The sequence below is a fragment of the Tachypleus tridentatus genome, chromosome 10 (genome assembly GCF_004210375.1).
Source record: "Tachypleus tridentatus isolate NWPU-2018 chromosome 10, ASM421037v1, whole genome shotgun sequence".
Taxonomy (NCBI): domain Eukaryota; kingdom Metazoa; phylum Arthropoda; class Merostomata; order Xiphosura; family Limulidae; genus Tachypleus; species Tachypleus tridentatus.
The window spans coordinates 70,399,591-70,665,008 of record NC_134834.1 but is presented as its reverse complement, the minus strand read 5'-3'; the positions used below and the strand labels follow the sequence as shown (position 1 = coordinate 70,665,008).

The 265,418-nt window shown below is 33.2% G+C and overlaps 3 protein-coding genes and 1 long non-coding RNA gene across 14 annotated transcripts; 1 reads left to right on the top strand and 3 right to left on the bottom strand.

Annotated features, from left to right (window-relative positions):
* Positions 1–78,820: 78,820 nt before the first annotated feature.
* LOC143228111 (rhodopsin, GQ-coupled-like) lies at positions 78,821–106,450 on the bottom strand. The gene is given in 5 exon segments (XM_076459436.1): positions 78,821–79,041; positions 79,043–79,147; positions 79,149–79,875; positions 86,400–86,530; positions 106,065–106,450. Coding segments are annotated over 5 exon segments (1,362 nt in total). The 5' UTR covers positions 106,334–106,450; the 3' UTR covers positions 78,821–78,911.
* Positions 106,451–133,001: 26,551 nt separating this feature from the next.
* LOC143228109 (uncharacterized) lies at positions 133,002–138,072 on the bottom strand. Its single transcript, XR_013015198.1, has 3 exons — positions 137,972–138,072; positions 135,928–135,996; positions 133,002–135,415 (listed from the first exon to the last, which is right to left on the bottom strand). It is a non-coding gene; the product is annotated as an uncharacterized LOC143228109 (long non-coding RNA).
* Positions 138,073–142,725: 4,653 nt separating this feature from the next.
* Positions 142,726–221,020, top strand: LOC143229526 (calpain-9-like). Of its 4 annotated transcripts, none has more exons than XM_076461989.1 (19): positions 142,726–143,126; positions 169,736–170,064; positions 170,883–170,952; positions 171,534–171,786; positions 173,871–174,045; positions 180,243–180,317; positions 182,267–182,430; positions 185,120–185,292; positions 187,596–187,756; positions 188,763–188,968; positions 190,580–190,652; positions 193,844–193,879; positions 196,422–196,479; positions 208,475–208,539; positions 208,906–208,974; positions 210,231–210,309; positions 211,841–211,954; positions 216,976–217,031; positions 219,611–221,020. In XM_076461989.1, the coding sequence occupies exons 2-19, from the start codon at positions 169,831–169,833 to the stop codon at positions 219,635–219,637; spliced, it is 2,088 nt and encodes a 695-aa protein (XP_076318104.1). In that variant the 5' UTR covers positions 142,726–143,126; positions 169,736–169,830; the 3' UTR covers positions 219,638–221,020. The 4 variants fall into 4 exon arrangements, with proteins under 4 accessions (XP_076318104.1, XP_076318103.1, XP_076318105.1 ...); XM_076461988.1 differs by lacking the exon at positions 142,726–143,126 and adding an exon at positions 144,521–144,565; XM_076461990.1 differs by lacking the exon at positions 142,726–143,126 and adding an exon at positions 148,444–148,562.
* On the bottom strand, positions 182,236–254,371 carry LOC143229527 (toll-like receptor 4). Of its 8 annotated transcripts, XR_013015919.1 has the most exons (5): positions 254,187–254,365; positions 206,665–206,908; positions 197,580–198,171; positions 186,488–186,640; positions 182,236–182,375 (listed from the first exon to the last, which is right to left on the bottom strand). XR_013015919.1 is itself a non-coding variant. In XM_076461994.1 (3 exons), the coding sequence occupies exon 3, from the start codon at positions 225,816–225,818 to the stop codon at positions 223,833–223,835; it is 1,986 nt and encodes a 661-aa protein (XP_076318109.1). In that variant the 5' UTR covers positions 225,819–226,381; positions 242,201–242,317; positions 254,187–254,327; the 3' UTR covers positions 221,089–223,832. The 8 variants fall into 8 exon arrangements, 2 of the variants coding, with proteins under 2 accessions (XP_076318109.1, XP_076318108.1); XR_013015921.1 differs by lacking the exon at positions 197,580–198,171 and having other exon boundaries at positions 254,187–254,371; XR_013015918.1 differs by lacking the exons at positions 197,580–198,171; positions 206,665–206,908 and adding an exon at positions 242,201–242,317 and having other exon boundaries at positions 254,187–254,362.
* Between the last annotated feature and the right edge of the window lie 11,047 nt (positions 254,372–265,418).

Below are 265,418 nucleotides of genomic sequence, written 5' to 3'. Positions count from 1 at the left end.
AACCAAAGTTTTATAGAAAATGTGCCAAAGCATTAGCATGTGAATTATTCCTGGGCTAGAGTATTCCATATTATTAAAAACGATGGTAAAATATTTCTTCAAGATTTGTTTAACATTGATCAACAAAATAACCTCTTTGTTTGGGGTTGTTTTGTATGTTTGAGAATAAGTGTTTAATTTTTGTTAATAAAGTTTTAAAACTTTGATCTACAAACGTATTTATGGTTTGTAGTTATTCTGTTTGTTTCAGAATGATAAATAAACGTTTGTACATGATTTGTTAAAATACTGATTTATAAAATTATTCATAGTATGGGTTTATTCTGAATACTTGAGATTGTGGGCTGGATGGGGTTAATATACGGAAGAATTCACATTTTGTTTTTATCAGCCAATTTCGTAATCAGATAATGAGGTTCGTATGTGTGTTTATCTCTGTTTGATACTGAAACAACTATTTTCCACCAGTCTGTTAATCTTGCAGAGTGTATCTTTTTTGTGAATAATGTCACTTAAACTAATTACTTTGTCTAGTTATTTAAAAGTTAAATAACTGGATTAAAGTGTATGTTCGTAAACAATGAGAACCAAACGAACGTGTTTTATTAATTATGTTTAGAATTCTGCTATAATCACGAAGTACGTCACAGTCTTGAACTATACATGAGTTGAGCTTGTTAAAACTTTACATGGATGAAAGAGCTTATGTGTTTCTTAATACTTAACGAGTTAAAAGTCCACATGCTTTCCCTTTATTCCGAAAGTGGACGGTTTACATAGAAAGGAAGTTCAGTGCTCCAAGTTCTTTTTAAAAAATATATATAACTATTAAAATAATAAAAATATGGGATGATAATTAGTGTGTAGGGCTGAAGATCAAGAAGTTCAGAACTCGAAGTATAATGCTTTTAAGGTTAAGCTATGAGTGTGTAATAAAAGTGATAGTTAATCCCTTTATTCGGTCCTAAGTACCAGACAAAACCATTGTGGTAGCAGTTACTGCTGGTTTCTTTTCTTTCCTCTGTTCAGTAGTTCGAAACTATAGACGACTAAATTAGAAACATAGGGGTCGCTAACTTACGTGTTTAGTTCTTGGGTGCATAACGTAACGTTCAGAATGAAAACTTCATTAAAAATTGTTAAATCACGACATTTATCTATAAATAAAATGTGCGTGTCATGTATTCTTAAAAGGCCAACTTATATATATACTGATTTCTCTAATTTTTATATGAAATGTTTTTCGTTTAAGACCTGCTTATGTTAATATAATTTGTTAATATCATCCAAGTAATAAGGTTCTGATTTGTTACCTTTATAAGTACATATGTGTATATAACTATATTTCCTTATAACATCTGTTGGTAATATATGTTTATTGCTTCAATATTCCATAAAGATAGTGGTAATGTCGAATGTTTCACAAATTTTCAAATCCGGAAACTTCTTCTGGGTATTACTAAGTGTCTATAGACATCTACAGACATCGAATTTTACTGCCTTATCTCTTGCCTACAGAAGGGCTGGGCGTGGACTAATAATTAGCATGTCACATTTTGAATTCAAGAATTCTTGTGTCGCGTTCCGTTACTGTAAAAACATACTCCTAACTTTGGGGATGTAAGTGCGTTATAAGAGTGACGTTCAACCGCCACTGTTCGATTATCTAAGAGTTAGAGGTTGCCTTAGTTGTCTAGCTACCTTTCCACGAGTACAGTAATTCGAAATTAAGAACGTATAATCCTTTTGTATCTTTACACGACTATCTTAAGCAAACGAATAAATAAACAAAACGTTTACAGAACCAAAACAAATTAAATGCGTTTTAACTATTTGGTATAAAGACAAAATTATATCTTTCACGTTACCTTCTAATCTTTAAGTTACGAACGTTATAAGATATCTTAATCCTGTATAATGAATATGGCCTGTTACAGCGTTTCAGAATTAAATCAATACTTCCCTCAAGCCCTCTAGGTTCTCAAAATTATTTAACTAACATTTCTTCCCGCTGTTTCTACAGGCTCAGCGGAATTATTATCGGTAATATAATACACAAACATTCAGCGATTTTTCTTTAATTACGTTTCAAAGTCTTAAATTTCCCGGAAGTTTGTTTGTTGTGACAAAAATATAGTGAGGAGGGAATGAAAGTAGACGTAGAAGAAAAAAGAAATATTTGAAATATCCTCTAATATTCTACGAAGGTAAATATTTTTCTTTCATATGAAGAATCGACAAAACTTGAAAGTTGACAAAAAAAATCATTTAGTTATTCCGTAGACTTCATCTTGACGGATTAATCCGTACCTTTGAAGATAGACAGATGTATTCTGGAGGAAATATTAAAAGCTTAAAACTTTTAAAACGCTGTTGGAGTTTTTGTTATTTTTTAAGGGAAATTTTGTAACACTAGACGTCTTCAACAAACCTTCTTCAGAACAGAGAAGAGATTGATTTCATAAGGCAATGAATAAAAAACATTCGTGATAGAGATGCACGATTCTCAGAGGATTTCGTTAGTTAAACAAATGGTTTTGAACACAAAAACATTTTGCTTATGACATTCACGTACAAAATCCATTATGTTTATGAAACCTTTTGTTACGTATAATAAAATAACTGCAATATGTTTTACAAGTTGATCAAACGTCACACATAAATGGTTTGTTATACGAGGCATAGGTAGATGTGAGCACTTTATACAAGGATTAAACAAATACAATTTCAGTACACAAAACTTAACCAAATAAAAGTATATTATATAAGTAGCGATTAAATAAGTATATCTTATACAAAGTATATATAAATAAAGAGTATATTACATAGGGATTAATTACATAAAATGGACATTAGGTAGGGACTAACCAAATAAAAGTAGACCTGTTGGTTAATGTATCAGACTGTGAATAGGAAGGTTCATGGTTTTCGTCCCATTGCCAGAAATTCGCTTTCTGCATGTTATGGACGTGAATGCGTTATAACAATGACAGTCAGATCTCAGTGTTTGTTCAAAGCTACACAAGGGCTATCGTCACTAGTTTAAGACCGACACTGTAGAGAGATATCATCTATCAAGACTGCCCACCGCAAACTCTTGACTTATTGTAATCGAATAGTAGGATTTTTCGACATTTTATTAACCTTAACATATTTCAGAAATACAGAACGCAATGCTATGTAAACATTCATTCATACCCGATAAAGGCTTAATCTAAGATGTAAAAATAGTTCTAGTTAATTCAGAGAAAATCACGTTGCTTCAGACCACCAAACCTAATTAGTTTTGGTTAAACATCCATTAAAATATAAGGAGTTAACATTTCTTAACCCTCTTTCATAAGTCGACATCACAGTTTAAAATCAGAAAGAGTTAACAAACAACTTTCTCAGACTTAGGTTATTTTTGTTATTTATACAATCGTTATAAGTTTCAGGATCATGCTACCAGCTATAACAAATATAAAACTTACAAATGTATTCCTAATTACAGCGTTCCTTTTCGTCAGAGTTATATTAATAAGTCAATTTTCTAGTTAGATTATGTTGCTTCACCATGGTATTTCTCATAATACAATAAACAATATACTTTTATATAAAACAAATTCTCTCAGTTTCCTTATTGTTCCTTTACTATAGTATTTTTCATGATACGATAAAAAATACTTTTATGTAAGATAAGTCATCTCAGTTTCTCTATTGTTGTTTCATTGTACTATTTCTCGTGACACAATAAACAGTATACTTTTATTTTTAACAAATCTCAGTTTTGTTCTACTTGTTTCACTATACTATTTCTTGTGACACAATAAACATTATACTTATATGTAAGATAAGTCATCTCAGTTTTCCTATTGTTGTTTCACTGTAATATTTCGCGTGAGACAATAAACAGGATGCCTTTTTATAAGACATTTAAGTTTTCTTATTGTTGCTTCATATTTATTTCTCATACCACACTGCTTTGAATCTAGCCTTCTCGTACACTATTGTTTTATCAATAACGTATATAAAAATAAATTTGAGTTAATTTTGAAATCTCTGTAATGTATTGCGGCCTACTCCTGCATATTAATAGCCGGCCACAATGCCTTCATTAGAAGAGTCTCCTTAATATATATTCTTTGTTCAAAGAAAGATGTCAAAAACATTCTTTTGAGACATTCTTTCTGCGCGTCCATAAAGAATGCTGCATGTCCACTGATACTTTGTAGAAGACATCTGGTATCGGAACCAGTGTGGCTGTTTTTAGCACAATGTGCCGACATGTTTATAGACTATATTATAAAACAGTGTTCTGTATTGTGTAAACATATAATATTCTTAACCATGGACAACAATTGCAACATATAATACAACCAACACATTGTTACAAAAACTTTTGTTCTACCCTACATGGTAAAAATCATAAATAAATTATTATGAAATTGTTTTATTTCAACTCGCACTTAAAACGTAAAGAAAGCGATTGGTATTGAGATATACGAGTGGACGCTAAGAACGATCAAAAGTATGAAATTTAAGGTATGATTGATAGCAACGTTTCTATGTTTAGTACAAGATTCATCAAATAACATAAACACCTCTAAATGTAATTAATTTGTCAAGACTTTAGAGTGATGTAGTGTTATATAAAGTGTAATAAAACCACTAACAAAGTTTTAAGAAAACACCCTCAATAAATTATGTGCGCGTACTTAGAACTTGTTTAAGTTGAAAAATACATACTTCTAGGTAACAACTGACACAGTTAAATTGAGTTTAAGACTCAATGAAACATCAAAGGTGTGTAGAACTTAGAACCCTACGTGTGGAATAAATACTCTGTAGAAGTTATTGTTCTGTGGTAATTTTGAACAAGTATCGTAAAGAATAACCGAAAAAAATAGTTGAACTGTTATTCTAGCCTTTAGTTTTTAATTAACTCGAATACAGTTATTAAACAGAGAATAGACTTATAACGTTTCAACCTCTCTACGTGTGTTATATGTTTAGCCATACTGGACCATTGTATACATGGAACATCAATAGAGGCTCTTTAAATGCTAGCTCAGTAATACTACAAACTGGTAACGCCTTCAGCAGGAAGTAATCTCAAATATTACGCTGATATCTTAGTATATTTTATGAAGAGTAAAGCTGTACTAAATCGTTCAACATGCTTTATTAACAGAAGCCGTACACAGTCACGCCCACCCACATTCTCACACATAGATGTGTAATAATCTGTATCTATATCATGTTCTGTATTGCAGCACAAGCAGTTGGTTAGTGGAAGAGCAGTTCTGGAGCTCTCTTATTGCCTTTGTAACTGTACATTAGTTATTCCTGTTCTAACTAAAGCTGTCTGTGTACACTTCCTGTGCTGCACAAACCACATGGATCCGCCACGCTGAGTGATCTGTCGGGAAAATGATGACAGCGCTAATCCTTACTCGTACATTAATAAGTTTATTAATTACGTGAAGTGAAAATGGATGGTAGCTGCTGATAGAAAACTACACCGCAATTCTGATCTTATATGTATTACGCATAAAAGTAGATCAGTCGTTTCATTGATTTATGTTTCTCTCCTAGTTTATCATCGAAAGAGCTTTAAAGTTGTTTTTGTTTCGTTGTAATTGAATTTCTCTACAGTTAGAAAGGGCCATGTTGCGATTTGAATATGCAACTTCCACATCTGAGAAAATCACGCTAGCCCTTACCTAATATGTTTGTTTTGAATATTCGTGTCAAGAGACGAAAATAATTACTTTATCATTTTGGTCTTCTATAGCGTGCATGATTGGAGCCAACAAAACAAAAACACACGAAACTGTGGATTAGAAACTATGAGAGATAGTCTATAAATTATGTTTTAATTAGTTTTTATTTAGATCTGTTAGATATGTTTAAATAAGCTTAGCGTTATTATGTTTCATTTCTTACACTGCAAATCCAATTATTACATTGTTAATATGCAACATATATACATTGTCAATGTTAAACTGAAATAACAACATTCAGTTCTTAACAAGTAGCGCATGCGTATTTAGTAATTGTAATTGACCAACTGTTAGATTAGACTTATTAAAACAAATAACTTTGTATCACATGAAAGCACGCCTTATATTCAGCTCAACAGCAGTATTACAGTACTGTACAGAGTAAACATGTTTACAGATACGTTCTCATCGTGTACTTACGAGAATTATCACGAAGGCTATATTAATACTGTATTTTGTTGTTGTTGTTATTTTAAAATACAACAATAGTAATTCATTAAAATTTAGTCCTTCAACATAAATTGCTCAGTAATCGCGAGAAGTATTTATAAATGAAGAAGTGGACAATAAACAAAATTAAACTAGAAGCTTCTGGACACTGGTCAAGAGTTTAGTTATTATTACTGTTTGGTTCAACATAACAATGATTCCTTATTATATAGTATATGTTATTATACACCAGCCAAATGTTGTAGATAGAACATTTTGCTCAGTACGACATGTAGCATAAGTTATTAAAAGTCCATCATATGTGGTATAGAAATACTACATATACGTATGTAGAAGTGAGTTAGAAACTATTTTCTAACTGTTAAGTTTGTTAATTGGTTTTATTAAATCTGTAATAAATACTCATTCTGTCTAGCTAGTTATTCAAATCCCACTAAATGTTATTAACAGAGGATTTTTTTTCAATGCGTCATGTGGCGTTAGTTATAGAAATAAAATAACTAGTATGGACAAGACAGATGCTATTGTGGTTAGGGCTACGTCACAGAAAGACATGTATAATTTGTGTCTCTGTACTTCTGATATTTCCAATAGCTTTCATCTTACTTCTCTCGGTATTAACTACAATATATTAAATTCAGTTTTATATTTAATAAAGGTGACACTGTTTATGTCACTCCAGAACATTCAATGCCACAACACCTTTTCACTATCCAGATAAATGCTCAAGGTTATAACACCAGAATTTACTTTTACATTTGTGTGTTTTCGTGCATCGTGACCATTGAAATAACATGAGATTTTATCGTTTTAAATACGACTTTAAAAAGATTCATATTTTTCTTAAACTTCTACTTTTAATACTAATCTGTTTCGGAAACATTTGTTCTTACCTTTCTTACCGTCTCGTATCATTTAATACTAAATTATACAAAACAAACAATATACGTATACACGATTAAAAATTAAATGATTATATGTTAATACTAGCACTGCTTTGTTAGAAACACAGTTTATTAGATATTTTATGTCTCCATCAGTACCTTTACATTAGAAACAATTATAAATTATAATTCTTCCTATTTGATCTTTATTATTTTATCATGATATAAGCTGTGCGAAAAAATATATTTAGTGGTGGAACTAAAAAATATATCGTAACGTAATTCAAGTCGAGTTTTATTCACGAGAATAGGTTTTACGAGATACTCGCGTATTATCAAATCATTTTTATAGTGTCCAGGCCGGACAACATAGATCACGAAGTAATAGTTGTGCTGAAGTACGAGATTGGTAGACAAACACAACTTTCATTTCGGTGTCCAGGAAAGAAAAGGAAACAACAATATTATATTCTTGATTCCAGTTTATTGTGATTATTAAGTAAACACAAAAAAGTATATAATATATATATATAAATTATTAATTTAAAAACGGGAATAGGAATCGTCATAAAACTATGAAAACAAGTTGAACCTAAATGCAAATAATATAGTTTAAAGCCTATGACTAGGGACTTTAAAATAGTGAAATTAGGCTGGAAATAGTGTTTGCACTATTTTTTGAAGGTTTACGTTACTAGAGTTCCTAGTTATAGGCTTGAATATATAATATTGAATTTGGATTCTACTTGTTTTCATAATTTTATGGCGATTCTTAATCTCCCAATTTAAATTTGGAATCTGTAATTACCTTGTTTCTTTATATCAATTTATGGAGAATAAATCTTAAGATACATACGTGTTCATGCATTCGGTTGAATTTTATATGTTTTTTCACCAGCTTACTGTTGCATTGGCATTTCTCTACTTAACCATAATTTACTGAGCAAGGTAGTTTTGTGTCTGAAGTTTCGTGTAAACAGGCGTTTAATAAGCGTCAAGTACAAAGAAAGTCGTTAACAACAACATCGCATGTATCATGTATTTATAGCAACGTAAATCAACTTACAATGAAAATAATCAACTTTTTAAACAGCTAATGAAGTCCACAGCTCTTCGTATAGTATGTCTTTATGTTTTGCTGCAAAATATCCAGCCGACTTTTCTCTACGCTATTATTAGGTTTTATTAGAATTGTTGTGAAATTCCGAGACGATAGTGGTTCATAACATAAAATGCAGTATACTTGACTTTAAGCTTGTCTGTATAGACACACGAGGATCTGAACAAAAACCTAGACATAACTAAAGAAAAACATAGTAGAGCAAGATATATGATTCAAAGAATCAGTTTGTGTTATAAACGCACTTTGGAACAGATTCGAGGCTTCACAGAATAACATTGGTATTGTATAAAACTTCTGAGAGTGTTGAAGAAAAGACGTCGAGAAACAAAACGTGACATCCAAAGAAACAGTTTGTTTTATGGATATATTATGGAAGAGATTCAATACTTTGCACGATAATACTGGTGTTATATAAGCTTCAGGGCACACTAAAGAAAAACACCGAGAAACAGAATATATCACTAAAAGAACCAGTTTGTTTTGTGGATACATCATGTAACAGATTTAAGGCTTTACGTAAAGTCTAAAACTTCATGATAACTTATTTAAAAAGCTAGTCTCATTACATTTGATTCTGCGTATGGAAGACATGGAAGTATCTGAGATCAACAAAGTTGTCTTTATGTTGAAAAGTTTCATTTAAATACATTTTATGAAAAGTTAATTAATTAATACTGAAATATTTATAAAAATATTTTTGTTTCAGAATTTTTGAGCCAAGCTATACGATGACTATCAATACATAGCTATCCTTAATTTGAAACTGATAAATTAAGGAAGAAAGAACTTGTTCACAGCATTAATCCACAGCTCTTGAACTATCAGTATCCGGCGGAACAGTTTCATTATTGTTCGTAAAGCACATCCACATATATTTATGTGATTATTCACCCTTTATCGTATAAAAACTGACAACACTAGAGTAAAGTCACGTGTTGACAGTTTACTTTCTGACTATCTGTCAGACATAACCATACCAGCATTATGCCTATAGAAGCACAAATAGTCGTACTATTCCTAGCAGTAGTGTGGTGTTTGTCTTCGTGACTCCTACTACAGGAACATCACATGACCAAAATCTGGAAATAAAAGTTTCAAATAGTGAAGGCTACTCCAGGTGGCAGATTTAAAAGAGCTTTAAAGGTGTTGTTAATGGATTGAATCTCTCTTGGAAGTTCTTGGGCGACATTTTAAGCTGCTAGTGCAAATATTCATTAGGTCAAATTATCCAGATTATTCAGACTTTATTAGGTAGGAACGTGGCTGTAGTTATAAGCTTCGTTAGCTGCAGACATGTAATAAAGCAAAATAGGACTGATATTGACGTGAACGCGGCCGTAAGGGAGAGATCAGTGGCATTAATTCCTGATAAAGTCTGAGCAACTTGAGCAGTTTGACAAATGCAATCAGTTAACAATGTTTTTAGATACACTCTCCTGTATCTGAACCTTCACTCAGACAAGATATGGAGAAAAAGTTTAATGTTTCAGTGTGAGCTGAAAGAAATCCTGAATATACCTGAAACTAATACTGTTGATAGTAGAAGTACAGAAAGAAAATTGAACTCTTTAAAATCCATATTAAGAAACTCAAAATACTCAAAAGGTTGAAATGGTCATCAGACTTCAAAGATATATGAATAATTCTTGCAACATTTAATAATAATTTGTTATGTGGTAAACATGAAAAGGAAATAACGTTCAACGTACGTATACAGTGAAACATGTGTGGTCTATGTATCAGCCCGTGCTGTTGCAGAGCTTCAAAACATAGATGGCGCACTGACTTCTGACAGATATGAGCAAATTCTCATCCGTCACTATGAGCAAATTCTCATCTGTCGCATGGTTCTCTCAGGACCAACTGTTACTGGTCAGAGATTCGTCCTCCAAAACACAATGATTTCATGCATACTAGGAATACGGTCAAACAATACTCTGTGAAATAAAAAATAGGTGAAATACTCACAACCATGACTTAATTAGCAAAAGGGTTTGTTGAGAATATAATTAAAATTAATTGGGCTGCATGAAAGCTCAAAAGATAAAACTGTAGCCTAACAACTAAGCTCAAGCTCTGGAATAGCATATGTTACTGTGAATAATATTTCACAGACGTACACTGATAACCATGTGGTTGTATAATATCAAGATACTTTGTTATGTTAAAAGGAAATAGAACATACCAATGTATTGTACAACTTACTTGCTTTTATTTTGTATTTGATGTAATAATGTATTTTTGCAATGATAAAATGACCAATTAGTTATAAATACTCATTATGTGTGTCTCTGATATGGATGTCACCTCTGTATTACTATCATTGCTTCGAATATTCTACAGACATAAATATATATGTATATATATTTAAATACATTTATATAGAGATACTTAAAGATTTTTATATACACCATTTTTTTCACAACTAATGAAGTAAATCTTCGGTCTTATTTCGAGTAGTTTCTATATAAAACACATCTATATGGTTGTTTTAATCCAAATTTCTCTAGACGAGTGTGTGTGTGTTTTCTTATAGCAAAGCCACATCGGGCTATCTGCTGAGTCCTCTAGAAGGAGGACTTTCTTGAGAAATACGATATTTAGTATTAAGTTTATTTAGATTACATAGGTAATCTACGTATAAAACATTTACCTAGATTATATGAAATGAGCTTTGATTTCTTATTTTGTTTTGCTATGAAACTTCATGATTTTATTTATGTGTTTTTTATGACCAAAGCATAGTAATAAAAGTGACTTGTTCCATGCCATCCAAAGGACAAAACGTTGTTTAAAAAGAAAATTAGCTAAACTGTAGAAAATGTTGTGCTTGAGAAAGAAAACTCGAAAGAGAACATCACTCAAGTAACAAAAAAATACTTCATATTTTCATTAATAATATCCAGTAAGACTCACTCACCACAGCGTGTTTCTTATTGAGTTTTAAAAAAGGCTCGGCATGGCCAAGCGTGTTAAGGCGTGCGACTCGTAATCTGAGGGTCGCGGCTTCGCATCCCCATCGCGCCAAACATGCTCGCCCTTTCAGCCGTGGGGCGTTATAATGTGACGGTCAATCCAACTTTTCGTTGGTAAAAGAGTAGCCCAAGAGTTGGCGGTGGGTGGTGATGACTAGCTGCTTTCCCTCTAGTCTTACACTGTAAAATTAGGGACGGCTAGCACAGATAGCCCTCGAGTAGCTTTGTGCGAAATTCAAAAACAAACAAACAAACAGTTTTAAAAAGGTCAAGAAGCCTTCACCGTTCAAGAAAACTTCGTAAGATAACAAATTTTAATTTTTTATATCATTATAATTGTGTTCATTGTTCACTTATTATCTACTTCTATCATTTAGTGTATCTGTGAATTTTAGTGCATTAAAACGCTAATTCATCATTTACATTTTTAATAAATATGTATAATGAAACTAGCACAAAAGTTCCTAAAAGTGGCATACTTATACTATCGATGTAGAAGAAGAGTATGTAAATTTATGATCATACGTGGATGTACTCTCGTGACCTACTCTATGAATAAATACCTTGCTACAAAGTGCAGTAAGAAAGAGAGAAAGAATCACGATATAGTTATTGCTGTTTCTCTCTTGATGTTGTTATATTGTTATTGATGTTGAGGTTATTTTCTCATGGTCTCGTTATTGTTGATTTATTAATATTTATGATAAATTGTTCATTAGTATTTCCAAGACTTTTTATTGTGATTTTTGTTATTGAACCCTGATTCTAGTGACGTGTTCTTTTTAGATTATTACATGTGTTTATTATAAATCATTATTGAACCAATAGTAAGAACAATGTAGCGCTTCATAAATTTCCATTGACGAGAGTACATGTATATGAATAAAATATAATATATTTAAGAATAGACATAACGGAATAGAAATTCAAAAAGCAAACTATCGTTAAATTAGGATTACTTTTTCCAATTTCCGCTTTTAAATGGATACATCTCATAGAGTTTAAATTACGATTGGTTGATTGAGCTTTGTTCCCTTGAGAAAATCAAATATTTAAATATCATGAAAAGCTTTGATCTCCCTTATAAATAATATTACTTCATTTCTACAATATTTTTACGAAAGATACAGTATGTATGGAATGCCTTTAAAACTATTATAGACAACATCTAAAGTTAATACAAGTTCCCACAGATTACTTTGATAACAACAACAAAAAAAGTCTTTCGCGATGTTATTGTAATTCGACATTAATGCCAACTCTGAATGTCTATGTTTTAGCTTACGTCTATAGAAGCATTGAAAATAAAATTGCGACATTTTTTTTGCACAATGATTACATTTTTAAATTTCTACCAGAGCAACAAATAACCTTAAAGGATGTGTTTTTCTTACCGTATAATATTAATACTCCAGTTAGCAACTCGAAGTATAAGAAGTAATACAGAACGACTTCAAGTAATATAATATTTATGAGATTACTTTAACAGAAATCTTCATCCTCTAACAATAACTCAGTTTTGTAAAACCATCGCAAGAAAAAATAAACTGCATAATTCATCACTTCCGTCAAGATTAATTGAATTCTAATCTGTTTCATTTGAATAACTCCCTCACGATTCTAAAGACTACAAGAACTAACAAATTATATCATTTTTTTCCTCACAAAAGCAGAATAGCCCGAAGTTATGTTATGCTTACTTGAATATGTCATTTTCATCTTGGTTGCGTCTAGAAACTTCTAGGATTGTAATAAAAACAACTCTAAGGTTTTATCTTAGTTGCGATAAATTACTGTCTCATGATTAAAAGGAAAAGTGAAATAGATATCAGCTCATATATTTAGAAGATAAACATGAGATAATATACTATAAACTGGTTTAAAAAAGAATGACGAACACATAACAGATATACTATCCTAAATACCTATAACCATAATTACATATATATATATATGCCTGTATATTTAAAAGTACACATGCGTGCATTCATCAGTATAAACAAATAAAGCTATTCTGCATTACAGTATTTACACAGTCTCTACCTAATTGGAATGGTTCGTATAACATAGATAGATATATATGCTTGTGTTGTACACATACGTGTATCTTACAAATGTTTAATTAATGCATGCAGCTTCAAAAACAAACACCCAAACGAAGATAACACGAATTTTATTTTGTACGCCTGGTGCATTGGAAATCCCATTTACGTTGTCATGGAAACCGATTATGTGAGCAAAACATAAAACGGCATATGAAACTATACAAAATGTGATAGCTGAGATCGTTAGATTGAGGTCTGATATATTTGTTTCTCTCATTAAGAGGACATAAATACATATTGCACTAACACGATTACGTATATATATATATATATATAAGTAAACAATCTTCACCAAAATGTTTGCATATTTTGAAACATATAATGTAATTATTATTAAGATGGAATAGAAATACATTCAGCGCTGTCAAACTGAGAAATTCATGTTACATCAAACACCTACATATATAATTTATATAACGATTTATAGAAAAGCAAACAATTTTATCAGACACCTGGGCCCGGCATGGCCAGGTGGTTAAGGTGCTTGACTCGTAATCTGAGGGTCGCGGATTCAAATCTCCGTCGCACCAAACATGCTCGCTTTTTCAACCTTGGGGCGTTATAATGTGACGGTCAATCCCACTATTCGCTGGTAAAAGAGTAGTCCAAGAGTTGGCAGTTAGAAGGGATCACTACTTGCTTTCCCTTTAGTGTTACATTACTAAATTATGAACCGCTAGCGCAGATAGTCATCGTGTTGCTTTGCGAGAAATGCAAAAACAAAACAAACAATCAGGCATCTGTAGAAAAACATGTAATTCAGTATTTCACCTGTAACAACGAAATCTTACCAAAATACATATATTGGCAAAATATAACATCAAATTATTATAAATAGCGTCTGTATCCTTTTTGCAGTTCCTATTAAACATTCAGATTTAGTTGGTTTCCCCAAACACTAATAACCTCCGTAAGGTGACGTTGCATATTGTCGATGAGGTTATTGATGTAATCCACCTTGATTTAATCCCAATTTGTCATTAAAAGGCGCTGCAACTCACATACAGTAACTGGTTTAAAGTCGTGGTTAGCAATTTTCCTGCTCAATTGTGCCCAACAGTTCTCAACGGGATTACAACCCGAGAATTTTGCTGGCCATAAAAATCTTATAACACCTTCTTAGTCGAGAAAATCTTAAAAATACAATATGTGCACTGTTGGCAGTGACATTGGCATCCTGAACAAACCTTACCTTAGCATGTGGCAGGAATATATTCTCTATGTGATGTCTGTACAAGATGCCATTGATGTTCTTTTGGAGGATATAAAGATCAATTTTCCACTATGATGAATAGTTGCCCAAACATGTACTGTACCATCTCCTTTTAAAAATGGCCTGGCATGACGAGGTGGTTAAGGCACTCGACTCGTAATCTGAGGGACACGGGTTCAAATCCCCGTCACACCAAACATGCTCGCCCTTTCAGCCGTGGGGGAGTTATATTGTGACAGTCAATCCCACTATTCGTTGGTAAAAGAGTAGCCAAAGATTTGGCGGTAGGTGGTGGTGACTAGCTGCCTTCCCTCTAGTCTTTTACTGCTAAATTAGGGACGGCTAGCCCAGATAGCCTTCATTTAGCTATTTAGCTTTGGGCGAAATTCAAAACAAACCGAACCATTTAGAACGAAAATCTTCCCTCTGACAAACACGAATCCTACCATCAGCCTCAACAAGCCGAAAAGAGAAATCATTTGAAAAGATGCTATTTTGCCAGTGACTTAACTGTACGTTGCCATGATGTCTTGCCAAAGTAACATGGTTACAACTCTGAATTCTGTTTAAAATCGGATTGCAGATAGCTCTTTTTATAAAAATAACCTTGTTTAGTCGGCCTCTTAGTCACTGTTTTTCTCTATACGCTGGAATAAATGTGCAAATGCCATACCTGCTGTAATGTGTTGCAAAACTTCTTTCGATCTTGTCGTGTTAACCTGATCGAAACACGGTCATCTCTGGCAGAAGGTTTTCGGCGTCTAGCAGTTGACCTTTCTTGGACAACGTTTCATAATTCTGAATAGAGTAAACTGGAAGCACCATATTGTTCTGACAATGTTTGGTTGCTTCATACCATTTCTAGGCAGTCGAACAGTTTGAGGTCCTATAACTAGTGGCGTGTAACAAGGCATATCGCTACATCACATACAAAAAAAATGTCCAAAGAAAGCATTGATCTGTTTCGAAAAAAAAAAAAAACTTTATACAAAACAAGTGTGTATGCGTGTGTTGTGATGAATACATACTAAAAACAACTTACACAAAACATGATATTTTTCCGATTATACGCTACCTTCTATATTACTACTCAGACATTACTCAGTAGCTAGTACATAGGCGATCAATGTAGAACAGTAGGTAAACATTTTGGCCAAAACTGCATATATATTAATGTGAATGTTTACAATATAAACTTAAATGGTAGATACATATATAGAGAGTACGAGTGATAAATAAAATTAATTAGAGATGGACTATGAAGTCAAAACTTCACATTTATTGAGCTTAATTAAATAATTACAAACTGAATCTCAAAGTTGATGCTTTATCGGAATTACGGTAACTCAGCAGTGTTTCTTAAGTTAATACATGACAATTTAGTTTTAACAATAGCATCACTTAGACACTTTTAAGAAAATTCATGAATCAATACACGTTAGGTCAGGAAAACTAACAACTGAAAAGTTGTGTTGCAAATAACTGGTAATCTATTCAGTATCTTGGATGAGATTTGTATTCATCGTACTTAATACTTTATATTGTTATATATTTCTTGCATTGAACGCTTTCCTGTATTACATTTCTGTGTGTGTAGTTTCATTTTATATTACAAAAGCCATGATCGCAGTAGCTCAGCGGTAAGTCTGAAGGATTATGACGCTAACAGTTGGGTTCCAATACTCGCGATGGGCACGCAACAAATGTGTAGCTTTTTTGAAAAGCACAAATGGGTTAACTGACCTGATGAGAGACTCTTGGGGTTTCAGGTAGCCTTTCCTAATTTGGAATTTCTTACCAGGGGGTAAGAAAAGACAATGTTCATATTTTAATAGAATTAAGCATTGACTTTGAAAGCTAAAAGTGAATGACATGTTTGACACACTAATTATACGAATCTTGTGATCCAAACCACACCAATTCCTTGCAAGTATGAAATGACAGCTTATTACAGTGCTTAAATCATGGTTTTACCAACTATGGGAAGTTGTCTACATATTATGGTCCACTGTTTCTAGAAATATTCATACTTTTTGACACATATATAGTCTATGATTTACATTCAGAGTTCAACACTAAATATTTTTTTTTTATCTCCCAGTCCTCGAAAGCATACAATCGATTTTCTGAGAAAAACCTTTCTTGGTCTAACTCATCATATTTTATGAATAGCACTTAAGATTTTTTTCTCGAAAATATTAAGTTAGTTTCCTAAGTAAATTCAACCTTTCTAAAATAAATACTTCGTCAGTTTCACCATCTTCATGACTACGTAACATACTGCACTGTTTAAAAATAAACCAATATAAAGGAACGCTTTTATACCTATATTAATATAATAAAATAAATAAAATTATATATTCAAACATCTAACACCGCCCTCTACATTCCGACACTCAGTTACACAACCCCTTCCAAACATGTGGTCAGCTTCCGATCAGTCACCTCTTTCTTTGTGAACCTGACGATGACCGAAGAAGGTCGAAACGTCGTTCGCTCTTCTATGTAAAATATTTTCTCAACCCAAACGAGCCGTTGTTGCATATATATTTCTCTACAAGTGGGTATTCTCGACGTCACTGAATACACCCGTGTAGTTTCTCTTCCTTATAAGCTAATACAATGCACAGAGCTTATTTGTAATACTGCATGTAATAATTACCCATGGCTAGTTTCATTTAGTTTCTTCTACTTCATGATTATAAACTATTACTGCGTATTATGATTATTTGAAATACACTTAACGCGAGAATAAATCAAGAATGTTTAAAACCTATTCATAGATGTAGTTACGATGAATCAAAACCTACGAAGTATTGTTTGTTTTTATAAGGCAATTTATAACAACGAGAAATTAACTACTATTAACATTTTTAAATAAAAATTATACATTATTTGATAAAACATATCAAGTAATTACACAGTAACTCTAATTTAAAAGCGAGAAAATCTCGAATTATCAAAGCCTTATTAAAATAGGAAGACTTTCGTACGAAATAACAACATGGACGTTTCCTGAATCCCACAATACTATCAGTTGTAAGCCTTTAATGTGAAAATGCTAAGATAACTGAATATTATTTAACACTAACTTTAAATAGCATAACAAGATAACAATAATAAAAATACATAAATGAGGTTCCAAGCCCACGCCTACATCTATTGGTGGTATTCTACTTGATGGACCTAACTCTAAACGGCCCGGCATGGCCTAGCGCGTTAAGGCGTGCGCTTCGTAATCTGAGGGTCGCGGGTTCGCGCCCGAGTCGCGCCAAACATGCTCGCCCTCCCAGCTGTGGGGACATTATAATATGACGGTCAAACCCACTATTCGTTGGTAAAAGAGTAGCCCAAGAGATGGCGGTGGGTGGTGATGACTAGCTGCCTTTTCTTTAGTCTTACACTATTAAATTGGGAACGGCTAGCGCAGATAGCCCTCGTGTAGCTTTGCGCGAAATTCAATAAACCAAACTAACTACAGTAAAACCTGTTTAAGGCGTAATCCATGGGACCGAGCAAAATTTCCGGGTTAAGCAGGTTTTCCGGCTTAGACAGTGAACGTGTATTTCCTTAATTATATATAATTTTTGAGCGAAACGTTATACTTGCCTGACTCAAGGGAACTAAGACGTTTGTAAATACAGTTGTTATACTGTTTATGCTATATTTATTAGAATAAGAACAAAAATAGACATTCAAAATATACATAAGTTCACAAACTTGTAATCAAATTTATTTGAAAAACGTGTCCAATTTCAACTGTTTCGTTTTTTAATGGACTTTCTCATGCGGTTAAAAGAGAACGCCAATTCTACGGCCCTTTCATGAAGTTTATTTTCTACCTTCATTGTTGCATACAATCTGATAGCGTTAATATAACTTAGCACTTGCAATAAAGTAGAAATTTTTATTTCCTCACCATCTTTTCCATTTTGTTTATCTTCTGAATCTCTCACTCTTATAGATTTTAAATCAATTTCATCAGTTTCTGTTAGAGCATTCTTGTCAGCATTCACAAAACTTTCCGCGTTCACAGAATCATCTGCATCAATCTTCTCAATCAGAGTTTGGATTTCACTAGAATCGTCATAACAAACAACTAGGCCTGGCATGGCCAAGTGTATTAAGGCATTCAACTCGTAATCCGACGGTCTCGGGTCCGAATCCTCGTCACACCAAACATGCTCGCCCTTTCAGCCGTGTGGACGTTCTAACGTGACGGTCAATCCCACTATTCGTAAGTAAAAGAGTAACCCAAGAGTTGGTGGTGGGTGGTGATGACTAGCTACCTTCCCTCTGGTCTTACACTGCTAAATTAGGGACGGCTAGCGCAGATAGTCCTCGAATAGCTTTGCGTAAACATCATAAAGAAACAAACAACTTTAAAAAAATAAGGGTATTTAGTAGCTTTCTTTAAAATGAGGGTATTAAGTAAATTTTCCCTAAATTTTAAAATTATGGAAGATAGGAATTTATTTTTTCGTGAGAATTATTTAAAGAGTTGAATTTTGTACTTAAAAGACAAATGTGTTTCTACAAATCATGAATCTAATTTAACTGCAAATATAATGAACGACAGGAAAAGAACAGAATATATTTAACCAATATTTTAATGCCACGCTCCCCCGCCAGTACAGCGGTAAGTCTACGGATTTACAACGCTAAAATCAGGGGTTTGATTCCCCTTGGTGGTCTCAGCACATAGTTCGATGTGGCTTTGCTATAAGAAAAACACACACACATACATTTATTGTAACAAAATGTCCGGGAATTTATTAATATTTGAACAAATTATTAATTAAACAAGCATTTATTAATATTTAAAGAAATTATTAATTAAATAAGAAATTAATATTAAATCAAAAACAATTTTTCTGCTTTACTCAGGTTCTAGTCCTACTTGTTGAAAGATAAGGTCGGTGAAAGTTTTCCTTCCGCGTTACGCGGGTCCCGCCACATAGAGGACGTTTTCATAAGATAAATCTCAAGATAATGCTGCAAACTTTTGATATTTTCGACTTATACAAGTTTTATTGTATAAACTATTGCTATTAACGAAATTTCTACTAAAGGAAGTTATTGTACAATACATTGGCCAGTTTTGCTCCCCGCTCGTCCTCTTTATATTCTTTCTCAAATTCCGTCAACAGTGTGCGAGCGACGACATCGGAAGGTCAATACTTAAGTATACGTATGTTTCCTTCAATATAACGGCAGTATTCAATTTGTCACATTCCGCATAATGTTCATACAGCTCTCCACAGCAGTCTGGGACTTGACTGTATTTTGGGAAAAGCTTGTGAAAATCGGTCGTCTGTCCATTTTTGTAAGCCTAAACCTATGTGAATTATATTATCTACACTTTTATATTTTAGCCGTGTTCTCGGATTACTTCCGATGTCAAGATGTATAAATTTTATTTATATTTTCGTGTACGACTGATAGCCGTTTGCATAATAATCCTTTTTTATTATTATTCTGATGAAATCACGCCTTCTGTAGCTTTTCGGATATAGTTCAATTACACAGTTATCTATTTCTTTCAAACGGTTATGTTTCGTGCTTTTATCACCGTTAGATAGAAGAGCGTTATGTCAGAAAGTTCTACAGAATAACCGTTTCAGAAGAGGCCAGTTTTAGATGTCACAGTACTAACAAATCACTACACATCAATTGATCTGCAACAAAAGAGTCAGGACTTTTTATCCTAATGATAGAGAAAAATTATGGCCTAAGTAAATCGTTAACAAACATCGTCAAATTTGTTTGTTTGTTTTGGAATTTCGCACAAAGCTACTCCAGGGCTATCTGTGCTAGCCGTCCCTAATTTAGCAGTGTAAGACTAGAGGGAAGGCAGCTAGTCATCACCACCCACCGCCAACTCTTGGGCTACTCTTTTACCAACGAAAAGTGGGATTGACCGTCACATTATAACGCCCCCACGGCTGGGAGGGCGAGCATGTTTGGCGCGACTCGGGCGCGAACCCGCGACCCTCAGATTACGAAGTGCACGCCTTAAGGCGCTAGGCCATGCCAGGCCCAACATCGTCAAAAACAAACGAAACTGTATTTACAATTAGTGCACGTAAACACATTTTATTAACGAAGAACAACAAATACGATAAGCAAGCACTTAGATTGAGTAAAACACCACAACGTAAACTAATGTGGAAAAATAACATAAACTACATTACCTAAGTTTAAAATAACGCTACAATCTAGCACTATTTGTGTATATAATAATCATTATATAATATATAAGTGAAAAACCTACATGATCAACAAATAAACAACGCCAATGTCTGACACTACGTGAATCATTTACATAATCGACAAACAAGCAACACCAATGTCTGACACTAAGTGGATCATTTACATAATAAAAAAATTAAAAACACAAATGTCTGACACTAAGTGGATCATCTACATAATAAACAAATAAACAACGCCAATGTCTGACACTAAGTGGATAATTTACATAATAAACAAATAAACAACGCCAATGTCTGACACTAAGTGGATAATTTACATAATAAACAAATAAATAACACCGATATCTCGCACTAAGTGGATGATCTTCATAATAAACAAATAAGCAACACCAATGTCTGACACTAAGTGGATCATTTACATAATAAACAAATAAACAACGCCAATGTCTGACACTAAGTGGATCATCTACATAATAAACAAATAAACAACGCCAATGTCTGACACTAAGTGGATAATTTACATAATAAACAAATAAACAACGCCAATGTCTGACACTAAGTGGATCATCTACATAATAAACATACAAACAACACTACCTTGCATATAATCAGGAGGGTTTGAGAGGGTACAGTTGAACCCGTTATTTGTTGTGTTGTAAAGACATCATGCTCATGTAGTTATAGTGCAGTTGCTTATGCTGTTTAATTCTTTCCACATAGTCCTCGTTATTCTGATGAAACATTAACATATTTTGACCTGAACTTGTCACATGCCCCCAGACAATAGTGGTATTTTCATGCTTTGTATGCTGGTTGTGATTCGCATAATATATGTTTGCTTTTGATCATACATATTAAAGTCCCCTTTCAAACATTCTACGTACGGGCTTGACTGCTTGTTTCATTTACGTAATAAATAAACACTCGCGCTACGTGGATTACCTACGTAATAAAGAAATAGTATATAGTAAGTTGGTCTAATAAACAGCGCGTTTTTAACATCATAGAAAGTGGGAAAAGTTAAATAAACGATGAATGTTTTTATGCTTAAAACTTTGATGTCTTGCAATGCTGTAGCCTTACATGTGTTGTGTCGTGTCCATATTTGCTCATGCTGCTACAAATTCATTGCATCCGCCATTATTCAGTTCTTGAGAAAATGTTAGTTTATATTTTGTTGTAATTAAAAATGAATTATCTATCCCAACTTACAACTGTCTTTAGGCACATACAGAGAGATAAATCAATGCGATTTTTTGCTTATGTTTATATTCTTAAATGACCTCCAGCAATGAAGATCCATATTGGTTCTATTGATAAATTATCCAACAGAATAATGATCAATATATTTGTCTTCCGAGTGACGTGACAAGCCGAGCTCGCGCATCTCAATTGACAGCAATATCTCAGTTTAGGTTATATACTAATAAAGGGTGTAAGCTGTATCTTAAATTAGCTAATATTTGAAAGTAATCTTATACATAAACCAGGTTTATATTGTTGCTTATTTTGCCATCTGCTATCAGACCTGGCTGTTAAATTGTTTTAAGAGTTAAACAAAAATAGAAAAGATTTAACTTGACTACTTTCTGAAATATAAATAATTTGATAACAAAAGTGACGAAAGCATTTAAGTCCACTATAAACTAATTCTTAAAAAAACATATGATGTTAACTAAAACACTTGAAATCTGTCAGAATAGCTTTAAACCAATAAATGGTACGGGGAAGATGAAGTCTCGAACCGTACGAGCTTTGTTGGTAAAACATCGTCACAATAAAGTTTCCTGTTCAAGTCTTCCACTGTTTACTATTTCGCTTATTGTTCACGACGAATATAGAGGAAAGAAAGACCAAAATCAGTTTTGTTTTCGTATAAGATAAGATGGTATACAAACGTAATTACTTCAAAGAACGTGACAAATCCTATTGTAAGTAGAAATACCTTTATAGTTTTGAAACGGAAAGATGTATTAAGGTAAGTCACTTTTAGTGTAAGAAACTTTGATCACGAATTGACGGATAATAAAATGTTCTTATATTTCAAACTCTGTTCGGCCGACTGAAGAAACTTTGGAGCTGTAATATGCTTAAGATGGATCGTAAAGAATCAGAAAATGGTATTTATACAAAGTTTGATTGGACTTAGAATGTCCTATTTGGCTTAACATTTACATCTACATATTAATACGTCTTCTTTATCGAAATTTGATACTTAGATCAGAAAGTTATAGATCATAAATCGTAATTTGAACCTAAAATTAATGGAAGATAACAAGTCAAAACAGCGAATTATCTAAACGTCTAAACATAATATCCACTTTTATACATACGTTCAGGACAAAGGCTTGATTAAGTCACGTATTATAATTTATTCCGGTATCCGACTTATTATGTGACGTATGTTACGTATTACGATTTCAAATTTAACTTTCAAGTTAATTGAAGTTCGATATGTATTGAATTCAGATGCTTCCCAACAAGATTGATACATTCAATTTTCTTTCTTAATACAAATAAACAAATAATAATACACTTTAAAATAACGATTATTGCAAATAGTTTTTACAAATATTGGTTTATATATAAGACTTTTACAAACTTACAAATTATACTGAGCCTTTTATCTGGTCTAAAACTGAATATTTTATCGATGGTTCAAGTCCACAACGAGCAGATTAATTCTGAGTCGATATTGTTACACCTCACTTAAGCTAGCTAGCTGTCTTTCCTTGGGTGGCCTCACATTCTTACAAGCTTTTTCTGGCGAAGATATCTAATGCCCTTGTATAAATACTAGTGTCTAAATTTAATTCACTGATGTTTGTAATGTTCGAAATCTAAAAACGTTCCTGGTCAAATATTTATAGTTTTTCGATTAGTAAGCGTTTATCACAATTATAGCTTCCGAGGTTAATAATATACTGATTGTAGCGATCAAAAATAATCTGTAACTGTCTGTTGGCTAGATTCTATACCAATTAGAATAGGTTCACGAACGTTCAACAATATTTGAAGACAAGCTAGAGTTTTCGCAAAACTTATATTGTTGATTCTTTCTCTCAAGAATTTTCCATAAATTTAGAAAACAGGCAGGACTTGCGCAGTACACATCTAACAAACTGAAACAAACGTAGGTATGAAAATAAATGCATAATAGTAAATCCGTTACAGTTATGATTAATCAGTCAATTGGTTAATTATTATTTCGAACGTAATCACAAATAGGTTTAGAAACTCGTGAAAATTTGTTAATTCTCCCAATTTTTTCAGCGTCATTTTACCGTGAATTTTGTTATGTGACATTTGAATTTGGTTATTTTTTTGTATGTATAAACTAACTAACCTGCTCATATCTGTCTTCTTGAACTGAGGAAAACTAAAGGGGTGTGCAAATATAGATCAGCCAGTCAAGCTAGATCAAAAAGCTTCGATTATCGATGTAATATGTATTTAACTCTTTTTCACATTGTTTCATAAACAATTTAAGACGCTGTACATTCGTCTATGTGTTATTGTCTCACAACTGAGTTAAAGACGTATCAAAGTCCACCTCAAAGTCCAAGTACATGTCAAAGTCCATTCAAAACGCTTCTAAGATAAAGTACCAAGAGTGAAGTAAATGAAGGTTCAAATAACAAACATAGGGTTAAAACTCAAAAAGGGACTTTTCCGTTTGTTACTTTTCGTTTTTTTATTAGAAGAAATGTCATATTTAGAAGCACACTTTTGTACGTTTTGTCAGATATTTGTATGGTCCGAGTTTCCTCAAATTCTGTGTATATTCCTGGTTTAAAAGTTCATACAAGGTCAAAGAGGTACAAGTTTTCAGAACGATACGTTTGTCGGCTAAAATTACTGCATTATTTAAGCTTTTCCAGCAACAGTGATGCAGGAAGATACCCTACCGTTCAATCATAATGTCTGGTCTTAATCGCTCCGCAGTGGCACATCGGAATGTCTGTGGACTCACACTGCTAAAAATCAGGCTTCAATACCCGTGGTGTGCAGAACACAGACTGTCTTTTGTGTAGCTTTGTGCTCGATTCCAAACAAAGAAACAAACTGCTCTGAATCTCTAAGCACTCCTTCGAGATATTTTTAGCTAAAATACATCAAAATCACCATCGTGTTTGTTACAAAGTGACCTTTGCTAAATGGGCGTTACCCATCTTAGACTTAACTTTTTGCGATGACGTCACCGTAATTTGTGACCGATTGTTACAAATTTACCTCGGAGATAAATAGAGTATACGGTTATTTACGTCAGCTTCATGTATAACAGAATTTTCTGAAATGCACAATCAAATTTGGAATACTAGGGCTAATACTCTTATCGTATAATTTTTGTGTTTATATTTATTGAGAAAAATAACATTAAAATAGGTAGTGAATGGGTTTCATCCTAAGAAAAACGCTTAGGAGTCTAGAAGCCCTTCCTTACCAATTATAGGGATACAATTGCGGTGAACTGAAAACATTATAAAGCAACATTCATATCCAATCTGCCAAAAAAACAATCAGACATCATCATGAGCACAAGCATAATCTGAAGATGGTCTCACTACTATATCTATATCTTATCCTTCCAGATCTGGTGAGCCCAGCCTTCAACGTTTTTTTACTTTCAACTAGCCAACTAAATTTTCCCAAAAATATTCATTGCCAATATAACTAACTGTGGCAAAGCTGGTGGCTTATATCTATCAAATTAAGAATTTTCGTGATCACAGGACTATTAAACATTATCATGTCAAGTCTACAGAGAATTTGCCTGAAGCATAAATGTTAACACACATGTACTTTCTGTTTCATTTAGAGGCCCATTAATTCAATGACAAGGAGAATCTCTCGTCTGCATTTCTCTTTTAACTGAGTTCGACATTCATTTCCTCTTGAAGATGTTTTTTGAACAAAATAACTTTTGCTTTTGTCTTCTATAAAAGGTCTGGTAAAGCTGATGAGGAAGAAAAGGAAACTGACAAAACTACAAATTAAACAGAGTTAGTAGATGCTGAAGAGTAGGAAACAAAGAATGAAGCCCCATTTAATTTTTTAAATGATTTTCGAGTTGTGATTACAAATGTTTAAAAATTTATTTACACTTCTTGTATATCTTCAATCAAAAATGGTGATCTTCAAAACTATGCAAGACTCAAAACGGAAAAGAATTATCTTTGCTTATGGGCACTTGCACCATATGGAACGTATCTTATCGTGTGAAATAAGTTCTTTCAATTGAAAAACCTTGTTGCAAATGTTCTGAATAATCATTCTGCCATTGATTGTTTTCACTTTGAAGAAGAGATAAAACTCGTATCAGAAATTGTCGAGACTTTAGAAGTTGTGAAAGTAAATGCCTTGACTTTGGACAGGAAAAACATGAGTTGGTCAAGGCTGAGAAAAATCTTCTGACGGAGTTAACTGAACAGGAAAGCACGATAGGGAACAATTTATCTGGCTATAGCTCTGAGGATTAAGGAAAGAACATTTCAAATGTTGATTGCTTTTCAATCTATCAAGAAGACCCAAGCAAGTATAGCTTGGGAGGCGATTGTGTACTCCCCACTCTCATCTAAAAATGAACTTTCCAAAACAACCAAAGACATTTACATCTGCCTCTTCCAAAACTATGATACTGAAAACGTTAACAAAAAAGACGGTGATGGTCAAATTATTGCTAGAACAGAATCACCAAAAAATTGAGCAAGACAGACAAAAACTGGATGCTTTGAATTTAGAAAGAATGAAGAAAAGCAAAATCAGTAGGTCCAGTTTATTCGCTCAAAGAAAGTTTGAAATTTTAAAGAAATAAATGACCGTCTTAGATTTCACCAAGGGAGGTATAGTTTAATTACAGAAGTATTCAATGCTGTGACGACTACACCTCCAACTTCTGTAGAAACAAAAAGAAGTTTTAGAACAATTGGCTTTTTAATTTTCTCAAAATTGTGCACTTCTTTAAAGGATGAGTCAGGATACAAGTTATATTTTCTCTAATTTTATTTCATGCAACAGAAACAATAAATTTCTTTCTTACCCTTCCAGAGTTATTTAATTTTGATGGCTTTTGGTCAATTTAATCATTGAGTAATTAAAAAAATTTCATCATTTTTTTCTTCAAAAATGATTAATTAACCGTGCTCTCTTCAGAACTACAGGCTTCAACCAAGCACATAAGTACGACACACACATATTGAATCAGATTTTAATGGGTAATTATTGCTTAGTCAAAATGTAAACGGCGTAGGTAACATATATTTTTACTTTATTAATGCACGTTGGTATACAAGCCAAACAATCTTTTATTTTGAATTCCCAAAATAACTATTCACATTTCAATTAAATTTCACTTTAACAGAATTACCTGCAGTGAGTTTTGGTAATGTTTTAATTAGTTTGTACAGGTTTTCATGAAATGAAGACACGGATTTTGTCGAAAAACAACTATATATAGTATTCAAAAACCTTTTCAAGTTGTTCTTGTCATCTTTGTATGTTATTTCTCTTATTTCGCTATTTAAAATATCTTTTCAGAGTTATTCGATTTTTTGAGAGAGAAATACAAAATACATTTGTATGTGTTTTTCCTCAAGTTTAATTCTTCAGTATCGTCGTATGTCTGGTCTAAAGACTAAATTATTTTATGGCTGTCATGGCTAGTTCATACACTAAAGTGTTTTAGGGATGTCATGACTTGTCCACAGACTACAAACTGTTTCATGGCCGCCATGGCTAGTCCGTAGACAAAACTGTTTTATGGTTGGCACGACAAGTTCACACACTAAGCTGTTTTGTGAATGAGGCACCTAGTCGTCAGATCCAACTGCTTAATGATCGTCACATAACTGGTCGCTAGGTTAGATTACTTCACGAACGAGGGACCCAGTCTTCAACTTAAACTCTTAAACTATTTTCATAGGTATTCACCATATTAAATTGTTTTATCAGCAAAGTATCGAGATATCAGAATAAATAGTTTAATTATTGTCGTAGATGGTCACCAGGTAAAATATTTTTATTACCTTAATACTGTAATAAAGTGGTTTTAGAGGTTGTCATAGCTGAAGTGTCAATCAAAACGTAGTTAGAGAAATCAATTAAATAAATAATAGAAATAAACTGTTTAAATATTTTCTTAAACTGTCATAGAATAACAATATTTTATAAATGACATTCTTATAAATTGTTCTTTGATTCAAAACTGACTCAATGACTGTTAAATATACGACAAACAATACTAAACACCTAAAAATGTACATTTTATAGTCTATTTAGACAAGATCTAATATAACAAATAAACTTAGTGTCCCGAAAGTTGTTTAATCTCAAAGTTCAAGGGAGTCACACTCAGACTTTGAAATGAAACAATTTTAGAACGCGAAGTTTATTTGTTATATCTGTTATTGTACGGCTATACAATATGAAGAACTGATGGTTAGCGGTCAATGACACTTTTTTCACTTCACTTATTCAGTGTATAGATTTTTCTCATGGTGACTATAAAGCACGTTCACACCAGCAATGTGTTTGAAGATCTTGTATGCGAAATTCTACATTTACGAATGCTTCCTTTATGTGACAGAACTTTCTTCGATGTATTGTCTCCTGTTTTATGAAACACTAAAGGAGTTGCGCAACATTAAGTCACGAGTCTGCTGTAAAGAATAACTAAAAATATTTTGAATGAATCTAATGCATTTGGTTGTGCCTACTTAGTAGTTTGTCTGTTCGAGCTCTAGAATCCATATTCCTGAAGGCTAATATTTTAGACCTGCTTTCCATAGTACCTGGAAATGTTCTTTTCTATGCATTTTTTTTTTTTATTGTAAGTCCTGTTATATGTTCATTTGTCATTTTTGCTTAAAGCTAAATAGCATAAGCACCAAAACAATTAACTTTTGATTAGGTCTGGTATCAGTGATACACCTAGTTAAAATTACATTATATTTGAATGACGTGGCTGTGCTCAATCATTCTACTCTTAATATGTTATGTCTTAACAGAGCTATTTACAAAGATGATTAATACAAGTAAAATGCTTCAGATAAAAAAAACTTCTTCTATAACGTAAAAATTATTTTATATCACGAACTTGTGGAAATGCATAAACAGTTGTTTGTTTGTTTTTTGAATTTCGCACAAAGCTACTCGAGAATTATCTGTGCTAGCCGTCCCTAATTTAGTAGTGTAAGACGAGAGGGAAGGCAGCTAGTCATCACCACCCACCGCCAACTCTTGGTCTACTCTTTTACCAACGAATAGTTGGATTGACCGTAACATTATAACGGTCCCACGTTAGCCTCAGATTACGAGTCGCACGCCTTAACGCGCTTGGCCATCCTGGGCCAGCATAAACATTTAATTATGGCGCATTTATGTTTTTTTAATTTGTTGATTGTTGTTTTTTTTTAAAAAATTGCATTACACGTTTAAATACAGTGTATTACAGACCTTCACTTATATGATCTGTTCGATTCTTTATCCTCTTAACAAAACGTGTTAGTCATGCGATAAATTTATCTTGAATTATCCAATCATTTTAAAACTTGTCTGACAAACTACAAAATTTTTATGCAAACATGCGAACAAACTTACGAAATAAAATATCAAATGTGTTACGGACATGTTAACTTTGTAAGTGAAGCTACAGTACTTCCTTTGGACTAAATTTTGATGTTAAAACACGTAAAACTTTTTATCTCTCATAAGTCATTTTATGTGACAGTCACGTTTCTTTATCCTAAATCTAGGATAATCCTGTGATTACCAATTGTAACTTTAAAAGGTTTTGCTTATCCTTGTGGAAATCCTACTAGCGTGAGTGTTAAATATCGTTGTAGATCTTTGCACGTCATTCGCTTGTCACTTAGCTACTTTATCTGTTTTGACGTATAGAGTTACTGACTCATTCCGCTAGAAGGCCTCCAATGAAACACGGTTTGCTTTTCGCTAATCCAGCTTAATAGGTTTAAACCACCAAACCGTTTTAGCAACCATTTGTTTCAATCAATAACGTTCCAGTTTCTTAACCACCCGGTATTATTAAAGCAGATAACCAAATGTTTTCTCATAGACTTCCCGAGCAAAGAGTGTGTTCTTATAAATAGTTCCTGTTTAGGTTATGGGAATGTCCATGCATATTGTAGCCCTACTTTGCTTGAAACAATTGAGTCGTGATAAAGAAGTTGATGAAGCCAGCAAGAGCTAGAAGCGGGTTAGAAAAAGACGTTTTTATCCCAGAAAACTTGAGCTATGTTATGTTGGTTCGCTACATCTATTTAATCATGTAATTGCCAGGGCGGATGCGGATGATTTACTTTAATGATGAATTTTTCTTAAGAGAACAAGAAGTAAAGAATCTTGAATCGCGTGGCTACGACGGAATATTGGCGTAATCAGTGTTTGTTTTGTTGTTTTTATGCTAAGAATAGCATATGTACTTAATGACCGTAAGCTTAATGATTAACTACATATTTTCTTTTTTAAAATCACATAAAAAACTCCATTTCCTGGAATTTAGGTAATCAAGATAAACAAAATGTTTTAAATTAACCCAAACATGAAATAGTCTTAGCAAATGTTCAGACAGGTAAAAATAATGATATCTGGTGAATCAACTACAAGGGTCTTTTACTGAAAGTTAATTAAGTAAAAATTGTGATATAACTTTACGCTGATTAAACTGGGGCAGTTATTTTCTCTACTTGTTATTTAAAAGATGTCAAATTATTCATAATGTACTCTTTTTAATGACACAATGAGAGAAATAAAAATTCTAAAGCCAGAATTTTTACGTAATCTTTCCGTTGCGGATGGGCCTGGGAAGGCCAGGTGGTTAAGATACTCGACTCGTAAACCGAGGGTCGCGGGTTCGAATCCCCGTCATACCAAACATGATCGCCCTTTCAGCCGTGGGGTCATTATAATGTGACGGTCAATTGTTGGTAAAAGAGTTGGCTAGTTGCTTTCTCTGCTGTCAAAATTTGGGGCGATTAGCGCAGATAATTCTTGTGTATTTTTGCGCATTATATTCGAAACAAACTTTTTGTTGGTACAGGTCTGCTTATGTCCCAGTTGTTTTCACAGTATTTCGTGTGTTATATTGTTTCTGCTTTTTAATCACGTGAAAAATGCCAAGCGTGTTAAGGTGTTCGACTCGTAATCCGACGGTCGTGGGTTCGAATCCAGGTCGTACCAAACATGCTCGCCCTTTCAGCCGTGTGGGGCGTTATAATGTGACGGTCAATTTCACTATTCGTTGGTAATAGAGTAGCCCAAGAGTTGGCGGTGAGTGATGATGACTAGCTACCTTCCCTCTAGTCTTACACTGCTAAATTAGAGACGGCTAGTGCAGATAGCTCTCAAGTAGCTTTGCGTGAAATTCAAAACAAACAAACACAGAAAAATCCACCACAAGTATAAATTAATGAACACTCATTAAAACATTAATGACGTTTGATGATACATCTGTTCTGATATTCCCACAAATTGTTACGAAAAAGAAAGTCATAATTTATACGGTTTTTAGCTAATTTGTAGTCTTAGTACATTATTCACACGTGAAATGAAATTCGTGTTTATGTTCAGTGTTTATCATATAGGCTTCTTACATTTATATATTGCAGATGGAAGTGTGTTAAAATAAAGTAATAAAACGTATTTTAAAAATACTAGGATAACCGTAATATTACAATAGTAATATTGATTATGCTATAGTAATTACAATAACCACGAATAATACATCTTTTTTTTTTTGTATATCTAAATATGTAATTCTATTCTAAATTCTCCCTATTGCTCATCATTTCTGACATTCGGTTTCAGAATAATGATACTTGTCCTAAAATATTTTGAGTTTTTAAAGAAATGAAACAGAAACCTTATAACCCAAGCGCTTTTGAAAGGTGAACCTTTCTTCTTGAGTTTTTAAATAATAGCAACAAGTTTTTTTTTAAATACATTGTTGCGGCAAAACTAATACCAAACAACTAAGTTTATTTCAACTCTGAAAGAATGGGAAAGATGCAATTTACTTTAATATATATATAAGTAAGACATTTATCTGTATGTGGTCAAACAGCTAAATGACTACACAGTCATTAAAAGTATATTTTTTATAAGTCAGCTTTGCGTGTTCTTCATTGGGATTCTCAGCAGAGCATGGATAATATAATTAGGTAACTTTGGAAAATGTCGTCAACTCCAGAGGTTTTGCAGTACAGGGCGGTTTTCTTGCAAGAGTAAGAAATAAAAATCGATAAAGTATCTTAGCTGAGTATCCATATACTGTTTCAGTCAATTGTTTTATATATAAAACATCTTCACGTGTTTCATTAACGTTAATGCTGAGCTCAGAATTCATCTTATTCAGGATTCACTAAGATTAACACAATAAATTGTTTTTTGTTGGGTTTTTTTAAGCTTTGTGACAGCTTTTTGTTCTTCTAACGTATGTTTCAAGCGTAAGAAAAAACTTAGTATGTGGGCTCGAATACTGTCTCAGAACCAAAAGAAAAGGCAGGAAAAAACCCTTACAATAAACTCAGTCCACATCTTATTATTTCATTTTTGCTGAAAATAAGCAACAGAAAAGTGAGTTTAACACTTCAAGAATGTGCAGCAGTGAAGTTCACAAGTTCAAGTTAAGATATTTGACATATAAAGCACACTTCTTAAGAAAGATATAACAAACCTAAATCTGCTTCATTATGAGAGCTGCATACAACTTTTCAAAAAATTCTGACATAAAACAACAAAAATATAGTAGTTAAAAATAAAAAACTCAAATATAGGCGAAAATTAGCCAAACAAAAATAATGAATACTAATATTACATTTCCATTAAAAGTTAGATAATTTCAAAATACATAAAAACAAAGAAATAAACATATAAATGCATATGTATGTTACTTTTAAACAATAAATTAACTGCTTATTACGAAAACAGCCTGAACTAACAACAAAGCAAAATATAAATACGTACTTCAGTACGGTCGTATGGGTATTAACACTTTTATTAATAAAGCAGAAAACAACGTTTGAACCTTGAAGACCTGAAGATGCTTTGCTTTGTTCTCAATAGAGGTTGTTTTCGTAATAAGCTGTTAATTTATTGTTTAAAAGAAATATACATATGCATTCATATGCTTATTTCTTTGTTTTTATGTATTTTGAGATTATCTAACATTTAATGGAAATGTAATATTAGTATTTATTATTAAGTGTTAATATCTATACCAGCCGTTCTGAGATACATTTTTATTTCAAGCGGGTTTCTCGTCATCACCAAAATATAAATACTTTATAATTTATATCAGAAGAACAATTGTACACTGAAGTATTTTGGATGAAACCGGATGGGCATTGTAGAATTTTGGATTTCAGAGTTTATGAGTTGGGATCCATTCCATGAAATAACACAAAATAATCTCCATATTTAATGCGGAGAGTACATTAAAAGAGTCATAGTCAAACCCATACCATAGATAATAGGGCACTGTTTACTCACTGTCATCCCTCTAGTCAGTTGTTAAAACTTTGTGGCAGCAGCAGGCAGCTTGAATAGCTTTGCCATGAATAGAAATAATATAAAAAATATAGTGAATTATCATTGAAACTGAAAAGAATAAAAATAAAGCTTCCTTCTCACGAGCACTTCAGAAACTCGTTGTAGTTTATTCAAAATCAAACACTTTAACTGGTGTTGGAAAAAATACGCTTTGAGTTTTCATTGTTCATTAGTTGTCGTCTGATAATGGTAGATAAACAACAGTGAGAAAAGCATTGAAAACAATGATGGATGGAAAGCGAAGAGAAGAATAACAAATATATCTAATAAACTAGCAAAGTAAGTAATGGAAATTACAATCAACTGTAAAAATGATAATAAATTTGAAGTATACGCAAATAAATGCATAAAATAGTATTACACCAGTAATAGTATTAGCTTGAGTTTTTATTCAGATGTGATTTAGAAATTCTACTAAATTTAAGAATAGCGTTCTTTGTTGTTGTTGCTGTTTTGAATATCTGTAATGAATTAATGATCTAGGTGGACGTATGTGTGGATAAATAATTCGTTCAAACTGACCTTGCTTAGATATTATATGAAATATTTCCATTTAAGACAGATTTACAAGTCCATCATTATGTCAAATACTTTTTCCCTCCCCGTTACATATATCTCTATACAAGGCTAGAATTATGACAAATATTACCTTATTATAAACACCATTTGTTTATAGCTCTGTAATTATGTAGAATGCATTATCTCAAGCTTCCTTAGAGTATAGAATTCTATTAATACTTCCCTGCCCTTTCATCCGTGGGAACGTTACAATGTGACGGTCAGTTGGTAAAAGACTTGACGGTGGGTGGTGATGACTAGCCGCCTTCCCTCTAGTCCTACGCTGCTAAATTAGGGACAGTTGGTCCAGATTGCCTTCGTGTAGCTTTGCATGAAAATTCAAACAAACAATACTTCCGTATCAGATATCTTTTTTATGAGTGTCACATTATTTCAAATACTCTACCCCCTTCCGTATAGACAAATTTTCTTAAATCTAGCAACTGTTTATATCCAACAAAAACAGAAGAAAAAAGTTAGTTGATTCTAACTGAAAACGAAAGATTTTCGATTAATTTTCTGCCACTAAAGGACCACAAATTACTGCTTAATTTTTGGTGAGTGGTATTATACGATTTTCTTTTCTCTTATAGCGTTAGACGTTTACAACGTATTTTGAAATACTTGTATCAACATTCGCCTTCATAGTACGGATTGTAAATTTATTTATTTAAGCTGTACAAATAACTTAAAATTGATGTATATATAATTTTTATAATTATATATATGTTTACTCACATCGTATAGGTTTATTTGTTTATTTCAGAATTTTGCGTGAAACTATTACATAAGAGTTACCTGACAGGACAAGAGGAAAAGCAGTTGTCGATAGTACCCACCGCCGGTATTTGGTTTACTTTCACCTGATCGAATAGTAGAATTACACTTTTACTCTTAAAGAGCATCCATGGCTTCAATGTGTGGAATGTATTTCTGCTGTAAAGTCACGAACGATAAATCTTCGAATTCACCATCCTGGCAAGCTAACCACTATGCCATACTCGAGTTATATAACTTACATATATTGCACGACTCGGCATGGCCAAGAGGTTAGGGCGCTTGACTCGTAATCAGAGGGTCATGGGTTCGAATCCCCATGACATCAAACGCGCTCGCCCTTTCAACCCTGAGGGCGTTATAATGTGACAGTAAATCTCACTATTGGTTGATAAAAGAATAGCCCAAGAGTTTGCGTTGGGTAGTTATGACTAGTTTCCTTCTCTCTGGTCTTACATTGCTAAATTAGGGACGGCTAATACAGATAATTATCCTGTAGCTTTGCGCGAAATTCAAAAAAACAAACAAACAACCATACATATATTGCTTATACGTATACTACAAATATTCAAGAACCAAGCGGGGTATAATGGTCTGCATGCCAGACTGTGAACTGAATGGTCCAAGGTTTAAGACGAGATATTGCTAAGTATGTTCCGCAATTTTAGTTGTGAGTACGTTATAAAACTTCAGTCAATCTTGATAATCGGTTTAAAGAGCCAGACAGAGCCTTTTTGGCAGCAGGTTCTGTAGACTGGCTGCCTTCGCTCTAGTCAATATCTCAAAATTATGGGCAGTTTAGAGCACGTGCGCACAAAGTGTCGTTCAGGTTAAAAAATTCCAGTTCACTGAAAACCTAACTTATATATATATATATATACAAATTATATATATACATACGTGTGTGTGAAACTATTTACATTCCCCTGTAAAAGAGAAAAGGAGACACATTATTATATATTTTGCTTTATTTATATTAAAACGTTTGACGTTTTAACTGTATGTGAGTAAGTAACGTTTAAGTATAATATTTTGATGGCACCGTATGAAACTTTAAATTTTATCTTTTTTTCAGTTTTCGTTATCCAATTTTAACCGTGATATGTTTTTTTCCCTGCATATCTTGACATATTTAATTTAAGGTAACGTATAAAAATCTGTTTTAATATGATCCAAATGTCAGTCATTCGGAGTACTCTACGAAGCTTTAAATCCGACTAATGTAAAAGAAAATCATTTTTAATTTGATAAAGTAAAAGATATTTGACTAAATCAAACTAAGATTTGTTAATCATCCATTAATATAAAGTAGTGTAATTACGTATGTTTAAATTTATTGTGGGTTTACAAGCATCAGAATGATGCAGAAAATAAGGTCTATGCTTGTAAAAAAGTGTTTTATAACATCAGTTTAAATCATACAATGTTTTCCTAAGCTACTTTGAACACAATATAAATTTGACCATATTCAGTTTTTTGTTTTAAAATGTGCCACCTTTACATCCTGTATTATTGTTGAGTTGGTGCTATGTGCACTGGATGTATTGTTGTTGAGTTGGTGCTATGTGCATTGGATGAAATTGTTGTTGAGATGATTTTATATACTGTTATGTATTATAATATATCTCAGACGGGTCTTCTATTTACTATGTTTCGCATTACGATTACAAATAACTGGAACTTGTAAACTGAATTTAGAAATTAATTGCATGTAAATTTGTATCAAATTTGTGATATTTGCCGAGAAGGTTGATTTACACAATTTTCTTTCTTAACCCAAATATATTTTAATATACAAACAATACAATTTATAATAACAATTATTACAAATAATTATTTATATACAAAAAAATTATATACTTAAAAACAATACTGAGTCTTATATCTGGTCTGGAACTGAATATGTTATCGACGATTAACGACATCGAATGAATTCTATGTTGATATACGGGTACAATTCACCTTACGGGGAAGCTAGCTAGCTACTTCATTGAGCATACGTAGATATTTTCACTGACGAAAATATCTAATGTCCTCGTAGAAATACTAACGTCCGAAGTTAATTCTCTGAAATTACACGGTTTTGTAATGTTCGAAATCTATGAATGATCCTGGTCATATATCTGTAGTTTTCCGATTAGTAAACTTTTTTCACAATTATAGCTTCCGAGATTTATAATGTACTGGCTGTAGCAAAACAACAAACCCCCAGTGGCACATCAGTGTGTCTGCAGACTCACATCACTAGAAACTGTTTGGCCACCACAAATAGCCCATTGTGTCGCTTTTTGATTAATTAAAAAAACAAGTAAACCGACAATATTACACTGTGTGCCCGCGTGTTGTGAGTTATACATTTTAAAGGCAAGATTCTCAAAACTTCAGTTGGCAACAATGTAAAATATATATTGCTGGTTCTTACATCCGAAAATCTTCTTTAAAATTTAGAGGACAGGCGGGATTTTCGCAATATACATATAACAATATAAGTTATATACATTTTTAAACCTATATTAAACTCAAACAAACACAGATATTAAAATAAATATTAAATTTCTTGCAATACATTGTGTGTGTTTGATGATATGAATGTCTTGTGTATTTCTGTTAAGTTGATGGTCTATACAATTCTATAGTAACCCTTGCTCTGTAGAACTGTCGATAAAGTGATAATATATAGGTATATACACGCGAAAGAACAAACCACGAAAAACAGAAAATATATGACTATCCTTTATGTAGATCGAAGATAAATATTGGAAGATCTGTCGATGAAGGCAGAAAATAAATATGTCACTAAGTGTTCTGAGACCTGAGCTATACTGTTTTAAATTCGTGAAGAAACGGATTCTATATGTACAGTTCACGACATATGGAACCTCTTTTAAATACGCCTTTGCTATAGATCCGCTAAGCCTGATTTCTTTTCAAGCTGTTACCTTTTTCATCCATGTCAAGCTAGCTTGGCAAGATCTATTTGTCCTAGAAATTGCTGCAATTTTCTCTTCTACGTTCTGTAGCAAGAAAATACAGATCTAAAGCTGATGATCTTAGCCCTGTATTTCAAGAGAGTGCTACAACTGGTTCATGTATCTTTCCAGACAAGGATGAAGCTCACAACTGCAGGAATCATTTGATACCGACCGACTTAACTCACAGTGACCGAACATAATAATTTCCTTTCAAATATCGCGTAAAACTTTTATCACGATAAACTAAATCTGGTAAAAAACAATTCTATTAAAAAAAAGAAAAGTAATCGTAAGTGTAAACAGCTTTTTTTTCTGTTTATAAATGTAGGTTTCAAATAAACATTTGTAAGATGAAGAAAACGTGATCCTAGCAAGTGGCAAATATTCCTCGCTTACACCTTGAAAACAACAACAACAAAAAAGATAATTCAGTAATTGTATAACTTGTCGGTGAACAAAACATATAATCTTGATACAAAATGCCAAGTTTGTTTTTTAATTCGGATATTCTCATATGACTACAAGAGGACTATCTGCGATCACTGCCTTCAATTTTGAAATGATAGACTAAACAGAAAACAGCTAGTCAACAGTATTCACAATCATTTAAACAAATAATTCGAAGTGAAGAGTACAATTTTTTTGGTAACGGAGAACGAACCATGAACACACAGATCTACAGCCCAGTACCCTAATAACAATAGCATATTGGGGCTCAAATGACAAGTAATTTGAAAGAGTTACTACTATAAGCCATAGAATGTATCTTTTGATAGTGATTCCTAGTAAAAATAAAAATAAACTCTGATTTAGAAATGTACCCAACCCTGCAGCTTGTTTGTTTTTGAAATTCGCTCAAAGCTACTCGAGGGCTATCTGTGCTAGCCGTCTCTAATTTAGCAGGGTAAGACTAGAGGGAAGGTAGCTAGTCATCACCATTCACCGCCAACTCTTGGGCTACTCTTTTACCAACTAATAGTGGGATTGCCCGTTACATTATAACGCCCCCACGGCTAAAAGGGCGAGCATGTTTGGCGCAATGGGGATGCGAACCCGCGACCCTCAGATTACGAGTCGCACGCCTTAACACGCTTGGCCATGCCGGGTCATAACCCTGCAGCTACGCTACCAGTTGAACAGGTTAAAACTTTCTGTTGAAGTGCCTTTTCCGTAAGAATTTATATAAATCAGTATTTTAATCTCTAAATTCATAATACTTCAAACTAAGTGTAAAGAAGTAAGATGAACAATCATTTTTTTCTTTTCAGTTTTTGTTCAAGTTAGAAAATAAATTGAAAAACCTTCTAAATTTTTAAAATTAATTACACTTAGATCCACCATTTTTATTGTAACACAACCACCTTATATAATCTTGAATTTTATTTCTAATCAGAAAAACAAACTGAATTTGCATTAAATGTGGCTTCTAATTCATTTAAAAATTATCACTGACTTACACTGAGCAAAGTGACCCCCACTGCAAGCTTAAAACACTAAAAATCAGGTTTCGATACCTATGGTGGGCAAAACACAGACAGCCTATTGTGTAGCTTTATGAGTAACAACAACCTATCTAAAATGAGCAAATCATATTGTTTCAATCAAGATCTCATTATATGAAATTCAGTTTTACAGCACATGAATAAAATGATGCAACATAAGAAACAAAGTTTGTCTGTATTTATCATTTACTGTTCGATAAAAATATCTCTGGAGCGTTTTCTTTTTTATTTCACTCAAGCTTTATTGATTGGATGGAAATTTGTTCTAATTTGGTTTACCACTACCATGACCAGAATTATTGTTCCTGCCCTATATCGCTAATAGCCTGTCTTCTCTCTCTAATTCAACTTACGACTGACCAAAACTCAACTTACGTTCTACCAACATGAGGTGCATAACTTGTGTCCACTATAACAAAGGCTCTGAATTACAATTCCTAATCACTACACCTTGTTTCAGACTTAAAACATTTAGATTCTGTTCGATGTTTATTGTGGCACGATTACAGCTCTAATGTGTGTTATTTACTCTAAAGTTAAGGCCTGAATTAAGGCCTAAATCTCTGGCTTAAGTTGTATGTGATCTAAATTCCCGATATATGCCATGCACGTCTGTAACTCTGACTTGCGTCTTCTAAGATTAAATCTTTTATCATAAATGATTCACGATGAAGCTCTGATTTATGTCATCTACAGGTAATGTATTGCATTATTGAATTAAACATTTGTTATATATTATGAACAACTAAAGCTCTGAGTTAGGTATTTCTTTGGATAAATCTCTTAATGTACATCAGCAATGTCTTCTATGTCTACATCTCTAGTTTGTATCCTTCACAACTAAAATACTGGTTTATATCATACGCATTGAAAATTATTGTATGTATCTATCGTGATGAAACTTGGGCATTACCTCACTTGGAACTAAGTAGTGTCTGGCCATTTATTAAATTAGTATTTGTTTATTGTAACTGATAAAACGTAGTTTGTCCTTCAATTGCACATCGCGAAACGTTTGAGTTCCAGAAAAATCAAACAGCAGAAATTATAACAAACACATATAAGATTATCAAAGGCTCAGATTTAAAATATTAGTTTTAACTTATTAGATTCATTCGAATTTTATTATAGATCAATGTACAGTTGTTCATGTTGTTTCTTTTTTCTCAAAACCAGCGTTCTAATAGGGAAGTATGAACTGAATGCTATACTGTAAGGGAGCTTGACATAATGCATTCTACATAATTCTAGAGCTATAAAAGGCCCGGAATGGTTCCATTTTTATCTCACAAGTGCATATTTTGTTTCCAACGTTTATGCGGGCCCGGCATGGCCAGGTAGCTAGGGCGCTCGACTCGTAATTCGCGGATTCGAGTCCTTATCACACCAAATATGCCCGCCCTTTCAGCGGTAGAGGCGTTAATGTAAAAATCGATCCAACTGTTCGTTGATAAAAGATTAGCCCAAGAGTTGGCGGTTGGTGGTGATGACTAGTTGCTTTCCCTTTAACCTTACACTACTAAATTAGAGGCGGGTAGCGCAGATAGCTCTCTTTGCGCGAAATTTAAAACACACATATTTTATAAAATATAAAGGTTTGCTTACATATTTAAATATCGTTTTCACCTCATATATTTATGCGTTTAAACTTATAATTTTTAAAAATGTATTATTTTTGTATGATATTCATGTGTATTATTCCAAAAATGGTAATTATGCAACGGTAGATGGACTATCAATCTATATTCTTAAAGTCTAATGATCAGCAGTTATTACAATTTTCGATAAATTTTACTCCTAACTAAGATGAGCTATGTTTATGAAATGTTCAAGGCCAAAGTCTCCTTTTTAACCTTAAAAATTCGTAAATATTTTAATGAACCATTAAAAAAACAATTATTATCCTCACATATCTGAAATGTATAGAAAATTGAACATCACTAGTAACATGCTATGTTTAGCTCGTGCAGAATGTTTAGTAATTATCAAGACGGCTATATATATATTTAATAAGAAATCTTTTCTTTAAGATACAGTAAAATAACCAACTAGTTAATAACATAGAGTAAGAATCCTATTGTTGCAGGTTATAGTTTTTAATAAACATTTTTTTATTATTGTTTGTCTAGAAAAATGCATAACTTAATGACTAGAATTTCCTAGAAAGTTTAGAAAACAATTTATGCGAGACGAAAATGCCAGTTTATTGTTACTTAACTAGTTAAACCATGACAGTGCTTAATTAAATATTGAGTAAGCCAGCTAGTTAGTCTTGGGCTGGTGAATTTGTGTTTTTAGTGAAGTATTAGAGGTACAGAAGTGGCTTACGTAAAGAAAATTAGCAATTGAATAAAACATCAATTGAGGTGTTATTTATTTGCGAAACTAGGCCTACTGTTAGCTACGTGTAATTTGTAAAAGTTATACGTGTAGAGCATATAGTTGGATAAATAAAGCGTTTTCGTTATCACTAAGTGGAGTACACTGTGGTTCTTATTTTTTCTTGATACTACCAAAACAAGAAGTCCAATAACATAATCCGTTAAAATACTATTGTTCCATGAATTATTGAAGCTGGTGCTTCTAACGACATCATCTAAAACTATGACACGACTACAAGGTTTCTTAGTTTACGCTTGACGTGGATTCTTAATGGTTATCGTGCCGCGAAACTCTACGACTCTGGTCCCTTTACTGCTTGCTATTCTAGGGCAGTGAGTGCGTTATAGGAATAACAGTGAAATCACACATTTGGACTTGAATAGCCTAAAAGATAACGGAAGGTGTTGTTAACTAGTTTTCTCTTCTTTTGTTTATTAATCCACAATTAGAGACTACTAGCACAGCTAGCTCTTGAGTAGATTTGTGAGAATATCCAAAACAGGCAATCTTTAATGTTTTTTGTTTTTTTCAAAATAAGGGGAAGGAGGTCCAAAGACATAATTTATATTAAGAAAAATCAATTTCACCAGCAAATAAGTTTACATTATCCAGATGGCACTGTATCTGAGATGAATACCTAGTCTGCTTGAAATCTGAGATGTAACGTTTTAAACACGTTAAATTAATTTAAAAAATGAGAGTATGTGGTTTTGAAACAGTTGTTTATGTCGTGTTTTAGTGAAATGCCATCATTATTTTATGTCCAGTGTATATACTTCATGATTTTATCTGCTAACGAAATTGCGAGTTATATCATTTTCACAACTCATACAAACCTGTATTTTCAATGCAAATTTCATTATTTATTTTTTGTTAGCTTTTTAAATGATACATCAAAAAGTTTTTGTCATACATAAATTATAAATTAAATTGTAACCTTTTGTTTATAAAATATTAAACTTCAACAAATTTTTAACTAAAAGACTATTAACGACATCTTTTTGTTGTTGCAGCTGTTTTTTTGTTGTATCTTACAGGATTTTGTGTGATTATGTATCTCCTGCTTTATTCAATACCAAGTCTTACAAGTTGCAGAATAAAGAACTAGGCCTGCGATAATATAATATAATAGCCTTGGCTTAATCATACTTTACTGAAACGGAAACTAAAGCTAATAAAGAAAGCAACCAAATGTAATATGTCTCTCATAGTAAGTAATAAACTACATAGACGACAAACAAACTAACAAATTAGTCGTATATAAAAAGAATATCATAACGTAGAAACCAAACATCCTTAGTGTCAAATTTGATACACTGAGCGAACCTAATACAAGCTTGAAGGACGTGGTAGTTTATTGAAGCACAAAAGCTGTGAGCATGCGCTGTGTTAAAAGTCGTAAAGGCCTAACTACAGCCGATCGATGAAACGTACTTCGTGTTCCATATTCACCCTGAAATCTAGGAAGAAAAAGTAGAAACTTCATTTACGAAAATATAACTTCACAACCAGAAGGTGTTCTAAGATGACTGATTGTATACTAAAAGGTTAAGTATCAATTTGTATTATGAAAAACATCCTTATAACCTTATAATTGTTATACTTACTTAAGGATATCAATTCAGTTTTATTACGGCAATTTCAATACGAGGACTCTTTCAGCGATTATTGTGGGCGAATTTTTAATGTTAATAAAAAAAACATGTGTGATAATAAACGAATAAATAAATAAACTGGTAATTCAGCTGACAATATAGGTTCGTATAAAATGAATAATGGTTATGATGCTGATTAAATATTGCTAATTATGTAATCTCTCTCTACAAATTTCTGATCCCAACTTTGATCGAGTTATTTCCCTGCCCCTTTCTCAATAACACCATTCTCTACATCAACTTGTTAAAGACGTATAGTTTATTTTTACAAGAATGCCTCTTGACATTTGATGGCTTAAAAATCCAATTTTCGACACCTTCATTTTGGTCATCCGTTGTTGCCATATTCCTTGGTCCACGATACAGCTTAAAATAAATAAATCTTTGCTGTATAATTCCTATCAATTCCATAAGTGTAGCTACCAGTTTGGCCTCCAATTCTAATTTCATTCCTTTCAAGTCGTGTGCTCAATCTTTCCTTGGTCGCACCGTTTTTTCACGTGTAAGGTGTTTCTGATTAGATATCACGACCTTTTGCTAATACCCACAAATAACCCCCACCAAGTAAGATTTGTTTCTTTGTTGGAATTTCGCGTAAAGCTACACGACGGCTATCTGCATTAGCCGTCCTAAATTTTGCAATGTAAGGCTAGAGGGAAAGCAGCTAGTCATCACCACCCACCGCCAACTCTAGGGCTACTCTTTTACCAACGAATAGTGAGATTGACTATCACATTATAACGCCCCCACGCTGAAGGGGTGAGCATGTTTGGCGCGACGGGGATTCGAACCCGCGACCCTCAGATTACGAGTCGCACGCCTTAACCCACCTTGTCATGACGGACTATACCAAGTAAGAAAGTGACACTCGATTGTAACAAAAATTAGGTTTATGATCACAACCCTATTATTCAAAATAGACCTATACTACACAGAACCAGTCATATTTTTAAAAATATATGATGTTTTGCGTCTCTAAAATGGAGCTAATAAATTCCTTTATAGCAACGCCATGAAAACTAGATTAACAGATTCTTTTTCATCACCCACATGCATGCGATACAGAAGTGTCAATCACCATTATTTACTTTAATTGCTTAAAAAAATTGCTTAAGTAAATAATGAATAATAACCGTACTCCTTTATGATTTTTTGGAAAACTTGAACTAGAAACTGTTAGTGTTGTTTGCTTGGCCTAACCAATACTTATATATCTGCACGTGCTTTCACTCCATAGTTTTGCTGCTCTAAATTAGCCGTCTTTAATTCGAATGACAATAAACTAAAAACGATCCACTTTCACTCTGAGGAGGAGCTGTAGTAAAAATAGCTCGCAAAAATTTTGATCATTTAACATAATTTTAGGTTGATCTAACAGTGTACCAAGTTTAAAAAAAAAATACTTGAAAATTAAGTATGTTTTTCTGTGTAATAAAGTTCTCACACTTTCAATGCAAATTAAAAAAAAAAACAGAGGAAGAAAGTCAATCGAAATATCGTAACTGATTGCCATGATATCTGGTATGTAAAGTAGTACCAGTAAATCACATCCGATAATAGTTTGGATTGTCACAATCCCGGCAATGGAAGAAGTTGAAAATTCTTATACAATCACTCTTTTACACTAACACACAGAATGTCCTGCAGGTTCTTTTGGCTGCAGGACACACTAGAGTGCATCTTGATACTCCAAACTCGTAAAGGACTTAAACCATATTGAGGTCGAAGCTTTTAAGGATGGCGTTGATTAATTTCTTTATTGAAAGAATTCGATAATGACACTTTTAATCCATGAATTCATAGTTCGCCATAAGAAAACTCTCTTTACTTTGGGATCATAAGGTAAATCCCACTATTAGGTCCGGTAAGAACAGACCAAAATTTGGAGATGATCCTCTTGGCAAGATGCTTTTTCTCTTGTCTATCAGTTGAAAAACTGGAGAAAAGTACACACAGACAACTCGCTCTGCAGGAAAACTATGAGACAAACAAATTATTTTCTTATCAATCTTAGCCTCATCTTTAGTCCTTCCCTATAGTTTTTCAACAGGTTTGCGACTTCCCCAAATTTAATCAAGTTTTTAGATCAAGATTACACTCACAATAAACGGATAACGATTCTAAAACGCTCATATCAGTTGGAGATAAATGGTCGTAAAGATAAGTTAAAGATATTAAGGGGAAACGAAGACTGATGGAAGTTCTTCATTACTCATCTCATTTTCGTGGGGCCGGCATAACCAGGTGGGTTAAGACTCGTAATCTGAGGGTCGCTGGTTCGAATCCCCGTCACACCAAACATGCTTGTCCTTTCAGCCGCGGGGGCGTTGTAATGTGGCGATCAATACAACTCTTCGTTGGTAAAAGAGTAGCCCTAGAGTTGGCGGTGGGTGGTGATAACTAGCTGCCTTCTCTCTAGTCTTACACTGCTAAATAAGGGATGGCTAGAGCAGATAGTCCTCGTGTAACTTTGCTCGAAATTCCAAAACAAACTGACGAACTCATTTTTACCTTAATTTCATTTCTTCCGACCTTCATATATCTTGCGTTCCACCGTATTAAAATAGTCCGAATTTGCTATTTTAATTATAAAAGTGCAGCATGTCCCCAGGCCTATGTAAAGTCCATTTATATTTAACAAATTTTGATTCAATCCATCTTTGTTTCACTTTCTATCTCATATACACACATTTTGTTTCTAACCTTTATGCACGCCCGGCATGACCAAGTAGTTAGGGCGTTAAACGCATAATGCGAGCTAGGGTCGGGGGCTCGAATCCCTGTCACACCAAACATGCTCAATCTTTCAGTCGGGGGTGTTACAATTTTACAATCAATCCCACTATTTGTTGGCAAAAAGAGTAGTCCAAGTGGTGGGTGGTGAGGACTAGCTACCTTCCTTCTAGTCTTACACTTTTAAATTAGAGACACTAGCGCAGATAGCACTCGAAATTCCAAAAACAACCAAACAAACATTTATGCTTATATCAAACACAACAGCGGTGGTTCTTTCTCTATAACTCCATTTGTTTGATTTCAGCCTTGAGTTGGTTTTTTTACTACTCTTCTCACACAGAAAAAAATAAAATTGAACACACATGTGAAAATACAAATAGACACGAATCTTTAAATGTTCTTTTTGAACTGTTTTACAGTGAACGTCTTGATTTACTTTAGGTAGAGCTCACACCAGGCGCCAGAGAGCAGAACTGATAAGTTACTGTTATTCCACTGAATTATCATAATTTCTCGTGAAAATTTTTCTTGTTTTGAAACTTTCTCGAAAGAATCTAGTCTAGCGTGTTACGCTATTTATGATTTGGGTTAAAGTTTGCATATTTTCATTATTGATTAATAAATTTGAAGGCATAACACAATCAGCTTTACTATATATCTTAATTTCTCCTGAGAGCTTTCTATAGTTTGTTATCTTATATATAAAAGTGGCCTTTTTTTTTTACCACAGATAACGTGTTCACTAAGGGATGTAAGATAACTAAACCACTAGTTAGTGTTAAACGACAAGTGTCATGAGTAAGATAATTCTTGTAGTTGTAACGGTGATGGGAAACTTGGTCTTATTAGTATCATTAGTATATATGAAAATCTGAGTATCATTTGATTTCCTGTATATTTTCATTTTATTACTAATTTTGTAAAATTATCGCGTTCAAGAGTTTATGTTTTACAGCGCCACCTGTTCGAAAATATAGCAAATAAATAATTTCAGATATAAGAAAATTAATCTCATTTTCCAGAATATATATATATATATTCTTCATTTTGTACCAATTATTATTTAACATTATAATTACCCAAACAATTAGGAAAAACAGCACTACTACTGCTGTTGTGTTAATACGTCTAAAATTTTCTTTACAAACAAATGTTTAATCATTCTTTTACGAAAGCACTATACAGTTCCACTTTTACCCCGAGAGGTATAATTTGTTTTATGTTACATGCAGTTTAGTTTACAATAGAAATTTTACGAATAGAAACTTTAATTTTAACGTTGCATTTTATAAGTATTGTACGTTTACATTGTTTGAGTGCCTTTTAATTTATTGTTACTTTTATCTTCATATGATATTTTAATATACTTAATTGTTCCCCGCTAGGAAAGTGGTAAATTATTGACGCTAAAATCTGAGGTTCGATTCCTTGCGATGGACACAGTAGATAACCCAGTGTCACTTGGCTTTTAAAAAACAACAAATTAAAATATTTAATTATTACATATGCAGCATGTTCCACTTTTTTATTGTATTTCCTGCATTTCAGTTAGAGAGGTAACAATTGTTTTTTTTGTTATGTATTATCGACTTGTGTTTTTCTGCGCACTCGTGTCTCGTGTTTACGTTTTAATTCCGCCCCCCGCTAATGCAGCGGTAAGTCTACGGATTTACAACGCTAAAATCAGGGGTTCGATTCCCCTCGGTGGGCTCATCAGATAGCCCGTTGTGGCTTTGCTAAAAGAAAAACATACACACGTTTTACTATCAACTGATTCTCCACCGTAGCTAGTTGTATTTTGTTATTTTACCTGAAGTGGTCGAAACGTTGCATTTAGTAAGAGTGTGGATGACATTTTTATGCAATTCTTTTCCTTGTTTAATTGTTTAAATGAATAACTTCTTTGTATGTTTGTTTCTTCTACAGCAAAGCCACAATAGGCTGTCTATTTTGTCAACAACGGGAAATCTAAAACTCGGACTTGAGCGTTGAAAGACCGTAAACTTACCGCTGTCCAATCGGGGTGGAGGGATTAATAGCATCGATTTAACATTAACAAATATGTTTTACTTCCGTAGCCACGTAACACTATTAGATTTGTTATTGTAAAACACAAATCTACGCAAAAAATATCTTTGTTTTCCCTGCCAAGTCTATCCCAAACATGAATTTTAACATTACAAGCCTCGTTAGAAACAGTCAAGGTAAACTCAGTTGAATTAAATATCCTAACGGTATTAAATAATAAATGATAACAAACAATGAATAACTGAGTTCAAAATGATGCCCTAGTATTACAAGTCTCAGTACAACAAATTCATTGCTCATTTTCATTGTTGTACTTACCAACCTTCATAGTGCCTACATGTAAATAAGCGTGTAGTACGCAGCCGTTGACGCACATTTTACATCACCTCGTGTGAAGGATGGCGCTCTTCTGGGAACTGCTCAGCTTACAACCTGTCAGCAGCGTTCTGGTAACAGTTTTAATACAGTTGGACAATATTGAACTGTTCCTCAACTGAATGCTGTTCCATAATTCAGACGTTTTAGGATCAAGTGCAGAACAATGTTTATTTTCTAACTTATGTATAGCTGTCAGTTTGTTTTAATACCTTTTAATCTTTTGGACCCTTCAAATAACCTGTTTATTTATGCAAGACTCTGAGCTTGCACTTCAAACTTAAGTTTGTGTAACAGCTTTTGCTATGATAGAATTTCAACCTTCTCTAGTATAACACCAGATGCTTCGAAAGGATACGTTTTACACCTTCACCTCACATATTTCAGGAGCGATTTTGAAAACTTTTGTTTAAAATACTTCGTTTATTACTGAGTGCGTGGGATAGTTCTGAAATTTGGAACAGGCGAACCTGATTCGAAAGTGAAAGATGCTGCAGATTATTCCCCTCACTTAAAGCTAAGCCGTCGATAGTCAAACCCTTAATTTGGATAATGGGTAATAAGGTGCTGTTGACAGTCTGACTTTTCCCTGATAAGTCATTCAAACTTAGGAACGACGGCAAATAGCCCAAGTAGTTTTGGAATAAATATTAAAATACAAATACGAATATATCTGTTGTTGTTTATATCGTTATCAGTGTGAAATACACATTAACAAATTTCATGAAAGATGTGATCTAGAATGTTGCTTTGAATGATGTCAACAATATTTTGAGAGATTAGGCCTACAAAATCTAATTTGATACCATTAATAAATACTTTCTTAAACATCTCCCTTTTTGGAATTACTTGCATCTTAATAATTTTCTTATTCACCACGTGTAAAGGTACAGTAGCCCATGCTATCTAAGTTTCTTCAAACAACTTCCCTCTTTTGTTCATAGTACAAAGTCTCTGCAATTGTAAAAAAAAAAAATGTTTTTTATATCGCTTTTTTCTTTTCACATGAGAATTGTCACAGTTGTAGAACAACAGCTTCATGGGATTTTCACAAGACACAGATACTTCTTCGACATCAGTTCTTTTTCTTGCCTTTAAAATACCCTTTCACACTTTGGACATATAAACATGACTAGTGTGTACAATACAGGATTTCAATTATACACATTATTTATAAAATAATTGTAAATATTGTTCTTTAAAGTTAGCTATACTCATCTGTGACCCGCTTAGTATCGTCCCATGAGTTTGAATATTCTCATAACGCAATGCATAACGACACTTTTAACATATGCAAATATCTATAGAAGTATCGCCTTAGTTAAATACTCAGGTTTAGATCTTTCTTAGTTAAATACTCAGGTTTAGAACCTTCTTAGTTATGTATTCAGGTTTAGATCTGTCTTAGTTAAATATTTTCGATCGTTTGTAGTTAAATACTGAGATTTAGATCCTTCCTAGTTAAACACCCAAGTTTAGATCCTTCCCAGGTAAATACTCAGGCTTAGATCCGATTTAGTTAAGTTCTCAGGCTTAGATTCTTCTTAGTTAAATACAAAGGTTTAGATCCTTCTTAGTTAAATACTCCGGTTTAGATCCTTCTTGGTTAAATATATTGATTTAAATCCTTCTTAGTTAAATACCTCGATTTAGAACCTTTTTAGTTAAATACTTACGTATAGATCCCACTTAGTTAACTATTCAGGTTTCAATCCTTCGTATTTAAATACTGAGATTTAAATCTTTCCTAGTCAAACACTCAGGTTTAGATCCTTTTCAGATAAATACTCAGACTTAGATCCGAAGTAGTTAAGTTCGCAGGTTTAGATCCTTCCTTATTAAATACACAGGTTTAGATTCTCCTTAGTTAAATACTCAGGTGTTTAGAAACTTCTGAGTTAAGTTCTCAGATTTAGATCTTCTTAGTTAAGATAAATTATTAGTCTACTTTCCTTTCTGTACAAACGAATTAATGAATGAATTAATTAACGAATTACTTGGTGGTAAAAGAATGTGGAGGAAGAACTTTTAGTTACTTGACTCCAAAATTGTTTGTACTTTTATTCTGAAATAAAGAAAATTTGTCAGCAATGGAAGGCCGACCAGGTTTTAGGAAATGCAATGTGCACAATGATTCTAGTTTGGCAAGAAGACTTCTAAGATCGTGTCTTCAAACATTTACAATCACGAAATTCGATTCTTTTCAGTTCACGAAAACGTACTGAGAATCGATTATCGTTAATATATAAGTGTTTTTAGTTCGATTTCTTGGAACATTGAGTCTTAGAAGTCTTTGCTGGATACATTTTGCAAAATAGCCTGGAATAGAAATGTCGTACACATCGAATCCATGACTAGGTCTTAAAGAAAATTTAAAATCCTCAGATGTCAAAATGTTTAAGAAGATTAAAAACGATCAGTCTTGGTATCGGTTTTGACATTTACAAAGATATATGTATTTTGTGGTGGACACATAATCTCTGATTAAATGCTATTCGATGAAACAAAATCGTCAGCAAATTCAAAATGACAACTCTGAGCTTTAGTTTGATTAGTGCTTATAGATTCAACGTTAACTGCACGACGTTTTATTTTTGAGAGAATCTGTGTCAGCAAAATACTATACTTTATACACTAAGTATGTTTTTAATAATTTCATGCTTTCTCTGTCAGCAACAACATAAGTTAGCTTTTCAGTTTTAGCGTCTACCAATGGATTTACTCTCAAGATATGTAATTCTGTCATTGTTTACAACTGTACCAAATTATTTGTCTTTAACGACAGATTTTCTTTATATATCTGTCTACTTAGAGCTCCAAAGAGTCAGCATGTCTCAGTGTACATCTACGTTAAAGTAAAAAAAGCCAACAAAAGAAATATTATGCAAATTGAATATTGGCGTGAAATAAATATAGAAATCGAATTAGTACAGAAAAATTTGTCTGTGGTTTCGTCAACTGCATTGTGAGCTTGTATTGCAGCTATCTTAAGTCGATAATTTCAGCTTCATATGTTTCATTTTACAGTTTTTATTATTTTATTTTTAATCATGAACACTAGGTACTTACAGTTATTCTATAATTTTTTGGCTTTTTCTTACAAATTTCCTTACTTAAATAAACGTAAATTTTATTATATACTGATCGCAAATCGTAGCTCCCTTGAATAATCAGTGTGATATTAGTTCTTGATGTATTCAAATGTATCGAGTTGACCTCGTCACATTTTATCCTTTATATATACTTAAAAGAAAACTACACTACAGATGGAAAGTTGTTATAAATTATTTAAGTATGTAATGTATATTATTTCTGTTTTTTGTTATAATTTTTATATGTTATATTGATATCACTAAACCCTAAAGACAGTTAGACACTTACTGTAATGAAATAACTATTTTGCTATTAGCTGTTTGTGTTTTTATATTTTAAAAATTGGGATAATAACACACTCCTGTGAAAGAAATACTTTTAAAATTTTTGGTAATACTGCATGGACCTATTTGCCTGACATAGTCACACTGACAATATAAATCTACTGTTGACACTAATAAGCCTAATAACGTGGCAATAATAAAGATAATATAGCACAGAAATAATATATATCTATTGTTAACAGTAATAAGCCTAGTAACTTCATAATAATAATGATAGTATGGTTTAGAAACAATATAGATAAATTGTTATCTGTAACAATCCTAGTAACCTGGGAGTAATAAGGATAATATTTCTGAGAAACAACATTGATCTATCGTTAATAGTTATAAGCCTTGTAGCCTCTTAATAATAATGATAATATAGCAGAGAAACAATACAGATCTTATCTAGCTAAGCGTGTTATATTCATAAAGCATACTATAAGCAAATTCAGAAACTAAACCTCTTGGTGACAATACAGTGTTGTTTCTTAGAATGTTTTTAACAAGTGACGATAATGGTTTTAGTGACAAAATAAACAAGCATGAGTTTTATTAAGATGTCTCGATAAGATAATTAAATTTGGATATTTTAGGATTAAGTAAGTATGTAAAACATTCAAAATTATCAAGTCTAAGCTATTTAGTTTGGGTAGTTTTATTTAAATCGTTTACCATGATGTTACTTAAAGAAGTTTCCAGAGTCTCAATCAAATTATTAACTGGTTTCTTCAGTTGCATTAGGAAATGACCATTGTTATTTTTATACAATTAAGTTCAGTTTTTTTACGTTTTGATATGATTAGATAAAATACAGACTAGTTTAATAACATACTAAACTGTGCTTTTTGTATATTGTACTTCTAAATCTTTTCTTCTGAGAACCTTCGCTAATTATACATCTGCGTTGACGGTATACAAAGTGTAATTATAACAAAAAATATTTGCATAAAATTAAAACATGAATAGAGAAAGATGGACTACATGATGAACAACCTTATAAATTGAAATCATGTTATCTACCCACATTTCTAATGACAAACGATAATTGATGAAAAACGTTTTTAAAAACACATTATTGCTGTTACTGAGCATTTATTATCTTTAACATAAGTTAACATTAACTAAATTCATAGATGGCACTACGTCCTGACACTTTTTTTAAATTTTCTATAACAACATACACATAATGTAGAGGGAAGGCACACAAACATCTTATGTATCTTAGAGAGTGCACTAACACTCTCTATGGAGAAATTCAAGTAAAATAATAGCTGCCACTATTGAAATCATAATAAATTCAGATGAAGTTTCTACTTCAACAGCCGCAATATAGTTGATATAAGAACCGTTTTTCGAATTGCACCAACTTCTTATTTTGACTGCCAATGACCGTCTATTAATTAATCACGTGAAACACTGTGAAATGACATTAAGAGTTAGGTGTTAAACACAGGTAACAGAAAGCACACCTATCGCCATTTCTTTGTCCATTATTTCTTCCTACAAAGTCACCTTGACCATCACACAGTGTATACCATGTTTTAAGTATATACATATTGAGTTCTTAAAGCTTATACAAAACATTTAGTTGCGTAATAACGAATACTGTAATAATATGTTATAAGTAAATTGTGTGAAAGTTAGGATTTTTGTGCTATTTATCAGAGCATCTCCCCACATTTTTTTTTAAAGTTTATAACCCAGAGAAAAAACGGGTACCACATCTTTTTCATTACATTATAAACACAAGAAAAAAGTGTTTACAGTGTTATATTCTATAAACATTTGTATTATATCAGATGAGCATAGTTCCGAGGTTTGTGCTAGTTTTGAGGCTTTATGGAATATAGAAAAGTAAGAGAAATATCCAATCTATATGCATACTGGGAGTCTTTCTTTCCGAGAAGTTTCCTTATATCATGAGATTTTTAACAAAATGGAACAGCTGTTTGAAATGAACTATGGATGAGCAGCCTGGTGGACGGTTATCACAAAACAACATTTCTCTTCATCACCTCTCCACACTGTTAATTCATGCCTAAAAGAGAAATGAAACAGAATAAGTTCCTAGGAATTCGAAAGTTTAACATTGGAATTTCATTTTAGCCATATGACTCCCTGAAATATAGTAATGCACGTTTATTAAATGATACTACGTCAATGCACAAAAGCCACTATCATATTAGTAGCGACATCTATGTATGTACTCAGAAGACATATTCAAAAATTTTATTATTTTTAAATGTTGAAGATGACGTCGACAACGACCATTTTGCAGTAAGGAGTATCTGCGATCACTCATTAAATCATAACCAACCATATTATTCCAAAAGATGTAACTATAAAAATGCCAAATGCTTTAAATGCTTTAAAAAAAAACTGTAAGAAATCGCTGTTCCGTATTATAGTTTATTTCAAACAAGTATCTGATTTATTACATAACGTGTTACTATTTGAAATAACCTGAAATTTGAATTTGAATTTAGAAGTTAGTTAAGTGTTAATGAGTATCAAATTTATGATAACTGCCAACGATATTGATACACATAACTTTCTTTTTTAACATATATCTTATATCCGGTCTAAAACTTAATATTTTATCAACGATCCAAGTCTACAAGGTGGTGTAAATTACTTTTATGTTGATACACAGGTATACTTCACAACTTGATGGGAATGCTAGCTAGCTCTATTCTTGCCTGGCGTCGTACCCTTACAAGCTGACTTTTCCCAGCGAACATATTCAATGTCCTCATAGAAATAAAAATGTTCAAAGTAGTTCACTGAAGTTAAACGCTTTGCAATGCTCGAAATCGATAAACATACCTGGTCAAATTCTGTAGTTTTTTCCATTAGTATGCATTAATGACAATTGTAGCTTCTTAGTCGTATAGCATACTGACTGTAATTTACTTAATAATGCCCCCCGATAAAACAGCGGTATGTCTACGGATTTACAACGCTAAAATCAGGGGTTCGATTCATCTCGGTGGGCTTAGCAGATAGCCCAAGATGGCTTTGCTATAAGAAAACACACACACACACACACACACACATACTTAATAATAATAATTTTATTTGTAACTCGGAGCATCGGTTTTTATATACAAGTTACGAGAAACTCTACACCAAAGTTCGCTTGGTAAAGATACTGTCAATCATTAGTATTACATACACACCAAGCAAATTGTTGATTCTTACCCTCAAGAACCTTCTACAAATTTCGAGAACAGGCGGGACTCACGCAATACACAGTCAAGAATATACATCACATTCAAATAAAGAAAAATATACAGAAAGAAGCATAGGCACTAAAATAAATGTACAACAGTAAATCTGTTACACTGCATACAGAATTAATAAAGAAATACAAGAACAAAGAAAAACAATAGATGAAAACAATAAATCCAGACCTAAAACTAAAATAAATACACTCCAAAACCAAATAACCAAGTGACATCAGAAATCTAAGACAATGTTGTCCGCAAATAGATACAGAAACGGATTCAAAATACTTCTTGTCTCACATAAAATAGTTCATGATCATTCAACGAACAATTACAGTACGCATTCAAAAACCAAAAGAACCGAATATGGGTAACCATTTCAAAAACAAAGTGACTAAATACATTAATACAAAAAAGAAACTATTCACACCAATTATTAATTCAAAAAAACATCCATACAGAAACTTACAAACAAGAGGAAGAATTTAGTAGATTCGTAACGTTATCGAAGGTACAACAAACAATAAAACAACTGAGAAACAAAGCACACGCAAGGATGGGAAAGAAAACAAAACATATTACTAAAAACAAAAAAGACTTTTGAGAATGTAAAAATAAATACAAACGTTATTCAACCTCTTGTTCAAGTCAGGCTATATTCTAGCCAGCCGGAAACAGACTGATATTCTTATGTTTCAGAAGCAAGGAAAATCTGTAAATAATCTAGAAAAGAGCGGATCTATCAGCCCCACTAGCTGTATAGGTAATTTATTAGAAAAGTAATATAAATATCTGAAAAAGAAGAAGTAAACCACCGGAAATTCAAGATGATTTTCGAAAATCACAACAAACTATTGATCACGAAATTAGAAATCACTAACAGCTTCAACAAAAAGTAATAGCAGTCGCGTGCTTTCTCGATGTCGAGAGGACTTTCAACAGTGTCTTCTGGCACAACGGATAGAGATACTAAATGTCCCAAATGGGACAACCGCGCAGGATGCTTCATTGATCATCTAATTTTCTGGACGATACGGAATTATAATCTGTTAAAACACCTACCTGTTCTGAGTACTTTACTCTCAAAGAAGTGTTCCACAGGTAAGGGTAGTTAACCTCTAAAGGACTAAAACCTCTGTTTCTTAACACAGTTTGCAGAAGATAGTGCCACTTGGAAAAGTTTCCCAAATCAACTTTCAACCTCTGTTAAATTAAATATATATTTTTTGCAAGAAATAAATAATTAAAACAAATTAACACAAAACAGAAGTTAGACTTTCTTACTAAATATATGAAACAAGCAGGACCGAACTTCACCCATATCTAGATGGAACTCTTTTCCAGGTAGCAGCATAACCAAAATATTTAGAAAAATCCGGCAACGAGCATTATGCTATTTATGGAATATGACGTCAAGAGCTTCACTAACAATTTACAAAACATATATGATATCAGCAATAGAACATATTATCCAGTGTGGGTAAGCCTAGCGAAAAGACAAATAAATAAACAAACAAAAAAACACAAAATTATATACTAACAAAGGTTTACAGAGTTCCAACAACTTTACACAACTATCCAAACACATTGTTCTTGTCAGACTCCTAACAATTTCAGTTGAATACGTCAGGAAAAATACGCGAAAGAGCAAACTGTTAAGCAACTAAGACAACTATATGATACATAACGGACCTAGTCCAAGTACCTCCTCCTCTTATACATTATTAATAAGAATCTTAATAGGCCACCTCGTACCAGCAAAACGGCTTCTTTGACACACTTTTAGTTTAATTGTTAAAGGGTATTTATGTTAAGATAAAATTAATTGTGTATGTGCCTAAGCAAAATGTGGAACTATATAGCGAACACAAGGTTGTAGATGCTATGTTAGAAAATGTGAAATATACGTTTACAAAACCATAACACCCGATAAATGGACACAGTCGTAAAACGTCGCGTCCCAGTGGCTCAGCAGGTATGTCTACGGACTTACAACGCTAAAAACCGGGTTTTGATACCCGTGGTGGGCAGAGCACAGACAGCCCATTGTGTAGCTTTATGCTTAATTCAAAACAACAACACCAAGAAAAATGTCTCTTAATTAAAATATTGGCGAACAATTCTCGATAAATTAACGTACAGCGAGTAAAGCAATACAGTACGGAGTATATCACTAAAGAACCAGTACAAAAAAAACATATAAAACTCGACAACGAAGGAGAAAGAGGCCCACCAACCACATGACAGACCCTTCATGAGGTCGCATGCTTATTGTCTCCACGTTAGCTGTGAAATATTGTGGAATGTTTATAAAAATGTTTAGCATTTTGACTCATCTTGACTGCATTTAATTAGTGGAACGTTAACGATCTGATTACATCTCATTTTAAAACTTTGTGTTCGTCCATTACAGAACACTTATTTTACTGTCGTACTGAATTTGGGTTGAATCAGTTTTCAAAACATTTCATTTATTTATGTAACATCTTTGATAGCATCAAATAGTTTAGTGTTATTTAAGAACAACATACGAACTTGAAATGAGTTATTAATGTTGTATAGAAAAGTGATAAACAGTAAAGTTAAATGAAACATTTAAACTGAGTTTCAATTCCTACCTTCAAATACTTAATACGTTTGTGATTAACTAACTAGTATAATGGTGTCTTAGCGGGGTTTATGTTCTCAGATACAAATCTCAGAGTAGGATGCGTAGGCTGTGCCTGCAGTGAGTAGCGAAAACGTTCCACAGACGTATCGCTGAGCCCCAGGAGAGCTAACTCCTGTCACAAAAAACACCACCACTGAGTAGTGGGAGTCACGTTTGTAAAATCCATAACGTTGTTTGTTGTAGAATGAATTCTAAACAAAACCTATCTCTTCAGTCTGAGTTCTTATATTTGTAGCAGATGATTTTGCTTTTGTCACTTATGTAACAACATTATAAACTTTCATTGACATTTTACTCACGGAAAAAAATTAATAAGACATTAATCTTAATAATCATAAAGTTTGGTTTGAATTTCGCGTAAGGCTACTCGAGGGCTATCTGCGCTAGCCGTCCCTAATTTACCAGTGTAAGACTAGCAAGGCTACACGAGGGCTATCTGCGCTAGTCGTCCCTAATTTATCAGTGTAAGACTAGAGGAAGACAGCTAGTCATCACCACTCACCGCCAATTCTTGAGCTACTCTTTTACCAACGAATAGTGGGATTGACCGAAATAATTATAACAACCCCACGACTGAAAGCATGTTTGGTGTGACGGGGATTCGAACCCGCGACTCTCGGATTACAAGTTGGGTGCCTTAAACAAATGGACGTGCTGAACCGATAATCATAAAGACCCTGGGTTTAATAATTGAGAGTTTAACAAGTTAAACTTGTTAAAATATAACTGTTAAATATAGTGAGTTTTTAATAAGAAACAAGTTCAGTAAATTGAGTATTGATAATTTTAGTATTATCAACAGAACGGTACTTTATGTAACAAAACACCTGCTGGATTATTTTATTCACAGGAAGGCTACGATCTTTACGTACATCCGTTCTTCTGATTGTCTTCATCCGCCTGATGTCACATCCAAAAATAACAACTAATTGAAGAGAAAACTGGAGCTTAAATGTCAGTGAGCATTACATGAGACTAAGTATACTTAGAGCTGCTAACATGAGACTAAAGGAGCCGTCTCAGTGGGAGAACATCAGTGAATGGAGATCAAAGAATGCCGGTGAGTAGGCTATTATTTGAAACTGGAAGGTCATGTGACGCCGTAGTTACAAAGATTGGCGCTAGAGGCCACCCTGAAGAGATAGTCCCAAATTGAACTATTACACGTAAAATGTCACACTCTAGATACAGCTTCATATGAATCATGTAACTAAAAGTAATACAGCATGACCAAACGTACAATTTAAAATAAGCTAGTACGTGGATAATTATATGAGTAAACCATGAAGTACGCGTCTTAAAAAGACAGCATTCATTTTATGTATGTAAATACTTGTTTATTATTCACATTGACATAAAGTGTAAATAAAAATTTCCCATAATGATAATGTAAAAACCAATACCGTGTTATGAACTACAGAGAATGAAGTAGTAGTTTTTTATTAGATAATGTGATACATGCGATGTATATCTAGAGTTTGAATGTTTTGTGTTAGTACAAAACTTATTGTTTTCAACGGAGATTATAAGTTAAACTACTGTATGGTGATGATTTTTTCTCTCACCCGCCTACTGACGCATTCTGGAAATATCACCTCCTGAGAACACACTTTGGAACTAGTTATTCCTTAGTATCATATACTGGAGTATTTCACCCTAATAAATTATTTTGGAACTATTAGCTCTCTGGTGCCACTTTGTGAAACTACAATGTCAAATGTCCTCACCACTGAGGGGCTTCATTTGACGCATATTAGGAGTTATAACTAATCCAAATTTTCAAGGGAACGTTTTCACTGAGGTTAAGAAGGAGTCTATATATAAATACATATTTGTGTTTATATATGACGAAACTTACAGTCTGGCTTAAAAGGTTTCATTCTTCGGAACCCAACGACATTTGATATTAGAAATTGAAGGGTTGAGGTAGAAAAGGTCACTCGTAACGTTGTAGAAATTGTGTTAAAAACATTAACATATGAACCATTCCAAAATTTTACTTTGTAAAACTGTAAACAGCAATCACGAAGAAAATATATTCAGATACAATCTGTGTCAATTTGTGAAACTTATTTAAATGTATGAACGAAAATTACAAATGGAGAATTGAATTCAAAATATCTAGTGGAAAATCAAGATAATACATAATAGTAATATCATATATATTAAAGCTATTCTGGGCAGCATAATCGAGAAAAGATGCTAGAATTTGATGTAATATAGCGAAAACAATAATTATTCAAATGTGTCTCATAAAATATTTGCAGAAGACTTATGATACATGGTTTTGCTCTGATTCCCTGAGAACATAAAACCCATTTTAAGTCGTAAGTTTGATGAATCGCAAATTAAGAAATTATTACCATTGTGAATGAATTGATACTTCAATAAATCAAATTTCTAAAGATTTTTCCAAATCAGTCTAACACTAATTTACAATTTCCAGTTTTATTAAATTATATTATGACGTACTGATTATAAACACACACACGTCCATTCAGTTAAGGGATATATTTACATACTTCCCTGAAAAACCTTTAAAACTAAGTATTTTAACAAAAAGATAGCTATCCCGTCAAGCCAGTTTGAAAACTTCTTCAAGATTTGATAAAAGACTGAATTCAGGGAGATGTACACAGGTCCATGGGTATATTAGTAGCTTTGACTGAACAGCAGATCATGAGATATATCAAAAGTTTAAACTGGACAGCGTTAGAACCTGTTTACCAATAGCTTCGGCTGAACAATGTTGCTAAGAGTATATTAATATATTCATTTTTTTTTCACGTGTATGTTTCCTGTGACACAATAAGAGAGCAAAAGCTGATCACTTGGCAACTGATAAGGTCCTGACGGCTTATTGATAAACCTCTCTTCACTGTTGTATGTCAATATTCACTGGCTATTCATATTTGTTTGGTTGTACACCCACTGTGACTTATTGGCCGTGGGCTTCACTAAGATCTGCTTGATGTTTGCAGTAATCGATAAGAATTCCAGCCCACAATACAAACATTACTTGGGCTTACATACAAAATGTTTCAAAGTTAAATAGAGATTTTTCATCTTCGTCTGTAGGAATCGTCCGCGTTCTGCTACCAACTTCTGAGTCTAAAGTTTCGAAGCGAACATGTTTTGTGACTACAGTGGATTCCAGCTTGACTAACTGGAGTCTAACCGTAAAGATGTTGATAAAACTGGTCATTGAATATTCCTGGTTTCTCAGGCTAACAGCACTTTGAACAACTAGCTGGAGAGAAAATGAACGCAGCCAGGCAAGAACCACCGATGATACGTCAACATCTAAGGCGTACAAATTGTTATAAAAAACTTCGGGACATTAAATAGTCACTAGTACTTGGTGTTGATGAATGCATACATTTATTACCATATTACGTAATCCATTTACTACATATAATGGAAACTGCAAAAAAAGATTTTCAAAGTTTCAAAGATTGTTTATTTATTTTTTATCAAAAGTATGTAGTACAAATCTATTAATACGCACTTTTTTTTCTTACTTGCATTTCGAGCCCCCATATCTTTCTAACCACAAACCTTTTTTACCCATCTTTCATGCATATATATCAAACGCATGTAAGAATTTAAGAGACAATTCTCTGACATGGTGAGACTGTATTTAAGGGTTTTGAGGAGCAGTGCAATTTTACAATAGTGCAATAATCTAAACATGTGGCATGCTTCTACCAAAATGTGAATTACAGTTTTATAGTTTAACACTATAAAATGAACTTTATTTATCTGAACGAGTGACTTCAGCCTTTGAGAAATAATGAGATAAATAGACGTTCATCCAAGCGATTGTTGGCAAATCATTTAGCTTTCGCTCGTACCAAAAACGAATCTTGTAATCGTGGAATCAAACAGCTGGCAAAAGTTATAAGCTTTAGTTGGATAACAATATATTTTCCCCTCGAATACCCTCATTCGTGCCTCAACAAAATTATTGAAAATTTTATTTCTTACATCAAGATAAAATATTAATGCTAATGCCTATATATTACTACAATTATATACTTTTTTAATAGTGCAAACAAATAAGATGGCGAAAACAAACAAAGTTCTCTCTAACTCTTAAGTTTCAAGCTCGAAAGTAGTTTAGCATATACCATTCGTTTTAATTTGGACAACAAAGTTAGACTATCAGCTTCACTGATTTAACTTTTGTAGCCCACAACTATATCCTTGGAGCTTAAAAAAGATGGATATGAGAGTAATAGATAAAACTGTGGAAGAACAGCATGCAGAACCATTCTCTCACTGCTGCTACCAATCATAAATACAATAATCTCCAGATACTACGTTCATAAAAAAAGCCGTCTGACAGTATTGACTTTAACAATTCAATCCGAATATATTATTGTGCTGTCGGACTTTCAAGAAACGTTGCTATTAGTCCTTATTAGTACATATAGTGATTATTGTTTGACCATTCTTTGTTACACCCAGTTTATTGCACACTTCATAAATGTTCTTTTCGTGGTTACCACATTTCGAATACACATCAACCACTATATATTTTCTCCACTGTGGTATTCCTTTCCAAATAGCTGATAGTGCAATTTATAACTGAAAAAGCAAAAAAAAATTAGGTTGATAGTTAATTAATAATCCAATTAAGTCGAAACACTTTTTCTGCATGTTATCTATTGTGCATATTATTTATAAATACATTGTAGCTTTCAAACTTACGAAGAGTCTTATACAGTTAAACAGTCTCTTAGCGTACCAACTACGCAATGTCAAGATTAATCTAAGGCTTTTTATCTGGCACTGTCCTACTATTAAATTTATATAAGCTTTAAAATCATAAAAAAGTACCAAACGTTTGTATATCTACGATAAACGTTGAAATATTGCCCAATCAAACAAAAGGATCTTTTCACAAAAGTCACAAATAATGTCCTGTGTAGTAACTTTGAAATGTATTGTAAAACCTCTGCCGCTACAACAATAACTTGGAAACCCAAGCCTTTTCATATGATTCTTACCTGTAGTAACAGGAGTTATCAGGATACGCATATGTCTATATATTTACACGCATTAAGTATTTGTACTATAAGTTTTGATACAGCGTATGTACCTTCACAAAATTTGGTAGACTTTTAGTAAAGATTATAAGTACTTCGAAAAATCAGATTTTTAATGAAATATTTTTACTTTATGAGAATATAATTTGTTTCGTTTCTAGTCTAGTGCAAAGTGATTTCACATTATGATTAAAAATTATTCTTTGTTCCAAACAACTCTAATATTGTTTGCATAATTTCTAAAACCTCCTAAATACATTTCAAACGTTTGCTTTTAGTAAGACTTTATACTTTGTTATTTTCTATACTCTAGCTAGTGGAATCTATCACTTGACCAACCTCGTAACCATCATAAAAAAATTAGGAAATAAATATAAATTGTTGCTTTTTCGTGCTATAATGACTATGTATTATAACATGAAAATACAAATGTTTAGCCTAAGTAGCTTAAGTCTTATAACGCTATATATTTACATATATATATATATATTTAATATTTGTTATTATATTGACCTTCCAGTCGAAGCCCGGTATGGCCAGGTGGTTAAGGCACTGGACTCGTAATTTGAGGGTTGTGGGTTAAAATCCCCGTCACACCAAACATTCTTGCCCTTTCAGCCGTGGGGACGTTATAATGTTCGGTCAGTCCCGCTATTCTTTGTAAAAGAGTAGCCCAAGAGTTGGTGGGAGTGGTGATGACCAGCTGCCTTCCCTCTAGTCATACACTGCTAAATTAGGGACGGCTAGCATGGATAACCTTCGTGTGGCTCTGCACGAAATTCAAACAAAACATTTCAATCATGTATCACTAACATTACATAACGGGGATTCGAACCTGCAACCCTGGATTAGGATTCGAGCGCCTTAACCACTGGCCATGCCGGGTCAAAAATGTATGTTCTACATGTGAAGAATATTCGATTTCAAGCTGTTTACTTCAAAGTAGTGTTCATTCAGTAACATATTAAATTTGCTTCTAGAAATTAAAAGGAGCTAACTTTAACTGTTTTTGAGAGAAACTGTATTTTCGTCAAAATATTTAGTATAGCTTTTGTTTAGTGTAAAAACAAGATGGCATTTACTGAAGTCACTCTGATTCTTATTTCTCCCAAGACGGAAAATCGATTTTTTAGTTTATAAGCTTACTTGAAATTAAATTTGTTATTTTGATGGATGCTATAATTAGAAAATTGGTTATTTATTAAATGTTAAACTATGTTCTCGTTTCAATATTTGACAACTTTTTATGTGTATAAAGTGAATGCACTTGAAAATTAATTACCCGAATTGACATTAAGTGTTTAATTGTCAGTCATGTGCAGTTCCTTTGTTAATATAAACATTTAATATCTCATAGATGTTTACCGTGCTGCTTTCATATCAGTTGAATGCATGGTCGAAATTTAAGACGGTTATTAAGTTTGGAGAAATGAGATAAATTGAAAAACTAAACATCTCATTTTCAATATCATAATTTTCCCTAGAAGACAAGTTAATTTTGAAAATACACCATGGAAACTGAACATATGTCACTGAATTGAAAAAAAAATCAAAATATATTCAAATCTGATGCACGAATATAATAAAAACAATTGTTAACATGATGTATGTGTTTATATACATGATATATATGTGTTTATATACACACTGTACATGTGTTTAACATGATGTATATGTGTTTAACATGATATACTCAGCTCAATGGAAAGATGAGTAAAAAATGTACTCAAATTATGTAGTTTCTTTTGTATCATATCTTATTGTGTAAAACATTTGGTTTTTAAGAATAACAACCTAAACTGATAATAAGACGAAATGAAATAATTTTTGTAACATCTGACTTAAAACAAATGACATCTATTTAACTGCCTTGAAACGAAATGACATCTATTTAACTTCCTTAAAACAACAGAAAGCTTTTTACTAGATATCTGTGATTACAGCTATTTATATTTTCTACAATACTTTTGTATTATACTTATTTTATTTTTATAGGACACGTCCTTTATTGATCAGTTAAGGTCTCTGTAAAAAAAAAAGATTGTATAATAGGTATCTCTACACTACTATGCCCGCTGTATCCATTACAAACGGAGAAAGACTGTAGTGTGTTACAATTTTGAATAACCTAAAATTTAGTTAAATTATAATTTAGTTTTAGAAGTTAAATAAATGTCGATATTTATCCAGTTTGTGGTATGTACCAACAATATTTATATGCACAGTTGTCTTTTTAGTTGTTAGTTTGTTGGTTTGTTTTTAGAATTAAGCACAAAGCTACACAATGGGCTATCTATGTACTGCCGTCCTTTTTAATATAAATATATTTTACTATAAAAACAATAAAACAATTTAAAATAATTGTTATTACAAATAATGAAATATGTACAAACGTTTAAAAAGTTACAAACAATATCAAGTCTTCTATCTTGTCTGGAACTTCCTCCGTATCTTATGGATGATTCATGGTCAGCAAGTTAAATCCGAGTTAATATAGGTAAAATTCACTTAATAGAAAACCAGCTAGCTTTCTCTCATCGTTTTTCATTGGCCACACGCCCAGCTTTCCACTGCCGAAGTTGTATAATGTTTTGGAAAAAAAACATTAATATCCAATTCGAATACTCTGAAGTTAAATGTTCTTGGTCCAAAAAGTTTCTGATTAAAAAGCGTTATATCAATTACAGTTATAGCATCTGAGGTTTAAAGCATCTCAGCTATAGCAAACCAATATTATATACTGTCTCTTGGCGCGTCGTGTTGATTACATTTATAGACGTGAAGAGAGATTTTAGAAAGTTCAGCCTGCACAACAATATAGACGATACAGTAGTGTTTAGGTACACATATATTGTTAATTCTTAATTTGAGAATTTTTTATAACTTTTTGCTAGCAGGATGAAGTTTTGCAATACAGATTCCATGCCATAGGTTATGTGCATTTTAAAATATAAATTTAACTTAAATAAACATCAATAGTAAAACATACATATGATACTAAATCCGTCACAAGTGTTACAAAAATAAGATTAACACTGTTTTCTTGTTATTATACATGGCTGAAGAATTTAAATTAGTATTTCATATATATATATATATATAAAACATAACTGTTGTTTGGTAACACTCCGTTAAACTATGTCGCTAACCAACAAACATGCGATGTCATATTGTTACCGTAAGTATATGTGCATATAATACTTCCAACATTAACGAGAGCTGGCTTGAATTACATTTACCTATCGATTGTTTTATGTTCTAATTTATACACATGCTTCACTGTTGACAACAGACCTTTCCATTGTAGATATAGAGGGAAAGGATGTGAATCTAGAAGGAATAGATTGAAATTACAGTTCGACAAAACGGAAAATGGAAAGTTCCAAATTCTTATGTTTAAAGGGTCGAGCAAGGCTAATATTACCATAACTAGAATTTTTTAACCTTATATTATGAGACATTTCTATTAACGTAAATAAAATCACTACCTATAGCTCAAATTTTGATTTAACTGGACTAGTGAACGTGTAGGATCTCCACGACTCCTGAGGAATCTTTAATGGCGAAAAAATGAGCTAAAAAAGTTACATTCTGAAGCTGTAGGTCGTGATTTTAGTTACGTTTACAGAAATGTCTCATGACTATTATTTTAAAAAGTATTAAGTATTGTTGATACTGCATGTTCAAGAAGTGTTGTTTATACTTGGGCATTTAAGAACCAGTTTAACACTATAAATTAAACAAGCACTGCTAATATTATAAGTTATTGAAACATTTTTGATGCTAACATATTTAAAAGTGCTATGAATACTGTGAATCAAAGAAATTCTGTTGATACTGCGGATTATATAATATAATCAAGTTAAATTAACTTAGGAGTTTGAAACTACTGTCAACAATACGAGTTAAGGAAATACTTTAAACACTGGAAGTTTAAATATTTATAATAAATAACCCAACGGAGTATCATTTATATAGTGATGAAGAGATATTCAACGTACACCTTCATACGAAAGTTTCAAATAGTACAAGTTTTTAGAACAAAAGAATAATGTAGTGATATTCGATATGCCGTTCAATATTCCTCTTAAGACACAGCGACATGTCTGTAGACGTACAATGCTAAAAATCAGGTTTCGATACCCGTGGTGAACATAGCACAGATAACCCATTACGTAGCTTTGTACTTTACTTCACAAACAAGCAACAACAAAAACTTAGGTCAAAGATCCTGGGTCTTTAAATCCAATTACATAATGGTGCCTGCTCATGACAGACTAGTTGCACGACAACAGCAGACTTGAATTCCATACATCGCATAACCGTCAGTGCTCTATAAGAGTGACGTCAAACCTCACTAATTTATCACAAAGAGCAGCTCAAGAACTGGCGCTGTGTGTTATTTCCAAACTGCCTTCACTCTAGTCTAGCATATTAACTTTAGAGACAGCTACGCTTAAATAACTTTTGTGTGCGAGAATTCTGAATGAAAAATAGTCAGTGACTCTGTCTGGTCGAAAAATCTCGATTTGTGAGTGATTAAGATAAAAACTGGCGAGATGGAATAAAACTTGAGGAATTTTAGTCGTACATTTGCTATACCACCATTTTTAATTTTGCACTTTAAAATTATTAGGTTTTAAAATGTGACTATTCAAGCTTACACTTCTTTAATATTTTTGGTTAACTCTGAAATAATTAAACGTTACAAGAAGAGTACGTGTTTCACATAGTAGTTTTGTATACTATCTGCTGATATTATGACGTTAATAAACTGATTAGAATCTTTTACAATAGTCTCTTGTTGTCTATATAAAAACTTTAGCTGGTACAGTTAATGGTTTGATAAATTAGAATCGTCTACAATAACCTCTTGTTTTAAATATACAAAAATTAGTTGATACACTTAATACTTTTATTAATTATAATCTTCTAAATAATATTGTTATATGTATAAAAGCATTTGCTGCTGGCATTAATTATTTTTTTAATTAGAGTATTCAAGAATGTTCTATTGTAATATAGAAATCTTTGCTGATGAATTTAGTCGTTTTCTTAACATTAATTTTCAACCATAATTTGTTGTCCTATGTGTAAAATCTTTAATGTTGGACGTAATGGTTTTTATATAATTTTAAACAATAATCTGCTGTTCTATACATAAAACATTTTTGTTCATTGTTTGATCAGTTCTGTAGAATGGTCTGGTGTTATATATATAAAAACATTTTTATTCATTGTTTGATCAGTTCTGTAAAATGGTCTGATGTTATACATATAAAAACATTTTTGTTCATTGTTTAATCAGTTCTGTAGAATGGTTTGATGTTTCATGTATATAAAAACATTTATTCCTAGATTTAATAAATTATTTTAGTTAGAACTTTCAAAAATGATCTATTAATGTGTTTGTAAACTTACTGTGAAACTTAATGACTTTTTAGTGAAACTTTTCAACGTATTCTTTTTATAATTAGAAGCATTTACTGCTGCTGTTTTACGATATTGTTGTTAGCTCTCAGACCTAATATAGATTACAAATACATTTTTCATCTCGTTCTACTAAATAGTTATTACTAGGTGGAGTTCTTTGGTTTGGCAAGTTTAGTCAGGTCACAGACACATTATGTTGTATTCAATCATTTATGTAACCCAGACCTACTAATGAGCTCTTGTATTCAACGAAACACGTTGTATTCAATGTTGTCAATTAAAAATTGTGAGTTCGATACAATATAGTATTCTCTCTGTAAACCTGAATTGAATCAGTATTCTCACTGAAAACCCTGAAGTGGATCAGTGAAGAAAGATGACATTCAAGTTATTAGTATTATTGTGAGGTAACAATACCCACGTTTTAATATTAAATTCCACCCTCCTCAATTAGGGCGTTCTACTCCATAGGAGTTGTTCTTTTAGAAATGAAATTCCAACCAAAAATTTTTATGATATAACCACTTCATTCAAAAGCTTAAGATTTCTACTTATTTTTAATAAAATTCGTTTTCAGAAATTCTGTGTGTTTGAAAGGTTAACGCCGCCTGAATTTCATTTTCTACGATATATCCTTATATTTTTTGTTGTGCTTCAAACCCTAGGAAAGGGGTGCTTTAAATGTTTTTATATTTTTACCCATCAATATTCTTTCTTTAAGAGAGAGGTCTCCAATAACTTGAGATAAACTAAGTCTAAAAATATTATTAAAGAGAATAATTCTATGTCTAAATCCCTATTTAGCCATTAAGTAAGTGCACTTTCTTTCTTGCTAGTAAAAATTAACGTTCACTAAACTTTAGAACTCTCACAAGACTGATTTCGGATCGTAGCTTACCAGCTCTTGTGATGAACCTTGTAACGTACAACCTGTTAACAAGCAACGTTTTGGATTTCGACTTCACATTTATCGTGACGAAAATTTTAACGTAATCATATAGCAAATAATGAAAATATTCGTTTTCGAGAAATAAGTTTAAGTTTATAAACCATTCCACATGAACATTAAAAATGCATTTTATACTATAATATCTATAAGGAATAAAAAAGTTTATTTTCAGAGATGGTTTAAATTAATTTTATGACAAAACATACTTTTAATTAAACACTTAAAGAATGTACCAATTTCTTGGTTGCATATGAAAATCGAAAAAAAAAGTGTAGGTTACTATAGAACAGGTAGGTCAGTCAAAAGTTGAAGAATGGTTTTGCGTGTCACTTCTTATTACCTCTGTTTTAATTAAAATTAAGATGCTTTAATTTAGAATAATCACACTCTACATACGAATGTTCGGACCTCTTGTTAATGTGGTCTTATCAGTTTGTCTAATGAGGAGGTCCGATAAGGATCCAAGCTTCAATAGTATTTTATCGATTTAAACTACTTCAATTTTTTAATCTGCTACAAGTGTTATAAATTTGATTTAGAACAAAGGGGTTTTAATCCTTGGTAGCCAATAAGCATCATCTCCAGCATTGACGTCATCAACACTTCTCTTCAGCAGTATTGTTATTGGATCTATTTCATCCAAGGAGATGTTTATGGTATTTTTAGTTTTAAAATATTCACTGATCGTTACGGGTTCAGCTGGAGGCCCATTGTGCCCATTGTAGACCTTAGTGTATGTGCCTGACATGACAGTGTATATAATTAATCTTAACAAACACCATTGAGATAAAGACTCTAGGCTTAACCGTTACGAATTTGTTTGTACTTAAGCATAAACGACTGAATGATTCTCCGTGCTCTGCACACCACGAGTATCGAAACTTCGTTTCTTGCATTGCGCCACTGGAGGGCATTGTTACGAGAACAAATAATACACAATTCAGATACAACATCAAATATGATAGAATATCATATACTTAAACCCACATTATATTTGGTCTAATTTATAAACTGTGTTTGCTGACGATAAAACGTTAACATTTAGCTTTGCTAAGATGTAAGAATTGAAATTTGAAATTAAAATTATTTGCGAACAATAGAAGATTGTGTTTTAAAAACAAATTAACTATTAGCATAACTAAAAATTTACTTGTTTGAATTAATGGATAAAATGTTTCAAAATGGTAATAACATTAAATCTTACATTCATCATCAAACACGTATAATAACTATAACTATTTACAAATTGAAAGAGTGATGCTATAAAATAACAGCCGAAGGATTCCTTTAAGGGAGAAAAATTGTATTTTATAAAGAACAATGTTAAATAATGTTCATATTTTTCTATTCTTCGTTATTCAATGTATAATGACCTCATTAGATTTTGATTACATATCCTGCTTTGTGGAAGGTAATAATTAGTTTATTTAACTAATGAAGTACTTGTCCCTTTAAATTAAAAGTCAAATGTCTGTAAAAATGTAGTGTTCTCTATTTTATAGTGTTTATTCCTAAAATATAATAAACCATGTATTTTGTCGGACAACCAGTTACCTGAAAAACAACATCGGTAATCGACTTCGTAACTTCGTTTTTTAATTTCGCGCAAAGCTACTCGAGGGCTATCTGCACTAGCCATCCCTAATTTAGCAGTGTAAGACTAGAGGGAAGGCAGCTAGTCATCACCACCTTCCCCCAACTCTTGGGCTACTCTTTTACCAACGAATAGTGAGATTGACCGTCACATTATTACGCCCCCATGGTTGAAAGAGCGAGCATGTTTGGTGCAACGGGGATTCCAACCCGCGACCTTCAGATTACGAGTCGAACACCTTAACCCATCTGGCCATGCCGGGCCACTAATAAACATAGATCAGGAAAAACGTTTTTAAATTGTGTGCATTTTACAACCTCAAACCTGAATTAGAATAAATGCATTGAAATTTGTGATTACTTCTTTCTTTATAGTGAAGGCCCGGCATGGCCAGTTGGGTTAAGGCGTGCAACTTGTAATCTGAAGGTCGCGGGTTCGCATTCCCGTCGCGCCAAACATACTCGCCCTTTCAGCCGTGGGGGCGTTATAATGTTACGGTCAATCCCACCATTCGTTGGTAAAAGAGTAGCCCAAGAGTTGGCGATGAGTGGTGATGACTAGCTGCCTTCTCCCTAGTCTTACACTGCAAAATTAGGGACGGATAGCGCAGATAGACCTCGATTAGCTTTGAACGAAATTCAAAAAAAAAAAACAACAAATTCTTTATGGCTATATCATGAAAGTTCTGAAGAAATATTTCTCTTGTAACTACGTACATAATTAAAATGTTTTCCCAAGTGATGGGCAATAAAATATCATTTTAAGTTAGGCTTAACTCAAGTGTTCATTATATAATTAAAACCATATTTTTAAGAATATTATCTTCATGCAAAATTACTTTTAAATAAAAGAATCAAAAGAAATTGTTCTGGATAAAATCTTAAAAATCTCTAAATTTTCATCATTAAACAACTCCTGTAATAGAACACACAGAATTTTCAAATACAACAGTTAAATCCATTAGCTTACATTGTTTTCCAGAAAGTAGTAAAACACAATTAGTTTAATGTAATCTTGTCTTGGCCTCACTAGGAATGTCCGATTTTCGTTTAATGCACACTACTTTCTTAAAGATAGTAGAAATGGTTACCTTCTTCTTTTATGCAATTTTTACTTGAAAACACGTAAAACGTTAAACATTTATCTTACGTTTTTGTTCAGGATAATTTCTTATGTTTGAGTTTTCTTTTAGCAAAGCCACATCGGGCTATCTGCTGAGTCCATCGGGAAGGGGGATTTATTATGTGTTTGTTGATAAGTGTAAAACTACCATATCATTCGAAAATATCAACCTAAGTCTTCAAATATACTGATAAATCACTGGGGGAAGAGGTAAAGGGACGTTTTGGATGAAAACCTCTGAATATTAGTTTTGCATTTAATGTTTTGATGTTTCCATCGAAATTTCATCGCAAGTCTGTAAAAAAGACTATTTAAAGTAAGGGATGCGAACCAGCATTTTTGTATTCATAATCAGTGTGGTTATTACTTGGACACTTTTAGTTCTGATACAACGAGATACTCACAATAATATACTTTATATGTTTATTTTGAAGACATGTGGAACATCTATATATTTATTTTACAGTTTTATTTTGAAAACATACAGTTCTCTTAAGTATTTATTGTATTATTTTGTTTTGAAGACATACGTAACGTCTATACATTTATTTTGTGGTTTTGTTTCGGAGACACGAGGAACTTCTGAGTATTTTTTATATGTTTTCTCATGAAGAAAAGAATAACTGAAATTTACGCTTTTTATTGATGTTTTAAAAAGGAAATAACACGTCGGGAAACTTACTTCATACGTTTTTGACAGGTTTTATGCACAAAATAGTTTTTGTGTTTGTAGGAAGAAAAAATAAATGACAATTACAGTAAATTAGCGCACACTTTATTTAACATCACAGTTCATCATCACATACGTTTCATACGATTAAACACGGAATGCTGGAAAGTTGAGCACATTACGTTACTTTTGTTTTTCTAAAACCAAACACACATTTTATTTTAACTAGACAATTCTCTTAGTTCCGAAATAAACAGTAGTTATCAATTTAGGTTTTCTAACGCTAAATAGAGTTGTACTTTAATTTTAGTCAAGAACGCACATGGTTTTTAGCAGGCTCTTGAGTGATATTCATAAATAGCGTTTACCCAATCTGTTAACTAGTACAAAACTCTTCTGATAAACAACAATTCACATCTTGTTGGCAAAGTTTAATCAACAACAAAAGAAAAGAACAGAAAAAACAGATATTTCAGCATACTGATCTTTTTAAGTCCCAAGATTGATGAAATGCTACAGCTCACCGCCTTCTTCGAAACTTTATCAGTCTGATTAGAAACTTTTAACATGTTTTGAATCCTAAAGAGCCACAATTTTTGTGTTTTACCTCAAATATCCCAAATTTTTCCTTTATTGAACCATAAATTAGGAGCTCCAAACTACTTCATAGATACACATTATGTAAAACATATATATATATATGTGTATAAAGCAGATACTTGTAAGAATTAGGTGCATTTAATATGATGAACATTTAATATTGCAATTATTTATAAGTAAATATTTACTAATGAGGAATTTATAAGTTACTTGTAAATCTAAAAAATGATTTTAAAAAAATGCTCTAAATCCAACGATATAATGATAATTAGCGACTGTGAAACCACTTTAAAACAATTTTCATAGCTCACGTTTTCATTAAAATAATATTCATAATATAGTCCACAACTTAATTTTAGAATAGTTGTTTCATATATTTCATGCTTTCACTTAAAAATATTTATATTGTGGACGATGCATTTAATTAAGAATGCTCACACCAACCTCATGAGCCAACAACAAATAGTTAGTGAACTGATTTCAGTCAGAGAGGGCAAATCATCGTTGATACTGTTTCAAAATTAAGTTTTGTACTTTACAAAAATATATTATATTAATAACAAAGTATAGTTAGTTATTAAATAATCAGGGTAAAATATCAAAGATCGTCATAAAATAATTTGGACATAAGTAGTAAAATTGGCACTCGGGACACATGCAATGATTGGCTACTTCAGGGAAGGGGACGCGGGTGATGTCATAAAGATGCCAAGGTCATAGTTCCAAAAGTTGTAACCAGAGGACGTGTTGTTAGAGTGGTTTTGTAAAGTTTCCATTACAGGCAACAATGATGGACTATTATGTCGTAGTACAACATAGTGAAGAACGTTACAAAATTCACCACCAGGAGTATACTGCTAGGCCGCCATATTAAATGGTTACGTAATAGTATCACGATGTAGAATTCAAAAACATCTCTAAACAAGAATTTATTAATTAATTTGTTATAAAAAGGATGCTTAACACTAATTCATTTATAATTAATTTAACATAAAAAGGGCTCTTAACACTAATTCATTAATACATTTATACTAAAATAATCATAAATAGGACGCTTAAGACTAAATCATCAGTTACTTAATTCGTCCTATAAAGGACATTACATTTTATCATTAATTAGTTTTACAAGGACATCACAATAATTAAAACTTACTTAATCAAGTGATTAAAGATTTTTAGTACTAAGTTATTATTATTACATTACCTGTTCTATAAAGACTATATTTTACTCAATCTGACACAAACAATATATGACTGTAGGTTTAAATTGTCCATTACTTCACATGTAAGAAAGAATAGAGACAGCAAGTGATCAAATGTAAAGTTTTCTTCTACAAAATATTAGAGATAATGAAGTAATCAAGAAACAGTTTATCAAGAAGGACTCATTCAAAAGTCAGACGTAAGTTGACCAAGGCTATGTGATTTGCAAAGTAAGTATTGTGTCGCAATGTAGAAGTAAAGCAGAGTTTGACAAAAACATACGAGTTTAAAGAAATATGGCATGACAGTCTGAATTTTTTGTATTCAAGGCCACTGACCGTCTTCATCCATAAGATCAGAATGACAAAGTTTATTTTGCAATAACTGGCTAGTAAGTCCAAAGACCAAGTGATAAAAGGTTTGACAATAACTAAGTATTTGTAACAAAAGCATTGGTTAATATAATAATTTGTGATATTAGATTCTAATTAATATTCACTTTACATAGATAATCAAACTTTTCTTGATTTTAGAATTCATACAAAACACCTGAAAACTAAATCAGCTGTATATTTTACTTGCAGTACAATACTAATCTTCAATATATAAATCAGGACATGTAAAGTGTCACATACTCAAACATTAGAGATTATTTAAATGTTTACTCATATGATAGCGTAAATGAAACAAATTTATTAAACATAAATAAACAGGAAATACTCCAGAAACAAGAAATATTTTGATCATTTATATAAAATGAACAAAAAGTCTAGAAATTCTATTTCAGTAGCTTTGAAGTTTCTTATGATAAAAGGTAATACATGCCTTTTCTTCCACGTTTTATAAATCCAATATGATTACAATTTAAATAAGCTGTTACATCTATTATACTGAGTTCTAATGTAGAATTCACATAGTTGTCCTTTATATATAACAAACAAAGTGTGATACATAGTCTTAACTAATTTATTGTCAGGTATACATGTAAATATGTAAGTTAGTTGCATTATTAATAAATGTTAAACTATGATTTCTAAACAAAATGTGAAACAAAATTTGAAAAATCAATGTGACTTCTACAAAATCTGTTTGAGAATATTAATATCATATCTTAACTTAAGTACCTTCTCTTCACATAACAGTCAGTTTTATGTTTCTCAACTCCTTAAAGTAAATATAAATCCAAAAATCAAAGGGTGCCATTTATTAAGTTAATATACGAAATATTGACATTAATTATTTGATGTTTCTTCAAAACACAATGGTGATGTTGAATTCCTATTTTGTGGCAGATACAATGGTAAAGTTTAATTACTTTTTATACTCATGGACTTAGAAATGAACTGACAGGAAACTTCAGTGGAAGGCACAGCTTAAAGTAAGCCACCTCAATATCTATTGAAACGTCTCCACAAGAGTGAAGACACAGTCTGTATTATTCACAGAAATGATTATTCTTTCAACTTGGTTTTGTCGATTAATGTAGCATCATGGAAAATATTGTTAAAGGCTTCTGAAATCATAGGTCTTCCATCCATCATGGAAAATTCCCATACATAATCAAGATCGAATAGATGTTATAAGACTCGATAAGAGGCTAGAAAAATCCACAAGAAAAATTCCTGCCTCCTGTAGTCGAAGCTGTGAAACTCTGTTGTTTCTTTTTTAAATATAAAAACTACAAAGTATATTAGTGGTCTAAGAACAAGAAAGTCATTGATTGAGTATGATAATCTTTAAGTAGATAATACAGCCAAGGATAAGAAAGATAGCAAAATAATTGCAGCAGTGTCGAGAGGAATCGAGGATAGAGATGACCACGACTCCAGATAATTTTGTCATTATTTTACGGGTGTGAACAGTGATTCCTTTGAGATTAATAACTCGAATGTTCGGTATTATGTTGCAAACTCTGGAGCTTATGATGTTCTGTTTGGTTACGTTATGAAATGTATAATTTAAGAATCAGATACAGTAAAATGACAATGAATTTGAAGTTCAACGTTTCAGGCAATCAAAAAACATATATGCTGGAAGTTATTATACGTTTTTGAAACTCTTGCTCAGGACAACATTGACAGTATGGAAGAAACATTTTCAACTAAAGGAACATCACATAGAGTTAATGGGATAGCTATACAAAGCAAACGTGTTTGGACCACGACCACCCTTTCCTGTTTAGTTCAGGCTATAGAACTCATTGCTGGGAATCTAGTTAATCTGTCTCGGAAGCACTTAGTAGTGTTGTCTAACAGAAAAGTAGAAAAACAAGCAAAAGCGAAGAGCATTATACGGATTCTAGTGTTTCTTAGCTTTTCAGAAGCAAAATATCTGGTTGGATTGAGTGCAAAGTTCAGGTTCTGAATTCTGTGTTTTCAGTTCAGAATGATTTTAGTTATCAACCAACCATCAACACCTATACCCAGAAAGTGCTCATTAAAGAACAAACAATCCCATAACCTGCCATAGACTGTAATAGATAGGAATGGATCTCTTTAATTCTAAAGTTACCGAGATTTCAGGAAGTATAGAGACAGATGTCAGAAAATAATTCTGCACAAGGGAATTTTCCACACTATTTGTACTATAATGGGCATCACCAGGAAGCACTTCCAAAAGAAGGTATTAGACAGAATTAGGATCCTACCCGAATGGCATGAGATACATTAATAGTCAGAGCCAATCATTGCATCAGTGCTATTACTAAATAAATGGATTTCACTTAATTGTTAATTATGATAAAAATTTTCGCCTACCCCTGACTTGATAGGATGTCAAAACACAAGCAGTTTTGGTTAAATTGGTGTTACTTTAAATTACATAATAAAATGAAGCATTTTGTCATATTCTGAAGACTAATTATTACCAATATTTAAGAAATAGCTTGCATATTAGTAATTTATATATTCTCCTTTACACTTGTAAATAATTAAAAGAAATAGCTATATGATATATCACAAAAATTGTACGGTAAATATCTATTGTAATGTTTTAGATATTACTTAGACGTTCCAAAACAAGTTCATAATGAATCTTTAATAAACGGTGACCTTTGGCTATTTGATATGTAAAACGTTTAGTACCTATTGCTGTTATGTACTTTTTAAAACTAGATTTCTATGCCATTTATATGATACAAAATTTATAATTATCCATATGATATGGAAGAAGTCACAAATATTTTTGTTAGTTTAGTTGTTGATTCTTATGTAAAAATCACATTTTGTCTTTAATTAATTATGAAATTAATTAACATATTTTACTTAAAATCATAAAATGCTAAAATAAGCTCTTTTAAAACAAATTTTAAAAAAGGCGAATTTGGTATGTGTTGTAGCTTGTTTGTTTGTTTAAGTTTCGCGTAAAGCTACACGAAAGCTATTTGCACTAGTCGTCCCTAGGCTAGCAGTGTAAGGTTAGAGGAAAGGCAACTAGTCTTCACCACTCACCGCCAACTCTTGGGCTACTCTTTTACCAACGAATAGTGGGATTGACCATTACATTGTAACGCTCCCACGGCTGAAAGGACGATCATGTTTAGTGCGACGGGGATTCGAGCCCGCGACCCTCATATTACGTGTCGAGCGCCTTAACCCACTAGGTGGTGATGACTAACTGCCTTCCCTCTTGTCTTGTACTGCTAAATTAGGGATTGCTAGCGCAGATAGCTCTCGAGTAGCTTTACGCAAAATTCAAAACAAATCAAATTAAACCCACCACCGGTATCGAAACCCGGTTTCTAGCAGTGTAAGACAAATAAAGGAAAACTGAACGTGCATTTAACGTTATTTTCGATTAGTCGAACGTAGTTGATATCAAATCTCTGATATTAATGACTCTAACTCACAGTCACAGTTCCTCTTTTGCAGGCTTAGAAAATTAAGACTCTCCACAAATAAGCTGTAGTTGACAAATCAGTTGTGAACGTTCGTGTTCTTGTTTTTCAACTTCAACTAAATGTTATTAACATCTCCATTTTCAGTTTTATTACAGGACTGCTAGCTTAACAAGTTTTGTAATTCAATAATTATATATATAGATGTGTATGCATACATTTGTATATTAACTTAGTTAACTCAGATATATAAGATGTGCAAGTTTAAAGAATAGTAATCACAAAAATAATGAAATAAAGTTTGTGGCACATTAATGCATTTACTGTTCAGTTAATGTTTAACAGCACATTAACAGTGGTATTTCAGGTCATTTAGTCCATTTATAAAAAAAAAAACAAGTTTTTATAATTAACACTCTGCAAGGGGCCACTCTTGTGAGACATCTGAAAGAACATTGTTTAAAATTTAGTTTAAAAACTTATTATTAAACATTATCAGAATGTAATGGAAACCCACAACTAACAATATTGCTTAGGCTTAAGATAAAACAGTCAGACAAACTTTTTCCTAGTCATCACAGAGAATAAGTCTCTTTAGCTAAATGATACAAATTCAGCATATATATATATATAAACAACACGGTAGGATAAAAACATACAATTAATTACTAAAAATTCTGAATCAATGTGTTTTAGTTTTCATGTTTATGTCGCTGGTTTCAAGGATACAATTCATCTTATAAACCGAAAATAAAATATTTATTTCAAGTTAGACCTTAAACTAAAATGGTTAGGTTCTAACTTCAAAATTTGTACAATGAGAGCCATTACAAAAAGGTAAATTTTGTGGTAAAATTATTTTTTACAGAGATAGTTAGGGAGGGATAAATCCAATGTAAATTTCTTTCTTTTCTTTTTTGGAACGAACGCATCTTGCTCAATGAGCACTGTTTTTGTAGATCTACCTTCACGAAGGAAAGACAACAATATAACATTTTCTGAACTTGTTTCTAAGCTCGGGTTGTTGTTTGATATTATTATTTGGTTGATCAACATCACTTGCCCCTTGACAAACGTGACTATTTTTTGTGCCTGGGAGTCTTCTGTGAATATCTAGAGTTAATTTCCACCCTTTTTAATGCGGGCGTTTGAGTTCTGGTGAATAAATGACGAGTGCATGCGCAGAATTGACGATGAGAAAATCCATAAATTATTGGATTGTAAATCGTGGACATTTTGGCAAAGAAAGCAGGCATAGCAGAAACCCAAGGAGTGATTATATTAGTATCCCAAAACTGACCAATCGTTGCTACAATAGCATACGGTGACCATGACAACAAGAATAATCCTATTACACAGAGTATCATCTCAGCAGATTTACAGTCGCTTCGTCTTACGTATCTCGACGTTTCGCTGTTTACACGTATCTGGGACATCTCTTGTTCGTGTTGTAAAACGGCTTTCCAGATAGTAAAATAGCTTGTTAGGATTACAAGAAGGGGTACGAAAAATCCAAGAATGTACAAAAAAACGAAGTAAGCTCTATTAACTAGGGTGCGTGTTAAATAATCGAATGAGCAACTAGTTAAAAACCCCTCCGGTACATAGCTTCCCCACCCAAAGAGTGGAGGTGCCACACACACAGTTGAATACAACCAAATAAATGCAACAATTTTACAAAGTTTACCGTTATTAATATGGAGGCCAGAGCACCAGGGTTTTATCGCTATCACGAAGCAACGCTCCAGAGAGATAACAGAAAGTGTAGTGATGGACACTAATCCAAACAGTCCACACATACTCCCATACAACTCGCAACCTGAAACAATAAAAAAGAAGAATTTGTCGGTAATTAAAAGCAATTGTTGGCATAGAAGTCGCTGCGATCGAATGAAAATATTTCGTAAGAAGTGCATCTAACAGCAGACTATTTTGCCTTTATTATATAGAGCTCTACTTGTAATCGTAACATATGAATGTTATTAATCCAATGCTGTTATTTAAAGAAGCATGAACTTTCCAATATAAATATACCTGGTCCAGCATGGCCACGTGAGTAAGGCCATGTAACGGTTAATCCCACTATTCGCTGATGAAAAAGTAGCCCAAAAGTTGGCGGTGGGTGGTGATGACTAGCTGCCTTCTCTCTAGTTTTACACTGCTAAATTAGGGCACAGCTAGCGCAGATAGCCGCCGTGTTTGAGCGAAATTCAAAACAAACGAACAATATGAAAATATCTAAGAAATAATATTTTGTTCTTTCGAGCGTAATCCAAAGCAATAATACTTCAAAAAAATAATTATTTAAAAATCTAATATTAATTAATTGTAAAAATAGTTGTGCGAGAAAACGTGTGAGTGTTTTTATTTTTACATAGTCTTCTTACGTAAACTGGGGTTATTTATATTACTATAAATTAAGGTGTAAATAAAAACAATAAAAATGAATGTGCAAAGTATGTATGTTCATGATTAAGCTCAAAGCTACACAAAAGGTTATCCGTGCTCTGCTCACCATAGGTATTGAAACCCAGTATAAGTCCACAGATATACGACTGTGCCACCGAGGGAAAGTAGGAATAAGTAATGAGGGTCTTATTTGAAACATTTAATGTTGTACATGAATTTTTACACAATCATAAGAAGCCATTAAAGAAATGGCGTTATAATATTTCCCGCTGTTTTTATTTCAGTCTTAAAATTAAAAACAAAACAAAACTGGTTTATGAAAACCTTATGTACTTTACTAAACGCTATTTCTCTACATTAAACGTGTATGGACTGAGAATTTTACTTTCAACTGTCATCTAGGGAAATAATTTTAATTACATTGTTTTAAACTGTGTTTTTAATTTAGATGTTTATATTATTGTTTGGCTAGAGGAACATTTGATGTATTTGGATGGGCGTGATTTAATGACTAAATTCTTTTTCAAAGTTTATAAAAAGAGTTGAGTGATACAAAGTGATTGTTACGCTAGAGTAGACAATTCGTTGATTCTTGAGTCAGCCAGGTAGCTTGTCAATAAAGTCGATAACAGCAGGCTTGTAATTTACTAGGAAACACTTAGTCATTTCACTTTCGTAAACTAGTAGTTGTATTTGCGACACAGTAATATAGATAAAAACTAATAAGTAAATGAACTTTTTAATTTAAACAAATCCTTCAAGAAACGTTGAGCTATTTAAAGTAAAAGTAAAATCATGAACTCGTGGACCTTGTATTCGAAGAAATAAAACCCATTCGTTATCATTACGTATTATGCACTTGGCAATTTTGTTTTTACCAAATAGGCCAAAAGGATCCGACTAACAATATAAACCTTTACAAAAAATATCATAAACTCGAATAATCTGATAATTCTATCTAAATATTTCAAAGAGCAGAGCTGAAGGTTTGGACAATTTCTGATGAAACAGTTTACATAAATAATCACCCTTTGTTTGGTACACCACTAGTAGGCCCGGCATGGCCAGGTGGGTTAAGGCGTGCGACCGAGGGTCGCGGGTTCGAATTCCGCTCGCACCAAACATGCGAGCCTTTTCAGCCATGGAGTCTCATAATGTGACGGTCAATCCCACTATTCGTTGGTAAAAGAGTAGCCCAAGAGTTGGCGGTGGATGGTGATGTTTTCCCTCTAGATTTACACTGCTAAATTAAGGACGGCTAGCGCAGATAGCCCTCGAGAAGCTTTGCGCGAAATTCAGAAACAAACAAACACCAATCTCCTGAAAAACAAGACGTTAGGAAAATACTTGAAACTGAATTGATGAAAGTAAATTTAGATGCCAGTAAGTTGGGATACCTATAAGGTAAAACAACACTGAATACGATTAAAATTATAAATTGTTTTCAGTTATAGAGAGATAACAAGTGATTTTGTTTTGCCTTCATTGTTAATGTTAGAAATAATAAAATATGAATTAGTAAAGTCCGGAAGATGGAGCTAGTGTGTTTCACAAAACAAATCAATTCTGAGGAAAAAAATAATTCACTAGATAAGGAACATAAACGATAACATAGAAAAGAATCCCAAAAGGATTTTTCTGGATGAATCTGAAATCAATAGAAACTCCAAGACGTATTCTGTTCAATAGCAATAAAAATTTCGTTTCAGAAAATGTAATAAGAACAAAAACAGAACAAAGAGAATTCCAATAATTTAGACACAATAGATAAAATGTACCATATGTGACTACATCAAAACAAACACCTGAAAAGAGTCATCTTATATTACAAAATATAACAACAAATAATATGTTGAGTTTTAATACTACTGCAAGTTCAAACTATGAAATACAATTATTTAAGATTGGTTTTAATTCTATCTCCGTTTGTAAACTAGAAAATTTCTACTTAGGAATTTTTTTTACGTATCAAACTTTCAGGCTTTAGCGAATTCAAAATTTAATTTTAACTTATCCCAGAGAAGAAACGTGTATTTCATGTTGCATGTAAGAAATTTCAAAGTTCTTTGTTACGGCTTTAAGTAACAGAATAATGTTACCAATAGGCCTAATATTCGTGATGAAACTGTTACTAGACTGTAAAACTAAATGTTTCATACTACATATAAAATAACGTTCTCGATGTACTATCGTCTGTCATCACGACTAGCCCACCAAGTTTTGATATTAGTGCAAAAGATTTCTTGGGCAGCAAACTGGCACGACAGTCGTTATTTTTACAAGACTGTTTTCAAATCCCTAATTTATTAAGTGAGAGAAGTGAGGGAAAATCACCTAGCGTTTAAAGTATTTTTATCTCGAATGTTAATTTTCTGTTTATGAAGTGACGTTTAACGATAACTTTTACTAAGAAAATAAATAGAAAATTTACAATCTTTAAAAAAATGTGCTTTTATTTTCAACAACAAAAAATGACAATGGAGAACTGTGGCTGTTAGAGAACCCTTGTACTCTAATTCTATGGTTATTGAAAACTTCAGTTATCAGCAGAATTATCAAAAGTATTCTGCTATACATTAAGTGTTTTATTAATGAAACTGGGCAATCCTTTTTTTTTAGTCTAAAGGATTTTGTTGGATTTTAGTGAAATGAAGAGGATTATACTCTTAGTAATAAACACATAAATCTTCTGCTTACACATCTTTTTATGTGAAAAGCGAACCATTTATTTCATACATAATAGATTTTATTCTGGTTGAATGCAAACGGTAGTATTTGTTATTTAATTTAAATTTGGGTGACTTGAATAATTTACACACGGACTACCTTCCGTTCTTTATTGTGAACCGATAGACCAGAAGGAAGGCAGCAGCCAACAGTATCCACCACCGAATCGTGGACAACGTTTGTCTCACCGTCACTTTTACAACGCTTTCGCGGTCCCAAAGTGAGGAGAGCGTTTCTGTGTCAGTGGGACACGAACTTAAAACTCTCGGATTGTGCTCAAGTTTAGTTAAGTTATTTTAACATGAATTTTGAAATCATAAGACCTACACACCTCTTAGGACCTACAGTTGGAGATGCTAGGACCTCTGAAAGAATATAATGAGTTTACACAGAATCTCAAAATAAAAAGCTTGCAAAAGAAAGTAAGTCCGTTATGTTATTTGCATGTTTCTCTAGTTTAAGGCATTTATTGAAAGTAACAAATAATAAATTCAATGTTTTTATTTAGAGATTTTATGTAAATTATATGTATATATGTGTATGTGTGTGTACTTATATAGCACAATATAATAAATGTTAGTTTCAAAATATATTTGTTATTTCTGGTTAATATACGGTTTTGAACATTATATAATTATGCAACTATTATAAGTTTAAATTAGTTACAGAAAGAATAATTAATTTTTTCTTTATAATGTTGCATAATTTCAACTAAGATATTTTAAATAAAGTCTATTGTGTTGTTTGAAATTAAACATAAAGCTAAACAGTGGCCTATCTGTGCTCTTCCAAAAATGTGAATCGAAACCCGGTTTCCGGCGTTGTAAGTTTGCAGGTATGTCGCTGTGCTATTGAGGACTTATTAAGGTAAGTTGGAAATGATGAAGCAAGCACAGTAAACAGAAGAACTACAGATTATATACATAAGGTAATGATAACTTTGTCGGGCTGGAGACCGAATGTTCTGCACTCAGAGGTGTGGATCCATTATAAAAGTAGCAGTCAATCCCGTTATTGTTTTTAAAGTACGAAACATGTTTTGGTACAATGCTGGCTCTCCCTCCTCTGATCAGTAGTTCAAAATTAGGGGCGGAATATCTGACCTGGTCACTTAATCCGCGTGCCTATATGTTATCGTTCAGGTTAAAAAGTTTCAATTCTATGTTCATATTATATAAGTAATTTTAGTGGAATTATCAAGAGAGTATTCAATCCTACTATTATCTAAAAATTATTCATTCGAGCTATTTGTAACATTCACTGTTACATATAAAATAAAAATTATCTTGTGAGGACTTCAGATGTGAGCTCTAAACAGTTTTAATTATTTTCTTCATCTAAAGGAAATATTATGTATTCATATGGGAGTAGGAGGAAGTGATTATAATCAATTTTAACGTGCTGCCATCTAACGTAAATTAAATGTAAATTTTGTTCATGTTATCTTATGCCTAATAATAAAACTGATGGACGAGTGCAAATGTGATTGACCAAAGAAACGTATTCATTTATTTTTATCAAAAGTAAGTAATTGTAATTTTTTGCGATTACAAATAAAATACTTACGGGAATTTCGCTTTGTTGACTTCGAACAATGAAGAAATATACAAAACTTAATATGGCGTAAAAGAAACACAGTTCTAGTTTAAGGATTTCTTATACTATGTGATTCCTTTACGATGAGTGTCTTATAAGATGAACCCCCTACTCACAATAAAATCGGTTGTAACGAATGTCATTGCCCCACGTTAGTATTTATTAATATTGTCATTGTCCTATAATCACGCGTGACTTGTTCTATGCCACACCCTTTTCCCGATCCTGACATGGAGCTTTTGAAACTTCAATTTAAGTGCAAGTATAACGAGTTAGATGAGAGCATTCTGCCAAACCTTATGAGTAAAACTGTTCCTCACTACAAAAAGTGAGTTTTTTTAATCTTAGTTTTATCTAGAAACAATTATTATCATACAGAGAATAATGTTTGTTTTAAAACCTTTAGTTTTTTCGTGAAATTCGTTATAATTGGTAAAAACTGAATACAAAGATATTCCAAAGACAAAAAAATTTCAAGTTCTTTTGTACTTATCAAGTGACAAGAATCATGACGCAGGTGTTTATGATTGAAACCTTAACCCAAACATAGTGCTAATCGATTAGACGTATTGTATTTTAAAACCATCTTTCATAGAGGATCTGCAAGTAGATTCGAAAAATAGAATATTTGTTATTAAAGTAGCACACAGAGATGACATTTGCGAACATAATTTACAAATAATTATTAAATTCTACTTTCTAAATTATAATATGTAAACAGACAAAATTATACTAAGATAGAACAGAGCGTTTATGGACAGACAGAAGTAAGGAAACTGAAGATGTCTTAGTGTGAAACTGATTGCTTCGGACCATGAACTGACATCAGTGATCCCAGAAGAAAGGTGAACAGAGTTTCTTATGCATACAGAATAAACTAATTTGAAATAGTTCCATGAACTTAAATGTTAAAAACAATTATTAATATTTAGCAATTTTGTAGCTTTGAAAGGACAACAACAGAAAAGAACTTTATAGATTCTTGAAAACATTTAAAATTTAAAACGTAAAAGCACTGGTTTGTTTAAAGCAATTATACAAAATCAGATAAACAAGCTCGCCAAAAATAAATTGGTAGTTTTAAAATTACTAAAAAGCCAGTCGTTCAAAAAGTGAGAACAAAAAATATGAGTTATAAAAATAAGACAGTCCTAGGTTTTGAACGTTTAATCTATAGATGTTTTGAGAAAGAAACTCAACAAGACATGTCTCTGTTTTCTTTATCTGTTTCTGACAAAGAGCTTCTTGACTGTTAACTTTGAACTTTTCCATCTGACTGTTTAAGTTTCTTATTAATGTATTTTTAAGAGTAAGGTGTGTGATATTTGTTTTGTTGTCTTATCGACAAGTGAACTGAAGGTCACTTTTGATAGAGGCTAGAAGCATTTCTTGCAGTTTGCAATGTTTATAGTAACTTTAGAAGCGCATCAATCTTGAGATTGAGCGCCCAAACACTCTAAATGTAAACGTTTGTAAATACTGAAATCGGTTATTAAAGAAGAGGAGTCATTTTTCCAACACCAATTGTAAGAGTATTTGCGCTAGATTCGTGAATGAAATGACATATTGTCATAGACTTTAGGAATGGAAAGGTTAGAGAAATTCACTTACCTAATTTACCGAACTGCCAGCTATGTCGAAATGAGGAAAAGCTCGCCATGGGATGTAGGCATGACATCAATAAATCACTAACAGCGAGGTTGCCTAGCAATCTATTGGCTGGCGTTCGTAACCGACGATACCTAAGATAGAAAAAAAAAAAGGAGAAAGAGAGCAGACCCATAAGTTAACCTGAGTTACGTTCGGAAAACTCAAATGCTCAGGCTGGAACTTGGTTACATCTAAAACAAAATACAAATAATCTGATTTCTTTGTGTTCTGACTTTATCTTCCAAAACAAAGGTTAGGTTGTACCATTAGTTTGCGTTTTGTTTTTTTTTGTCTACTATTTCCAAGCTGTATTATCTCTCCGTTATATCATGAAAACAGAAGGTAGACAAACAATTTCAGCCAAACTCACGACCATAAGATAGGTTTGGTGTCGTTTTGTAGTCTTGTATACTGGTTTGTTTGTTTTGAATTTCGCGCAAAGCTACTCGAGAGCTATCTGCGCTAGCCGTCCCTACTTTAGTAGCGTAAGACTAAAAGGAAGGCAGCTAGTCATCACCACCCACAGCCAACTCTTGGGCTACTCTTTTATCAAAGAATAGTGAGATCGACCGTCACATTATCACGCCCCAACAGTTAAAAGGGCAAACATGTTTGGTGTGACACAGATTTCAACCCGTGACCCTCAAATTACGAGTCGAGTGCCTAACCCACCTGGTCATCCTAAGCCACGTCGTATACTGCCGAACGTAAACGTACAAAGTTTCAGAACTAAACTATGAAGGTTACATAAATGTCACTTTACAAAATAAGCTTAATTTCTGTTCTCGTTAATTAGATATCAGGAGCCAGCCCAGGAACCCGGATTTAGTTATGTCATTGGGCCCCACTTTCATTCTATTTATTAACTTTTTCATATTTTTCATAAAAGAAATTTTTACGTGACAAAGCAGAAGCCATTTTAGCTCAGAAAGTAATATACATTTATAATGAGTTTTGTAATATCCCAAACTCAGGCCCCAGGATAAATGCTCCCTTGACCGCCCTCTCGTCAACCCTGTATTAACAAAATGATGATGAATATTAAGTAGTTTATACATTTATTTCAGAATACAAACTTTCGTACTTAATACTTCGGTTGTTTTTTTAAAGGAACATGCTGAATTTTATAAAGAATTGTTACTATACACTAAAGTATGAAACGTACTGTTGTAAACAAAAACGTTTTCCTGTTTATCAAACTCTCTTATTAAAATCAACGTCATCTATGTTAAAAAATGAATGAATTTCTTTGTGAAAGTCAGACTACTATGAAACTTTCTATTATTTTTGTAAAATATATTGACAGCTACATGCATGCAAACAACATTTTATCTTATAATATAATCTTCTCTTGTTCTCATTCACTCAGGTCCGGCATGGGCAGATGGTTAAGATATTCGACTCGTTATCTGAGGGTCGCGGATTCGAATCCCCGTCGCACCAAGCATGCCCTCCCTTTCAGTCGTGTGGGCGTTATAATGTGACAGTTAATCACACTATTCGTTGGTAAAGGAGTAGCCCAAGAGTTGGCGGTGCATGGTGATGACTAGCTGCATTCTCTCTAGTCTTACACTGCTAAATTAGGGACGGCTTGTGCAGATAGTCCTAATGCAGCTTTACGCGAAATTCAAAACAAACCAAACTCACTCACTCAGAAACAACTATTTTCGGTTTGTCATTTAGATCTCTGTGTATTTGTTTAACATTGTTCTTTCACCTCCGTAAACGGTGGCTAAGAATTAAGATTGTTTATTTTAAAATAAAGTACGTTGATATATCTGCTGTTTCCACACGAGGAATCGAACCACAGAGATAAGTCTGAGGGCTTAAAACACAAAAATGGGGTTTTGATACCTGTGGTGGACAAAATAGAGATAGTTTATTATGTAGATTTATGCTTAAGAACAAACAAAAAACAAAGAGAAAATTTATAGAAACGCAGATAGTAATTGATGAATATTTTCTTAAGGAACGTACTAACGAAGGTGTACATATTTCTTGTGAAACGTACAAACAAAAGTGTACACATTTCTTAAGGAACGTAAAAACAAAACTGTACATATTTTTTAAGGAACGTAGTAATGGAAGTGTATATATTTCTTAAAGAACATAGAAATGGAAGCTTGCATATTTCTTAACAAACGTAAGAACGAAAGTTTACAATTTTTTAAGGAATGTAGTAACGAAAGTGTGCATATTTATTTTTTCTTTCAATATGGCATTCAATTGAATATAATGTTTTTATCCTACAGAACATATGTTATATCTTCCCATACAATATGCAATTTAAGAAATGGAAGATAAAAGCACAACAACGTTGTTATTTAATACATAGTGTATGACAATATACACACATACGATTTAAGAATAAAAACACTGAGCTTCTCTGACTTATGTCACTTTGGAAACAGCAAATATAAATATATATATATATATATATATGACATCTAATTTCACTAAATGTTAAAGCTGTGGCTGTTAATTAGTTAATAAATACATAATGACCCAACTCATCTACGAAGTGAAAGCCTTGATATCGTCAGGTTTAAACTTAAGTATTATTATTTGTTTCATATTATTTGGATAGTGTAAGTACATAGTATTATTAAGACAAGTATCTCTAACTGATGGAACTAAGGAAAGAAACAGCAGATTTAATTTACTGCAAACATATACATATTTGTCTGTGTGCAGCATGGTGTATAATGGTAAAGCATGATCGTTTCAACACCAGAAAAAAATGCTTTCAAACACTACATTCTTTGTTTGCCCATTACGTGTTATCTATTATTTTCCCTATTTTACATTTTTGAAGAATTATTTATACCACGTAATTGTAATACAACGTAATATTAACATAATACGCTATGTTTTAATATATAAAATACAATAACTCCTCTCTGAACGTCTCTATTCATCGTTTAATATCACTTATATGAAGAAATACCAATTTTCAGGAGACATTTTATTTTTGAAGTTAATCACATTTTTTTTTTTTCACTGTATGTGTGTACGTCCTTTGCAATCAAGTTTGTATGCTAAAGTCAAGTACTTTGGTAAGTAAGAATATTAGATACACTAGCATTTTCAAATTACTTCATATTTTATCACACGTGACGGTTTTCAGTGACCTTTATGTTTCAGTTTCTCTTCAATGCTATAACATCGTTTGTTCTCCTCCTAAATTTTATTGTCTCATTTCAAGTCTGCTTACAATCAGTTGCTCACGTTCCAACTGTCTGTTAATATTACTGTTAAAGTCTCGAAACTCCCTAACGGTTAAAGAATTTATTTTAAAGAAAATGTTAAAAAAAGTGTCTATGCTGAGCAAAGAAAATATGTATTACAAGAAATTACGTTTATAACACAAGTTACTGTTATCACTTTATCTGTTTTGTTTTAATAAAATCAGCAGTTCCGAAGAAGAAAAAAATAATATATCCATTTATCTCAATGTAATATGTTCCAGGATCTTCCAGTTTGTCGGTGAAAAATTTACGATTACACCTTTAAAATCGTCCGGATTTTAAACTTTCAAACTTTTACTCTCATAATGTCTTTACGAGGGAACTAGAAACTTCTTTAAAGAATGTTAACGTACACAATTAGACGTTTCTCTGCTGTCTTTAAACAATTAAACTGATAATTATGTAGTTATTTTAATTTGTTTTCTGTATCGTCAACAATAAACGGAATTATGTTAAACTCAGTAGTCATATGACTAAATCTCTAAATGTAGTGTAATTTCATGTAGTGATATTTCAAAGTCTCTTTTAATAGGTACTGTCTGTTGTGGATAATTCTCTTTTACATTTCGACTGCACTTGGTCCAGTAGTTAGCTTGCCAGGACTGTAAGTCTGAGGATTCGTGGTTTCTGTATTTGTTATTGCAAAAATTCTTTTTCGTACTTAAGAACCGTGAACGTGCTGTAAGAATGGTGGTCAAATCGGGCTATTTTATTAAATAAGAGTTTTGTTTGTTTGTTTGTTTTTGAATTTCGCGCAAAGCTACACAAGAGCTATTTGCACTAGCCGTCCCTAATTTAACAGTATAAGACTAGAGGGAAGGCATCTACTCATCATTACCCACCGCCAACTCTTTGGCCAATCTTTTACCAACGAATAGTGGAGTTGACCTTCACATTATACCCACCCAGGCTGAAAGCATGTTTGGTAAATATGAGCACCTGAAGAGTTGGCGGTAGGTGGTGTAGCCTAACTACCCTATATTTAATCTGCTGATTCAAATTTAAGGACGTCTCGAAAAGATAGGTTTGGTAGTTTAGCCCAAACATTCGAAGAATATCATTAGTCCATTTGTTACTAATTGCGTTTGTACTTTTTTCACTGACTGTGGGATCCATAAGGACCCTAACATTATAAACTGTATTGTTTAACTTAATACACAATCATACGCAACGACATATAAATTTAACATTTGACCCAAAAGGAATAAAATTAGTTTAGTATGAAAACTGAAAAAATTATTATTGATAAACATGAAACAAGTTGTCTTCGACTATCACGTAATTCCTGGAAAGACTCATTATACAAAAAATTTTGACACTTTTCACATCAATTCCAAAATGTTTTGTTCAGTTCTCAAAGACAAAACTTAAAACGGCCGTACTTCTTGGAATGCTAGTCTCTTGATTTTGCAGTTCGTGTAAGGTTTTCTTACATGTATTTAGCACTTGTTGTTTCGTTTACTGTATTCAGCACTTGTTTCGTTTACTAGCCTCTTTTCCTGTATCTCTACACACAAAAAACAACACCAAAGTGCTTACAGTGCGACCACTTTTCTGTTTTCTGAAGAAAACATGAAGGTAGGACAGCATATTCACTGAAAGCAAATATAGTTGAGCATTGAGTACGTCCTTCTTCGTAAACCATTTTAAATGGCGCTTCATTTTTGTGAGTCCATACCTATTTAGTGATTGGCCAATTTCAAACACTTAACGAAATCGTTACACGTTACATTGTTTTAAACGTCTTGAATCATGACAATTACAACAATTTCTTTTTAATTGTTTTCATATATACACTTGCATATTGTAAACATAGAATCTGTCACTACAAAACAAAACAAAAACTAATCCCAAGTCTGATGCCGTACTTTTGAGGTTTCACAAGAATGTGTTGTCTCAATAGCCACACTTTGTGATTACATATATGTGCTGGAGAGTCCATGCCCGTTGATAGAAAACACGTTTTTTATGGAATCAGAACCTTCCTTCGCTTCCCTTTTTACTTCAGCATCATCCAATTAATTACATATTGAAATTTGATGAGATCTGATATGTGTCGTTTATAGCAGAAAAAAATTGTTGATCACCAACACGATTCAAAATTTGTTCTATTTATGAGCCTGCAGAAACTTATCACCGTATGTGGTTATTCCTCTGTACTTGGTCATTAAACCCTGTACTCATGGTTCTATACATATTATCTGCAGATATTCAATCGTCTATGTCTGCTGTCTGTAGTTTATTACCGTATATATTAATTCCTCTATGTCTAAAGTCTCGAATTTACTATCATATATCTGTTTTAAGATTTGTTCAAGTTAAATTTATATGTAGAAGTGCAGTATTAAATCTGTATTGCGAAACTCCCTTCTATTCATTAAAAGCAGTAGAAACTTCTGGAGTCCAAGAACCAACAATATATATAAAAATATGAGTGTGTGTGTGTGTACGCGTACACATTGGTATATCGTCTATATTGTTCTACAAGCTGAAATTTCTAGAAACTCTCCTTATGTCTAGAGATATAACCAACGCGATGCCCCAAGTGACATTATATATTATTAGATACATATACAGGGTGGCCCGTAAGTTCCTACCCATTCATATGTTATTATGTTATATTCAATTACGCATGTATTATAAATTTATTTATTTTTTTCAGAGAAATATGGCCGATGTAAGCCCATTTACGCTTGAAAATGTCTCACAGAACATGGCATCGCATAATATTATGCAGCGAGAATGAGGGACAACACACTGATACACCGGATACATAAGATATATAGATAGGTAGGGACTTACGGACCACCCTGTATATATAAAGTGTATACATACAGACATTTATTTAATTTCTATATATCAATTATAATTTAAAATAGTTTCAGGCTATCCAAAATTATAATGCGTTGTCTAACAAACTAGGAGCTTGTCAGGAATTTGAATCAGAGACAAAATTCGGTCTAAATTTAAATCATAATTCAATTTCTATTTATCAGAGTCATCAAGATCTGATAATGCCTGTTTATTGAGGTTTTCTTAACTAACTAGAAAGATATAATAAAAGTGGAGTGCTCGAAATTGCTAAAGTTTTAGAATTAGAAGCTAAAAAAGCATATTATTGAAACACTAGTTGATGATGGTTTGTCATCTGACGAAGTATTAGTGGAACATTCTAATGTTCCCACTGGACAATCGAGGTTAACTGATAAACATAAGTTAGAGATTTAGCTAAAACTCAAACATCTTAAGTTTGAACAAGCTCGTACCGAAGCTGAAAGAGAAAATAAACGTCTCGAGGCCGAAAAAGCTCGCATTGAAGCCGAAAAAGAAATTAAGCTAAAAGAAATAGAAATTAGGCTTGACTCCAATCGACTTCAGCAAAATGTCAAGTTTGAACTTAATCAATACGCTAAAGTGCCACCGTTCAATGAAAATGAAGTTGACAAATGTTTCCAACATTTGAAAAAAATGTCCAAACTATGAAATGGTCATTATCATTACAGAGTATTTTAACTGATAAAGCACAAGACGCTCATGCCTCTCTTTCTTTAGAAAACTGTACGAATTATGATATGGTTAAAGTAGCTATTCTCAAAGCATACGAATTAGTACCAGAGGTTATCGCTAAAAGTGTCGAGGTTATCGTAAACAAGATAATCAATCTTATACGTAATTTTCCCACGAAAAAAAAAAGATTTATTTTGATCGATGGTGCAATGATATGCATATTGGCAACAATTTTGATAAAATAAAACAATTATATCTCATTAAGCAATTTAAATGTTGTACAAGTAATGACCTCTAGGGTTACTTGAACAAAAAGAAAGTTGAAACACAACAGGAAGCGGCGGCTCTTTCCAGTGATTACACTTTAATATATTAAACCACTTTTCATAAAACGAAACTCCTGCCAGCTCAGCAAAAACCTGTACCTGTTTAATTCACAAAAGATGAGGATTTTCCTAGAAAAATCCAGCTCCTCTAGTTCGGAATCTTCTGACACTCAGGATAAAACATTAGTAAAATCATAAATATCTGTCTACCATTTTTGTAAAAATTCTGGTCATGTTATGTCCGATTGTTGTTGGTGTTTGAAAAACAAAAGGAGGTAACATCGAGTACGTTCGTGTCCACATGTGGACGTAGTTTTACCAAATCACTCGATGTTATTGATTTAGCCACTGATATAAAGGCTAATGTTATATACTTTATGATTATTGAAGTTGTATAGTTATTTGATAATATATTATATTTAGTATGTTATTGTAGTCAATATATGTATATAATGTCTTTGTTAAAAATTGCCGTAAGACAACTTTTAATTCTTAAAGGAGGGAGTTGTTACAAATTTACTGTCATATATCTAGTTTAATATTAATATTCGTTTAATAACTTGAATTTATTTTCATAAACGTGCACAACTTACACTATTAAATCTGTATTGCGAAACTCCCTCCTATTCACTAAAGTTGTAGAGAATTCTCAAGTATCAGAACCAACAATATATGATATATGTGGACATAAACACTGATGTTTCGTCTTTATTTTTATGCAAGCTAAAATTTCTTTAAACTCTCCTCACACCTATAAATATAACCAACGCAACGCGCCAAAAGACAATATATATTATTTGTTTACTATACTTGGATTGCTATAAACCATCAGAAGCTATTACCGTGATTGATATAACGCTTATTAATCGAAAACATTTTTACGAAAACATTATATAACTTCGACCTTTGGAAAACTCAGCGTGTGGCAAGTTAAAAACGAGAACAACAAAGGTTCTAGCTAATTTTCTGATAAGTAAATTGTACCTAGATCAACGCAAAATTAATCCGCGCGTCGAGAACCCTTGATAGAATATCAAGGACGTTCCAGACCAGATAGTACACTCAATATCGTTTACACGTTTGTGAAACTTTTGTACACTGATCATTACTAGTAATAATTGTTATTATAAATTATTTTATTGTTTGTATATTAAACTATATGTGTATTAGAACAACAGTGTATATCAGTCTTCTTGACATATATCATAAATTAAACACATATTGACATTTGTTGTACTTCTAAATTTAAATTATCATTTAACTCAATTTCAGGCCATTTGAAATTATAATACGTTACGTAATACTACTAACTGTAGATTATTACAATAGACATTCAAGTTTTTATAAAAAATCTCTGCAGATATTTATTGTTTTAAACAACTATCTGTAGCTTGTTACATTATATATATTAATTTCTCTATACCTGTTATCTGTATATATTCAACACTCTATACCTAATATTCGAATACGTGCAGCTTTTTATACCTTTTATCTATAATTACAATTGGTTGGTATATTAACTCCTTTACATCTAGTATACGTAGCTTATTACTATAATTATCGGTGTTTCCATACTTCTGTGCCTGATATCTATATGTAAAAACGGCTCGTTTTGGTTGAGAAAATATTTTACGTAGAGGAGCGAACAACGTTTCGACCTTCTTCGGCCATCTCAACCAAAACGAGCCGTTTTTTCTATATATTTTTCTTTACAAGTGGGTTTTTCTCGACATCACTGATTATGCCTGATAACCTTTATAATTATAAACAGACTCATTCTGCTAAGCTTATCTTTTTATGTTAAGCGTACTAATATTTTTTTCCTTTGGTTATTAACTGGTGTAATGGTAACCTTATTGTAAGTATGACATCGCAATAGGGAATTGATTTCCATATAAGATCTTTAACGTATAGTGGCTTTTGTTTATTTGTCTGTCCTAAACGTAACATTTTCAATCTTCTGAAGTCAGATTACTACGCAACTTTCAGAAGTACTTAGCTACGTCCAATAACAAACGTTTTCAACCTTCTGAAGTCAGATTACTACGTAACTTTCAGAAGCACTTAGCTACGTCCAATAACAAACGTTTTTAATCTTCTGAAGTCAGATTACTACGTAACTTTCAGAAGCAATTAGCTACACCCAATAACAATTTTTAACCCCTTTAATTTATTCATTCTTGTGTTTTTACAAGTTTTCAAAATATATTAACTTTATATCTTCTACGCCGTCCTACCGAAAGCCATGCTTGATGTAAGTACATTTACAAATTGTGCTAAATATTAAATTATTTGATGTTAAATAAAAAATTCAAAATAGTTTTAATAATGGTTATCTGCATATGTATACATGGTAACTGCTAGTTATAACATGGAATGTAAATTAATCAAAAAAACTATGAGGACCTTGAGGACCTACATTTTTTTTTTCTCAGAACATCCTTCTGATGTAAGCAGTTTTCAATTTTAAAACCTTAGAATTGATTATTATGTTGCATGAACCTTAAAACTTCTTAGATTCCATGAAGATCACGTGACATAATGCTCAGTTTTTCTTACAGTCCATAATAATTATTAGACATAATATTCAAAACTTCTTAGAATATAGTATTTTCCTTATAAGTATTACCTTAAATGGGAAGGTATGTTTTTGCCACAGAAATGAGATACATGTATTGAAATAATTTATCTTTAATGATTTTCTATATAACTTATACACTGAATTAGGTTATCTGTTTTTGAGAGTTTTATTGACGTATTCACGTTACATATAGGAGAAGATATAAGCAGGAAAGTAGAATGATACATATAATGTGCAGATAGGAAGTGTTCGGAATTTACAGAAATGTTATCAGACATTTTACGTGTTATCATAGAGCCGTATTCCATTAACAGTCTGGTGAAAACGTAAGACAGTGGACGTTTTACCACGTTGACGTGATCTCCCATATTTTGGAAACAGTGTATTTTTAAGCGCACTGTTTTGAATATCTTAATGAAAATTGCATAATTAATGTAAACACAGTAAACTGCTTTTAAACTTCTAGTTTCGTCACAGGATATAGGCCTGTCTGCGTAATTACTTTAAATAGAGGTCAGAGTTAGAAGAACTATTATTTATTAATTAGACAAAACAACAAATAAAAACATTTTGAAAATAAATATAAAAGTATATGAAAGAAAGAATGATACAAGGATAAAGAAATAGGAAGAAAGTGACTATTTTTAATGTAATTTAGGTGTAGATATATCGTTCACAGAACCTTAAATAGTAAGGTGGACCTATACCTATGCATTATCAGCCTTTACGATCACGTAACCCTGAAAAGTCCCTCGCTGGTACAGCAGTAAGTCTACAGATTTACAATGCTAAAATCAGGGGTTCGATTCCCCTCGGTAGACTCAGCAGAAAGCCCGATGTGGTTTTGCTATATGAAAAACACACACACACCCTCTGAAAAAGAATCTACCTGCCGAGAACATGGGCAACTGTTTGGTTCTTAGAATGTTAATGGGTCCTCTGCTTCATCCTACAACTGTACCATCGCTTATAACAACGTTTCTTTTTTAGGTGCACAATCAGTTGTGCTGTAAGTGATTAAATGAGCGAACATGCCTCACTTTGTGAAACCATGATTGGTTAGAAACTTACTGTCTATTGACAGATAACGAAAAGCTCGTAAACCTTTACAAAACTCTTGTTCAATTTCGCGTGAAGTTATATAAAGGTTTGTTTGTTTTTTGAATTTCGCGTAAAACTACACGAGGGTTATCTATACTAGCCGTCCCTAATTTAGCAGTGAAAGAATAGAAGGAAGGCAGCTAGTCATAACTACCCACCGCCAACTCTTTGGCTACTCTTATACCAACGAATAATGGAATTGACCATCACATAATAACGCTCCCACGGCTGAAAGGGCGAGCATGTTTGGTGTGATAGAAAGTCGAACCCACGTCGCTCAGATTGTGAGTGAAATACCCCAACCACCTGGCCATGCCAAGCATACATGCAATTTAAAAACTGTCAACAATACAAACTTTTAAATTAAAATAACAGTTTACAGCAGCTTTTCTTATAGCCACCAATTCTTTTGATATTTTCAATAAATTCGATAAAAAACATCTTATAAAAACGAAAGTTCATTTAATCTCACAGTATCACTTTTACGAGCACGTCACAGTGACGTTAATCCCAGGTTTATGACGTCTTACTTCAAGGAGATTTAATTCATCGTTAAATGACGAGCAGCTTTAGTTGAGACTAAAATTCAAGTTTCTTACTTAAAAAATATACTTACACGTGGTAAAAAATGAGTAAAAAATCGTCAAATATTTTCTACTGAACAAAACTGATAACGTGTTATATTAAACTGGTTATGCTCAATATGAGAAATAATAGCAACAGACTCATGCAGTTTTTTACCATTTATCTTTACATTTTTGTCCCTTGTACCTGCAGCTTGAAGACAATGAACAACGTAACTGAAACAGTTATTTATTTAGTGTTTTTTTTCCTGATATTCTACCTCAGGATACTAAGAAACCTGTAGTTTGGGTACATTTAACAACATAAATAAAATAGTTTTTATTACCAGACTGCCTTCACCCTGATATTCTTAGGCAGTAAATAATAAACTCAGCTTTTGGGAACATTAAATATATAAATTTTTATTTATTTATCACTGTTATGCCCCTAGTATTCTAACGTTGTAAAGTGAGGGACCTGGAGATTGGAGAGGGTAAAAAACATGCTGAAAACAATGGAATCCTTAGTGTTCATATCTTTAGCAGACGTTCCTATTTCATTCATTATTTCAGTAGTTCTATTCATAAAATGCTACCACAATAAAGTAACAATTTTAAGTATTAGGGACACTTATTGTTTGCCGGTTTTGATTTGTTTTCAGAATGTTATCCATGATCTTCTGGTCTATTATTGCTGCTGGTACCCTACTTTATTGAACTAAAGAAAATAAAAAGTTCTACCATTTTCGGTAATAAATGAAAAATATGGATCATCCTACCGAAGGATGATTCACTGACGTGATGGTGTGTCTTTAAACGAAATTATTTCGATAGCTAAGGGCGCAGATAATATTTATCTATGAATCCACAGTAGCTGCTTCTCAAGCATTTCTTTAATTTATTAAAAGTAGTAGTATCAGTAGCGTTATATTTGGAAAAAAATATTTTTATGGACAAAATTTTAATGAAAGAAAAACATTTTTGAATAAAGAGGACACAGATGAAGCTTCCTACGAATATTCCGTAGCCTCATTTCGGCTATGAATTTCTCTATTGGAATGTTTGCGGTTTCAGGTGTGATATTACATTGAACATATTCCGTAATTATTGATGTGAATGTTCGTTATAAAAATGTTTCTACCTAGCTTTGTGAAAGATTTCCTCTAATGTTTCTAACTAGCTTTGTGAAAGATTTTCTCTAATGTTTCTAATTAGCTTTGTGAAAGATTTCCTCTAGTGTTTCTAATTAGCTTTGTGAAAGATTTCCTCTAGTGTTTCTAACTTGCTTTGTGAAAGATTTTCTCTAATTTTTCTAACTAGCTTTGTGAAAGATTTCCTCTAATGTTTCTAACTAGCTTTGTGAAAGATTTCCTCTAATGTTTCTAATTAGTTTTGTGAAAGATTTCCTCTAATGTTTCTAACTAGTTTTGTGAAAGATTTCCTCTAATGTTTCTAACTAGCTTTGTGAAAGATTTCCTCTAATGTTTCTAACTAGCTTTGTGAAAGATTTCCTCTAATGTTTCTAACTAGCTTTGTGAAAGATTTTCTCTAATTTTTCTAACTAGCTTTGTGAAAGATTTCCTCTAATGTTTCTAACTAGCTTTGTGAAAGATTTCCTCTAATGTTTCTAATTAGTTTTGTGAAAGATTTCCTCTAATGTTTCTAACTAGCTTTGTGAAAGATTTTCTCTATTTTTTCTAACTAGCTTTGTGAAAGATTTTCTCTATTTTTTCTAACTAGCTTTGTGAAAGATTTCCTCTAATGTTTCTAACTAGCTTTGTGAAAGATTTCCTCTAATGTTTCTAATTAGTTTTGTGAAATATTTCCTCTAATGTTTCTAACTAGCTTTGTGAAAGATTTCCTCTAATGTTTCTAATTAGTTTTGTGAAAGATTTCCTCTAATGTTTCTAACTAGCTTTGTGAAAGATTTTCTCTATTTTTTCTAACTAGCTTTGTGAAAGATTTCCTCTAATGTTTCTAACTAGCTTTGTGAAAGATTTCCTCTAATGTTTCTAATTAGTTTTGTGAAATATTTCCTCTAATGTTTCTAACTAGTTTTGTGAAATATTTCCTCTAGTGTTTCTAACTAGCTTTGTGAAAGATTTCCTCTAATGTTTCTAATTAGTTTTGTAAAAGATTTCCTCTAATGTTTCTAACTAGCTTTGTAAAAGATTTCTTCTAATGTTTCTAACTAGCTTTGTAAAAGATTTCCTCTAATGTTTCTAACTAGCTTTGTAAAATATTTCCTCTATTTTCAGATATAAAAATGTAATTAAGAAACGAAAGTCTGTCAAAAGTCGTATGAAACGTAAATAAAAAGAAACGTTTGTTGTTAACTATATCTTCTCATAGAAAACTACAGCAGGGGATTCTATCGTATAGAAACTGAACTTAGACGTATTCTTTAACTTGACTGCTTTTCTATTTTTATTCTATCCGTCCATCTTCAAGGTGATATATTTTTTCCAAGGATTCTATTTTGTCCTTTATTTTAACACTCACTCGTTTTCAAGATAGAATCAATTGCAAGCATAACAGTTGATAAAAAATGAAAATTCTGTCTTTTATGGACCTGCATAGATATCATAGTTATGTAAATATGATTTTGTTGGGCACACTGTTTACAAAACGTTATGTAATCCAATGTTATAGAACTCGAGAGAAAGTATTGACACAGAGTCGCTGTTGGTCCCTGTTAGAGTCAGTTGATTACCTGGTGCTTTTGTAAGGTAACAATAGTTCTATTTACATATTACAGAAATAGCAGAAAGCTTCTATTTTCCATATATTATCAGGAATCTCATTACTTTCGTTAGTAAATACTCTTCTCAGAAGCTAAATGGAACAAGATCTATCCTATGGAAGAAGTAACCTAGCATTAGTAGGAAAATAATATAACTTAAATGTGTACTGAACTTTATCGTATCGGTTATCTGGATTATCTCTAGGTTTTTCGTTAAAACATATTATCCACTAAGTAATTAGCAATATCTTATACACGTTACGTTTTGATATAGTGTAATCTGTTCATTTAAAGGTTCTGATTTATATAAATATTTTTGTTTTTTGCTGTCTTTCTGCACATAATAAGTAATTTCAGACTTAAGAAAGAAATGTCTTTCGTGTTTTTACAAAAACAAGTACTTTGTTTCGTAAGCACATATAATTACATTTGTCACGCAGTTGCTATGGGTGTTTCAATACAACAGTCTTTTCTTAAGTAAAGTAAAGAAAGTTTTAGGTTGATGGTATTAGCCATTGGTCAGCAAGATAGAGAATGTTCTCGTTACGATAAGTTAACCCTAACTTTAATATTGAGTTATCTAGGTTACCAGTCCCATTAATTTCAGGTAACCTTAGTTGGGCTCTGTATACTCTGCCCACCACGAATATCGAAACCTGGTTTCTGGCAGTGTAGGTCCACAGACGTACTGCCGTGCCATCGGAGGGCGTACAAATCTCCTGGTTAAAGAATGAGTCTCAGTTTAGGTTGTTAAAAATAAAATTACAACCTTTTCTTATGGTTTAAAACACACCCTTAAATTTTACTTCTATAGTTAATGGCAAAGTCCTAAACTTTTATTGAATGGTGAAGGGCAGAATGAGACTGATTTTTAGATGACCAGACCTCAATGTAAAAAAGTTTGCTTCTTCACTACTTTTACTGGATAGTTTAGAAATTAGAAATAAATCTTTAGTATAAAAGAAATATTTATACTGCTCAGTCTATAGGTGTTGACCTGACACTTAACAAAGAGAGAAGAAAAACACAAAATAAATTACAATAGTTTTTCTTCATTGCAACAGTTTTTAAAACTTGCATGAACTTATTAATCGTGTTCTCCTTTCTTAACTTATTGATAACAAAAACAGTCAAGTAATTATAAAAAAAATACTTGTATTGAACAACGCCTGCTATTGGACAAACATATATTGCCTTATAAACGAAAAGATAAATAAAAAATGGACTTCTAGATCTAATCACTTCTTAAGCTTCAAAATTCAACTTAACATTCCATTAAATTGTTATTATATAAAATTCATCTATAAACGACTGTATTGGTTATGATAAAAGTAATAACGTCATTATCCATTTGTCACCATTTTATCTGTTCCCAAGGTAATACATTACGTCAGAAATCAACCTTTCTTAACTAGATTCGATTTAATCTTTAAAAGAATAAGAACAGGTATTTTTTGACAAAAGATATAATGCAATGAAGAAGAAATAGGAAAATGTAAGTCAGTAGGTTTATTTCAGGTTTTAAAAAAATAATATATCTTCTTAATATGTCAGTTCATGTTTTCATTTAAAACATTCAGTTTGTAATCTAAACTAACATATGAATAAAGTTAAATTTTATTACTTTAAAGCGCTTGAAAGACATAGAATAAGCAATGTTATTTTAAAACGCTTGAAAGACATGGAATAAGTAATGTTATTTTAAAGCGCTTAAAAGACATAGAATAAGCGATGTTACTTTAAAACGCTTGAAAGACATAGAATACGTAATGCTATTTCGTTTAATATTGATTTTAACATATACTCAATTCCTAAACTGAAATCAAAAGAATACGTTATCGAGTTTGTTTTAAATTTAATATTCTTAATTTGTTTAACGCAAAGTGGAGTTTATTATGAAACATCTCTATAAATGTAAACAAAATCACGGCCTATAGGGGTAGACAAAAAAGTGGCCCCCTTTGAAGATTTTGTAATTTGTTATATCTTTTATTAGGTAACAGAAAAATATGTAAAACTATATTTTTTAAAATTCAATCAACGAGATCTGTACAAATATGATCTTAGATCCTAATTTTAACACTGGTTCTCATAAATACCTGAACTTTTAATGACTTTAGTTACTTTTTCTCATAAAAAGTGTTGTGCAACTGCTGTAGTTTCTTAAAACTTCTTATTCCAATTATCCAGAAAATGATCAAACATGTTTATAGGTTAGGTGATCCCACACTATGTCTTAAGGCTTATTATAACAACACTCACTACACTTATAAGGTTTCGAAGCATCCCCTCACTTTTGATTGACCCCATTATTAAAATTGTAATGAGCAGACAGTAATCTAACAATTTTAGCTCTTATGAATCCTATTATCACAAGAAATCAAGCGTGACGTTACACACAAACTTTTATATAGGTTAAATATTATTTCGATATATAACACTTACAGATACTTAATGTCACAAAAACAGTCAACAACATTTCAAAATGTTTCAGTAGCTCAACCTTATACACATTTCGGTGTGCATGCAACTTGTTGTAATAAGTGTCAACTATTGAACTTCTAAAACGTAGTGATGACTTACCCTAGACAAAATATATCAGCATCACAATTCAAGCTACATCTTTCAGGTGATCTGCTCTTGACAAAGTGTATCAAAATCCAAGTCTTTAACACACAAAACTGATCTACCCTGGACAACATCGGTTGAAAATCAGGTTTTTAACACACACTAATGATCTGCTCTTGACAATATTTATCAAACGCTAAGTCTCTAACACACATGAGTAATTTGTTCGTGACAACATGTATAAAAGGCTGCCTCTAACACAAGAGTAAACTGCTCTTGAAAACAGTGCAATCCACAAACACACGCATATACTGATTAGGTGAGTTCCACAAGTATGAGCTGCTGAACTTTATTACACACTATTGATCTGCCTATTGCCACAAGTGTACAAATCTACACATTAGTAAGCTATACTTGTCGAGAACTGTCAACAGTTTAGACCCAATACCGACCAATAAGCGCTTTTTCAAATAAAATTTGCTAGTAGTCAGACAATAAACGCATCCTGGTAAGAAATATCAATAACTAGGCTTTAAACTGTAGTGGCGAACCACCCTTTACAACAGGTTCCAGCAGCCAAGCTGTGAACATATAGTGATCATCCTTTAATAATAACACACAACGATCATATCTTTATAACAACGCACTGTAATCATACCTTAATACCAACACACACAGTGATCATCCCTCATAATAACACACAACGATCATATCTTTATAACAACGCACTGTAATCATACCTTAATACCAACACACACAGTGATCATCCCTCATAATAACACACAGTGATCATTCCTTAATAACAGCACCCACAGTGATAATCTCTTACATACCTTCGTCTATGAAAACCTCACGTGTGAGCAGCGAGAGATAGCTTACCCATTAAATAAATTGTACCGATATCCAAATAGAATTAATTCGTTCGTCTTGAACCGTCGATGAAATATTCAGTTTCAGACCAGATAGAAGGCTTAGTATTATATGCAAGTTTGTAAAACTTTTATATATAAGTCATTATTTGTAATAACCGTTATTACAACTTCTATTGTTGTTTGTATATTAAAATATATTTATGTTACAAAATAAAAATGTGTGTGTCAAACGTGTTGGCAAATGTCATAAAAATGATACATTATTTTTATTATATTATTATTATGCCTCTCGATTCCATGAACGAACATAGGGCCGCAATCGCTTGCGGATTCATTAACAGCCTGGTTTTGTAAGTGAGTAGATTGTTAGCCCACTGCACAACCCCCAACCAGGAGGAGAAACCTTAGCCGTCCCTAATTTTGCAGTGTAAGACTAGAGGGAAGGCAGCTAGTCATCACCACTCACAGCCTACTCTTGGGCTACTCTTTTACCAACGGACAGTGGGATCGACCGTGACATTAGAATGCCCCCACGGCTGGGAGGGCGAGCATATTTGGCGCGACGCGGATGCGAACCCGCGACCCTCAAATTACGAGTCGAACTCTTTAACCCACCTGGCCATTCCGGACCATATACTAGAAAGAGACAAAGTTATACGCGACTGATTGTTTATCGTTGTGTGGACTATATCTGCTTCCCGAAGAAAGCTTCCATTTTCAATATATTATCAGGAATCTCATTACTTTTGTTAGTAAATACTCTTCTCAGAAGCTAAATGGAACAAGATCTATCCTATGGAAGAAGTAACCTAGCATTAGTAGGAAAATAATATACCTCAAATGTGTACTGAACTTTATCGTATCGGTTATTTGGATTATCTCTAGGTTTTTCGGTAAAACATATTATCCACTAAATAAATAACAATATCTTATCCACGTCACGTTGTGACATAGTGACGTCTGTTCGTTTAAAGGTTCTGATTTATATAATGTTAAAATGTTATGTCCAACATATTCTTCGTTAAAGAATCGAGATGTAAGTTTCGCAAAAAAACTAATATTATGTACGACTGTTGAATTTAACTAGTTAAAAATATAATACATCGCAACTCAAACAAGAATTAAATCATTTCTAAAAGAATAAAAAAAACATTTCTGCTTGACTTGTAACAGTATAGCTATAATGATGTTTTAATGTTATCTTCTGTTACTGATGAAAATCTTCACTGGTGTATCGCATGTATCATTCAAAAAGAAAAAAAAAAACATTTTAACGCTAATTCCAAGTACTTGAACATTCTAGTATTGATTTTCTGCATGTTTAATCTCCCGATAGATCAGTGATAAGTTTACGAAAATATAACGCTAAAATCTAGAGTTGGATTCCCCGTGGTGAGTAGAGCGCATATGGTCCAATGCGCTGTAATAAACAAAAACAAACACAGGTGAAATTATAATGTGATGTATGTCGTTACTGATTCATAAACAAGGATATAAAACATTTATAGTGTGACCTGAAAACTAATATATAGACGATTATAACTTGAAACAGCTTTTGTTATTATAAGCCCAAATACACTGTGAGTGAATAATCAGAAGTGTATGATTTCAGCTAAAATTGCGCACCCTTTCTACATACACATGTGCGTGTAAATGAGAGAGTTTAACGCAGTTTAATAAATATTTTGTCATTTGAAATCACTTTCAGTTTTGAACAGAACATGTGTGATTACCACAATTGTTCAATATTAATCGTCATTCCTACCCTCATTCAATGGAGAAAAACCTCTTAAAATGGGTTACTATCCCGCTCGCACCAAATATGCTCGCCCTTTCAGCCGTTGGGGCGTTATAATATGACGGTCAATACCACTATTCGTTATTAAAAGAGTAGCCCAAGAGCTGGCGGTGGGTGGTGATGACTAACTGCCTTCCCTCTAGTCTTACACTGCTAAATTAGGGACGGCTAGCGCAGATAGCCCTCGAGTAGTTTTGCGCGAAATTCAAAGAAACAAAGAAACAAATACGTTACTGAAAGAGTTAAGCTTGGGAATGAAAATTGGAAGACGTTAAATGCAGATTAGTACCTAGATATATAACATATGTGGCTTTTTTACCTTGTCAGGACAAGAATGACAAGACCGTTACCAGCTATCCCTGCCACTCCTATAAGAAGTAAGAAGGACCCGACTACGAAATGAACCCCAGAGCTGATGGCTGAATATCCACACCAGTGGCTGAACACACCTTGATAGACGGATGAGGAGGAATTGAATAACTTCGGAAAGATCGAAGACTGGTCTCGAAGTTCCTGGGACATGTTCATCTCTTCAGAGCTTCCAATGTAAGTTCTCACAAAGTCTTCACCATCTGAACACAATGACATCGTTAGTTAGACAAAACACATCCTTGATTTGAAACTAGTAGATGATTATTCTACCTGGACAACGTTGTGATTTTAACATCAGCTACAATAACTTTACTGGCATGATAATTTTCTAGACTAAACCACAAAACTACAACCTTAAGGGAGAGCATTTCACGACTCCGATCGCCATTTATATATGTTTTTGAAGCGCATGCTCATGCGATGTATACATATACCTCGCTGTTAAGTAAACGTTTGTGTGGCGAATCTGTTCGTGGTCAGTGTAGAACTTACACACGTTCGTTTTAAGCAGACTTTTAGGATCATATTCTTTAATTTTTGCGTGTGTTATTGTTGCATACTTCCCCAGTGTAGTACACTGCAGTTCTTAAAATTTGTTGCAACCTGGTGTTATTCGTGTGTAATTTCAGTATAACAGCTAATCGATTTCCTATCATTATAAAAAGGCTTTAAGCAATTTTAGTGTCCGTTTCATGTTGTTGTTGTCGTTGTTTCATTTTCTTCTGATTTTTAAAATCAACTAAACGTTTCATAGTTTACATATCACATGGTGTAAATCCATACAAACGTAAACAACTTGTAGCAATAAGCACAAATGTCCGATTCTATTATGTTCTTTTAAAGTATAATGCTGAACTGTTATGTTGAAACGAAATGTACGTTTCGCAAAACAACTAATATTATATTATGAAAATGTCATAACACAATAGTTTAGCTGTTATCGTGTACTCAGTTGAAGACTGAAAGACAAACAGTATGCTACAGTTTTAATTATTGTTGTATCTAACATTCTAAGAGAGAGTTTTATCCAGATATTTGTGTATGTGTGCTGTATCTGTTTATCTTTCTGTCAAAAAATCTGCACATTAATCTGTCTGTCAATATATCAGCCTTTATGTTTCCCTTCTCCCTATCTATCTACCTATTTGTCTCTCTATATACTTGACCCTCTTTTTGTCTATCTGTCTGCCTGTCTGTTGCTCTGTTCCATCTGCCTACTTGACTGTCCGTTTATCCATCTATCTGACTTTCTGTCTCTGTGTGTGTGTGTTTGTTAGTTCACATACGACAATCAAGCTCTTTATCACCAAGAAAGAGAGATGGTGAACTAAGTTATTTGGTTAATTAGATCAACGTTGTAAATTGAAAGAAATAAAAAGTTATTAAATGTAAATATGTTAGTTCTTACTTTAAAGTTGAGAAATGGACAATGTGTAGATGGACGATTATTTGTTTTATTTCGTAGACGATCGTAGGACAAAGGATATTTAAAAAGTTAAAATGTATGTTCTTCATACTTGTGAATTAATAGCGTATGAATTATTGTCTGATTACATTTAAGAACATTTTAATCCATTTATTTCTAGTTAATTAAAATTGCAAACAGAAATTAAAAACAAAAACAAATGATTTGCTCAATAGGGTTAAAACAAAGTTGATAAAATCATGAAGCTAGTTGTTGATACTTTGTTGAAACAAAAATGCTTATCAAAATTAGTATATAATATTAAAGATCAGCCTATTATAATGGCTTATTAATTCCTAAAAAAAACTCGAAAGATGTTAATGAGATAACACCAGAAAAAGTACCTGTTCCTTGAACGGAAATTACGTAAATTCATGATTAATGAAAGGTTATCTTAGACCATACAGTTGTTCCATTATGTATGATTGTTAGAAAAAACGAAAATCGTATATAAAAACAACAAATCACACAAAATTTAAAATTTGTATGTACCTGCCCTTGAATTCAATGAACATCCATACCATATTTGGTGAAAATCCATTTTCGGAGGGGGGAAGGGCAATGGTAAAAAAACGAAACGCCCATAAAAACCGCGAAACTTAAATGCTAAACTGAAAAATAGTATGTATCCTAATGAACCTCCATACCAGTTGTGGTGAAGATCCTTCCAAACCCTGCGAATTAGTCACGTAGTTGTACAATAAAGAGTACTATTATATATATATATATATGAAAACGTTTAGTTACGTTCTTAGAACTTTGTGCTTTAGACCTATCTTAATAACTCGCACCTCCATCTAGCGAACATTTAAATTACAATAATAGTCAAATAGAGAAAAATAAAGTTCTCCGTGACGGGTAAAGGAGGCGAAACGGGAACACGATTATTGTAAATCTATATGCACACAGAATAAAAATTTCGCGAAGCTGGTGGTTGCGCATTGCGTAATAAAGAGAATCTTTTTCCATTGTAATATATATAAGCAAGTGTTTCATTATTTTATGATTTTTGCATATTGGACACATAATCTAACTCATTATTTGTTTTCATCTCATAAATAAGTGTTAGCTTATTGGGATAAATATTGTCAGTAGTTTAATTTATGAATTTCTAGGTTTCTCAGCCTAATGTTAGCGGTCTTTCTTCTGGTCATAAAACGTTATCAGTTATAAATTATTTACATCGATACTGCAGAATGTAGACCTAAATTCGTTCATTTATTGCTGACCCCAAAACTACACAATGAACTTCCTGTAGTGTACCAACTGATATTACCGAAACTCGATCTTTAACGTTGTGAGCCCTCAGACTTAAAACTGACCAACCAGAGACACTTGTTATTTTAAACATAATGGTTTTCAACAATAGCGAGATTCATATACAAATATAAGATATTTAACAGAGATTGTTATAAAAATGTTACCCAGCGTCAAAACAGAAACACTTGAGAAACTTTACACAAAAATGGAAAAATATTTTTCAGTAAATAAATTTGCTCCACATAGATTACTACAGTTTCATCTTATCTTTGTAAGGCATACATCAGATACCGAAGTAACTGTGTGACTGGTACATGTTAGTATTCGGGCGTTGCTTCGTGATTAGCATGTCTGTAGTGTAAATCCACGTATTCCTGGTTCATGTTTCATTTCTGAAAAAAAAAAAAAAAATGCTTATCCCTTTGGGCGAAAATTCCCTAAACAAACAGCATCCACGGGTACTTAAGACATCTCACACAACTAAGCGTTTCTCAAATAGTGCATGATCCGTTTAATGTAATATTGTGTGAGTTCTTTGATTATCTATAGGTAAGATAGTTTCGAATATTCATGTAAAGCTACATAAACCGCCAGAAACTTTAACTAACACACTGTAGGCAAAACATACATCCTAGCACATAGCACCCAACAACACATGTTGAGGTTTCTCGGTACTCTTGCACCAGCATACATGAGACAAACGTACGAAGCACAATTCTTCAAGTTGTTGTTGCTGCAGCGAGTCCGGAGCCGCGAATCTCAGAACCCAATCTTTAACCATTCAAAACTTTAATCCTTTAGATATAAACTTACAGAAAGATAAAATAGTATCTACACAGCTAAATTTTCGATATCACAAGAAAAATAAGTTATTATAATTATTTTATGTGTTTTGAAAAACTTGTTTAGAAACTAAAATATGCCTTTTTTTTGGAAGAAAGCAAAAACAATTTAATAGAATTGTAACCGTTGTATCAAAGATGGCCTTAACTTATTTTTACCCGTTCAAAAGAAAATTAAACATAACTACTAAATAAAATTAACTTATTAACCATTTAAGTGGAAAGAACGTCCTCCAGTAGGTTAAATAAGGTGAATGGTATAACTGATTTAAACATAGAAGACTGTGTAAGCAAAGTACTCCTGTGGTATCAAATGAAACTAAAATTCATAAAACCAAATTCTAATCTCATAAAAAGTAAAGAAAGAGAGATCATATCCATTACAAATACGTTTTGTAGAGAAAGATCGAGTCATTATTGTTAGATTATACAAAGATATTAGACCGATAGATTTTTAATGTGGTTTACCATAAATTCATAAAAATAATTGTTCTTTACATGCAGAAACATGCGTATTTTATGGAATTATTTTCCCAAAGCAGTATACTCATGCAACCAGTTTTATGCCTGTTGAGCACAACAATAATTTGAAAACTTTCTTATTTTACAGAATTCATCATACTGTCAGTAACTATTATTATTTTTATAAAGATAGTGTAAGCTTGTGTTCATAAAAAGTTGTTTTCATCTGTCGTTAATTGATAACAATTAAAATCGTTTTTCAAGGAAATTTTAAACTCAATTTTAAAATGTGCTATTGTGTGCTCGAGTATTGTTATTATTGTAAGAAATATTCTCGTTTATCTGCTTTTTTTATGAACATTATGCCAATATCTAAATGTAAATTTGTGGACCTTTTATTTTATAAAAATAAAAACTTCACCTTTTAGCAAAGAAACTACAATCCCTTTGAAATATCTTTTTATAAATGAAATATAAATGAAAACATAGCATGTTTATAAAATGTAAAACACAACTGTTTCTAACCAATCGAGAGAAAAGATTATCTTACATGTCATATTTACAACAGCCCATTTGGGCTTAGCACAGAAAGACGGTAGTTAATTTAAATGCGAATTTTTACTGAAACAATTCGTTGATATGACCAGTAATGAAATTTTTAGCCTATTTATAGCTTACTTAAAAGGTCGAGGGGATGATATTAATAGAGTAATAAAAGTAGAAGACGAACTAGTAACTAAATATACTCTTCAAAACAAGAAACGCAAAAGGAATATTTTTGGTATTTTAAAGAGAAATATATCTAATAACGTTACAAGCTCAGAGTATGTGATGTTACACGTGTTAAGGCACTGATTGTCAGACCAAAATGACAATAAAAGTTGTGCACTTTGAAAACGGAGGAAAACATCGGATTTTTCGCCAAAACGCATGCGTGTCCAATAAATTTGTTTGAGAGATCTGCATGTTCTGCAAGTGCAGCATGTGCAAAATCCCTATAAAAGTGACGGGTTCTCGGTTTCCATAGCTCAGTGTTAAGCCACCGACACACAATACAGTTACGCCAAGACTGACTGAAGCACAACGCAACAACGCCATTGGTCGCTTGGAAGCAGGCGAATCTTGATCAGATGTTGCCAGAGCTGTGAATGTCCACCCAAGCACCATCACAAGGCTATGGAATCATCACCAATAACATGGATCAACTCGTGACCGTCAACGATCTGGCAGACCTCGTGTGACCACGCCCGCACAAGATCGCAACATCCGGTTACGTCACCTTCGGGATAGGACCACCACTCCAACGTCTACTGCCTCAACCATACCAGGGCTGCGTAAGATTTCCGATCAGACCGTACGCAACCATCTACGAGATGCAGGAATCCGACCTCGACGTCCAGTCAGAGGCGTCATCTTCACCCAGCAACATCATCAAGCACGGCTGCAGTGGACTCGGGCACATCGGGTATGGCCGTATCGACGATGTAAGCATGTTTGGTTCAGGGATGAATCACGTTTTATGCTTCATAAGCAGGATGGAAGGACCCGTGTTTACCGTCGCCGAGGTGAACGTTTTGCAGCAAACTGTGTGCAGGAAGTTGACAGATTTGGTGGTGGCAGCGTCATGATGTGGGCTGCCATCGCCTACAATACCAGAACAGACCTTTTGCACATTCGAGGGAATCTTACGGCTCAACGATACGTCGACGAGATTCTTAGGCCCCATGTGCAACCCATCATGGTGAACGTCAACGACGTTTTTTCAACATGACAACGCCCGTCCTCACACAGCCTGACTCACCACTGTCTTCTTGAGACACCACAACATCAACGTTCTTCCCCTGGCCCTCCAGATCACTAGATTTAAACCCCATCGAACATATTTGGGACGAGTTGGACCGACGGCTGCGACGGCGACAACCTCAACCGCAGACTCTACCTCAGCTTGCAGCAGCTTTGCAGGCTGAGTGGACAGCCATTCCACAGGATGTGATTCGTCATCTCATCGCTTCCATGGGCAGGAGATGCCAAGCAGTTATTGATGCTCACGGGGAGCATACTCGTTATTGACGTTGAGTGACGTTAAACTTCAACTAGTGAGCGTGGAGTTCGCAGTTGCAGACTTTGGATGTTCAGCAGTGAATGTGCAAAGTTTCACACATGTCATACAGAACTACCCGGAATAAACTTGTTAACAATTTGTCTCATATTTTGCCTTTTGCGTTTCTTTTTTTGAAGAGTATATATGTTTCGTAATGAAAGGTGTGTTGGCAGAATCACCACACAACAATATTTATAGGCCAGGTGGTTAGGGCACCCGACCCGTATTTTGAGGGTCGCAGGTACGAATCCAAGTCACACCAAACATGCTTGCCTCTTCAGCCGTGGGGTCATTATAATGTTACGGTCAATCCCACTATTCGTTAGCAAAAGAGTAGCCTAAGAATTGGCGGTGGATGATGATTACTAGCTGCCTTCCCTCTAGCTACTAAATTAGAGACGGCTAGTGCAGATAGTCCGCGTGTAGCTTTTCGCAAAATTTAAAAACAAACAAAGACAATATTTATAATAATGTGACAAATGAAAGAATTATACACTTAGATTGACTTGATGCTAAGTATTTCGGTTTTGGTTTTTTTTTTTTTTTTTGTTAAAAGCAAAACTTTACCCTAAAAGAGAATTTGTGGTGAACAAAGGGAAAATGAGTCCCCTCAGGTTCCGGAAGATCTACACCAGATAATAAGACACTATATTTTAATAATCATTTATAAGAGCTATTCAATTAATAAGTCTGTTGTCTACAGGATATACCTACTTTAAATAAAACTTCATAAAATTTTGTTTAAATATTCCCTATACCTTTTGAACAATATTTTCATTGAAATCGAACCACCTATACACAATCTGAATGATTTATTATTCATTATATTAACACCCTTCATTTATATAATTATTTTTGGAATACTCTAGGCCTTTTTCAGGGTGAAAAGTATAACCTCTGGTTCCAGTAAACACATTGTTTCTACCCCCCTAAATAGTTTTTGTTTGCTTTATATACATGTATTTTTTTCTAATAGCAAAGTCACATTGAGCTATCTTCCGAGTTCACTGAGGGGAATCGAACCCCTGATTTTAGTGTTGTAAATGTACCAGCAGGAGACATTTTGTTTATATACTGCTCAAACAAATTAGAGGAACAAGTACATATTTCAATATATTTTTGTTATAACTAGATTTATGTATGAAAAACATACCCGTTCGTTTACAAGTATATTTTTAAGCATGCGAGTGAAGTTTAAAGCGACTCAAACGAGACTCACCTTACTCAAGGAAAAGACAACTCAAGGTACCCTATGTAAGGCTGTTACGTGAAACTATGCATTCCTCATTAACTCTAGAAACAAATACCAACATGGATCTTTTGCGGCTCGTTTTGTCAGTGTGTACCTTCATCTTATGTACCCAAGCAGTCAAGGCGTTAATTGATAGAGAACGAGGTGGTCAGAGCGGTCCAGATGCTGGAGGATGGCCAGACCCAAAGGAGGGTGGCACAACGCGTCGGTGCGTCACCAAGCGTCACCAACTGGCTTTGGCGATGCTACCAGGAGACCAGAGCAAGGCCGTCATCGCTGCACAAGAACTAGCGAAGACCGCTACATCGTGATTACTGCTCTGCGAGACAGGTTAGCTACGGCTCGGTCACAGCGAAATAACCTTCAGTATCCCACTTAAACCAGTGTGCCGACTCAAACAGTTCGCAATCGTCTGCAGGAAGGATGTCTTAGGGTCAGACGCCCTGCAAGAGACGTTATTCTGACAGCACACAACCGTGCAGCCAGGCTGGAATTTGTTCGTCAGCACCAGGACTGGGATCTTCGTCAATGGGCCACCGTGCTGTGGTCAGACGAGAGCAGGTTCACTGTGTCTCGTGATGATGGACGTGCGAGAGTGAAAAGAGCGATTTTCCACCTGTAACATTGTGCGACTCGACACTTATGGAGGAGCTTCTGTAATGTTCTGGGTAAGCATATGCTTAGGTGGCCGCACGGACTTACTCATATTCGACAGGGGTGCTATGAACGCACGGCGATATAGAGACGAAATTCTGGAACCCATTCTGGGGTCTTTTGCAGGTGCTGTCGGCGATGGGTTCATTCTCATGCAGGTTAACGCGCGAGCCCACGTCGCCAAACTGCGTATGAATTTCCTTGACGAGGAAGGAATAGAGACTTTTAACTGGCCCGCCAGATCTCCAGATTTAAATCCGATTGATCATTGTTGGGATGTGTTGTCGAGACGTATTAGAGAACGCCAGCACTTCCTGAGAATTTATAGGAACTCCGAAAAGCCCTGGTAGACGAGTGGGCTGCCATACCCCAAGATAACATCCATGGACTGATTCGAAGTGTGTCAAATCGGTGTCAGGAGTGTGTTACAGCCCGTGGAGATCACACTAGATATTGAATGTTTCAGACAATTCTTGCATAAACGCATGTAAACTGTTTAAGGTATTGTTTCGTATGGGATATAAGTTTGGTTGATATTGGTCATTTTTAAAAATTTTATTTCTCCATGTTTTACCGTTTATCACACAATAAAAAATGGATACAGATGGAACTGAAATGAGGCAAATTACCTAAAATAATATTATCACATTTGAAACACTGAGATAAGTTACATAAAAAAACGTACTTGTTCCTTTAATTTTTTTTACCAGTTTTATTTATATGCATTCTACAAATTTTTCCAGTAACTTCTGTATTTGCCTTTAAACTTGTCTATTCCACACTTTGCCAGAATTCAAGCAAAACCACACAGTTTTTATTCAGCCAAATATTTTACGTGTGTATGTGTTTCTTATAGCAAATCTATATCGGGCTATCTGTGTGTGTTTCGTTATAGCAAAACCACATCAGGCTATCTGCTGAACTCACCGAGGGGAATCGAACCCCTGTTATAGCGTTGTAATTCCGTAGACTTACCGCTGTATTAGTAGGGGACGGGCTATCTGCTGACAATATTTTACGTAGTAATAGTTTAGAATCGACTGGCTAGCTAAAGATATTAGTTGAATCATATAATAATTTACAAGCTAGTTTTAAATCACATTATTTTAATTTGTTGACATAGATAGAGTTTCTTGTAATAAATATGATAATTTATTCAAGTACTGTTAACGATCAAAGTCTAGCTACAATATGAACGACTTTTCTCTTGTTACGTGTAAAATTGCTCTGTAATGGTAGCGATGCCCCTCTAATTTCATTTTAATGTAACAATGTTTCTTTTTAATCTTTTTGCAAATCAAATTAACTCTATAAAATATTAGGTTTTTGTTAATGAAGTTGTCTGATGTTGTGTTACTTATGTTTATTGTTTTCAGGCCTTATTTTCATTTTTAAAATCTAGACAAAGGCTACAGTTTCTCGATCGGCTCCTGTTAGAATTACTTTTATTACAGAAATATTTGGTATTTCTTTGTGTATTTTGAGCTATAATACGTTTACACATTTCCATATGGTCAAAATCAGACATAGCGTCCTCTATTGATCAAAAATGCTTTGTATTAATTAAATATTTCGTCAATCAAAAGTTTGTTTTCTTATTAACATTTTTCATCATTTCCCAATAAAAAGTCAACCATTTGTTACATGTTTCTTTTTCCTTTTCTTTCTTTTTTTTTTTTCAAAGTGCTGCAGAAGGTTTTTGTAATTCCAATAATGAATGTTGAATGGTTATCTTTTTCGTCTTTTTACACTTGAAAAATTTATATTTTAAACACCTGTTAGTGAAAATAAAAGTGGAACTTTCAATTATTTTGAGACATTAATAGGTAAACGAAAAGATAATATTTTTTATTTTTGTATTTTCGCGAAATGTGTGTAATACTTAATGAAATATACATACAAATTGGTCTTTATTTGGGTGCAGGGACTTCACTCACATGAGCAAAGAGAGTTATGCATTAAGAAACAAAGTCAAATATATTTTGAAATCAAGCTGCAACCAAATCTCAGGTTTATAGCTCAGAAAGCAGTTTTAAGAATTAATAACTTTTCGAGTTAAAGAAATAATTATGATAACAAAAAACCCATTTTCAAGTAAAAATGTATTCTAAACCCGACTGGTAAGGGTATTAAAACTTTAATTAAAATAAAGTCAGAACAACGTTGTTCTGTACCTTATTTTAATCAAAGCTGTAACACATATAAGCCGTCTTTAGAATGCAAAGAAATAATTAATAGGTTTCAAATATCCTACATTACATATTATAGTTTGTTATAAACAAAAACAAACCGAAACAAAAATAAAAAACGCTGTACCAATTGAAAGGATCCCCAGGGTACAGGATTTTTTTACTTTTGTTTTGGCTTGTTTTTGTTTATAACGAATTAACGTTGGTCAGAAATTTGGATTTGCTGTTTTTAACGCAGTTCTTCCTTTTGATTTTGTTTTATCTTATTTTACTTAATTGTTCAGTATTAAGATGCTCTCTACATATATATATATATATATAATACTATTAGTTACATTGATTGTTAATAGGCGATTAAATCAGTACTACAAAATAATTAATAAACTTAATATAAAGTAAGCTTTACTTACCCCTATTTTGTTCTCGATACAGACTAGATTATGTAAGATCAACCATGTGTCAGTTAGAACAGCTTACAAACGAGCATACGAAACCTACTACTAGTCATTTTTCAAATACCTAAAAACGTATAAACTAGAAATGTGATGGAACTGCTGATTAGAAAACTATGTTCTTCCAGTGCAATAATAAAATAAATGATGACTGAAAAACTAGAACTAATATTTAACTGTGATTCATTAGGGACAGAATTTTATCTGTAAATATAAAGTAGATTATATGTTAATCAAAACTGAGCAGAATCGACTTACTGTATACGATGCATCATTTGCAACTGTAGAATACGTCTCTGTTCTTGATCTGTTTTTACACAAACACGTCTGTTCCTATAGATTAAATATATATCACTCTTTGTCTACCTTATTACAATGTATTCACGAACCTCAGCTTGTTATACCAGGTGTCGCTTTTTTACATGTTTTCTATACTTTGGTGTCGTTAGTATTCAGTTTTAGAGAAAGCGACTGGTACTCGAAACTATAGATAAATCCACTAGAATTTAACATGCCTCAATCTCCTAATAGAGAAGGAAAGATGTTTATCATCATTCTTAAACAGTAATATTTATTAACCTAGGCATTTCATTATACTATTCATTTATTACTGTATTTTAATGTCAACATCTGAAGACTAACTTGCCTTATCATTCAGAGCAATCTATTTCTTGTGTCTTGTCTCTATTTCCCTGCTGTACCATCTAATTTCTGTTGTATTTCATTGCAACTGACGTTTTGCATGTGGGTGCACACAGTGAATGGTAACTTTGGATATTAGACGACACGATCGTAAACTCCCTATGTTCTTATCACATGTAGGTTGTACACTCAGTTTACGCGTGATTTGTTTTGTTTCGTTTTTTAATTTCGCGCAAAGCTACACGAGGGCTATCTGCGCTAACCGTCCATAATTTAGCAGTGTAAGACTAGAGAGAAGGCAGCTAGTCATTAATATCCACTGCCAACTCTTGGTATACTCTTTTATCGAGGAATAATGGGATTGACTGTTACATTATAACACCCCTACTGCTGTAAGAACAAGCATGTTTGGTGTGACGGAGATTCGAACCCATGACCCTCAGATTACAAGTCGAACGAACTAACCAACTAGCCATGTCAGACCCTAAACAGTGTGATAAATGGCACATATCCACCGTTGTATTAATGTGACATTCTAAAGTATTAACTAAAATATACTTGCCATTCGCGTACTGTTGTTTGTGTTTAATTATTTTCTTGTTTGTGATATGCTGTTACCTATATGCCTTTATGTTCGAAACATAGATGTCTGTCACGTAACATAATGAGAAAATGTATAAAGTTATAAAAATCAAAATATTCACATATGTACATAATTTAGGTTAAAAAGCTGTAATCTTCACAGCATATCTTAAGTTTCTACAAAACTAAAGTGGCGCCAACCAGGCTAAAATTGAAAGCAATGGTTCTCATAACTGATATACGTAATACTAATAATGAAGCCTATTCGCTCATGAGGGAAGGAAAAAAATCAAAATTAGATCATCATTATTAGTACATACCACTGAAACTAAATTCTGATCTTAGCTTCACTTTTGAAGTTGCTAGCAGGTGTAAAACTAATTACTTTGTATGCCTTTAGCAACAATTGCGGCGCTGAGCTTCACAATGCTTGTGTTTTCAACCATCCCAGTAAACACTCCATATAATCACTAGAGCTACAAAAGAAGCATTTATTTACTAGTAATTCTAAATAAACCTTTGTTTGTTATGAATACGAATGAAAGTACCACAGCTACCGGGTAGCACCAAGATAAAAATACGTTTTCAATACGAATGAAAGTACCACAGCTACCAGGTAGCACCGAGATAAAAATACGTTTTCAATACGAATGAAAGGACCGCAGCCACCAGTCAGAACTTAGATCAAAATAGGTTTTGGCCATGACTTAAGGTGCCACAGTTACCAGGTAGAACCGAGATAAAAATTATTATATCACACTTTTATAGCTTAGTGAAATAAATATATTGCAGAAAGAATAAGATATTCTAAGATGTCACTAAAGTGTCACATCATGGGGGTTAAACCAATCAAGGTTTCATTACCTGTTAATATCGTGTCTTTTTACACTTTTGGTTAAGCTTCAGGAGATCAAGTTTTATTAACATCTTTTTAACACTCTTTATCTCCTTCATATGTGCCCGTGCATTTCGATAATAAGTTAATCCATAAAATAAAACTTTATTATATTGGTTATAAAACATGGATGCAATCTTTATTTACATTATTGAAGCTGTATTTGAGTCTGTTTGTTTTTGAATTTCGCACAAAGCTACTCGAGGGCTATCTGCGCTAGCCGTCCCTAATTTAGCATTGTAAGACTAGAGGGAAGACAGCTAGTCATCACCACCCACCGTCAACTCTTGGGCTACTCTTTTACCAACGAATAGTGGGATTGACCGTAACATTATAACGCCCCCACGGCTGGAAGGGCGAGCATGTTTAGCGCGACGCGGGCGCGAACCCGCGACCTTCGGATTACGAGTCGCACGCCTTACGCGCTTGGCCATGCCGGGCCGGTATTTGAGTTTCAGACTAAATGTTGTTGTGTTTATTGAAAACATAAATTCATAAATAACAAGTGAATGTGTGTTAACTATAGAACGTGTTCATGACACATGCTTCATACTTTTGCTTTGATGAATATTTTTAAATCAAAAATTAATGAAATGATGTGGTTTAGTTCTTAGAAGATGTACTAACTTTTGTATCGCTATCATAATAAAAAGTTTTGGTTCTTGTATACCTCAAGACGAATTATATTTTTCAGAGAACTACCAACTAATACGAACCACACCATTAGATTCAAAATACTCCTGATATTGTTCTTTCACTGCCATTATAACTAAGATGAATTTGCTTTTCTAAAAAGTTGTGTGTTTCTATTTGCGTTTCTCAAAGGTTTCTTGTTTGAAAAAAGTACGGGGGGCTAGTTTCTGAAGTAAAAACTGCTGAAAACAAAGGTGTTCCAGATCGTTATAGTGATGATAAAAATGTACATATATGTGTATTGTTCTATTTTACCGTATTTGGTTAGGTTTTACTTTTCTTGTCGCAAGTATCCAAAAATGTCATTGTTCTTATTTTTTCCTCAATAGATATCGATCTTTATTTAATTAATTAAGTCGCCAGATGTCACAGCGGTAAGCCTGTTGACTAAGAACGATACAAACTGGGTTTCTTTCTACACCAGTCCGAGGCATAGCACAGATCGCCCCTCTTTTAGCTTTGTGCTTAACAGTCAATAGACAAAGTTAGTGTCAAGCATTAGTTCCTTCATTGAAGAAGCCACTCAACTGATTAGCTATATGTCTATTAAAGAAGCGAATATTATTTTTCTTGCATTCATAGTTTTACCTCGCAAGCCTAAAGTCGCACTTATACGTAATAAATAAATCAAACGGATACATACAGAAAACGGTCTAGTGTTTTTAGTTCCAACATCTAGGAAACGTTATCTAAATATTATAGATGTCGGCTTTCTTTCAGAACACTGTTTCGTTTCTGAAAGCAGACAAATATCACAAAATAAACAGACATATGAGTAGGCTCTTTTTCTCAATATTTCTTTCTGTGTCAAATAAATTGTTAAGTATGAGTCGTTTCAACTCACTATTCTGAGCTGTTTTAGTGTACGAAACCCAAGCAAAACAAAACAAAAAACAGCCAAACTGGTAATTAGCTTTTGTAGAGCATTGCGCAAAGTTACTCGAAGACTATCCTCGCTAGCCGTTCTTAATTTAAGCTATAGATTAGAGTGAGGTCTCAGTGATATTACTGAGAGCAAACACTTGAGCTACTCTTTACGAATGAACAGTGAGATTTGTTGTAACATCATATCGCCCCTACAGTTGAAAGGATGAACTGTTTTGGCGACGGGTTTCGACTTTGCAGAGTGAGAGTCAGATGCCCTAAGCAGCAGGTCATACCAGCCCGTTCAGCTGTTTTTGTCTTCATTTTAATTAAAAGTTTCGTTGCAATTTTTGTTAACATTTCACCTAATTCAAAGTTTCGTTATTACCTTTTGTCACTTCAATTATTTCTTTCTGAAGTTGTGTTCGTTTTTGTTACTCATATATGTTAAACATGTTTTTTTTCCCAGACGATGTACTGTTTACACAAAGTTGAAGATCACTCATTACTTTTCGTTGTTTATTCTCCTATTATGTGTTTGCTCAAAAGTCGATGAATTGTTAATTTTTATTCGACTTTTGGTAATAAGAAAATGTTTCTTTAGTTTTTGTACTATTTGTTTAACTACAGCCAAAGTTTAGTTATTTGTTTTTAATTGTTTGCTTCCTTAGAGCTCAATATTTCTTACTTTGTGGTTATTGGCATCAAATATATATTTCGTATTTCTCTTTTTTGCTTATTTGGTCGACTATTTAGAGTCTAAATTATTAATACCTTTATGTTTGTTTATTGCCTAGAATCGAAGTTTCATTATTAATATTTGATTATCAGTAATATCTGTATAAAAACTAATCCAGTAAGAATGTAATTAGTTCGTTATACCAGTAAAATTAAGAATATTTAATATCGTGAAAAAAACGTTATAATAATTAGAATGAATTTATTTATCAGTTGAATACCATCACTGTTAACAATATTTTTGGCTGTAATCCCAATAATATCATATAAGATTCAACTAACCTAGAAAATATCGCTTCGTCCTAAATTCATATACAAACTACTAATGCATAATAATCCTCATATAATAAAACAAGCATATACGTAAATGAATGAAAAACATTTAAAAAATAAAAGTTAAAACACACAATACATATATACAGATATATATATAACAGTTTTTGTCTCATCTATTATCAATAACCCTATACTAGAATTTTTGTTATTTGTTGTTGTTGTGTGTGTTTTCAGCACAAAGGCACACAATAGGCTATCTGCTCCCTGTCCACTACAAATAATTTAACCCAAGAGTTTTTTTTTAGCAATGTAAACTTGCCGCTGGTCTACGGACGAACGTCTCATTACTTCCAGTCAAAGTTTTGTTGCTTGTTATTAAATAGACAATACTTAAAACTTGATCAAAATCAAAAGTTTATAATTACTTTAAATATTTTTAATCAGAAATTAAACACACAACAAATAGAGAGGTTGCAGATAAACAATTAATCTCTTCTAATTATATATAATTAATTCCAAGTTTATTGACAAATAAATACTGTAGAAACGTAAATGCGTAGAAAAATAACTGTTAATAGTATAAAGTGAGGTCAGTCTCGTCACAATATCATTAAGGTCACAGAAGGTCATGTCTTTAAAACTTTTATTCCTATTTATCACATACCGAAAATGGCAAATGCAATGATGTAGACAATAAGAAATGAAACATTCTCAATGATATATTACCAAAATCGCTCACGTCAGCAAGAACTGCAGACATATAGAAGACGATGATAGTATCTTCAAAGTGTTGTAAAATATAGCAAATATTCAATAGCAATGTTCAAAGTGCTGCCAAAATGTGGAAATCATTAATAACAATGTCCATAATATCTATGTGATAAAACGTTAATACGACGACTTCATCATCAATGTCGGTCGCTGTTTGTTTTGTTTTTTGTTGATGTTTTTATTTCCCGCAAGCTCCTTATGTGTAAATGAGCCTGTAGTACGCAGCCGCTGACACACACTTCCCATCCTCTAAAGTGAATGTTTATGTTATCTGAATGTTTTTGGCATATAATCTGTCATGAATTCAGGTACTGTGGTAACAATTTCCATAAAAAAGAACCATATGAAACTGTCCATCTGAATACTGTAAAAAAAAGAGATAAGAAGATATATCTAAAGATTAGAAGAGATTGAAAATAGAATCCCAAAATAGTAGACAAATACACACATAAATGGTATACAGACTTACGTGTTAAAATACCATTGGAGAAATGGAAAGATGAATGAAGAACTTCAGATTAAGTTGGACCCTGAGCGACTCAGCAGTAAATCTGAAAGTTAACACCACTAAAAACCGGGTTTTGGTACTCATGGTAGGCACAGCACAAATAACCCATTGTATGACTTAGCGCTTGACAACGAACAAAAAATACTTTGAGTAGGAAAGTACTTTCCTTTTAGTTCACTATTCCTCTAATAAAAAATATTTTTTTAAACAACTGAGTATATATTGGTGTGTGTTTTATTAAGAACCAGTTTGCACTTTGTCAAGGTAACAAAAATAATAAGCATGACACCAGTTGCAAAAAATATAAAATAAATTCTTTGTTGCAAATAACTGCATGATATCACTAAAATATCGTTGGGAATATCCCATCTTATAGCACTCAAATAACGTTGAAGATATCCCAATCTCATAGTACTGAAATAGTTTTGAGATATCCCACCTTATAGATATCCCATCTCATAACACCCAAATAATGTTGATACCCCGTTTCAAAGCATTCAAATAACGCTGGGGGATTCAACTCATAGTACCCATATAATGTTAGTGATAGCGCGTATCTTCAGTTATTCACCAAGAATGGAGTTGCAAGACCAGGGTACTTACAACCAATAATCAGTTAAGGGGTAGGTTTAATCATTGAATTTTGACTCTACCTTTGCACCCACTGTTCGCAGCTAACTGTGACTATTTTAGTTACCCCTTAATAATAATTCCTCATTTTCTTTAAAATTACAAAGGCGTCCATACATAATCATAATGAAAAAAAATGAAATCTCCATCATTTTAAGTTGTTTAGAATCGCATTAAGTTTGTTTGGAATTTCGCTCAAAGATACTCGAAGACTATCTGTGCTAGCCGTCCCTAATTTAGCAGTGTAAGACTAGAGGGAAGGCAGCTAGTCATCACCACCCACTGCCAACTCTTGGGCTACTCTTTTACCAACGAATAGTGGAATTGACCGTCACATTATAATGCTCCCACGGATGATACAGCGAGCATGTTTAGCGCGACGCGGGCGCGAACCCGCGACCCTCGGATTACGAGTCGCACGCCTTACGCGATTGGCTATGCCAGGCCCGCGTTAAGTACAAATCTTTCATGTATCTGTACACAGCTTTGTGACAGTGTTACAGTATCGTTTTTTAGGTACCATACTGGTAAATAGTATCTGAATGGTATCACTCAGTGCGAAGTTCAAAAACAAACAAACAAACAAACCACTCACCGCCTACTCTTGAACTACTCTTTTACCAACGGACAGTGGGATTGACCGTCACAATATAACGCCCCTACGACTGAAAAGACGAGCATGTTTGGTGCGACGGGGATGCAAACCCGCGACCCTCTGATTACGAGTCGCACGTCTTAACCCACCTGGCCATACCAGGCCTACTTCTGACAAAGAAAAGCACTTCACAGAATAATGGACAATGACAGTACCTGGCTCTACTCTTTACCAACAGAGGAAAACAAAAACAAAAACAAAAACAAAAACGGATAATAAATTAGTAGTTGATCCCTAGATTTATGGGATTAGATGCTAATATCCACCAATCATGTTTGATTATTTAATCACGATATACATTTTTTTTCTAAAATAATTAGGATGATTAGTGGTTTTTATCGTAGATTTATGTAATCAGACATAAAACCTCTCATTTTTCTTAACCGGTGATTACCAGACATAAATAACCATCGCAGTCTAAAAGAGCTGTTTATTTACATGAAACTCTACCTACTTTTTTAATCAATCTATAATAGAGTAGGGAAAAATGTATTATAAGAGTTGTTTAATTTCTCACAACTGAGTATTTTAAATCATAAGACATTTTCAGCTCACAACTGCTTCGTACTTATAGATTTGTTTATGAATTTCCTATTTCTTTTTAAGTCACCATTTAACCTACGTTTATCTAGATATTTGAATAATATTTTTACTTAAAATAATGCTATTTGCCGTGTAGTTAGACTGAAAAGCAAATAATTACGTTCAACTCTATCATAAGTTTTTTTATAGTAACTGAACAACAAAAGCTTACAATGTTTGCATGATTAAATCCATTAACTAAACTTTCTGAATAAGATTCATTAAAACGTTGTTTTTAATAATATGCTGTACCTTTTAATGTGTGTTTGTGTGTGTTTTCTTATAGCAAAGCCACAAAGGGCTATCTGCTCAGCCAACCGAGGGGAATCGAACCCCTGATTTTAGCGTTGTAAATCCGGAGACGTACTTTTTAATGACTGAGTAAAGTGCTGTATAGTTTAATACGTTCTTTAACATAAGACATTTCTAATCGTTATAATCATTAGAGATGAAATATAGGTGAAAGTATTGTGGTTGGTGTAAGAAGTTTGGCTTCGATTTCTAAAGGAAAAAAGTTACAAATATTTTACTATTTATTATTCTATTGGTGACATAATTCAAAAATATTTATTAAACTTACTAGAGTAATTATATTTATAAACATGTTTTTAAATATTTGATACTTTTTGGCTTTGTTTGAGTTAGTTTTAATATTTCTGTTATTATAATCCAAACCAAGGGTAATATTTTCACTGCTACAATCATTAATATAAATTATAATTTTCAAAGAATTCCTAGTGGTCGCTTCATGATCCATGCCTTTACAAAAGCATCAAAATGTTCTATTTGTATGTTCTTGAACCAAATTTTGACTTTTTATTTGCTAAAAGGTTATTATAATAAGACGTTTTAATACTATAAATGTTTTCATATATAGTCTTCTGTTTAGATATTTAAATTACATTTTATGTTGATTTAGAGAAGTACGTATTTTTAGGGGAAGTGATTTGTGTGAATGGAAGTAACTACATGGCACAGCCGCATGTCTTCAGACTTGAAACGCTGGAAAGCGTATCTTTGTGCTTAACACAAACAAAAATAAAATTAATTACACTATTTATAAGGAAAAAATATTTTATTTAAATTTTCAGCCACAGTAAGTCATAATTTGTCAAGCTATCTTACATCATATACAATTACATTTTCTCCCAACTTGCAACTTTTAACTGCAATTTCAACTTTTTAGCACGTGTATATATATCTTGTTGGTTTAACAAGTCTTTTGAAAAAATTTCAGTGCTGCAAAAATAAACCCCAAAATGTCTGAGGATACAATACGCTTAACTCTACGAGTATGTTGAGTATTATTAAGTAGGCGTAACTTACGTTTATTTAACAAGGTCAAAACTATAACTACCTAATTGACATTTAAATTACGTTTAGCAGAAACAAACTGAGTCATCAAGCAATATCAACTTTATGTTATAGTTAATAAACTGAAACATATGATAATTTAGGACACTATTCAGTGACATATAACATTCATTATTATAATTATGTTTTATAAGGGTTATAAGTGTCACTAACAAAAACTTCACTGCCATAAAAAACTATATGATCAACTTTGACTGAAACTGATTTAAGCCTTGATTGTAATAATAACACCCAGCTTATTAATGTGGTGTCACTATATCTAATGTAAATACTAAAGTCAATTCGATTAAAGTGCTTTCTGCTAATGACACCTAGTTTCAATAATACATAGAACTCTCGGATTGAAAGTGTCAATGTAATGACAGTTATATGAAACACTTCCCTGTAAACTTCTAGATCACATAGATATTTCCTTGAAGGTGTTGATTTTAGTAGTACTTGCTTTTTTTTTTGGTAAAATTTTTGATAAAATAGTTTTAGAATCAAATGCTTAAGGCGTGTGACTCGTAATCTGAGGATCACGGGTTCGCATCCCCGTCGCGCCAAACATGCTAGCCCTTTCATCCGTGGGGGCATTATAATGTGACGGCCAATCCCACTATTCTTTAGCAAAAGAGTAGCCCAAGAGTTGGCGGTGGGTGGTGATGACTAGCTGCCTTCCCTCTAATCTTACACTGCTAAATTAGGGACGGCTAGTGCAGATAGCCCTCGAGTAGCTTTGCGTGAAATTCAAAAACAAAAACAAACATAAATTAAATAAAAACACACATATGATAATATCACTGCTCTAAATTAAAATATTCAGATTATTTGATAGAATTAATACCAACTTATAACAAAAACTCATTATACTTGACCAAAAGATATTTTTAAATTCAGTGTAGCAGAATTCAGCCCTTGCTCATTCGATAACTTGAGCAAATCAATGGCTCTAGTTCTGTGAATTAGAGATATTTTTAACGGTTTCCTGTGCCTGAGGAACTCTTTGGAGCGGTTGTCGGGTTTTAATACACAACTTAATGCGTTTCTTGATCTCACAAAGCTAAGTAAATCATGATCACGCGCACATCTAACATATTAAACGTAATAGGACATTGACCTGCTATATGATCAAATACTTAGCTTTCATAACGTTGAGTAATTTGTCTTGGTAGTTAAAATGTTTTTATTTTAAAATGTATAAATTCAATATTAAATCAATTTCTAATTAAAATTTGAACACTGTCCTCGTTGTCAATAGTCACATACGTTGACATCTGAAATGTTGCGTTTCTCCATTTAGTATTACTATACTTTAAAGTTTTAGTTCCTTTTAAATCTATATCCTTTTTAATATTTTCTACTGTAAATTCTATATTTAAAAACGGCTGCTGTGGGTAGAGAAGGCAGTAATAGAGGAGTGAACAACGTTTCAACCTTCTTCGGTCATCGTCAGGTCCAAAAAGTCTTTCGATTTGCAATGCTAAAAGCAAAGGTTCGATTCCACTCAGTGGACACAGCAGATAGCTTGATGTAGCTTTGCTAGAAGAAAACACAGACAAAGACTACAGCAGACACTGGTCGATAAGTAGATGTCGCATTAATGTGGTTCATTTCAAACATATCACGAGTACAAAAAATAAAGAATGACAGTTTGTCGCATTAATGTGGTTCATTTCAAACATATCACGAGTACAAAAAAATAAAAAATGACAGTTTGTCGCATTAATGTGGTTCATTTCAAACATATCACGAGTACAAAAAATAAAGAATGACAGTTTGTCGCATTAATGTGGTTCATTTCAAACATATCACGAGTACAAAAAATAAAGAATGACAGTTTCTTTCTGATCTTCCTGGCTACGTCGAAAACCTGTTGTGATGATGATGATGATGTAATCATAACATTGACCTGATGAAGATCTATACTTACCCCTTGAAATCTGTCTGTGAACTACCATAGCCGGAAGAAGTAAGCTAAAACTACTCAAAATGAGCATTACACTTTCCCTAAGTGAGACTGCTAACACTTTCTATAGATCACTTTAAACAAGAATCAGCTGACATCAATGTTTATTTCACTCAGAAAGACAAGGATTCACGGTTCGCGACCTATTGTCGTAAAAACACAATTTGAAAGCGTGAGTGCGTTATCCGGGTAATTGTCAAATCCCAATATCCCGTCAATCAAAAGTACCTCAAATGGTTGCGGTGAGTGCTATTCATCAGATGCCTTCCCCTTGATCGATCGAATAAAAATTAGGGTTGACTATGTACGTATAGTTCTTATATAATTTTGTGTAATATTCTGCAACAAACAAATCTGGAAACCCTAATATTCCTTTACCAATTAGTTGTTTTCACTTAAGTGTAACTGTAAAGTCACACAACAAGCTACCTACGCTATGCCCACCGCGCATATCGAAACTCTATTTTTGGTGCTATGAGTCCACAGTCTTGGGGAAAAATTATTTAAAAAAAGTGAATAAATAATAAATTTAAATGTCATAATTTGGTATTGAAACGAAAATGAAAGAAATTTATTTCTGACAAATCATGGACCATGCAAACTTATTTACCTTATTCTTAGTTTTATAAAGCTATGTGTCTGTAATATGAAATTAAAACTTTGTGTTGTATAAAGAATAGTGTAAAATTAAAGTAAACTCATTAAGATATAAGTAACTTAAGCCAGAAGCTTTATATTATATTTGTTTGCATTTAAGCACAGAGTTACACAAACAGCTATCTGTGTTTTGACCAACAGGGGTGTCGAAACCCTTTTTCTAGCATAGTATGCCCGCAAACATACCACTGCGCCACTGGGGGGAGGAAACACTAATATTCCAAATAACAACAAACTATTGACCCATTGGTCTTGTCTACATCCATCAAAGTCACTCATGAGGTCAGTAAAGTTCCCGTTGAGACAGTGGTAAATCTACGGATTCACAAAGCTAAAACTAAGGGTTCGATTCCCTTCGGTGAACACAGCAAATAGCCCGATGTGGATTTGCTATAAAAAACACAAACAAACACGAGGTAAAAAAACACATAGGTTCAAAAAGTCTTAACATGCAACAATAAAAACCATATAACGAAACCCTCTAACCCAAACGCTTTCAAAAGATAGATATTTCTTCTCCTAGAGTGAACAACTGAACCTCAATTAAACCCTAAAAAGAAAAATCCACCTTTTAAAGTACTCGAGTTATATATATATATATATATATATATATGTTTTTTTTATTGAAATATCAATTATTTCTTACATTTTTTTTCTTCTCGGTCTGGTGTGATGAGGTTTAATGAGCTATTCTCAGTATTAATGGATTATATGCTCTACGACATTTGCCAGATACTTGTTGCATTTGGTGAACATCATTTTTCTGTAATTGCTGAATGAATTGCGTTACATACAGACAATAAATAAAGTAATCCTTGAGCTATCACTCAAATCACCAGAGACGAATGAATCAATACGATCGTTTAGTCAAAAATAAGATGAATTTTCATCAAGATAATCTCTCGAGACACAGCAAACTTTAAATGTTTATCTAGAAAAGACTATTTCTGGCCAAACTAACGTTTAAAAGAATGAACAAGAATGTTTTACATAGAAGCTTAGAGAAGTTTTATAAATTAAAGCTCTAAGATGTTTTCCAAAAACTGATTTATTTCCTTTAGTATTAGTTTCGAGCATTGAACCTCTGACAATAAACTTGTTTAAGTTGGTCTTTAAGCCAATCAACAACGTTCGAGAAACATACACTAATCAAAAGTTTCTGTGGCCAAATATTTGATTTTAAAATTATTAATTTCCTTCCGCTCCCTAGTAGTACAGTAATTATGACATCGAACTTATGCTGTTTGAAATCGGGTTTTGATACCTGTGATGGGTAGTGAATAGATGGCTGGCTATTTGTGTACCTTTGTGCTTAATAACAAGCAATATTTTTCTTTCAAGTGTCACCATCTGTATGATTAGTACTTTGGAAACATAATTTTCACCATTTTCTTTATGAAGAATATTTTTGTTCAATGATAAATTTTGTTTGTAAACACAACACATGAGTGTGTGTTTATATACACGGCTGAGCACCCTCTTTAACAACGTATCCTTTAGAGAATGTGAAGAGCATGTTATTACATCTTCAATATGAAGAGCAAGATTCAGTTTATTTATAAAATGAAAATACTAAGTGCTAAAAGATCAATACATACGAAGTTTCTATGTCATGATTTGATAATATAAAAAATCAAACTATTAAATGTCACTGTACTGCTCCAACATATCTAAAACGGAAGCGGTAAACTAAATACAGAATTATTTTTATTTATTTACTATAAATCATGATTTTTAATAATTTATCTATACATATTTTCTTCTTTACTTTTCTGTTTCATTAGAATCGCTTATTTTCTAGGTTGTTTTAGACGTAGGACATTGTAGACTCCTGACTTTAGTTAATGTTTTCGTTGCTAAATATTATTTCTATTTTTACTTCTAATTTTATTTACTTTATGAGGTTTACAGAAACGTTTAATCGTGATACATTGTTTATCTCCATTACTTTGCGAGTTCTCTCACAGACAGTCTATACTCTAAATTTATTTAACTGGACGACGTTTTTTCTGTATGGCTTTTGGGTTTCTTTGTTTTTTAAGTAAGTTGGGTGGCCCGGCATGGCCAAACGCATTAAGGCGTGCGACTCGTAATCTGAGGGTCGCGGGTTCGGATCCGCGTCGCGCCAAACATGCTCGCCCTCCCAGCTGTGGGGGCGTTATAATGTGCGGTCAATCCCACTATTCGTTGGTAAAAGAGTAGCCCTAGAGTTGGCGGTGGGTGGTGATGACTAGCTGCCTTCCCTCTAGACTTACACTGCTAAATTAGGGACGGCTAGCACAGATAGCCCTCGAGTAGCTTTGTGTGAAATTCAAAAAACAAACAATAAGTTGGAGCTGTTGGCTTAAGCTTTTTTTTAGAAGAAGTATAAATTACACAACTATTGTGCTTTCTTACAAATATATGTAGTAATTTACACAGCTATTGTGCTTTCTTACAAATGGATGTAGTAATTTACACAGCTATTGTGCTTTCTTACAAATAGATGTAGTAATTTACACAACTATTGTGCTTTCTTACAAATAGATGTAGTAATTTACACAACTATTGTGCTTTCTTACAAATATATAAACGTGTACATGTAGATATTGTCTAAAATTGTAAGAAAAGTTTCGAATAAAACAAATAACTATATGTGACTGTAACCGAAATACGTTTTATAAGAGTAAACACGATTTTTTGTTGTAAACATTACATGGTTTTTTTTATAATAAGAATAGAAAAAAATCGAAAATGTGTAATACAAAATTATTTTTATGCATAAGAATTCTAATATGGTTAATTATTAGAACATAATATAAGTTTATCCATATTTTGCACCTTCTACAAGTGAGTATATATATTTATTATTGAGTATGCTGTTAGTTTTTGGTTCAAGTGACTCACTTGTAGTTAAATTACTATCAATTAACACTCTTCTGATTCTCAAAAAAAATTAAAGGATTAGATTAAAAATTTAATCTAATATCTTATGATAAGTATTATTAAATATTATTAAATATAAGTTACAGCTATTTTAATTTTCCTTCCTTCTTATCTCACATTCATCATGACCTGAAAAGTCTAATTTTGTAAAGTTAAAACAGTGTTCCTAGATAAGTGGTTTTCCCAAGGAAATAGGTTATTTGGTTAATATAGCCATGGGAAATACTGAAATGTCAAATGTAGCTACTTTTTAGGCTATTTTGGACAATGTCTGCCTTTAACAATAACAAATAGCTTTAATGTGTAGTTTCCCTTGCTAGCAGAATTATGGTTTTTTTCTCGAGAATTAACACTACATTACTTTATATCGTGCGGACTTTTCTGATTTTTTAGGATATACCAACATAAAAAGTTTGGTATTGAAATCACACTGTAATCAGGGTATTGATGCAAAAGGCTTATGAAACTGTGTCTTCACAACTTGTGTGGTACAAAAGGCTTATGAAACTGTGTCTTCACAACTCGTTTGGTACAAAAGGCTTATGAAACTGTGTCTTCACAACTTGTTTGGTACAAAAGGCTTATGAAACTGTGTCTTCACAACTTGTTTGGTGCAAAAGGCTTATGAAACTGTGTCTTCACAACTTGTTTGGTAAAGGCGTGTGGATGACCTGGTGTTGAGTTTCTGTAAAAAATTTTCTTCGGGTTTTCTCATTTTTCTACAAAAGCTTTCAATTGATTTTTGTTTATAGCAAACTTGGTTTCAGTTAGGAGAAGTGCTTTAGAAGTAACTTTGGACTATAAATATTAGAAAGTTTGTGCGTGTTTTGTTACAGCAAAGCCACATTGCGCTATCTGCTTCGTCCACCGAGAAGAATCAGACCCCTGATTTTAGCATGTAAATCCGAAGAATTACCGCTGTTCCACCTGGAAACAATGTTAAAAAGATTAAGCAATAGTGCCTTGAATAAGGAATCGTACAATATTCAATCATTGTCATTGTTTTGTTCTACTGAAGTAATTTTTAAAATATAACTTTGATTCTGAAGTTCCAGTTTCACTTAACGAAAACAACAAACTATATTTTCATCTCAGAAATAATAAACAGCAAGATATTATTCTAGCATATATTCCAATAAAAGATATGTGAAGTGAACAAAATTAATTTTTGGTTAATTTAAGAAATTTAATTTAAATAGTACAATCAAAAATGACTATAAATAATGGGACATTCACTTGTATTAACTGAGTAATTAAGTTCTTAAGTTGCCACTCTGGCTACAAAATTTTCAACTATATCACTAAAGGTAGAAGGAAGATAACAAACGTTGTTAGCCTATTTTATTTCTTGTCTGCAAAACTGTGTGTTAAGTAGGTCTTCATCAAGGGTATATCTACTGTATTACACCAGCTAAGTTATGTTTACTCTTTACACCAAGATTAGGAAGCGATTGTAATTTATTTTGTTGTTGCATTTCAAGAGCACTAGATAACAATATTCACACCAAACCCACCAGAAATTCCTACTTCTACTGTTATTAAACCTGAAGATCATAGGACAATAATGTTTCGTATATGTGCTCTTGTAATGCCTCAATAAGAATAGACAATAAGGTTCACCCTATGTCGATTAGAAATTCACACTTACTATTTTATTAGCACTTTAATAACACCAGACAACATTATTCATATCAAGCTCAGCAGAAGTTTACACTTGCTCTATTATAACACCTTAATTGCACTAAGCTATTATGTTAACACTAATCCTAGCTGAAGTTTGTGCTCATTATTATAACATATCAATAATACAAAACACCAATGTCCACATCAACCTTAAAAATACTTCTCCATGTACCGTTGTTACACCTCAGTAAGACTAGGTAACAGTATTCACACCAAGCTTAGAACTTCACATTTGTGCTATTATAATACTTTAATATCTTAAAACGACGGTGTTCACACCAATCTCTGCAGATGTTCACACTTTTACTGTTACAACGCCATAATAGATCAAGACTGTATTATAAGTTACAATACCTTAATAAAACTAGACAGCAATGTTAAAACTGAACCTAGTAAAAGTTCACTCTTGTGCTGTTACAACACCTTAATGGCATAAGACGTGTTCACACCCAGTCTAGTAAAGCATCGTTCTTTTTCTGTTATAACACCTTAATATTGGATAACATCGTTCACGGTAAACTTGGTACAAACTCATACTTAAGTTTTTATAACATTTTAATGACCATGGACATATTTGTATTGTTATTACGCACAATGACATTGTAGAATCATATTACAAAGTTTTGCCAAAATTATATACGTTTTAGGAACATTTTACAAACCTAATTCAAAATATCTTTTAAGACACAACGTGAATTTATTAACAGATATTTTTGCCTCAACAAATTTGTTTTTAGCTTGTTAGTTCCATCCTTTGGTAAGATATGTAATTTTTCAGGCTGCCATAAGTAATTTATATCCTGTCAACATATAATTTTAACACTATTCATTACCTGGTTTATTTCAGCTTTATTTCTCATTTTGTCCTTAGCATTAATTAGTGATATGTTCACGATTTAACCAAGATCACGTGAGACATTTGAGAGCCCGCGAGTTTTTTGATTCGCTGGAAGCACGATATAGCTGAAACGTGTAGTTGAAAACTCGATAAAACACGTGGGAACATACTAAATCAAAAGTGACTATACGAAGAAAATTAAACAAAATATATTTAAGATATGAGACAAGAAAGAAACAAATGTGCAATTCAAGAGCTAAACAGATGGACATCTTTCACATTAATACGTTAATTTATAAAAAAATTTTGCCAATGGTATATCTGCGAACTTACAACGGTATAAATCTGGTTCCGATACATATGGTGGGCAGAGCACAGATATCCCATTGTGTTAACTTCAAACAAAAAACACAATCATACATTTTTGTTATAAATGTTTGACATTTAGTATCCGGATTCCGAACATTGTCTAACGCTTATTTTTTGGGGGCGAATCTGAAACTAACAAGAAAACCATTTTATATACTAAACCTAATTATTGAATATACAGGATAGATGCTAATGGAGTTCGTGATTAAAAACGTGATCAGATTCGGACGTTAATATGTGACGCAGATCAAATTAAAAAACGCTCGTAAACAGCGATTTTAATATATTATTTTGTACTGGAATTAGTAACTCTAATGTTATTTTGTACACTAAGTAGTAGCTATAGTGTACTGTAGAATCACTTCCTACAGTAAGCTTCAGTTGTAGTGCATTGTTCCTTTCTGTAACAAATGTTAGTGGAATATTTTTCCTTAGTTTGAATAACGACTGTGTATCACTTTCCTTTTTCTATACTGTGGACATAACTGTCCCTAATTTGAACTGCAAACAAAGGTAGCATCTGATCAACAGCACTCACAAAACAACTTTTGAATTGCTTTTGCTTGATTTAATAGTGGGATTTGACTATTATACGTTAAGGTGCACCCATGTTCCTAAAGAGCAGAGCACGTTTTTTTTGTTTGTTTGTTTTTTTGTAGCAACAAACTGAAAACTATGATTCCTGAGATTTACCATCTGAGAACACTAACTAATAAGCTACGCTCGACTCTGAATGCATTATAAAAACCTTCGTTCAGTTGTCACTGAATGATTACATAGCTTGTTGGGAAAACCCTTACTAGAGCCGTCAAAACTTATTAAGCCTTATGACAAGCATAGGAAATTATCGTTTAACGAATAAAACATCACCACTTAATATTTCAAAAGTGACAGAATAAGTTCGTGCCTAAGGATTATTTTCGGGGATTCTTCGTTGATCACTTGAGACGGTACTTCCCTCGTGGGGGAATCACCAGTGGCTTCAGGGTAACTATAATAAAAATATATATTCGACGAACGTGAAACTAAACGTACACATTGTCACCTTCATTATAGAAACATATAAATATATTGCAGTTCTCTGCAACGTCGTAACTATACAATTTGGTTTAAATTATTTTAAGACAACCTGTTCTTCTTACAATTTTTTTAATTCAGGAGAGTCCACCTGATAGAGGGGGACTTGTCCTCCCTAAATTATCAACTTTGCGTTTCCCTAGTTATAACTCAGACATCATATTTTCATCTCCCCTTCCTCCATGAAACACACCCTGCGGACGCTCCTGTTGGAACCATTTTGATTTTTTATATACACATTTAGTTTTGAGTCTTGAGACGATGAGACATTAATGCTATCTTTTAAATTAAAATGCTAAAAATGATAATAATAAGATAAATTACTGGGTATTGTTCAATAAGAGATAAGTAAATACTTTTGTGTTTTTTCATCGTTAGATTTAGCGCTTAACGTTTTTAGCCAACAGATTCAAGCTCAGTGCTTACCGTTATAAGCCCACAGATTTGCCGCTATTAACGATAGTTAATAACTGTTGAAGCTAAAACCTGGAGAAACTAAAAAATAAAATAAAAAGTTAATTAAAAGAAGGGTATAGTTTTAAAAAATACGATCACTAATACGAGAACATAAATACTCAGTTTTCAAATAAAAATTAAATACAAAATCCTACACAGCAGTTTGAACCTTTTACCCCGTATGTCATATAAGAAGTCGACTGAGTGTCGCAGTAAAAAACAAAAACGTTACTTACTGAGACGCTGCCTTGTTTTGTCTCAGTAAAAAGCAAAGATAAATCTAGCTATTGATCATGTATTTTATTATACTATCGTAGCCTGAAGTGAATTTATAACAGACAATCATAAAAACGTAAGAAACCTCTACGGTATTATAATAATAAAATAATGTTAAATAGAAATTTATACAACAACTGATTTGTTGCAATAGCTCTTACACAGTTTGAATTACTACTTGATATTTAGAATAAGTTGCAGTTTTTAGTCGCTATTATTAGGTAGAGCCACGTATAGAATTTATATTAATTACATAAGATTGATTGTAACGGAATTTATAGCATCAAGTTGGAAAAAAATAATACCTTAGGCTCAATGAATAAGTTTGCCTCACGTACAACCACTGTTTAGCCACTATTGGCTTGGGTCATAAAACTATCTAAATAAAATTTATTGCACAGTTTTATCCACTTTTAGAAAATAAATTCAGTTTTATTGATTAGATATTTTTAATTTTTTGTTATGTATACAGTACTTTAATAAAACAAACAGGTATACTGAAATTATCATGTCTGTCAAACAGAAGGAAATTTAAAAAATGAATTATAGCTAAAGGGATAAACTGAATCCGACCAAATAAACTTTGAATTATCGCCTTTCGTTACCATGTATTTTGAATAATCTAAGCCTGATGTCCAAAACACAAAAACAATAACACCAGAAGCTGGCGCCAGAACATTCCCTATGAACTACAAAATCAGTCAAAACAAAATCGTTGAAAACAGTAGCAAAATCTCCAGCGACAAAATTCTTAAACTTATGACGTTTAGAACCGAATTTTAATGCTCGTGGGTAGGCAGACAACTGATAGCCCACTGTGTATTTTTGCGCTTAACAACAAACAAAAAACAAACCAAAAAAGAAATAAAAACCTCCATGTTGTCTTTAAAATTGCACTGTCCTTAATATCGAGAATTTTTTTTATATATTAGTTTTATATAAGGTTATCACACTAATACTGATTATTGTTTGTATGACATCACAGTTTCGGTTTTATACGATATTCACAATATTCATAACCATTAACAGTACGCGATAATCACAGAATGTGCAAAGTAGCATCAGTTGAAGTTGGGAGACTATAAGAAAGATTCCAGACTTTGATAAATACCTGAGAAATTATAGGGTTATAGCACTCTCAAGTCATTAGAAAGCTATATGAAGTGGACAAGTATAAGAGCAGCCTTTCTAAATATGCAGGTGTAGAAACTATAAGACCACCATAGTTATGAAATATTGTAATTCGAAATACAGGAAACAGGTACAAGGTCAGAAAGAAAGGATTGGTTTCTTTGGTTTGTTTTGAATTTCATATCAAAGCTACATGAGAGTTATCTGCGCTAGTCGTCCCTAACTTAGCAGTGTAAGACTAAAGGGAAAGCAGCTAATTATCATTACCCATCGCTAATTCTTGGGCTACTCTTTTACCAACGAGTAGTGGGAATGACCGTCACGGTATAACGCCTCACTAAAAGGGCGAGCATGTTTGGTGTAACAGGAATTTGAACCTACGAGTCGAGTACCTTAATCACCTGGCCATGCTGGGCCTTTAAGAAAGGAATGTAAAAGACAGGATTTCAGCAGAAAAAGAAAGGGAAGAGACCGGTAGATGTGAGAGAGAACGAATCAGTCGAGAGAGACGTAGAAAGAAAGTAATATGTTGTTTATAATAAACAGTACTGATTTCTAAATAAATGTGATTTATTACCAGTAACAAACAACAATTTATTATACATACATTGATATGATTCGACTCCTGATAAAAATAAATATAACCTAAATAAAATTGATGGAAATAAGAATGGAAAGTGAAATGCATGATCGTAACAGTCATATACTAGCACGGAATGCCCTTCCCCCCACGTGGTTCTCTGAGCTTTAAAAAATTATTTACACAGAAAACCCTTTCCTTTCATGGAATATTTCAAACGATAAGATAAATCTTTAGTAAGCTCAAAATTCATATTTTTGGAGCCACAACCGGCTTAATTAGTAATTTTGATAAATTATAATGAAATTATATGGTATTAATATAGTAATTCATTATTCTTGGTCATGTACAAACATATATATAAAACCTAAAAAAGAAAGAGATTATTTCGTTTAACATCCTCCACGTTTGAAATTTGATAAGGCTTAGCAACCAAGAGTAGACAGAAAACTAGTTCAAAGTTCGTAACTAAAAGAGGTATAATTATTTTCTATAATTCTTTATTTACTGTTCTATGTTTTAAGAAAAATAACTGGAATTCAATAATGTATTTTAAGTATTAATAACAAATATACCTATATCATGTTTTACAACTGAAATGTAAGTGTATTTTAGAAAATTCTACTGCACTAAAACATAGCAGAGTCAGGTTTCTTTGAAAAGACCAGTGTCATATTCTTGGATACGGTAACATGAGTGCACGTTCGCCGCGTCATTGCATAATGTTGGCCACACGCAGCTGAATGGTCGGTGTAATAAATATAACATATATATGTAAATGTATAACGTTATAAAATTTAAGCTACTGAGATGAAACATTTGTTTTTCCGAGTTATAGTTTGTTGTCATTCTAGAAAAAGCAGCATAATTTATATTCATTTCCTAATTTTTATGGAGGTTACGAGATCGGTCAAATCTACCAAATCCGTACAGAAGTTCTACAGTGAAAATAGTTAGTATGCAAAAAGATAAAAAAGGCATAAGAAAAACATCACCAAATAAGTTAATAAATTACGTTCGGAATCCCAGGAATGTTTACTGATAATCTTCCGAATTTCATGAACATATATTTACTAACTTTAAAGTTACGAGGTCAGTTTCACGGATCGAGCATGTGCTGAAAAGTAAATAATTAATTAAACTTTACATTTTACTTACTTCGCTGATTTAAATAGTATTATTAATGTTTTATGCGCGAGTATTTTATTTTTAGTAATTTATCATGCTCAGCGCATCACCAGTTAAGCATCTAAAGCAACAGTGTCTCTCCTACTTTCATTTGGGTAAAACAGTACTCTACAATCTGATGAAGAATGCTGTAAAGGCAAATTAACAGACCCAACTACAACACAATTTTCTGGAGCAGTTACTTCTACTTTACAGGTTAAAGACACCATTTAAACAACAGATACTGCATCTATACTTAATGAAAATGTCTTAACAGAGGTGAGTGACAAAGTGAAACAGGAATATATGGAACGTTGATGGGAGCCCCACTACCACATTACAAATTTGACAACAAAACGTTCAAAATAGAACAAACGTGAAAAAAAAGACGCCTTTCAAAACATTAATAATTATAAGAGTTACTGAGCAGTGAGGATCAAAGACCCACTACCAAGGAAATACTCAACGTGCATCCTACAATAAATCACAAGCACGTGATTCTGGACTTCGAATCGACTCGATTATTAATTCAATTACTGGTGACAATGTAAAACAGAATAAAATAAATACTCCCAACCGTAGCTGAAGCGCGCTTTATATTGTGAGTCGAGGTGACAAGTTCGAATATGTAGAGGTCCCTGATCACAGTGAAGATAATTTTGTTGTATTAATTCGTCTTATGTCCAAACGCAACCCAATTCTGAAAGAGCACCTTCTTTCAGGTCCAAAAGGTGATGCATATACCAATAGAACAATAGAAAACGAAATAATACAAATAGCTCCGTGCGTGTTTTCTTATAGCAAAGCCACATCGGGCTACCTGGTGAGCCCACCGAGGGGAATCGAACCCTTGATTTTAGCGTTGTAAATCCGTAGACATACCGCTGTACTAGCGGAGGGCCTAAATAGCTCCAGATACAGTTCCTAACCATTTTCGAATGTGCCTCTGTACATGCCCTCACTACGCAATAATAGTGAATGTTTGTTTTTGAAATTTCGCGCAAAGCTACACCAGAGATATCTGCGCTAGCCGTCCCTAATTTAGCAGTGTAAGACTAGAGGGAAGGCAGCTAGTCATCACCACCCACCGCCAACTCTTGGCTACTCTTTTACCAACGAATAGTAGGATTGACCGTTACATTATAACTTCCCCACGGCTGAAAGGACGAGCATGTTTGGTGCAACGGGGATTCGAACCCGCGACCCTCGGATTACGAGTCGAACGCCTTAACCCACCTGACCATGCCGGGCTAATAGTGAATGAAACCTCTTCCAAAGGGAATGAAATTCTCTCAGTTTGCCTGAAAATTTTGGATTTAACTGGACAGTAGCCTAAATAACAAGAAACAAAAAAAAACAAACCTGTTTAATTAACAAAAGACTAAATTAAGAAATCGACAAATATTTTTCCAGGTTTGTTGTCTATACATTTCACTTTATACTTTCAGTACATAGACTAAAAACAATATTAGGTTATACTTTTGTTGCTTAGCAATATGATATAAAAGCCACTGTTGGAACGTAATATTAACAACAGTTATTTTATTAATACGCCACGCATTCATTTATGAATTATCTTAATTTCGATTGGCTCACCTTCATTTCTCTGCTTCTTTATTGGTCAAGCTTAAATTCGCAAAATGTATTTGTTTCACTTAGCTGTGAAAAGTTAGGGTATGTTATGGAGTGGGATGGCACTACTTGACCTTTCAGTTTGACAGCCTATAAACTAGTAAATACATAAAACCCAGTTACGATGCCTTATATATGCGCAAAACTGAAATCAGAGATTAGAACGCACAATTTGCCCAGTGTATAAACTACTTGTTAGTCAGTGTTTAAGATGAATAAGTTGAAACTTCAATGACGTGCACATGGGCTGGATGGGTGGTCCAGCCCTTGATTTCATTGTCCTTACACATTACTGCAAAACGACTTTAAACTTATCATAATATTCATCTGGTAAAGAAGAAAAACAGCTGTTAGTTGTTATACAAAACGAGATTTATACACAGCTATTGAGAGCTGTTATTCATACCACGCTGAAATATATCTTGTTTTTTGTTAAATCTGCGCAATGTCGGACGCGATTAGTACTTTGTATTCAGAGGATGACCACCTTGGAGTAGCGGGTAGTGATGGAACCACTACTTTTCCCTCCCAGTGACACAATAATAAGTCTGCGGATTTATAACTTTGTGGCTAACTACAAACAAACAAACAGTTAGTTAAGGACCCTCAATAAGGTAATTTGATTAAGTCTACATTTACGGGCTTTTCTCGAGATGTAATGATTTTGATAGTAATGTTTTAGCGTTATCTATTGTAATAAATTACAACTACCACAAAAATGTATACAATTAACTAATAACAAATATTGTTACTTAAGTTTATAATATAGTATAACTAATCCAAAAATGTTTCGTATAAAAATATAATGTCTTACAATGTTATAATATAGTATGGCATTTGAGCGGCACAAAAAATGAAACAACTGAAAATATTTCTCAAAACCAAAACGCTCATAAAAAGGTGTAAATGTTATATAAGCTCAGAATTCCGATCGATAATTAAAATATCATCTAACTCAGGAATATCTGGAATGTGTTTTAAAACTATCTTTGTTAAGAAGTCTGTCGATTGTTCTATGTGATGTTTAACTAACTCATACCTCATGAAACAACTCTGATTGTATCATATACATAGTTATTTGTTACAGTTGTGTTTTCTGGTAACTGTTCATAGTATTGAAATATGTTTTCTCTCATTAGTTAATAGTTAACTCCCACAGAAATATTTCATATGGTGGAATCTCCATGCTACCAGACAAGCTCAGCTTTTTGGGCGTTACAATGTGACGGTCAATCTCATTATTCGTCGCTAGAAGGGTATCCCAAAAGTTGGCGGTGGGAGGAGATGACTAATTTGCCTTCTCTCTAGTCTTCCAGTGCTAAATTAAAGACGGTTAGAGGAGAAAACTCTGGTGTAACTTTGCACGAAATTCGAAACAAACAAACAAGTTGCCCCCCGCTAGTACAGCGGTATGTCTCCGGACTTACAACGCTAAAATTAGGGGCTCAATTCCCCTCGGTGGGCTGAGCAGATAGCCTGATGTGGCTTTGCTATTAGAAAAACACAAACACACACATAAACAAACAAGTTATCGAAATAAAACACCTGCCATATTCCTAGCTTGTCTAATGACTCTAGAAACGAGGAAATTGGAAGTCCTAGTAAAAACTGTTTTGTAGTCATAAACAACTGTTATGCCAGGAACTGTGAGTATGAATAAGTAAAGTAGATGTATGATGAGAATGAAAGTGTGAATTCGGCCTCAGATTCACATATTTGTGAAAATTAAACAAAAATTATTTTTCACTAGATATTTGATTGTTTTGTTCAAACACCTTTTCCTTTCTTAAAAATCTTTTTCGCAACGTTTCGACACGCGTTTCTGAGTTTCTGAGAGAGCCCTTGGATCCAGTAGTCACGCCAGGCATTCACGGTTGGGTGAGTCAACTCACATCCACAGACAAGTTCAACCGGGGCTGAAATTGGTAAAAGCGAACGCAGCGCCACTTAGCGAACGAGACGATTAGAAATAAAAACTAGGTGGGTCTGAATTGAGACCCTCAAATGGCTCTATATACGGCAACCGGCCGCCGTCAAACTGGTTCCCGAAACATGTTCTAGGTAGAAGAAAATACGGTAAAGAGAACAAAATAGACGACAGCGAGTTGTCAAGCATGAACGTCCTCTGCTCCGGAGACTTTCTCCCGTGTTAGAGAAGACAACGCTTATTCATATGAACTTCCGCTTTTCGCCTCTCATGACACCGTGCAAACTGAAGAGCCGACTACAAAGCTGTCCTGATTTCAAACTAACCACTCGTTTTTGAGAAACAAGAAAGAGAGAGAAGCGCTATCAGAATCATACTCAAGATACGAAAATAGGAAAATAACTAATTAAAGACAAAGATTCATTATACAAATAAAGACGGGAACAAGTACAGCAGGTAAGTCTTTGTGAACACAATTTAAAGAATTGTTATCAGATGAAGGATAAATGTGCATCTTTGTGTTGTGATTACATGAGTTTTTATTTGTGGGAAGTAAATTTTGTGAATACAGTTCGCAGCGAACGTTAGGTAGACGTAAATGTTTCTGTAAGTTAAGAACATCTGACGATGGTAGACTAAATGTTTCTGTAAGTTAAGAACATCTGACGATGGTAGACGTAAATGTTTCTGTAAGTTAAGAACATCTGACGATGGTAGACTAAACGTTTCTGTAAGTTAAGAACATCTGACGATGGTAGACTAAATGTTTCTGTAAGTTAAGAACATTTGCAAATAAAGAGACAATGTTTGGAAATAAAGTTAATTATCATACACAAAGACCCACGAGGATAATGTATTACAAGTAGCTAATAAATCTCAATAAAACATTGTGTGCTTCAGTGTCTAACATTATATTACAATTCTTACTACCTTAATGTTGTTGTGAGCTTTAATGTTTAAACATTACTAAACTTTCATGTTTCTGTGTTTAACACACACACACACATACTATAAATATATTTTGTTTTGCTTATAATATTGTACATTTAATGCCGCAGTGTTTAATATAATATTTATTTTTGAGTCTTAATTATTAACATTACACTGAGTAATCAACCGTTAAACTTAATTATACACTAACTTCAGAGGAAAGCCCTGTGTTACCTAACAAAACTTCAACATTCTTTGAAACTATTCTGTTCTATGTTCTTGTGTTACACAATAACATAATAAACTTGAACATTCTTCGAAACTATTCTGTCGTATGTTCTTGTGTTACACAATTACATAATAAACTTGAACATTCTTCTAAACTATTCCGTCGAATGTTCTTGTGTTACATAATTACATAATAAACTTCAACATTCTTCTAACTTATTCTGTCGTATGTTCTTGTGTTACACAATTAAACCTGAACATTCTTCTAAACTATCCTGTCGTATGTTCTTGTGTTATATAATTACATAATAAACTTAAACATTCGTCTAAATTATTCTGTCGTCTGTTCTTGCGTTACACATTACATAATAAACTTTAACATTCTTCTAAACTATTCTGTCGTCTGTTCTTGCGTTACACATTACATAATAAACTTCAACATTCTTCTAAATTATTCTGTCGTATGTTCTTGCGTTACAGATTACATAATAAACTTTAACATTCTTTCTAAACTATTCTGTCGTATGTTCTTGTGTTACATAGTTACATAACAAACTTCAACATTCTTCTAAACTATTCTGTCGTCTGTTCTTGCGTTACAGATTACATAATAAACTTTAACATTCTTCTAAACTATTCTGTCGTATGTTCTTGTATTTTCTTCTGAATGGACATTTCTTATATTAAGGCTGATGGTAGAATGTTGGAACAGCAGATGCTTTTCTTGGACTATTATAGTAAGTACAGTAAGTAACCATGTTTTAAATTTGTAACTTTTGGACAAACAATACGAATGAGCTTATGATGCTTAGTTTGGTGGTTTATCACGAAAAAGGCGTGCGCGAGGGTAGGTTTCTATGACAACTATAGGACGAGCCGCGTGGGCCAGCCTTGAAAAGACAATGAAAGTCGCCACTTTTTATACCACCTTTGTAATTAGAATAGTCTTCTATGAAAGAACAGCCTTGACATAGATGTTTGCAAATTAAAACAAGAAAAAGAAATCCAAGCACTTTATTCGTGTAGATAGAAGTATGCGATAGAAATACATGATATCATAAAGCTGGAAAAATTTCAGTTCAGATATAAAAGTAATAGATAAATATGTTTTCGAGTATTTACGTGTAATCAACCGTAAACTGAATGAATGATTTTTAGCCCCACGAGTTTATTTAGCAATTCTAAATACAACTGAATCTTTCATTTTTATATGCATTGTGGCTCAGCGGTATGTCCGCGGACTTACACGCTAAAATCCGGGTTTCGATACCCATGGTGGGCAGAGCATAGATAGCCTAGTGTGTAGCTTTGTGCTTAATTCAAAACAACAACAATTATATACACTAAAAACTTATTTTTAAAATTATGTGTACGCTTTCTGAACGTCGAAAAGTAAGCGTTAAACCTCGTTTGAATGGGTAATTCACAAGAGAAATTAAATCTCAACTGTAAAATAAGACATTCAGGTTTATCTTGTAAAACAAAGCCGTTTGACCAAAATACATAACCTGCTCAATCTTTGATATATGTGAATCTAAATAGCGTGTTAAAGTAAGCACGTGTTTTTGTTGTGGTTTTATACTGTTTTATAACCTTAATACATGTTATTCTAAGTGTATAGATTCTTTCTAAGCGCTTGCCTTCTTTCTTTGACCAGTGGCTCACAAATTCTTTTAGTCTGAGACTCCATTGATTTGAATAAAAACGTTTGAGATCCCCCAACCTATACATTTAGTATGGTAACTGGAACACAGTGCCGTAGTAAAAACAATAACATCTCCTTTCGACATAATGTATCATTTAGTTAATTCAACATAAATTTTATCGGCTTATCATTTACTTAGAATTAAAACTAATTCAGTGTCTTTGTTTCCGGTCCATTTCTGGCGCCTTCCCCACCAAAAAAAACAAACACCTTCCACAAGGAGGATTTCCACTTTGGTAGACACTGATCAAGACAAGAATCAACTCCAGAATTATCAGCGGGTGCAGTTGACTAGCTGTCTTTATCTTCTGGTTTATCGGTCCAGAATTATGGACGGCTTTGCTCAGAAAGTCCTTGTATCGCATTGAGAACCTTTTTAAAACATAAGACTGATTGAGAAATGGCAGACAGAAACTCTTGTACTTATACAGTTCAGTAATGTGTTATTGAAAAATTATTTGTTTTTCTTTTATCCATTATACGCTCTCGATTTTTAATTTATCAAATAATTCCTTTTTATTGATAAAACAAATCCATAAAATAACAGTTTTACTTCTCTTTTAGTGATGATACAATAAATCTTGTACAAGTTATCCTTTTGTTATTCTAGTTAATAACACATCGCCAGCTCGTGTGACGACTCTAATGGAGAAGTAGGATTTAGTGTTAGTTTAGAATTTCCTGCAGCTGAAAGGATGAGTATGTTCGGTGACAGGATTCGATCCCGCAGCTTGCGAGTTGGCTTTCCTACGCACTAGGCCTCACTAAGGCCGCGTATAAACACAAAATGTCAAATAAAAAGGTTTATTTTTGAATGATCACTCTTGTACGAGCAAACAGTTACAATCAACCAGTAAATTTTGTTTCAAATGATCAGACATAAACAGAGGACTTGTAAATTTCGTTTTCAAATTGTCAGACTTGTATACGAAAGAAACAAGCAGTGAAGTGATAAGTTTTGTTTCCAAATACACAGAGTGTATTACTCTTTATCTGAGAGACGTTCACTATGTTCAACAAACTTTCAATTATGATATGTCATGTGAACTTGCTTAACCTCTTCGTGCAAAACACACTCCACACGAAATACAAAAGATTACCTAGTTTAACGAATTGTCTGAACTGTAGAACATTTTTATTCTCTAAATATAAATCTTGTCTTGCATCCATCCCGGAGTTAAAGTGACATTAAATTAGTGCATATTTTTCAAGTTAAGTCAAAAGTGCTCGAGTCTGTTAGAACCAATGAGCACTCCCTATCCACTGCAGATCAGCGATTTTAAAAAAATTAACACGCGTTATCATCACTAGGTGCCGGGAAGCTGAAAGTCAGGACCCTAACTACCTAACTCGAACCAATTTTTCCTGAAGTAGTCAACTGAACAATAACAACGGTTGGCTGAGTAAAATCGTGCTTACAACACACAGTTAAAGCTCCACTGACCGTCTTATTTTCTGCTTAATTTACTCACACGAGGCACGGGATAAAGAAGGAAAAGCGTATGGTAAGCAACAACCCCAGGATCATCTCTGAGCGTAGCGCCCCCAACACGCTTCCTTTTGTACTAGTTCTCTGATGCCTTGCAGTGATCGCCAGAAAGAAACTCGTAGCATACGATTCTCTTATCGTAAAGTCACCTACTATCAGCACATCTATTAGGTCACTCATGAAATAATGTGGTAAAGTGTTCCCTTGTAACAAGTTCCTATGTAATAATATGGATTAATAAAATGTTCCCTTGTAATAAGACGGCGTAGTAATGTGTTCCCATGCCATAGGATGGAGTAATACAATGTTCTAATCTCGTAAAAGGAGTAACAGTGTGTTCCCAATGTAATAGGATGAAGTGTTCCTATGTCGTAAGAAAGTGTAGTAATGAGTTCTCATGAGATATTAGTGTTCTCCATTTATAACCTGTTTTACTTTCTCAAGTGATAGCAAACAGTCACACAAACATAAAAGATGGTGAAGCAAAACTTAGTTTGCATGATAGTAAATTAATAGGTAAAAAGATGGCAAAAACGGATACTGTTTTGTTCAGCGTATGAATAAATAGAATACCTATTACCTAGTTTCTTTGTTTTGAATTTCGCGCAAAGCTACTCGAGGGCTATCTGTGCTAGCCGTCCCTAATTTAGCAGTGTAAGACTAGAGGGAAGGCAGCTAGTCATCACCACCCACCGCCAAACTTTGGGCTACTCTTTTACCAACAAATAGTGAAATTGACCATCACATTATAACGCCCCCACGGCTGAAAGGACGTGCATGTTTGGCGCGACCGGGATTTGAACCCGCGACCCTCGAATTACGAGTCGAACCCTTAACACGCTTGATCATGCCGGGCCTATTACCTAGATACACAGATAAATAGCTCCAGAATACATATACGCGAAATTGTTTTAGACACATGAAGGTACACAGGAGCTTTCTTTACGTTTAGCCGTCCATAATTTTGAAGTGATAGACGAGGAAGAAGACATCTAACCAACAACAACACCCAATGCTGCTGACGTACTCTTATTAAATATTTATTTATACAACGCGCCCACACTCATGAAGTTCAAAGTGAATTTCTGTGGCAACGGAGCACGAACCACGAACCTTTGGAATCACAACACGGACACGCTATGCCTAGCTCGTCTCTGAAATAGAATAAACTAATAAAGGAGATTTATTGTTGAAAAGACAATTATTTCTACATCTTTTGGAACTATGGTACCATTTATCTCAAGTTAGAAATATCATTAAAAAATTCAACCTGTAGGCGAGAGATGGTGACACTTGCAATCATTCTACAGTGTCATACGTATGGTGCTGGGTTAAGAGCCACGTTAGACGCACCTTTTCTTACTACTGGGTTGGTAAAAAACGATATGATCGGGTTATCATCAGCTCTTACTATGATATCGTGTCACACCTGCTAGCAACGAAATGAGTGTAGGCTTGGGTCTTTAAAACGTTAACAGTAAAGGGGCGACTCGTGAATTTTATAATGAAAAGAAGAAATTGAGAGACAGAAGGGGTGAAGGTAAAGAACTATGGATTTATTATTTTCATTATTTAATCCTATAATTACTTGTAGACTCATCTGCTTCAAATATATTGATCTATGTGCCAAACTGCTTTTGGGATCATGACGTCACTGGGTTTCTAACAACATGTGATATGTCATGTGAACTTTCTTAACCTCTTCGCGCGAAATACACTCGACAAGAAATACAAAAGATTACCTAGTGTAGTGAATTGTGTGAGCTCTATAACATTTGTTTCTTCTAAATTTCAATCTTGTCTTACATCCATCCCTGAGTCAAAGTAACATTAAATTAGCGCATATTTTTCAACTTAAGATAAAAGTGCTCGAATATTTGTACTGCAATAAAACCCACTAATTATTGCTGGGATTCCCTACGTATTTTGCGTAAAAAACATTATTGATTTCACCCAATTTCTTTAACCAGAGTAGTGTAGTAAACAACATAAAATTATTCAGTATTATACAACATGTGGACCCCATTTGTTATGAAATGAATGAAAATAAGTCATAATATGAAAGTTAGGAAAATTATTAATATATCCTTTCATATGCTAGTTTCACTGAATACAAGTATACTCACTCACTTTGTCATGTGGTTAGTATTTTCAACTTCAATGATACCATAGCAACACCTAGCTAAAATACTAGATCAGAGACTTCAAGAATCCATCTACAGGCTTGATTTGGTTTGATTTGTTTATAATTTTAAATTTATAATTTTGTTACCAGCGCTAACAATCCCTAATTTAGCAGTGTAAGACTAGAGGGAAGGCAGCTAGTCATCACCACTCACCGCTAACTCTTGGGCTAATCTTTTACCAACGAATAGTGGGGTTGACCGTCACATTATAATGCCTCCACGGCTGAAAGAGCGAGCATGTTTGAGGTGACAGGGATTCGAACCCGCAACCTTTGGATTACGAGTCGAGTGCCTTAACCACCTGGCCATGCAGGGCCTTCCATCTACAGTCGTCCTCAATTTTGAGATACTGACCAGAGGAAGGACAGCCATTCAACAGAACCTACCGCCATAATGATTTTGTACTGGTTCCGGATTCAAATGAAGGGATTTAACATCACTTTCGTAGTGTAGCCACAGCTGGTAGTGTAAACTGTGCTTAGAAACCTCGTGGTTTTAGCCTTGGCCCTCTAATCCGCAGTCCTACACGTTAACTACCAGGATGTGTGATTATTTAAGATCGATAAAATGGTGTTAAGATTGATTATTAACGACGTAAAAATTAAACATATTAAATAACTAAACTGAAACAAATGTTGTCACGTTGTTTGTCGTTGTACACGAACATACGAATTTTTAAAGATTTCTTTCCATTTGGGATGGAAATAAAACAACATCTTTTGTCATATTAAAACTTAAGAGCAATAAACCATTATACAGAAAATGCTGCCCCCCCGCTAGTACAGCGGTAAGTCTCCGGATTTACAACGCTAAAATCAGGGGTTCGATTTCCCTCGGTGGGCTGAGCAGATAATCCTTTGTGGCTTTGCTATAAGAAAACACAAACAAACAGAAAATGCTGAGCGATCTTACTGAAGAACGTGGTAGATTTAAACGATTATTTATTTACTGTTAGTGAAAAACAATCCATGATGAACTTAAAAACAGTGCCTAATGTATTTCGAAGTAAAAGATAGATTCGATTGAAGATGTCGAATGAGAATAATAAGGAATGTCATTTTATAACGAAGTCTAGAAGGAAAAACCTTCAAAGTTTTTCAGAGAAAACAAAGGTCCAGACGTTCCTTTCAGCCGCAAATATTTTACTGAAAAGCAAAATGTACGGAAAATAATGCGTTTCTGTTATTTTCATGCAATTTAGATTAAAAACAAAAATGTGTTTCGAATTGCTAAAATAATACCCTTTTCATTTAAAAGTACTTTTTTATTATAACAAAATAAGTTTCATATTTAGTTTAACGTCTGTGAATTAAGTAAGCAATTTCAAAACGAGTCTTAGATTTCTGGTAATGTTGATGGTCTGTAAAGTTACATTCATATGTAATTGTTTTATATGCGCATGCGTGAATGTGTAAATATATGTATATATTCATTGAGTAACGTTTAACATTATTAAGAATCGAAACTTGTGAGTAAATTGTTATTCAGGCCTCAAGCAGAGTTTCACAACAAGTTATTCCACCCACTAGAAACCATGACTTTGATATTACATGTGCATATATTGAATCGTGAAGTTCCACACCCACCAGAGGGAGCATAGTCTTAGTTTCTTAACGTGAATGAAATGTGATAAAACATGTATATAAGCATAATTATTATTTCTGCTTTTCAGTGTTTACCAAAGTTAATAGTAACCAAGGTAATCAAAGCCTGTTTCATCACTACAGACGTGATATTGCATATTTTAAATGTTTCTAAACGGCAAAGGCACTTGCATTTTAAGAGATGATCCACGTTACATCTTCTAGAAACGGGTGTTTCCAAGGGGTAAAAGAAAAAAGGAACAGAGAAATTGGACGATTGTTCATTATAAGGAAGCACTACATCACGAGTAGGTAACATTCCACATTAGACTGCGGTTACCCTTTACACGACAGCACCCACCTATATCTAGTTAGTTACACCCCGTGTTTGTAAGCTAACTCCACTATTCTCATCCTTTGTAGCATTTATATTGGCTGCTTTATCTATACGAAGAGCAATAAGTGTGAGAGCGACGTTAGCAAGTCATCCAACTGTGTCTTTGTGATAACACATGTTCTGTTTAATCTGCGTTGGATGCTTTTGTGGTCAGAATTTACATTCGAAGAGCATATGATGTTTTTAGTGGTATTTCAAACAGAAAAGAACAAATTATTTTGTAGTAACATTGTAAAGCAGAAAAAACACAAACAGGGCTAATTCTCGAAATTCGTTTCTCTTACAAAATAAAAATTAATATGAGATTGAAAAAAAACAGGCTATTTGTGTTCACAGAACTGTCACGCTGTTCAAAACTAAAAAACGATTTCCCGGTATCGCCTAAAACTCGAAACTATTTAAAATACGAAATGCAACAGACAAATAAGAATAACAAAAAGGAATAGCCGAGAAATGAACAACACTGAGAATGTATCAAAGTAACAAAGATGAATAGTTTTTGAAGTAACGAAACTGCATAGTTATATTAGGAACAAAGATTATTTTTTTTTAAATAACAAAGATGGTTGATCATCCGAGGAACAAAGATGGATAGTTATCCAAAGATGAATGCTGGATTGTTATCTAAGGTACAAAGATAAGTAATTATAAAAGAAGCAAATGACAAACAAGAACTTGCAAACGAAATACATCCTGGCTGAGCAGTGGCAACCTGCAAATTAAAGCAGATACAATAAGTATAAATAAAAAGCAGTATATAAGCCTTTTAAATTTTAAAAACTTTCGATTTGTACTAGTCTTAAACATATTTGAGATATTGGATAATTTAACGTCTACCCAAGCATAGAGACTAACACCAGCAAATACATCGTAATAACTAAATAAACCGTTAATATTACCAGAGTGTTAACTATATCCCTTCCGATAATAAAGATTTTTTCTTCATTACATAATCAATAACTTAAAAATATAAGGACAAACTAATGCTTTATGAAATTACTTTTAATACTCGAAATAGAGGGACAAAGTACTTTCACATTAACTAAAAGGACACAACATGGCCAGGTGGTTAGGGCGCTCGACTCACAATCTGTGGGTCTATGATTGAATCTACATCACACCAAACATGCTCGCTATTTCAGCCGTGAGGACATTATAACGTACAGTCAATAATCCCGCTATTCGTTGGTAAAAAAGTAGCCCAAGAGTTGGCAGTTAGTGGTGATGACTCGCTGCCCTCCCTCTAGTCTTACACTTCTAAATTAGATATGGTTAGCGTAGATAGTCTCGTGTAGCTTTGCGCGAAATTCAAAAACAAACAATTAACTAAAAGTTATTGTTTCATATTCACAACAAAAGATCCTTTTCACTTAGTATCTTTCACTTTTCAAATAATAAACTTTTTATAAATATATTAACTACCAACTAACCACAAATGTTTTTTTCACTGCTGTCCCTTTTCCATTTAAGATAATCAAATTATTTGAACTATAGTAACTAAGCGATAAACATTTCTTTTACTCGACAACTTTTTTCTCTTCGGATAATTAAGTTATTGCAATTGAAGCAAGTAGAAACTCACACCATTTTCTTCCTCGAATAAACAAATTAGTTGAATTATACAAACGATGAATTTACACTAAGCAAAACAAAATAGTAAAAACAATAACAATTTAACCTGTAAATTCATTTACGTGTAAAGAAGTAATAATAATGTTTTAACCGAAACAAAACAAATGGAAGTAAAAACTGAATGGGTTCGTTAATGCGTAGGAAGATCATTATTTTTTTTATGGCAAAATAATTATTTTATACCTTCTGCGCATGTCCACTAAAGCTGTCTGATACATTCCCTGATTTTGGAACTTCTGACCGGAAGGAAGGCTATCACCAAGCACACCCTGCCACCCGACATTCACGCTAAGGGATCGACTGTAACTCTCATAATGCGCCCACAGATTGCTTTTTGAGGAATATTTTATGGTTTTGTATGGATTCTATACCGGGTTGACAAAAGGAGAAGGCTCTCAAATCCCGAAGTCTACCATAGGACCACATCTCGCCAACATGAATTAACTTGTATGTTTTATTGTTTGTGATACGTGGAAAAATATTTCTAATAAACTTTGGCATGTTACTGTCACTGTTTCATTTTTGTGTGTTTTTTTTTTTAATTTCGCGCAAAGATACACGACGGCTATCTGCGCTAGCCGTACCTAATTTAGCAGTGTAAGACTAGAGGGAAGGCAGCTAGTTATCACCACCCACCGCCAACTCTTAAGCTACTCTTTTACCAATGAATAGTGGGATTGACCGTCACATTATAACGCCCCCACGGCTGATAGGGCGAGCATGTGTGGTGCGACGGGAATGCGAACCCGCGACCCTCAGATTACGAGTCGCACGCCTCAACCCACCTGGCCATACCGGGCCGACAATGTTTCGTTGAAAGATAAGGATACTAAAGACCCATTTTGTTGAATATATAGAATAAACCACCGCGTTCCTTTCTTCTATATTATTCTGTTGAAAAATATTATTATCTGCTTGTTTGTTTTGAATTTCGCGCAAAGCTACACGAGAGCTATCTGCGCTAGCCATCCCTAAGTTAACAGTGTAAGGTTAGAGAGAAGGCAGCTAGTCATCCCATCCACCGCCAACTTTTGGGTTACTCTTTTACCAACGAATAGTAGAATTAACCGTCATATCACAATGTCCCCTACAGTTGAAAGGGTGTGGATATTGAAAGAAGAAATATAACTATTATTAGTCATAACATGAAAATTCGTGATGACGATGCATGTTTTCTCATTATTGGCTTTCAATCTACAGATATCTGAAACATCATAGATGAAAATGAAGAGTAGTTATTAATATTGATAAAGCACTTAATCTTCGTTATTTACTTTTAAAAACATAAATCATAGATCAGTAACAGGTTCACGTTGATATTTATTTCTATTGCACAACGTATGCTAATACCTAAGAAAAGGTTTTTAGAAAAACTCTAATATTAAGAAGAAACGTTCAGTTTTGTTGTTTGTTTTTAATCTGTCGAGTGTTCACAAATTATATTCAAAATTGCCAATCAAATCTTCTGCTTGTTCAGGTAAGTCAGGATTTTAAACCAAACGATTTCTTTACAAACAATAATTTTTAATGGAAATTTGTAGTTACAGATCAAACACTCCGTCTATTTCTTAAGGAGTGGTTCAAGGATGTTGACTAAATTCCTTGTTCTGTTACTATTGAAGTATTTAAGAATCGTTGGTCAAACGCTCTAACATCTCTAATAATAATAGATGGAGTTTATAGGCTTAACTTAGAAGGTTCTCTCCGTCCTCTTTTAGACTGCATAGATTGAGGTTGAATGGTAAACTTAGACATAATTTCTCCTAATCATTTAGATTGTATAGATCGAATTTCTATGGTTAACTTAGAGTATGACGTATATCTGTCTTGCAAAATTTTATTTCAGCGTCCATTTCCGCCTTTCTGTTCGGACAATATCATATATCAGGCTTAAAAAAATCTGTTGTAAACAACCAGAATAGCATGAACTGGCTTTTCAATTATCTTTATTTTATTAGCACCTTCCCAAACACAAACATTTCCATGATCTCGGCTAAGTCTTCATTTCGAAAATTTTTGGTATTCCTTGAGACACTACAATTGAAAGGTACTTTTTAATTTTAAAGTAGCAAGTACGTCTATATAATTCCTCTTAAAGAGTTTCTAAAAATAAGCTCTTCAGGTGAAATTTAAATTTTTACCTGTAGAAAACAGCAGAGTATGAAGCCAAATTTCACGCTTTCTAGATCCGGATCTGGTGGCAATGAACCATAATCCTAAATAAAGTAAATGTAACTTGAAATGGCAGAATTATTAAAGATTAATTACCGTACAAAAGAAACAACAAGAAAGCGTGAAGTAACTATTAATATTTTGTAGAATACAGAGATACACACATTTGCACCACGTGCATATCTTTGTATTTTCAACCACCTGTAAGAACATAACGCCATCATTACGAACACCGACATTACTAATTATTAAACAAACTTCAAGATATATAAGTTTTTTCCTTTGCTGACACAGACTATCACCGAAAGTTGAAAATAATTGACTTTGAATATGCAAATTTCAAGGTTCCTGCCTTTCTTAGGTCACCATAATAATCATTATATACATATTTATATGTATAAATGGCTTAAATGTTCTGTCTTTACCAATCTTACTAGTCATTGAACTTACAAATCCACTGTTTCATAGCTCTACCTTAACCGAATAATTGGTTTGGTTTCCTTTGAATTTTGCGCAAAGTTACACGAGGGCTATCTGCGCTAGCCTTCCATAATTTTGCAGTGTAAGACTAGAAGGAAGGCAGCTAGTCGTCATCATCCACCGCCAACTCTTTTACCAACGAATAGGAGGATTGACCGTAACATTATAACGTCCCCACGGGTGAAAGGGCGAGCATGTTTGGTGTGATGATGATTCGAAACCGCGACCCTTAGCTTACGAGTCGAGTGCCTTATCCGCCTGGCCATGCTGGGCCTTTAACCGAACAAACTTATAATTGAATCGATGAATTCAAAAGGGGCCCAAGTCCACAATTTTTCAAAATTGAGATATCATATGTTTAATGATCTTCAAGAGACAAGCTATCTGATTGTGTGCATAAAGGTCCCAAGTTCACAATAATGTATTGACTATTCACAGCATTTAAAATGCAATGAGTGCAAGAGGGCCCCAACTTCGGGACTTGGGCCTCTCTTGCATGGATTTAGCTTAATGCCGTAGGTGGCAGCACTAGTCATCCAGGATGGCAGCACCCATGCAGCATGAGTTTGATTCAGGTTATGAAGAGATTAGGCCAAAATGAAAGCGTAATGAACAAGAATGGGTCAGAAACAAGCAAAAAAGATTACGTGCTGAAGGCAAAGAATGATATGTTTGATTTCAAATCCCACCTTGATCAGTTTTATAACAAATCAGTCAAAATGGATGGAGAGAAGTACACAGTCAGCAAATACAAGGTATTCATATTCAGTGCAGATTTCAGAAATGGCATAGAGTTTTCCAAAAATATGTCTTCTCAGGTCACAACCAGATTCCGCCTTATAAAGCCCACGGTCAGGGTTGTTACATACATAGGAGCCACTCTACAGTGGGCAACTTGGTGTAAAGGCAGCAAAAGTAAAGGATGTTCAAAAATTGGCAAAATATCTTTCACCAGAGTCTCAGCAGTTCCTCAATAAGTTAACAGTTTGTGATACTAGGGGTGAAGACAAGTCTGACTTTGAAGATTAGCTACCATTAGAATGATGTACCTCATTGATAACCTGTCCCCTTTCAGAAAGAAAAACTCATTTTACTGACAGTTATCATGTATTAGAACAATACGAGTAGTTTGGATATAAACTGATCTCAAAAGTGTTAAAAATATGACAGAATAAGAAATAAAGATATCTTTAGATGAGAAATATGTGGTATGTCCATTCTCTTCAGATTTTATTCTCGTTTAATTCAAGAAGGGCCCAAGTGCAAAGACTTTAGTTTGCCAACCCTCTGAAATTATGAGAGTGAAGTGCTTCATATTATAGCATTTGTTAGCTATGAACTGGTGCTATATCTGGGTAAAGTACGAATCATTTGGCATAGCCTCCCTTTAAGATGTGCAATTAAGTTGATTTCCTGCAAAAGCATATTTCTTCGACTTGGGCCCCTTTTGAATTCACCGATTGAATTGAACTTGAAAATATTGACATACGTTTCATTTCTTACCGATGTCCGGCATGGCCAAGTGGGTTAAGGCGTTCGACTTGTAATCTGAGGGGCGCGGGTTCGAATACCCGTCGCACCAAACATGCTCGCCCTTTCAGCCGTGGAGGCGTATAATGTGACGGTCAATCCCACTATTCGATGGTAAAGGAGTAACTCAAAAGTTGGCGGTGAGTGGTTATGACTATCTGCCTTCCCTCTAGTCTTACACTGCTAATTAGCGACGGCTAGCCCAGATAGCCCGCGTGTAGCTTTGCGCGAAATTCAAAAACATACAAACAATCCCTTGTCGATTTTATTTTCACTGAATATATAAAAATATATATAATCTCATTCGTTTTTGCTTTTATCGATCAAACAAATCAAAAAGCTCAAAAATACATGACTTGTGTTTTCTTTACCGATCTTACCAGTCATTACACTTAAAGAAATGTGATTTCATTGTTTCATTTTTATTGTCTTTATTAATTAAATTGACAAATAATAAAAAACATACATTTTAACCTTCAGCATAGACGCTTTTGAATGATTATAATAATACTGAAAAATATAATTTCACATTTGTAGGCTCATACAGAAAATTATTTTAAACGCTAAAAACAGTAGCAGTTAAATTTCCAGTGAATTTTACTCTTAAATTTATAATGACAGTGGATATCATATATCATGATGATGAGAAACCCACTTGAAGTAAAAAATGTATCTCAGGACGGCTGGTATGGGTATAAAAACTTTTATTAAAATAACGCAGAGACCAACATTTCGACTTTCTTAGGTCATCTTGAGGTTAACAAAGAGAGAGTTGGCAAGTGACCGTTGCCAGACATGTCTCAGAGACGAGAGTATAAACTGGTACGGGATTGTAGGGAACGTTGCAGTTGGATGTTATGTTATTAATTAGTATAGGTATAAAGGTGTTGTTTTATATTGATTTAATTTTGGTTTTAGTTGCTGTATAAGTAGAGTTTCTTTGATTTTACGTTTGTTTATATTTGTTTCCATACTTAGTATCTGGTTGTTTTCTATTGTTATGTCGAGTTGATTTGATTTGCAGTGTTCAAGGGCCGGCATGGCCAAGCGCGTAAGGAGTGCGACTCGTAATCCTAGGGTCGCGGATTCGCGCCCGCGTCGCGCTAAACATGCTCGCCCTCCCAGCCGTGGGGGGCGTTATAATGTTACGGTCAATCCCACTATTCATTGGTAAAAGAGTAGCCCAAGAGTTGGCAGTGGGTGGTGATTACTAGCTGCCTTCCCTCTAGTCTTACACTGCTAAATTAGGGACGGCTAGCATAGATAGCCCTCGAGTAGCTTTGTGCAAAATTCCAAAACAAACAAACAAACAAACAAGCAGTGTTCAAAATCGTGTGAATGTGTTTCTTTTTGTGTTCTTTGTATCTGGTTTCCATTTTACTGCTTGTTTCTCTAATATAGAAGTCGTGGCAGTTGTTACATTGTATTTTATAAATAATGTTGGTGTTGTGTTTCTCAGTGTAGTTTTTACATAGTATGGGCTTTAGTTTTGTTCCTGGTTTTTGAATAAATTTGGTGTTTACTGGAATGTTGTATTTTGTTATAAGTTTTTCCAAATGTTGATTATTTTTTCGCTGAAGTCAGGAACATATGGTATGCAGCAGTATAAGGTTTTGTAGTTTATTGTATCTTGGGATTTATTGTTGTTTTTTTCTTGTTGCTCTAAGTGTGTGTATATAATTTTTTCCACGGTTTTTTGGAGGAAATTTGTTGATGTTGATGAAGTGTTGTTTTAGTTTGTTGATTTCATCATTAATTTTATCAGGTGAACATACTTTTGTGGCTGTGTTTATTTGGTTTCTTTATGTGTTGAGTTTTTGGTTTGTTTCATGTGCTGGATCCCAGGGAATGTATAATCCAGTATGGGTGATTTTTCTGTGAATTTCTGTTCTGAATTGCGTATTGGGTCTTGTAGTCTTGAGGTTGAGAAATGCTATTTGGTTAGTTTATTCCTGTTAATAGGTAAACTTAATTTTGGGGTGTATCGAGTTAACGTGGTTGAAAAAACTAAGTTTGTATTCTGTAGGTGCGAATCCAGCAATTGTATCATCAGCATACCTGTCCCTGTATAGTGGTGGGTATAAGACTGAATTTATCGCTTGAGATTCAGTCTGTGTCATAAAGTGTTGGCAAAAACTGGTGACACGGGATTCCCCATTTATTTGTAGGTAGGTTTGGTCACTGGACATAAAGTTAATTTTGGTGGTAGTGAATTTTATAAGGATTGCTAATTGGTTGCTGGGAATGTGTATCAATTGGTTGGGGTCTTGGATATAAAGTTCTAAAGCTATCTTGCAGGCTTCAGTGGTTGGGACTTCTGTGAAGAGTGAGATTACATCAAAACTGGCCATTAACGTTTTATGATGTAGCTGATTAAGAATAGATTTAAAGTTAAAAGAGTCTTTGAAAAAGGATCCGGCTGATATTACATATTTAGAAAGTGCCCACGCTACATATCTACTGAGGTTGTAGTTAAATGATTCATCGGCCAATATTATGGGTCGTAGTGGGCAATCGGGTTTGAGAGGTTTGTGGGTGCCGTATAGTTGTGGTGTGTGTGAGTCGGTCTTTCTTAGGTAAGAATAAAGATTTTCTGAGATTGTGTTGGATTTTTTTATTTGTAGTAGTATTTTCATCAATTGGTTTTCATGTGTTTTTGTTGGGTTTGTATGTATTAGTTTAAATTTTTTTGTATCTCATAAGATGTTCATTTTTTGAATGTATTCATTTGTGTTTATTATAACTATAGCATTGCCTTTATCTGCTTTTAGAATTTTGATGTTGTTTTCTCGTTTTAAGTCTTTTATAGAATCAATACCTTTTCGTGTGAGGTAGTTTTCTTTTCTGTAAAATTATGTTGATGGTTTTGCGTGAAAATTCTTCGAAAAACGTTGTTTAAGATACTGTTTTAAGATGTTTCGGGGAAATTGATGAAATTTATAAATACGCAACATTTCATTAAACACCAAATTTATTCAAAAACCAGGAACAAAACTAAAGACCATACTATGTAAAAACTACACTGAGAAACACAACACCAACATTATTTATAAAATACAATGTGATAACTGCCACGACTTCTATATTGGAGAAACAAGCAGAAAAATGGAAACCAGATTCAAAGAACACAAAGAGAAACACATTCACACGATTTTGAACACTGCAAATCAAATAAACACAACATAACCATAGAAAACACCCAGATATTAAGCAGGGAAACAAATATAACAAACATAAAATCAAAGAAGCTCTACTTATACAACTACTAAGATGAAAATTAAACCAATATAAAGGAACACTTTTATACCTATACTAATTAATAGCCTAACATATAACTGCACCGCCCCCTACAATTCCGTACCAATTTACACTCTCATCCCCAAGACATGTGCCCGGCAACAGTCAGTTGCAAACTCTCTCTTTGTTAACCTCAAGATGACGTCAGAAGGACGAAATGTTGATCTCTGCTTTATTTTAACAAAAGTTTTAATACCCATATAAGCCGTTCTGGGATACAGATATCATATCTAGCTTCTCACTGGCAGGAGTAGTATGTTAAAACAAGTTGTTCAAGTAATCAGGTGTTCCATGTAAACTTTAAAATTCAGAGCAGCTGCTGGTTATATGAATAGTTGATTTTATTTTTCAGTGGAAGAATTATAAAATCACCGAAAGATTACGCCTTATATGTAAAGACCAAAGAGCTAACTTGTCACTAAACTAACCGTTTCTGTAAAATTTTCAGTTTTTCTTTCGCTTTCATTTTTTAATTGCTTTCACGTTAAATAACTTCTGACGATTAAACACGAACTAAGGGAAATACCCAAAGTGATCATGTAAAAACATTAATGTGGCTCCGTCACGACGTGCTTTTGATTCTCATTAATTAACAGCTTTTAAAAATGCGTAATATGGGCGAAGTAACGTGTCTACAGGCTTAAAATGGACTTACGAACGGCTGAACTTTTTGGTTCAGTAGCTCAGAAAATGCTTTACTCGATTCTGCCGCAAGCGACTCTTGATCAATGTGCCTGTAAAATATGCTCGATTTTTTTATGTTATTTAGAATATTCTAACCATATCATGAGCCAATGTAATTATTTTGCTGTAACAGTGAAAACAATTGAAGTCAGTTTGTTTATACCGACCCACGTGTTTGAAGAAGATTTATTAAATAAGAAACATAGAATGTCGATACAGATTACACTTTAATTATCCCGAAATTGCCCTGTTATTATACATTGTTATGTAAAAGATGGTAAAGTAGGCTGATTTTTATTTTTTGATTTATTTTAGATATATTCTAATAGTCAAGAAAAAACAATTATTCATAAACAATTTGTCTTCCTTTCTGGTAAAATGGGAGAGAATACTCTAACAAATACGAGAAACAGGATGTTATTTTCTTCCCTTGAAATTACTCTTCGTCTGATTGAAAAAGAGTAGATTATATCACAGGACTAACAAGATTACAACACTCTTATGATTGATGTGATACAAGAAAAGGCTTGGCTCCACTAGATAGGGGGCTTATTCTGTGTATAATATTAGTTCCTTACCTCGCTGCAAAGTTTTATTCATTAGTTTCGTGTTGTCGTTGGTTTCAATCTTTTATTTTATTTTTTCCTGTGGGTGCCGCCCGCCCGACTGTTTTTGTAAGTGTATCGTTCATTCATTTCATAAGTTTTAAAAGTGAACAGAATACAGAATTTATAGATAATACTAGCTTAGTATATTTTGTTAAATGTGTAGCAGTTATGTTAATTGAAATGAGTAATGCACAACTTTTAAAGAAGCGCCGATAACCCGAGCACTATTAGAATTTAATATTTACTTTATTTATGATCTGAGTTTAGAATTACTGATATAGTTTTAATTCTAAGAGCCCATGAGTAAATGCAGAGGAGAAGATACATCTACCACTTAAAGTGCCAACGAGGCCTTTTACTTGATACCACATCTCGTGAGCTCAAGCGGGATGCATACCTCCATTGGCCCAGAGATATGTCAGCGGATTTACAACTCTAAAAACTGTTATAGGATACTCTTGGTGGGCAGAACACATATAGCTCATTGTGTAGCTTTGTGCTTAACTTGAAAACAAACAAACCGCGTGAGATACGATAAACATAGTAGTTGCCTAGGCGATATATATATGATCAGTTTTATGAACAACAATGTCAGGGTGCGAACCACATCAAACGAGTGAACTATAATTATTATCAATTTTACTCAAGCCATTAACTAACTAGATTTTGATTGTTAGAATTGATAACGCAACACCATTTACTTTAGTTACCATCAATTAGCTATTATTATTCAGTTAGTTATATTCACTATAATTATTATTATTATTGAGATTTTTAGCTGATCTATACTGGTGGTATGAATATATTTGGTAGCTCACCCTTAAAAACTCATTTAATACTACATTACTAGTCAATGTTTTTGTTTCAAGTAAAGTCAAGGATGTCCATTTTACATGTTTTAATTTACAAATATTATTTTTATTCAATATTTTGAGAAACGTCACGTAAATAAAAAATATATCACAGAGGCTGAAATAAACGAAAACGTTTAACATATAATTAATATGATATATATTTCCATTAATAAGTTATTAAACCATACACTATGGCAAAGAAATACTTAAATCAGCTTACTGAAGATGTAAAAGCTGTCTCGCTATGATTGTTCATTAAATGCATTAACCCTCAGATGAAGACAAACTATGAAAACGTATTTTGCATGTAATTATGTAACAAAGGAGAAATAACCTTTTTGCAATGTAATAAAGGTATGAAACTAATGTTTGTTTCATTATTCATCATACGTTTTACTTCACACTCCTTACATTTGTGAGATTCTCAGATAAATATATTTATTTGACTGGTTTATTTATGTTTCTACTGATATAAACCAGTATAAAACATGTGAAATTATCTCCAATGCTTCGGCCCGGCATGGCCAGGTAGGTTAAAACGTTTGACTCGTACTCTAAGAGGCGCACGTTCGAATCCCAGTCGCGCCAAACATGCTCGCCCTTTCAGCCGTGGAGGCGTTATAATATGAGGTCAATCTTACTATTCCTTGGTAAAAGAGTAGTCCAAGAGTTAGCGGTGGGTGGTGGTGACTAGCTGCCTTCTTCTAGTCTTACACTGCCAAATTAGGGACGGCCAGCGCAGATAGCTCTCGTGTAGCTTCGCGTGAAATTCAGAAACAAACAACCAACCTCCTATTCATCCATTATAACAACTTAAGGTCATTTATTTAACTGACAGGTCTCTCTTCTATCGTAATAACTTCGCATCCGTAATAACTTTCCAGATAAAAACCAAGTAAAATAAGAAGTATGTTCTTCCTCAGCTGTTTAAAACACAAAATAAGAAGTACGTTCTTCCTCAGCTGTTTACAACACAAAATAAGAAGTACGTTCTTCCTCAGCTGTTTACAACACAAAATAAGAAGTATGTTCTTCCATAGTTGTTAGCTATGGAAAATAAAAAATACGTTGTTTCTCAGTTATTAACAAGAAAAAATAAAAAGCATGTTATTCCACAATTGTTAACAACGGAATGTAACATGTACTAAAATCGCCATGTTCGGGTATATTTCGTGTTAGCTACAAAATACACGGACATTTTTCTCAACTATATTTCATGTACGTTACATATTATATGGCCGCTTCTTTCAGCCATGTTTAATGAAGGTTACACATCACATGTATACCTCCTTTAGCTATAGTTCATGTACACTGCACACTACATGGACGCCTCTTTCAGTTGTTCAGCTACATTTTATGTACATTACTCATACACGAGGAAATGTAGAGGCGTAAAATGTAGGAGTTGTAGGAGAAAGTATGAGCGATTAAATGAATAAAAGAAAGCTAAAACGTAAGTGATAATACGGTGGGAGGTAAGAAACCAAATAAAGTTAAATATAGAGAGCTGATTGTTGTATTAAAAGGAGTTTGAATGTACAAAAAGCAAGTAGTTAAACAACCTCAGTCGATATGAAGTTGCGGGGAGTGGCATGTATCTAAACTGTATTTTGACACTGTTTGGTGTTCGTATGGGTAGTGTGATGATATAAAAAATTATTTGCTTTCCGATACAAAATATGTATTTACTGTAATACCAAACATGTGTTTAAAGTTGTAATTTATATTTTCTAAAGGTTATTGTTTATAGTTACGCCCAAGGATACACAACTGTGTTCTACTCACCACGGGTATCAAAACCCGGCTTCTAGTGTTGTAAGTCCGCCATTGGAGGACATTCCTTCTACTTAACTGTATTTGAAAATAAAGGAGTATGTATTATCATGGAGTATCTTGGCTATTTGGAAAGACACGTACCCGCTGTTGGAAAGAACTATATATTAACATGGAATATCTTGTAAAAGGTAAAATGTCAGTAGTAAAAGCTATCCAAGTGTCCCAGACTATATCACATAATATAATCAAAAAGGATCTTCGTTTAAACAAAGAGTCAGAATACAAGTGTATACACTTTCTGCCAAGACATAATAGTACAGATGTCACATACGCTGAGCAGCTTGAGAGAAAAAAGGGTATTTATGCTTTTCCATACGAAGACATGCCGGTAAAGTATTCAGACGCAGTGCCTACAAATTTTGTGGTCAGTGTAATTGTACTGTTAAAACATCGCTGGGAAATTGTTGTATTTGTACACTACGTGACTTATGGAAAGCAAGCAGGTGAAGTAAATGGTATGGGTGGGCTTTAGAATTAAAGACACGAATATCCCTTTGCAATGAAACGAATGCATGCAGCAGGGCTATTGTCATAACATAGAATAAGATCGGACATGGCGACATGGGTTGTAACGACGTGTTGAATTTCCATAGTAATTTTTATATGATGTAATAGCTATGATGATTGATCTGAAGAGTGAAATGGGGTAACAAAAAGAGCGTAGAGACAAAAAAACTTGAAAAAATATTAAACAATGTAAAGAATAATTAAAATCAGATAAAATACTATAAATACATATAAATAGAGATTAAATAAAATAAAAGAATAGGGGTTCAAAATACAAAATAAATATAAAGCGAGAAGAAATAATGTTATGACAAATGACTAAAGTAAAAAAAATATTATAAAGTAATAGAACGAAAACAAGAAAATATGAGGAAAGAAAAACAACAAAATAAGAAATAAACAATAATAATACTGTTTCTTTGTTCACTTGAACGACACCTATTGTATAGAATATATCAGATGGCCTTGTTAGAGACTTCTTTGTTTGAGGCATAACTGTCATTACTTTGGAATTTCAGACCGGAAAGAAGGAAATCAGTCTTTTACGCCCACCACCTTAACCTTAATTGAATAACAGAATCTATTGCTACTGTTATATCGCATCCAATCAGAAACGTTAATAAATATACTGCACTAGAACAGACTGTTAAGTAAGAGAGGAAAAAGTGCATCATGTAAAAGGTACAAAACATAAGTTATGTTGAAACGTCTAAAAGAAGAGATAAACAGGAAAGTTACCAGTAATAACAGAAAATAAAAAAAAAAGAAATTCATAACGTCTTAATACAAAAAAAAAAGGTTTGTTTTCGGATATTCACGCAAAGATCCTTAAGTGCTATCTGGTCTAGCCGTCCCTAGCTTTAAATAGATAGACTAAGGTCGAAGCAGCTAGTCAACAGCATTCACTGACAACTCCTGGGTTACTCTTGCCAGAGCGAATAGTGTGAGTTGACATTCACACTTTTAACGCATCCACGGCCCAAAACTGTAGAGCATGTTTTTTTTATGCTTTTGTTGCTTTTCAGACGTGAAACTGGATCTGTGGATCGTTAGTCTGGTACGATAACAACTACGTCAAAGTCAGTCCGATGGAGACAAAAAAGTAAAAGCTACTAATTGGTTGGTTTGTTTTGAATTTCACACAAAGCTACACAAGGGCTGTCTGCGCTAGCCGTCCCTAATTTAGCAGTGTAAGACTAAACGGAAGGCAGCTAGCCATCACTACTCATCGCTAACTCTTTGGCTACTCTTTTACCAATGAATAGTAGAATTGGCCGTCACATTATAACGGCCCGGCATGGCCAGGTGGCTTAGGCGTTTAACTCGTAATCTGAAAGTCGCGGGTTCGAATCCCCGTCACATCAAACATGCTCTTTCAACCGTGGGTATGTTATAATATATGGTCAATCCCACTATTCATTGGTAAAAAGAGTTGCCCAAGAATTAGCGGTGGGTAGTGTTGGCTAGCTGCCTTCCATCTAGTCTTACACTACTAAACTAGGGATGACTAGCGCAGACAGCCCTCGTATAGCTTTGCACGATATTCAAAAACAAACGAAACAAACACCTTATAGTAGCCCTGCTACTAAAAATGGTGAGGCAGAAATTTGAACCTGCGACTCTCAAATTGCCAATCAAGCGTCCTACCCACCCGGCCCTCAGGGGTACTACTGACTAGGAAATATTTCAAAGTGAGAGAAAAGAACAAGGAAAAAAAATAAACAGAAGAAATAGGACATTTCAAAATAAAAGTAAAAACGAAAGAAGTGTGTGTGTGTGTGTTTTTCTCATAGTGAATCCACATCGGGCTATCTGCTGATCCCACCGAGGGTAATCGAACCCCTGATTTTAGCGTTGTAAATCTCTAGATGTACCGCTGTACTAGCGGGGGGGGGTAAAACGAAAGAAATTTTAGTAGCTGCAGCAGGATGTTAGTATAACATACTGTTTTTGGTTGTAGCAGGATGTTAGATTAACATAATGTTTTTGGCTGTAGTAGGATGTTAGTATAACATACTGTTTTTGGCTGTAGCAGGATGTTAATATAATATACTGTTTTTGGTTGTAGCAGGATGTTAGTATAACATACTGTTTTTGGCTGTAGCAGGATGTTAATATAATATACTGTTTTTGGTTGTAGCAGGATGTTAGTATAACATAATGTTTTTGGCTGAAGCAGGATGTTAGTATAACATACCATTCCATGACTTGCAGTCTTGCTCTTTAACCTTGTTTCAGTTAAAAAGTTTATGATTTTATTTTCGTATTCAGAAAACAACAACTAATTACTACTAAGTTATATAACCAACTCTTAAAACAGATAAAATGCATAGAACAGATGTCTTACGTCATAGTTTCAAACTGATTTTATAAACTTCCTTAATATGTTGTGTAAAAATATTGTGTATTACAGAATAGCCCTAGTTCGATAACTATCATAATAGCTATTACGATGTCATCGAACTATCTACGATAATTTGATTTGCTGATCAATCAGTTACCTTTGCGACTCACATGGTTAACTCATAACTCACAACGTGCAACACCGGTTTAAATAATGTTTAAAGACTTTCTAGGGGCATTGACTCCGATCACTATCGCCCTTCAAACTAATTTTCACAAGAGTTATTTTATACAATACTGTTAAATTTACATGACTGCATTGGTAGAAAGTTTTATCATTGGGTTGATTTTGTTAGGGGCGTTAACGCTATGTGGCATAGCAAATTTTAATTTCCTTTCGTTGGAAACAAGTCAAAGTTAAAGCAAACATTCCAAATTACTGCAACGCAATCTCATAAAAGCGTAACAAAGCCATAATAAAGCGGCAAGCAGGGATCTCTGTTTGTTTGTTTTGAAATTTCGCACAAAGCTACTCGAGGGCTATCTGTGCTAGCCGTCCCTAATTTAGCAGTGGACTAAGACTAGAGGGAAGGCAGCTAGTCATCACCACCCACCGCCAACTTTTGGACTACTCTTTTACCAACGAATAGTGGGATTGACCGTCACATTATAACGCCCCCACGGCTGGGAGGGCGAGAATGTTTAGCGCGACGTGGGCGCGAACCCGCGACCCTCGGATTACGAGTCGCACGCCTTACGCGCTAGGCCATGCCGGGCCCCAATACTCGCAGCTTTAAAAAAGTACTATGAGGTAGTTTTTTAACTGTTAACGTAATTTAGAAACACTCACATACAACGAATCGTAGAGAACGTGTAGTTTCAAATGCTATTCAATATTTCACTTCGAATGATCAACACGATCTCATTTGAGGCGAGAATACCAAAAGGTACTTCACTTAACATGACCATATTTTATTAAATACGTTAGTATTGATAGCCCTCTTGTAGCTTTGCACGAAATTCAAAAACAAGCACATTATAATAGCTCTGTTTAAATTTAGAATTATGGGCTAAGAGGATAAGTGATGTTAAAATGATTTAAGTTTTTTCTTCGGTTTCTAAGAAACTAAAACGATTCTCACGAGTCATGGATTGATTTTCGCTCACAAGGAACTCAGCCCTGGTCGTTTTGTTACCTGACGTTTATATCTATGTGTCTTATAGTTTATATAAGCTGCACCTGGACTAGTTTTGAGGCGTATTGATTAACTGTCGTTCATTCTAACCGAAAGCCATAAAGGTATAAATCCAACCTATTCCTTTACACAGAAGCTGATGTCGAAATACAATAGAAGATTCCGAACGTGTTACAACTATCAGCTTAATGTTACTCTCAAGTTAGGTTTCGTTACTCATCATTTTTATCTGAAGAATTTACCTTTTGTAATTGTGACTCTATGAATATTTGAGTTGTTTTATTCTTAGAAGTAGATTTGAAAGTCGTAAACAGTTTCAGGTATCTATGTTTTGATGACCACAACCATTAACTGTTTCCAGTACGTAAACTGTTTTTGTCCTGTCATGACAACACTTAATTATCAGACATTTTCTGTGAAGTTTCTGGTCTGTTTGTGTTTTCTAATGTTACGTTTTTTGCCCTCGTGGATAGATACAAAGAATCAATTTTGCGATATAGATGTTATCACTGAATAATCTGTTAATTCGTATTTTAATTTCGGTATTAACTTGATACAAACACTTTAAACCGTGCAAAATAAACCACTGTGCTCATAAATAGTTACCTTTAAAGTCTAAACTAACAACCAATCACCATGGTGAGTTGTTTAACAATATATATATATTAAGTAAGCGAACTGGTCGTACAGTACATACATAGCTGTTCAACAATATTTATAACAAGTGACCGAACAACTAGTCTCGTAATCCATAAACATTCTACGGAAAGTTGTTTATCAACTGGATACTATTCTAAACCAATGCTGCATATTTAATACGACCAATCAGCTTGCTATTTTGTACGTCCTAGAGTTTCCAGAAAGTAAAGTTACAATCAAAATGACGGTTGTTAAATAACAAATTGAAAAGTTTGGAGGTGATAATGTTCGAAACCTTTGCGATTGGCTGAAAAATTCTATTCATACATTGCTACAGAAAACATACCAAGTTTTTAATACTATTCTTGTAAATACCTTTAACCTGTCTTCCAGCATTTGGTCATTTTCTAACATGATAAATTCATTAACATTAGCGAAACAAGGACGAGCTGTTATTATGCTATTACGGTTTTTAAAACATTTGGAAGTTTAATTCATAAGACTATACTGCAGCAAATCCTTCCAACTTTAAAATACTTTTACCATACCGGTTTCTATGTTTTAACACCATGTTGTCTGTTTTCATTCAAAATGTACACAATTTTGGATACAAGAACATACCTGTAGAATAACAGAACATTCTTTATAGAAAGTAAATGCTTATTGATATATATTTAACGGAAAACATTAAGCTACAAATTATGTGGATGTATACTGTTTCGTTTGGTTTCTGTGAATGAACTAGTAAAATCATGTATTTACTTTCTAGGATCTGTGAAGTTCATCAAAGTGAGGCGTCCACGCATAACTTATAGGGGTGGTGGGCTTGACCCCTCACCCTTTGGGAAACAGACAATCGCCAACATGGGTCAGACATTTGGGGATAAAGCCGAGAAATCCGATTCGATAATCATCTCCCAGAAGAGGTTTAAGAACACCGACGCCCTGGGGACCGGTTGCTATGACTACCACTACTTCAGGCAGCTCTGTCGGGAGCAAGGACGCCTGTTCGAAGATTCTGACTTTCTTCCAACTAACAAAATTCTTTTCGGCAAGAATAAAGCCTCGTCCACTCTGATAACATGGATGAGGCCTTATGTGAGTGCTGAGTAAAAAAAAAAAAAAACACCTTTAATATTTATAACTGATACGAAACGAGTGCGTCTGTTTCCTGACCGTTGTCGATGGATAATTACAATTCGCCAACAGATTCTAGAAAAACGTTAACATTCAGATAAGTTAGGAACTTAAAATATAATTCCATAAAGAAATAAATATACATTAAATATGTTAAATAGCTTATATCATTTATATTAGCAGTAAATTATTACTCTGAACTGTTAACTTTTATAAATATAAAAATAGGGAATATATATGCTAGTCAAAACTTTGATTTCTACATGTTTGTGACGTTGCATTTGCAGGTGCCATACTGGTACATTGTTTCATTGGTTAGACAACAGCTAATCATAGTCTTAACAACCAAATGTGACTGTACTCTGGTACGACTTGTTTTAATACAATAGAAAGGGATCAACTACACAATATTTATATTTTATACTAATTTTATAACTGCTTACATAATCACTTCCATTAGTGAATATGTGTATCTTTGTGTTAATTTCTAAATAAAAGTGCTGTATGTTTTCTGATCAATACTGTTTTGTTATTGTCCCTCTTTTGAAACAAAACGAAGCGTCTTACAAGCAATGTGTTTGTTAAAGAACAGTAAAAACGTCGTACCTCTTATGAACTACTGCAATGTTTAGAATGATTACTTCTTTTAGTATTTGAGACCAATTAATCTAATTCATGTGAAATAACTTAGAATAATCGTAAGTTGATTTTCTAATAGTAAACTTGATTACACTCAAAATATGTTTTTGTTAAAATAAATATTTTTGTTGAACTTTTAGGAAATCTGTACAAGGCCTAAGTTTGTGTCTGATGATGGAACACGATGTGATATTGAACAAGGAGATTTTGGTAATTAATGTGTTTTACTTTCATGCTCTATAATAAAGCTGTTTAGAACACCGTATTATTTTACTTTCTCTAATATCTCCGGATGCAATTCAATGCCTACACTTTCTTTACTAAGTATCATAAAAACTAACGTACCTGATGACTCGCGCATTCACACCTTTCAATCTGTAATATTCCACTTTATTACTATCTCCACTGAATAACATAAAATTAAAGTTTGGAAAATCTCTTAAAGCGTTTACATAGTTATTAATATCTCTTTATCTGTATGCATCATCGAAACGTATAAATATTTGTGGGCGTACACGATGTAGGTTTTATTGTCTTAGCTTGTCCTAAAGTATGTCAAACAGTGTTATAATTTGTTAGTTTATTATCACAATTTATTTCAGAAATCTTCATTACGATGTCATTTATGTTATCAACAAACTTTACAAAGAGTGTATTAAGAGGGTTGAAAAAATTAATATTTTTATATATCTTTTACAGTTAGTTTTATTGTTTGTTTCACGTAAACTTTTAAGACGTTTATGCTTTATTTTTAATCTATGATTTTTATTGCTTCTTTTTGTTTGTTTCAGGCGACAACTGTCTACTTGCTGCCATATCATGTCTCACGTTGACTCCCAAGTTCCTTGACCGAGTAGTACCCTCGGATCAAAGCTTTGGACCAGGATACTGCGGCATCTTCCGCTTCCGATTTTGGAAGTTTGGAGAATGGGTAGAAATAATAGTAGATGATCGACTTCCAACCTACAGAGGGCGCCTTAGCTATTTGCATTCAGCTGATCCTACGGAGTTTTGGGTAGCTTTACTAGAAAAAGCATATGCAAAGTAAGAATATTACACTTGTTTTGTTTGGTAAAAAATTCAGGGTGAGTTCAAGTTGGTTGACAAGCAAGTAAACAATATTTGATTGGTTTAAAAAAGAAGTAGGACCACAATTAAAAACTTGTGACAGTCAGATACTAATAAATGGCGTATGTTATCACATAAGTTTAATAAGCAGTATGTATTATTACTGTAATGTTTCGAATGTGTTTTAAACGCTAACATGCTACTATCTTCAGAGAGAAGTCCTAAAAAGTACTATGTGATGCAAAAGGGGCGAACTTTGGTTCTGGGCCTTCTTATAATCAAATATAACGTGTTCTCCTCATTCGAATGTATACGTATTATTGGATGTTGTCTTTTTAAGAGGTATATGAATTCTTGTATTTTGCCTGCTATGTTATATGATCAAGACATATAATCCAAAACCTAGCTCGATCTTCAAGCATCTATTTTATAGAGCGTTATTTTCGAAATGTTCCATGTAAAGGTTACGAAGGTTTGATGATAGAGGTTCGTTTAAAATTCATGAACTATCTGAACAGACAATCTTCATCGATTTAGTAGAAGAAGGTGAGAACAAATTATCATTCCTGAAAGTAATGGTATCCGACATATATATTTCATATGTTACAGATGTTTACACAAAGCCAGCAGATACAGATAAATACCTCGAATATAAATCGAAACCACTTTAACAGCGTAAACTGACGCTTCATAGACTAGCTAGCCTCCAAAATGGACAGTATTTATAATACAGATTATGTCAATAAAAAGAGATAATAACAAATGACTACAGCCATCCTTCAAAATATTTACCTCAAAATTTGACAAAGAAAATAAAGTAGACGGACGCCAAGAATAAGCTAGAAGGAAAAAAACAACAGACATACAGCAATTTTACTCTATGCTAGAGGTCGCTCTGAAAATAAATGAAGGCTATGTATCGAACGAGAAAATACAGTATGATCAATGTTAGTACAAAATAAGAACAAAAAAGCCGTTTTTAACATCTCTTTCTAAAAGTGTAATCCAATATATAAATCTAGACACCAGCAAAAGTCAGAATTCAAAAACATGCTAGAAATATAACACTCTGTAATACTAGGCTCGGCATGGCCAGGTGGTTGAGGCGCTCGACTCGTAATCTGAGGGTCGCGAGTCCGAATCCCCGTCACACCAAACATGCTCGTCCTTTCAGCCGTGGGGGCGTTATAAGGTTACGGTCACTCCCACTATTCGTTGGTAAAAGAGTAGCCCAAGAGGTGGCGGCGAATGGTGATGACTAGCTGCCCATCCTCTTCTTACACTGCTAAATTAGGGACGGCTAGCGTAGATAGCCCTTGTGTAGCTTTGCGCAAAATTCAACAAACAAACAAACAAACTGTAATACTTCCTTGTTCGACGCGGCTTTTTCTTTCTTGCATTTAATTCTATCTTACTGCAAGTTCTGCACTACTTTTTAATCGTTTGTGGAATCTCATTTATTTTAACGGAAAATTTGATTCATTGATTGCATAATCAGTTTATTTCATCTGTGGAATCTTGTTTATTTTAACGGAAAATTTGATTCATTGATTGCATAATCAGTTTATTTCATCTTATTCTCAACTCTACACAACTTTTGTATTCATGTTTTACATATTCTATTTCATCCCAAGTTACTACTCGTCATAAGGAACTCTTTCTTTATTGTTTTTATGTTCCGTTTCTATCCAACGTAGTCCTGATACTGTACAACCTTCTTCCCCTGAGTTTATCCGACTTTCAACAACAACAACAACAACAAAAAACGAGGAAAGATTTTCGAAATGGTTCTCATTATTTTCATTTCCCAAGGGGTTTCTACACAAGTTAATGGTTCACACAATATGATAATAAGACACACGTACAGAAATATATCACTTTAATTAGAATTGTTAAGTTTGAGTAGTAAAACGACCAGTATAATCAAAGTAAAGGTATCTTACCCAACCGAAACGTAAAATAATGGCTATATTTGGATTGAAGCATAAAATAATGGCTATATTTGGATTGAAACGGGAAGTTATTGTCCTAAACCTGCTAGCTATGTTGTTTACATTTAGGTTCCACGGAAGCTACGAACACTTACAGAAGGGTCAGACAGGAAAAGTACTGCAAGATCTCACTGGAGGAATTGCTCAAAGTTTCCAGTTGGTTGAACACAACCAACACGTCGTCTACCAGATGGTCAACAGTTCTGTTCCGCGCTCTACGTTGTTGGCTGTGTCTATTCAAACAGTACGTGTGTTTTTAAGTTTACAAGATAGAACATCTGCCATCTTTTATTGCTTCGTAAAACAATAATTAGTATAATTTCGATCTGTTTTCGTTCCTTATTGCTAAATAATTTTTATTAAATGCATTTTTGTTCATGTCAGCAAAATACAACAATAAAAAAAAGGTGATTCAATAAGATGGAAATGAGTAGTGATGTTTGCATTACATCACCAATCGTAATCTGTTTATGTGTTAACTGTATAATGTTTTTTGCATATTGTATGACGTTTACTGGACGTATTGAAGCACATTACCATCCACAAATACACCGTGGATCAGCGGTAGGTCTAAAGTTTTACTGCTAAGAACCAGGCTTCATTACTCGTGATGGGCACAGCACAAATAGCCATTTGTATAGCTCAGTGCTTAAATGAAAATAAATAAACAAACAAAATTAATCACTGGAACCATCGAACTTTCATATTTTGTATTTTTAAAGGGAACTTATATTAGATGTGCTAAGTATAATATACCTTATGTTTTGTCCCAAACGTTTCTTAGTGTTTTAACGGTAGGTTTGGAGGTTTATGAGTCTATAAATTAAGTTTCGATACCTATTGTAGGCAGACCATAGATAGCTCATTGTGTAGCTTTACACTTAGCAACAACCAAACAACTAGTCTTGTCTTCCTTTTCCAGTGGCTCAGCAGTAAATCTGCATGTTTACGACACTAAAAATCAGGTTTCTATACCCGTTTTGTACAGAGCACAGATATCTTATTGTGCAGCTTTGTGATAAACAAATATACCTCATATTTTGATCTTTAAATGATTTTGTTCTTAGTTACTATAAAAAACGTTCCAAAAACTCATTGTAATATTTAATCTTATGAACACAAATGCTAGGAATCCAAATAAATAAAACTAGTTAAGAACAGTGATAATACTTCCTATTAATATTTCAAGATATAAGTTAGTGCTGCTAAAATAAATTATTGTTATTAAGGTATTCTAATGAGAAAGTTATATTAGGCTATTTATATTGCAATAACTTAAACTACGAGAAAAACTGTTATTATAAGTACTAACCGATTATCCGTGGCGGCAGTGCACTAGATTCGCATGTGACATATTCATGACGTCATATCTGCACCCTGAAAATGGAGAAAAATAAAGTTCTTCGTGAAGGAAAACACGAAAATCGTGACCCAGTATTGCATATCTACATGCGCAAAGGATAAGCGTTTCGCGAAGTTGGAAGTTGCACATCGCGTAGTAAAAACGTTTTTCCAGTATCATATAAGTAAGAGTTCTATTACAGTATGATACATTTTGTCACTTTTACATAAATTTGACGAATGCAAAACTTGTAATGGCTTTCATTTTAACATCGTTAATGGCTTGATAAAATGCTTTGAAATAAGTAATTAAATGCGAAAAGTAAACATAATAAACTAAACTTTTATATTTTTATTTGTACAATTTTCCAAACATTTACCACAGGGCTCTGTATTCAGATCAAAGTTCTATTAGAATGTGTCTAACGTTGAACGTAGCTGATTTTCAAAGCTTCAGTTCATGATTTGTCCACCCGTTACACCTAATATGTATGTGTTATGTAAAAGATTTCAGCAAGTTGCCTAATTCACATGTAAATTTCAAGATGTTGTAAACTGTTTTTGTCTTTTCTGTTAATTGGCTTTACGTGATGACACAAAATTTTAGAATGTTCTTGCAAAGCTTAAGGTTGAACATAGTTTTAAGTAAACCTAATTCTCATGCAGAATTTTTTCGGCTTTGAGCAGAGTTCCAAATGATTTGTTTCAGGATTATTTCAACCAGTTATGATAGAAAACTGAGGATTAAAGAGATACTGATAATAAGCGAAAATAATCCTGAATTAACTGAAATCACTGCAACTAAACTACTTCTGGAACTTTAACTTGATGTGAGGATACGACATTGAACTCGAACTCTTAATATTCTTATTGTATAGAATGAGTAAACATTAGAAAGTGCATGTTGACAGTACACGTCAGTCTATAGGTTAATGTGTCACATTCTCTTTAACGTGTATTGAAGAACTTTGCTAACTTCATATTTTGTATTTTTTAGTTATAGTTACTTACAATACTACTAAATAACATACTTCAAACATACCGCTGTTGTGAACGTGCTTTATAGTCACCACAAGACAGGTGAAGTAAAGAAAAGGTATCATTGACTACTATTCAGTTCTTCACATTATATAGCCGCACAATAAAAGATATAATAAATAAATTTAGTGTTCTGAATTAGACTTCGATATTAAACTATTTTTGGAATAATATGTAACGTAAGTATTTGTTGTAAGTATACATAGAATATCACAGAATTCTTACCATCAATTTTGATGTTTTGATCAGAAACGTTTTAAACACTTCAAACCATTTGATGAAATTTTCATGGGGTCATCTGTACTGATCAACTTTAAGTATACAAATTTATAAGCTATTTGTTTGTTGTTTGAATGTATTACTTTGGAAACCAACAGTCTGAGGAGCCCGTGGGTACAACACACAGAGGTTAAACAAGCCACTCGCTGCGATCAATTTTTGTTTTTGTAGAGTTTAATCAAGGTTTTTCGTGCCGCATTGAACCCTTATTAATTCTAAGTATGAACTTTGTTAATACGGAGCACTCATTTACAAAACAAAGAAAGAATTGTTGTTTAGAGGAGAATCTGGTTGCTAGGTTGCCACATGACCCTCTCCTCGACATGAAATTCTAAACTCATTCCATAAAGTTGCTTTTATTTGGCCATTCAAATAGGTGTATGAACTGCAGTCTAAGCCATTCCAAGCTAATGACTAATCCTTTTCACTGATCTTATTCGTGAAATGTTTGAACACTAAGCTGTTAACCATCATGGTAATGTAAGACCTTATTCTACATCCTATTATGAAGATCACTTTGGGGAATACATACTGCGAACAATCAGAGTTTAAAATTCGGTTTAATGGTTGTAGTTGTCAGTAACCAGGAAAGAAGTTTGAAATATTATAGGAGAATGGAATATACAAACCAGAGCTACTTCAGCAATGATTGGTAGCATACAATTTGGAGGAAACCTTAGTACAGCTTAGAGCCTTCCCAAAGCTGACTGAATGAAAAACAACTAAATGAATTTAAACACACCCATAGCTAAGTTGCAATGCCGATAAATTTCAGCAGGAAACATAGAATGAGTAAAATTTAAAACCCAAAATCATCAATTTGGAAAATGTTTGGACACATGTGCAGTTGCCTGGAAGATCAATGTTTTACAGACTTGATTAATAATGTGTTCATATTTGTAACATTTTACTTTGTAAAACCGGGACATGGACATCACTTAACACTGAAACCTTAGTTAGTAGTCGAACAGGGAGTTGAAAACAGACTTTTGCCTTCTCTGTCACAATCTGATAGTAGTGAAAGCAAATAGATCAGCCAGTCAGCCCTCAAGCTATTTTATTTAGATATTAAAAAAAATTATTATCGAATTTCGGTGTCAAAAGGCATGTTTATAATATGATCTTGGAATATTATATTCATTTCGAATTTTAGGTATAATGAAATATATCTATGTTGCATGCCATCCTCCCAAACTTTTATTGAATCTGATATTACCAAGCTGGTAAATGTTGTTCACAATTTAACTTTTAATTAGTTTACAAAATAAAATTAAGGGTAAATAGCTGAATATATCTTTTTTCTTATATTTTATTTTAGTGCAGGTGGCTGCACTTAGTTTCATATTCTAGACGAACTGGATGTGATCCACTACCTACGTTTCAAGACTTAAGTTCAAGCATTTCCTAGCGATAGGGGAATGTATCTTTCTTCATATAATTTATTTTAGTGCAGGTGGCTGCATTTAGTTGCATGTTCTGTACAAACTGGATGTGTTCCATTTTCTCTCATACGTTTCGAGACTTAAGCTCAAACATTTTCTAGCCATCCGATCTCGTGTGTTTCCTGGATAATTTGTTGAATGAATATTAAGGTTTCCACCACATTAGTTATATGGGATGATAAAAAAAAGATGAAACCTTTAATTTTTTTTTTCTGTTAAGGGGACTTCTCTATTGGTGTATATGACAGAGTATTCTGGGTACTTCTAACTAAACTTAGAACTGAATATTGTTCCGAGCAATGCTAGTTTTCACAGAAATTCTTCTGGTATCGAGCCTGGTTTTGAATTGTCTCTCTTTATTGCATCTGTTCGCTTCTCTATGTCCAATTCACTTTTAATAACTATAGGCACATGCATATAATGGGCATGCTTAGCTATACAGTAACCACAAACAGAGCGAGCTGATCCTACAAATCAAATTGTTTTAGTAATATTATCTTTTATTTTAGAAATTCTCATATTGTAATATCTACAATATTTTTTTGCTGATCTCTTTCAGTTGTAGTCAAGTTTAATTACTGTTTTGCTTCGCAGATCTTACTAAACTTTCCGTTATTAATGAGTAGCTCAGCAGTTGGTTTCAAGTGCAGGATAGAATACTGAATAAATCTTATTATAAGAAAATAACTCATCGACAACTTGTACATTTAAGATACGATTTTGGCGCCATCTCTGAATAATAATGTGAAATGAAATATCTTAATATCGTTGATAAAATACTATAATTATAATCAACTGTGACACATAATACGTATTTACATTGATCCAAACATGTTATATTCTTCTTCATAATAGCAAACTGCTTGGTTATTTGAAAAATAATTTTATATTTGTATATAACTACATTTTTTTTTTCTACGTGAGTAGGATTTTGTTCTGTTTTAGGTTTTTATTGCATAGAGTTACAGAAGCCAACAATTCTAAAAGACATGCTTGTGCTTAAATTTAGACGTCATTTGGGACATTTTTGCTTATTCGTTACTAAGCACAAAACTTCACTACATATGCTGTCTCTACCGAGCCTTGAATTTTAGCCATTCTTTAAATAACACAATCTTTAACTGAAAATGGCCAGATGGCCAGAACGATTGAAGTTTAATCTGACAGCCACAGGCTCGAACCCCTCATACCAAATATGCTTGTCCTTTTAGCCGTAAGGGTGTTATAATGTCACGACCGATCCCACTATTCGCTGATAAAAGAGTAGCCCAAGAGTGGGCGATGGGTGGTGATGACTAATTGCCTTCCCTCTTGCCTTACACTGCAAAATTATGGATGGCTAGTGCAGATAACCCTCGTATAGCTTTGCGCGAATTTCAAAACAAATAAACAATATTTAAGTCAAAGTGTAGAGCAGTTATCAGTTGAACAATATGGTTTTGTTAGAAGAGTCTATTAGAACTAATAATAATAATATATTCGTTCTTCATACTTGTCAGTGCGTGAATTTTAGTAAAACTTTTTATATAGACTTTTGTTGTGACCTAGAATTAATACATGTACTTGTTTACCGAAGCAATGTATGTACCAAGTTTTACCTCTTGTATCTGGTGTTGAATATCTGTATTGAAAATAAAATATATAAAAAAAGATTTGTTTCCACTTAAAATATTTTATTTATGTAAACTTTAAAATCACTGCTTCATTGAATCACATCAAACTACAAACATAACATGTTTACTTTCTACTTTTGGCCTTGGAGCTTTAGATTTCGTGGCACAGCATCTCACGTGTGTGTGTGTAACACACCACGGTACTTGTAGCAGGTTATGGCGTAGCGTGTCACACGTGTGTAGCACGCCATGGCACAACACGTATGGCATTCAGGAAGCATTATGTTCACGTGTAGTACGACACGTATTTATTGCCTGCTCCCCCGCTAGTACAGCGATATGTCTTGGGATTTACAACGCTAAAATCAGGGATTCGATTCCCCTCGGTGGGCTCAGCAGATAGCCCGATGTGGCTTTGCTGTAAGAAAACACACTTTATTGCCTGTTAGTACGTCATGATGAATCATGTACGACGTGTCAAAGAGCATCATGTTAAGCGTGTGTAGCACGATTGGACGAGGTATGTCACGTGTGTTAAACATTAATCCACGACAGCTTAAGTACGTAAGGTAGACAGATGGCATACTTTCATAATAATAGACAGAGGAATGACAAATCGAATTATACGTGCTATATGATGTTTTAGTTTTACTAAGAGCCTTATTTCGAAAGGTAGAGTAAAATATTAGTTTAAGTGAACAAAATTATAACTTCTTTTCTTCCTTCAGGACCATCGCAACTCCATGAGACTTCGAAATGGTTTATGCACCCACCATGCTTATAGTGTTACAGGCATAGCAAGGGTATGTATACACTGAATAATATTATCATTTTTTATAATACTATGTAACTGTTACTTTGTATTTTATCTATTGTGTTTACCAAATATTACAATGGTAGATACGAAAAAGTGAGCATTTCTAGATCCAGTATTCTGTCATACTCTGTTCGGCCAAACACTCACTGACATATTACGTTACTTACACATGAAATAAAGTATTTCGCTCAATACCAGAATTGAAAATTTCAAAGATAATAAAGCTGTATTTGCCACCTGTCGCTAATTTAGTACAGTTCCATGTTGTTTGGATATTACTATAACTCATCGCAAACAGTTCAGGTGTGAAGTTTCTTTTTCATCAAAATTCGTAATTTTGTGGTTGATAGAAAGAAACAAAGTTATACTAATATATCTCAGAACAGCTGGTATGGATATTAACACTTTCATTGTTAAGGAGAGAACAACGTTTTGACCTTCAAGTTAACCTTTACCTGAAGATGACCTTGGAACGTCGAAACGTTGTTATCTCCTTATCAATGAAAGTGTTAATATCCACACCAGCCGTTCTAAGATATATTTTTATTTCAAGTGAGTTTCTCGTCATCAAATAAGACAAACTTATACTGTTCTGCTACTGATGAACTCATAATGACTCGTTAATGGCATTAATGTTACCTATTTTTTAAAACATCAATATAAAAATAAAGTAAAGAAAACCCCAAATACCTGTTCCTATAATTAACAGCCTGATGTCAGATTTGTTCAATTATCCAAATAATGTGCTCCTGCACAATCTACATTCTGAAACAGTTAGAACCTCCCTAATAAAATATCAAATGTTATTTCTGATCTAAAGTTGGAAGTTAACATCAGACTTTTTTTTTATAACGAAAGTGCCACAGTTATCGACCTATTTTATTCTCCGATAAGGACGTATAAAACTAAACCTGGGGTTCGATTTCTCGCAGTGAACACAGCAGACAGCCTAAAGTGATGTTGCTCTAAAAACAAAACAAACAAATCGTGTACGTTAAGATGAGCCCTCATGAATAACGACACAGAATTGGAATACAGGTATAATTTATTATTTTATACCAGCTCCATTTAAACTTTGAGAGTTAACTAGCGGGTCACTGAGGATGTTTTAGTTAGTTTGTTTCTTGTCTTTGTTTTAGTTTTGTGAAGGCAGGTCTGTTAACAAGGACGTGCAAATAAAGGTTTTCATCTATTGATCCCTAATCACATTATTTGGGTACTTTTGTAGAAACTTAAAACAGACCATAGTGTAAATATTTAAGTAATGGTTGGTCAAGATAAATATATATATATATGACCCCGTAAGTATATCTGAACAGAATCTTGCAGGAGATGGATAAAAAACATAGTTATAATTTTCAACGAGAAAAAAAGGAAGAGCTAATGAACTCGAAGAGTTATGAAATTTAAAACAAGAGGCGTTAAGAAACACAAGTGTGAAACAGATTGTCTAACTGTTCCTATAAAATGTACTGCACATGCACTATATAATGAATTTAATTTTTATTGTGTCTTTTAATATATGGGAAATGAAACCATTCTTGAAATAATAAAGCATATACATAAGAAATGAAACAATTCTTGAAATAATAAAACACATACATAAGAAATGAAACCATTCTTGAAATAATAAAACATATACATAAGAAATGAAACCATTCTTGAAATAATAAAACACATACATAAGAAATGAAACCATTCTTGAAATAATAAAACATATACATAAGAAATGAAACCATTCTTGAAATAATAAAGCATATACATAAGAAATGAAACCATTCTTGAAATAATAAAACGTATACATAAGAAATGAAACCATTCTTGAAATAATAAAACATATACATAAGAAATGAAATCATTCTTGAAATAATAATATACATACGTAAGAAATGAAACCATTCTTGAAATAATAAAACATATGTTCGTGTTTATTAGGTGAGAACACATAATGGAGACATTCCACTTGTTCGCCTGAGGAACCCTTGTGGTAAGGGAGAATGGAATGGAACGTGGAGTGACAGATCCTGGGAATGGGATAAACTCCCTGAAAGAGATAAAGAAATGCTTAGTATGCGCATACGCAACGATGGAGAATTTTGGTAAAATATCATAGAAAATAACAAACACATGCAAAATCTGCCTCGAGTGTCGTTTTAATGTTGCTATGTTAATATAGTTGATATTGCTTATAATGGTCTTTTCTAAAGGTTACAGTTATATTAGTGTGACATATTTTTAGGGAAAGAAGAATTTTGGTATTAATAAAATAATATTAGAAATAGCCTGTTTTGTATCTGAACGTAAGTTTTCAAGACTATATTCGTTCAAAATCCATTTACCACACCTTAAGAGACTTGTTAGATAAGTGATTGAATTTGACTTTTATGGTCCAGTTCTTATGACCACATTAGATTCCTGGGGTAAGGCTGAAAACTTACTACATTTGAAGTTCTTATTTACTGTTTTGTTAACAGTACCCGAGAGGTATACCCAGTCCCATTTTAATGGGTTTTGGGTTTTCTCTACACTTTTACATTTCTCTAGTGATAGTCCTGTTCTGTATTGCAGGGAATATTTTCTCAGAGTTCAATATTGTTCTAAATGTTCCGCTTTCGGAGTTTTCCTGCTTCCGTGGACAAGTGTGAAGATTTCCTTCTCTCGGTTGTGTCCATTAGCCTTACATTATTTAACGATCTCGCTGTGCGAAAGTTTCCTTGGGATAAAGTATGGTGAATGCTGCCAGCCATAAGTCTATCCAAAGCAGCATTGCCCTGCTGAATAGTCGGAAGTTTGCTGTGATCCAGGTAAATAGTGTTTAACCTTTCGCTTGTGGTGCCATAGAGTGTATTTGTTGTGATACACCACTGCACAGCATATTCAAATCGTCTTAAGTCACTATATTTCACAGTTTCCGGCGGATCAGTACTGCCCTTTTAAAGATGTGTTTCTGCCGAAAAAGTGTTGATCACTGTAAAAGCTTGTACAAATTGAGATTATTTTAGAAACAAAGAAAGAACTTTCAACGACCTTTTATCACATCTTTTTGTCATACTTTATCTTAAACTAAAAAACGTATTTTTTGTGCTTTACTAAATACAAAAATTAGTACTCGTAACTGGAATTATTAGCCAGTTAACAAATTATAAATATTAACAGGATGTTTCAATCAGTTTCCTACTTGATATGTCCTAATAATTAGGGTGCTAGACTCTAAATCTGCAGGTCGCGAATTCAATTTTCATCACTTAACACACTTAACAGGAGTTAGCAGTGGGTGGTGTGACTTGCCACCTTTTTTCTAGTCTGTCAATTAAAGATGACTAGCGCAGATAGCTCTCGATTAGCTTGGTGCGAAATTCAACAAACGTACTAAGAGATTTAGTTAACTGGAAGTCTCATTCTATCAGCAAGCTTTCATGTCTTCAATCAGTGATATAATTTTTGCCAACAGAATATTTTATACTATTAACCAACAACATTATTTTATCAACAGAATGTTTCACATCATTAACCAGAGGTCTCATTCTGTCAGTGCATAGATTAGTTGGTGCTCTTAACCGGAAATCTCATTTTATCAAGATTTTTCATTGTATTGATTGAAATGTCATTTAGTCAAAAGACTCTTTTCATACTATGAACAGCAAGTTTTTATCCTTACTGAGATTTTTGTTTGGGTAAAAACTCTCTCATTCGATGTTATTCAAATTTTCACTGAAAGGTAGAGTATTCATTATTGTCTTCTGTATGTATGTACAGTAGGTTCATATGTTACAGTTGGTAGCTCTTAATTAATTAACAACACTATTTAACATGCTACATGCTAAAATTATCCCATATAGGGCGTAACACAAAGAAAAGATGTGGCCAGAAGTGTGTAGTAATCTAATATAAAACTGCATTAATCCAACAAATAGTAATAAAAACTCAATAACAAAACAATGATAATCAAATAAAAACCTCTATAACCCCAGAAACAAAAAGCAGTAATAATCCACAAAAGTTATAATGTCAAAGAAATACTGTGATAACCTAAAAAACCTAAATACTGTAATAACCTAAAAAACCTAAATACTGTGATAACCTAAATACTGTAATAACCTAAATACTGTGATAACCTAAAAAACCTAAATACTGTGATAACCTAAAAAACCTAAATACTGTAATAACCTAAATAACCTAAATACTGTGATAACCTAAATAACCTAAATACTGTAATAACCTAAGTAACCTAAATACTGTGATAACCTAAATAATCTAAATACTGTGATAGCCTAAATAACCTAAATACTGTGATAACCTAAAAAATCTAAATACTGTCATAACCTAAATAGCCTAAATACTGTGATAACCTAAAAAACCTAAATACTGTGATAACCTAAATAACCTAAATACTGTGATAACCTAAATAACCTAAATACTGTGATAGCCTAAATACCCTAAATACTGTGCTAACCTAAAAACCTAAATACTGTGATAACCTAAATAACCTAAATACTGTGATAACCTAAAAACCTAAATACTGTGATAACCTAAATAACCTAAATACTGTGATAACCTAAGAAACCTAAATACTGTGATAACCTAAATAACCTAAATACTGTGATAACCTTAAAAAAACGATTTTTGTTTTGCAAATAAGTATCACTGCCTATTTTTTAGTTTTGCTTTCCGGAAAAATACATTTTATTTTGTGAATATTATATCAAACCATTTCTCAATATTTAATATTTTAAGTAAATCTGTGATACATAACGTTAATTAAGTAAAACTGGTATTCTTTTTTTACAGGATGTCATTTGACGATTTTCTAAAGAACTTCACACATTTATATTTGATTCACATCGGACCAGATGACTGGATGCAGGAAACTTCCTTACACAATAAGCGACCATGGCGAGCAGTACTCGCCAGAAGACGCTGGCGTTCAGGTTTTAATGCCGGTGGTGGTCCTTTCTATATAGGTTAGTTTTGTTTATTTTTTTTTATTTATAATTATTAACATTTGTTGTTAAGATTAATACTTATCTATTTTCAGCTGTGTAGGAAATAATATGTTTATATAAAAAAAAAGTCAAAATAATAGAAACGCTGCTGTCTTAGCCATGGATTTGCAATTGTAATTTTAGTAGCGGTTTTCAACGTTACACTACCGCCACAAATAATTGATATCAGTCTTATTTTTGACTGTTCGTAATTGTACTTAAAACTAAATACATAATCTTATATTATTAATACTTACCCTAATTCTAATTAATAAATTACTTCAAATAAATTTAATAATAACTACAATTCATTTCCCTATTTTAGTTTCCAACTTAATATATCATATCAATAACGCCTGTTGTATTACAGGAGGCTTAGTGGGCGTGGTATTGAGAGAAAGGCCTCGTCGACACTGAATATTACATAGTATGACTGACATATTATTACATATTCCACTTAGCTTACGCTTACAAGTTCTTAAAAATGCTCATGAAATATTATGAAAATGCAGTATAATATTATTTTGATGTTTCGAATTAGTTTAGATTCAAATCTGCTATCACGTTACCTCGTGTATCATGGTAATAATGTGAATCAAACTGAAACACATTATCAAAACTTCTTTCATAAAAGTTATTTTTTCATGGTACTAATGTGTATGAGACTGAAACTAAAATGTATCAAAACTTTTCCTGAAAGTTATTTTTGCCAAGATTAATGAAATGTCAATGGAAGGCGCAACATGAAATTACAGTAATTGTTCATTTCTGAGGCGTGTATAGACACAATATTTTATTTTATTTTAAAGTGTACTCGAGCATCGAGTTCAACATGTGGACCGAATTGACTATCAATTTACCTTCTTCCTTTTTCTTGGTATCGAGCTGCTTCTTTAGTTGTTCATCAGATCTGTGCTTTATATACAAAAAGGAGAGATGTTAAACCAGGAACTTCGCTTCACAGAGTGAGCTTTAACTGTCAAGAATTTTGACTGGTCATTGGAAAGGTTTTGAATCATTGTTTGTTAAATCTCTGTAGGATAAAGTTCAGGATATTGCTAATTTTTAGGTCTTGGCTTCGGTTGACCTTATACGTACATGTTTATTTATGTCTAAACATTTTAAATTTTCTTAATTTTTCAGTGTTATACGCTGTATAAATTCATACACTTACACGATTACAATGTGCATTCTGTGCTGTAAGAATGTTCAGCTATGGAGAACGTTTCTAGGTTTAAGAGCCTTTTTTGGATTGTTTTTGCACCAAATTGTATTTTAGTTGCTAATTGATAGATCGTCTGTTCCTCCGCTGTAGATTTCACTGCACCTGTAGAAGACAAAGTAAACAATGTTTTTATTCCTTGGTATTACCAGGTTGTTTAACTTTTGTCAAGATATCTCGAAGATTTTCTCAGATTTGAAACAAACTCTGATTTTTAAAGTTCTAATGAGTTTTCTGGGGTTGTAGTTTAGATTAAGCTGAAAAAGCAGAAAGTTGGAGTTTAAATGGTCGGTGAGAAGGCCTTAGGTTTTGATGCTGTTTAATAAACTGTTTGTATTTAGGCTAAAATCTAACTTGCAAGGTCTTTTGATTAAACAGATATTTTTTAAACTTTGGATGACTCAAGCTTTCTCAACTTTTAAAGACTTTATATTGAAAATGCATAGTGATGAAGCAACAGAAAGTGAGGTCCATATTGGAATCAACAGAATGGTTGGTTCACAGACTTAAGTGAGACTCCGTTTCTGACCTGTTTCTTTATTCCTGTACTGTTGTTGCTGTTTTTTAGTACAAAACTATACAACTATCTTCACTCTGTTCACCGCGGAAAATCTAACCCTAGTGTTTGCACATTAAAGGTTCGTAGATTTACCACTAACCTATCATGGAACGGCCCTACAGTAACTCAGAAGAAAAGTTTCAAATTGGCAAGTTCCACAACTTTTGTCTTAAAGACAATCAGCATTTATTTACGTCACTTTCGATAAAAAAAAATGTTTTTTTTCCTAACAAACGTAGTTATGTTACTTTCAATATTACCAACATATCTCCTAACACACCAACCTCTAATAATTTGTTCAGAGTCATCAGACAGAAATTAAACCTGCTGAAACAGCTGAAGCGTTCTCTGAAAAGGCCGCGCTGCTCTCTTACAATTTCTTTTTCCTGCCAAAATATAGACCTGAAATATTGTCTCGAAATTTAAAAATTATATTATATATATATATATATATATATATACAAGATTGTTTAAAAAACCATTTACTTTTTTCATATTCAGAAACGACAGCAATGAATCCTCAGTTCCATATTCATATCCCAAAAAACGGAGCAAAGAAGTGTCACGTGGTTGTTTCTGTCACTCAACAATACACTCCTGGTCAAATGACAGAAAACGGCAAAAACAATTCATTTCATTCTATAGGCTTTACTGTGTATGAGGTTGGTATTGGGTATACAATCATTATTTTTACAGTTCTTTGCATTTTCATACGTGATATTAGACATCAACTGAAACAAGTCTTTAGTGAGTAAGTTATTAATCCTGTAAAATAGAATTTGTTTTTAGAATGCATAAAATATAAACTCGACCAGAAACAAAAGAAGATAAAAGAAACCTTACTACTTCAGTCAAAAGTTAAATGTGGACATGAGCAAATGTGTTCAGACTAGACAAAACTATTTTCCATTTATATGAGGTCGCTTCACTGGAGTGAAAACAGAGCTGTTAGAACATCTTCATGGGTTGAAAACATGCAAATGTGTTTAGAACTAACTTCAGTTTCAATTAAATTACAATGTCAAGCTTCTTCAGAAATTTTCCGCAAAGCTAAGTTACCAAATCCTCCATATTAATAGAAAATAGAAGATAATTGTTTTTATTTCTATATCTTAAAGTGTTAAAAACTTAAAGCTGATACCAACTTACGGTGATTTACATCGTAACGACTTTGGTTCATACAACTTGATAATATACATAGCGTCACAACCACTATTTGTTTGTTATGCATCCTAGCTGGTCTGGTGAGCCCTAGTATTAGCCGAAAGACCTTGTTGGCACTGGATGTAGCAGATATGGTGTGGTTGACATAGTTTTATAGATTCGTTATTTTTACTCTTGCGTTTTCGAATTCGTATATAACCAATACGTCTGATTATCTCTTGACATCAAATTTTACTGTAACTTGTTTTAATTTTTATTATATTTTACACGGACTTTACTATAACCTATTTTATGTGTATTATACTTTGCACTTTTAAGTGTGAAAATAAACAAATCTTAGGTTAAGACTCCAAAAGTGTGAGACAAGTGTAAACGACAAAATCAGCGAAGCTTAAAACTGGCCACAGATGCTGCAATTTTATTACTTGTTTAACATTTTACGTCTGTTTGCTTAAATGAATAAACAGCGAAAACTTTGTAAAACATACGATTTATTTTATATAGGTTCCACCTAATATTATACGTGTTACAACTCAGTTTCTCCTCACACATCAACCTCTGGATGTTACTACGCATTCGGTTTCCAGAGAGACTGTAACCTTTTTTACCCTCCCCCCTGGTGATTTTGTGATTGTCCCTTGTACAGAAAATCCAAACTGTGAAACTAGGTTTCTTCTCCGTATACTGACGGACGAACAGAGTAACATATGGTAAGCATTTTTCTTTCAGATTGCTGTCGTGGTTGAAGCATGATCGTGAGAGTTAAAGAAACTTTTAAATTTTCTGATTAAAGGCACAAATTTTCAATCTTGTTAGCCTTTTGTTGTTTTATACAGACTTTACTGTAACTTGTTTTATTTTTATTATATCTTACATTGATTTTAATGTCAATTATTTTATTTTTATTACATCTTACATTGATTTTAATGTAAATTAATTTTGTTATATCTTACACTGACTTTAATGTAACATGTTTTATTTTTATTATATCTTACATTGATTTTAATGTAACTTATTATATTTTTATTATATCTTTCATTGACTTTAATATAACTTGTTTCAAATATTACTCCAAATAGTTTAAAATTTTATTGAAATTAGTGTTTAATCCCACCTGAATTCCTGTTAACAAACAATAAAAATGTTACAGACAAATATCAGTAAAACACACGTAATAGCAACTAAAAAAATTATAAAATCTAATAATTTTCAAGTTTTTTTGGCCAACGGAGTACTTCAGTATAAAACAGAGATATGTTAATGAAAACTGGGGAACTTTGTAAAGACAAGAAATATATTTAAAGATGAAATAGGAAAAAGTATTCTTAAAATTATTAAATTCTGATCCAAGCAAAATATTTACATAGATCATAACTAAAAACTGAGTCGGTAAGAAATGCAGTTGATTAGATATGGTATTCTTGCATTAAAGATCAGACTACATCGTTTCTTCAGTTAGGTATCCTCTTTGCTAGAGATGTTTTGAGCAAGTAGTCCTAATAATAATTATCTTACGGAGCTCAAAAAGTTTAAGAGATTTAGATTAGTCGTAAATCCACACAATAATATAACAATACAAAATCTTCCCTGTAATGACAACATAACAACACAACATAAGAACAAAACACACATAACAACACAATTTAAATTAATGAAAATTTGATATATTAAACATTACAACCAATCCTGTTGATGAAAGCATTATCATTTTTATATTGTTTGTTGCTTGCCGGCAAATATTCAATATATTTTACTAACACCGTTATAAACGCCCTCTATCTTACGTTTAAAATGAAAATACTATTTGTTTATTAATTTCGCGCAAAGTTACGCGAGGGCTACCTGACTAGCCATCCCTAAATTAGCAGTGTAAGGCTAGACTGAAGGCAGCTAGTCACCACCAGCCACTGCCAACTCTTGGGCTACTCTTTTACCAACAAATAGTGGGATTCACCGTGACATTATTACGCTCCGCGGCTGAAAGGGCGAGCATGTTTGATGCGACGGGGACACATTCATATTGTGCTGTTGCATCGATTAGGGATCTCAATGTTCACATGTTCAAACTCAACATTCAGATGGAAAACAAATTCTCATAACTATTTTTATCGCCTTATCATGTTCCATTAAAACAATTAAAGGTCTAAAGCTTATGTATTAACACTGAAATTATTGTAAAACCAAATCTAATTAACGATTAAACAAGAGTTATATTTTAAATACTGTATACAATACATGTGTGTCTGGTGTAACTTCAAACTCTCTGGTGCATGGTGTATCAGCTTGAAGTTTGTAGCAATGTTTTTATATTAACATTACAGGGAAGTTAACGAGGACAACCTTATATACCGTGAACTGAACTTTAGTAAACCTGGTGAACTCATAACAACAAAGGTAGGTTGACCTTTTCTTTATTGTCATATTTTTGTCGAATGCCAGTTAAATAACATATATTAAACAAGTAGTTTTTACACAAGCTGGGTAGTTGATATTTTAATACTCTGTCTTTTACAGAAAAATACATATGTATCTTACAAGGTATAGCATCGATAATTAACAAAATACACAACATTTTAAACCTTAAAGTATTTATAATTATGAAAAATGTTATTGCGTCTCCTAATTCATTTCACACTTTTTTACAATTCTATAGTTGTTTATGAGATTATCCAATGTGGAGTGCTTGTTCGTGTGTAGTTAAGCACAAAACTACACAATGGGCTATCTCTACTCTGCCCACCATGAGTATCGAAATCCCGGTTTTGGCCTTATAAGTCCATAGTGTAATGGATTTACTATTATATTTTTATTTTAATATCCATGTTTGATTCAGTTTAATATATATTTAGAAACGCGTCTGTTCTCTAATCCTGTCTATTCTCTAAATCTGTAGAAGATTCTGTGGTGTAAGAATCAACAATGTACTATGTGCATATGCAATACTAATGATTTGCCGGCGTTATTGCCAGCTGAAATTTCTAGACACTCTCTTATAAAGTTTATGAAAGGTAACTAAAGAAACGCAAAGCGACATTTTTGTATTGTTGGTTTGCTACAGTTAGTATACTATAAACATCGGAAGCTATAACTGTGATAAACTGTTATTAATCGGAAAAATTACAGGCATTGACCATGAACGATTATAAATTTTGATCATTATAAACTGTTTAACTTCAATGAATTAACTTGGAACGTTAGTATTCCTACTAATATATGGTGTAACTTCAGCGGAAAAACATTCACGTGTGAAGAAGCTAGCTAGCTTCCTATTAAGTGAAGTAAACTCGTGTATAAACACAAAATAATTCGCTCATCATGAAGCGTCCATAAAATATTCAGTCACAGACCAGATAGAAAACTCAGTATTGTTTGTAAGTTTATGAAACTTTTGTACATAAATCATTGTTTGTAATAACCGTTATTATAAATTGTATTTTTGTTTGTGTATTAAAATATATTTATTTGTATCAATCTTGTTGTCAAATATAAATCTGATACATATCAACATTTAGTTAACTTCTAAATCCAAATCGTGATACATGCATAATAAATTGGAAACTCGTACGGGATATGTTATAATATGTAACATCAGAAATGCTCTATGCCCGTGATTGGCTTGTAGAAATATCAGAACTTTTTTAAAACGGTATTGGACATTGTTTAATGTAAGCTGACTCATATTTCCTTCATTCAAACACACACACATTCATATATATATATATATATAATTTTATTAACAAACCATTTATTGCAAACGTATCATAGCAGATGATCAATAATTACTTGGCAGATATTAAGATGTTCTCTGAATAAGAAAACCTAGATTAAAAGCTAATGCCACTAATCTAATTCACAAAATATGATCACAGAATCTGTTTATTGTTTTAATGTTTGATTGTGTTTCCTCTGTTCTTGATAACTGCTTTACGTTATCATGGCATAAAATGCATAAGGGAATGAATTTAGGCTTGGGTTAATTCACGCGATACCACATGTACATTAGAGTTTCCTGCAGTTCCAATGTGCTTCTCGGCTTCTTCTCTTGCATTTTTAAATAGGGTTAAAACCTGAACTGTTGTGTGAATTGTTTTGATCCTCTCCCTTCGAAGATAGTCCTTCGCTTGAAGCAATGACATACAACTTCATTTTTTTTTCAATACACGTTTAATAAAACTTTCATTTGTTTTACGTCTACTTTCTAGAGTCCATGAATATTGACAACCATTTTAGTTCTGTGATACAGATCAGAGTCATTCTGGGACATGCACTGATCTTCTTCGCTGAAGGCATCCAGATTTGTTAGCTTTAACTGAAACTCAAAAAACTCGATGTACATTTCAACATTTACAGTGCCTTTCAAAGTGCAGGCACCCTACACCATGGTCAGAGATACATTCCGTATCACCTACCGCTGTAGATGTTTCACTTTTGAATTCAAAGATCGAACTTTTATTCGTTTAAGAATATTAGTTTACTCCACATTGCTTCAGTCCAGTCAACATTATTATTGACCTAGTTGGGCCTCGTCTACCTCAAAGGTCAGATTAACACAGGCAACACTAGGTGGTACACTCGATAGCAGTGCCCTCTGGAGTTTTCTGTCATATTTTTTGACATTTGTGTACAAAAGTTGACGATTCTGCCTAAACGTTCTAGAACATGTTTTTCATCTACTAAAGCTTTCATTCTTTATTTTTCTGTTCTACACGCAGCGGTTTACAGTAGACTAGTGAAATTTAATTCATATTGCAATCTGCCTTGTCAAAACTCTTTCTATTCTCAAAAACAACAAGCGCAGATAGCCCTCGTGTAGCTTTCCACAAAATTCAAACCAAACCGAAAAAAAAACATTGACTGTTTTTGTTTTCTTTTTCCATGTGGTTAACTCACAGCCCTTGTTCATGATAACATCACACACACGTTGTAGCAGTTAAGCTTCTAAACTAACTCTGAGTAAGTACCTCTATTTTTAGCCGAAATAACAACTAATGCAGTATCCAGACGACAGCCTATAAAATTACTAATGTAATAATTAAGCAGTATCCCACAATCCATGAAACACATTTGCACCTACAATCATTAGGCATCAAAACAGATGATGAATTCAAAGATCCTCTTTCCCAGTTGTCTCTGGACTTACAGCTCTAGAAACTGGATTTCGATACTCATGGTACGCAGAGCACAGACAACCCATTATGTAGCTTTAGCCTTAACTACAAACAATTAAACGATTTCGAAAAAAAAAGAGTGAAAAAAACCAAGTGAGAAAATAATTTTTGCTCACCATTTTAGTAGCACAATGCGTTAGTTTTAATGTTTGGAATGTTTTGTAACGTAATAAATAAAGTATTAATGGTTAAAATGTTTAGCAGCATAATACATAGCGTTTTAATTTCTGAAGTGTTTATTAACATAATAAAAATAATTTAATTTTGAAAATGTTTAATAATTTACAGATTATAAGTGCTCTTTTTTATTAGCAGTGGTACATAAACATGTTTTATTTAAACAGATTACTGTCATTAGAAAATTAGTGCATTTTTAATAACACATTTTGTCATAACTGATTAATTCATCTCTTTTAGAATGGACATAATATAATCACAAGGATCATGCACAAGGTATGTGGATGTTTTGTTTTGCATTCTCTTTAATTTATATATTTTTTATTTGGTCTTCATCGAAACAGAAAATAATCCACTTCTATTTTTTCATTTCACTTTAAATTTAAGCCCGGTATTGCCAGGTGGTGAAGGCGCTTGACTCGTAATCTGAGTTTTGCTGTCTTCCCTCTGGTCTTACACTGCTATATTAGGAACGGATAGCGCAGATAGTCCTCGTGTAGAAAATTACGTATTTAAAAAACGGTTGGTCTGGGTAGAGAAAGTAGATGACCGAAGAAGGTCGAAACATTGTTCGCTCCTCAACATACTGCTTTCTCTATCCATCGTTTTTAAAATTTTAATTATCTCTACAAGTGGATTTTGTCGTCATCACGGAGTAGCCCTTGTGTAGTTTTGCGCGAAATTCGAAAAACAAACAAACTCTAACTTTATTCGTTTTTACGGTTTTTGTTTATGTGCAGTGTTTATATGTACAATGTTTATATACAATGTTTATGTACAATGTGTGCTTGCTCTACAACTCTCTTGAAGAATATCATAAAGTGATTATTTGACTTTTCTTGTTTTTTTAAGAAAAAGAAGTATTTAATATTTCTATTTTTAAAGTTTTTGAATATTTTAGTTCATTTTTTGAACCCTCGTGTTTCTGACGTACCTAAAGTTCTCTTGTTCATGTTCTTTTCGATTATGTCTTGTTTGTACAAAATTTAGAAATTCTTTTCATTTATGATAACACATATCTTCGTTATTATAACACATAATGTTTTCCTTAGTACATTTGTGACTTTCTCACAAAAGCAGCTAAAGGTAATATACCATAATTAACTTGGTCTAAAGCGTACTTTCAGAAAATACACCTTAACACTTCTCATTTTGCAGTTGATTGGCTGTATTTTTGTGCTCCAGCCACACTAAGCGTTGGGCGCGCGTTTACTCGATTTGATTTTAGTACTCATCAGGACTTCTACCAGCTTACCCTCAAATTGAAATTCTTTTAGGTAGGATTAGAATAGACTAATCTATGAAACTTTAAGCTTGGTCAAATACACAAATCGAAAGGGTTTGCTTGCTGAGTTCAAACCTTCACAAGACAGCCAAGATGTGACGGAGCTATGAGCTGAAGGTTTGTACTTGAAAAACTCAGAGCCATTCTATAAACCACTACGTTGCAACTAACAAAACAGATTTGAATGCCTCGTGTTTGTTACTGTATTCAATGATTTATGACGATAAAAAATCGCTTTTTTGTAAATTATTTAACTAGACATATTCACTATTGTGAGGAGTTTAGTATTATATATTTACTTTAATATCCATGTTTGTTTCAATAAAATATATAATTGGAAATGCGTGTAATTTATACTCTTAAATATGTATTGTGAAATTCCTGCCTATTCGCTAAAGTTGTAGAAAATTATCGAGTGTAAGAACCAACAATATATGTTTTACGAATTCATTAGCGTGTTATTGGGCTAAGGAAATTTCTAGAAATTCGCCTCATGCTTATAAAACGTCATCAATGCAAGGCGCCAAGAGACAGTATACATATTGTTGGTTTGCTACAGTTGGTATGCTATAAATCTGTGATTAATGTCTACTAATCGCGAAATTAAGATATTTGACCAGGAACGTTTATAGATTTCGAACACTAAAAACCATTTAACGTCAGCAGCTTGCTATCGGACGTTAATATTTTTACGAAGAAATTATATAACTTACAACTGTGAAAAACGCGAGCGTGATTAGCGAAGAGCTAGCTAGCTTCCCATTAAGTAAATTATACCTATATCAACTTAGAATTAAAACACTCGTCGTGAATCCTCAATGACATATCAAGAAAGTTCTGTACTATATAAGACTCAATATTTTCTGGAAATTTGTAAAACATTTGTATATAAATTATTGTACGTAATAACCATTATTATAAACTGTATTATTATACGTGTGTATTGAAATATATTTGTATTAAAAAAGAAATCCGTTTGTGTCTTGTTGACAAACATCATATATTTGATACATCTCTATATTGAAATTACAATTTAACTCAGTTTCAGTCTATCTGAAATCGTAATACGTAACATTAGAAATTGAAGGCTTAACATGGATACATTATAATACGTAACACTATAAATATATGGATAGCCATCTAATGAAACAATAATCTTTATAAATAATAACTTAAATAATATCGATATATTAAACCAAATATATTCATTATCTGATTTATTTTTAGTTTATATCCTAGTGGCTTGCTCTGATTGGAATTAACACTAATCCTGACCTTTATTGTATTTCAGTTTATAAGGTTACGTAAACAACAAGAGATTGAAACAGGAGCACAACGATTTTCTCAACGTAATTTTATTTAAATATATCAAGCATTAATTTAAAGTGTAGAAAAGGCAATCAAATATAAAAATCTAAATTTTGAATATTTTTTTCAAATTCAACCCACATAAACTATATTCTAAACGAAGAATTACAAATAAAAATAACGAAATATTCTGTAATACTAATATCAAAACTTGTTTTTTCCCAGTTGCCAGGAGAACTCGATGCTGAGTCGCTCCTGAAGATCTTAACAGCTTGTTGGAGACGTGAGTATAAAACTACTTTTTTCTCTCTCATATTTAATGTTGTTTTCATATTTGATTACTAGACGTCGCGCGCGTGGCAGATATCGATGAAAGCAACTAGTGGCTCCATTTCACATGCTGTTATTAACTTGGGTAAAAGTCATGTCTCCTACTTTTTTACCTTTTAGTATTCTTGCCTCTACCTGAGAACCAGATATCGTCGTTTTTATTGATATATACTTTAGTTCTGATGTGTCACAAAGTGAAGATTGGAATCAAATCTGAGAGCAAGATCTATAAAAGCTCTCCTATACGATTTTGACAGGCGGTCATGACGGATGATTATGTAATTGTTCTACAAAATGGAACCTGAGAATGTGTTCCTAAGCCACCCTAACGTCAGAAAAAAAGTCGTCTTAGTTCCACAAACTATCACCAGAGGGTACATTGCTATGTCTACTTTGCTAGAACGCCATAATTAATTTTTTGGTTGTTTCGAAGTTCGCACAAAGCTACACGAAGACTATCTGCACTAGTTGTCCCTAATTTGGCAATGAAAGACTAGAGGGAAGGCAACTAGTCATCACTATCCATTAACAACTCTTGGATTACTCTTTTACTAACGAATAGTAGAATTTGCCGTACATTATAACGTCTCCACGGGTGAAAGGGCGAGCATGTTTGGTGCGACCGGGATTCGAACTCGCGACCCTCAGATTACAAGTCGAGCACCATAACCACCTGGCCATGCCGAGGCTTAACCATTATTAATACCATCGGTTTAAAACACTAATTCATTCATTATTTGTATCTCCTGACCACTTATATGTAAATCGTCCCGTAAAAGAACGCTTAAACACTAAACATTGTGCATCATATAGACATTCTTTTATATTCCATCCGTGGTTCATTAACACCAAGAGACATGTCCCCCTGACTCATTGAGATGTCTTCCCATTCAGTGTATCTAATTTTAAAACACATAAGCTGCCAAATATTTATACGCATATGACGCATGTTTCGCCAACTTTAATTTAACCTCTAGTTAATCAACTCCGTAGTAAGTCATTTTACTACACAATAAATGTGATTAACCACTATAATAGAATAACAACGCTTACCGTTTTTCATATATTTTTTGAGGACTGAACTTTCTTGGACACGTGTCGACAACAATAATAAGTATATTATATACAGTATTGTCCACTCATGTACATAAACCAATTCTATACTTAAAGTACTTTGTTGTAAGTTTACATTCAACGGTTCTTCTTGGTGAACTTTCTTATGTTGGAATTATGTGGAGCTAGTCCTAAGGGATTAAAATGTTCTTCTTTCTCTCTGTATCAATGTAAATACAGACCCAGTAGCTGCCATATTTATGAATTGGATCCAGTTTTACGATGTATAATTGTCCTTCTGCATGATCATGTAGTTGATCACCGCCAAACACACCTTCTAACTTCTTTCACATTCACACATTTTTTGTGTGAAGTGCTGAACAGAATCCTAAAGTATTCATAGCTTCTTTCAGACACTTGCTGCTTCGTTTACAAAAGATAAAGAAACAACTATTGTAACATATTCTGTGTGTACTCTGATGTCGTGACAGCTGATCTTTGACTGTTAGGAAACACAGTTATCCCCATGTGATCACAAACATATAGAGAGTGTTTGTATAAATACCTCATTGTCTCAGTATGTCATCAATGGCTGAAAAGAAAGAAGTAGAAACATTTATTAAAATTAAAATAAATTACACTATATTGTTATGTGTTCATATTTAGCGTTGAAAATAAACGATCCAAACTCTACACAGTCACACATTTTTACATTAGTATAATGTTAACCATATTTTAATTAGAATTTTTGTGTGTCACTGAAATTTAGAAGTCATAAAGATAGTTTCTCACATGGCATAATAATACAAAACACTAAATATGTTCCTGATATTCTACTCTCAATAAATGCTAGTGTACATTTATTCCATATTTTGTCCAACATACAGCAAATGGTCAGATATTCAGACTGTGTCAGTTCGCTTAGAATAATTTTCAATGTAAAATATATTTAATTCTAGTTTATGATATTTATATAGACATGTTAAATGTATGAGATTTATTATACAATACAACGAATTATTTGATTGAGTAGTAACAAATTTAATTGTTTTCTGGTTGGGTTAGTAAACTCGTTCATTAGTTCAGTCTGTACGTTATATTCTCCTGTCAAGAATAGTCAACTATTCGAAAGCACTTGAGTTTTGAGTCTCGTTTTGAAAATTTTATAACTTTTGTAGGTGATCCTATGTGCTAACTATTTAACCTGACGTTACATTTGTTAATTAATGTTTCAAACTCAGAATATGTATTTTATTTAAATTGGGACAGATATTTTAAACAATGTTATGGTAACATGTCTTATCTCTTTCACCTAAAAATCAGTACAAAAAAGTTTCTCTATTTTCTTAAACTTATTAGTTTGATAAAACAAACATTTTTCATTAATGAGTAACATCCATACGAAGATGACAAATATCCATACAAATATAATCGCGAAAGAACCTCTGGCTATAAATCATGTGATTATTCTTCGACTGTTATAAAGAGATATTTCCTCACGTGGATTTTGAAATTGTAATCTTATAATTAATTATCTTTCATTTATGCTTTATAGATAATACATTAATTGTATAGAATTTATCAGTTATGAATCAGAGTTCTATGATTTTTTCTTATATGGAAGTCACTTTACATAGAATAATGTACTATCTTTAGTATATGTAAGTAAAATCTTAGACTATGTAGAAAATGCCTACAGTAAATATAATAGATTGATAAAATGTAAAATAAAAGACATATATCAAATCCACGATATTTTTTTATATAATCTAAAATATAAAATTAGGTAACTTATAAAATAACAGAAGAGATATATATACAACAAGTATTATTACATCAGACTTTAAGTCAGTATTTTATGAACTAAGATGTTTAGGATATATCTCGAAGTTATGTCAACAGATGACAGATATTTCAACATGTCTGATAATTAAGTCTGAGATTTTACTTACGTATACTAAAGACAGATTATTAGTTCATGGTGACAAGTGAGTTCCATATAAATTATAGAACACTGATTTGTAACTGATGATTTATGATCAATCTATAAAGTGTAAATGAAAGATAATTCATGAGACGGTTATAATATCACGTGAGTAAACAATTATACATTGTGAAACTGGATCCAATTCATAAATGTGGTAGCTACTGGGTCTGTATTTACATTGATCTAGATGAGAAAGGAGAACATTTTCATCCATTATGACTAGCTTCACATAATTCCAACATACGAAAGTTCACCAACAAGAAGCGTTGAACGTAAACTTACAACAAACTAAGTACTGTAAGTACAGCATTTTTCTGTGCATGTGAGTGAACAATACTGCATATAATATGCTTATTACCGTTGTCGACATGTGTCCAAGAAAGCTCAGTTCTCAAAAAGTTTATGAAATGACTCAATGTGTCAGGGAAAATGTCTCCATGGTATTAATGAACCACATTATGTTTAGTGTTTTACATAGTGACTTACATAGAGTCATGTGAAAAAGTTAGGGCACCCTATGAAAGCCTGTGTATTTTTGTAACATTTTTGGATATATAGATATTTAATCTCAATTTTAACAATACTGAGAGATTATAGAAATATAACTAAACAATTAAACTTGAAGAAAAGACTTTTCAAGATCTTCTGTAAATGTAATTCTAGAAAAATGCATATTCGAACTGAGGAAAAAGTTAGGACACCACCACATTTATTCCCGCTTAAAATTGCTCAACTCACACACAGGTGTATCACACCAGGTACACATGATTAGAAGATCGTTACTCAGCATTGTGATGAGGCTTGCCCTATTTAAACCTCAGACATTTAGTTTGGTGTGCTCCTGACTGTTGAAGTGAGAGTGAGCACCATGGTGAAAGCAAAAGAGCTGACTGAGGCCTTCAGAAAGAAAATTTTAACAGCTTATGAGTCTGGTAAGGGATTTAAAAAGATTCGGCAAATAGTCAACAAGTGGAGGGCTTTCAAAACAACTGCCAACATGCCCAGGTCTGGTCGTCCAAGCAAGTTCACCCGAGAGCAGATCGCAAGATACTAAAAGAGGTCTCCAAATACCCTAACATGTCATCACGGGACCGACAGCAAGCTTTGGCTACTACTGATATGAAAGTGCATGCCTCTACAATCAGAAAGAGACTGCACAAGTTTAACTTGCATGGGAGGTGTGCAAGGAGGACACCTTTGCTCTCTAAGAGAAACATCAAGGCCAGATTGAAGTTTGCCAGAGAGAATGTAGACAAAGACCAGGACTTCTGGAATAATGTTCTTTGGACAGATGAGTCCAAAATTGAATTATTTGGACACCAGAACGGAGTACATGTTTGACGTAAACCAAATACAGCATTCCAGGAAAAGAACCTCATACCAACTGTTAAGCATGGAGGTGGAAGTGTCATGGTTTGGGGCTGCTTTGCTGCAGCAGGACCTAGACAGCTCACAATCATAGAATCCACCATGAATTCTACTGTGTATCAGAGGGTGCTTGAGGATCATGTGAGACCATCTGTACGAAAATTAAAGCTGAAGCGGAACTTGACCTTGCAACACGACAATGACCCACAACATACCAGTAAATCCACCAAGAAGTGACTGAAAACTAAGAAATGGAGAATCCTGGAATGGTCGAGTCAGAACCCAGATCTTAATCCCATTAAGATGCTGTGGGATGACTTGAAACAGACTATACATGCAAGAAACCCCTCAAACATCTCACAGCTGAAAGAATTCTACTTTGAGGAGTGGGGCAAACTTTCTCAGACCGATGTCAGAGACTGGTAGATGGCTACAAGAAGCGTCTTACTGCAGTTATTTCAGCCAAAGGGGATAACACTAGCTATTCGGGGGTAGGGTGTCCTAACTTTTTCTGCAGGTAGAATATGCATTTTTGTAGAATTACATTTACAAAAGATCTTGAAAAGTCTTTTCTTCAGGTTTAATTGTTTAGTTATATTTCTACAATCTCTCAATATTGTTAAAATGGAGATTAAATATCTATATATCCAAAAATGTTACAAAAATACACAGGCTTTCATAGGGTGTCCTAACTTTTTCACATGACTGTATAAGTAATCAGAAGTATGTAACTTATGAATGAATTGGTATATTAAACCGATTGAATTAATTATGACTACGGCTCGGTATTGCCTGTTTGTTAGGGCGCTCGACTTGCAATCTGAGGGTTGCGGGTTCGAATCTCCATCACACCAAACCTTTCCACCCTTTTAGCCATTGAGCCGTTATATAATAGCAGTCAATCTCACTATTCGTTGGTTTAAAGAGTAGCCCAAGAGTTAGCGGTGGGTGGTGATGACTAGTTGCCTTGCATTGCCAAATTATGGACGGCTAGCACAGATAACCTTCGTGTAGCTTTGGGCGAGATTCAAAAGAAACATAGAAAAAAACATGCAATATAGAAAAATATATATATATGAAAACAAAAAAGTAATTTGTTATCTCTTTCCAATAATGGATAAAAATAGTTTGTTAAAATTCTACTGACAATAAGACAGTCATTAAAATAATGGTTTAAACATCATTAATTCTATACGTAGATGATATAGTCATATGTGGGAATATAGTAGCATTGTCTACACTTGTAAAATTATAAACTATCATGTGTAAAACGAAATATTTTGTCAACTTTTATGATTAGCATACTGTCAAACTTACGAAATAGTGCCTTTGAACTCATTGCGTAATAGTTAAATAAATGTCTTCTTCTGGAAGTGTTACGTATAAATGGTTAGGAAACATAATTAAATAACAAGTTAATGTTTTAATCCCATTATATTAATTATAGTCATGTTGAGACATGTTGATACATGACGTGTGTATAATCATCACTGTCGTCGCGACCGCCTGTCATGGAGGTCTAGCAACGTACTCTTTGGTGGTATTTTGTGAAATAATGACGTAATCATCTTTGGTGACTTCATTGTTTCCTTTCTTTTGCAAGGGTATGCTCTTACAATTACATTTAGCTTGTTACCATTTGCTAGAAAGAAATATTTCTGACTGGCCATAGTGACGAATTCACTCAGAACGTCTGATAAATGACAAGGTTTAGCGATTTTTCATACAGATGTATATATATATATATATGTATGTGTCGAGTCATCAGTTGAAATGGTACTTGCCTGCTTCTGTTTTACAGCAGGATATGGATATTCCCACATTCTATTATGAGTTAAGCTAGTCTTAAAACAAAGATTTATTCACTAATGTTTCTCACATATTTGGAAGAGTGACACATAGTGCATGCAACTGTACCTGGTGAGTCTTACTGTCCCACTTGCAACCATGGTGAATATAACATGAAATTTTGCAGCCCCTGATACGGAGGAGATGTAAGTTGACACTTTGTTCGAATCTTATGGGTGATCTTATAGATTGTTTTTTAAGTGGAATCTGCAATTACAGTTGTAAAACATATTGGCTTGTTCTTCTGCTCCAACATATAGTTCAATGTGATTAATTCAAATCGCATCACATCAGACAACCATATCCATCAGAGATAAAATACCCATAAAGCCACATGAGTTTCCTTGACAGCCAGCTCATTAACACTGTTACCAGTAAGCATGTTGTCACAGTAACATGTAACCTTCTCAGGTTATCTATGTTTTCACTTGCCCCACCTTCTATCTTTGAACTTAGAAATGTGGATCACTCAATTTTCCATAAGGTCAGCTCTTGGCACAACTCAATGATGTTGAGTTGCCCTTCATCCAAATAATAGAACTATTCAGGCTTAGCGTCAGACATTACACCACGTGCTTCTGAGTTCCTCCATCCTGGTAAACAAAATTTCTTGATTCTTGATTGAATAGTTTAAGTTCTCTTTTGCCATCCTTTAAAATCCAGTGTGTTGCCAGTATCATGTTAGTTGTGACATCACGACGTTTCATGGAATCACTCATCTGTTACATCAAAAATACAGAAACGCATACTTTAAGATAAACGTTTGTAGTGTCTTTAACAAAATCAGCAGCGTAATCTTATATAGCATAAACATATGCGTCACTTACACTTTTTCCATGGTTCTCGGGTGCTAAACATTGTTTCTTGCTATCTAATGGTGTAATATTACAGTTTTTAAATTGTGACATATGTATCTTTTCTCCCTAACTCGTAACTATTTTTAATGTATCTGTTTATTTAATATATATACGTTTATTTTGATTGTTTAATTTAATATTTACTATTTTGTCATAATGGTGATTCTACGTTGTAAGCTTGATACATAGATTTACAACTAGCTTAAGCCGAACTTCATGAGATATTGTATCTTAGAACAGCTGGTATGGGTGTTAACACTTTCTGATAAGGAATGAACAACATTTCGACCTTCGTAGGTCATCTATAGGTCATCTTCTGAACCTGTTCTCTCCTTATCAATAAAAGTGTTGATACCCATACCAGCCGTTCTGAGATACATTTTAATTTCAAGTGGGTTTCTCGTCATCAAGAATTACTTCATGAGATATTATTTGGTCTGCCGCCCAAAATATCATTAACAATGAAACTAACCAACAGATTGAACAATACATTCTAATCATTACAAGTAATATCATTTGAACATTATATTTAACCCGTCCCACCAAATACGTTCGCCCTTTCAGCCATTGGGAGAGCTATAGTGTGACGGTCAATCCCACTGGTAAAAAAGCAGTCCAAGAGTTGGCAGTGGGTGGTAATGACTAGCTGCCTTCCCTCTATTCTAATATTAATAAATTAGTGACAGCTAGTACAGATAGTTCTCGTGTAGTTTTGTGCGAAATTCAAACCAAACTTATTAAATTCTCCTTTTATGTGTATTTCTCTCCCCCTCTGTTGAAGTAGTTTCTATAACTATTTTATTAAACTGTTTCTGCATTCTTTCCCTCTAATCTTCCTCGTAATAAGATCTCTGTTTATATACATTTATCTATCTATTTATCTAGTACAGTAATATTTTACTATCTTATTACATATCAAACTATTAATTTTTTGTTTCCTATCAAACCGTCGAGGACCCGGCATGACCAGATGGTTAAGGCGCTCGACTTGTAATCTGAGGGTCGCGGGTTCGAATCCCGGTCGCATCAAACATGCTCGTCCTTTTAACCGTGGGGACATTATAACGTGACGGTCACTCCCACTATTCGTTAGTAAAAGAGTAGCCCAAGAGTTGGGTGGTTATAACTAGCTGCCTTCCCTCTAGTCTTATACTTTTAAATTAGGGACGTCTAGCGCAGATAGCCCTTGTGTAGCTATGCGCGAAATTCAAAAACAATCAAGCCATCGACTTACTTATCTTAATGTATTCGTATTCTTATCTATGTGAATTCGTCTGTTCAGTCGGTCTAAGATATTTGATTAGTTTTTGTTAAATGTGTAAACATAAAGTTAATTATGCATAAATCTTCTTTTACATTATTCGTCTAATTCTACCACAGAAACTACATTACAACTAGTTTTTGTGAGAGAATACTTTAGTTAGGTCTTCAATGTCACAACCGGTAGACTTGGTGTTTGACATCTGGTGTAGAATCCGCTCCAGTGAGTGTAGCTACATTTTATGAAATCATAAATACCCTCAGGCGATAGTTCATCTCAATGATATTATAAATGTAGAAATTAATCACGTACAAATTATAACCTACACTCTAGCAGTAGATTGGTTTGAATTTCGCGAAAAGCTACACGAGGACTATCTGCGTTAGCCATTTCTAATTTAACAGGGTAAGACTAGAAGGAAGGCATCTAGTCATCACCACCCACCGCCAATTCTTGAGCTACTCTTTTACCAACTAATAGTGTGATTGACCGTCATGTTATAAACCCCCCACTGATGAAAACGGATGAAATGGCGAGCACATTTGGTGTGACGGGGATTCGAACCATGTTGAAAGGACGAGCATGTTTGGTGCAACGAGGATTCAACCCCGCGCCTTCAGTGTACTAGTCGAGTGCCTTGACCACCTGGCTATGTCGGGCCACCTAGCAGTATAATAAGACCAGACATGCCTAACAAGCTCTTCGTATTAATTTTCATGTAAATTGTTAATATCTTCTGGTTGTACAACACTTCCTGACACCACATCTTGAGAGAACAATCGTGACTGGGCCATCATAATCATCATTCTAATACTTATAATTCCTTTAGAACAGTTTTTGACATATTGATATTTTCATTATCTCTGGTATTGTAAGTAACCAGTTAGAATGATATGAAACACATTGAGGTATGCTTCACGATAAGTCAATATGAGTTCAAAATGTTCTCAAACACTATGATCCACTTGACCAATTGAAATCAGGAAAAACACCACCATGCTTAGCAGATGCATTTAGATTAAAGTTACAGCACTATACCAAAGCATTTTTCTTTTGTATAGGCATCCAGACTGTATGGTTTTAACGTCAGTTCAAAATAATGAGATTGTTTATTTAGTGTGACTTAGAGCAAAGTCACTTTGGGCTATCTGCAGGGAATCAAACTCTAGAATTTTAGTGTTGTATGTCTATAGACCTACCTCTGTCTCACTAGGGGACAAGAGCAGAGTTACTATAGTAGACATGGTCACTAAACTATAAAGATAAAATAAACAAAACATGATGGTTTATGAGGCTTCTCCGGCTCTAAGGACACTTAGATCCACGCAGACACATAATGTTTGCGTTTTATTTTATTATGAGTTACTAATGGCATAAATACATTTAATTTAGTATTTCTAGAGGCCACTCATAAGTTTCTGTATTCATATTTTACTTATTTTCTCAGTAAGTTTATAATTAATCAAATTTTCACTCCAACAAACAATTAAGCTCATCTTATCTCTATTCATCCACTCATTTTCATTCTGTTTGTATGACCAATTTGTGAATGTCATGTTTTTAGGTATTCTTATTTACATTGTTTTTAATACTTGGCAAGAATAATTCATATACGAAAGTTCTAGATTTGTTGAACGTATTTTCTTTAGGCATCAACCTGTAATTTTTTATTTTTACGTATGTGTAACTAACTATCAAACCAGGGACAGTATTTTGTAAAACTAAACCTGCCGTTACTAACTAATCTGGCAAAACATTTCTTACTTTGAGTGTCTTCATCAGTCCCCTAATAGCACAGCGGGTAGTCTGCGGTTTCAATACCCGTAGTGGGCAGAGCACATATAACATATTGTGTAGGTTTGTGCTCAACTGAAGAAAACACATCTTCATCAGCGCTATTACTTTACTTGGAGCTTTTACCATTCGGAGTATCATTAATGCAATCTTTCTTTCAGGCTTCTTTCAATTGGATGTATTAATCTCTTCAGAGAGTTCATCTTTTGTAAACCTTTCCAAAGATATATATTTTAGTGTAAATATTTATCCTCTGAGTGTCATCTTTTGACAATTGAATTTTCATATAAAATAATTCATAAATAATATACAATTTGGCATTATTATAAGATTTCGGTTGCTGAGATCAGCATCAAATGACTAGCCTGAAAGCTACAAGGCATTTTTATGCTCATGAATCGGTAAGCATGGGTAGCTTATGATAAGTAGGAGTCACACGCATCATATTAATGAGCTGCTCACTATTGTTAACTTCTCATGAAATACCCTGTAACTTAATTATGAGTAGTATTAATAAGTACTGTGAAATATATTTCTCACCAATGAAATATACAAAATACAATTGACTAAACAATATAAGACTCATTTATAAGTGTACAGATATGTTTTAAAGACTACAGGAAACATTTTAATGATTATTATTTAATTATGTCAAACAATATTGTTTAAACATAGTTTTCTATTTATTTATACAGCTTAAAATCATATTACATATTAGTTAGACTTTCATTACTATATACACAGTTATGTCACTGAGATGTTACTAACATTTGTCGTTCATAAATAACTTTTACTGCTATTCCTAAGAATAAACATAATTCATTTGAAGTTGCATGTGATCAGCATGAATTATTAAAAGCACTGGAATGGAGAGTATAATTTATTGAGCTACTGATGAGCCATTCGCGACATTAACAGTTATTTATAAAGTAATATAAAGCTTTATTTTTGCCATAAAACATCTCATAACAAACGCAGGATATGTTTATCATTTAATAAAATACAAAATCCAGCTTGTGAAATTTTCCCTAATATTTTGCCAGTCTTTAAAGTTAAACCATATTCTACTTTCCTGCTATTAAAAAAAAATCGTCATTGTTGATTTCCCGTACACGAAGGCTTCAAATCGCGTGACTGTACTTTTACCACTTTCCAAACAGCAGCTTCACTGAAGCTCGAAATTGAAATATCCATAACCTTGAACACAACAGGTTGTTTGAAACACTACACTAATATATGTATATAATATAGAAGTCAAGGTTTCAACAATACTTTCATGTAACCTAATCACAATTTCAAAGTATTTTAAAATAACACCTGAACCAGTATCAGACCATCGGTGATTTATACTAGTATTTTACTTGTTCGAATTAAACCGGATTTTGAAGATTTCATCCTGAGAAGCGTTTTTTGAGGCTGTATTGTGGAATAGAGAACAATCGAGATACGTGTTAGTGTAAAATGAGGTCAAATCCTTAAAAGTAATTGGTGGGTGATAACAACTGTGTTTCCCTCATAACAGAATTTTTCTATTGATGTGACTCATTGTTCAAATGTCAGATCAATAGGGTGAGAAGCTAGAGGTCAAAAGCCGGGACAATTGGATGTACCATTAGAGGTCAAAAGATCATTTCTTTTATCAGTACTATCGTTAGACTAGAGCTATAAATAACATACTATTCAAAATCTTTATCTATGTCCATTCATCATTAATAAGGAAAAACGCTTTCTTTCATTTGACATTAGAATAATAAATGTTTGTTTATCTTTATTATTCCAGCTTTGCATATCCTTGCAGAGAAACCTACACTGGATTTATGTCGTCACCTGGTCATGCTCAGAGATGTATCCATTTTTGACTATCGGGTTAAAATTAAACATTGCACCTGTTTAAATATATATATATACACATATAAGTTTGTTTTTAATCGGAACTTTATAATATAATACGATCTAATATAATTTTTATATCATTACAACCTTTACTTGTGAATTTGTAAACTTACATATTTTGTGTATATTGATTTAAGCTTTGTTAAAATTCTAAAATGTACCATCAGATACCAAATATTCAGTCTAAACGAAAATTATTTGTAACGGGTATAAAATAACACTAGTGAGTATTTTTCGAACTTTGACCTGTAATTGAAATAATGCATTTTAGTGATAGATAGATAGGTAAATGGAGAGATATTCCTTAAGAAGTATCAGCCACATATTAGTGGGAAAATTGCTTTCAAAGAAATTCCGGGTCTACTGTACACACTTCAGTTCTGGAGGGTAAGTTACCTTGTTCATTTAACGATAACTGTGGTTTCTGTGCGTTTCATAAGCAGTGAACTATGCAGTAGAACTTTTACAATGATAACGGAACTGGTGTTTCAGTGTACATCAAACCGTTTATATTATACCTATGTTATCTCTTACTAGCAATTTGATCAAGGCATGCTAGCAATATAGATCAAAATTTAGCTATAACTACTTAGTAAATAACAAAACTAATTCTATATAAATCTTATGACATTAAATAACTCACAAAACACCATATAATGTTTAGAAAACATTAATCGAAGAGTTGAGTATCCCACAATTATTGATATTTACGTTAAGGCTGTTTCTGATTAAGCATTCTACACCCTAAATAATGGCTTTCATATTTGGTTGATATATTTTAAACAGAACGAAACCCTAGTCACTGTCTCTTCGAGATTACTAATCCAGTTTTTGTATAATCTCTGATCGTTTTATTTTATTTACCTAAGACTTAAAAATTATTCGTTTTCAGCACAAAATGCGTTAATTGATTTGGAAAACATTTTCGTATATAGTATGCTTTTAACCACTCACTTTCCGTTATTCTAAATACAAGTCTATTAGGTGAATCTTTAATTCACTATTGATATTTTCAGTTATAATATATATGTGTGTGTTTGGTTATATACATGTATGTTCAAAGAACCACTAGTTATAATTTTTGTATTTTGTTGTTTATAATATTAAATTTAAAGAAGGAAATCAAAATCTTACACCGTTTCATATTAACCTGTAAGACCGAATTATGTGTAGTAACATTTTGGTTTTTGTTTTAAGTGCAAAACTGCATAATGTATTATTTTTTGTTTTGTCAGTTGTAAGGCTTTAGCCTCAAATTTAAGTGTTATAAACCCTCAAGCTTACCGTTGAACCATGAGGATAAATAGATAAAACAGTGTTGTGAATATTACATCAAATGTATCCTGAAGTCAAAATATTTTTATTGATCTCAATATTGCCATCTAAACTACTGAACAGAAAAATAAATTTATCCTTATCTGCTTTGGTTTCTGGAATTAAAGTTCTCGATTTATAAACTCTGAATTATTATAACTGAAAACTTACAGTCATAATCAACTGAAACGCTTATAGTAGTAGAGAAAGGTACAGTGTCAAGTTCCTTTGTAATTAAATTTTCTTCATATTTGATTATTTCAATGAAATAATTAAGTTTAGCTTAATAACACGGTCAGAGTACATAAACCTTATTAATTTTTCCCTAGGCTGTTTTCTTAAAGTTTGAACAGCACCATCGAGGACGCACTAGTAGTTTTCACCTTAGACCACTTCTATGGGAAGCTGGTAAGTCTACTTAAATAAACATTTGTTTTTTTTTAGTATAATTATATAAAACTTTTCAGACTTACGAACGGTCCTTGAAATATAAGGTATCGTAAATCTAATACTGGTGCATAATGTTTATTAGCCCAGATGTGATTCAATAGGAGGGAGCCAGACTGCATATCGGACTATCCTAGGTTCCAGGCGCAATATGCTGCTAATCACGTTTCATACTTTCAGCTGTTAATGTATTATAAAGCACTATTGCTGTCTTCCCTCTGTTCATTAGTTCTAAATTAGAGATTGTCATTTCTAAGCATGAGTGTTTCTGATGTGGCCATTAAACTTATGTCGCGCATAATATGCTATATGTGTGGTATTTTCTGTTGTTGTTGTTGTTTCACGTTATATTTTCCTTGCCCGGGCTTAAAACCGAGACATGTTGGGCAATATACGAGTTCTCTACTAATATATCTGGTGGGCTATCGCAGTAGCGATTTCTGGGAAGGCATTTTTAACTAATGCGTGCAATGAATTAAAAAAAAAAACATACACAACTAAAACACCCAAATTCGTATGTTTTCGAATAGTTTAATGTTTTCTTCAGGAGAATAAATAATAGTCAACTATTCGAAAGCGCTCAACTGTTTAAATATTTGTTTTAGTAAATTCATTGCATGTAGTAGTTTGGGAAGTTAAATATATATATAATATATATCTATTATTCCCTTGTAAAGCACTTTCATATTACTTCCACTGTAAAGGACCACTTTTTGAAAAATAGAACTGTATAGAATCTTTGTCAAACTTTGTCCTTTTTTCTTTCTTTTTAAATACAATGAGTTATAAATAAAGTTTTGTGTTTATTACTTTCAAAATATGTAGATATTAATTTATTAAATACATTAAAGTCTAACGACATTCCAACCCATTCTATATAAAAAGTTCAACTTAGAAAGCTGAAACTTTTTATGCACTTTACTCCTATAAATTTTATCCATGATACAGGAATCAGTGACAGTATAAATAATGTTGTGTTTATATTATAATACAGGAATCAGTGGGAATATAAATAATGTGTTTATATTATAGCACAGGAATCAGTAAGAGTATAAATAATGTTGTGTTTATATTATAATATAGGGTCACTGTGAGTATAAATAATGTTGTGTTTATATTATAATACAAGAATCACTGGGAATATAAATAATGTTGTGTTTATATTATAATATAGGGTCACTGGGAGTATAAATAATGTTGTGTTTATATTATAATACAGGAATCACTGGGAGTATAAATAATGTTTTGTTTATATTATAATATAGGGTCACTGGGAATATAAATAATGTTGTGTTTATATTATAATATAGGGTCACTGGGAGTATAAATAATGTTGTGTTTATATTATAATACAGGAATCACTGGGAGTATAAATAATGTTGTGTTTATATTATAATATAGGGTCACTGGGAGTATAAATAATGTTGTGTTTATATTATAATACAGGAATCACTGGGAGTATAAATAATGTTGTGTTTATATTATAATATAGGTGTCACTGTGAGCAATAAAGTTCTAGAGAGTCTGATCATCAGATTTGTTAAGAAGAGTGTAGTGACGTTAGAAGACTTCCTTCTGACACTAGTCAAACTTTACCTCGCTCACGGTAAGTCCTCTGGAACATCCGGGCACTTTGAGCACATCGTCTGAGTAAAAAGCGTGTTCCACAAGGCAACACAACAAACATTTAGCTCATGGCCTACAATAATCAAATTCTTTGCGCTTCTCAATTAACACACGTTATCTGAAAAAATCTTTCTTAATAAATCAGTTTATTCGCTCTATAAATATCTTGTCTTGTTTAAAAATTATCTGCTATACAAAAACTAGATGGAATATTCTAATTTTTCTTTACATTTATTCAAGAGCACAAACTCCATTTTAATCTTAAATGTAAAAATATAGTAATAATGTTTTGAAGAAAAGCTTCTTTTGTGTGAAATTCTTTAATGAGCTGTGTTTGAAACTAACATGTTTACGAGTATGCTTGTCTCTTTAACCACTTGTTTATTTTTAAATGTTTTAAATATTTGTTCCTGCATCTTTGCTGATATCTTCAGCTAGGACTTGTAAGTAAATGTCAAACAAGTGACTGTACTTTGATTTAAAAAAAGAACTTGTTTTCACTAAGTTATTTGACAAAGCCTTTCTTATTTGAGAGTTTGCATCATCAGCCCCCCAGTGGCTCAGCGGTATGTTTGTGGACTTATAACACCAAATTTCGGGTTTCGATACCTATGGTGGGCACAGCACAGATAGCCCATTACGTAGTTTTGCGCTTAACTACAAACGATCGGTGGCCCAGCATGGCCAGGTGGTTACGGCACTTGACTGGTAATATGAGAGTCGCGGGTTCGATTCCCCGTCACACCAAACATGTTCGCACTTTCAGTTGTGGGGGCGTTATAATATGACGGTCAATCCCACTATTCTTTAGTAAAGGATCAGCTCAAGAGTTGACGGTGGGTGGTGATGTCTAGTTGCCTTCCCTCTAATTTACACTGCTATCTTAGGAAAGGCTAGCGCAGATAATCCTCTTGTAACTCTGCGTGAAGTTCAAAAACAAACAAATAAGCGAAATAAATCTAAGGGAGACAGTTTAATCACAAATAAGTAAAGTAAGAAGACAACTATTGTAAAATGTCAACATCTGATGGAGGTTAAACTAAACTAAAATTATTCTTTCTTTTAATGCTCAACTAAAAACAAATAAATAAATTGAAAAAGTCGCCTTTTTAGTTCCATCCAGCTATAGGTGTAGTTCTTTTTAAAGAGACTTCAAATTCCCGTTAATAAAGTGTGTTTTTTCTTTTAACAATAATCAATATAAAAACCTGTTTAGAACAATGTTTAAAATGAACGAGCAAAATTATAAAAAGCTATTTCATTTGAGGAATATTTTTAAAGTTATGACCGTGGGCTTAAGAAAAATGCTGAGTAACAGTTTTGTATTTACTATGACGTATGAAAGAACGTCACGAATTTAAAAAGCGGTGATGACTTTCTGTTACCAGTGCCGAGAAACGTTTCGTTTATTATGAAAAGTGAAGTTTACGATATCCATGTGTTAATCACTGTTCCTTAACAATACGTTTGTATAATACGCGGTACCCTAAAGTAATATTAGCAGAAACGTTTCGTTTATCATGAGAAATAAAGTTTACGATAGTCGTGTGTTGATCACTGCTGCTCAATAATACGTTTATGTAATACATGGTAATATTAGCAGAACTCTTATCGAATATAACAGTATATTTTTCAAGCCTATTTATCATTTCAATGGTAATCGAAAGGAATCCTCAATATCGTGGCACTTGAAATTCTGTTGCCGCAAAATTGCGTTTCGCACTTTTGAGTTTTGAGTGCGTTATAAGAATGAAGGCCAAATTTCATCCTTCAGTTACTATTTTCAGTGGGTTCTGTTAACTAGCTGCTTCCCCTATAGACTACCAGTTCGAAATTAGTGACAGTTGGCACAGATAACTCTGGTAGCCTGGTGGTTAGGGTTTTCAAACTGATACATAATCTGCGGGTTGTAGGAGAGTGACCAGTCAGCCAAAGAGTGAGTGGGGAAGTTATAATGTGACTGTCAAGTCCAATATTCGTCGATAAAAAAATTTCAAAGAAAACAAGATGTGTGTATTCACTAGTTGTCTTCTCATTAGTCTATTACTTCAAAATTAGGGACAACTAGCCCGTATAGCCCTCAGTAATCTTTTCTGTAATATTTCAGAAAGCAAACAAACCTAACGCAGCTTTGCGCAAATACTTGAAATAAACAAGGAATTTTTTTCTATCATAAATTCAGGAGAATCTATGTTTTGATTAAAAATATTTATCAAAAAACGTCATTTGCGATTTTACGTTTCTGTTCGTATTTATGTTGAAGAGTTAAACGGAGCGTTAATATTATATCTACTGGGAGAAAAGACTATGTCCTAGGAATTGTTGCTTCGTTGTTTAGATTAATTTCAAATGATATGTTTCATAAAAGTTGGCCTATATTGCGATTCAGTTTGCATTCTCTAGGCTTTACGAATGTGATCAAATATAGTGACCATGTGTGCATTTGTTAATGTGGCAACTTTTCTTGCTCATATGTGGTAAAATACTTCTTTAGTTATTAGCATATGTGTATTTTATAGTCTTCATAAAAATACTGCTTGTCTATACCATCTCATCTTTGTCCTTATTTTTACAACTAAAGATGCTGAAATGTGAAATGGGTCGAGCAATGAGGTTTAACTTTATGAAAATCTTTTACGGTTAACACACTTTCTGATACGATTATACTTTGAGTTACTTTACTTTCTCAGAAATATTAATATTTATAATAATGTAATTTTAGTTATGCGAAAAACTGAGTGTATTATATTAAAACGATTTTCGAACTTCACCATATCTTTACAGTCCATGTCGCCACATTCATTCAAACTCTGACTAACAACTATGCATCATTACAATGGTCAAACGCTTAGTTTCAGTTGTAAAATCTCCCGCAAAATATGATACATCACTCTTCCTTGTAATATTTTTATAGCCCATCTAGTGTACGGAAATAGCGGTTCCCAACGCCTGTTTTAACAAAATCTGATCATATAGAAATGTATTGGTGCTGCCTCTGGTGACTTGACCTGTATGGCTGCTTATGGAATAGCACGAATACCTGTTTCATTCTCCACATGCTTGAGATATGCGATTATTGAAAGGGAGGTATGACCAGAAGCCTGATGTTGAGAAGACCATACCCTCTTATTCCTATTTTCCAGGTGGATATTCTTGTTTTTTGCCGTTATCATACCTCTTCGTTGATTGTAGTTTGTTACAAAACACTGTACTTTGCTTACCAAAGCTGGGATATGACTTGTTGCAGGTTTCTTTCTGAATGGTCCTAGGTCCCCAACTTCATCCATATTTCTTTGTTTAGTAAAGAATATAACCCTATTATGAAATTCTAATCTTCCAATCTGAACACGTCTTTACGATTTAAGTGTATGAATGTTTTGCGTCGAAAGAGTTGTCACATGTTCCACTCAAAAAAGATCAATTTTCGGTTGCACTATATTACATACGTAATCCTGAACAATGTCAAAATAAAGTTTTGATACGTGCTGTTCCACTATGGCATTATATTGATTGTGATTGTCCCATATGAGTTGTTGATTTGCATATTCAAAACCCTTTTAATATAATAAACTCACCCTGTTTATTTGATTTACTTAACTCAAATACTTTCATTTTCTGACTATTTAACATTATTCTAGACTATGCTTTTTAATTTATATGCATGAATCGTTACTTCGCCAGATAAAGTTTTGACACCACATGTCATATGTGATTCATTGCCTATAACATTCTTGAAAGCTTAAAAAACAATATGAGTAGTATACAACGCAAGAGAGACTAGAATTACATTGATTAATTATTGAGTTAGTTAACAGGTAATTAATGTATTAATTAGTTAGTTTGACTACTTCAATCAGTTAATTAATTCAGTGCTGTGAACACTGCATTTGTTTTTTGATGGAGTAATAGAAATACGAAGTTGTTAAGTAGATGGAACTTATATTAAAATAGTAGCCTAGTTTAGTCGTGAAGATAGGCATACCAGTGAGAACTGGCTATACAAATCCTGGAACTTGAAGTTGACGTAATAAAACATTTCTGTTATTGTTAAGTGGCCTGCATTTTACATTATTCGTTTTCACTAAATGAGTCAAAATAACCTGTCCAACAATGAAAACTAACGAAACAGTGTCTTAAAAGTGCAAAAAATAGCGAAGAAAAGTAATATTATTAGCAATAATTATAATACATTACTACCCGAACATTATAAAGTTTGTTTGTTTTTGAATTTCGCGCAAAGCTACTCAAGAGCTATCTGCACTAGCCGTCCCTAATTTTACAATGTAAGACTAGAGGCAGCTAGTCATCACTATCCATCGCCAACTCTTGGGCTACTCTTTTACCAACTAATAGCGGGATTGACCGTAATATTATAACGCCTCCACGGTTGAAATGACGAGCATGTTTCGTGCGATGGGGATTCGAACCCGCGACCCTGAGATTACGAGTCGACCGCCTTAACCACCTGGCTATGCCGGGCCCGTCATAAAGTAAAAACGTATTTCGTAAGTTATCTTATAAGGCATCTATAGTTTGCTTTAACATTTTAAGGCATAAATTTATTTTGAAAATTACTTGTACGATAAAGGCGTGAAAGATAAACTGGTTGATAATTTTGAATTATTAGTTAATTTCAGTCCAAATATCTACAGAGATATTTCATTTGAATGAGAAATTTTCAGAATTATATTATGCTAGTTATATCTTACCTCATTATGGTAGTATTTAAGTTTTATTATGTTGTATTTATGGTTCCATTTAATCTTTAAAATGGCCGGTAACTACAACGCAAAATTTCACATGAATGAGTGTGAAATGTTTGGATTGTAGTTGTTTTAATACTTTAACTGGATCGTGAAATCTTAATTTAGATAAAAATATGATATTTAAGATTGATATATAATCTAAAGTAAGCCTCCTATATACAATTTGCTAAATGTGTTTGATTTAACACATGAAAGTATGAGAGTATATTGTTAATGTGGACATTTTATATTTCAGAAAGGTATAAAACAATTGAAAGGAAGATGAGAGAAAATTCTTTGTCTTTAGAAGAGGTATGCCTGAATTATGGATCGTTTCCTTATATATGTGTGTGTGTATATATATACACATTTAAATTACAATTATTTAGTTCTACGTCTCATTTTATTTCAAGTTATATTAAAATTGATTATAGCATCCTTATACCCCATCTCGCAAAAGTTTCAATTTTAATTTTGTTTTGTACTTGAATGTCGAAATAATTCTCTCAAACAATACATATTTCCACTAAAAGGTTTATAACGTCGTTATCTGTGAATCTACCAGCGTTTTTAGAAGATACAAAGGATAGGTAAACAGAAACTTGTGAGAGAAGGAAAAATAAATTAGGCTTCCTATGTTTCTTTCCGACAATTTCAGTTTCCATTTCGTTGGCCAATCGTCTTGAAACATGAAGAACGTGTACTCTAATACAATATGCACAGAGTAGTTTTTCGTACGCCCTCGTCCTGATTTTAGTGAGCAAAACGTTAAAAATTAAAAAACAAACTTGTTTTGACCTACCGTTTCCTTATATTTCCAACAATCAAAATTAGACTTAGGGCAAGCATATCCCAACAAAAAAAATTAAAAGCTTCCTCCTTCTCCATGGAGACAGACTTTGATTTTTTAGTTGTAGCTTTATTGTAAATTTTAAAAAGGCCAAAAATTGAAGACAAATCTGAAAATTAGGGTTCTGTGACTTCTGTTTCTTTATAGTTTTGAACAATCAGGTGATATATGACATAAAGATACAACTGCTGATGTGATATTTATGGCTTTATTCTGACTTCACAGGAATCAAACTTAGAACTTTAGACTGTTATTTCTTTATATTTCGAACAATTCAAATGACTTTGCACAAAAACACTCTACGACAAATCCTCAAGGGTGAAGCAATCGGACATCAGAGTTGTGCCTTTCTTGTGATTTTACAGGAGTTAAAGGTCAAAATATTTCGCAGAATTAAGGTTTTTACCTGTCATTTCTCTATATATCGAGTTTCATTTGCTCAAATGTTTATTACTTTCAAAGTTTTGTCATTCTGAAAATCTATTTACATACTAACTAACTGACCTACATATTATAAAGTCACATTTTACACACGAATACATCTTTCTCACAAAGTTTAAGACTGATGCTATATGAAGTACATATACCTTCGAAGTATATATGTTGTAGCTTATATCCCATTCTCGTGCCATGAATACCGTTCACTCTTAATATCTACTGTATTTTGAGGATCCTGTTGAACAAGGTACATGAAACATACATAACACATTCACTTACGAACGTTAACCTTTCTAATTTATTTTTATATTTTATCTAAATTTATACCAAGTGATGGACTTACTAAAGAATACGATAATGTATTGAATATCAGCTAAAAACTACTATTATCAATTATGCTGCAAGTTGCATAATATAATAAGGACTATTAATGTAAAATTTGATTACTACGAATAAAATACGTAATTAGCTATAAAACACTATCTCACTAGCGTTATAATGAAAGCGGGCTTGGCATGTCCTGGTAAGTATTCGATTCGCAATTCGACTCCCATCACCGAACATACTCGACCATTGAGGCTTATGTATGTTATTATGTGACAGTTAATCCTATTTTTGTATAGTAAAGAGTAGCCCATGGGATGATATGGGTAATTTTAACTAAATGTTTTCCTTTTCAGTCTACCACGTGAAAATTAGGAACGACTAGCTTTATATAAAATGGTCCGACATGACCAGGTGGTTAAGGCGCTCGACTCGTAATCTGAGGGTCGCGAGTTCGAATTCCCGTCGCACCAAAAATGCTCACCCTTTCAGCAGTGGGGGCGTTTTAAGTGACGGTGAATCCCATTTTTCTTTTGTAAAAGAGTAGCCCAAGATTTGGCACTGTGTGCCTTCCCTCCAGTCTTACACTGCTAAATTAGGAACGGTTAGCGCAGATAGCCCCCTCGTAAAGTTTTGCGCGAAATTTAAAAACAAACATTTACACCAAATTCAACGTTCAAACAAACAAAATTGATTGTAACAGCAGAGCACAATATATTAGTTAAACTATTTGAGTGTTTATGAAAATCACAATGATAGCATATTATTCGTGTTATCAATATTGTTTAAAAAACAATAAGAAACAACATATCAACTCAATCAACACTGAAACAAAAATTAACGAGCCAATTTTTGTTTTTTTATTTCACTTAAATGAAGATATATATATATATACAATCTGCTTCTAATTATTTGTCTGCATTTCAGTAACAGTAGTTACTTTTGTTACAATCTGAACAGTGTTTTGAAATTAATAAAATTGTATTCTACTTAAAGTATTAAATCATTTCTCTCTTTCATCGATAGAGGGGCTTAAGTTTTATTATTTCTATGTATATTTGTTTTTTAGTATAAAGTTGCACAATAGTTTATGTATCCACCACGAGAAATCCAGCCGGGATTTTAGCGCTGTAAGTCCGTAAACTTATTGCTTACCTACTGTGTGACTTATAAATATGTAATGTGTAACTTTGCAGAAATAAACATGATCTGATCCTGCGTTGAAAAACAGAAATATATCTATTGGCTAATTTGTTTCTCTATTTTTCCTTTTTTACAGATGATCCTGATGACTGTGTACTCATAAATATTAATATTAACTTTCAACAAAATAAGACATTGTTTACTGAGAAGTCACATGCCTAAACCAGTCATGTTATTTCACGTATCAAAACCATTTAATTGTAACTGGAAAAAATGTATTAATTTAAAGTAGAAGCTGAGTATGAAGAAAAACAGCGCAATCTGTGTTTTCAGAACTATCAATACAGCGCAATCTGTGTTTTCAGAACTATCAATACAGCGCAATCTGTGTTTCCAGAACTATCAATACAGAGCAATCTGTGTTTTCAGAACTATCAATACAGAGCAGTCTGTGTTTCCAGAACTATCAGTCTGGCTATTTAAAAATTAATCATGACATCGTATTTTAACAATCGCAACTGTAAATCAGTTACAAATTCTATCCAATAGAAAAATACTTTGTGTGAAACTACTTGTAACCTTTTAAGTAACCAAGAGCGTCTAAAAAGGTGTGCTAGTTATTTTAATAAGTTACAGGAAACTCCCGCATAAGTCTTGATATTCAAGTTTTTGTGCGCGTTTTAGTACTTACGAAATAAAGATACGATTTTTCAAATATAAAAACTAACTTGCACATGCCAAACTTCACTAATGTATTAATTAGTTATGTTCTGATTTGTTATCGCAACTGTTTATATTATACAGTGTTTTATGTTTTGTGTTAAACCATTGGTGAAAGTCATTGGTAAAATTCAGTTTAATACATGTCTTTTTCCTTATAATGAAATATTACATGGTCATCTTTAGTAGAAATGAAATTTAACTTATTGGTATTTTTAAGTTTTTCTTGTCTGACAATTTTTTGTAAATATGTTACGTAATGGTGTTTTAGAATATATATATATAACGCATACAGTTAATAATAATATAAAATTATATTTCTTTTCCATGTAAATAAAAACAAATTCTTTGATGTTAGTATTTTTTTTAATCAAAGTCTGTGATCGTTACTGGTACGATGGGATATCTGGTGACTTCAAAATCACTTTCTTGAAATCCAGTTAAGTTCAAAACTAGATAGTGGGAAAATTAAGAGAGCTATTTAAATTGAGTTCCAAAATATTTAAATAGGCTTAACTTATTACCTAAAGCCTAGTGTAGATCTAGACTGCAAGTCGCATTTAGAGTAAATCTGGACCGCTAGAGCTAAATAACATGAAACCAATAGTAAAATTTATATATTGTACTTAAATAAATAAGAGATCCTCTTTGTCGTAGCTTTCCTTATCATGACAAATGCTGTTATTCATAAAGCCCATTATAATTCAATTATACACTTGTTTACTGTTGTTTAATCTTAAATTACATAAAACAATAGTTGTTTTTTGTATCGGTGTTAACTTATCCTCTTATGTATATAAATTAGTTAATAAAATGTATTTTCCATTCACTTAGATTTTGTTATTTCATAGCCTCATATTAACTATAATTAACTAATGTAAACCAAACCATTCATTTTTATCTTTAAATTTTATTCTTGAGTTTAGCACGTGTCTTTGAATTGGGTCGGTTACAGAGAATTTATTTCCCTTTTAATTACCTTGGAGGAAATAAACTAAACAAGAGAGTTGTCCTTGAGAAGTAAATTATTAATGTTATTCAAAAACCCTTTAAAATATATTTCAGTCAAAATAGACAAATATTTCACAGTTTCGCCAATAAAAACCTCAAAGCCTACATTGAAGAGTATGTTTATCCAGTGGTCACTCGATTATTCTCTTGTGAATACTTCCACAGTATGTCTCAGTTAAACAGCATCCTCTTTTGATTATCTTTATACTTTATCAAAATGTGTTTGAATATATTAAGCCTGAAAGATATAAAGTTTGCTATAGGTTCCTATTCGAAAGATTATGTTCTGCTTAAAATGTAGAAATAATGTAATAAATAAAAAACATTCTTCAAACTTGTACAAACAGATATAAATAATTATTTTAAAGTTGGTTTCGTTTTTCGTGGTCTTTCAGTGAACTTACTTCTATAAAAACTAAATAATCATTAACTATTCTGAATATTTTAAACATAAGTAAAGTCGTTATTAAAAATTTGTTAGTTATAAATAGCAGTTTTAAAAGCGTTTTAATTAGATCTCTGTTGTTTTTTTGAACATTTCAGTATGTCTTAAGCTGGAACAATAAGACTCGTTTCAGTTTCTACATTTCACATTATTCTAAGTAGTAAGAACTTTTTGAACATTTCAGTATGTCTTAAGCTGGAGCAATAAGGCTCGTTTCAGTTTTTACATTTCACACTATTCTAAGTAGTAAGGACTTTTTGAACATTTCAGTATGTCTTAAGCTGGAGCAATAAGACTCGTTTCAGTTTTTACATTTCACACTATTCTAAGTAGTAAGGACTTTTTGAACATTTCAGTATGTCTTAAGCTGGAGCAATAAGGCTCGTTTCAGTTTCTACATTTCACACTATTCTAAGTAGTAAGGACTTTTTCCACTCTATTCGCTCCACGATATTATTGTTTCTTCAAGAACATCACTTAACTGTAATACTGAATATATTGTATACATTCTGACATCGTCTAGCTTACTCTACTGTTAAAAATGGTTAGAACAGGACCATTACAATAATAACGCAACATATGTTTTGTTTATTTGTGTTTCTTTAAAACGATGAGGGCACCAAAACATTGTAGAATTGTAGCATGACCATATCGACAAGAAAAACAATGTACAAAAAAATTGTACATGGAATTATGATAGAAACAATGTAGCAATTCATAAGTTGGTTGTTGTTTTCAATTGTGTACTTTACTTAAAGTTACAGAATGGTACAATTACATTTATAACATTGCAATTAGTAGAATGCTTGCAATGATTTGATATAACAGTACGACAACAACGACATTGTAATAATTAGATTAAGGGAGTACTTTTGCTCAAATAATTGTAGAATAATGTTAAAACATAACTACAATTTTACGCTACTGTAGTGGGGAAGTAACTGAAAGTAGCATTCAATTTCGTCTGTAAAAAATAAACAACTTAACTTTTGAAGGGTAGAATTGACATCTCCATGTTTAAAATAGCATGTTTAGCATTTCATTCTTTCACATACACTACATGGAAACAGCCAATTAAATGTAAGCATTTTAATTCAAATATATTAAATCAGATCTTATATAACTTATTAAACATACACGTTATAAATGTTAATTTTCACTATGACAATTTATTAATAGCAGCTTCTCAGTTCAGACTTTTCAATACACATAAAAAAACTCTATGTCTCATGTCGAAAGTCATTTAGTCCTAAATATTACACAAACTATTAACAATGAATTATATTAATTTATTCATACTTATTGCGAAATATTGTAGCCGCCTTTAGGAGAAAAGCAAAACTAAGTTAATACTTAAATTAAATATAAATTCAAATTAACACTTGTGTTTACTAGCTGCTTATACAATACAATTATAACGAATAAAAATGCTTTCTTTTGTAATAATTATCGCTCATACTAAATGTTTAACATAAATGTATCATAATTACAAAACTCCAATCCTGAAATTGAGGCTTACACTGTTTCAAAATTAATTCGAATAATAGGAAAGAAAAAGCATTCGTCATTTTTACATTGGGAATAAAACAAGGCAATGGAAAAAAATCTAGTAGTTTGCCAGATATAAGAAAATGTAAATGAACAATTATAATTCCAAAATATTAAGATGCTTGGTTTAAGAAGTTTATTATATATATTTTTATTAACGAACAATCAAAAGTCTTCCTAAATAAATGTATTGTGAGTAATTTTATTTAAGCACATGCGTAAATATTTCTATTACTTCAATATATCAATTATCAACGGTAGGTTTAAAGAAGTCTTAACATTTGTTTGTTTTTAAGCACAAAGCTTCACAAAGAGATATCTGTGCTAGTCTCAACAGAATATCAAAACAAAATAACTTAAACTTGATGCAATATCCAACAACTATTGTGATTGCAAATCGCATAGTAGGTATTCTAACTAACCATTATTCCTACCAAACTATACGAAATAATTAGATTAAATGGAGAATAAATCGATGAATTACACAACATATTTTTATATTTAAGTGATGAATAGTTCAAACAACAAATCTTTCCCGCCCGCGGGATAAGTTTGAAATGCAAACAAAATAATTACGACATCCTTCATTTGACTTTATTTTGGCAAAAAACTCATAATTTTGAGCTCAGTATTCTCAAATAATGGCTGCCATTTTCGTCTTCTTCGAGTTTATGGACTTCCTTCGACCTGTATGTTCAGTTATGGCTCTATGAAGTTTCTTCCAGAAAATCCCCTGTTGTTGCTGATTGTTGGACCAGACCAGATAAATTCTAGTCTTCAGAAGATAGTTTAGCTGTGGGGTCAAAGCGTTAAGATTCAAGTCTTGTAGCTTAATAAGCACCAAACCATCCCTGCTTTCATCGACCAACATGTGCTGCGCAAGCTCAGTTTCAAACCGACACCAACGACTTTGAATGAAATTGGGTGAGAGAACGAGAATCACCTTTCTGCTGTTTTTGATGCTGTCTAAGATACAGTCACTAATATTTCGTCCAGCTAAGAAATCGCGGTCATACACACAGAGCTTTAGGTTAGCTGTTTCGTTCTCTAATTTAGGCACTAAGGAATTAAACACCCAGTCAGAGTCAGATGCGCTGTATGACACAAAAGCATCGTATTGAAATTTTTTGTCGTTCTCACTTACTTCGTGAGCATTTCTTTTAATCACCCTCCGGTAGTATAGGTAGGCTCCAATAACAAGAACAAGAACAACATTTAAAATAACAACAACTGTGATCAAAAGCAGAGCCTTCTGCTTTTGGCTGTTTATGTAATTCAGGCATTCATGTTCTAATTCCAATGATACTTTCTTCAAAGGAATATTTTGCATTCGAGAAGGTTCGGAACAAACGTAAAATAATCGAGAGTTAGTAGTTTCAAAATGTGTCACAGACACGTTCGTGTGATTTAACCAAAGTAAAAAATCTGTTAATTCACAACTACATGAAAAGGGGTTTTTCTGTATGCTCAGTTCTTTCAAAGTTTTGAAGTCCTCAAGCATTGCTTTAGAAATATGTTGGATGGCATTTTGTGATAAATCGATGTGAGATAGATTAGAGTTTCTTAAAAACATTCTACTCTCCCAGGTCTTAATATGATTTTGTGCTAATTTTACAACTTTTAAATTTCTTAAATTTGAAAACAAAGATGCCGAAAGGCTTTTAATTGAATTGTCAGTTAAATCTATGAATTCTAATTTCGTCAAGTTGTGAAAAAGTTCCCCATTTTCTAATTCTGCTAAATAAACCTTACTAAGATCTAAATGTACTAGATTAGTTAAGCCGGAAAATAAACCGACGGCTTTTGTTTCAACCTGAAACAGGGGGTTTTCGCTTAGGTCTAAAAAAGTAAGGGATTCTAGATTTGAAAAGGGATTATTAAGATAACTTATTCTACACTTTCTTAAGTTTAAACTTTCTAATTTCGAAAGTCCAAAAAAGGTTTTGTTCTGAAGACTTACTAAACTTCTATAATTCAAAGTAAGTTTTCTCAGGTTACCCATGTCAACAAAAGCCCAGTCGGGAATATGTAAGCGAAGAGGATTATTGACAAACCCGGTGATATCTAGAACTTCGAGTTGTGGAAGTAAAAGACCTTTGGGAATGCTAGTTATCAAAGAACCTTCTAAATAAAGATTTTTTAGACTATATAAAGGAGCAAACGCGTCATTCTCAATTCCTTTAAGACGAGACGAAGGCATGTGTAAAGTTATAAGGTTAGGCATTACAGGAAAACTTCCTTTTTTAAGAATATTTATTTCAAACTGTCCAAAAAATATTTCTTGGATAGAAGTCTTTGCTAAAATTGAGAATAAATCCGTAGGAAATTTTCGAAATCCTAGTTGAGCCAAGTCTATTCTTATTAAATTCATGGTTTGAAGATTTGTAAATATTTCTTTTAGGTTATTTATGGTCAATTTGTTGTCAGCAAGTTGTATCCCTAAAAGCTTTTTAAGTGGAATGAATGCCTGCGGATCAATGTAATTTAAAGAACAATGATGTAATCGAAGATATTCCAGTTTGCCTTCTTTAAGCAAGTCAAAATCGTTAGCTTTTACGGTCTGCAATAGATTAGCACCGAGATCGATATGTAATAGAGATGGTAGAATAGATGATGCCATAGCCGGAATAACGTCTCCAAGTTCTGTGATTTCGTTTCTTAAAAGAATAATTTCTTCAAGATTTTGCAATCCAATAAAAACATTTTGATTTAGCTGTGAGATAGCATTCGCCGCTAAATTAAGGAAGCGAAGGTTTTTAAACCACTGAAAGCGAAAGGATGGATGTCTGATATCCTATTTTGAATCATTTCCAAGGTAGTCAAAATAGTGATATTTTCAAAGGTGTTACTGGCGATAGAGATTATTGACGTGTCCTGGATTATTAGAGTGGTCACTTCTATGTTTCTGAGGTCCTGGATGGGAATATGAGTGCAGGACTGGTCAGAAACCTGAAGAGCTCCTTCTACACCCGCGATAAAGCAAGAGTTGCTGTTACGATGAAACAAGGGGTTGCTAAAATCGACCGAAGAGCGAAGGAAGTCCTTAAGAGATTTCTGCCATATTTCCTTCGCAAAGCCACAGCATAAATACAACATCAAAACAGTAGTGGTTGCAACTGAAGCAATCATGATACAGAATTTGGTTGAAGGTAATAGATGTTACATCCATTCCAAGGTCCAGCCCTGGTGTAGAAAAGAAACAATATCTTCAAATTAATTCAGTATTATATAATAAAATTAATTTAAACACAGATAAATAGCTACATAAAAGCTCTTTCCATTATGCGATTTTTTTCTTTGTCTATTGCATTATACTACAGACATAAAAGAAAGCAGTGCTAGTGTTAACTGTAAAACAAGTTTAAATCAGTTACATTGTACGTATGTCTCAAAATATACGATAAGAGCCATAGATGTTATTGAACTATGTATATATATCCTATGCCATAAGATAAAAAGCACGGAAGTGACACAAGAAAAACATGAACTGTTCTAAGGAGAGAAGAATATTAAACGAGTTGAGGTTTGTTCTGTGAACAAACCAGTTCTTAACGTAGGTTCTGCGTATCTTTGCTTTACTAAATTATCTCGACAGCTGTTACTTTTACATTACATGTATCGCAAACTTATGTGTTCAGCTACAGCAAAGTTAGACAAGAAGAAAATAAAGCAGGAGGTTAAATATCATCCACCTACATAAACATCTCAATTTTCACATCAAAAGCTGAAAATAAATACACCAAGAAAACGAGACTGATTAATCGGAAAAATTTTACATACAGTTTGTAAATATGGCTCGGCATGGCTAGGTGGGTTAAGGTGTTCGACTCGTAATTTGAGGGTCGCGGGCTCGAATCCCCGTCGCACAAAACATGCTCGCTCTTTCAGTCGTGAGGGTGTATAATGTGACGATCAATTCCACTATCCATTGTTAAAAGAGTAGCTCTAGAGTTGGCGGTGGGTGGTGATGACTAGCTGCCTTGCCTCTAGTCTTATACTGCTAAATTAGAAACAACTAGCGCAGATAGCCCTCGTGTAGCTTTGCGTGAAATTAAAAAAACAATCAAACAGTTTGTAATAAACACAAAGTTATATAATAGGTTATCTGTGCTCTGCCACCAGGTGTATCGATTGTTGTTGTTTTGAATTAAGCACAAAGCTATTTAAGGGGCTATCTGTGCTCTGCCCACCACGGGTATCGAAACCCGGCTTTTAGCGTTGTAAGTCCGCAGACATACCGCTGAACCACTGGGGGACAGGTGTATCAAAGCCAGGTGTCTAGCTTTGTCAGTTCGAAGACACACTGCTGTGCCACTGCAAGGCTTCATATATATACAGACACTCTTATAAAATAGGTGATGACAAGTTCGACCAATCAGAAGCCAACATTTCAGTATACTCAATATAACTATTGAAGAAACATCTATTCAACAAAAGCAATGAAGTAGAGATATTAGAAGGAAATAAAACAAAGATCTTTTATCTAACTCGGTTGGAAAATACTACACTGTATTTAGTGTATTCCAGGTGTGATCTGATTTTGCGTGATCTATTTACGACCAAATCTTAAGTGCTTCGTAAAATATTAATTACTATTTACTCAACGAATAAAAGAAAGTAAGGAAAACCTAAAGACAGGGTGTCAAACTATGACCAAGCCCTAATCATCTACAGCGAACTACAGCGCTTCATACGAGGAAAAACTCGGACGTTTCAGTGAAGGTTGAAAACACTACCTTAGTAACAGCGGGTAAATCCCATAACCCAGGGTAAAGAAACGTAAATTACTGCCAGAGACGAAGAAAACACACCAGTCAAGGCTAAAGTAATGAATGCGTTTTCTGGTCCACTCAGAATTACCGCTCTGTCTCCTATCCGGAATAGCGACTCACTTTTAAGCTTACGATCCTATTAATGTATATGTAACGGTTATTCTAAACAAAAAAACACCTGAAATTAAATATCAGGGACAAGACCCTTGGCGAGAAAGTCGCGATTAGGTTATAAATTCGAGAATTATTCAAGGTTTACAATATAAGAGAGTTCAATAAAGTTCTGAAACATCAATTAGTCGCTGGCCGTGATAGTAAATAATATACTATACGATTGTTATTCTTGATAAGATTAAATGTCATTTTTGATGTACCAACTTATCCATGTCGGTATGCTTATGTCACTCTACCTTGATCATTCTCCACTCAGCTACTTATTTAAACCCAAAAACAAATCTTGTTAATTATAGAAACACATAACTAAATACAAAATATATGACTGTATACTTCACTTACTTTATCTAGTAACATTTAGCTTACTTCTCGAAACCGCATTTCATAAAATGACTGATTGAAAATGGTGAATAAAGTATCAGTTTTGCGAAGAAAGTATCAACTTAATGCATTATATTTATTCATGACGTTCAATGACGTAGGCAGATCAACTGTTGAAGTAGGTGTTCTAGAAAACGTTATGCGGGAAAGTTTCCGTTTTAAAGTTTTTGTGACAATAAAAATAGTCGTCCAAAACTGGCCTACAGATTCCGTATCATGTATTGTACAGTAATATGTTATTTCTGTCCTACAGATTCTGTATCATGTACTGTACAGTAATATGTTATTTCTGGCCAACAGGTTCTATATCACGTACTGTACAGTAATATGTTATTTCTGTCCTACAGATTCTGTATCATGTACTGTACAGTAATATGTTATTTCTGTCCTACAGATTCTGTATCATGTACTGTACAGTAATATGTTATTTCTGTCCTACAGGTTCTATATTACGTACTGTACAGTAATATGTTCTTTCTGGCCAACAGGTTCTATATCACGTACTGTACAGTAATATGTTATTTCTGGCCTACAGGCTCTATATCACGTACTGTACAGTAATATGTTATTTCTGTCCTACAGGTTCTATATCATGTACTGTACAGTAATATGTTATTTCTGGCCTACAGGTTCTATATCACGTACTGTATAGTAATATGTTATTTCTGGCCTACAGGTTCTAGATCACGTACTGTACAGTAATATCTTATTTCTGGCCTACAGGCTCTATATCACGTACTGTACAGTAATATATTATTTCTGTCCTACAGGCTCTATATCACGTACTGTACAGTAATATGTTATTTCTGTTCTACAGGTTCTATATCACGTACTGTACAGTAATATCTTATTTCTGTCCTACAGGCTCTATATCACGTACTGTACAGTAATATGTTATTTCTGTTCTACAGGTTCTATATCACGTACTGTACAGTAATATCTTATTTTTCTCCTACAGGTTCTATATCACGTTCTGTACAGTAATATGTTATTTCTGTCCTACAGGTTCTATATCATGTACTGTACAGTAATATGTTATTTCTGTCCTGCAGGTTCTATATCACGTACTGTACAGTAATATGTTATTTCTGGCCTACAGGTTCTATATCACGTACTGTACAGTAATATGTTATTTCTGCCCTGCAGGTTCTATATCACGTACTGTACAGTAATATGTTATTTCTGGCCTACAGGTTCTATATCACGTACTGTACAGTAATATGTTATTTCTGGCCCACAGGTTTTAGATCACGTACTGTACAGTAATATGTTATTTCTGGCCTACAGGCTCTATATCACGTACTGTACAGTAATATGTTATTTCTGGCCTACAGGCTCTATATCACGTACTGTACAGTAATATGTTATTTCTGGCCTTCAGGCTCTATATCACGTACTGTACAGTAATATATTATTTCTGTCCTACAGGCTCTATATCACTACTGTACAGTAATATGTTATTCCTGTTCTACAGGTTCTATATCACGTACTGTACAGTAATATGTTATTTCTGTCCTACAGATTCTGTATCAGGTACTGTACAGTAATATGTTATTTCTGTCCTACAGATTCTGTATCATGTACTGTACAGTAATATGTTATTTCTGTCCTACAGGTTCTATATTACGTACTGTACAGTAATATGTTATTTCTGGCCAACAGGTTCTATATCACGTACTGTACAGTAATATGTTATTTCTGGCCTACAGGCTCTACATCACGTACTGTACAGTAATATGTTATTTCTGGCCTACAGGCTCTATATCACGTACTGTACAGTAATATGTTATTTCTGGCCTACAGGCTCTATATCACGTACTGTACAGTAATATATTATTTCTGTCCTACAAGCTCTATATCACGTACTGTACAGTACTATGTTATTTCTGTTCTACAGGTTCTATATCATGTACTGTACAGTAATATCTTATTTCTGTCCTACAGGTTCTATATCACGTTCTGTACAGTAATATGTTATTTCTGTCCTACAGGTTCTATATCATGTACTGTACAGTAATATGTTATTTCTGTCCTGCAGGTTCTATATCACGTACTGTACAGTAATATGTTATTTCTGCCCTGCAGGTTCTATATCACGTACTGTACAGTAATATGTTATTTCTGGCCTACAGGTTCTATATCACGTACTGTATAGTAATATGTTATTTCTGGCCTACAGGTTCTATATCACGTACTGTATAGTAATATGTTATTTCTGGCCTACAGGTTCTAGATCACGTACTGTACAGTAATATGTTATTTCTGGCCTACAGGCTCTATATCACGTACTGTACAGTAATATGTTATTTCTGGCCTACAGGCTCTATATCACGTACTGTACAGTAATATGTTATTTCTGGCCTACAGGCTCTATATCACGTACTGTACAGTAATATATTATTTCTGTCCTACAGGCTCTATATCACGTACTGTACAGTAATATGTTATTTCTGTTCTACAGGTTCTATATCACGTACTGTACAGTAACATGTTATTTCTGTCCTACAGATTCTGTATCATGTACTGTACAGTAATATGTTATTTCTGTCCTACAGATTCTGTATCATGTACTGTACAGTAATATGTTATTTCTGTCCTACAGGTTCTATATTACGTACTGTACAGTAATATGTTATTTCTGGCCAACAGGTTCTATATCACGTACTGTACAGTAATATGTTATTTCTGGCCTACAGGCTCTACATCACGTACTGTACAGTAATATGTTATTTCTGGCCTACAGGCTCTATATCACGTACTGTACAGTAATATGTTATTTCTGGCCTACAGGCTCTATATCACGTACTGTACAGTAATATATTATTTCTGTCCTACAAGCTCTATATCACGTACTGTACACTACTATGTTATTTCTGTTCTACAGGTTCTATATCACGTACTGTACAGTAATATCTTATTTCTGTCCTACAGGTTCTATATCACGTTCTGTACAGTAATATGTTATTTCTGTCCTACAGGTTCTATATCATGTACTGTACAGTAATATGTTATTTCTGTCCTGCAGGTTCTATATCACGTACTGTACAGTAATATGTTATTTCTGCCCTGCAGGTTCTATATCACGTACTGTACAGTAATATGTTATTTCTGGCCTACAGGTTCTATATCACGTACTGTATAGTAATATGTTATTTCTGGCCTACAGGTTCTAGATCACGTACTGTACAGTAATATGTTATTTCTGGCCTACAGGCTCTATATCACGTACTGTACAGTAATATGTTATTTCTGGCCTACAGGTTCTATATCACGTACTGTACAGTAATATGTTATTTCTGGCCTACAGGCTCTATATCACGTACTGTACAGTAATATATTATTTCTGTCCTACAGGCTCTATATCACGTACTGTACAGTAATATGTTATTTCTGTTCTACAGGTTCTATATCACGTACTGTACAGTAACATGTTATTTCTGTCCTACAGATTCTGTATCATGTACTGTACAGTAATATGTTATTTCTGTCCTACAGATTCTGTATCATGTACTGTAAAGTAATATGTTATTTCTGTCCTACAGGTTCTATATTACGTACTGTACAGTAATATGTTATTTCTGGCCAACAGGTTCTATATCACGTACTGTACAGTAATATGTTATTTCTGGCCTACAGGCTCTATATCACGTTCTGTACAGTAATATGTTATTTCTGTCCTACAGGTTCTATATCATGTACTGTACAGTAATATGTTATTTCTGTCCTGCAGGTTCTATATCACGTACTGTACAGTAATATGTTATTTCTGCCCTGCAGGTTCTATATCACGTACTGTACAGTAATATGTTATTTCTGGCCTACAGGTTCTATATCACGTACTGTACAGTAATATGTTATTTCTGGCCTACAGGTTCTATATCACGTACTGTACAGTAATATGTTATTTCTGGCCCACAGGCTCTACATCACGTACTGTACAGTAATATGTTATTTCTGTTCTACAGGTTCTATATCATGTACTGTACAGTAATATCTTATTTCTGTCCTACAGGTTCTATATCACGTTCTGTACAGTAATATGTTATTTCTGTCCTACTGGTTCTATATCATGTACTGTACAGTAATATGTTATTTCTGTCCTGCAGGTTCTATATCACGTACTGTACAGTAATATGTTATTTCTGCCCTGCAGGTTCTATATCACGTACTGTACAGTAATATGTTATTTCTGGCCTACAGGTTCTATATCACGTACTGTACAGTAATATGTTATTTCTGGCCTACAGGTTCTAGATCACGTACTGTACAGTAATATGTTATTTCTGGCCTACAGGTTCTATATCACGTACTGTACAGTAATATGTTATTTCTGGCCTACAGGCTCTATATCACGTACTGTACAGTAATATGTTATTTCTGGCCTACAGGCTCTATATCACGTACCGTACAGTAATATGTTATTTCTGGCCTACAGGCTCTATATCACGTACTGTACAGTAATATATTATTTCTGACCTACAGGCTCTATATCACGTACTGTACAGTAATATGTTATTTCTGTTCTATAGGTTCTATATCACGTACTGTACAGTAATATCTTATTTCTGTCCTACAGATTCTGTATCATGTACTGTACAGTAATATGTTATTTTTGTCCTACAGGTTCTATATTACGTACTGTACAGTAATATGTTATTTCTGGCCAACAGGTTCTATATGACGTACTGTACAGTAATATGTTATTTCTGGCCTACAGGCTCTATATCACGTACTGTACAGTAATATGTTATTTCTGCCTACAGGCTCTATATCACGTACTGTACAGTAATATGTTATTTCTGTCCTGCAGGTTCTATATCACGTACTGTACAGTAATATGTTATTTCTGGCCTACAGGTTCTATATCACGTACTGTACAGTAATATGTTATTTCTGGCCTACAAGCTCTATATCACGTACTGTACAGTAATATGTTATTTCTGGCCTACAGGCTCTATATCATGTACTGTACAGTAATATCTTATTTCTGTCCTACAGGTTCTATATCACGTTCTGTACAGTAATATGTTATTTCTGTCCTACAGGTTCTATATCATGTACTGTACAGTAATATGTTATTTCTGTCCTGCAGGTTCTATATCACGTACTGTACAGTAATATGTTATTTCTGCCCTGCAGGTTCTATATCACGTAGTGTACAGTAATATGTTATTTCTGGCCTACAGGTTCTATATCACGTACTGTACAGTAATATGTTATTTCTGGCCTACAGGTTCTAGATCACGTACTGTACAGTAATATGTTATTTCTGGCCTACAGGTTCTATATCACGTACTGTACAGTAATATGTTATTTCTGGCCTACAGGCTCTATATCACGTACTGTACAGTAATATGTTATTTCTGGCCTACAGGCTCTATATCACGTACCGTACAGTAATATGTTATTTCTGGCCTACAGGCTCTATATCACGTACTGTACAGTAATATATTATTTCTGTCCTACAGGCTCTATATCACGTACTGTACAGTAATATGTTATTTCTGTTCTATAGGTTCTATATCACGTACTGTACAGTAATATCTTATTTCTGTCCTACAGATTCTGTATCATGTACTGTACAGTAATATGTTATTTCTGTCCTACAGATTCTGTATCATGTACTGTACAGTAATATGTTATATTTGTCCTACAGGTTCTATATTACGTACTGTACAGTAATATGTTATTTCTGGCCAAAAGGTTCTATATCACGTACTGTACAGTAATATGTTATTTCTGCCCTGCAGGTTCTATATCACGTACTGTACAGTAATATGTTATTTCTGGCCTACAGGTTCTATATCACGTACTGTACAGTAATATGTTATTTCTGGCCTACAGGTTCTATATCACGTACTGTACAGTAATATGTTATTTCTGGCCCACAGGCTCTACATCACGTACTGTACAGTAATATGTTATTTCTGTTCTACAGGTTCTATATCATGTACTGTACAGTAATATCTTATTTCTGTCCTACAGGTTCTATATCACGTTCTGTACAGTAATATGTTATTTCTGTCCTACAGGTTCTATATCATGTACTGTACAGTAATATGTTATTTCTGTCCTGCAGGTTCTATATCACGTACTGTACAGTAATATGTTATTTCTGCCCTGCAGGTTCTATATCACGTACTGTACAGTAATATGTTATTTCTGGCCTACAGGTTCTATATCACGTACTGTACAGTAATATGTTATTTCTGGCCTACAGGTTCTAGATCACGTACTGTACAGTAATATGTTATTTCTGGCCTACAGGTTCTATATCACGTACTGTACAGTAATATGTTATTTCTGGCCTACAGGCTCTATATCACGTACTGTACAGTAATATGTTATTTCTGGCCTACAGGCTCTATATCACGTACCGTACAGTAATATGTTATTTCTGGCCTACAGGCTCTATATCACGTACTGTACAGTAATATATTATTTCTGACCTACAGGCTCTATATCACGTACTGTACAGTAATATGTTATTTCTGTTCTATGGGTTCTATATCACGTACTGTACAGTAATATCTTATTTCTGTCCTACAGATTCTGTATCATGTACTGTACAGTAATATGTTATTTTTGTCCTACAGGTTCTATATTACGTACTGTACAGTAATATGTTATTTCTGGCCAACAGGTTCTATATCACGTACTGTACAGTAATATGTTATTTCTGGCCTACAGGCTCTATATCACGTACTGTACAGTAATATGTTATTTCTAGCCTACAGGCTCTATATCACGTACTGTACAGTAATATGTTATTTCTGTCCTGCAGGTTTTATATCACGTACTGTACAGTAATATGTTATTTCTGGCCTACAGGTTCTATATCACGTACTGTACAGTAATATGTTATTTCTGGCCTACAAGCTCTATATCACGTACTGTACAGTAATATGTTATTTCTGGCCTACAGGTTCTATATCACGTACTGTACAGTAATATCTTATTTCTGTCCTACAGGTTCTATATCACGTTCTGTACAGTAATATGTTATTTCTGTCCTACAGGTTCTATATCATGTACTGTACAGTAATATGTTATTTCTGTCCTGCAGGTTCTATATCACGTACTGTTCAGTAATATGTTATTTCTGCCCTGCAGGTTCTATATCACGTAGTGTACAGTAATATGTTATTTCTGGCCTACAGGTTCTATATCACGTACTGTACAGTAATATGTTATTTCTGGCCTACAGGTTCTAGATCACGTACTGTACAGTAATATGTTATTTCTGGCCTACAGGTTCTATATCACGTACTGTACAGTAATATGTTATTTCTGGCCTACAGGCTCTATATCACGTACTGTACAGTAATATGTTATTTCTGGCCTACAGGCTCTATATCACGTACCGTACAGTAATATGTTATTTCTGGCCTACAGGCTCTATATCACGTACTGTACAGTAATATATTATTTCTGTCCTACAGGCTCTATATCACGTACTGTACAGTAATATGTTATTTCTGTTCTATAGGTTCTATATCACGTACTGTACAGTAATATCTTATTTCTGTCCTACAGATTCTGTATCATGTACTGTACAGTAATATGTTATTTCTGTCCTACAGATTCTGTATCATGTACTGTACAGTAATATGTTATATTTGTCCTACAGGTTCTATATTACGTACTGTACAGTAATATGTTATTTCTGGCCAAAAGGTTCTATATCACGTACTGTACAGTAATATCTTATTTCTGCCCTGCAGGTTCTATATCACGTACTGTACAGTAATATGTTATTTCTGCCCTGCAGGTTCTATATCACGTACTGTACAGTAATATGTTATTTCTGGCCTACAGGTTCTATATCACGTACTGTACAGTAATATGTTATTTCTGGCCTACAGGTTCTATATCACGTACTGTACAGTAATATGTTATTTCTGGCCCACAGGCTCTACATCACGTACTGTACAGTAATATGTTATTTCTGTTCTACAGGTTCTATATCATGTACTGTACAGTAATATCTTATTTCTGTCCTACAGGTTCTATATCACGTTCTGTACAGTAATATGTTATTTCTGTCCTACAGGTTCTATATCATGTACTGTACAGTAATATGTTATTTCTGTCCTGCAGGTTCTATATCACGTACTGTACAGTAATATGTTATTTCTGCCCTGCAGGTTCTATATCACGTACTGTACAGTAATATGTTATTTCTGGCCTACAGGTTCTATATCACGTACTGTACAGTAATATGTTATTTCTGGCCTACAGGTTCTAGATCACGTACTGTACAGTAATATGTTATTTCTGGCCTACAGGTTCTATATCACGTACTGTACAGTAATATGTTATTTCTGGCCTACAGGCTCTATATCACGTACTGTACAGTAATATGTTATTTCTGGCCTACAGGCTCTATATCACGTACCGTACAGTAATATGTTATTTCTGGCCTACAGGCTCTATATCACGTACTGTACAGTAATATATTATTTCTGACCTACAGGCTCTATATCACGTACTGTACAGTAATATGTTATTTCTGTTCTATAGGTTCTATATCACGTACTGTACAGTAATATGTTATTTCTGTCCTACAGATTCTGTATCATGTACTGTACAGTAATATGTTATTTTTGTCCTACAGGTTCTATATTACGTACTGTACAGTAATATGTTATTTCTGGCCAACAGGTTCTATATCACGTACTGTACAGTAATATGTTATTTCTGGCCTACAGGCTCTATATCACGTACTGTACAGTAATATGTTATTTCTAGCCTACAGGCTCTATATCACGTACTGTACAGTAATATGTTATTTCTGTCCTGCAGGTTTTATATCACGTACTGTACAGTAATATGTTATTTCTGGCCTACAGGTTCTATATCACGTACTGTACAGTAATATGTTATTTCTGGCCTACAAGCTCTATATCACGTACTGTACAGTAATATGTTATTTCTGGCCTACAGGCTCTATATCATGTACTGTACAGTAATATCTTATTTCTGTCCTACAGGTTCTATATCACGTTCTGTACAGTAATATGTTATTTCTGTCCTACACGTTCTATATCATGTACTGTACAGTAATATGTTATTTCTGTCCTGCAGGTTCTATATCACGTACTGTACAGTAATATGTTATTTCTGCCCTGCAGGTTCTATATCACGTAGTGTACAGTAATATGTTATTTCTGGCCTACAGGTTCTATATCACGTACTGTACAGTAATATGTTATTTCTGGCCTACAGGTTCTAGATCACGTACTGTACAGTAATATGTTATTTCTGGCCTACAGGTTCTATATCACGTACTGTACAGTAATATGTTATTTCTGGCCTACAGGCTCTATATCACGTACTGTACAGTAATATGTTATTTCTGGCCTACAGGCTCTATATCACGTACCGTACAGTAATATGTTATTTCTGGCCTACAGGCTCTATATCACGTACTGTACAGTAATATATTATTTCTGTCCTACAGGCTCTATATCACGTACTGTACAGTAATATGTTATTTCTGTTCTATGGGTTCTATATCACGTACTGTACAGTAATATCTTATTTCTGTCCTACAGATTCTGTATCATGTACTGTACAGTAATATGTTATTTCTGTCCTACAGATTCTGTATCATGTACTGTACAGTAATATGTTATTTTTGTCCTACAGGTTCTATATTACGTACTGTACAGTAATATGTTATTTCTGGCCAAAAGGTTCTATATCACGTACTGTACAGTAATATGTTATTTCTGCCCTGCAGGTTCTATATCACGTACTGTACAGTAATATGTTATTTCTGGCCTACAGGTTCTATATCACGTACTGTACAGTAATATGTTATTTCTGGCCTACAGGTTCTAGATCACGTACTGTACAATAATATGTTATTTCTGCCCTGCAGGTTCTATATCATGTACTCTACAGTAATATTTTATTTCTGGCCTACAGGTTCTATATCACGTACTGTACAGTAATATGTTATTTCTGTCCTACAGGTTCTATATCATGTACTGTACAGTAATATGTTATTTCTGTCCTACAGGTTCTATATCACGTACTGTACAGTAATATCTTATTTCTGTCCTACAGGTTCTATATCACGTTCTGTACAATAATATGTTTTTTCTGTCCTACAGGTTCTATATCATGTACTGTACAGTAATATGTTATTTCTGTCCTACAGGTTCTATATCATGTACTGTACAGTAATATGTTATTTCTGTCCTGCAGGTTCTATATCACGTACTGTACAGTAATATTTTATTTCTGGCCTACAGGTTCTATATCACGTACTGTACAGTAATATGTTATTTCTGTCCTACAGGTTCTATATCACGTACTGTACATTAATCTTTTTTCTCTCTCCTACAGACTCTATATGATCTAGTTAACAGTAATCGGTCTCTTTTGTTTTCTGTCTTCTCGTAAGTTAGTAGATTTTTTATAGTTTAAATAAACATCAGTCATAACTAAATAAAAGCCCCCACCCAATAGCATAGCGGTATGTTTGCGAACTTACAATGCAACAAACGTGAATTCCATACTCTTGCTGGGCAGAGCACAGCTAGCCTATTGTGTAAACACGTGCTTAATTCAAACAAACAAACATAACGATATCTTAAATCTAGACAGTTACAAAAATAACTTTGTAAAGATTGTCAATAAGCAGCAACTCTCACATTATGAAGATCTACAGACGACATGTTGTTGACACAATGTGGGGCAGATAGCCCTTGAGTAGCTTTGCGCAAAATTCAAAACAAACAAACACAGTGTGACAGTTCATGCGCATTTACTCAAAGACACAAACAACACCAGATAGACTTCTACATAGTACAATAAAATATTTTGATAAAAATTGGCAAAAAAATGAGTTGTTATGCGAACTAGACAGGTATTGCATATGTGATGAAGAGAGACCTAAACACCTCTCCCCGTTAAATCTATACATCAGATCTTTAAAATAAAATAAAATTTAAAATAATAATAGTAATAAAATAGGGTTAAAATAAAACAGGCCACCTACGTTCTAGACTTATTTAAAAAGAAAGATAGAACAACATAAATGGACATTGCCCTGGAAAGGACCAAATTTAAAGTTATGCTATTACTTCAGACATTTTATATTTACTCTAAATGTATTAATCAGTCCATTCCAACTACGTAATGGAAAGAGAAAGAAATCTAGTGTACCTGACCCTCCTGGGTATACAAATATACATTCCCAAACACCTAGAGAGAGAGAGAGAGTAAAGAGCAGGGAATTATTCACTAGCTATCCAACTTCCTGAAAAAGAGAACGTGTAAAGCAGATGTGAACGGGGCCACTCAGGGTCCTTTTCACCTGATGCAGGAGTCCCGCAGGGAGGGGTAGTTAGTCCTATCTTATTTATCATGTATGTGAGTAATATGCCTCTGTCGGACCTAAATTTAGGTTTTGCATCATAATTTGCTGACGACGTAGCGGTCTGGAAAAGTGACCCCATTCTTCAATAGCAGCAACAAACCTCCAACCAGTCCTGAATAATATAGAATAATACTGCCAGAAATATAGAATAAAAATAAATATTTCGAAAACCCAACTAATATTATTCAGCAGATTAAATAAACTAAAAAAAGATCCACCCAAGTTATACATGAATGGATCACTTTTACAGACTGCTACTTCTGCCAAATTGCTAGGATTAACCTATGATACCAAATTAACGTGGATACAACAAACAAACAATATCCTGATAAGAATCTGGAAAAGAGCAAATTATACAAGTCTTTCAGGTAAAAATCAAGGAACATCACCTGATAATATAATAAAAATCTACAAAACATACATCAGACCCATAATAGAATACGCATCTCCTGCCTGGATAAACATATGACAAAAACAATTACAGAAACTACAAAGAATACAAAACTCAGTTTTAACTTCAGCCTATAAAGTACCACGTAGTACTCCATCCACATTCATACACAAGTATGCAAACATAGAAACAATATCTATAAGACTCTTGTATAATGCACTAAATTATTTTAATAATAATTGGCATAAAAATGACTTAATGTGTGATCTCGACAGATACTACGTGCATGATTAACATAGTCCTAAATACCTCTCTCCTATAAATATATGTTTAAGAAATATAAATCAAGCTGGCCACCACGCACTAGACGCTTAAAACTAGTTTTATTTTATTGTACCTTACTTTATTTTTATTCTTTTATTATTAGCAGTAGTAGTAGTATTTCATATATATGGGAAAAAAAGATTATATACAAGTGAAGAAACAAACAAACAAGAAAACGATAGAAATATTGAAAAAAAACTTTAAAAAAGAAGGGCAAATCAAGACTATACATAGACATTGCCCTGAAAAGGGCCTGAGTACGGTGTAATACTCTGGCCCAAAGTTCTACCCAATAACACACTCCAAAGAGTAGACGACATGAAAGTTAGGGATGGAGGAAGAGGTCTCGTGCACTTGACCCTCCTGGGTATTCAAAAATTAACATACCCAAATACCCACAAAGATGAAGCGAAGCGAAGTAAAGAGTGTGACAATATTTACAGCATTTAAATTTTGTCCTTTCCAATTTAAGTAGATAAAACAAGGTAAGCTAGTATTTAATTAATGCACTATAATGATCAGAAGAAGAAATCGTTCGAAAGCTTTTGTTTTGCAAAAAAGTAAAAAAAAAGAAACGTTTCGCTTTTATATGCTGAATATTATCGAACTTACAAATGTTTCCAGAACATAATATTTATCATTCCTTTTTAGCAACAGTGACTTACCGATAACACCGTCAAACATATTTGTTTCAAATAGTGTACGGCGTCTGTACATGCCTGAGAGTTTTTGGGTTTTTTTATGAAAATAAACATTCACACATTCACACACGTTTTTATTTTTTCAGATCAATGCAGGAATACTGGCAGTAGCAATTTCTACGATGAAATAAATCACTTTTTATTTACATATACAAAATAATTCTGAAATTTTACCGCGTCAGACTGTGCTCAATCTTACGATCATGTATCTTTAAAATATCTTTGCAGCACAATTACCACTGCAAATAGCTCCGCCGTAAGACCGTCTTGTCCGAAGCACACCTCCGTGTCTTCTATTAATAAACCATCAAGTGTAAAAAGACGACAATTTCTTTGCACTCGTATCAGCACCCTGATCACACAAAAACTATGAGAAATTCACCGGTATACGTTCGTATGAAATAGTGTGAACATTTGTTTTGTTCTCCAGCTGCTTAAGGTGTGCGTCGGTTTAACAGATGTGTCATGGAAGCAGCTTGTGTACACGCGACTTGTGACGCTTTTCTATACCAAGATCCTTTGTTATTATATCGCAGCTGATCCTTACGTAATGACAGCCCGGCATGGCCAGGTGAGTTAAGGCGTTCGACTCGTAATCTGAGGGTCGCGGGTTCGAATCCTCGTCGCACGAAATATGCTAGCTCTTTCCGCCATGGGGGCATTATAATGTGACAGTCAATCCCACTATTCGTTGGTAAAAGAGTAGCTCAAGAGTTGGCGGTGGGTGGAGGTGACTAGCTGCCTTTCGTCTTGTCTTACACTGCTAAATTAGGAACGGCTAGTGCAGATACCCCTCGAGTAGCTTTGCGCAAAATTCGAAAAACAAACAAACCTTATGTTATGACTTTTTTATTCGTAGATTCTTACCTGTGTCAAGACACTGCACTTTGCTTAGCAGGGGTGGTCTCGGTACCCCCAGATTTGCATATACTCGTTGTTTCTTTTGAACAATTCCATCTCTTTCTTTGAATTTCTAAATCTGATCTGAACATATATTTATGATTCGTGTATATGAATATTTTGATTTATCAGAAAATTGTTAAATGTTATTCTCAAAAAATGACCAATTTTCAGTGGTTTCACACAACTTAAGTAACGCTAAATAACTTCAAAACGTAGTTCCGATATATTTCATTCCACTGGGGCTTCAATATCTTCTATGGTTGTCACGTTAATATAACGTATTAAGCCTTTTTTTTATACATCTCCTAGAATCATTTTACTTTTAAATCACCTTGCTTTCAATTTGAAAATTATATATTAACTTCTTGTTCTTGCCTATTTTATGAGCACTGCAATAAATATGATTATAACTAACTGGGTAATTGAAATAAGAGATGCGTTTACACAAGACAAAAAAAGAATCAGTGATGACAAGAAAACCCACTTGTATAGAATACTATGTGTGTAGTGATGACAAGAAAACCCACTTGTATAGAATACTATGTGTGTAGTGATGACAAGAAAACCCACTTGTATAGAATACTATGTGTGTAGTGATGACAAGAAAACCACTTGTATAGTGTGTGTAGTGATGACAAGAAAACCCACTTGTATAGAATACTATGTGTGTAGTGATGACAAGAAAACCCACTTGTATAGAAAACTATGTGTGTAGTGATGACAAGAAAACCCACTTGTATAGAAAACTATGTGTGTAGTGATGACAAGAAAACCCACTTGTATAGAATACTATGTGTGTAGTGATGACAAGAAAACCCACTTGTATAGAAAACTATGTGTGTGAAAATGGCTGGTATGAATAGAGAAAGCACAATGTAGAGGAGCGAACAACGTTTCAATCTTCTTCGGTCATCGCCAGGTTCACAAAGAAAAAAAAAGGTAACTGATCGATAGCTGACCGTATGTTTGAAGGGGGTGGTGTAACTGAGCGTGGGATGTTTGTTTATATTTATTAATATAGGTTAAAAAGGTGTTCCTTTGAATTGGTTTAATTTGGGCTTGTGTTGTTGTATAAGAAAGGCTTCTTTAATTTTGCATTTGTTTATGTTTGTTTCTTTGTTTAGTATTTGAGTGTTTTCTATGGTTATGTTGTGTTTATTTGATTTGCAGTGTTCAAAAACGTGTGAAGGTGACTTTTTATGTTCTTTGAATCTGGTTTCCATTTTTCTACTTGTTTCTCTAATATAGAAGTTGTGGCAGTTATCACATTGCATTTTATAAATAATGTTGGTGTGGTTTTTGTCAGTGTAGTTTTTACATAGTATAGACCTCAGTTTTGTGTCTGGTTTTTGAATAACTTTGGGATGTCATATTTTGTTACTAATTTTTGCCAAATGTTGGTTATTTTTCTGCTGATGTCGGGAATATATGGTATGCAGCAGTATATGGTTTTGTGATATTTTTAAATCATGGGGTATATTTACTTTTCTTGGATGGTTTTGCTTTTTGTCTAGGTGTGTGTGTATAATGTTTTCTGCAGTTTGTGGAAGAAACTTATTGATGTTGATGAAGTATTGAATTCGAAGTAGGTCGAAACGTTGTTCGCTCCTCTACATAAAAATTTCTCAACCCAAACCAGCCGTTTTTACATATAAATAAAACAAACAGATTGTGCTTCAATTGTGGACGAACTGTTTCTAGATTGTTAATATTTTTACGCTCATTCTTAAAGCTGTAAGCAATTTCTGATTTTCTAATCACATAATTTTCGAACCATAAGGCTTAAACCCTACTGCTTCATTATACTCAGAATTTATTCTCTATTCTTAGAGGAAGTTAGCGCATTGGATCGTCGTTACATGGAAACTACGTTGCGAAATTACAAACCACAATGTCATAACTTGGTGTCTGAATGAACTGTGTAAGAAGATTCAAGGCCAAACGTAATGAAAACATTCACAAGAACAATGTAACTTATTTCAGCTTAACTCGGTGACTGGATCCGTTTTCAGAAAAATTACATATTATGAATTTGTGGTTAATCAACAGAATTGTGTCTTGGATACTGAAAATGTGTAAAAGCCACTAAGGGAGTTTATAAAATACAGTAGTGGTCTAAACAGAATTTTTTGTTCTCTTATTTCTCTTCAAATTACGTTGCAATATTACCTGGCGGATACAAGGAGACTGATACCTACAGTTTTCAGCTTTGCTACTTGTGATTATTTGATGTAATTGTGCAACAACTGATAAGGGAATTATCTTGGAGACAAAAGCTGTTACTATTTTAGCGAGGCCCGGCATAGCCAAACATGCTCGTCCTTTCAGCCGTAAGGGCGTTATAATGTACGGTCAATCCCACTATTCGTTGGTAAAAGAGTAGCTCAAGAGTTGGCGGTGGGTGGTGATGACTAGCTGCCTTCCTTCTAGTCTTACACTGCTAAATTAGGGACGGCTAGCACAGATAGCTCTCGAGTAGTCTTTGTGCGAAATTTAAAAACAAACAAATAAACAAACTATTTTAGCGAACGTAAAATGGACCCACGCCATTTCTTTTCTTAGAATAAATTCAGAAATAATTTTTTGAAAGTTGAGAACCATGGAAATTTGGGATGTTTTCATTAGAAGCACTTTTTCTTTCTTGGCACCTGAACCAGGAAATTTTAGTGAACAAATGATTTTACTTTCCATAGAATAGAAAGTTTACATTTTTATAAGTTGCTCTGTTGTAAATAAACTATTTCCAGGTGGATACAGCGCTCGACTCGTAATCTGAGGGTCGTGGGTTCGAATCCTCGTACCACCAAACATGCTCGCCCTCTCAGCCGTGGGAGCGTTATAAAGTTATGGTCAATCCCACTATTCGTTGGTAAAAAAGTAGCTCAAGATTTAGAGGTGGGTAATGATGACCAGCTACCTTCTCTCTAGTCTTACACTGCTAAATTAGGAATGGCTAGCACAGATAGTTCTCGAGTAGCTTTGCGCGAAATTTAGAACAAACCAAACCTTCAAATAATAAAAGTACCCTGGTGGGATAACAGTAAGTCCATGGATTTAAAAAGTTAAAATCAGGAGTTCGATTCCCCTTGGTAGACATAGTAGCTAACCTTATATGGTTTGAACAAATAATAAAGCCTTTTATTCAAAGAATCACTTTGTCTTGGTCGTGTTATAAAGAAATCTCTCGCCAGAGATTCGAATAAAAGCGTTAAGATCTGTTTATTAATATTAAAGTTAGAAGTTAAGATTTTTTTTTATTCTGCTTTATTTCACAAAAGTGTGTCTATGTCTTACGATGTTCATTTAGGTTAGACTAAGATACTATACTTCATTGATGTCTGTTTTTCAATTTATAAAATAATAATTAATCTTGTTCGCGTATCGGCCTCAAAGTTTATCGAATAACATAGGTGGTAACACATGAAGAGATTCATCAAAGAATCGTGCCATACCTGCAAAGAAGTTCACAAGTAGTTGCCATGAAGTGTTAAAAAAAAATCGAATATGTTAAAGTACAGATAACCCACTGAGTAGCTTTGTGCTTAAATTACAAATGACCACGATCGCTTTTAGTACTATTATATTGTATTCTTATTTCACCCCTTTTTCATGGTCTTTTTCTGCTACTGTTATTGCTTTTTATTATTGTATTGTTTGTTGTTATTGGCTTTATTATTGTATTTTATTTGTCTTTATTATTGTTATTGCAATTTTTTTTCTCTTCTAATGTTATTCTCCATCTTTAATATAGGTTTTCAATTATTGTTTTTGTTTTCATCACTATTATATTTTCTGCCATTGTTTGGGTTTGATTTATTATTATTATTATACTATATTTATTGTCTTTGTTTTACTATTGTTTTCTCTTATTGTATTTATTTTAATCATACTGCCGGCGATGCATTTGGCTCAAGCCAAAGCTCTTCAGGTCAACTGAGATACAATGATAACAGCAGTGGTTAGAACACCATTTATATAAGTCAGTTGATACAACAACAGTTGTTATGGTGTGAGCGCCTTTTACAACTGTAAGAGATTTACTATTATATATCTATTTCAATATCGATATTTGTTTCAGTTAGTTAAATATATACTTAGAAATACATGTAGCTTATACTGTTAATTATGTATTGCGAAATACCCGTCTTTTATATAAAGTTTTATAGAAGATTTTCGAGTGTAAGAAATCAACAACATATGTATATATGCAAACACTAATATTGTTGTGCATGTCAACATTTCAAGATACTCTTCTCACACGTATAAAATGCACCCAAGTGACACGTCAAGGGACAGTATATGTATATACATATTATTCGTATGCTATACTTGGTATACTATAAACCTCACAAGCCATTAGTGAGATCAATACTTATTAATCGGAACTTCAGATTTCTGACCAGGAACGTTTATAAATTTCAAACAATACAAGCCGTTTAACTTCAGCAGGTTAACATCGGACACAAGACTTTTTACCAAGACACTATATAACTTCAGCTGTGAAAACTCACGTATGATCGGCGAAGAGCTAACTAGTTAAGTGAATTGTACAGATATCAACTCGAAATTAATTCACTCATCGTAAACCCTTGATTGGGAAGTTCCATATTAGATATAAGACTCACTTTGGTTTGTATATCTCTAAAACTTTTGTATATCAACCATTATTTGTAATAACCATTATTATAAATTGTATCATTGTTTTCATATTAAAATATATTTATATCAATCTTCTTGGCAAATACTGTAAATTTGATGCAGTTAAGTTATAATTTAACTCAGTTCCAGTTGTAATACGTAACACAATCTGGGAATTTTTTTTATTATATTTATACCTGTAATAAGTCATTAGTATTGCCCTTATTATATTATAAAATACTACGTTATTTATCTAGTTCACGCTGTATTTGTAATATCCATTGCCGACGATGCTTTCGCTCAATCCAGAATTCTTCAGTCGTTTTAAATGTATAGTTAATCTACTGACGTTTTGTGTAATTAATACAAAAAACGGTGAGCTCTAAACTTGAAAAGGTTTAACTAGTTCGTTAACAGAGATTTAAAACTTGATTCTAGAAATCAGTTAGTAATATAAAAGGAACACTACTTCATATAAAAATGTAACTATTGCAAAAGTTTCCATCGCCAAGCAAATTATTTCTGAAATAATGAAAAATTTAATTCACTTGGTGATAATAATTGTGTTTCATTGCTTCAACTGCAAGTCAGCTTATCACTGTAAGCCTGTATTCATAATATATAATTTCATTCACTTGCTAATTCTCTCGTATCTATTTCTTCGTCAAAACAAAATCTCAATAATCACAGCACTGCAGTAGCTAACCGACTAACAAATTCAAACAAATAATATTTTATTAGTTCAGACTGAACTTCTTAATAGTTTAATAAATTCAATTATAAGTTCACTCAAGCTCATCTCGTTTTTTATATTGCTCACGTTGTTCCTCAAAACTTCAAGAAAACTAATTATCAAATCGTTTTCAGAATGCTAAGTCAAACCAACCTTCATACATATAATAATTCAAACTTTTAGAAACGTCTAAATTTAAAAAATATAGCCTGTAAAATTAAATTCGCACAAATACTATGTAAAGAACACAGCAAAATTATAGGTATAAGTTAATTTCCACATACAAAAATCAACTTTGTCATCTCTAACGGTGGAACAAAACCACTGGGAGAAACATCCAAATGAAACAAGAGTTAACCAATTAAACAAAATCAGGGGTTGACAATCATTAAACAAGCTTAACCACATAAACAGTAGTTATGAATATATTTCTGTATAACTTGAATTATAAATAGCACCGTAAAAAAATTCAAATTTTATTTTAGTAGTAACTGTATAAAACGTGTAAAAAACATAATTCTATTTGATGTTCGCACTACAGTAAATAGAAAGCCAAAAAAGGAAAGACTATAAAAATTTAAAAAATTATTATTTTTAACAAGAGAATTTTTCACCCCTTCTTAATTTCATATCTGATAAATGACAGAATAATTCAATTGTTTTCAAATTATTCACATCTACACCCAGAACTTCATTTGGAGAAATGATTAGAGAAGACCTTAATAATTGTACGCCAATTATGTTTTATTTTGTATAATGAAAAATCCTAGAGGGCTTGATACAAAAAGCTTTAGAAAATTATTTAGTAGAGTAGAATATTATAAAAAGAAAGAAAAAAAAGAGATAAATGAGTAATGCACAGTTTCCTTAACTGTTTTTAAGGATGTTATTTGGTAGCTGAACAATGCGGGGTGGGTATATAGCTTTAGTACACTTAGGTTTTCAGAAATTTTCATAAGATTTCATGACTAATTAATTAATTGGAATACAAAATGTATTCTCAAGACAACTGGTGTGGAAATTAAAACTTTAATAAAAATAAAGTACAAACAACGTTTCGACCTTCTCAGGTCATCTTCAGGTTAACAAAAGGGATCACAGAATGGATGGCTTAGACAAAGAAAAAGGTTTTATTAATAGATCACAGCTGAAATAGCCTCTTATTATCAGTAATATGTCTCAATGGTCAGTGCTTGGACCATTAATTGTTTTCCTCATTTACATTAATGATAATTATAAGGGACAAAGTTAAGAGAGTTTGCTCATAGCACTAACGTTTGAGTATTTATAGCTTTTAATGAGAATGTTGAAATACTACAAAATTATTTGGATCAATGTTTAAGCTGGACAAATAGTTAGAAAATAACCTTTAATATTTACGTTACCATAGCTCGGATCACAAGCTCAAAATGGATGGAAGCTCATTGAATAATGTGACTGGAAAAAATAATCTTAACTCAATAGTGGATAAGTCACTCAAGTCATCAAGGCACTGTTTCATTGCCAGTAAACAAGATAATAAAATTTTAGACTTTCCTTTACCCACATACTGATTACAAGTAAAAAAAAAGAAAAAAAGATAATTGTCTCTATATACAAAATACTAATTAGGTCTCACTAGAGAATACTGTGTACAGTTTGGGTCTTCTTATCTAAAAAATTATATTGATATCTCAGAAAGGTTTAAGAAAGGGGTTTATAGAACGATTTTCGGGATGGAATAGTTATTTTATAGGAATATGTTAAGAGCTCTTGATTTCTTTTGAAAAGGGATGCTCTTATTGGGATGGGAGAGTAGATAGGATAAATACCCTTTTTTTGGCGTATTCTAAAACGTTAGGAAAGAGAGAGGCACATGTTCAAATTTTAGAAGATAGAGGCTAGAATCCAGCTAACACAGTGTAAGAGAGAAATCGATGATTCCTTGAAAATTGAAAAGCATGAATTTAAATTAATATTAACTTCCTACACTGAGGTGAATCAGAACTAAATATATATATATATATATTGTAATCAGCATATCTAACTAAATATAATTTTAAACTATATTATTTACAATGATTAGAATTCGTTGTTTGATCAGTTGAGTACCGTCACTGTTCCATTATTTTTAGCCATAAGCCCAATAACATTATCTCACGAAGTTCAACCAGACCATGAAGCTTAGATTAACCATAAAACAATATATTATGTTAACGATGCAAAACAATCATTATAACAAGATAATAAAAACAGAAAATTAACATATGAGTAATTACAAATAAATGTTAATTTATTAAATATTCTACCCAATATTGTGGTAAGTTTCATTTATTTAGGCCTACGAAAGCAACTAACTACCAATCTGTGGTAGAAGTTAATTGGTTTACGTTAATGCTAAGTCCATTAAACTCACAATGTGAAATAATTTTTATAGTGAAAATAATAAAATCAAAAGTAGTACTATGTAGAATAATAAAAATTAATAAATAAAAAAGTTGTTGCTTTTGTTTTAGCGAAAACTACGCACTGGGCGATCAGCACTTTCGCCTCAAGCTCCAGATCACTGTGGTAAAACTGCAACTTCTCCAGTGTTTGTGTAAAAATTACTACACCGTGGGAAAAAGTAAACTTTATTCGACCGGATCGGCGTGTTTAGGTGTTTACTTTTCTCAAAGAAAAGTTATACAAGGACATCTTTGAAGGACCAAATGTCCTTGTTGTTCGTACATTATGTACATCTGTCAACATACGTAACCTACGACGTAAAGAAAGGAGTTTCATATAGATGGCGTAACGCATAGTAACCAAAGTGGGTTCCATATCAATGACGTCATACCTGTTAACCTATTGGTATGCGTTTCTTTTTTTGTCATGCTTGAATTTTTAGAATAATACATATACATGAGTAAAAACCTTTAATTACTATTGTTCAGACCTTTCTTTCCATCTATAGATAAAAATATGCCTGTTCAACCGTGAAAAGTTTAGAAGTTCCAAAGTAAGCTTTTCTGTGACGTCAGTTCCACATGGAAACGAGGATAAAAAATGCTAATTCTGTTTCATCCTTGACGCGAAGGTTTTAAAGTGATGATTAGAATATTAACTCTCTTATGCATGTGGTATAAGATAGCCTGTATCGTACACTTTAATTATATTAGAAAAACCATAATACCTAAAGCATTCGTGTTCTTATAACTATACTGAACTTCTTACTTTAATTAGAAAATACAGCTTTTGACTTCACACTAATTTATCTTTTCCTGGAGAAAACGTCTACGGATGTCCATGGGCTTAATTTGATTTATCATTTTTGCTATATAAACCACAATTCAAACACTACGCTATCTTTCTGTCAAATATTCGTTGGTAAAAGAGTAGCCTAAGAGTTGACAGTAGGTGGTAATGACTAGCTGCCTTCCCTCTAGTCTTACACTGATAAATTAGGGACGACTAGCGCATATAGTTCTCATCTAACTTTGCGCGAAATTCAACACAAACAAACCGCTGCAAGATTAATAATAAAATAAGACACCCCTTCCATATGAAATACAACTGTAAAACTCAAAAACATCACTAACTTTGCACCATAGATATACTCCCATAGCTACTGCTAGTTGTTGAAGAGAATATATCTTAAGTTTTATGAACAAAACTATAGCATTTCAATGAAAAGCTCGACAAGTGTATGGATAAGTAAGGTAGTTCATACTACTTTGCCCCTGGAGCTCACACAAATGACGCAAGAGGAAACGTCAGAAGAAAGTATTTGTGCTAAGACAGTAGTTTCGTAGCTAACGAAAGAGTCTGTCTACAAAACTGAATTATTTCAGGTCAATATTAAATATTCAGATGCTTTCCGTGTAATACAAACCCTACGAAACGTTGAACTTTAAAAATGGATTATAAAAAATTTAATTTTACAAGAAAGTTTTAACATATATTTGGAGTCTTAATTTTTAATATTAATGTTCCAGATTGTTTAAATGTTCTCGTTTTCAAAAGGTTAAGCTGATTTTTTTTACCACCGCTTAGTCATCTTTTATTTTAATGTTAAGTAGAAATAAAGCACTGAACTAGCAATGTTCCTCGACATTGAATATAAGATGCCCCTGGTGGGCAAATAAGAGATAGCCCATTGTGTAGTTTGTGCTTAATTATAAATAACAACATCAATAACCTCGTTGTTTTCGCTGCATCGAGCCTAAAGTTTTTAAGTGGTTATTTTATAATTATTCATGTTTATCATATTTTTAATAGAGAAAATAAACATCTTGATTCTATAAAACCACTTTCAACAATAATCTCTGTAAGATGGTCAAACGTGCTCGACTATCTGTCTGCATTAAACAACATTGCCTTGATTCTATAAACAATGACAGATGATGTTTAGTGAGGAACCTACCAAACGTAATTGTAAAAGAAAATACACCAATTTTAAAATTAGGATTGCTTATAATAAATAGCTACAACGTCTCGACCTATGGTATAGGATCATCATCAGATATGTAGGATCAAAAAGGAAGTTCGGTTTCAAAGAACATTAAAGACTTGTGATGAGCTTGTTCTCACCATTACGAATCAATAAATGTAACATTCTCCGAATATCAGTAAGACAACGGTCAAAACTACAAGATAATGGTGTTTAGAAGGTCCACATCAAATGATATCGAACAATGATGTTTCAGTGCTTCACAACTTATGATAACTGACAAAATGACAATGTAATGGTATTTGGACGCTCCACAAGACATATGAAAACGGCCAAAGATGGTGAATGATACGAATGGGTTTTACATTGGCTTATTATGAATTTAGAATATTAATAATAAAGTTAAAAACGTCTTATATGATAATCGAAGTATTTTTTACCATTATGCGATCCGTCTATAACATAAAACTTTGAGTTAAATACAAAACGGGGTTTCGCACGCACCCGTGTTTATTTATATTTCAACAGTCTGAAATTATGTAAGAACAACCTTAAATAAATATAGCAAATAATGAACTTTCAAGCTTGCTAAACATCATAGAATAGCATAGCAGTACTCGCAAATAAAGAGTGTCAAAGCAACATGAAACTCTAATTGTCTGTCAGTTACAGTTGTGGTCCTTCTGTAATTAAGGACTGTGCATAGTTGTCTCACAGGTTGTGTTGTTGACACGCATCTTAATTATTGCACCCTGTAGCGCAAGAATGTTGACTCACCACCTAAGACAGTTAGTCAACTTAAACTGATTTACAAAACGTGGTAATCTTAATACATTTTACTACTAACAAACAAACCAATTTATAGAGAGACTGATATTCTTTTATATAGATCCATAGACCACTGATACTTAGTATTCATAAATTTGTTATGTCATTAGAGTAGAAGAAACTTTCAGAACTTTTCAGAAGGTGTCAGGTGTAGAATCTATTTTGTGTGTGTATATAGGTTCCACACTACAACATCAACAATTACAATACTCTCCAGACTTACTCGTAGTGGGGAGGAGGGAGATGTCAAGCGATACGAACCTATCCCCCCCTTTTGGGTAACTGTCTTTTATGAATTTTTTATCATAGGTTGTTCCACAAGGCATTCTCGTTGTTTTTTTATTGCATACCCTTATTTAATTAAAACATCCAGCAGACTCCTGGTTTCATATTTAAGTGATTACAATCGAAATACTATATGTATGAGGCTTTCAAGATAAATCGTTGTAAAACGAACTTGTATCGCACACATTCTCAGAGCGTTGTCATGTGTTGTACGTCATTCAAGTTCGTATTATTATTTTATTGCTTTATCTATTGTCGTAGTTGTTATTAATTATCTTGCAGCTACAATCACTATATAATAATTAGTAGTTCAGAGTTTTTGAAAGCAGTATTTCGCGTATAGAAACTAGAGTCTACATTACAAATATACACAAAATTAAAATCTCAGCTCCCCCCAAAAGAAAACACATTGTTAATAAATACAGATTAAAACTGGGGGTTTTCTTGTTTAGGTCAATACAGTTTCACAGTGAAGTTATAAATTTTAAAAATAACTAAAACGTTTTAACCAAAAGTTTAACTACAAATTATATTTAAATTACTTATCAGAATGAAAAATCTGTTCCAGTCTAAATACCTATTACCTTCATCTGTGTGTTCAAAAATCGTATATAAATGTGGTGGATGTGGTATATAAATCTGTTCTGAATATTCGTATTGTATTGTTACATTATTCTAACTTTACCTTTTTGGTTGTCTTTTAATATACTTCACCCTTTTATTCTGTTACATTTTTTTTAACGTAAAACTTTAAAACTTCTAAAATATTTACACCGAATTATTCGCTACGTTCAATATAACTTGCTAAAGATAGAATATGTATATTCCGAAACGCTCAATAATTAAATGTTCGGTACTGTACATACACGTGTCAAATGTTTTTGCTGTTACTGTCGCTCTGTTATTTATCATTACACTTCGAATGAATCTTTTGCTAATGCTCATCTGTATATAAAGCTAAGGCAGTTTTGGCTGGAACACGCGTACCGTGAAGTTAGAATCTACATTAAGATCTACACTCAACCTTACTTACTAATACAGTAAATAACACTTACAAGTCCTTAGTAGCTGTGCTTCATTTCTGTTCGGTTGGCTGTGTTGTTGATACACACCTGTACCTGCAGACTACACGTGCGCACTTCACCTCAAACAACAGTAACTACGAACAAGAAACTGGCATACTTCACTAGGCACAGTTCTGAGGGTCGAGGGTTCTCAAACGAAAAACAAGTCAAACGTGTCTAAGCGAGTATTGCGAAAACCAGTTCAGTAACAGTGGTAAAGTAATAACGCTTTCTTTATGTAATTATTTTTATTGTTAAACTTAAATGTGTGTCCATGTTGTTTCACAACAAAACTTTTTGAAATCTCTACAATGTCGATTTTTAGCTATTTTCTGGGAACGAATTCCACAGAAATACAACCTGTTTCATATAATTTTTCTTGCCTTAAATTATTGTGTTATAGCGCAATACTTTACAACTTATACCCTATTTTAGCTAAGAACATCGTTAACTAGTTTGTATTCTTAAACGTTATCAGTTATCATTTAACTTTGCTTTCCAGACACGTGTGTCAACATGTATACTTTATCGCCATGGAAATGGAATTTTACAAGTATTTGTTTGTTCGTTTTTGAATTTCACACAAAGCTATTCGAGGGCTATCTGTGCTAGCCGTCCCTAATTTTGCAGTGTAAGACTAGAGGGAAGGCAGCTAGTCATCACCACCCACCGCCAACTCTTGGGCTACTCTTTTACCAACGAATAGTGGGATTGACTGTAAAATTATAACGCCCCCACGGCTAAAAGGGCGAGCATGTTTGGCGCAATGAGGATGCGAACCCGCGACCCTCAGATTACGAGTCGCACGCCTTAACACGCTTGGCCATGCCGGGCCTTTTACAAGTAAACAATGAACTTTATAATTTCAAATTCTGAAACATCCTTAAAATGTTGTTTTATGCTAGCGTGACTCAAGCTAAAAGTAGCCGAAAAATATGTCTTCTGTTATGATTGAATAGCCACGCTTCACGAAACTACCGTTGAAGAAGGAGTTACAGTTTTCATCTGTAACATCTCGTTAGAAAAAAAAATCACAAAACGAGCACAAATGAGAATTATTTGTGGTTCATCTAAATACATTATCCATTGGAGAGATGGCAGTACGTTTACGGACTTACAACTCTAAAATCTGGGGCTCGATTTTCTAATGTGGCCTTCCTCTCAAAGAAACTACTTCGAAATTCGTAGTTTCTTGTTAACTTTAATTTAATTATAGGAGTCTATAAAGTCAAACAAAATAATTTATTACAAGTTCCGATTATTTACGATGGTTAACCAGAAATGTCTTAAATCGAAAATAAAGATCTGTTTATGAAACGGTAAGAAACTTTACGCATACTTGGTGTTCAAACTCTATCGACTCAGTTCCGGAGTTTCTCACATTGTCGAAAAATGAAAAAATAGAAAAGTTATATAACACACACACATGAACAGAAAGATCAAAAAAGAGACGTTTGATCAGTTTACATGTGTTTGGGTTCTTCCGTCGTCGATAAAATCTTTGCTGAAAAGAGGTTCATCATACCATACCTGCTTTCAATGGTCTGTGAAAATGAAGATGGCTGTAACCTTGAAAGACCCCTGCACAAACACACACATTCCCCTCTCCCGGTTCAAGGGAATGTCCCGCAGCGTAGTGAAGCACATTAATTAGTATACAAACTCGCCACACTATAAAAGTTGTTTATTTTCTTTGCAATGAATTCTACTAAATTATTATTTGACCTCTTTAATTTTTGTTACAGTCAGAATATCAGGAAAGTCCCATTATAAAAACGTTTTAACTGAAAGTTCAAGGCATTCTCATGGCCATTTTTAACGATACATCATAACAGTTAATAACCAAATAATTGAAGCAGTGACTGATCATCAAGGCATCGCAAAACATCTCTAACGTTTACATGTTAAGACATATTTCACGTAATAATATTTATATTGTCATCGTAAGACTGTTCTCTGTACAACCGTAAAATGTCTGTTTAATCACAAGTAGCTGTCTGTATGATCACTAAATTTTAACTCTACTACCATAAAATGTTGTCTATGATATAATACGTTGTCCATAATATCAAAAGATGTAATTTATCCACTCCCGGGATGCTGTTTGTACCACCACAAGAAGTTATTTCTACAATCATAAAATGCATACGGTGACCACTGTAGTAAGATATATGAAAATCTTTCATACAATGTCTGATTAACTGCCTACATAAAGGCACAAACATGCTAATATGCATCCATATGGTAACGTTGAAATTATCAGTTAGCATAAAACAATGAACACAGGTAATCAATGTGGATAATGCACTGTTACTCATGACATTGTTTGTACTGACGTTTCCTCTTGTTATTTAATAAGATATGGTCGTTGTAACTCTTAACAATATTTAAATAAGTAATCTATAGTTGCACTTTGTTGTTACTATCATGTCTTGTGTGATATAAATCTCTGAAAAATGTGGATCATCTGGTTAAAATACTTTGGTTTTGTTTGTTTGTTGGTTTGCTTTTTGAATTTTGCTCAAAGCTACACAAAGGCTACATGCGCTGGCCCTCCCTAATTTAGCAGTATAAGAAGTGAGATAAGGCAGCTAGTCATCACCGCCCACCGCCAACTCTTGGGCTACTCTTTTGCCAACGAATAGTGGGATTGATCTTCACTTTATAACGCCCACACCGCTGAAAGGGCGAGCATGTTTGGTGTGACATGAATTCTAACCCGCGATCCTCAGATTACGGTTTAGTTTTGAATTTAATAACTAATAAAGTATATTGTACTACAATATACAGCTTTTACAGTAAGTAAGATTAGTTTTTAGAACAGGTACGACGTTTCGGTCACTGATGTGATCATTATCAAGTACATAAGTTTTTACACAATAATCAATTACCCTAGTGATCGAAACGTCGTGTCTGTTCTAAAAACTGATCTTACTTACAATAAAAGTTGTATATTGTCATAAAACAATCTGATAAAAATTACTTTATTCTAACAAAATCTTTGGTTTAAAATCCAACGCATTTTCCTCTTTGTTGCCATTACAATAAAATAACTTTTAAACTAGTGTCCCAGCAACAATAACTTATTTTTATTTAATTAATTGGGACTTTTGACAACGTCTGATTCACGATTTCTAATAGATGGCTAATGGAACATTGGAGTTATTTGTTTTATTACATTAGTCGCTGCAATCTATTTTCAACTCTGATTTATTGTGATTTCTTGTTTCCTCACATGAACCATGAAAGAAAAATTTCCTGTACACAGGACTGAGCTCAGCCATCGTACTCATAATGCAGAGAAGAGAAAGTTCTTGTCCTTATGTCCTTAGCTTATTGAACGTTTTCGCGAAAACTTAAATGTTAGTTTTCAGTTGACTTAAAGGGTAGTATTAACGAATTATTTCATGGTTGTGAATCTTAAAGTTTTAATACTGACTAGATTATAGATAATAAATAAATTCACAAATGAAACTTGGATGGTGATGTCTAGCTGCCTTCCCTCTAATCTTACACTGATAAATTAGGGACGACTAGCGCAGATGGCCCTGGAGTAGTTTGCGCGAAATTAAAAACAAACAAACAACAGTAATATCCCAGACATGGTGAAATATAAAGTCCGTACTGATACCAAGGTAACAATAAATATATATATGTTGACCTTTTAGATTTATATTAAATCCTATAATACAAATAAGAAATTAGAGTTGGCTACAACGTAATGTAAGCATCAAGATACGCGTCATCTTATTTCTAATTCAACAAAAAAAGTTACTCAGGAATTCGTTAGTCTTCTTCTATCAAACTCGCTAATTAAGAAACGTAGTCATACGAACTGATCGCCAAATATGGTACCGGCGGGTTGCATATGCATGTTTCTTAGTATAAAATTGTCTGTAAGTAAAAGTTAATAGCTCATTCTGTATGCCTTAAAGTTGAACAAGTCAATAGCAAGTCGTAAATCCGTAAAAGTGAAATGTGTTATTACGAATAATTATGGGCTATGCCTCTGTAAACCTGTATAACTTTCAATAACCTTTGCAAGAATTTAAATGTTTTTAAAAATAATCACATTTATGTTGGTGATTTCAGATTATTTCTGGTTTTGTGTTATGAAAGATTTACATTTTAATACTCGAACAGGGAATTGCGAAATAATAAACACGATATTTTTTACTACTTTAATAACACACATTTTCAAATGTGTAAAGAATTATAGATGTCACTCTCGTACGTATTTAGTCTGTGGATGACTTCCGTTTCGCCACGACACATTCGTGTCTCACGAACGTTAGTAAATAAACATCTTTGTAATTACCTTATAATTACAGTAAAGATAACTGAACTCATAAAACAAAGAAGTATTTGAAATATATAAACCTTTATATTAAATTACTGTACTAAACATCAAAAACAATAACCAAGTTTTATGTTTGTTTTTCCCATAAAGCTATTCGAGGGCTATTTGTGCTAGTCGTCCCTAATTTAGCAGTGTAAGACTAGAGGGAAGGCAGTTAGCCATCACCACCCACCGCCAGCTCTTGGGCTACTCTTTTACCAACGAATAGTTGGATTGATCGTCACATTATAACGCCACCACGGCTGAAAGAGTGAGCATGTTTGGCGCGACGGGGATGCGAACCCGCGACCCTCAAATTACGAATCGCACGCCTTAACACACTTGGCCATGCCGGGTCTTTAAATTAACTCTATGAATAGCTGTTATAGTTTCGTTTGTGAATACGTGTATCAAGCGTGTTAAAACGTATCTTATGAGCTTGTTATTGTCCGCATGTGTAAATTAAACAACAAACACACTGACGTGTGTCGTTAATTTTAAATTATTCTGATTCTTATTCATTTAGAACAGTTAAACTTTAACTGAATTGACGAATTCCATAATGAATTCCATAAGACATAGATAAAAAAATCATTAACTTCTGTGTACGTTAACTTCACTGAGCCTAACTATTAAAATAAACTGATCAGGCATGTTTAGTTAATTGATTATTCGTGTTGAACAGAAATTATCAGATGTTTCACTTTACTGAGCCTAACTATTAAAATAAACTGATCATATGTTTAGTTAATTGATTATTCATGTTGAACAAAAACTATCAGATGTTTCACTTCTGATTAACATAACTTTCAATGAAGAGTGCAGATTTAGTGTCTAAATCTACGTGTAACTTGGCAAATAACTAGATCATTATTTGTTTTCAGCTTCTAGTGACTTAGTGGTTACTGCAGTCGATTCGCAATCTGAAGACTGTAGATTCACATTCCATCACTGAGGTATTGAAGGCATTATAATATAACAATCAATCCCAACATTTGTCAGTAAAGAGTGACCTGAGAATTGGGGCAGTGGATAATGTTGACCTTTCACTTAGTCTATTACTTCAAAATTGGGGACAATTAACGCAGAGATAGTCCTGGAGAAACAAACAACTTTAATATAAAGACTTTTACTTAGACTTATTTTACCCAGCTGTGAACTATACTAAATTCTGTCTTTAGGCACTCACTTTCTCTGTGATTTAGTTTAGATGATACCTGCCTATATATAGGTATATGACCAGCACATTAGTTAAGCCTATTATTACTTTTATAACAACACCAAGCGTATACGTATATAGAAAGATACATTAAACTTCTATTCCTGTTTTATTTCGTAAAGAGTTTGCTTTGTTGATGTATGTGACGGGACATTCTGATAAGTCCTGGTAGTGCATAAGCTTTATGATTATTTTAACACAGGTAGTATTTTTCAAGAGAGTTGTCCAGATACTTATCGGTTGAGTTGTCATTCTTACATTAGTCTGTTACTTTCCTGTTAAAAGTCTTGTTGGTCCAGACGGTGACTGTAAAGTCACTGGTAGCAATGACACTGACCAGAGATATGTTTGTCCTTTTCCATCACAAATTATTCGCTGACGAATCAAATAAAATTGTATTATATTTCACTGTTCACGGTTAAATTTTGGTTTGTTTTGAATTTCGTGCAAAGTTACATGAGGCTATCTGCGCTAGCCGTCCCTAATTTAGCAGTGTAAGACTAGAGGTAAAGCAGCTAGTCATCACCACCCACTGCCAACTCTTGGACTACTCTTTTACCAACGAATAGTGGGATTGACCGTCACATTATAACACCCCATGGCGGAAAGAGCAAGCTTTTTTCGTGCGATGGGGATTCGAACCCGCAACCCTCAGATTATAAGTCGAACGCCTTTACCCACCTGGCCATGCCGGTCCACAATGCGTAAAAAAAGCTTATCTGTAACAAAAAGGATAATTGAAAGTAAAAAGATTGTGAATGGATACGTAGTCACAAATCCCAGTAAAGATGTAGCCATAGATAAAATAAAACAATGATCGTTCTCTATAAAATCAATAACTGAATCGTATAAATCCTTTGTTAACTTTTATAAACCTCTAAGCTTGAATCACAAGGGGTGCATCTTAGAGTCTGAGTAACTTAACTTGGTTACCTTTCAAATTAACTTAAAGTACGCGAGCTGTTAATTAAGTCTGTCGCGTATCAGATTAACGTGTTGTATACAAGAAGTACTAACATTGCTGTATACGTGCTTATATGCCAAGTAAATCAACATTTTTGTCCAGTTTCAGAATTATGTATGCTTCAAAAAACCTGTTTTATATTCTTACTTTTACAAACTTGTTATAACCCTTATTTCTAATTCACCTTAAATTATGCAATATAAATGCAGTTATTTATAATCACTGAACATGAATATAGTATACTTCTTTCTGTATCTTATCGATCGAGCAAGCACATACACTTTATGAGCAGTGTGTCCAAATGTATATTATAAGCAATTAATTGTTGGTCATTTTTGTTTGTTTAATGATTTTCAATTAGACAGAACCCGGAAGAAAGCATGGAAGAGAAAAATATTATCTCTTGCTCAAGAGATATGACTCGTGTTCGTGGCTTGTTATCTCTCGAAATAACTATTTCCTGCATGCGAGATAATAAGCCATGCACTCGATAAAATATCTTGTAAACATGAAATAACTCAATATAATATCTCATTAGCATAAGTCTCAATATCATGTCTCGTGAGCGCGAGATAATAAGTAATGCGCACAATATAACGTTTTTCTCTTCCATTCCTCTTCCTGACCCCTGTAAAATTGTTATTTGTTTAATATAATTGACACTTGAATTCGTAGGTGCTTGACGGAACTCCGTAATTACAAAATAAGTAAATTATTCATGACTATGGTTTCGCCAGTAAAGGGCATCCTCACGTAAACTGTTGAATAGATTATGTATTTGTGAAACGTAATTTTTTCTTGTTTTTTCTCAGTTCTGTTACTTGTTTAATTAAGATAAATATGTTTCATGCCATCGAACACAAAGTGAGACTCAAGCTTTAGACTGCTGCCATCTGTTAAGAGACCAACTTAGCCCTCACCAGATAAAGAGCATTCAGGAAGTTAAAAAATGGTAAATAACACAGGCCTGCGAATTTAAAGTTCGTAAAAGTTGTCTTCGTTTTAATAACAGAGTTTCTATAATTCAGTGATGCAGATTTCTAAACTAATATTATTTTTATATTGCGTAAGGATTTTTTTTTCTGATTTCTAAAAAGAAAACACCCTTATTGAGATTAAATTATTATTGACCACAATGAACATTTTTTATTATGTGTGTTTCTCGTGGGCCCTTAAACGATCAATAAAACTCTCGTTTCATGATTGACTAAGAGAATCTATAGCCAATGGTTTTTGATATTTTAAGCATAACAAATGTGACGTGGTTTCAATGAAAATGATTCACTTCTGTAAAATTACATAAAACGTTTGCCCCCAGTGGATCAGCCGTATGTCTGCGGACTTACAACGCTAAAAACCGGGTTTCGATACCCGTGGTGAGCAGAGCACAGATAGCCCATTGCGAAGCTTTGTGCTTAATTGAAAACAACAACAACATAAAACGTGTTATGAAGAGTCTGCACGTAACAGAGAAAAACGGACATTGTTTTGGAATTCAATGTACAGGAATCCCCGTAAAATATGTAACAACTTCAATATAATAAAACAATGGCAGGCCTGTGTAATTTAAGGCACAAAACTTCGCTTCTAACTATGGATAGATTCATTTACACCTATGTGTAATAGTCGATTCAAAAACCAAAAATAAATTAAGTATAGAACTATCATAAGGCATATTCATAGAGAATAGCAGATGTGAATAAAATATTCAATCATCAATACCAACCAATTGCAATTAGCGTTTATATGTCTATATAATCATATATATTGTTGGAAATTTTATGGATAAATGAACATAATATGTAAACATTATGGGATTGCTCACCTCTGGTGTACAAAAATGAAATGCAACGGAAAACAGCCACGCGATGATGGCATACATTGATTGGTTGTCATCCAGCCAGTCAACAGTGCCTCACCAGCATATAACCTATAGAAAATTCAAGCATATTATTTCCAGTAGTAGTTCATTAAGTGCGATAGTGGCTTTCAGGACAGAAATGCCACATGACAAATGTATAGACATCAAACCTTTTGATGTTTAATGCAGTATGCTCCATGCAACAGACTTTTGTGTTTCAATAGGAACTATATGAAAACCTGGAAGGGGACGAAAAATTATAACTTTTGATATCAATGAACACATTCAACTTAAAAATCATAAAATTTGGTTTGTTTTGAATTTCGCGCAAAGCTACACGAGGGCTATCTGCGCTCGCCGTCCCTAATTTAAGGATGTAAAATAAGAGGGAAGGCAGCTAGTCATCACCACCCACCGCTAACTCTTAGGCTACTCTTTTACCAACGAATAGTGGGACTGACTGTCATATTATAACGCCCCCAGGCGAGCATGTTTGATGTGAGAGGGATTCGAACCCGCGACCCTCGGATTATGAATTGAGCACCTTAACCATCTGGCCATGCCGGATCTTTGATAGCAGAAGAGATTAAGGTTGAACGCCCTGACTCTTCAGACGTTGTTATCTTTATAGAAGATCTTCGAAAACTATTTTTAAACAAATACCTCTATTATTGCATTGTTAATGCATGAATTCATATTACTGAACTAAAGTTATGTTAATCTAGGTATTATGATTTTTATTTAACACATTGCTATTATTTTAAGATACGTGTGTTATTATTGGTATCAATTTTCTAAATAGTAATTTTTATTTCACACTTTCTGTGCTCCTAAGAGATTGGGTTGATAAACATACAGTTTCGACTAGATATATTGTTGAAACTTGTATCCTTGGAGACATACGTATTTGAAAACTGTTTTTCATCTCGCACATACACGCGCGCAATTGCTATACCGGTTTATTAGTCGAACTATTAAAAACAAGTGACGTCATACTTCGGTTCATGAATCGTACAGCTAATCAACATGATTAGAATAGTCATGTCCATTTCCTCCTGATGAAGGAAAGTTCACCTTCGGAAGCGCTCGGGTTATTGAGTTTCCATTCTCGTTGATCAATTTATGGAAAAATGTAACCAATATTTAATCCTTTCTTTGAAAGTAAATACAACGAACTGATGAACTGTGCAACTAGTTAACATTTATTTTACATTATCTCTAATAATGTGTTGTGCTATTGATAAGTTGACCCCAAACAATTACTCATTGTATTTGACTCCTGTAAATGTATGTGAGTACATTTCTATAATTACTTTTAAGGCTTTTTTTTTTTTTTTGTAAATTCGTTCAACCAATGAACGTAACCAATGACGTAAAGTTACAGGAACAATTTCCCCTAAAACTGCCTTCTTACATTAACGGTAGTTTTTACATGTACGGTAACCTTAAAATTTAATATTTGTGGTAAACAATATGTGAAACAGTTGTTATTATACTACTTAATAGATGGCGATAGCTATAGACCAGCACACAGTTTCTATGTAATGATATGATTACATAAAACAAAGTGTTTGTTATGCTTAATGACAAAATGCCTTCTTGCTGCTCAAGAAGCCATTTCTAGTAAACATATTGTAAGACCATAGTGGTATGTAAGTTTTGGAGGCTGGTTTTTCATGAAGGAAATATGGAAAGAATATGGCTGCATGTCATTCATTGTTGAATATTTGCTTGAATGTTCAATGAGATTTTAATGGTAACATATAAATTGCAAAACTGTAATAACTCTTCTTTTGTTTGATTTACTCCTGTTTGTGTACTGTCCAGTAGTAAGACACCAAAACATATAAAGCTAATAAGGCTTTGTATGTTTCAAATCTTTACGAAAAGCTGGAAAAAAATGTTCATATCTTTTATTGATGGAATTTTATTGTTTCTAAAATTAAAAAACAACACTTATTATTCTGAAAAATCCAAATGAGAGTAACTTAAATGTAATTACATTTATATAATCAATGGAAAAAGTTACTTAAATTCTAAAGTGTCATGATAATAATTTATCGAAATTTTAATCACATATCTACTTTGTTTATTTGTACACCCATAAAAAACGATATAACATGATTTATAGATATATGATTATAGGAAGGTAGTGTTCCTCTGTCAGTTTTATGGAACAAGAAAGAGTAAAACAAAAACAAACTAAAACGGACTTTAATTGCTTGATTGGTAAATATGAAATATATTTTGTACATGTACCACGTGTGCTTGTGCTGCCATCTAGTACCTTTCACACGAAATATAAAAGAAAGGGAGATAGATTAAACGTAACTTATAACTGCAACAGCTTCATCATGTTTTAACCAGTTTTGTTTGGTTTGTTTTGATTTTTCTACAAAGCTACTCAAGGCCTATCTGTGCTTGTCATCTCTAATTTAGCAATGGTAGACTAGAAGGTGAACACTACCAACCGCCAATTCTTGAACTACTCTTTTACCAATAATAGTGAGATTGACCGTCACATTATAATGCTCCTCAGGAAGAGCATCTTCGGTGACAGGGATTCCAATCCGTGACTCGTGTATTTCTAGTAAATGGCCATGCCAGGACAAGACGAAGTTTCAGTAATATTTCATATACTGTCTTTGTCAATATACCTCATAACTAGTTCATTTACGTTTTTAAAAATTGCTTTTTACTTCTATATAAAAAACTGCAATATGAAAATATTATCCTCTTTTTATCAAAGGATATTCAAACGTGTAAGGCTCAGTGGGGAGGGCACTCAGCTCATAGCTGGGAGTTGAGGGTTCGAACCTTGTCACCGATTGTGCTTACCA

Bases quoted from the DNA above. Each gene is read 5' to 3' on its own strand.
- LOC143229526 (XM_076461988.1), top strand. From the start codon at position 144,529: ATGTTGGAACAGCAGATGCTTTTCTTGGACTATTATA. The intron at 185,293-187,595 runs GTTAGTTTTGTT...TTTCATATTCAG, and splicing joins TGGTGGTCCTTTCTATATAG to AAACGACAGCAATGAATCCT. The intron at 210,310-211,840 runs GTAAGTCTACTT...ATTATAATATAG, and splicing joins ACCACTTCTATGGGAAGCTG to GTGTCACTGTGAGCAATAAA.
- LOC143229527 (XM_076461993.1), bottom strand. From the start codon at position 225,818: ATGGCATCATCTATTCTACCATCTCTATTACATATCGATCTCGGTGCT.